Raw genomic sequence first — 288,358 nt, 5'->3', positions numbered from 1 at the left:
CTTCATCAAGCTAATAGAATGCATTGGCCAGCGCTGATTGGCCAATGTATTCTATTAGCCTGATGAAGTAGAGCTGAATGTGTGTGCTAAGCACACACATTCAGCTCTACTTCATCGGGCTAATAGAATGCATTGGCCAGCGCTGATTGGCCAGAGTACGGAACTCGACCAATCAGCGCTGGCTCTGCTGGAGGAGGCGGAGTCTAAGATCGCTCCACACCAGTCTCCATTCAGGTCCGACCTTAGACTCCGCCTCCTCCGGCAGAGCCAGCGCTGATTGGCCGAAGGCTGGCCAATGCATTCCTATGCGAATGCAGAGACTTAGCAGTGCTGAGTCAGTTTTGCTCAACTACACATCTGATGCACACTCGGCACTGCTACATCAGATGTAGCAATCTGATGTAGCAGAGCCGAGGGTGCACTAGAACCCCTGTGCAAACTCAGTTCACGCTAATAGAATGCATTGGCCAGCGCTGATTGGCCAATGCATTCTATTAGCCCGATGAAGTAGAGCTGAATGTGTGTGCTAAGCACACACATTCAGCACTGCTTCATCACGCCAATACAATGCATTAGCCAGTGCTGATTGGCCAGAGTACGGAATTCGGCCAATCAGCGCTGGCTCTGCTGGAGGAGGCGGAGTCTAAGATCGCTCCACACCAGTCTCCATTCAGGTCCGACCTTAGACTCCGCCTCCTCCAGCAGAGCCAGCGCTGATTGGCCGAATTCCGTACTCTGGCCAATCAGCACTGGCTAATGCATTGTATTGGCGTGATGAAGCAGTGCTGAATGTGTGTGCTTAGCACACACATTCAGCTCTACTTCATCGGGCTAATAGAATGCATTGGCCAGCGCTGATTGGCCAGAGTACGGAATTCGGCCAATCAGCGCTGGCTCTGCTGGAGGAGGCGGAGTCTAAGGTCGGACCTGAATGGAGACTGGTGTGGAGCGATCTTAGACTCCGCCTCCTCCAGCAGAGCCAGCGCTGATTGGTCGAGTTCCGTACTCTGGCCAATCAGCACTGGCCAATGCATTTCTATGGGGAAAAGTTAGCTTGCGAAAATCGCAAACTGACAGGGATTTCCATGAAATAAAGTGACTTTTATGCCCCCAGACATGCTTCCCCTGCTGTCCCAGTGTCATTCCAGGGTGTTGGTATCATTTCCTGGGGTGTCATAGTGGACTTGGTGACCCTCCAGACACGAATTTGGGTTTCCCCCTTAACGAGTTTATGTTCCCCATAGACTATAATGGGGTTCGAAACCCATTCGAACACTCGAACAGTGAGCGGCTGTTCGAATCGAATTTCGAACCTCGAACATTTTAGTGTTCGCTCATCTCTATTAATTACCGTATATACTTGAGTATAAGCCGACCCGAATATAAGCCGAGGCCCCTAATTTTACCACAAAAAACTGTGAAAACTTATTGACTCGAGTATAAGCTGAGGGGGAAAATGCAGCAGCTACTGAAAAATTTCAAAAATTAAAATGGTCGGAGTTTTTGGGTGCAGTAGATGCTGGGGAAGAGGAGGGGGTGTTTTGGTTGTCTGTCTGCCCCTTCCCTGAGCTTGAGGACTGGGATTTTTTTTCCCCCACTTGGAATTCAGTCTGGCTGAATATAGGGGATCTGCAGTGCTCCTATTAACCCCTTCCCGACGGAACAGAAGCACTGCAGATCCCCTATATTCAGCCAGACTGAATTCCAAGTGGGGGAAAAAAAAAATATTTTTCTTAAAGCTTCTTTTTTTCCCACTATTTTCTGGGAGATTCTATACATTGATATTGCGGCTGGGCATAGACTCTCCCCCCCCCCCTTTTCTTAAAAAAATATATATATATATATATATATATATATAATATATATATATTTATTTTTTTTTGCTGACTCAAGTATAAGCTGAGAGGGGGGGGGGGGGCTGTTTCAGCACAAAAACTGTGCTGAAAAATTCGGCTTATACTCGAGTATATACGGTACATAATCATACATTGTATTTCCTTAACCAAAATGCATAACCTTAGATTTGTCTACAGTAAACTTGCCAAGTTTCCGCCCATGTTTCCAGTTTCCATAGACCCCCCTGTAATATTCTACTGTCCTCCTCGGTATTGATTTCTTTACAGAGCTTGGTATCATCTGCAAATATCCAAGCTCTACTCTGTAAACAAACATATTCCTTGTTCTACGCCTCGCTCACCACTTTCTGTGAATGTAGATGGAGTGGTGCAGACCAGGGACGCCTTGGCCCAACATATTTATTAGAACTCCTACAGTTTTATGGCATGAGTGAGAAATTTATAACAGTTCCTATCTGGCTAAGATCTCCATTCTGGTGTGTAGATCTCCATTCCTTTCCCTGTTCTGCACCTCGCTCATCAATCGCTGTGAATATTGGCGGTGCGGGAATGCCTCATCCTGACAAATTTATTATAGTTCACTCCAGTTTTCTGGCATGTGTTCTACAGGAAATCTACGCCAGTTTCTGACTGGCATAGATTTCCATCCTGCCACACGGTATACACATGATTTATGAAGAGGCCGGAGACTCTCGATATATCAGGCATACATACCTTTAGGCTCTTTATTAAGAATGGAGTAAAAAATGCCAGTCTTAATAAATTAATACAATATACACAAAAACATACACACATGCAAAATAAAAAATCCCAAAATGTTGAAAACATACACCTACGCCTGCTGTACATTTCCAGCCCAACTTTCACAAGCAGGATTTTTCTCATTGCCTTGTTCCAGCTGACCCTATTATAGTCTATGGGGTCCACGGAGCGGATTAGGAAATGTAAAGGCAGGTGTGAACCTAGCGTAAGCAGTATTGGTATTTTTATGGCTTCATTAGGCTGAGGCCCCACATTGCAGAAAGGCAACTTTTTTGTTGCAGATTTTGCTGCGGTTTTCAGAACCAAAGCCAAGAATGAATACAAATGGAATGGGAAATTTATAGGAAGCTCCTAGGCCAGGGCCCCATGGAATGAAAATGCTGCGAATCCCATGTCCACTTTGCAGTAAAAACTGCGGTGCTGACACGTTGCGATTTCCAGCATGTCAATTATACCTATGGAAACGCCAACAGGTTCCCCATAAGTATAATTGTTACAGAAAGTCCGTAGAGGAAAACTCTGCAAACTTTCTGTCTGAAGCGCTGTGAGAAGAACCGCAATACGTTGCTGCCACGGTTTTTTTTTTGCAGCACTTTTTTGCTGTGGGACGTCCTTTGGGGTTTTAGCCTCATACTTTTAAGCGAAGTTCACACGGGAGTTTTTTGGTCAGGATTTTATTGCAGAGTCCGTGTCAAAATACTGCTCAAAAACCGCCTCTCATTCACACTTCAATGTGATTCAGTCATTTCCTTTTTCCGCTAGCGTTTTTTTTTCCGCTTGCGGAAAAAAGAAGCGATATGCCCATTCTTCAGGCGGATTCCGCAGATGAATCAGCCACGGACATCCGCCTCGTGACACTTCCTTCCTGACTAGGCCAATTCATTTGGGCCTAATCTAGAGTGGAATGCCGTGACTGGATGTTGGTGCACTGCACCGGCATCCAGTCGCGGCTAGCCATTTTTAGCATCGGATTCTGAGGTGGCCTCCGCCTAAGAATCCGGTCCAAAAAACTCCCATGTAATCCCGTGTGAACCTGGCCTTAGCCACTGCTCAAGCCACTCCTGTCGTGTGGCTGAAAAACACATGCAGCAGGGGGCAACACCTTGGCTCAGTGGTTAGCACTGCAGCCTTGCAATGCTGGTGTCCTGGGTTTGAATTCTGCCAGGAACAACATTTGCAAGGAGTTTGTATGTTCTCTCTGTGTTTGCGTGGATTTCCTCCCATTCTACAAAGACACTAATAGAAAAAAATTGTCCCTATATGGGGCTCACAATCTATATAAAAGGAAAAAAAAGGCAAAGAAAAAAAACATGCAGCAAAATAAAGCTTTGTTTCCATCAGGGTAAGTTCACACAGAGTGATGTGGCACGCATACGGCGTGTGAGACTTTGCGCGCTGTAAAAGCTCCCTTTCATTTCAATGGGAGTTAGGATCGTATACGCCGTGTTATTTTGCGGCCACAAAATAACGCGGCGTATACGATCCTAACTCCCATTGAAATGAATGGAGCTTTAATGGCGCACAAATTCTCACACGCCGTATACGTGCCACATCACGCTGCACGTTACTCCGTGTGAACTTACCCTTAGGCAAGAAAAAAACACAAGTGAAAAACTTATTGTACGGGTAGTCTTGTAAAATCCTAAGGATGGACTGAAATTCTTCTCTTCTGGCATTTGTCTCAAAAAATTCATGCCAGGGCCACACGGTGGCTCAGTGGTTACCACTGCAGCCTTGCAGCGCTGGGTCCTGGTGTTCAAATCCCACCAAGGGCAAAAAACCATCTCCAAGGAGTTTGTATGTTCTCCTTGTGTTTGCATGGGTTTCCATCCCATATTCCAAAAAGACATACTGATAGGGAAAAGATGTACATTGTGAGCTCTATGTGGGGCTCACAATCTAAAAAAAAAAAAAATTCATGCCAATTTTAACCGTGAAATGAAAGCATGCTAGTAATATTAATCTGACACATGGTTCCATATATATATATATATATATATATATATAAATATATATCACAGACACTGTAAATACAGTACAGGTAACCTTGTGAAATCCTAAGGATGGACTAACGCTTCAGTTCTGAAATTTATCTAAAAAAAAATTACAAAAATTATTTGCCAATTTTAGCCATGAAATGAAAGCATACTAATAATATTAATCTGACACATTATTTTTTTTAGGACAGACGCTGTAAATATTTTCAGATGGGAGGAAAGTTCTATTGGCTCCTTCATACCACTAGAACCACATCTCCTATGTTGGAGCATGTTGTATAAACTGCCCCATAATATTCTAATTGAGGCATATCAAATGAATGGTGTGTGACTCCAGAATTTCTTGTAACCACAAATCATCTTCTGTGTCCAAAGTGAATTTTTTGAAATCCAAAAATAACAAGTGAAAGGTTTGGTTTGGGGAGAAAAATATAAATATGAATGCACGAGGGTGTAATTTCATAGCCCGGAGCCAAATCTGTGGTCTATCACCCCACCCGACTCTGTGGTTTCAAGAGAATAAAGCACAAGACATTCACAGAGAAATACAGAACAAATATGCACACGAAAAACTCATAGAAGGACGCAGTCATATTTCATTTGGTGAAGGTTTCTGTACAAACCTCCCCAGTATAAAATTTAAGAGCATCTCATTTCAATATGTTTGCAATGAAAAAGTCGGCCTGAAAGTTAAGTGCGTGACTCATAGGAGGATTAAAGCGTCTCGTAAAAAAAATATCTCGTTTTGTGTGGACCTCACAGAAGGCAAATTACATTCTCCATCCCATAATTAATTGTATTTTTCATAAAAATAATGAATATAGTTAGCAAAAAGTATGCACATGATGACATCACAGCATAAGAATAAAACATGATGATGTCATAGGGATTAAAGTAAATGTCACAGTATAAGTACAGAGTCTTATTCAGTGAGCCATGTATTATTCTCCATAATAATCCATAGGAGTATACAAATATTCCTATGATGCTGCCTCAGTCGATAGAATCATTAGGCCCTCAATGGGACAGGATTTGCAGCCGTCATATGGATGATGTTATAAGGACATCTAAATGAATCCTTATGCACGTAGCCAGTGGTGTAACTAAAGTCTTGTGGGCCCGGGGCAATCTTTTGTCCAGGGCCCCCCACCTCATCCCTACAGTGAATTCTTGATAGTGATGGTTACGGGTGCTAAGGAGTTTAATCCACCTTAGTGTAGTTAGGGGGATCTGTGGGTCTCCTCGGCTTATGGGCCAGATGGAAGCTGCAATCTCAATACTGATGCCAGTGCTTATGGACCCCCTAAGGCTCCTGGGCCCCGGTGTGACTGCACCTTCTGCACCCCTGCACGTAGCAGGGGTGCAAGAAATAAGAATAAGGCTCTAGAATGGATCCCTGTTCAATTCTTTATGGCTCTTCTATCTTGCACTACCTCTGTGTTGAGAAGTCCCTCCATTTATTGGGCCCTATAGCAGATACGATGCCTGCTACTCTGATGTTACACCCATACAACATCAGACTGGGTTCTCTTGGCATACCAAAGAAAATGATTCTAAGGGATGACCTTCTATCTATAGATCTACAGATCATGTCATTTTACTTACAGTACGTTCACACCTGTTCCCAAGTTTTTGTTATTTGGGTTCCCCTTGGGACCCAAAAAATGGAAACCCAAATTTGTTTACAAAGTGGTTGCCTGCGGAAACCCATGGACCCCATAGACTATAATGAAGTCCAATGGGTTTCCATTCGGTTGCTGTCCAAAAAATACATAGAGAAAAGTCCTGCTTGCAGTTCATTTTTCATGTGGAATGGGGAAAAGAATCCCTGAACAGAAACCGAGCACAGGTGTGAATCCAGCCTTACACACACAGGATGCACAGAATGTATCATCCATGAGCCAAATAGGGTATGTGTAATAAACCCATGAGAAATATAATTGCAAGTGTTCTACTCCAAAAGCAGGTCCAATTGGATGCATCCCTTTCTGGATTTTTGGTGGCCATTTCTATGATCGAACATGGGCCCATCAACAGGCCCTCTGATAATCTAGTAGTTCAGTCCAAATTAGAAATGAGTGAAATGGTTTGCTCATCACGCCTGGGAGAGGAGAGCGACAGCCGTTTCGTGCTGGTAGCACTTTTTCAAGCACAAAACGGCTGTCGCTCTCCTCTCCCAGGCGTGCCTCCTCCTGTGTTGCATTTTACATGGATGTTTGAAATAAAGGTTTGCAATATTTTTATACTCTTCCAATGGTGAGTGCCTAGCTTTTTCTATTTTCTGGACTATACATGGACTTTTTCACTTGCTGTGAGCACCACCAGTGAAGTATATGGAATATACCCCTGACCTCCTATAAAATAGTTTGTATGCATGCAGTAGTGCCACCTCACCCTTTATATTTTTTCTACTAGAGAACTAAGTTTGGTCATGACATTGATATTCCCCATGTTACCGATGAGGCCCGTCACAGACCTCAATAATCCACTGAGCCACTGTTGTCCTTTAGGAGTCCGGAAGAGGCACCAATGGGTCCAATCATACAAGTTTTCTCCTGTGTATTTCCAGAATCAGAGGCTTCTAGAATTTCACAGCTGGTCTGACAAATGTTTATTTTCCAGTTTTTAGCCGAAGGTTGGAAAAATAAATTCAGTCTTATTACACATTTCCCTTTGAACAGGTGAAGGAAAATCATGCCATCTAAATTTCAATTAAATAGATAATATAATATAATTGTCCCATCTGGGATTCTTTTCCAGAAGCCAGTCTGCTGCATTTCTAGGATTTTTATTTTTTTTTTAGCATTGACAAATAGCCCAAATGTTCTGTGTGCTAAAATATTCCGTGTTTTGTTTAAAGGAACACTAACCACAAAAATGCACAAAAAAATAAGAAAAATCTCAGAATTTTCTCCATTACTTTCCTCTTTTTCTTTGATCCTCTATTTATTATATTTTTTGATCTGACGAGACTCCATATAACAGTGGTTCATGGGTGGCAAGCCAACAAAATTTTGGGTTCGGTTGACCTGTATTTTTGAAAAACTCTGAGCAAACCAATTCAGTGATCCCTAATTTGAATTGATCCACCAGAGTGCCAAAGGATTTTTTTGATGAGCCCATATTCTATCATAAAAACAGACACCAAAGGGGCTCAGTGGTTAGCACTAGAGATGAGCGAGCACTAAAATGTCCGAGGTTCGAAATTCGATTCAAACAGCGGCACACTGTTCAACTGTTCGAATGGATTTCAAACCCCATTATAGTCTATGGGGGGGAAATGCTCATTTCAGGGGTACGCAAAATTCGATAAAATTATACTTACCAAGTCCACGAGTGATGGTCGGGCTGGATTCTCCTTGAAGTCTTCTCCCGGCGCAGCGTCCCCGCGTCTTCTTCTGGCTGGAATTCACTCTGCCTAGGCATCGGGGCCTAGGCAGAGCCGACTGCGCATGCGCAGTCATGCACGGACATGCGCAGTCGGCTCTGCCTAGGCCGGATGCTTAGGCAGAGTGAATTCCAGCTGGAAGACGCCGCGGGGACGCTACACGGAGAAGACTTCTAAAGGTAAGAGAAAAACCAGCGTTGATTGGCAATGTATAGCATTCTGGCAATCAACGCTGGTTCTGCATCGAACCTTAAACTTCGAACAGCTAGTAGTGTTCGATCGAGTACGAGTATTTCGAATACCATAGTATTCGATCGAACACCTACTCGATCGAAGACTACTTGCTCATCTCTAGTTAGCACTGCAGCCTTGCAGCACTGGAGTCCTGGGTTCAAATCCTGTCAGGATCAACATCTACAAGGAGCTTGTATGAATCTGACCGTGTTTGAGTGGATTTCCTCCCATTCTACAAAGACTTACTGGTAGGGAAAAAAGTACATTTTGATCCCTATATGGGGCTCACAATGTACTTATAAAAAAGAAAATAAAATGGACACCAAGAAACAACCCTGTTTGGACCTGTTTTTGGATCCAAAAATTTTACAACTAATGTATCTTTCGGTGTCTGTTTGTAAGGTAACTGGCTGGAGCAGGAACCTTCCTCTTCTAACCTGTCTGCAGTAGGGCAAAATAATTGTTAACTTGAAGGGTAATATCATGGTGGCTCAGTGGTTAACTCTGCAGACTTGCATCACTGGAGTCCTGGGTTTGAATCCTGCCAAGCACAACATCTGCAAGGAGTTTGTATGTTCATCCCGTGTTTGCATGCATTTACTCCTATACTCCAAAGACATACCAATAGGGAAAAATGTAGCTTGTGAGCCCTATATGGGGTTCACAATCTGCATCTAAAAAAAAAATTGTTAACTTGAGTTCCGAACCAGAACCCCAAAATGGAACTAATAAACAGAAGTCCAACCCTTGTGTTGTCTACAGGATTTCTACAGCACTGTGTCCTATAGGCTAAGTAGCAAAGTGCAGTCCTAGTTAGATCTCCGTTTTTCATGGAGGTGTGCGGTCCTTGCCCTCCACAGAGCGCACTTAGTCCTATTGATTTTTGGACTTGTTTTTTGTCCGTCATTGATCTGTTTTTCATGTTATTGAATTTTTTTTATGTTTTTTTTTTTAAATAAATATAAATAATTGCTATATTTTAAAATATCTAAGATTCATAAAAAAATCACCATTGGCCGCATGCTGTCCATGATTTTCATGTATCCAAGCAGAAATAGAGCACGTCTTCTACGAGGCATAAGACAGCATACACATGGCAAACGCAGACAGCGTAGCAATAATGTAGCATGATCCATGAATGACACCTTTCATCATCCATGACACATGCAAGCAGATGGAGAGCTTAAGCTGTGGGGGGTATAACCACACTAAACTTTATATTTCTGTAGCGTGCAAGAAAATATCATTTTCCACCCTATGAATGCCGCCTATGATTAGACTCCTGAAAATGAAAGGCTAATATTGGAAATGGAATTTTTCCAACCTACTTACTTTGAAAATATACTGAATATGTGTAGAATGAGTCAGCTCCCCAAAAATAACATTCTTCCTTCATGCTTGCTTAGGGGCCCAGGAATAACATTCTTCCTCACTGGTTACTGAGACTTCAGAATTGAGAATTACACAGTACGGCATGGAAAGGATGTGGGGCGATGTGTGATATTCTAGAAGAGTAAATAAAGCTGGCACGTAGACGTAGACTCTGCCCCTTAGAAGACCTCTCTTCATGCTGATGGTATCTGCGTACTGTATATATATATATACAGTCCTATGAAAAAGTTTGGGCACCCCTATTAATCTTAATCATTTTTAGTTCTAAATATTTTGGTGTTTGCAGCAGCCATTTCAGTTTGATATATCTAATAACTGATGGACACAGTAATATTTCAGGATTGAAATGAGGTTTATTGTACTAACAGAAAATGTGCAATATGCATTAAACCAAAATATGAATGGTGCAAAAGTATGGGCACCTCAACAGAAAAGTGACATTAATATTTAGTAGATCCTCCTTTTGCCTCTAGTCACTTCCTGTAGCTTTTAATCAGTTCCTGGATCCTGGATGAAGCTATTTTAGACCATTCCTCTTTACAAAACAATTCAAGTTCAGTTAAGTTTGATGGTCGCCGAGCATGGACAGCCCACTCTCAAATCATCCCACAGATGTTCAATGATATTCAGGTCTGGGGACTGGGATGGCCATTCCAGAACATTGTACTTGTTCCTCTGCATGAATGCCTGAGGATTTGGAGCGGTGTTTTGGATCATTGTCTTGCTGAAATATCCATCCCCGGCGTAACTTCAACTTCGTCACTGATTCTTGAACATTATTCTCAAGAATCTGCTGATACTGAGTGGAATCCATGCGAGTCTCAACTTTAACAAGATTCCCAGTGCCGGCATTGGCCACACAGCCCCAAAGCATGATGGAACCTCCACCAAATTTTACAGTGGGTAGCAAGTGTTTTTCTTGGAAAGATGTTTTTTTTGGACGCCATGCATAATGCCTTTTTGTATGACCAAACAACTCAATCTTTGTTTCATCAGTCCACAGGATCTTCTTCCAAAATGAAGCTGCCTTGTCCAAATGTGCTTTTGCACACCTCAGGCAACTTTGTTTGTGGCGTGCTTGCAGAAACGGCTTCTTTCTCATCGCTCTCCCATACAGCTTCTCCTTGTGCAAAGTGCGCTGTATTGTTGACCGATGCACAGTGACACCATCTGCAGCAAGATGATGCTGCAGCTCTTTGGAGGTGATCTGTGGATTGTCCTTGACTGTTCTCACCATTCTTCTTCTCTGCCTTTCTGATATTTTTCTTGGCTTGCCACTTCTGGGCTTAACAAGAACTGTCCCTGTGGTCTTCCATTTCCTTACTATGTTCCTCACATTGAAAACTGACAGGTTAAATATCTGAGACAACTTCTTGTATCCTTCCCCTGAACAACTATGTTGAACAATCTTTGTTTTCAGATCATTTGAGAGTTGTTTTGAGTAGCCCATGATGCCACTCTTCAGAGGAGATTCAAATAGGAGAACAACTTGCAATTGGCCACCTTAAATACCTTTTCTCATGATTGGATACACCTGGCTATGAAGTTCAAAGCTCAGTGAGGTTACAAAACCAATTTTATGCTTCGGTAAGGCAGTAAAAAGTAGTTAGGAGTATTCAAATCAATAAAATGATAAGGGTACCAAAATTTTTGCACCGGTCAAATTTTGGTTTGATGCATATTGCACATTTTCTGTTAGTACAATAAACCTCATTTCAATCCTGAAATATTACTGTGTCCATCAGTTATTAGATATATCAAAATGAAATGGCTGCTGCAAATACCAAAATATTTAGAACTAAAAATGATTAAGATTAAGAGGGGTGCCCAAACTTTTTCATAGGACTGTATATATATATATATATATATATATATATATATATATATATATATATATTGTGGGGGAGATAGGCTCAGCGGTAGCAGCAGCGGACCCAGACAGTCAGAGACAGACACCAAAATCAGTGAACAGGGTTTTACCCCTGTGTGTTTATTTTGCAAAAAGGTTTAAAGGTGCTGGCAAACAAAATAAACAGGCCTTTACTTCAGGCAAAAACAAACACAAATACCTGCCCGGCTAGGCGACTAACTATACAGAAGCACTCTGTCTATACGTGTGGCTTGCTTCAACCACACGGACAAAACAAATCAACAAAAATACAAGCTGTGAAGCACCCACTGGTCTCACCAGTTTTCAGTTGGATGGACAGGACCTGGCTCCACCACTCTCCCCCAGGAACTGCCCAGGACAGAAGTCTGGAGAGGCTTTATAGGCCTGTGATTAGGCCTAACTGCTCCCACCTGTACATGAAAGCTCCTTCCTACAGTGGGATGAGAAGGGGTTAATACAGCCATATGCTTTACTACAGCTCTTGAAGCCCTCACTCACCAGACATATGAGAGGACTCTAGGGGAGATATAGCGTCCTTCCAGGACTTTTCCTGTCACTTTCTTACAATATATATATATATGTACATAACTTATCATGTACTGGTCTGGAGTTACAACCTTTATTACACTCCAATGCTGCCTTAGCAGAGGCAGATGCTGTGTTTTGCAGGTTTTTACATAAAAGGAAGCTTCTCCATGCACCAGTCTTAATACTGTGAGCGCTGGCAGCAGATACGCCAGAATTATTACAAAGCTTAATGTTTCTGGTGCACAACATACACCAGAACAGGAAGCCGCACAGGTCACGGATAGGTGTGAATTATAGTAATTTGTCGGACCAAGGGCTCCCCAGCCCACTTAAAGGGGTTGTCCACATTCAGATATTAAGAGACCAATGTTATTGTTTGTATAATAGAAAGTTGTACAAATTTCCAATATACTTTCTGTATCAATTCCTCACGGTTTTCTAGATCTCTGCTTGCTGCTATTCATTCTGCTTACTCTTAGTGGATAACAATCAGTTCATGGTCATGTGATATACAGTCTATGGTTTATGGTTATGTGATATAATAATAATAATATATTTTATTTATATAGCGCCAACATATTCCGCAGCACTGTACAATTTATAGGGTTCAGATACAGACATACATAACAAAGAACGTCATTTCACACAATGGGACTGAGGGCCCTGCTCAAAAGGGCTTACAATCTATGAGGTAGAGGGGGTGACACAAGAGGTAGCAGGGGCGGCATTGCTTATACAGTGTTCAGACAATTTTGTGCATTAGGAATTGTGATAGGCTTGTCTGAAAAGATGTGTCTTTAGTTTGCGTTTGAAACTGTAGAAGTTGGGAGTTAATCTTATTGTCCGGGGTAGAGCATTCCAGAGAAGTGGTGCAGCTCGGGAGAAGTCTTGTATACGAGCGTGGGAGGTTCTGATAATAGAGGATGTAAGTGTTAGGTCATTGAGTGAGCGGAGAGCACGGCTTGGGCGGTAGACAGAGATGAGGGAAGAAATGTATATATGTTCCATGGTCATGTGATATATGGCCCATGGTCATGTGATATACAATCTATTGTCATGTGATATACAGCCCATAGTCATGTGATATATGATCCGTGGTGATATCATATACAATCTATGGTCATGTGATATACAGTCCATGGTCATGTGATATACAATCCATGGACATGTGATATATAGTCCATGGACATGTGATACACAATCCATATTCATGTGATATACAGACCATGGTCATGTGATATATGGTCCATTGTCATGTTATATACAATCCATGGTCCAGACCATGTGAGCTGAGTCCATGGTTATGTGATATACAATCCATAGTCATGCGATATACAGTCCATGGTCATGTGATATATGGTCCATTGTCATGTGATGTACAGTCCATGGTCATGTGATATGTGATCCATGCTCAAGTGATATACAATCCATGTTCATGTTATATACAGTCCATGGTCATGTGATGAGCACACAGGTGCACAGCTTGTTATAGTCACAGCACAGTAATCAGACATATGCCTGGTAACAAGCCATGCACCTGTGTGTCCATCACATGACTATGGACTGTATATAACATGACCAAAGACTGTGCATCACATGACTATAGACTGTACATCACATGACTATAGACTGTACATCACATGACTATAGACTGTACATCACATGACTATAGACTGGACATCACATGACTATAGACTGTACATCACATGACTATAGACTGTGCATCACATGACTATAGACTGTACATCACATGACTATAGACTGGACATCACATGACTATAGACTGTGCATCACATGACTATAGACTGGGCATCACATGACTATAGACTGGGCATCACATGACCATAGACTGGACATCACATGACCATAGACTGGACATCACATGACCATAGACTGGACATCACATGACCATAGACTGGACATCACATGACTATAGACTGTACATCACATGACCATAGACTGGACATCACATGACTATAGACTGTACATCACATGACCATAGACTGGACATCACATGACCATGGACTGATATTTTTTTCATCCATTGGGAGTAACCAGAACGTATGACAACAAGCAGAGAGCTTGAAAACTAGAAGGACTTGATACAGAAATATATTGGAAAATTTTTATTATATAAACCATAACATTGGTCTGCAAGTAGCCTACACACTTAGGTCATACCTTGTTCCACCCACTTTTCTAAAAAGTGTCAAGTAGATAGGTAAATGGACATAATGGCACATCATTTTTGGCACATTTTATGGTGCAGTTGCAGCAACCTGTAGGAGGGAAATTGAGGCTGGAAGTGGTAATAGCAGCAGCAACAGTCACTGCCTGACTCAACCCAATCATCTCGCCTTCCTCCTGGGTTACTGCAGAGCTGATGGCACCTGTAATGTACCTGATGGTGGTAGTTTTTGTTCTGGGCAAGTCCTAACAACATTAGCCCTTCTGGTGCCAGATGGGGGTTGGAGTGCCCACGATGTTGTCACAGGAAATGAGATTTAGGAGATTTTGGGTTGCAGGAAAACACATCTAGCTGACTGCAGTTCAGATTGCAGTGGTTTTGGTACCAGCTCTGCTCATACACCCTTCTTCTATGGAAGCGGCAAGTGAGGTGCGGAACAGAAAATGTGGTGTAAGAAAGGGCCTTGCACCAAAAGTACACTACAGTATTATCTATTTATGCCATAATACTGGCTTAGGGGGGGGTGATAAATCCTCCCCTCCCTAGGGGGGGGTGATAAATCCTCCCCTCCCTATGGGACACTAATCCTGCGGGGAGTCAGGGACTCCTCGCATAATAGATGACGCGTTTTGGGCTCTGCTCAGTGTTCGGTGTCAGAAATGCATCCGACATACAGTCTGTATTTCATGGACCAAACATGGTCATGACTATTTTCTAATTATATACACAAGTCACTTACCTTGCTGGTATATGATTTAGACAATACACCACTTGTAAAACAAAAAGACCCCATGTATTTAAAGACAGTAGTCATTTGGACTTGTAAGTTTCTAAGAGTAAGCTGCTTTAGGTAGACACCGAAAGAATTATGGCTCCATGTCTCCTTTTATTGGCCAACCCAAATTTTTGCCAGGTGCCCTACTTAGCTTATTTCCTAGATGGAAAACAGAGGCTTATGGATTTTAATAAAGCATCTGATTCAATATGGGCAACATGAAAACATTTCAGACCTTGCATGAGAAAGAAATATGACCGCTGCTAAGCATTGGCAGGACACGCAAATACCTCACTTCATTAATAACCACCAACTTCAACATCTTACACAATCCGAAGGCAAGTAGGCAAATATCACAAAACATGCCCTCCATCCCTGTCATGCCATGCCATACCAACCCGATTCAACAAAGGCCATACTGTCACCTCAATAACTGAGCTGAGTATCGGAAAGTATTACGCCGTGTGGAACAAGCCCGGTGTGTTGACCATGTCCAAATCCTACATCTGTCAGCAGGACATAAAGGGTCAGTATTCTGCTACTCCAAAATCCATGTCTAATACCAAAGTGGGAAAAACAAATATACATTCAATTATAGGGAATAAAAATGTCTATTAGTTACGACTATTCAATGCTTTTATACCATTTTTCTACTCTGTATTTAGATTGAGTAATATTGTGTTTTTAATAGGTATTGAACTTACAATTTTGGTAAACGACCTTAAAGGGATTCTACCATTAAACTACTTTTTTTTCTAATTACCACATCGGAATAGCCTTAAGAAAGGCTATTCGTCTCTTACCTTTAGACGTGGTCTCCGCCGCGCCGTTCCGTAGAAATACCGGTTTTAACCGGTATGCAAATGAGCTCTCCGCAGCAATGAGGGCGGGCCCCAGCACTGAAAGGCCGATGAGCGCATCCCCATTGCTGCCATTTTTGGGTAGCCGCTTTTGCAGTTCAATACAGGAGCCGGCCGGTGGCCATTTTGGGGTAGCCACTCTTGCAGTTGAATACAAGAGCCGGCCGGCGGCCATTTTGGGGTGGCCTCTCTATGCTCCTGTATCGAACTACAAGAGCAAGAGAAGCCAGAAGAGGCGGAGTTTCTGCAGAAGAAGGAGGCGGCGCAGGAAAGAGCTCTGGGCAGCAATGGGGACACGCTCATCGGTGTTTCAGCGCTGGGGCCCGCCCTCATTGCTGCGGAGAGCTCATTTGCATACCGGTTAAAACCAGTATTTCTATGGAACGGCGCGGTGGAGACCACGTCTAAAGGTAGGAGATGAATAGCCTTTCTTAAGGCTATTCCGACGTGTTCATTAGAAAAAAAGTTAGTTTAATGGTAGAATCCCTTTAAGAATATTCTGAGAAATATATTTAGTATCGACCCCCAGATCAAACCTGAAAGTAAAATTTAAACCTCAGATCAAACCACAAATTATATTTAGAACCAAAACCAGACCCAAAGATGACTGGAGACCCCAAACCAGATAAAATAACCTTGGCAATAGGGAAAGTAGGTGATGGCACATTGTGGGAGAGAGGAGAGGTAAGCACTTATGGATTGGGGGTTTAATGTCCGAAATCGCCCCGAAAACCATGGCTTCATCCTTACCCCTGCCACGTACTTTTTGAAAATGCCATTGTGGTTTTCCCAGAAAATCCATGAGGACACCTCTTCTTCAATCATGCCTGTAGGGAAACCACCAAAGGTAGGTAGGTATACTTGACATGCTGAGATTTCCAAAACCGCAACGATTTTGGAAATCGCAGCATGTCCACTGTGCGTATTTTTGTGCAATGTATGGATGGGAAATGCCACCATATTTACGACACATGGTGACCCCTGGCTTTATAGAGGAAACAGCAATATTAAAATAACACCAATGTGAAGAAAGCCTTCACTGATTGTAAGAATTGGGCAGCCATTACTTTTCTTATAAAGCCATCACTTGTTTTTGCAAGAAAATAAAATAGAGCTGGAATTGATCCATTTGATTCTTTGGATTCTTTATTTTTGGAGTGTGTGTTCCTGGGGTCCTTCCAATTTTTCATATTGGTTGTATTTTTCTAGACTCCTGAGTGGTTATTCAGCCAAGCAAAGCAAAGTTCTGATGTATAACCAGGCAGATTCACCACTTTTAGAGGTTTAAAAACTGTCCCTGCTGTCAGCAATGGATAGCAGGGGAGATACAGAGACAGCTAAAAAGTAGCAAGGTAGTGTATAAAAAAGTGAGTGAAAGATGAACTCAGGGTCCTGATGTACAGTATATAGAATTCTTCTATATTGAAATGCTTTTTATTAAATAGATGTCCAGATGAATCCTCTCCTATCATTCTTCAAATTTTGATAAGGACACTAATTCCTCACAAGACAAATTCAATATATTTGTAAGGGAACTGCCTGTTAAGCAATTCCCTAGTAGCTGCTGCAAGAACCTGGAAGGAAGAGGAAGGACAGAGCTAGTGAGCCCTGGTTCTACCCGCACGAAGTCCCTACCTACTTGCCTCAACTACCCTAAGCGGCAGAGGACAACTGGGTGACAGTCCCTTCCTATAATAAGTGAACACTGAACGCAAACAAGTCAAACAACCGAAATGGGTGGTCAAACTAGCCGAGGAGTCTGAATAATATGGGCAACTAGATACAAAGTAGGAATCAGAAGAATGGTCACAAAGGAAAAACCAAGGTCAGAATAGAGATAATCAGAAAAACAGCAAATGCTAGCACACTCAAAGAGGCTAATAGCAAGCACCCAAGAGTGGACTAATGGGCTGTATATAGGAACCCTGGAATCTGCACCAGACAAAATTGGAAGGCAAGTTGTCAATCAAGGAGCAATAAATGTTAACCCTTAGCAAACCAGAGGGAACTTGGAGTACTGGCTGGACTGATACACTGCAAAGAACTCTCAGCTGTGCTAAAACTAATTACAATCGGAGGCCCAGGAGCAGGGGATCATAAGTGGACATGTCCTGCACTGTAGCATGGCACAGAAGTCCAAACATGCAAGGATGTCACAATATTAAGAGAAAATTTAACCAAAATCCTCGACAGGCCACTAGATAGCCATATACATGGCTGCCACTACCATGCTTCAATGTGGTGATGGTGTTCTTGGGTTGATAGGAAATGTTGGGTTTGCGCCTCACATTCCATTTTGAGACAAAGTTCAATTTTAGTCTCAAATGACCAGAGAACCTTTTTTTATGGACGACATTTGGAGAGTCTGGCACAAGCTTTGTAGAAAACTCAAAATGGGTTTATTATGTTAGCTTTTTTTGGGCAACTCCTCTATATAGCTCTACTCTGTAGTCGTCCAGCGGAGAAATACTTCCATGTCCAATTTGGGTCTTTGGAGCACCTTCAATGTAATATTTGTTGTTATGTTGAATCTTAGATTATTGCCCTCTTTGCCTAGTATGTGAGTTTTAGTGCGTGGCCTTTTCTTGCAGATAGATAGGTTAGGGTCACCATATACCAGCATATCAACCCAACCGAACCCATTGTGAATTGGTGCCACCATTGCTGTGATATCGCTGTCAGTCCAGAACCATCTAGAACTTTACACAAACAATACAACAATCTGTTCCATCCACCAGGGCTAAATACTTCTCAGATTTTAAAGGCTAGGAATCATACATCTTATTTTGGTGACTTCAAACCTAAAACAATGACAAGTATGGTGACCAAATAATCTATATAAGTCACTCGGAGTTCTCCTCGGATCAAGGTCTGATGATTGACCTACGGTTGTCTCCATCCTAGGCATTTTCTTGTAGCTTTTGTGCAAATAGTTATTAATGTTATTCTACTGTGCCCGCCAGATCCAGGTCACTGTATTCAGTCTTGATATTCGGTTCTCTGTACCCCACAAAAGATGTTTATAGCGAGATAGTTAGAAGGACACAAATTCTTCCCCGAGGCTCGAAGCTAATCTTACAGCTCATTACATCTGAAAGATTGTAAAAAGTCAATAGAGCAAGAATTTTTATGCACCTAAGGCTTTATTCTGGAAAATAAACAAGACTTTGCTATGTAATGAGGTTATATCTGTTAGTCGTAGACCGGACACTAAATTATATTTCTACTTAAACTTTCTTCGGACTTTCTAATGTTTATATCGTATTGGTATAGTATGAAAAAAAAAAAAATTCTTATCTTATTACTTTAGAAAGCCTGGATTACTGATATGCGGGTAAGCACGAAACCGAACCACACATTTGGCCTATTGTAACCCATTCTTGCCACTTTATAATACATATAAGATAATCCTTTAATAATCCCACTATGAAGAAATTCAGTGTGTTAGAGCAGCATGGATAATACAGTAATATATTACAAGAAAGAACAGGAGTCAAAAGCAACTAAGAAGAGAAGAAAAGAAAGGCTCAGGATCATTTAGTTCTCTGCGTGGAGTGATCTCTGCTTAGCCTGATGTAGATTATACAGCCTGGTCGCGGTTGGAAGGAAGGACCTGCGATAGCTCCTTCTCACACTTGGGGTGAAGCAGTCGGTCACTTACAGTGCTGCCAAGTCCCATCAAGGTCTCATACATGGGATGGAAGTTGTTCTCCAGCATGGAGGTCACCACAGACAGTATCCTTCTGTCACCCACCACCTGTACTGGGTTCAGGGGGCTCCCCAGGACAGAGCTGGTCCTTCTAACCAGCCTGTCAAGTCTATTTCCTGGCTGGTATGCTACTCTCCCAGCAGGCCACTCCGAATAAGATGGCTGATGCTACCACAGAGTTGGATCTTGATACTTTACCAGTCTCAGATGATACCATGGGGTCCTTGGAGAACAGGTGCAGGACTTTCCGCTGTAGATGAACTGTACCATTAGCAAACAAGAAGACAAGAGATTGACCCACAGATCTTCAGATCTTGCAACAACTATAATGGGGGGTCCTTTGCAACCCTTGTTTTGGGCTTTCCACTCTTCCGCTGTATGTTTGGCACTGTATCCATCGCGGAAATGCAGCTATTTTTGTTGCAGAGGAATGGCTACAAAAATAATGGGAGATATATAGGAAGCTGTTATACTTCTTCCTTTTGCTCAGTCCACTCCAGTCTTTGTATCAAAAATACGCAACAAAATCTACAACAAAAGGAGCTGCATTTAGCCTAAAGGTCAGACCAAGATGTAAAAAAGTGCATATATTGGTTTTCAGTAGAAATGGATTTGCCAAGTTGTCTAGGATCAGAGGGGAGTAAGTAAGCTTTCACTTCCTGATTATTGGGGGTTCAACTTCCACGATCCCCTTAAGGTTGGGCCATATTATTAGTGAAGTACCGTGACCCATTCACAGATTTTGGGAGCCTTCACACAGAGTTTACGCTCGCTCCTTCGGCATACGCGCGCTCCCCATTGAAATCAATGGGAGGCTTTTTTACCTATTGCTTTCAATGTGATACGCACGTATGCCGGCACCCATTCAAGTCAATGGGATCTGTTTTTTACGCCGCTCACTGTGAACGATTTTTACGTTCAGAATGAGTGAGCAGAAACTCCATGTGAAGGCTCCCAAAATCTGTGAATGAGAGCAATCTCTAACAGTTCCTACAACACCATACAAGTACTATAGAAGAGATTTTGGTGATGGAGTCCCTTTAATTGGTGGAGGGCAAAAATTATATATCTTATAGTTGGAAAAAAAAGGAAGACAAAAACAGTACAAGGGAGCACAACGTCAAACTACCCAAAGATGAGGTACAGAGAGAGAGAATGTCACAAGAAAGCCCCAAAAACCTGGATCTGAAACCAAAACCCTAAAGAAGTTCAAGAGAGACCCCATGTGTCATATTCTAATCCTGTACAAAACTCTAAGGGCCCCTTCACACGGAGGATACTCTGGCTGATTCGGAACGTGTAAACGTTCCGAATCAGCAGCGTTTAAAGCAGGTCCCATTGCTTTCTATGGGAGCCGGCATACGTGTGCTCCCCATAGAAATGAATGGGCTGCTTTTTCCGCACGTATGCTGGATTCCATAGAAAGCAATGGGACCTGCTTTAAACGCTGCTGATTCGGAACGTTTACACGTTCCGAATCAGCCAGAGTATCCTCCGTGTGAAGGGGCCCTAATATAGTCATGTACTGTATATGAGGACAGAGATAAATAAATAGATGTCAATGAAACGTTCTCTTCTAACCCCAAGTATAATACGACTGCCCCAGATAGTAAAACAATCATACTAATATTAATACACAAATTACAGCGTAATGTCCTGAGTCACTTTGCCATAGTTACTGGACAACATATAACGGATCATCTCATCTGTGTAAACATTGACTCATTTACTATCATTTTACATGAGCGCATCGTGTTGCTTAATACCAACAATCTGGAAAAAAACTAAGAAAAAAATGAGTTTCGCGTTAGAACATTACCAGCTTCTATACTAGATATTTAGTATGAGAAATATCCATCCGTATTTGTATGGATGGCAGGTCAGCAGTATGGACCACTGCTAGGGTTGAGCCAATCTTGTGAGATTTCAGGATCAATTTTAAAATCTGATTTCCGATCATTTTCCAGCCAATCCCGATCGTGAAATTTGCTCGATCGCCCATCGGGATCTGATCTTTCCCAATCCTGATCACTCAACCCTAATTATATATTATATATGCAGTGGGGTTGAGCCGATCTTGAGATTTCAAAAGCCGATTTTCGATCATTTTCCAGCCGATCCCAATCCCGATCGCGATCGTGAAATTTGCTCGATCGCCGATCGGGATCCGATCTTTCCTGATCCCAATCGCTCAACCCTAGCCACTGCAGAAAAATAGTACTGTGCACACGTTTTAGGCTAGTTGGAAAAAATACTTTCAGAAAAATATGGGTATTAGTTTATCAATATTTGATGTGACCTTTGCCCTTTGCCTTCCATCAATTCTTTTAGTTACACCTTCAAACAGTTTTTGAAGGAACCCGGCAGGGAGGTTGTTCCCGCCATCTTGGAAGACAAGATCTTCTGTGGATGTCGGCTTGCTCCAATCCTTCTGTCTCATCATGGAATCCCAGACAGACTGGGTAACAAATCCCAAGTAATCCCCCATCAGAGTTGGAGATGTCGAGTCATAGTCGGGACCAGTTTTGGGTTGAGTCAGAGTTGGAAAAAAGTTACAGTCTCTGACTTCAACATAAAATGATTATTTATTATTAATTATTTTATATTATATAGCAATCAATATGGTATAATTAGATTTGTAGTTTGCTATATATTTACTTTCATAAAAAATTGAACATTAGATTTTTTTTCTGAATTACAGGAGCTTTACTGCTCTGCTTCTGACTGTCCTGGGCTGTCAGCCATTTACGAAGGAGTCGGGAAATAGCGTTGGAGTTGGTAGTTTGGACGGTATCCTACCACAATCATGGTATAACATGAGAATATGGGAAAGAGAAAAGCAAGAACATAGCTATGGAAGGTGCAGAGTGGGCAAATGGGACAAACCCTGGCGCCTGGAATATACCAGTTTTATAAATGGCACACAATAAGTGGGACCACTGTTACACCTTAAAGATTCACCTTAAAGAGGACCTTTCATGTCCTCGGGGAACATACGGTATAATACACCGCTAGAAAGCTGACAGTGCACTGAATTCAGTGCACTATTGGCTTACCCGTTATGTGCCCCGGGGGAAGAGCTCTCCGTGCTATTAACAATAGCTCTTCACTGTCAGATGGGCGTTCCTGATAGTCTAACCCTCCTGACAGTCTGTCCGTAGCTCTATACTGTGACGGGGCGTTCCTTACCTCCCAGCCATGATGCTGAGCGGTGAGGAATGCCCCTCCAGTACTAGTCTATGCATGAGCACTGTCAGGAGAAGTGGGGGCGTTCCTCATCACTCAACATCTTGGCTGGGCGGTAAGAAATGCTCCTTCACAGTATAGCGGGATCTGGAATCTGTCAAAATGGACACACATAGGACCAGTCCAATTTTTAAATTGACCATCAAAGAGACAACCAGGTGAATAGACAGAAGGCATAAAAAGTCGTAGATTTTTTTGGGCCAAAAAATTTGTTTCTTGTTTTTTTGAGCTGCCCTTACCATTTTCCTGAAAAGGTTTTATGGCGAGGACATGGAGGGAGCGGGACTGTTGGCCCTTCCAGATTTATTATAATTTATTACAATATTTAATAATGATATTGGACATCTTCGCCAGCTATGAACTGAAATTCATTTCCCTCCAGTCACACGACCCAACGAGTTGATAACGCCAGTCTTCACAAATCTACACCATTGCTCTTAAAACGGCCCTGTACAAAAACAGCCCTCACACCCCATTTTTGACATTGGTGTGACTAAGGTATTACTCGTCTCTATTATTTATTACATATTAAATCAATTATAAACTTTGCTACAAACTTTCTATTTCTTTTCTGCAAGTTCCCGCTAAGGTCTAAAGAATTGAAAGTCTACTTGCAAATCAAACATCGCAGCTCTCTGACCTTTTCTTCTCGGGATTCTAGCTCCAAAATATTACAGCCCAAATGAGTCATAGGGGAATTGAGCGCAGCATTTAGTCACAGCATAAAGAGAATTGGTTTCATAAAGAGTAATTAATTTCTACAGCACAGACCGTACAGTACGGCGGCTCTCCTTGTGAAGGCTTAGAAGTCCTGCTGTTCAGATACGTTACCAGCAAATCAAAATCCCATCTTTATTTATTCAACAATGAAAATGTTGGTATTAGGAAGCTTAGAGCTCCATTAATAAGTAGCAAATCCAAAGAAAAAGTCTTTGTAAGCGCTAATAGAATTCTATCCAATTAGGCCCGAGCAGAAAAAAATCCACATTTGTTTTCATGTAACATAATGTGCTTTTCTCATTAGAAATTGATTTTTACGGCCCGCACCTGAGCAAATACTTTGTTCTAGAAATTTTAATAAACTCATTTTATTTGTATGTGAAGTGTTAGAGTTCAGAAATAATTTGAAGCCGTTGAAATTTGAGGCACATAGGAGACCGCATCAGCCATAGTAGGTTCTGAGGCTACTTTGATGACTACTGAGTGTTACTTTAAGGGTATGAAGGAGGAGATCAGCTCCAAATTCTGGCTGAAATATGACTCTCTGGGTTAGTTCACATCTGTGTTTGGTAATTCATTTGGGGCGTCCGCATGGGGACCCCCCTGAACGGATTACCAAACGCACTGGCAAGCGATGTGCAGTGAAAGCACAAGGACCCCATAAACTATAATGGGGACCGTGTGCTCTCTGCACGGAAAATGCAGATAGAAAAGTAGATCGTGATCTACTTCTATGTCCGCATGATTCGTGCGGGTAGCACGCGGAAAGCACATGGACCCCATTATAGTCTATAGGGTCCGTGTGCTTTCACTGCACACCACTTGCCACTGCATTTGGTAACCCATGCGCACTCCCCAAACGGATTACCAAACGCAGATGTGAACGAGGCATCATTCTGATTTTTTCAGGCCAATTTGATCAGGCTTGATGTTCAGGCAAATTCTACTTGATAGCTCACACTGAAATGAATGGGAGATGGAAAAATATTGCCTGGTCAGTGTGGGATCTACAAATTCCATGCTGGATTCTGCTGCAGATTCTGCGGTTGAATTCCGGAAGCTGAATTTTTCAGCTTGTACTAATTCCGTTCCATTTTATGTTGCAGATTTTGTTAATTTCATGAACCAAAGCCAAGAGCGGAGAAAGGAGAAGTATAAGGGTTTCCTTAATATTTCCTATCCCTTCTGAAACCACTCTTGGTTTGACTTGAAGGCTCTCCAATTCAAAAGGTTTTCAAGATCTTTGCTTATAGTCATTCAGCGACTACTTTGAGGGGCTAAAATTTTATTCTGGTCATGTGATGGTCAGGCAAGACACAAATGTGATAGCTGTTGTCACAGAGCATTAATGGGTATCTGAATTTTTCAAAAGTTGAAATATCTGTAGAGTCTTGCTAGGCAGTCTGTTCTCTGTCTGTATAAGCCTATATACATTGTTTCATATCAGATTTTCTTTGACTAATAGCTCCATTGTGGCTGTAGCACATTTCTCTCTAAGGCAGGGGGTGTGTACAATACAGAGCAGTCGTCCCTCACATCCATTATTACTACTACTGGTTTCTTTACAAGTATTTCTGCCAGAAGAAACTGTGAAATAGTGAGCTAACATCTGAGAAAAGCTCAAGAGAACATAATATAGGAGATCCAGGGACACTGGACTGCAAATCTAGGTTGTGATGTGTAAGGGGCTTATGGAATAACTGTCATTTGTCTGATCTTCTGCTGCCATCTACTGCTGAAAGACTAAATTGCAGGGCAAATCTATTCACAAAAGAACCCCCCCTACAGCTCAGAGAAAGATGGTATGTTCCAGAGAGGAAAAGCGTGTGCATACAGGAAGCTGCAGGCAGAAGGGGGACACATGTCATGCTAGGAGGACATGCTGCAGGCTGCTGTGCCCATTAAGGACTTTCCTTTGCTGAACAAGGACCCTGAGAGACTTCACTATTCCTGCCTTGTGTCAGCTTGTAAACAGAGGTATGTTGGAGTGTGAGTAGAGTGAGGGGCCATACAGCTCGGTCAAGCATTAAAGCAGCTTTGTGTGCTGGAAGACAAAGCAGGCCCTGCCTGGAAGATAAAGCAGGCCCCTGCCTGGAAGATTAATAAGGTGCACCTTGTTACTGACTTACTTTAAGAGAGGCCTCTCCTAGCCAATGCATGCAGGTTCTAACTAAAGACACTAGAGGGGTAACTACCACAATCTGTTGTGCGCACTGTCATATTGAAGTTATATGTTTTGCTTAGCTACTGTATACATATTTCTTACCTTCTCTCCCGTTCCCATTCCCTTCCCCTCCTTTCTTTATTAAACTGTTATATATTGTTATTCCGTGGCTCTGTGCAGTTACTGCGTATATCATCACCTGCTCCCCATTACATTTCTGGCGTAGTCGGCAGGATACGCAGTCTGTATTGAGGCATGGAAGGACAGGGGAATGCTGTAGATGGGAATGCACTAGTGCAACCAGAAGGGGATGCACCAAGGCAACCAGATGGGGGAATACCAGTGAGACCTTTATCCCTGGGTGCAATGTTGACCCATATACCAAAATTTAAAGGAGATAATATACCGCTGCATGACTGGGCACAGCGTATGAAAGGCATGTTAAGGGTGGCAGGAGTAACTACAGAAAATCAAGGTGAAATATTGCTGATGGCCCTAGAGGGGCATGCTCAAGATACTGTATTGCTGCGTCCTGAGAGTGAAAGGAGGACACTGGAGCAGGTGGTGAAGATTCTTGAGAGAGTGTATGGTGGGAGACCTGAAACAGGTGATTTGCAGGCACAATTGTTTCATAGATTACAATGTGAGGAGGAAGGGTTGCCACAGTATGCCAATGCACTTCAGAGAATTATGAGGCGAATTCTTGCCGCAGAGCCAGAGCTAGCACAAACTCCCGGATATGCCGATCGCACCCTGCGAGATCAATTTCTTAGAGGACTATACAATCCACTGATTAAAAGTGCCCTCCGGGAACGAATCAGAGTAGAGAAAAAACTGACTTTCCAAGAGATATTAGAAGAGGCAGTCTCACGCACGCAGGCTGAAGACCATGACCCACCGAATAGATGGAGTGAGGTCTGGACGCATAGGGTAGTCCCGAGTGAGGGGCCCAGAGAGCCAAGTCGGCTGGAAAAACAAGTAGATCTTCTGCAAGAGACTGTATTAGCCCTTCAAGAGCAGCTGAAGCTTATGCAATTACAAGCCAGAACGCCAATGACTGAAGTGGTAGCAACAAGACCAGCGGCCGCGCAGCCAAACACTCGCATAGCATCAGAGCAAGAAAAGAGAGACCGGTTGGATCAAAGGCGACAGAGACCCGCTAGAGAATATCAGTGTTGGGACTGTAGAAGGTGGGGCCACATGGCAAGTCGCTGCCCTGAGAAGAGGGGACCCCAGGGGACTCCGACGTTAAACTAGAACCTCCCTCCATAGTTGGGCGTATGGCGGGAGGACAAACGGACAGTATGGGAGATAAATGCCCTGAAGATATAGTTGCAAACACTCCAACGATTACGGCTGAATTTGAAGGGAAGAAAGTGAGATGCCTGCTAGATACGGGGTCTCAGGTGACCACGATGCCAGAACAATTCTTCTATCAACACTTTGGACGGACCATGTCCATTGACAAGAGAGCCCATATCAAGCTGATGGCCGCTAACAATCTACCTATTCCAGTAGTGGGAGTCGTGTGGATGGCGGTGCGTGCTTGTGGCCAAGACTTAGGCCAGAAGGGGATTATATTAACGGAAGGACAGTACAACAGGGTGGTGCCAGCCATCATGGGCATGAATATTTTGAAGGAGCTGGACCAACTGCTTTTCAACAAAGAAGGACCTGATTACTGGAAGCAGACCGCTAATGACAGACCCACGCAGAAAGTTTTCCAGCACCTTATCCGCACCAGCGGTTTGAGGAGGAATGGCGGGAATCGATATCCAGTAGGAAAGATCCGCGTACCAAGGCGGACCAAGATAACTTTACCACCAAATCGAGAGACTGTCCTCACGTTACCTGTTGGGGCACACCGGAAGCTAGATGGTATAGAAGTTTTGGTGGAGCCCATATTCCTCGAAGAGGATAGAGTTGATCCATTGGTGGCACGAACTTTAGCCACGGTGAGAGATGGAAGAGTCCCTTTGCGGTGTGTGAATACAAGTGATCAAGCCCTCACGCTCACACCGGGTGTCGTCTTGGGACATGTTTATTTGGCGCCTGAAGAAGTAGCAAGTACTGAGACAATTGAGCTGAAGCCAATAGAGGGAGAAGCCTGGGCCTTGTCCGTATCCTTTGAAGAAAGAGAGGATCCCACTGAACAGTGGAACAGCCGCATTATCCTAGGACAGATGGGAGCAGACCTCACACCCTTTACTCCTGTAGAGGCCAAAACTATAGAAAATTTCATCTGGGAAAATCAGGCCACGTTCTCTCGACACGAGGAGGACTTCGGTTGTACCGACAAAATTCAACATGAGATACCCACTGGGGAGGCTTCCCCCAGCAGAGAGAGATATCGACAGATACCCCCAAAGTACTATCAAGAAGTAAAGGAATTGCTTGCGCAGATGCTGAAGAGTGGGGTGATACGAGAAAGTCAGAGCCCTTGGGCTGCCCCGATTGTGCTGGTTAAGAAAAAGGATGGGTCCACTCGGTTTTGTGTTGATTACCGCAAACTGAACAGTTGTACAATCCGAGATTCTTACCCGCTGCCCCGTATAGAGGAGTCATTGACCGCCTTGGGAAAAGCCCGTTACTTCTCCTCTCTGGACTTGGCCAGTGGGTATTGGCAGGTCCCTGTGGCAGAGAAAGACAAAGCCAAGACTGCATTCATTGTGCCCATGGGGCTCTTTGAATTCAACCGAATGCCGTTTGGACTGAGTAATGCCCCGGGAACCTTTCAGCGCCTTATGGAAAGCTGTCTAGGAGACATGAACTTTGAAGCTACCCTGATATACCTGGATGATATCGTGGTATATTCTGCAAGCTTTACACAACATCTAGACCAGTTAGGCCAAGTGTTCCGACGCCTGCGGGGACATGGGCTTAAACTCAAGCCTAAGAAGTGTCGAATCTTTCAGAGAGAAATCGAATATCTGGGGCACAAAGTGTCCGAAGCTGGAATACAACCTTCAGATGACAAAGTGAGAGCAGTGCAACAGTGGCCCACACCGACCACATTGAGGGAAGTTCGTGCATTCCTTGGGCTAGCGGGTCATTACCGCCGCTTTATCAAGCACTTTGCGAAGTTGGCAGAACCCTTGCACGAATTACTCAGAGGGACTGCGAGAGGGCCGAAAACACAAAGGATCAACTGGGGACCTCGACAAGCGGAAACTATGGACAAAATAAAAGAAGCCTTGACCAGCGCCCCTATCCTCGCATATGCAGACTACAATCTTCCCTTCCGGTTATATACCGACGCAAGCCTTTACGGACTAGGCGCAGTACTGTCACAAGTACAAGAGGGCGTTGAACGTGTAATTGCTTACGGCAGCCGTACGTTACGAGAAACAGAACGTAATCCTGTGAATTACAGCTCTTTTCGCTTGGAACTGCTGGCGTTAGTGTGGGCAATCACTGAAAGGTTTGCCGAGTACCTCGCTGGAGCCCGGATTGAAGTATACACGGACAACAACCCCCTGGCACACATCACCACTGCCAAGTTGGGAGCCATGCAGCAAAGGTGGATAGCACGTTTATCCAAGTATGACTACCATGTACAGTACCGCTCAAAGCATGAGAACCAAAATGCTGATGCGCTCTCTCGAGTCACCTCAGAAGTTCCTGTGGGAGAAATAGATGAACAATTGGAAGAAGATGAAATCCCAGATTTCCGCAAGTTCACCTCAAAAGTTGTAGAGGCTCGGATTTTGGAAATAACAACAGGAACATCTTCACGGCTACTGGGCCAATCCAGGGAAGAATGGATCAAAGTGCAGTCTTCTGACCCAGAGTTAGTCAGGGTGAGGGAATGGGTGACTCAACAGAGGAAACCAAGCAAGAAGGTACGGGAAGAATTATCACACGAGACCCTCCAGATTTTGAGCCAGTGGGAGAAGTTGTCTATGCAAGAGGGGCTGCTGTATCGCAGAGTGTACTTGGCGGCTGAGCTAGAGGAGCGATGGCAGGTGGTGATACCGCAGAAAATGGCATTACCCCTGGCTCAGGAAGCTCATGAGAAGGGGGCCCACTTTGGACCGGATAAGACGTACCAATGGCTGCAAAGGATAGTATACTGTCCCCAACTTCTCCGGACAGTAGAAAAAGCCTGCAAGTTGTGCCGTGCCTGTGAGCTAAGCAAGTCCCTGACACAGAGAGCGCCAACGCAAACCATTGTTACCAAGGAGCCATTGGAAGTGCTTATGATTGACTATCTGAAGATTGGACATTCACATCGGGGCTATCAGTACTGTCTTGTGATGACGGATCATTTCACCAAGTTTGCAGTGGTGACGCCCACCAAAGATCAAACGGCTGCATCAGCTGCGCAAGCCATCAGTGAAAACTTTATCCAAGTGTATGGCTGTCCCAAACGAATACACTCTGATCAAGGGGCCTGCTTTCAGGGCAGTGTTATGAGGGAGCTGCAGAGAATCTATGGCATGCAAAGGTCAAAAACCACTCCGTACCATCCACAAGGAAACGGAGCCTGTGAGAGGTTCAATCGGACTCTATTACAGATGCTACGCACATTAGAAGATGATCGCAAGAGCCACTGGCCCAATTATGTAGCAGAATTGGTGTGGACTTACAATAATCGTGTTCACTCCACCACCGGCTATGCCCCATATGTTTTGTTGTTTGGAAGAACTGGGAGGGGCATCGAGGAATTGAACCTGACTCCCCCTGGGGATAGTGAAAGTCAGAGTGTGGGCTCCTGGATAGACTGCCATCGCAGACGACTGGAGACTGTACATCGCATTGTCACCAAGCGACTACAGGAAAAGAAACACCCGCCACAAAAACCTGCACAAGAGGTTCCGTTCCAACCGGGTGACAAGGTTCTAGTCGCTGAGAAGCGTCCACAACATAAATTGAGTGAGCGCTGGGAAGTAGAGCCCTACATTGTAGTCAGAAGAACCTTCCCCCATGGACCAGTTTATGAAGTGAAAAATGAGCGAGGGGACCGTACTCGCATTCTCCACCGAAATATGCTAAGGCCCTGTTATTCTGAGGCAAGACCGACTGAAAGCGAAGCTGAGAGCACGCCTGCATCTGTATGTGTCCCCACTGAGGGAGGCTTTGAAGATGAAGATGAAGAATGGTGGCAGCCTCCAACCAACCCAGTCGACTGGGAAGCATCACCTGACAGAGATCCAGAAGATGTAAACCTTGAAGACAGCCTCCTTCCTCCATCTAATCCAGATGCAGGTGCCACCCCTGCGGAAGATGATCTGACCTTTGCCAGAGCCAGCAATGAGAATGCTGTGACCCCTGATATGGCTCAGACCACGAGAGAAGTGGCCATGGCTCCACGTAGAACTGAGAGGGCCAATGCTGGTATTCCCCCTGAAAGGTATTTGGCAGATGAGTTTGTGTATACTGTTAATAGGGTTGATTATAAAGTATTGACCCCCAAACACCAGGTTGGGAGGCCGAGCAGAAGGTGCTTTCGCATGACCCTATGTAAGGCGTCCAAGGAAAGTATCGACCGGGACGGCCGATGTCAAAGAGGGGGGGCATGTAAGGGGCTTATGGAATAACTGTCATTTGTCTGATCTTCTGCTGCCATCTACTGCTGAAAGACTAAATTGCAGGGCAAATCTATTCACAAAAGAACCCCCCCTACAGCTCAGAGAAAGATGGTATGTTCCAGAGAGGAAAAGCGTGTGCATACAGGAAGCTGCAGGCAGAAGGGGGACACATGTCATGCTAGGAGGACATGCTGCAGGCTGCTGTGCCCATTAAGGACTTTCCTTTGCTGAACAAGGACCCTGAGAGACTTCACTATTCCTGCCTTGTGTCAGCTTGTAAACAGAGGTATGTTGGAGTGTGAGTAGAGTGAGGGGCCATACAGCTCGGTCAAGCATTAAAGCAGCTTTGTGTGCTGGAAGACAAAGCAGGCCCTGCCTGGAAGATAAAGCAGGCCCCTGCCTGGAAGATTAATAAGGTGCACCTTGTTACTGACTTACTTTAAGAGAGGCCTCTCCTAGCCAATGCATGCAGGTTCTAACTAAAGACACTAGAGGGGTAACTACCACAATCTGTTGTGCGCACTGTCATATTGAAGTTATATGTTTTGCTTAGCTACTGTATACATATTTCTTACCTTCTCTCCCGTTCCCATTCCCTTCCCCTCCTTTCTTTATTAAACTGTTATATATTGTTATTCCGTGGCTCTGTGCAGTTACTGCGTATATCATCACCTGCTCCCCATTACAGATGCAGCTAAAAAGATCCCTGACACAGACAAAGAGAGATATGAGCAAAGTAAGGAAAGTTGCTTACCGTCTATGCCTAACATCCCTTCAGCAAATACACAAGCAGCTACTCAGAAGTATATAGAAGTTGATAGATTCTCCTTACACTCACTCTGAGCCGTGAGAAGCTGCAGACTCCACAGTATACAGGTAAAGAAGGCTGTATATGCAATAAACATGTAGTGGCTGTGAAGAGAGACCTGCCCCCTCCCCCTTCTACTCACTATGTTTTAGTATTGAAACTGATGGTTCCCAAAGATGGAGCTTCCCTCAAAACAGGGAGTCAAAATCAATGTCTGTAAATGGGAGCATTTTTTGATGGTCCGTTTTCATAGAACATTAAAAAATAGGTCATGTTTAGGGTTGAGCCGATCCTGACTTTTCAGGATCGATTTCCGATCATTTTTCATTCTAACCTGATCTTGATCCCAATTCCTATCCCAATGCAAGTCAATGGGATTTTTTTTATTAATCGGAGATCGGATTTTAAAAGCAATCCTATTCACTATACAGCATGGAATCTAAGAATTGTCCACGCTGTGTAGTGAATCACTAAGTAGCCAGAGGATTTTTTTTAATCCTCTGGCTACTTAGTCCCCCCTGGTGTCCACTTACCTCCAGAGATGGCTGCTCCGCTGCTTCTCCTTCTTCTTGTCCTCGCTGCCGCTCCAGCTGCAGTCTTCTTCTCCCTTCGCTGCCCCCTCCCTGCCAGGTTAGGAGAGTGTGGGCGGGTTAGGAGAGTATGGGCGGGTACTGGGAGGGGAGACGTCACGTCCCCCCACCCTGTACCTGCCCACACTCTCCTAACCTGGCAGGGAGGGGGCAGTGAGGCGAAGAAGACTGCAGCTGGAGCGGCAGCGAGGCGAAGAGCAGCGGAGCAGCCATCTCTGGAGGTAAGTAGCTACTAGAGATGTTACTTTAGTCTCCCATTAGAATGAATGGAAGCAGCCGCGCAGGGGGTTAACGCTGTGTGCCGGCTGCTTCCATTAATTCCTATGGAACCGCAGTGGAGCCTTCACACTGAGTATACACTATATACTGAGTGTGAAGGCATTGTGGGAAATACTACCGATCTCGATCCCACCTAAAAAGATCGTGTTCGAAATCGCGATCGTGAAATTTTCTAGATCGACGATCGGAATCCGATTTTTTCCGAACACGAACGCTCAACCCTAGTCATGTTCTATTTTTACCTGTTTTCATGGATCCCTCAATAGAGTCAAATCTCTGAAGAATCCCTGAACACGGGTGCACCTTGGATGCAAAATAACAGTGAAAAATGTCCATTTTTCACGGCCATATTGTCATGGAAATGTAGTCTTAGAATTTTTTTTGAAATTGTGATATTGATGCCCTATCCTTAGAAGTTCTGTGGAGGGCTCATATATGGCTATTCCGCTGAGCCTATTAGGACACCCCGCTTTCATCTCTAGTCATAATGGACCATAATCTAGAAATCACTAAATAACATGTCTGTAAGATCCAATCTTCAAAAAGTCCTCCCTGACTGTGGCCTCCTATCCAGGTATTGACAGTATGAATACATATTCTGCAAACCGTAGACATTATCCAGACTTGTACTTGAGAAGAATGATTTGGAGTATTTCATCAATGTCAACATTGATAGCCCCAGAAGGTTTCGAAATAACTTATTTCAGACAATTTAACTTTCACCTTTCCCATATAATACAATCTTCTATAAGTCTTGACAAGCTATCATCACTGTCAGCCGTCTATATTTTATATTATATTATGTGCTGTGTGGGAAGTCACTAGGCCATTGTGTTTCATCATTGCTTGCTACGAGTGCCATACTGATTCTGAGCCTGGAGCTTTGGGTCAGGGTTTTTCAGTCTATATAAAACATGGATTTGCCTAAAGCAAAAATGTCAGCACATTTGTTAAGTAGATCCAAACATCCTATGAGAAAATGGTGTACAGTCATTACATGGTACATGTTGTGTGACAACTAAATCAGAACACCTAAAACTGCTGTTGTGTGTGGAAAATATCTCAAGATGAGAATGCCTGAAATGACCACAGAATTGCTGAAAGCAATATTATAATGGAGAGTGTCGGGCCAAGTAGACCTTCACCGGGAGACATTTTCACTGCTATCTTGGTCCGTCGGGGGGGATGGGGCTGTCCGTTGGGGGGCCCATGTGAAATGTTCGCCTTTGGGCCCTGCCATTCCTAGTTACGCCACTGCCTCCAAGTACCTCCATCACGTCAGGGAATAGTGATGGTTATATAACATCTTCTACCGGACAAGACTTTAAGATTTTTTTTTCATTTAAATTGGCACACCATACAAAAAATGTTGACTACCCCGGTCTATGGGGTATGCCCGTGTTCTAGCTCTCCATCGTTTGGGTCTCCCAACAGACCCGAACAATGGAAACCTGTATACAGATGTGAGCCAAGCCTCATTGTGTCAAACTGCAGTCTTGCTGCCAATATAATGAACTTTTAATACATATGCAAATGAGCTAATCAGTGCAACCAGGGTGTGGCCACATCTACCATGATCATATTTAAATGTGGCAATTATCAAAATTAAATATTTTTGTAAATAAATAATTCAAAACAGAGCAGAGTCTTAAAGATTTTCTCAAACCATCTTAGTGGTGACAGTCTTGTGTCCTGATAGGTTGCCGGTAGATAAGACCATGATGTTCTTGTTGTGGACATGTTATCAGACACTACATGTATGAGCCGTTAACCCGGCCACAATCCTATTAATATTATAAATGTGAAAGTTTGTGAGTTTGTGGGTTTGTGGGTTTGGATGTTTGCATGTTCGGATGTTTGTTCCTCAATCACGGAAAAACCGCTCGACCGATTCGGCTGAAATTTTCCACAAACATAGTTAATACACCCGATTAAACAATAGGCTACTTTTTGTCACAATAGCACACATATGTTTGTGCCAGGACCCCCACAAAACCCAAACTCACACCACCATCTCTGCAATCTCACACACTTTGGACCATAGCAAGCCACAAAATTCATATTGCCCTCTGCAGCCTCGCCCCTAACCCCACACAATCACATATACAGTGCCTACAAGTAGTATTCAACCCCCTGCAGATTTAGCAGGTTTGATAAGATGCAAATAAGTTAGAGCCTTCAAACTTCAAACAAGAGCAGGATTTATTAACAGATGTATAAATCTTACAAACCAAAAAGTTATGTTGCTCAGTTAAATTTTAATAAATTTTAAACATAAAAGTGTGGGTCAATTATTATTCAACCCCTAGGTTTAATATTTTGTGGACTAAACCTTGTTTGCAATTACAGCTAATAATCGTCTTTTATAAGACCTGATCAGACCGGCACAGGTCTCTGGAGTTATCTTGGCCCACTCCTCCATGCAGATCTTCTCCAAGTTATCTAGGTTCTTTGGGTGTCTCATGTGGACTTTAATCTTGAGCTCCTTCCACAAGTTTTCAATTGGGTTAAGGTCAGGAGACTGACTCTGCCACTGCAACACCTTGATTTTTTTCCCTCTTGAACCAGGCCTTGGTTTTCTTGGCTGTGTGCTTTGGGTCGTTGTCTTGTTGGAAGATGAAATGACGACCCATCTTAAGATCCTTGATGGAGGAGCAGAGGTTCTTGGCCAAAATCTCCAGGTAGGCCGTGCTATCCATCTTCCCATGGATGCGGACCAGATGGCCAGGCCCCTTGGCTGAGAAGCAGCCCCACAGCATGATGCTGCCACCACCATGCTTGACTGTAGGGATGGTATTCTTGGGGTCGTATCTAGTGCCATCCAGTCTCCAAACGTCACGTGTGTGGTTGGCACCAAAGATCTCGATCTTGGTCTCATCAGACCATAGAACCTTGAACCAGTCTGTCTCAGAGTCCTCCAAGTGATCATGAGCAAACTGTAGACGAGCCTTGACATGATGCTTTGAAAGTAAAGGTACCTTACGGGCTCGTCTGGAACGGAGACCATTGCGGTGGAGTACGTTACTTATGGTATTGACTGAAACCAATGTCCCCACTGCCATGAGATCTTCCCGGAGCTCCTTCCTTGTTGTCCTTGGGTTAGCCTTGACTCTTCGGACAAGCCTGGCCTCGGCACGGGAGGAAACTTTCAAAGGCTGTCCAGGCCGTGGAAGGCTAACAGTAGTTCCATAAGCCTGCCACTTCCGGATGATGCTCCCAACAGTGGAGACAGGTAGGCCCAACTCCTTGGAAAGGGTTTTGTACCCCTTGCCAGCCTTGTGACCCTCCACGATCTTGTCTCTGATGGCCTTGGAATGCTCCTTTGTCTTTCCCATGTTGACCATGTATGAGTGCTGTTCACAAGTTTGGGGAGGGTCTTAAATAGTCAGAAAAGGCTGGAAAAAGAGATAATGAATCCAAACATGTGAAGCTCATTGTTCTTTGTGCCTGAACTACTTCTTAATACTTTAGGGGAACCAAACAGAATTCTGGTGGTTTGAGGGGTTGAATAATAAATGACCCTCTGAATAAACTTTTCACAATTTAAAAAAAAATTAAACAAAGAAATAACATTCTTTTTTGCTGCAGAGCATTTCACACTTCCAGGCTGATCTACAGTCCAAATGTCACAATGCCAAGTTAATTCAGAATGTGTAAACCTGCTAAATCTGCAGGGGGTTGAATACTACTTGTAGGCACTGTACATATACTTTACCACTTTGCCCCTCACCTTAACGATACTCCAGGAGGCTCTCTTTAACGCTCCGGAGCAGCCATGTTTGCCGACCCCCACCGCTCTGACAATCCGCGACACCCCCCACCCATGTCAATACCCCTAGGCGGTCTAAAAATGCAAAAAAAAATTTAAAAAAGTAAAAAAAATATTAAAAAAAAATAAAAAGGATTAAAAATTCAAATCACCCCCTTTTCCCTAGAACACATATAAAAGTACTTAAAAACTGTGAAACACATACATGTTAGGTATCCCCACGTCCGAAATCGCCCGCTCTACAAAGCTATACAAATATTTTTCCTGTTTGGTAAACGCTGTAGCGGGAAAAATGGTCAAAAGTGCCAAACTGCTGTTTTTTCACTGTTTTGATTCTGATAAAAATTTTAATAAAAAGTGATCAAAGCAATAACATTTCCTGAAAATGGTAGAACTGAAAAGTACACCCGGTCCCACAAAAAAAGACGCCCTATACATCCCCTGTACACGCACGTATAAAAAAGTTACGGCTGTCGGAATATGGCGACTTTTCCAAAAAAAAATTTTAAACACAGTTTTGGATTTTTTTAAGGGGTCAAAATGTTAATAAAACCATATAAATTTGGTATCCCCGGAATCGTAAGGAAACACAGAATACAAGGGACATGTCATTTTGGCTGCACAGTGAACGCCGTAAAACCAAAGCCCGTAAGAAAGTCGCAGAAATGCATTTTTTCTTCAAATCCACCCCATTCTGAATTTTTTCCCTGCTTCCCAGTACATTATATAGAATAAATAATGGTGGCATCATGAAGAAAAATTTGTCCCAGGAAAATTAAGACCTCCTATGGCTCTGGGAGCGGAGAAATAAAAAAGTTATGGGGTTTAGAGGGAGGGGAGTCAAAAACGAAAATCAAAAAATGCCATCGGCGGGAACTTCAAATACTTCTGTCCCAAAGTCACTATGTAAAGTTTCTCACAACACCGTATAGCAGCTCAAATACAAATTAACTTCAACACAAAAGTCTCATGTATTGTCTGAATTACAGCAAAAACAAGATACAAAGTTACATTTCATATCCCATACCTTATACACAGTACGAAAACCTTACCCATGCCTGTATATACCCACTTCTACAATCACCGCAGACGAAGTCGCGGGTACCAGCTAGTAAGGATATCACGGCTGGTTATCTGGAGGACACTACGTGTATGAGAAGATATCCCAGACACAATAAGGATATCATGGCTGGTTATCAGGAGGACACTACATGTATGAGAAGATAACCCGGCCACAATAAGGACATCATGGCTGGTTATCAGGAGGACACTACATGTATGAGAAGATATCCCGACCACAACAAGGACATCATGGCTGGTTATCAGGAGGACACTACAAGTATGAGAAGATAACCCAACCACAATAAGGACATCATGGCTGGTTATCAGGAGGACACTACATGTATGAGAAGATATCCCGACCACAACAAGGACATCATGGCTGGTTATCAGGAGGACACTACAAGTATGAGAATATAACCCTACCACAATAAGGATATCATGGCTGATTACCAGGAGGACAATGCATGTAGGAGAAGATATCCCGACCACAATAAGGACATCATGGCTGGTTATCCAGAGGACACTACGTGTATGAGAAGATAACCCAGACACAATAAGGACATCATGGCTGGACAAGTCCCAGACCATAGAAAGTTCCTGCATTCATGGTTGTATCCATTAACAATCAATCAAGACAAATGACTAAAAAATGTTAAAATTTTAATAGCCTATAAATATAAAAATGGTTGTGATCATGTGAAAATCCTTGTAATCTGTAGATAGGATTTATATATTATAGATTATGAATAAAACAGTCCTTGTGTATGGCTATATCTCCTCTGACCACCCAAGGAGCTGAGTTTACTGTGAATTTATGATTGTAACACCTTTAAAACATATTACATTTATTACATTTCCATGTCTTCCTTTTTCCGTTTTGGCTTTTAACACAAAGGACTACAACAAAAAGTAACAGCCCGAACTGAGGAAGCAGCTGGGGCTCTGATTGTAAACCCCCCGTAATATAAGCCCCTCGTATTACAAGCCTTTTGTGATACAAGCCCCACATGTTACATCACTGGCACTGGAACAGCGGAACAGTCAGAGGATGAGTCATATTTTTTTTCTGTAATTTTTTTTTGAAGTCTTTAATATTTGTATAAATAAGAGTCCCTCAGGGTCATAACCCAATCAGGCGTGGAGGTATAGGGAAACGTGCGCACAAGACCAATACTCAGCTTATATCCTTCCAATAAATTTATTCTTTAAAATATAGGCACAACGCGTTTCGGGCTATCCGCCCTTCTTCAGGTGCAATTAAAACTGTATAATAAGGTCTGCAACTCTCCAATATACTTCTAGATCAAATCAGGATTTGAAGGCATGTGAATGAGAGAGAAGAGGAGCAAGAAGAATGGGGAGCGGCAGCGGATCTGTGCAGGTAAGCGGACACCACGGGGGACTGAGTAGCCAGCGGATTTTTTATTAATCACTACACAGTGTGGAGTCCAAAAATTAAAGCGTTCAATTTTTGGACTCCATGCTGTGTAGTGAATAGGATCGTTTTTAAAATCCGATCTTCAATTATTAAAAAAATCCCATTGACTTGCATTAGGATCGGAATTGGGATCGGGATTGGGTTCGAATGGAAAATGATCGGAAATCGGATTTTAAAAACGATCCTGAAATCTCAAGATCGGCTCAACCCCAGTCATGTTTGTAACACAAAGAGTATACAGTGCTCCAGCTCTCTGCTGTTGAGGACTGGAGTGTATATTTATCTTTGATCACCAATTTCTGATCTAAATATAGAAATAATCTATGTAAAAAAGTTGACCAAATACGTCTTGCGCCAACCTTTGTATTATACCCCAGAGTTGTATTCACAATTCTACTGGTCATCACTGGAAACAAGTGTTTGTCTTTATACACACCCCTAATATCTTTCCTAGTTATACCTACATTCTGCCCGGTGCAAAGGTTGTACTTTCTAGAATTCATGTTACCAGACCTAACTTTGAATTCAAGGGAAATTTCAGCTCCGAAGCCTGAAAAATTGTGAATGAATTTTTTGATGGCGATACAGACTGTAACTAAGGCCCGATTCACATCTGCATTTGGAATTGCATGCGGCAAATACATTCGGGGACCCCCCGACCGGAATACCAAAACGCATTAAAAAGCGGTTAGCAGAGAAACCACACATACCCCATAGACTATAATGGGGTCTGTGTGTTTTCTGCTCGGTGTTCGCACAAATCATGGGGAGAGAGAAGGACTTCAAGCACTACATTCCTCTCCGCATGATTCGTGCGGACACCACACGGAAAACATGTGGACCCCAACATAGTCTATGGGATTCGTGTGGTTTCTCTGCTAACTGCTTTTTAATGCGTTCGGTATTCTGTTTGGGGGTGTTCCCAAGTGGTCTCCCAGAACGGAATACTGCACGTGGATGTGAACCGGGCCTAAGATTCACTACAAGATAATAATAGTCTTCTAGTGGCAAGAAAAAGAATATTTAATGTTTTTCGACTCTGAGTCACAGTTGTTCATATTGAGACCGTTACGTCTCAATGAGACACTATTCACTTACATTAGTGAAGAAGTCAAAGGGTAACGCAACCATTTTTGGTCACGCAACATGTATTTAGGCTCTGTTGGTTGTATGATACTGTCGTATGTCTGTGAGCATAAGATCTAAGTCTGATCGATGATAGGCCACAGGTAAAGTGAGGCCTGAGGGTACACGTTACAAAACGATGGGGGATCCATGTTGGTTTTGTAATGGGGTTCACCTCACTGTATTACATTTGTATCTCAGTATTCCTACATAGAAGTCTGTTACTGAAACCATGTATACAGGTCGCAATTTTTTTGCCAATGCACTCTTTATTTCTGTACAATGATGACAGATCCAATGATCGCTTCCTCCGTACGTGCAATGTTTTCTCTTTAAGAGCAAATGATGACATAAGACACCATGAAACTGATGTAAAATCCAGGAAATGATTTAATCCACATGAGATGTCTGTAGCGCCAGACAAAAAAAATACATAGACTGCAAGGTCGAAAAAAAATAAATAATAATAATCCTAATGAAAGATGCCAGTAAGTTGGAGAAATATATTTACCGTTCCCATAGCCTCCAAAGTGGTATTATTTCCATCTATGGGTCGTCATCTTCAACCTGACAGATCGTCCTGAATGATGTCACGGTGGAGGTGCAGAGGAAATCTAAAGCCTTCACTTATGAAAATGAAACTATTTTCCAGGAACAACGCTGTACAAATATCTTCTGCTCGCGCTGCCCCCACCTGACATCATGTCATCTATGTAAACATTACACTAAGTCATCTGGGAGAGAAGCAAAAATTGAAAAACCGTTTCAACAATTCACATGTACTTTATATTGTGAGGGATTCCAAAAGTTTGTTGCATAGACAAGATATTTCACCAATTCGCATCAGTTTTTTCGGTGCCATTTGGCGCGGTGCGCAGAATTCATCACAAATTAATTTACATTTTTTGTCTCTTTGTGTCTGGATCTGTTTCTGCCTCAGCAACTTCCATGAAATCATATACACAAACATATGCAAGAATTGTATTATTTTTATTTTTTCCATGGAAATTTCAGGACTTTATATTTTAGGGGTAAATTCAGACAAACTGGGGGGGTTTTGCTGTAAGTGATGTCTGAAATTTCGCAGACCCGACTGGAAGATGTGCTTGATATCTGATAAGGAGTGAGTCTTGACATATATCAGATACATCCCTCACTAGGGCAGGGATCAGCAAGACTGATATGGAATACCAACGGTTTAGATAAAACCTCCGCCAATATGTACAATATATAGAGTTGTCCATCTCATCGTGCATTGGAATTATTCATAAAATTGTGCCAACCACCTTGTAGAGACCATAAAACAATTACATAGTAGCACCTATCGAAAAAAAACTTTTATGACAGTTTCCATACAAATACTCCTGATAGAGAATTAACTTGAAGCTACTGGGTCATCTGACAGAGCAAACCGATGTCTTGGTGCTTTGACATACACTGTCTATCAATAAGTATTTGGACACCCAAGCAAATGAAGATATCTGCGCTCGTGATGTACGTCACACCTTCCGCCATTAAATAGGAAACAGCACTGGCATTAGTCACATGCAAGATGCCACAAAGTGCAGAGATGTCTGATTTCGAGAAAGGGGTAATTGTGGGGTACTACAGAAATGGTCGATCCTTAAGGGACATAGCAAGCAAACTGAATTACCCAAAATCGACAGTGGCCTATGTGATTACAAAGTGGAAGGTGAACAGTGATTGTTGGAATGTGCCCCGAGTCAGCAGACCCCCAAAACTGGGAGACAGAGACCGACGAGTGCTGGCCAGAGAAACCGCACCCAACCGATGGCTCACATACACCAGGAGTCTCACCAGGCATGCAGGAGTATTGTGTCGCTCAATACCATCCGTAAGGAAGTATCTGCTGGGGTCTACCAACTATTGTATAGGAAGAAATGTTGTTTTTCTATTCTACCACAGGTGGCCAAATACTTATTGGTAGACAGTGTATGTCAAAGCACCAAGATATCAGTTTGCTCTGTCAGATGACCTTGTGACATCATGGAAAAGTCCACAAGAGGACTGGAAACTCTGGGGAGCGTGCACTAGGCACCACATGGGAGCCTAGTGGACATGAGGGAAGGTCAATATCAGCAATTATCATTTTGCCACAACTGTCATGGACCACCACTTATTGTAACCAAGGGCAACGATTCCCAAAAAGGGTGCTACGTAAACTCTCCAGTGGGCAACAACACTTTGGTTTGGAAGATGCAGGGTTCCTCTGTCCGCTTGAGAAGTCGGACATCTTCTCTTGCGGACAGAGAAGGACGGGCACGGAGTGCAAAAGAACGCACCCGATGCCCATTCAAGTGAATGACAGGTGTCACGGACACATCTAGTGTCCGCTCCTAGTGTCTGTGACAGATTTTGAGCGGACACTAGGAGCGGACACTACATGTCGGACACCGACGGTAGTGTGAACGCCCCCTAAGAAAAAAAATTCCTAGAATCGGGCAGGATTCAGTTGAGCGGCACCTAGTGAAGGATGCATAGGGATGGAGTTAGTGGAGGTGGTGAAAGGTCCTGTATAAGTTTGCATTTCAGCCACTTCCCATGTCCTTCTGTAGACTAAGGCACCCAGCGAGGCAGATGTATGACATTTGGGGTCCATGCTGGAATCTCAGATTGTCTAACATTTTTGTCCCAGGTTTGGGGGTCCAAAGCCTCACAAAAAGTTTGCACACCACCTGTAGTATAGAATAACTACATTGATATCCATGGTGCACTTGTAACTTCTATTGCTATGGTTGGGAATTCCTAGAGAGCCAAAGTTAATAGACTGACTTACTGCAGATCGGCTACAAAGATAAATAAGTCATGAATGAAACAAGGGAGGATTCAGTCCGGTCAAAAAGAAAGGGAATGTTTAAGTAACCTTTCAATGGAGAAAGCAAGAGGCTTACAGACTTCTACTTTTTACTCAGTAAACCTAGGAAAGTAGACGAAGACAGCTGTGCATACAGCGTGAATGCACGGGAACATGCACTCTTGACCCTGTGGCTGAAAAATAATATCTTCAAGCGCCTATGCCTCAGCGTGACTACATGTCAAGGAGTTGTAGAAATGTCATTTACACAAAGCCGCATGTATGGAGAGCGCCTTCGTCGTCTATGAAAGACGATATGAAATGTTTCATAAGAAAAATGAAATATCACGAGTCGGTATAATATTTGTTTTGTAACAGATCTTGAAATATGGCCGAGTAAACACAGCACAGATGTCTACGATTCTGACTTGTGGCTGGAAAGGACTTCTGAAGCGGCTCGCAACACAACGTTTTGGCCATAATGAAACAATCAGGCAAAAGACAACAATGGGGAATATAGGTGGTCAATAAGGATCCCGAACCAAAGAATTGAACAAAGCACATTCACTTGCTGACGTAAGACTACCAGATATGGCCACGTGTACTGTTGTGCTGGGTACTGTTGTCCTGCTCCTGCTATCCTCAGTGTCCCCCTATGTAAATGAGAATACAAAGAGAGAAACACAAAAAAGGACACATTTAATGGATTGTCCAGATCTAGAGATGAGCGAACACTAAAATGTTCGAGGTTCGAAATTTGATTCGAACAGCCGCTTACTGTTCGAGTGTTCGAACGGGTTTCGAACCCCATTATAGTCTATGGGGAACATATACTCGTTAAGGGGGAAACCCAAATCCGTGTCTGGAGGGTCACCACGTCCACTATGACACCCCAGGAAATGATACCAACACCCTGGAATGACACTGGGACAGCAGGGGAAGCATGTCTGGGGGCATAAAAGTCACTTTATTTCATGGAAATCCCTGTCAGCTTGCGATTTTCGCAAGCTAACTTTTCCCCATAGGAATGCATTGGACAGCGCTGATTGGCCAGAGTACGGAATTCGACCAATCAGCACTGGCTCTGCTGGAGGAGGCGGAGTCTAAGATCGCTCCACACCAGTCTCCATTCAGGTCCGACCTTAGACTCCGCCTCCTCCGGCAGAGCCAGCGCTGATTGGCCGAAGGCTGGCCAATGCATTCCTATGGGTATGCAGAGACTTAGCAGTGTTGAGCCAGTTCTGCTCAACTACACCATGTGCCGGTCAGCCCATCAGATGTAGCAGAGCCGAGGGTGCACTAGAACCCTTATGCACACTCGGCTCTGCTACATCAGATGTAGCAGAGCCGAGGGTGCACTGGAACCCCTGTGCAAACTCAGCTCACGCTAATAGAATGCATTGGCCAGCGCTGATTGGCCAATGCATTCTATTAGCCCGATGAAGTAGAGCTGAATGTGTGTGCTTAGCTCAACTACTCCACCGGCGTAGTTGAGCTAAGCACACACATTCAGCTCTACTTCATCAGGCTAATAGAATGCATTGGCCAGCGCTGATTGGTCGAATTCCGTACTCTGGCCAATCAGCGCTGGCTCTGCTGGAGGAGGCGGAGTCTAAGATCGCTCCACACCAGTCTCCATTCAGGTTCGACCTTAGACTCCGCCTCCTCCGGCAGAGCCAGCACTGATTGGCCGAAGGCTGGCCAATGCATTCTTATGGGTATGCAGAGACTTAGCAGTGTTGAGCCAGTTCTGCTCAACTACATCCACTATTCGTCTAAAATGGAGGTCACCTGATTTCGGCAGCCAATGACTTTTTACGATTTTTTTCAATGCCTCCGGTGTCGTAGTTCCTGTCCCACCTCCCCTGCGCTGTTATTGGTGCAAAAAAAGCGCCAGGGAAGGTGGGAGGGGAATCGAATTTTTTTGGAGTTTGCCACGTGATGTTCGATTCGAATCGAACACATCGAACAGCCTGATATCCGATCGAACATGTGTTCGATAGAACACTGTTCGCTCATCTCTATCCAGATCCATTAAACCTTTAAAGTACACTGATCTGTCTAGAGAGCTCCATTGTCCGCCAACAGTATCCATTCAGAGCATCAATGGATGTCCTCAACCTCAATGTCTACTGAGACCAATCAGAAGCCTATGACGTATGTGAGTGACATCACCAGTCCTTCTCCAATGACCACTGAGGCTCCTGATTGGTCTCAATAGTCACGTGAGGCTGAGGACGTCTGCACAGACACAAGACCAAATGGACACCAGTGGCAGACAATGGAGACGGTTATGCTTTATTTTATTATTTTACACCTCCCCCGGCCTACATTACAGGTTGCTCCAATTCCTTTAAGGATTGTCCACTTGCTTAATCTCATGAATCACTAGTGGGGACTTCATTCATTAGCACATCTTTACCCTATCAAATCTATTGTCTATATTTCCATCTCCGAGAATCCCTGATTTAAAATTCTTCATATATTTCCCCTCAGATAATGGAATCTTTCGTAGGAGACATGCCCTAAAACATTTTTAATCAGGACTTATTGCAAATGTTCTTCAATTTTCATTTTCGGTGCATTGGGATATTAGAAAAATTGACTGAGAAGGTGGATGGTGGTTTTAACCCATTCCCACCCTGCAGGAACACATCATGGAATACAAGTCATTTCCCCGAGCCAGTGCACTATTAGGGGCCGTTCACACGGAATAAACGTGAGCTGATTATGGCAAAATACACGTGTAAAAAATACAGATTGACAGGCAGATTGAAAAGTTTTTCTATGTACGGTAATGGTCAGCTGTATTCTGCATGTAGAACAGACACTGAAGACGGATTTTCTTTAGCAAAGCTCAAATATTTGGAAAACTTTCTTTAAAAAAAATGTAAATTCCCTAATAATTACAAAAATTTTTTGAAGGGATTGTCCAGGATTAAAAAAAAAATGGAAATGCATTCAGCAAAGGAGACGTAGAAGATAAAAATGCATTTATACTTACCTACATCTCTCTCCATTCCTGCTCTGGACAAGCCGGTATACAGCTGAGAGAATGACATCACTACTAGTGTTGTTCTGTATACTAAGGGTCAGTGCACTCAGAGTTTTTTGGGCGCTGATGTTGACGCTTTATCCGCATCAAAATCAACCTCCAAAAAAAAAAAAAGGTCTCCCAATATTCAGCGTCAAAATCAGCGCCAAAAACTCTGTGTGCACTGACCCTAAGGCTAAGTTCACACAGGGTTTTTTGGTCCGGAACCTGAGGCGGAGGCCGTCTCAGGTTGCGGACCAAAAAACATGTAGCTGTGACTGAATGCCAATGCTCTGCACCGGCATCCAGTCGCGCACTCTTCTCCAGATTAGGCCAAATGAATGGGCCTAGTCGGGAGGAGGGAGTGTCTTCAGGCCGAATTGCGAGGTGAATCCGCCTGAAGAATGAGCATGTCCGTTCTTTTTTCCGGGAGCTGGAACAAACGGCTCCCAGAAAAAAGACCTGACCGGCTCCCATTGATTTCAAAGGGAGCCATCTTTTTGGTCAGGATTTTGAGGCGAATACGGCCTCAACATCCTGACCAAAAATCCCCGTGTGAAATTACCCTAAGAGGGCAGTGAATCTGGTGGCCAGTCCAGCACCTAGATAAAGGTAAGTATATAAATCTCCCCTGCTGCATATATGCAGTTTTTCTTTTTAATCCTGGACAACCCGGTTTTAGGCTTGGTCACATCTGTGCATGGGTTTCCATTCGGGGGGTTCGCTTGGGGATCCTCTGAATGGAAACCTAAACCACATAAAAAAGCAGGGTATAGACGTTAATGGAATCTGCTTGGTTTACGTTCAGTTTCTGCACTAAGAGGGTGAACAATGCGGAGAGAACAGGCTTGCTTGTTGCATTTATCTCTCCGCATTTTTCATGCAAAGAGGTGAACAGAATGCCTGTACGGAGACCGTGCGCAGATGTGAACCGAGCCTAAGACCTTGCTCCAGCCCATAAAAAAATTTAAGTGACAATTACATTTTAAAAAATGTGAATAAAATTTAAAAGGTTGAAAAACTTTTGGTTATTTTACAGTTGACCCAAAAAAAATGAATGAATGAGTTTTACGGGCCTAAAAAACGGCGCCATTGAAAAATACAACTAATTCAGCAAAACACAAGCCCTTCCCTAAATATGAATACCAGTTAATAGATACATTACACATACTGCAACATGACAACTAAAACCCATCCTGCAAGAACAAATGCTAAAGTCTATAGCAATGAAAAATATAAAAACTTGGTATTATAGGCTCGAAATAGAGCGATCTTCATGGGGTTAAATAAGGTATAAAGGTGTCGGACTCCTTATGTGTCTTGGCCATCTGATTTACTTAGGTTATATTCCACCGTACTCCTATATTTTACTGCTCTTTTCACAACATTTGTTACACAATCCTAGATATAAACCAGCCCATAAAACCTGTCTCTGTGAAATCTATATTTAATATATACTAATGTTGATGGATCCTGTGATTTACCTCCACAGTTGATTTATTTTATGCCTCTTTATTGTATATAAATTATGCATTAAAAAAAATAATAAAAAATAATCGTATACAATTTGAACCGTTACGATGGAAATTCCAGATTTGGAGAAGGAACGGAGCAGGAAGGAGTTAAGGTTTTGTCCCTGGTGGATGGATGCGATTCTGGTTTTATGCTTTCCAATAAATTAATATAAAGGGGAAATATAGCTCTATTAAAGTGTGCAGCGTAGACGTGTGAGGTCTGGAACACTGAGGCGCGGCAGAACCCCCTGGGTGGCCCCGAGCACAAGGCGAGGATGTAGAGCGCAGTTTAATAGAAGTGAATTAAGCAAATAAGACCACAGGCTCTTCGAGTATAATACAAGGATCTGTCACTGCTTACTTTTTTGGACATAGGATTGTATGGAAACGGTTCCAAATGTGGAAATGGTTACGGTAATAAGTCGGCTTGGGAAAGCTACATGAACAATATAAAACCTTTCAGTAATTCTACTGTCAGTGGGATTGGAGTAAAATACGTCCCCCGTCCAAGTCTGCTCAGGTGACCTGTACATTTCCAGATGTTGTAGTATTACACACATGCCACCGGCGAGGAGTTATAACTCAATAAGACGCCGCCAACCTTCCCTCCGTTTTATTTATAACTTACCAATTATAGTTTTACTAAGAGAAAAAGTGCTAAGGTAAACCTCGGGTAATTGGGGCCAACAGGATCCGGGATTAGGAGGCTTTCTGGATTTATCCAGTTATTGTATAGCACAACTTTTAAGAGGCTACATTTACATTAAATGGGGAGACTTTTTTTGTTGCTTAGGGTCCAGTCAGATGACCAGTCATTGCACCATGGACGTATAGAAGTTCACTCTAGGTCCTCATGACAAAATATTAAGACCATGTTCTATTCTGATCCATGTTCCCAATTTAGAATAGCAGATTTCAATGTGCATTTTTCAATTTTCCTTCTTGGTTCTGCATCAAATTTTTGTTCTTTTTTCCTTCAAGACTCCCATAGGCACCACCAAGGATACAAATATTGCTTATCGGAATGCAGCCTGATGCTAGGCTCACACCTATGTTCGACTTTCCATTTGGAGGGTCCGCTTGGGGACCCCGAATGGAAATCTAATCCACTTAAAAAAGTGGTTATACCCGGAAAACCATGGACCCAACAGAATATAATGGAGTCCATTGGCTTTCTGCCCCCGAAATGGGTGAAAAATGCGGAGCGGGGCAAAAAGCCTGAACAGAGTTCAAGCGCTAGCATCTTATCATACTGGTTATTATTTTTATCTACATAGTTTACATCCAGAGCTGTGTTAAAAATTCAACTTGTTACCCAGTGGCGTAACTAGGAATGGCGGGCCCTGTGGTGAACTTTTGACATGCCCCCCCCCTTCCTGACCGACACCAAAGACCTTGACCGACCGACCCCCTGCTGCATTCCTGCGTGCTCTGTTGTGGCCCCAGTACACAATATTATGCCCCATAGTGGCCCCTGCACACAGTATTATGCTCCATAGTGTCCCCTGCATATACTATTATGCCCCATTGTGGCCCTTGCACACGGTATTATGCCCCATAGTGGCCCCTGCACACAGTATTAGGTTCCATAGTGGCCCTTACACACACTATTATGTCCCATAATGAACACCCATGAACAATTATTATACTCTGGGGTCTTTTCAGATCCCAGAGTATAATAATCGGAGACTCAGAGGAGGATACAAACATAAAAAAACCACTGTTATTTACCTATCTCCGACTCCGCTGTAGTCTTCGGTTGTGTCGGCCATCTTTAATGACGTACGGATGTCACATGACCCGGGACGCAGGTCCCGGTCAAGTGACGTCAGGGTCGTCAGACAACTAGGCCTGATGCCTGTACGGAGTGTGGAGAAGTAAGTAACAGTGTTTGTTATGTTAGCTTACCTCTCCCGGGCCTCCGATCATTATTCTTGGGGGTCTGAAAAAAACCCAGAGTATAATGATAGTGTTTGTGTGGGGCCCATAGGTCTCCTGAAGGTTACCTCTTTTTAATGCGTATAGGTTTCTGTTTGGGGGGGTCCCAAGCAGACTCCCCAAACAGAAACCTGAGCACAGATGTGAACCGGGCCTAAACATCACATTCTAAAATACAATTCTAGTATGTATAAAGGTAGACATGTATAGAAGCAAATACAGATAGATAGATAGATAGATAGATAGATAGATAGATAGATAGATGTACCCTGATGAGTTGAATAAATAGGCGATTAAAGCAGGAGCTGTCACAGCTCAGCTCCTGCTTTAACGCTGCGCTCCGGCATGTGTAGGCGCAATGTGATGACGTGAAGCCACCCTTAAAGGGGTTGTCTAGTTATTTTTTGCTACTGATGAGGCCATCAAAAATCTGTATTCACGTCTCTCTGGTCCAGGCCCTCTGACTTGTCTTTCCTCTAAGCTGTGCACTCTGGAAATTCTAGAGTTAACACATGCTACACCCTACAGACCGGTATCATTGTTTTCGAGCTTGCTGACCTCATAACCATGTGGTTTTAATTCTTTCTTTTCTATAGGGCCAAGTTTAGCGGGAACACTGCCCCCTGTTGATGTCTGTAGTGGCGTCACGTTTGTGCCTGGTGTTTGCTTGACATGCCATTTGGGAAGAGGTCACCGTTAACTTTAGCTCGGGGGTCTATAAACAGAAGACTGGACCTGTCCACTGGAAATGGCAGACCATGAAGAGGTGAGAAAATAGTTATCGGCCCCAATAGTAGCACTATCTTAAAAAATAAGTAAATTAAGTGAAAAACCTCTTCAAGAATTTTTTTGCCTTTTTTTAAATAAAATAATACTTCTAAGGCTGCATTCACACAGAGTAATGCCAGGCGTCATTTGTGTGTAATTTGTGTGTCTTTTACGGCCGTCATAAAACGTTTACATAGAGTTCTATAGGAAAAGACGTCCGTAATTTACTGCCGTCATTTACGGCCGTCATTACAATGACGGCCGTAAATGACGGCCGTAAATGACGGCCGTCTTTTCCTATAGAACTCTATGTAAACGTTTTATGACGGCCGTAAAAGACACACAAATTACACACAAATGACGCCTGGCGTTACTCTGTGTGAATGCAGCCTAAAGATAATCTGATAAAGTGTTCATCTTTAATATGTGGAGAGACAGTCGGGAAGTCATCCATTCCTCTAAAGCAACATGACTTGGGAAATATCGGTGGGCTGTCTTCATATTGCACTGAGGTTTCAGGTTCTCTAGAAAGGGAGAATCGGGACTGCAGTTGACACCAATGCGGATAACAGAAAAGTTGAAGAAACCTCCTGTGACAACTTCAGAACACACAATTGCTTGTAGTGATAATGGTAGTCACATATACAGTCAAGAAGTTGCTGTATGTCCAGGCAAAAATTAAATCTTGTCCTCGCTTCTGAATCCTTATGTGCAGTAGCCGCTTTTGCACTAGACTTCGGTTTCCAAGGTAGGAAGTAGCTGTCAGACAGTTGCTATTATCTGTCATGTTAGTTGTTACCCGGCCGCCTCGTACTTCCACCTCTTTTTGTTCTTACCCAGTAGTCAAAAGCAGTGAGAGAATTTTCCCAAACAGGGTTGGCTCTAAATGTATCTGGGCTACAGTCATTTGCTGTGGGCCTTCAGAGTCCATTGAAACCTGATATCTGTCCTGGTTCACCAAAACAGGCGTTGAAGACATCAAAGTCGCTGTAGAAGTAAGCAGAGCTGGCACCAAGGACCGTTGAGATGTGAGAAATGTTTTTTACCCTCAAAAATAAGTTGAATAACCCATTTAAGGATTGACTGATAGCATGATATGATATGATATGATATGATTTGATATTGACCCATAGCATGATATCTACATTATATCTACGGACTGTCTTTGTAATGTACGGATGTTTGAGCTTCTCCAGAGAGGGCCTTCACATCCATTCTCCTCTCCAGGCCATTAATGGATGTTCTGAATAAGGAACCTGAGATATGGAGACCTGCAGAACTTTGATGGTTGCAATTGTTCCACCTATCAGTTTTACCTAGTAGTAGAATTTTCTCAAACAAGGTTGGCTTTAAATATATCTGGGTTCTTGGGAAACATTCTCAATGGGCCTGTCTACCCAATTTACCATGGGCCTCCGAAGCCCACAAAACCCAGTATCTGTCCATGGTCACCAACAGACAAAGCCTTGCTTCCATTACTCTCACCGTGCAGAGACATGGTTAAATGAATCCTTCCCTATAGACTGTGAGATATGACCTGATATCAAGCATTTGTCAGACAGACCAGAACATTTCCCCTTATCTCCAGCCTATAAGGTTAAGTTTTAACAAGTCGAGGGACAGTGATGGATGACCGGTATAGCTCAATATTCGTATCAGCTACTTGAGCGTGCATAGAAATCAATATTACTGTCATGATGAGACACAACAGCATGAAAACAAAAGTAAGACACGATATTTCATGAAGTGGTTGCTTAAGGCTGAGGCCCCACGTAGCGAAAAACAGCGAAAAACCACTATGAGAAAAAACGCTGCAGAAACATATCAGGGATTTATTCTGCATTGTTTTTCATTGCGTTTTGCAGAGTTTTTCTTAGATTTTTTCCCCCTTATTAAACTTAAATTAAGAGATGACTACTAGAGATGAGCGAACAGTAAAATGTTTGAGGTTCGATATTCGTTTCAAGTAGCCCCTCAATATTCAACTACTCAAATCAAATATCAAACCCTATTAGAGTCTATGGGGGGAAAATGCTCGTTTCAGGGGTAGGCAACATTCGATCAAATTATATTTACCAAGTCCACGAGTGAGGGTCGGGCTGGATCCTCCGAGCAGTCTTCTCCTTGCAGCGTCCCCGCGGCATCTTCCGGCTCTGAATTCACTCTACCAGGCATCGGGCCTGGGTAGAGCCGACTGCGCATGTCCGCACTACAAGCGGACATGCGCAGTCGGCTCTGCCCAGGCCCGATGCCTGGCAGAGTGAATGAAGAGCCGGAAGACGCCGCGGGGACGCTGCACGGAGAAGACTTCTAAAGGTAGGAGAAGGACCAGCGTTGATTGGCCGACTGTATAGCATTCGGCCAATCAATGCTGGTTCTGCATCGAACTTTTACAATCGAACAGCGAGTGGTACTCGATCGAGTACGAGTATTTCGAATACCGTAGTATTCAATCGAATACCTACTCGATCGAGTACTACTCACTCATCTCTAATGACTACCAAGAAGTGATCTCTATAGAACAGGAAGTGTTGCAAAGTGCAATTTCCCAATTTTTTTTCTAAATATAGAATAGTGATGTGAAAAATTTGGAAAGCAACACCAACAACTATTCCGAAAAATTAGAAAACATTAAAAATATATTTAACATTAGCATGTGATTTCAGCAATAGGTCATTTTTACCGTCGATTGCCTGTAAATCCAGGCTAACGTTCTAAATAATGACATCCATTTCATTTCTGTTACAAATCCAATGTACAGATATTTCCCCTGTGTTTTACAATGACTCAATTACACATTAAATTCTATAACAGAAGACATGAGCAGAATACAGATAAGGCAGAAGAGAAAGTGTCCTACTATATTGTTATTATAGGTTTTATCGATCTCTAGATCGAGTCGGTTTTATGTGCTGTGAATATTTAGAATTTCACTCCACGAATCATAGAAGATTGATGGCGGGAAAAGACCCCCTGGTGCATCTAGTCTGCCCGTATAGTATTACCATTTTATCTCAAATGTACTTACAGTCACTTACTGTAGCTTTCCCAATTAGATAGTTTGTTCCAAGACTCAACTACTCTTTCAGTGAAGTGAGATGTACTGACATTGCATCTGATCTCCGCACTTATATCCATGGATATATCTGGAGTCTTATGCTGAGTTCACACGTAGTTTTTTTATCCGGATTTTGACATGGGTAGCCGCATCAGAATCCAGACCAAAATCCGCCTGCTTCGCGGCTTTCTGCTCCGGATTAGGCCCAAATGAATGGGCCTAGTCCAGAGGGATTGTCTTGATGCGGTTTCCGCCGCAGAATCCGCGTCAAGATAGGGCAGGTCGCTTCTTTCTTAAAACCGCTCACAGAAAAAGGAAATTCCCAGCTCCCATTGAATAGAGGAGGCGTTTTTTTTTTTTACCTGGATTTTGACGCGTCAAAATCCAGGCCAAAAAACTCCATGTGAACCCGGAATTAGACTTTTTTGTTGCAGATTTTGCTGAGGTTTTTTGAGCCAAAGTCAGGAGTGGCTTGAAAATGAATGGAAAATATAACGTAGGCTCTTAGGCCTGGTTCACATCTGCGTATTCCGTTTAGGGACTCCACATGGGGAATACCGAATGAATTGACAAGTGGTAAGCTTATGAATCCACACAGACCCCATAGACTATAATGGGGTCCGTGTGTTTTCCACGAGGTGTCCGCACGAGTCATGTGGAGAGGAAAGTAGTTCATGAAGTACTTTTCTATCCGCATGTTCCATGTGAACCACGTGGCGTCCATGTGCTTTCATAAGCTCACTCCTTGTCAATGCTTTTGGTATTCCATTTGAGGGGGGATCCCCATGTGGACTCCCCGAATGGAATACTGAACACAGACGTGAACCAGGCCTTAGATGTTTCCCTTCTTTATAACCACTGCCAACTTCGGCTCAAAAAAACACAGCAATAGCCGCAACAAAAAATGCTGCGTTTCCGCAACCTGGGGCCTCAGCCTTAATAAGAACCTTCAGATGACTGTAACTTATTATTACTGCTTTGGGGCGACGCCTCGGTCTCTGAGAGCTCAGTTTGATATTATTCATTGACCTAAAGCTCCAATGGCGTTTCCCAGAATAGAAACCTTATTATAATCCTTGAGAAGTCATCACGGTGACCTAAATCAAGAAAGTGAACAATCATACGACCTGTCTCATCCGAAACCACACAATACATCAGCCTACAAGAAGTCTAAAGGTTTCACAATGGAAGAAAACAAAAAGTTTTGTATTAATAATGCCAAAAACATCACAACATTCGACAAAATTTATTTCTTAATTATAAGGATTGTCTTTTAGTCTTTTTTGCTTCCTTTAATTCGGTACTTGATCCTTTAGCTCCAATGGTCTGGTATCTGTTAACCCAAAATGGTGCTGAATGACTGGAGACGTTCTATATACTGATAGGAATTTTGGTGAACAAACCAAGGGGACCATCTATTGGGACAGGACAGGGAATAAGTGTCTGATCATTGGGGGTCTCCTTGTTATTGGAAAATAAGTGCACTTGCTCCATTCACTACTATGGGGCTGTAAGCACATTACGGTCCCAGCGGCCCATAGACGTCAATGGAGCACTGGTCACACAAATGCTTTGGTGCTCCATTCAGAAGGAAGCCTAAGGGGGACTTTTGGTCCCCAATCCTCCTGATCACTGGGGAACAGGTAATCAGACACTTATGGATAGGGAATAACTGTCCATAATGGGATATCTCCTTTAATATATGAGTATACCTCACAACTGTTCCCTGATAGTAGATGTTGGGAAAAATAAAGATCTAGTATATCAGGTTTCAATATGCCCAATCTGTTCTTGTGCCAAAAGACAAGTTACTGTCAGTCATCTCTGGCAGCCATTTATCTTTCAGTTTCCACAGAGCCATGTATGTTTATAGAGAAGTTGGAGGAGCTATTATAGCTAGAACTTCCTGTGACTACTTGTACATGGAGCTGTATGTACTCCAATGGTGGTCACAGAGACAAGAAGTCAAGTGGTTGCTAGGCAACCTGAACTACCAACGTTTATGTCTCATATATATATATATACGCACACACAGATTTCTCAGAGCCAAATAATACTAATACCGAAACTGTTCTGAGAGATCCTGTAGACAAATAAAAATGTGTAGCAATTAGAGATGAGCGAGCAGTACTCGATCAAGTAGGTATTCGATCGAATACTACGGTATTCAAAATACTTGTACTCGATCGAGTACCACTCGCTGTTCGAATGTAAAAGTTCGATGTAGAACCAGCATTGATTGGCCGAATGCTATACAGTCGGCCAATCAACGCTGGTCCTTCTCCTACCTTTAGAAGTCTTCTCCGTGCAGCTTCCCCGCGGCGTCTTCCGGCTCTTCATTCACTCTGCCAGGCATCGGGCCTGGGAAGAGCCGACTGCGCATGTCCCCTTGTAGTGTGGACATGCGCAGTCGGCTCTGCCCAGGCCCGATGCCTGGCAGAGTGAATGAAGAGCCGGAAGACGCTGCGGGGACGCTGCAAGGAGAAGACTTCTCAGAGGATCCAGCCCGACCCTCACTCGTGGACTTGGTAAGTATAATTTGATCGAACGTTGCCTACCCTTGAAACGAGCATTTTCCCCCCAGAGACTATAATAGGGTTCGATATTCGATTTGAGTAGTCGAATATTGAGGGGCTACTCGAAATGAATATCAAACCTCGAACATTTTACTGTTCGCTCATCTCTAGTAGCAATGTTTCCAGTATAACATATTGTTAGTACGATGTCCATCAAGTTCAACTAAGGGATAAGAAAGGACATGACTGAAGGGACAACTAAAAAAATTAAGTGTTCTATACATTTCCATAACCATCTATTCTCCCTAGGCATCTAAGCTAGAGATGAGCAAGTAGTATTTGATCGAATACCTCCCCTGCATAGATATTGGTGTACTCAGTCGAATACCACGCGGTAAACGCAGTAAAATTCGATTCCCCTCCCACCTTACCTGTCTCCGGTGTCTCTCAGCACAGTCCGGTCCTGCAGCGGGTGAAAGACTCCATCGCATGTGACAGCTGAGGCCAATCAGCGGCCTCAGCGAAGGACACACAACATCACTAGCTGTGACATCCCCGGGTCCCTTCCTTAGGTCATTGAGGGCCACTGATTGGCCTCAAAGGTCACGTGATAGTTAAGGCCGGCTTCAACGGAAGGGACCCTGGACGTCACAGCTAGCGAGAAATTCGACTGCAAGAAGACAGCTATGCAGCAGGACTGGACCATGCTGGGAGGATGACTTTTTATTTTTCTCACCTCCCCTAATTAAAAAATAAAATTAAAGCCTGGAAAATCCCTTTAAGGCTAAGCAGGCCGCAGGAAAGAAGCAGCAGAGCATCGCTGTTCTTCCCGCAGCGCTTTAGACAGTAAGTTCGCAGAGGTTTCCTCTGTGGACTTTCTGTTTCAATTATACCTATGGGGAAACCGCCGGCATTTCTGTAGGTATAATTGACATGCTATGATTTCCAAAACCGTGCCGGTTTTGGAAATCGTAGCATGTTCGCACTGCGGTTTTACCGCAAAGTGGGCATGGGATTCGCTACAATCCCATCCACTTTGCCCTAACTGTAAACCGGCACAATTTTTCCTGCGGCGTTAACATCCATGAGGGCCCGGCCTAAATATATTTTCTCATAACTAAACAAAATTAACCCTGCGTCTTCCCAAGAGGTAAAGGGGGTATTTAAGACCCCTCCGTCACCAATGCCCGGGGCTATCGTAGGCACCCCCTATAGCAGCTTCTCCTAACATATATTTCACTTTTTTTTCTCTCTTTCATTCTAAAAATGTTTCTATTGATCACTGGTTTCAGTTTTAGTTAAAAAAAAAAAAAAGGCTCTGTATAATATCTGAACTCCCTCCATAGAGCTAAATTGGTTCTTGCTCCCTCGTATGCACTCAATCCAGCCGCAGCGAGTAGGTATCCATAGGAACCGAGGATAGAAAAACAGCAGATGGAATTGCAGGGACAAGATCAATGGCTTGACACGATTGTTATAGAACAAGGCAACTCCAGTAATAATAACTTAATGTTCTTGGTGTTAGATGGGTTACAGCTGCAAATCACAGACGTATTACTGATATAATTACACATTAAATTGGCCGGACCTGTGTGACCCAATGTTACAGCGCGAAGAGCGGAGAAATACAACCAGAAAAACTCCTCTACTTCCCTTATTCTTCTTACTTCACTTTATCAGAGCCCTTAGAGGATGTTATTCTTGTAAGGGCCCCTTCACACTGTCGGTGTATTCTGTACATTTTACACGTGTAAAAATACACGTGAAAAATGTAGTTAGCCATTGAGTTCAATAGCATGTTCGCATAACACGCGTCTTTTTGCGCGCGCGTTTACGTTGCGCGCAAAAAGACGCGCGTTATACGAACGTGCCATTGAACTCAATGGCTAACTACATTTTACATGTGTATTTTTACACGTGTAAAATGTACAGAATACACGGAGCGTAAACTCCGTGTGAAGGGCCCCAAAGTGCTAAATTTACTCCTCATTAAAATTGTCAGAGAATTGTTTAGAAAATACCCATAATAATAATAATAAAAAAATAAAAAAAAAAACATCAAAATCACCAATTTATTCTGAACCTTGTCTGGGTCCCTGCCAGTCTCTACTTCCTGATCACAAAGGAAATGAACTCTCCATCAGGGTCAACTGTACTGCCTATTATTATACACTGATCTCATTAATAACACAGTAAACAGCAAGCTCTGAAGCTCCCCCTAGTGGTGGCTGCAGGCAGATCAGATTTCATTTTTTATGTTTTTTTTGTTTTGTTTTTTGTATGTTTAAAACAGTACAAACACTTTTGCTCCTCTACAAAGTAATGGATAGGACTAATATAAGAGTAAATAAAAAAAAAAAACCCAAATATCTACCGTATATACTCGAGTATAAGCTGACCTGAATATAAGCTGACCCCCCTAATTTTACCACAAAAAAAATGGGAAAACTTATTGACTCGAGTATAAGCCGAGGGGGGAAATGCAGCAGCTACTGGAAAATTTCAAAAATTAAAATGGTCAGAGTTTTTGGGTGCAGTAGATGCTGGGGAAGGGGAGGGGGTGTTTTGGTTGTCTGTCTGCCCCTTCCCTGAGCTTGAGGACTGTTTTTTCTTCCCCCACTTGGAATTCAGTCTGGCTGAATATAGGGTATCTGCAGTGCTCCTATTAACCCCTTCCTGACGGAACAGGAGCACTGCAGATCCCCTATATTCAGTAGACCGGGCACTGTCAGACACAGAGATACCTAATGTGTACGTGTTTCACAGTAATTTTCTACTTTTATATGTATTCTAGGGAAAGGAGGGATTTACAACTTTTATTTTTTAAAAATCTTTGGGGGGTTTTTCCACTATTTTATGGGAGATTCTGTACATTGATATTGTGGCTGGTCATAGACCCCCCCCCCCCTCACCCTCCTAAAAAAAAAATATTTTTTTTTTTTTTTGCTGACTCAAGTATAAGCTGAGGGAGGCTTTTTCAGCACAAAAACTGGGCTGAAAAATTCATCTTATACTCGAGTATATACGGTAGTTAAAACTTGCCAAAACTTACAGTACAGTGCAAAAACTTTGGACAGGTTACCAACGTGTCCATTTTGCAATCAATTTTCCTTCTTCTTTTTTCTTTGCACATGCTCAGAATGAAGACAAGTGGAAAAAAAACAGATCAAACAAAAATGGACACTTTTGTAATGGATACCAAGGACGAATTCCTCCAAAAAATTATGGTATGTGTTCTGTATCCACTTGTGTCTGTTTTTTTGACGAATCCGTAGATCATTTATATGGAGTCACAAGAGACAGATATCAGACACAGATGTGAACCTATCATCATATCACCATCTGAACAGTCTCTCCCCTCACCTCCTGTCTCTATCCCTCTTCCCTCATAGATTGTAAGCCCTCGCGGGCAGGGCCCTCTACCCCACTGTGCCAGTCGGTCATTGTTAGTATTATATTTATTTGTATATTCTGTGTACTGTATGTAAACCCTCAAATGTAAAGTACCATGGAATTAATATAATAATGTACAGCACCATGAAATTAATATAATAATATACAGCAACATGGAATTAATATAATAATGTACAGCACCATGGAATTAATATAATAATATACAGCACCATGGGATTAATATAATAACGTACAGCACCATGGAATTAATATAATAATGTACAGCACCATGGGATTAATATAATAATGTACAACACCATGAGATTAATATAATAATGTACAGCACCATGGAATTAATATAATAATGTACAGCACCATGGGATTAATATAATAATGTACAACAGCATGGAATTAATATAATGTACAACACCATGGAATTAATATAATAATGTACAGCACCATGGAATTAATATAATAATGCACAGCACCATGGAATTAATATAATAATGTACAGCACCATGGAATGAATATAATAATATACAACACCATGGGATTAATATAATAATGTAAAGCACCATGGAATTAATATAAAATTGTACAGAACCATAGATAATATAATAATGTACAACACCATGGAATTAATATAATAATGTACAACACCATGGGATTAATATAATAATGTACAGCACCATGGAATTAATATAATAATGTATAGCTCCATGGAATTAATATAATAATGTACAACACCATGGGATTAATATAATAATGTAAAGCACCATGGAATGAATATAATAATGTACAACACCATGGGATTAATATAATAATGTAAAGCACAGTGGGCGTTCCAAATACACTCAAACACAGGACTGCCCACCTGACACTAGAGAGCCTAATTAGCTTATTGAATGCTGAAACTAAATGCACCTATTGCTCAGGATTGGTGGAGACAAAAAAAAAATAAAAAAATCCACCTGGAGTAAATCCTATTAAAAGAGTTGGATTTGATGGAGGTGACTAAACGATCTCTTGCGCATGGTAATATCCTTTTGGCAGTGGTGTAACTAAAGTCTTGTGGGCCCCCTGCAATCTTTTGTCCGGGACCCGCTGCCTCATCCCTACAGTGAATTCTTGATAGTGATGGTTACGAGTGCTAAGAAGTTTAATCCACCTTAGTGTGGTTAGGGGGATCTGTGGGTCTCCTTGGCTTATGGGCCAGATGGAAACTGCAATCATAATACTGATGCCAGTGCTTATGGGCCCCCTAAGATGCCATGGGCCATGGTGTGACTGCACCCTCTGCACCCGCTCAAGTTACACCCCTGTCTTTTGGCACAACTACACTATACAACACAATTCTACACAAAGGATGGTGAACATAAAGAAGTAATACCACAGCCATGCATGAGACAAGGTTCTCCAGTCCTACATGACCAGTTAATATATGCATTTTATATAGTGGATATTTTTACTATACCCCTGTACCCTGTCCGAGATCTCTTCCAAAACTTGAAACAACTAGAGAGAAATAAAAGGGCATTAAACATATGAAGAATAAAGTTTCTATAGCTTTGATATAAAATGGTTGCCACTTCTGGCATTCTCCAGGTAAACAGACAGGTGGCCGGGATAATTAGGAAGCCTTCTTAAAATGCACAGTCGGCACTTGATTCTAAGAATCACAGATGTTCCGGAGCTGTGGACTTACAACACATCTGTTTCCCACCACTGTGTTCCAACAAAGCCGTCTCTGCCGGACTGATTGAAGACTATAATATACTCCTGGGGGACGGCAGGAGGGAACAGGTTGTATTGTTTACTACGTCACCACCTCCGCCATAGAGCAGCTTTCCATATCATCAATCTAATACCTTGGAACTCCTCAATTTTTCTTAATTGCAATTACATTTCTGATATAATTATCGATTCAGTAAGTAATTAGACCTATTGTTAGGATGGATCCCGGGGACGTCATTTGTCTTCAAGGTCACATAATTCATTGCCTGACTTCCTGCTGTGACCAGGTAATTCTTCAGTAATAATGAGCCTCATACATAAAAACCTCTAGAGTCAAAAAGTTGCCAATAGCGCCCACTCAGGATGCAGAGTTTAAGAAAGCATTTGATTGATTGCTATGGAGAACTGCTGGTTTTTTAGGCTAAAATAATTTTTAAACCTCAGGTCAACTATGAGGGCTGAACTTAGAATAAATGCCACTTGGCCATTCTCCTATATGCTCAGAACTTGTACATTTACAAGCACAACCAAGGGTCAGCACAGGCAACATATGTGTCATTTATTCACCTAGCCAACCACCAGGACCTAGCCGATTACAAAAATGTAGGTTTTGTGCACCCAGTTTGGAGCTGTGGCCACATGTTCATGTAGTCTCTATGGGACTGACATAGACAACAGAGTGCTCAGCTATCTCCCTTAGTCCCCTAGTCTGTGAATAGAGCAGTAGTGCACATGGGAGACCATATAAATGGGGCAAATGGGTCACCATCATCATGGCCATCAAACAATTCTCACCTATGCAAATCCGTAGAAAAAATTCAGTTGCCACTCACCATATGAACATGAAGTCTTCGGGGTGTGCGATTCGTGCTCCGGGACTCATCGGAGCTTGGATAATGCAACAGGAAGAAAAAATACGTATCCACAACCCGGCTTCTAAAATTTAACTTTTAATCCATGAAATTTAAAATTCCAATGTGCAAAAAGTAGGAAAACAAACACATAGTGCAGAGAGAATAAAAATACGCAACTGACGCGCAACTGATCAAACCATGCTAAGACTAAGGGATTAATAATCCCGAAACGCGTCAGTTGCGTATTTTTATTCTCTCTGCACTATGTGTTTGTTTTCCTACTTTTTGCACATTGGAATTTTAAATTTCATGGATTAAAAGTTAAATTTTAGAAGCCGGGTTGTGGATACGTATTTTTTCTTCCTGTTGAATTCTCACCTATCCCTAGGTTTATAATAGGGAAATTGCTTTAAAAGGAACTTACCACTAGTTAGATCATTGTTTAGTGTCCTAAATATCCCTATATCAAGCCTACCTGTGCCTGGGATGGGGTTTTTTTATACACTCAGTGGTCAAAAGTCACGTGACGTCATGTCCCAGTGCTGGTTGTGTCGGATATGATGCTGAAACAGTGTGACGTAATGTGGCCTATGGCACTAGTGTCGGCAGGATATCTGTGCAGTCTTATGCAGACAGGTGTCTCGTGAACATGGCAGCACGTCACAAGCTAAGTGACTTTGAACGTGGGATGATAATCGGTGCAAGGGCATGAGGCGTAGCATTTTGGAGATTACCCGAGGTCGCAGAGACAATGTTGGCAGCTGTGTAAACCAGCACACCATTGACCACGAGTGTTCCATGACCGGATGTCACGTGACCTCCGCAGAGTTGTATGGGACTCTCAACATTCTACTGTGTGTCAAATCGCCGCTAATTTGAATGTGGGGCGCCAGGACCCCATTTCCACCAGGACTGTAAGCCGATAAGTGCATAGAACAGACTTTAACAGTTGACGCCCGCCCCCTGTCCCTTTGTTGATGCCGCAACACAGAGCTCGACAACTGGCATGGGTCCGCCACCATCAGCATTGGACCATGGAACAGTGGCAGCATGTGGCATGGTCTGATGAATCATGGTTCCAGTTGTACAGAGATGATGGGCGTGTGAGAGTGTGGCGTATGCCCCATGAAGCCATGGATCCTGCATGCCAACAGGGACGTGTCCAGGTGGGAGGTGGCTCCGTCATGGTCTGAGCCGTGTTTACATGGTCGCAATTGGGCCCCATTGTCTGGGTGCAGGGATCAATGACCGGTGCTCGATACGCGCAGACCATTTGCACCCCTTTGTGGCATTGGAGTTCACTGATGGGGATGCTGTGTACCAACAGGACAATGCAGCATGTCATCGCTCGTTGGTAGCATGGAACTAGCTTAAAGAATACACTAGTGACCTCACGACCCTCAATTGTCCTGCCTGCTCACCCGACCTCAACCCCATAGAGCATTTATGGGATGCTGTGGATACCAGTATCTGCTCCATGGACCCAGCACCAACTACACAGGACCAATGGTGAGCTGCAGTGCAGACTGTGTGGATCAATATCCCTCCAGAACTCTTCCAACACCTCGTGGAGTCCATGCCTCCTGGTCTTTCTGCAGTTATCAGGGCTCGCGGAGGGGCGACCTGCTATTAACCACGCATCCAATACCTTCCCATGACTTTTGGCCACTGAATCATGTGATATACAGTCCATGGTCATGTGACATACAGTCTTGGTCATGTGACATACAGTCCATGGTCATGTGATGTACAGTCCATGATCATGTGATGTACAGTCCATAGTCATGTGATATACCGTCTATGGTCATGTGATATACAGTCCATGGTCATGTGATATGCAGTGTATGGTCATGTAATATACAGTGCATGGTCATGTGATGTACAGTCCATGATCATGTGATATACAGTCCATGGTCATGTGACATACAGTACATGGTCATGTGATGTACAGTCCATAGTCATGTGATATACAGTCCATGGTCATGTGACATACAGTACATGGTCATGTGATGTACAGTCCATAGTCATGTGATATACAGTCCATGGTCATGGGATGACACACAGGTACACAGCTCGTTATAGTCACAGCATAGTAATCAGACATCGGCCTGGTAACAAACTGTGCACCTGTGTGTCCATCACATGACCATGGACTGTAATATCACATGACCATGGACTGTACATCACATGACCATAGACTGTAATATCACATGACCATGGACTGTACATCATATGACCATGGACTAATTTTTATCCACTGAGAGTAAACAGAAACAATGACAGTAAGCAGAGATCTAGAAAACCGGGAGAAATTGATACAGAAAGTATATTGGAAAACTTTTTATTAAACAAACACTGGTCTCCTAATACTGCTCTGACAGTGGAGAAATCCTTTAAGTTTTCGTGAAATATCCAATGTTTTCATACCTTGTCCAAGGCATTGCACTATATGACACTTTTTGACAGCAGAGAGGTTCTTTTTCGTTCCTTCTATCCATCTTAAGTAGCTTTAATTATCACAGGTGTTTGAGATTACTTTCAGTGATCCAAAGAGACCTGAGACACACGACCAGCCATGAGTTTAATTGAAAAACAAAAAATTAAGTCTTTATGACACTTAAATCCAATTTGCATAATAATTTGGAATGCGGTGTATATGTATATACATATATAAATAAATGTGGAAGCAAAAATAGAGAACTTGAAACACTAGAGAATTATTCCCTTTAATTGCATGGCAATCTACAGTATTTTTTACAGTATTCCAAGCCTGGTATGAGGATATTTGGGACACCAAATCACTTGACCTTCTGTATCATACGACAGGTTTTCTTTAAGGGACCACTATTGCTCTTTCTTCTGTATCATGGAGTACATATATGTTCACATTTAATATTAATATATATATATATATATATATATATATATATATATATATATATATATATTACTAGCCTCTGCCTGTGACTTCGTCTGCATGTTGTTGATGTCGATGATCTGCCTATATTCAGCAAATTGCTGCTGTCAATGGTTTGCCTACTTCGGCATTTCGGTAGCTCTTAAGCTGTCTTGCTGCTGAAGTTGTTCCTCACGCCATGCCTGTGATTGTTCCGGCATCACAGCAGCTCTCTGGGACTCCATATAATGAGCGTGTTGTTTGTGTTGATGATCCCCCTGCTCCAGTGTTTCAGCAGCTGTCAAGCTGTTCTGCCGCTAAACTCATTCCTCGCGCTGTGCCCGTGATTTTTTCGGCATCTCAGTAGCTCGCTGGGAAGCCATATAATGAGTGTGTTGTTGGCGCCGATGATCCCCCCGAGTATCTCTTGAGGAGAACTCTGTTGACTTCTGGCTACCTTCATAGCTCTTGTTGTTTAAGAATTTTGCGACAAATTAGATTTTCTTTTTCCCAGCATGTTTATAAATAGAAAACATTGTCAAGAGACAGCATCACCATAAAATTAATATTTTTTATTGGAATATAGTATAAAATAACATGTATGAATAAATATAATAACAATATAAAAGGAGAACCAATGGGACCAAATATTAGCCAGTATGTGGGAGACAGTCTTTTAAAGAGTCAATAATAAAAAAAAAACATGTACAAGGTTTACAAAAAGGTGCAAAAGAAGAGAAACATTCTCAAAAAAGAAGTGAAAACCAACAAGTGCTAATTAGTAACATAGTGGACAGTGTGAACCAACAAATGCACAAAATTAAAAGAAAACCAAGCATGGAGTGTAATAAACACAATAATAACAATAATAGCAGCATGCCTACCACAGAACTGGTGCGCCCAGTACTGTGGTAGGCATGCTGCTATTCTTGTTATTAGTGGTAATCTGGATAGAAATATAAATTAACAGCCCTCGAAAAAATTATACTAGATGGTATATACACAGGTGAAGTGAATGAGTGATGAATGCTACTGTATGGCACAAAATTACTCACATTGGGAGCCAAGTGTTGGGCGTTTGTGTTATAAATAGACCTTGTAGATGTCCTCGAATAGCAACTAACACCTGGATCCTATTGAGAATTTTTATTGGACTGGAAAATTGTTGCTTGCCAATGGATCTTGTCCAATGTGGTAAATGTCTATCAGTAAGAAATGTGGTAGATCTCTATCAGATTTCATAGACGGGTTCCAAAATAAATTCTTATTTGTAACTGCAGCTAAATAAAGAAACTGGCAAAACATACTTTTTTAGTATTTTTTAGATAAATAATATCTTGGGAAGGGAAATGAAATTCCTACTTTGGGACCAATGTTTGTGTAAGACACTTAAAATAAAAGAAGAAAAAACTTTATTAATAAAAAATTTTCTGAATGCTTGTGTCTGTAGAAGTGCAAATTGTGGCTCTTAAAGGGTCAATTATGGGGCATGTGAAAGGGGTTGTCAGAATGACAAAATCTCTTAAAGGGTTGTTTGGGGTCTTAAATTTACTTTGCTGTATCCATCAGATTCTTGATCATGGACCTAGAGCAGGGGTAGGGAACGTACGGCTCTCCAGCTGTTGCAAAACTACAACTCCCAGCATGCATACTGGCTCTGCTGTTCTGGGAACTCCCATGGAAGTGAATGGAGCATGCTGGGAGTTGTAGTTTCACAGCAGCTGGAGAGCCAAAGGTTCCCTATCCCTGGCCTAGAGGTTCTGGCTTGGGTCATGTGATCTGAGCCTCCTGACTACATAACACAGGTAAGTTACCTATGAGACCAGAAGAGATGACAGGGCCAGAGCGACCTGGGGGTTGGGAGGCACCAAACACATGGCTCCAGAGTTGGAACCAGGTCGGAACCCCTAGTTCCATGATGAACAATCCATCAGGTAAATTGCTAAATTAAGTGTGCACCCAGAACCTCTACATTCTGTAAGGTGGAAGCACTGGTCTGCCACTGGAACAGTGGTACATTTCCTTACCAGTATGGAAGGGATCTGAGACGTATGATCACTAAATTGATGAAGATCCCAAAGTTAGGATCATAGATATTTATAGTATAACATGTGGATATTTCATAGCTATCTAAGATGGACATATCCTTTAAGTGGGTTTGTCTCATCTCAGAGCTTGGGGGCCTGTTATAAGGATGTGCCACTAATATCCAACTGGCAGTGGTCCAACTATTGTAAGCCTCGCAAATACCTACAATGTAGTGCAGCGTCAGTAAGAAAGTATAGGGCCATCTTGTCTATTCTCAGTTATCCTCTGAATTTTTTGGGTAGCCAAATGGACAACTATTATAGTGTATATATCAATGAATGTCCGTATAGCCACCTAGTAAAATAATTTACCGACCCAACAAGAGTGGATCACCCTGGCCTGGCCTTTACCTTTAGAACAATGCAATACCCCATTGATGGTTTATCCTTCCTAGAGATGAATGAACTAGGGGAGCATATACATAGGGAGCATATACATTCCGATGCTGCGATGGGGCCTTAGTAGCCTCCAGGGGCCCTTGGAGGCCAGAAGAAGTCAGAAGACAAACGTATAGGACCACAAGGGAGTCCAGGAAAGGTGGTCTAGAGGGAAGGTGGGTATTAGTCTTTTTTATGTTTCCGCACCTCCCCTGGGCCTCCGCTCATTATACTCTGGGGTCTAAAGAGACCCACATTGTAATAATAGCACTTCTGGTTCAACAAAACAGTCAGGCAAACCTCCCGATGATTGCAAAATGAATCTCACTTATCTCTTTTCCTTCCAATATACCAGACAATCCCATGTTGGATAATTACAAGGAAAAATCAGTTTATGTTGATTTTTCGTCGTCCCAATTAGCCTTGGAAGGTAAATAATTGGATGTAGTGTATAGTTCTATATTATTATTGCTATTCCATTTATTCATGTGTTTACTCTATACACAATATTCCTTGTTCCCCATAATGTAATGAGAAGATGATATTAATCTCCAGTTTCTGCTCATTTCTAATGTAATGGCTAATCAGTTTAATAGATCCATTTTTCATCTGAAATTAGCGCTGTCACGGTGACTCACACGTCTACATGAGGCGCTCTAATCACATTTTAACAGAAATGTATCTGTCAGTGTTGTTTAGTTCCGACAAGAAAGACTAATCCCAGGTTGTTGTTCTTGGCCAGGGTGATGATCGACAACCATAGACCTGCTTTTCAACTCGGCTTGGCTTGTGAAAAATGATGGCATGACCTACTGTATGGTGAGTTTATTCCCATTTAATAAGCTGTCTCTCTTCTCTGTGACCACAATCATTATTTCTTTAACCGTGGTTGAGGGATTATATTGCAATGTGCGCTCCAGAAACTCCATCTTTTAATACCATGTTATTAATGCTGATTAATGTCTTATACCAGATTCCCAGGTCACCACTGGGGCTTCTTAAAGTCACCACTAGGGGGAGTTTAGGCTAGTGGTGGCTCTTTAATTGGTCGGACTTTGACTTTAAGGGAATCTGTCAGGTCCAAAATGCCTCCCAAACAATAGTGCCATGTAGGGGTCTCTAATAGGAGCAGAAACATTGTGACCACAAACCAATGAAACAACGTAGAGATGATCATCTTTTCATGGATATGCATATCAGCCTGCAAGTGCACTGGGGGCGGAGCTTGATTTACTAGGTTTGCTTATAAATAGACACTAAGCAGGTGGCACTGGGTTGTGATTTCAAGGGATGTTGAAGCACTTGCAGCTGTTTGTAGGCAAATCTGACAAATCAGTCACACTGCACACACAGGCCAATAAAAAGATTATCTCATCATTTTTGGGCTACAAAAACTTCAATATACTATCATTGGTAAAGTGTAGTTACTCATACGAGCCACTAGAGACAGTTTTCTTCCTTCTGGAGGAGCTCATTTACTTTGTCCAAAGTAGCATTGCCCATAAAACTCCCTACACCAGATTGATCTTGGTAAGGAAAACCAACAACCCCCCAAGAGCCACCTCATTGGCCTCTCACCCAGCCAACCAATACCCTATTCTGTACTGATGAAGAAGAAGAACTCAGAAGCAGTGGCCTACAAGTCATTGACTCTGGTTTGGTTGTTTCAAGGATCCTCATGGGTTAGACAGTGACTTATACGATAACAACCTATAGGGGGTTTTCAGGGGGTGAAAGCCGGGTTGGACTGGCCCTCCATAGGACCAGAGGATTCTATGGTGGACCCCTTATAAAATAGCGCTCCAAAAAGTCGAGCAGAAGGTAACCCCATTGAGAAATGACATATCATCTAGGGTCTATTTCAGATTACAATTACAAATTACAATTTATTAGCCCTGACTGATGATATTTCTGTGCAATGATAACAAAAAAGATTACGATGCAATTCAAAGTACATGTTGTGCATAGATGTATGGTGGGCCCCAGTACCATTTCTTCTCTAGTTTAATAACCTTACGTTGTTGACCTTTGATGGCCACATACAATATCCTTACCCAAGACAGGTGAGCGACTACTGTTTTGTGAGTTATGTTACCAATGTGTAATTGCTGCCTTTTCAGGAGTCGGGTGATCTGACTACATATCCTGTCTGGTAAATAATAATATAATAATAAATTTTATTTATATAGCGCCAACATATTCCGCAGCACTGTACAATTTGTAGGGTTCAAATACAGACAGATACATTACAAAGAAAGTCATTTCAAACAATGGGACTGAGGGCCCTGCTCGCAAGAGCTTACAATCTATGAGGTAGAGGGGGTGACACGAGATAGCAGGGGCGGCATTGCTTATACAGAGGTCAGACACTTTTGTAATAGAGGTGACTGTCATTACATAAACATAAGACTTTATGAGCCGTCACCAGTCGTGTCCTTTAACATGTGGATGGAGCTTGGACCTATAAAGTTATCCTGAGATGACATCATATCATGTGGGGAAATGTGGGAGCGGGGACAGAGGAGGGTTAAGGGTTTACGTTAGACATTGTGATAGGTCTGTCTGAAAAGATGCGTCTTTAGTTTGCGTTTGAAACTGCAGAAATTGGGAGTTAATCTGATTGTCCGGGGTAGAGCATTCCAGAGAAGTGGTGCAGCTCGGGAGAAGTCTTGTATACGAGCGTGGGAGGTTCTGATAATAGAGGATGTAAGTGTTAGGTCATTGAGTGAGCGGAGAACACGGGTTGGGCGGTAGACAGAGATGAGGGAGGAAATGTATGGAGGTGCGGCATTATGGAGAGCCTTGTGGATGAGAGTGATAACTTTATATTTTATTCTATAATGAATAGGCAGCCAATGTAACGACTGGCACAGACCAGAGGCATCGCTGTAGCGTCTATCCTGATAGATGAGCCTGGCCGCTGCATTCAGAATAGATTGTAGAGGGGAGAGTTTAGTGAGGGGAAGACCGATTAGTAAGGAGTTACAGTAGTCAAGGCGAGAATGAATCAGAGAGACAATAAGTGTCTTTAGTGTATCTCTGGTAAGGAAAGGGCGTATTCTGGAGATGTTTTTGAGGTGGAGGTGACATGAACGTGCAAGTGATTCAACATGAGGGGGTGAAGGAAAGGTCTGTGTCAAACATGACCCCGAGGCAGCGGGCCTGCTGCCTAGGAGTTATAGTAAGGCCTGAGACTGCAATGGATATATCAGGGACAGATCTATTAGATGGTGGAAACAGTAGTAGTGCAATCTTGGAGAGATTTAGTTTCAGATAGAGTGAGGTTCTCGTCATTCTTGTCCCAGGCCAAAACACTGGAGGTCTGAGTCTGTGAGCGCCTATGGGAACACCTCACGTGGACTCCTGTAATTTGAGGTTGTTGTTTTGTAACCATTGTACTGCAATCAAGCTCAGTAAAAGTTTAGGTTCTGGTATTCCAGTGTTGGGTGGTACTTTCTGACATGACTACACTTCACCACCAGTCTGCACACAGGGACATTAGGGACGAAGTTTTCATCCATCTGAAGGTGAGCTCATTTCTTACCATCTGAAGAGGAAATGCATTGTAGAGAAACCTTACAAACAACACGAGATATGTTTTGCAAATACTCACAATGTTAACCCACCTATTTCATTTCACCTGGAAGTGCTATAATCATATTATGGGGTCAGACCCCAGAATATAATAAACATAGACCTAGGGAGGTGCAGAAACATTCTAAACACATACTCACCTTTCCCAGAGCTCCCTGGCAGAATCTGGCACTGCATCATGGTCATCTTGAGGCCTCTTCCAGCCTACTAAGTTATTTCACGGGCTCCGTAAAACCACTTAGGCCAATGATTTGGTCTCAGTAGTCACATTGGGAATGCTGATGTCATGGTGCTTTAACTGTAGGTCGGGCCTCAGCTCTCCTCCAAGGCCCATGACACTACCCAGGAGGCTGGAAGACTACCAGAGAAGGAGATCATCATTGTTCATTATGTTTCTGTATCTCCTTTGGGCCTCAAATTATCTGAAAAGACCCCCAGACTATAATATGGAATCCAAAAAGTTCCAGGATATGTTGAACCCAAAACTTGGAAATTTGGTTCTAATCTGGTTTGTTACAAACCACTTTGCACATCTCTAATTATTCATGAATAGTTGGTGGTGGGAGAAGCAATCACTAACCGTTTCAGTCCTAGTTGGCCCTGTAATAAGAGGCCCAGGTTGATTTTTGCCATCAGACTCTTCTTTATTCTCTATTTTTAATGCTCCATTTTTGTATTATGTGACTTACTAACACTAAGCAGAAAACAAATTTTTCAGTTAACTTGGGAAACTTTTTGCCTTTATCCTGTGCTCGGCAGTCTCATGCAGCGCTCCGGTCCTTGCAAGGAGCAGAATTGCCCATGATTCACTATTAACTGCAGAGAGATGGCATAATGAAGCTTTTACTCCCAGTCATTTTACCTTTGATCTGAAATGAAGGTGCCCACTTATTGTGTAGAAAGTGCAGGATGTGCTTACAAAAAGGACAGAATAAAGACACATAATATAAAGATGCTGAGTGGCTAAGTACAGCCGTATATTGAACTCTACTAGCCGCGACCCCTCGGTGAGAACCATACAGGACAGTAAATGGCGGCTTGATGAGGTCGGCAGGATAAATTACTTTCTAAGGATGCTAGAAAAAAACAAGCTGTGCAGATGACAAGGAGCATCCTGGGTGAATATATCTCCTGTGTCAGCCATTATATCAGTACAATAGTGCATCCGATTTTCTGAGACCATACACAGGTAATCTGCCCCAAAGAGGTGGATGAGCGAATAATGCTGGAATTATAAATGGGTTCTTCCCTTTTTGCATAAATTGAAGATCTGTCTTACACCGACGCGTAAAGACACGAACCCATATATAATTTCAAGGCTTACAGTTCTGTGGGCACCAATGTAGCCAAGCCACATGTCCATAGCTTCTCAAAGATGGCGGCTGTGTCCTTTGCTATGCAGTCACACAAAGTGCTCAGCATAGGCAGAGATGCGCCCGCTCCACATGCTTTGGATATGAAGGACCTAGCTGCCATTTTTGAGAAGCTATGTGTGTCCAGTTTATTTACATTGGTACCGAGAAACCAAGGGGAGAAGGGGCTTTTACATGGAGACTAAGGTATGCTCTAAAATTATTTATAGCCTTCTTATGCAATTATATGGCAATGTAGAAAGGCGACAACCCCTTTAAAGGAGTTTTCTGGCATTTTTACACCGATGACTTATATTCATAGGTATCAGTTTGACGGGGGACAGGCACCCGGCCCCCATACCAATCAGGTGTTCTAGGCATACTTTAATGCTCTACTACACTTATTCTTGCACAGTTAGATTTTTTCTCTAGCACCCGTCCTTCCTGAGCAATCAATGCAGTTAGGTTATGCTAATGAGTCTCTCTATGGTCTAGTGGGCAGTTTCAGACTGGAGAAAAAAGGAGCTCTCTGACACTGTCCACCCAGAGCTGGGTGTGCTTGTCAGAGCTCAGAATCATGCCTCGTCTGTCCAAGACCACCCACATGATAGTACGAAGCTTCATGAATAGAGATGCATCATAATATTCGTGACATACAATCAGTAATGCGGATGTCCAGTGGCAATGCCCAAGAATCAGTGCCCACACTAATCAAGAGCATAAACCCTGCTTTGACTTGGTCAAAAGTGAACAAGGAGCCATTTTCCCAGTCAAATATGACCAGAGCCCATTTTGGGGTGGACTATCAGCCCCCTAACAAAATCTGGGGGCAGCAATCCATTACCATGACAGCTGAACAATTATTAAAAGTAGTCAACCTGTAATAGAACTATAGTAATTTTACAATACATTGCACTGCATTAGAATTGCAATGTATTGTATTATAGAATAGACCCCCTAGGACAGGGGTAGGGAACGTACGGCTCTCCAGCTGTTGCAAAACTACAACTCCCAGCATGCATACTTGCTCTGCTGTTCTTGGGATTCCCACGGAAGTGAATGGAGCATGCTGGGAGTTGTAGTTTCACAGCAGTTGGAGAGCCAAAGGTTCCCTACTCATGTCCTAGGGGGGTCTAAAAATAATAGTAAAAAATTTCATGAAAGTATGAAAGAACCAAAAAGTTAAAGTACCCCCCTTTTCCTAAAACCCATATATACACAAGGAATACACAATGTACTGCTTTTTTTTTTGCCATTTTGCCTCCCATAAAAATTTGAGTAAAAAGTGATCAAAATTTGAGACATTCCCTAAAATGATACAAATAAAAAGTATATCTGACACTGCAAAAAGACACCTTACGAATCCCCATATACTGGAATTGTAAAAAGTTACCAGTATCTGAATATGGCTAGAGATGAGCGAACACTGTTCGGATCAGCCGTTCCGAACAGTACTCTCCCATAGAAATGAATGGAAGCACCTGGCACGGCGACCGTCCGCCGGCAAAGTGTACGTGCCAGCTGCTTCCATTCATTTCTATGGGAGAGTGCTGTTTGGAACGGCTGATCCGAACAGTGTTCGCTCATCTCTAAATATGGCAACTCCACAAAAAAAATAAAAAGTCAACATTTTAGATTTCTTTTAAGTTTTAAACATAACCAAACCTATCAAAATTTAATATCACGGTAATCATGCTGACTTGAAGCATCTAGGTAACATGTCATTTTGGCCACACAGTGAACGCCATAAAAACAAAATCCATAAGAAAAGGGTACAAGTGTAGTTTTTGCCTAATTCCACCCCATTCTGATTTTTTTTCCAACTTCCCAGTACATCTTATAGTACCATTATGAAGTGCATTATGTCCCGCAAAAAATAAGCCCTCCGACAGTTCTGCGATCTTTGGAAGGTGGGGGTATAAAAAATGATAATTGATGATCAAAAAACGGTGTGTCGGAAACGGGTTAAAGGTTCACTGGAAGAACCGGAGTTGGTGGAGGGGTGAAAAGTCCTCCGGACATGATTTGAACTTTTGCCATACTCTCTATACAGTATATTTGTATAGGTCTCAGCTTTGGTTTTCCGTGCCCGATAGTCTGATATCTGCAATTTACAAAATATAGAGATGAGCGAGTACTGTTCGGATCAGCTGATCCGAACAGCACGCTCGCATAGAAATGAATGGACGTAGCCGGCACACGGGGGGTTAAGAGGCCGGCCACCGTCAAAGCGGAAGTACCAGGTGCATCCATTCATTTCTATGGAGCGTGCTGTTCGGATCAGCTGATCCGAACAGTACTCACTCATCTCTAAAAATGAATGAATTCTTCTAAAGTAACAATTGAGCAAAAACCCAAAAAGAGGCAGAAAAAGTCATGAAAGATTGTACTCCCCCCTTCCTACTATTGCTTAACATTGGCTCAGCCATAGGCCGGTCATGCACAGTAAACAGGATACGTGTCATGTGGTTTAGGTTAACGCAGCGCGTTTGGCAGAAGACGAGTAATCAAATATGTTTGATGTGTGTTTATTCTCTAAATATATCCCTGGACACAGAAAATCACACAATTAGATGACTGGGAAAGATGTGAAACGTCGGCCGCTGCCAAATCATAGGAAAGCTGTAAAACTACAGCACATATTAAAATCCAGAGAAATCTGCTCATCACAATAAACACACCGAGATTTATATCACCCGTCCAGTTCTCACCATAAATGAACAAACGCCTCGTTCTGCAGGAGATTCCGGGTCACTCCCGGTCACATTACTCCCTCGATTAACATTGAGCGTTTTATGATCCGATAAAATAAGGCCTCGCTCATATTACCATGTCATTGTGATTTACCGAGCGAGAAACATAAAGGGACAGATCCCTGATGAAACCCATTCCTGTCTATCACGTCTGATTTTTTATTTTTTGGGGAAAAAATATCAAAAAAATGGCATAGAAACGATAAGAGGATTTATCATACCAGTGCAATGAAATAGAGTCATGTAGAGATGAGCGAGTACTGTTCGGATCAGCCGATCCGAACAGCACGCTCCATAGAAAAGAATACTGGTACTTCTGCTTTGACGTCGGCCGGCCGCTTAACCCCCCGCGTGCCGGCTACGTCCATTCATTTCTATGCGAGCGTGCTGTTCGGATCGGCTGATCCGAACACTACTCGCTCATCTCTAGAGTCATGGTTACAGAGTTACAGGGGTTGTCCATAAATTATAGGAAACCCAAGGGTTGGCTGGGGGGAGGGTAAAACAATAAAAAACATACTAGCCTAATCCGGGTCGGCATTCCATTGTGAGGTCTTTGTCTTCTTTCCTTCACGTGTTGGGGCTCATGGGGCTGGAACGAGAGACCAATCATTGACCTCTGGAAAGGAACGCGCAAAATCACTCTCTACGTCACCGGATCGTTACCAGAGACTGATGAGGTCACTGATTGATCTCATCAGTCATGTGCGCCTCTCTACTTCTGGCCCAACAAGCCCTGGCGTGGAAAGGAAAGGGAACTGGAACCGCACAATGGAAAGGGGAGTTGCCGTTTTTGTTTCACATTCACCTTGGCAGCCCCTAAGTTATTCTGTAGATCAGGGGTCCTCAAACTGCGGCCCGCGGGCCAAATGCGGCCCACCAAGCACTTCTGTCTGGCCCCGCCGACAACGCCGGCAGACGTGCATTTATAATGAAGCTCCTGGGGAGCTCAGGCCAGGCCATGGAGCGCACTTCACTTTACCTATTGCAGGGTACCGCTCCCGATGTCTGTGCGACCTGTTGTGCCTCCAGCCCACTGTTTAAAAAGTTTGAGGACCCCTGCTGTAGATCATGGATTACTTCTTTTAAGGGGTTTTTCCACAATTGTTATTCATCACCTATACACAGGATAGCGTATTGCTGGGGGCCTCACTAGTGGGACTCCGACCGACCACTAGACTGTTGGCTTCATGTCCCCTGTTCTTCCTCATTGCATGACTGCAGTTAGGAAGAGACTAAATGGAACTGTGGCTGAGCATGTACCCTGCAACTCCATTCACTGTCTATAGGGCTGAGTTTGGGCTGAGTTTCCATTCAGTGGGTCCGCTTGGGATACCCCCGGAACGGAAACCTATCCACATGAAAAAGCAGTTACCTAAGAAAACCCGCAGACCCCTTAGACTATAATGGGGTCCAAAAAAATGCGGAGAGAAAAGCAGTGCTTTCAGGACTTTTCTCTCCATATATTTCATGCGGGTAGGGGAAAGGAATGGCCCGAACACAGATGTGAACCTGGTCTAATAATGAGTGTTATTTGGAGTTATCTCTGGAGATATCATCTATTGTAATCCTTTCTGTTTTGTTTGTGATGTAAATGAAGTGACTGCTGCAATGAAAACCTCTGCAGAATTGGCAACTAGCAGTTTATTATTAGGTTTAGTGGCTAGAGTGAAAATTTGATGATATAGTACTTAACAAAAAAAAAATATATATATATATATATATATATATATATATATATATATATATATATATATATATAGGACAGTGAATATAAACATAGATGTCATTTATGTGATAAATAGGACATTTTTATTGACACATTCCCTTTAAGGGTAATGTAAGTTTACAGTGAGTCTCAATCCATTGTTGTTGTTTTTGCTCCAACAGAAATCTAGATAAATCTATTAAGAAAGTCTTTGTCTCTGCCGTTATCTTGAAAGCTTCCTCTTTAAATGAGGTCATTTGCCCACTAAATGATCCGTGAAACTGAAGGATTCAAGTGCGCTTACACTGTACAGTGATCTAATGTGAACCTGCCCATAGTAAGTAGAGTTTTTTCTGACATACTGGAGGAAATGTACTAAGCAATACGCAACCAAATTTACATTTACCAAACTTATGTAGTTTTGACACAATTTACTTTAACCTGGTTGGGAATGGGAAGTAGTACCAAAAATTTGTGGGGTCCTACTTTTGACATTCGAGGCACTTGAATCTTTAGAGGTGGAACGCCCCTCCCCCTTCACAAGCACACTTTGCTGCATTCTCCTTCATTCTCTATGAGATTGCTAAAGAGAGCCAAGTATAGCTATTTCCAGCAGTCTGATGAAGATAATGGAGCGCATGCGCATCCAGCTTCTCCATACATACAGAGTTACAAGGCATCTCCATTCTCATAATCGATGAAGTTCCCAGCAGATGGACTCCCACTGATCAGCTAGTCCATGTCCAGTGGATTGGGTGTAACTTTATCCCTATATGGTGTTAGGTGCAATATTTTACTTCTAGTTTTATCTACTCTCATATGGTTTTCTAGAAAATGGTGGCTTCATGTATGCTATTGTAGTATGGCTCCAGACAAAATATGAGCTGGTGCAGATGTTGACGACATAAAGGCCATTTCAGTGGAACAGATAACCTGATATTAATTATTTAGGTGTATACACGGCAACTAAGCATGGTTTGCCAAGGATATATACATGCATTCAAATGCACATGCTGCAACCCATTGGAGAATATCTGGAGGTTGGGAGTAGTAGACTTATGTCCATCAAGTTCAACCAAGGGATATGAAATGGGTTAGTAGTTTATAGACTCAACCAGTTCCTCCAATAATCCTGGAGGGGAGCCAGAGGCAGAGATGAGGGGCCTAGAGGGTATCCAATGGTGGTGGTAGTCTTCCTTGGATCCCATCCTACTAGTTTCAGCCCTCTTGAACAACATGTGTCACAGCAGGACTGTTGTAGGCAACTTCTCCCTTCACCCTTGTCTCTTTGGAAACTGGGTGAAGACTTCCAGAACTCTGCTGCCTGGACCATACCATCTGCACTTTATTCTCCACGCCCAGTGAATTAGTCCATTTAAAGGGCAACACAGTTAAATCTGTAAAACTATATGTAGAGTGGCAGGGGCAAAAAATACTATGCAAACAATACATACAGAAAACCTTGTTTGTAAGGAATGATGTATCTTTAATACAGATATATACAGTACATACTGCTACGTTCTCATTGTAGGGTATCACAGGTGCTTCCAGAAAGCTTCATATACATAACTCTGCCCTATACATGGGGGCCAGAGTTGTGACTTGATGCTCCTGGGCCTCAATGCAAAACCTTTAATGGGTTCCCTAACTACCTTGCTGCCAGTGGTGTAACTAAAGTCTTGTGGGCCCTGGTGCAATCTTTTGTCCTGGGGCCCACTACCTCTTCCCTACAGTGAATTCTTACGGTTACAGGTACTATGGAGTTTAACCAACCTTAGTGTGGTTAGGGGGATCTGTGGGTCTCCTTGGCTTATGGGCCAGATGGAAGCTGCAATCTCAATACTAATGCCAGTGTTTATGGCCCCCTAAGGCTCCTGGGCCCGGTGTGACTGCCCCCCCCCCCCCAAGCTACGCCCCTGCTTGCTGCATTTAAAGTAGTGGTATATTTTACGAGGCAGAGTGACCTTTGGGGTCCCTGGTAGTGACTACACAATCTATAGCTATGCCCCTGATATGGTCTAAATATGTATTAAATCTCAAATCCTGTGTCCTTACATATTTTTTCAAGAAACAGAACCACTCTTGCTGTGCCCAGTATTGCAACTTACCTCCATTCTGATAGGCTGATATGCAATACCAGACACAGCCTATAAACATGAGTGGCACTGTTTCTGGGGAAATAAAACTAGACCCTTGTTACTAATGCTGCAAATTCCCTTTAAATCTAATTCACCACCTCCATACCACTGATACTCACGAGTTAGGAAAAACATCCAGAAAAACCAATTACACGGCTAGTACTGCATGTTCTTGCACTGCGACTTACAGAAACGCCTATTGTCTATCAGTTGTCCGCATTGATAAGCATCACTGAAATAACTTTAGGCAGACAATTAAAACAGTGCGAGCATATCTGTAATATATGTATATGTTATACTATCCAAGGGGCGATTTGGAATCTGTTTTATCTGTAATGAGGAGATCTTTCAATTATATAAGAATGTTATTTGAGCAAGACATCCAAATAAATTGCCTGGCAACCTCGACATTAATTGCAACCTTCTAAATCTACTCATTATGTATCCTAACGTTTCCCTCATGCCCGATTAAAGGCTACATCATAAATGGAGGCTCGAAGTCATCAGTTATGTGCGGCGCTTTCATGTATCCTCTCCACGCATCTTATATTCACATAATGTACAGTAATTAGATCTAGATTTAACATGTCGCTGTGATCGGTTTTTAGTAAAACGGTGTTTATTCTTCACTTATTCACAATTTTTATAGGTCGGCAAATAAAGCAGGGCTGTTACACATAGTTGTGTTACGGATATCGATCATTCTGTGGGTCACTCTATGAGCCCAAGGTTATGGCATAGTCCATTGCATATTAGAGAACTGATCAATACAATGGAGCATAATGGAGTCATAGCAGCAACAATGGAGTCAACTGCTTAAAGAAATATTCTGAGAAGAAGCAAATATTAATGTTGTGCTAGAATTTAGTTATGGTCCCCAAACTAGCGATCTCACCTTATTGCCTGTGAACGTCCAATATTCAAGTACCCTTCTGGGTGAAAGAGTATATTCTGGCTGGGAAGACAAACTCAAGACTCTATATCAAGTGTAAAGTTTTCAGCAATCCATTTATTTTATAGTAATGGGCCTAACAATGTAAAATAAGTTTTCATCCAATGGGAATGATGCCTTAACGGCGTCTCTTCCAGACAGAATTGCCATAACATTTAATGCAAGCATGCATTAAATGTAAGATTTCACATAGAGAGCCCTCAGACTAGCATGTCAATTATACCAGGGAAACACTGGCATTTTCCTTATAGATTTACTAAAGGAAAAAAATCTGGTGAGAAAAACTCAGCAAAACGCAATGAAAAAATACAGAGTGTATTTCTACTGTGTTTTTTTTTTTCCATTTTGCTATGTGGGGTCTTAGCCTGAAGAAGTGAAAATTGGGCTTGGTCTTTAGTAATATAGGACATATTTATTAACTAAAATTAGGAGAATGCCATGAATGCATGGAGCAAATCTATACAAGTATAGAAAGACATCTTACAAATGTATAACAAAGAATACAGTACTGTGCAAAATTTGTAGGGAAATGTGAAAAAATATTGCAGACTAGGGCCTGGTTCACATCTGCGTTCAGTAATCTGTTTGGGGAGTCCGCATGGGGCTGCCCCCAACAGAATACCGAACGCATTGGCAAGGGGTGAGCAGTGAAAGGACACGGACCTCATAGACTATAATGGGGTCCGTGTGCTTTCCTTGCGGTGTCCTGCAGACAGGAAACTAGATCACAAAGTAGTTTTCCATGTTCCATGGAGACACTGCGCAGAAAGCACACGGACCTGATTATAGTCTATGGGGTCCATGTGCTTTCATAAGGTCACCACTTGTCAATGTGTTTGGTATTCTGTTCGGGTGGGGGGGGGGAATCCCAATGTGGACTCCCAGAACAGATTACCGAATGCAAATGTGAACCAGGCCTAAGAATGCTTTCACAAATTGAAACTTTTAAACCCCATCAATATTTGGTGTGACCTTTGCCCTTCAATTCTTCTAGGAACACTTGCAGACAGTTTTTGAAAGTACTCGGCAGGGAGATTGTTCCCACCATCTTGGAGAACTGAGCACAGATCTTCTGTGGATGTAGGCTTGCTCCAATCCTTCTGTCTCCTCATCTCAGACATATTGGATGACATTGGGAACAGGACTCTGCGGGGGCCGTACCATCACTTCCAGGACTCCTCCCCCAAAGGGCACTTACGTCAAATATTGGTGGGATTTAGATTTCTCTTTTATTAATTCAATTTATTAACTTTATTAATTGACACAAATAAACACTTAACCCTTCTATTTTGCAACTTTTTTTACACACTTGACAAAAACTTGCCCAGTAATATACTTTAATAAATTTGGCAAAGTCTCACCAACTACCCTTCCCTACTTTGACCGGCTTAAGTGACTTTTAACTTCTAAAGGAAAGTAAACTTTTCAATACTTATCACACATTTCCACGCCTCATTTATATTAACCTTCCCCATGACATTTCTTGGTAAACAAAAAAAAAATCTGTAAATCTCTGATTAATGGTTTATAAAGGCCACAAGTACAATAGCTTGGGAAAAGCGATCTATTTACATAAGAATGACTCTCGGAATAAATTTGTCACATCCTAATTGATTAGCCGGAAAAAGAAATTAGTAAGACAATTGTGAATTAATGTAAGAACCTGGTTGTGTGATCAGGCAGCTAGGGACCAAAGTCACTGAAGTGACAGGACACAAAGATCTACTGTACCATGAATGACAGCGATGGGGGCAGCGGAGGAGACATGAGATAAAAAGAGCTTTGCCCTTTCTACACAGAAGAGCGAGAGCTGAGGTCATGATAAATGATAGCTGTACAATAGAAGAAAAGGATTAAATAATTGATGGACGTGGTGAAAGGAAGTTGACATAGGCAAGGCAATACACGCGGAGAGGGACACGCTGGAAAATATACAAAGTCTAGAAATAAAACAAAAAGTATTAGGGATGGAGAAGACACGTTGTTTACTCAAATTGTACAATGAGCGGACGTGACCTAGAAATAGCACCAGTCGGGATTTGGGCTTGTTATATGGATAACGGTAGGCACGGGTCAAGTGGGTATCAGCCTTGAGTTATAGGGCCTCAGGAACGGAAAAAATTGGCTGGGCCTTTGTTAACAGTATACATACTAGGTTATATCCAAAAATAGAAAAAGACATGGCCCGCACATCCCAGTCTTATACATTGATCTAGGGCTCCATGTGGGCTTATCTTCTACTGAACCTTCAGGGTTCTGTTCTGGGGGCTTGGTCTGTTGGCAGGGGTGTTGCCAGACCACTGGGTCGCTCCCTCTGTGGGCGCCGTGTTGCGGTTGTGGCAATCGCTGTGCAACAGTAAAGTAAGGACCCACTATGAAGAGGTCACCGTGAAGTAGCTAGTGGGCTTATACACCTTGATCAATATGTATACTAAGAACCTCATGTTCAGTATTGTAGAATTTGCTGAGAAGCACTAGATCAATGTATAAGATTGGGATGTCTTTTTCTTTTTTGGATACGTACTAGGTTACTTGAGATAATTGATCCAGAGATTTTTTTGGAGCCAGATGAGAAATATTGTCTTCTTCAAGTTACCTCTTCAAGGGTGAATTAGATGAAATGGTTCAATGAAGTACCAGAAGATAGGATGAGGCTCCGAGACAGCAATAGGTTATTAGTAGAACAGGACCCTGAGGGTTCAGTAGAAGATAACTCCACATGGAGCTAAAAACTTATCACAGTCTTGATTCATAAATAATTTTATATTTGATGTCCTAATTAGGTTGTCAATAATTTGCTTTGGTTGGCTCAAGGAACTTTTGCAACAAAACCATAGAGGGATCATCTCTATTGGAGAAAATTTCTTCCACACAGTCAGACCCCTCACCAATGCTGAGGGTCGCAAAATTACGGGCGCAAAATAACGCGGCGTATACTCTCGTAACTCCAATTGAAATCAATGGGATCTTTTTGAGCACGCAAAATGCTGACACGCGTATACGTGCCAGCATGCGCTCCATTTTACATCGTGTGAACGCACCCTTATTTTAGTAAATGAAAGGATGGAGGATCCAAAGTGGTTACCTCTCATGGTTATTCATAATATTCTTATACCTGCACAATAATTAAACATTATAAACACCATTCTACATTTAGGGACAATGTCTTTAGACATCTTGTCCAGGCCAACATGATCACTTCTGCTCAAAATTGATCTCTGTATAATATATTGTCCAAACATATTTGACTCCCCATCTATCGCCACCTATTGCACAAAGTCCTACTGCTACCCTCAGTACTGCCCTAATAGTGTACCCACCAGACTTCAGAATAAAATAAATAGCTCCACACAGATAATACCGCCAGTCAGTGTTTCCCTGAATATAATCAGGACAAACAGATCAGTGTCCCAGCCAAAAGCAATGGCCCAGACAGCAATAGTAGCTAAATGTTAATTATACCCAAATCGCTTCAGACAGTAATGTTGCCCTTTATAGAACCCACTTATTTATAGCGCTCCTCTGGGCACTGAAGGAGATGACACCATTGTGTTCCCGGGAGCTTCACTATACTGTTCCCACTGTGCAGCCTGATCATCTGCCTCCTGTGTAGAGAGCTGGTGCGGTCCCCATGCCACTGTTCACTTCTTGGCCGGCTACTTTTCTGCCACCTCAATTTGGCAAGGTGGTTGCCATATTTTCCCAATATTATCTTAATCTTCTCACCTCCCCCATCATATATCTCTGTGCTTTACATTAGCTTGACCATTCCTTCTTGTCTGATACCTCCAACTTCCCTCCAACTGCTCCCCAAGGTTCTTCCTCACCATCAACTTTCCCCTCTGGCTTCCCGCTGCTCCTGGCATCACTTGGGGATGGGGCCAGTTGAATTTATCTTTGTATCTTCTTAATTCACCAGTTTCTGTGCACAGGGGAGGCAAATGGAGCTGAAGGTGGTGCTATCTATCAGGAGGCTTGCTGCCAATAGCTTTAAGTGCACCATTTACCATAAGGTAAAGAGGCTCCAACCAGTGGCGTAACTACCGCGGAGGCAGCGGAGGCAGCTGCCACAGGGCCTGGGACATTAGGGGGCCCGGTGACAGCCGCTACTGGCGCGTTTTTGTTTTTTTTTTCTTAATAGGCCGTTACCTGCTGGAGTTATTCCAGCCGGTAGCGGGCCCTATTTACTTACCGATTCTGGCTGGGCCAGGACCAGTAAGTGACATCGGGTGCCCCACAAAGACTATTATTATACTCGGGGGCCTTTGCAGACCCCCGAGTATAATGATCGGAGGCCCGGGAAACGTAAGAAACATAAAAAACTGTGTTACTTACCTCTCCAGGCTCCGGGCAGGCTTCGGCCTAGTTGTCTGACGTCTCCGACGTCACATGAACCCGGTCTACGTCCCAGGTCATGCAGATAGAAATGATGACTTCAGGATCATTTAAATACCTGATCAGCAGGAGTCTCAGAAGTCAGAACCCTGCTCACCTTCACTTGTCCTAAGGGTAGGTCATCAATTAATAAGCCTGTCAAATTCCTTTATCAGAGAAAAGAACAACCTATATGATCATCCAATTTATGGAAGATCAATAAAAACTGCGCTAACCTGAGATAGCATAAAAATACTTTTATTCCAAACACACTAAAATACACACAACGCTAAGTTTGTAGCGTTTCGGGGTGACTCCCCTTTTTCAAGTGATAAAAATCAGAGCAAAGTTGAACCTGTATGCTAAGGCTTCCTGCGTTATACTTGCAGTCAATTGGTGATACCTTTACATTTCTATACCCCCGTGTATATGGCCTCCTATAAACTCCTTTATCTGGGTAGGGATCACAATGTATTTTTTTTCCCCATCAGTATGTCTTTGTAGAATGGGAGGAAATCCACACAAACACGGGGAGAGCATACAAACTCCTTGCAGATGTTGTTCCTGGCGGGATTTGAACCCAGGACTCCAGCGCTGCAAGGCTGAAGTGCTAAACACTCAGACACCCTTTTGCCCCATCACTCTTCAAAATAAAAACGGTGGACTCGCAGCGGACCCCAATATAGTCAATATAGTCAACCGCTGATAACCTCTATCCCCTGGCAGACACGAACGATGAACTTCCCGACGCAGAAGTGACCTTAGCCTTAAATTGTCCCAACGAAAACAAAAGTTGTAACACAACAAGAAGTTAAGCAACAAGTGCCAAGTTAGAGTTTGCTACATCTGTACGTCAGTGATACCACCGCTGTACAGCACCACGGAATATGCTGATCCTGTATATCCAGCATGGAACACGTCAGCGGGGGGTCGTATTTTTCTCCATATATAATATATTCTTCGGCTATTGTATTTTTTTGAAGCTTTATTCGCTTTTCTAAAGCGCCCGGTGTGGAACGCAGGCAACACATCGGCACGGCATAAATATATATTTTATAATAACACCGTGTTAGACACTAATATATTTATAGCCTAAGCACTAAAAGATCTTTCGGGATCCCACTGGGGATCTGAATCGCCGTTGCCTATGAAACAGTTTTCATCGCCGGTTCCCTAGAGCTCTTTTCAATAATTTCTTTGATTGCACAAAGAAAGAAAATTATGCACGGCTGCACGAACAACAAACAAAAACACCAGTTTAAGATTGTTCCCCGGCTTTGATCTTTTTTATTCCGCATGAAAGGAAACCAAAATAATTTCACAGCGACTTTTGTACGTGTAATTGCTGACAAAAACTGACTTTGGTGCTGGGGAGCTACGGTGGAGGAGGCCGGCTGGAGATCACATGGTCGCGAACGTGCATCCGGAATGAAATGTAACCAGAATAACCACAGGATATTTTAGTAGGACTTGTGCAGTTCCATTATGGAAAATAGTTGGAGGATCTCCAGTTTGCATAGGCCAGCCAGTCATGGATATCCTGCTCTGGCCACAAAGGGGCTGTGGAGGAAGCAGCCTCACAACAATTGGGGAAAGGTTTTTAACCACAGGAGTCAAATGAATGAAGCCAGCGGCGGCCTCGGCCAAGTGATGCAATCCACGAAAAAAAAATCGGCTCCTACACTGCAGCATTCATCATTCACTGTGACCTTCCAGGAATGTGCTGACAGACGCAAAGTGTTTTGTGTAACATTCTGCCAGGGAGCTGGAACGCGTTTTTTTCGCTTATAGCTAGGGATCTTGAAAGAGCAATGCCATCTGCTGGAAGAAAGTTGTAATGAATACAATGAGCAAGGAGTGATGTGGACTTATAAAACGCACAAGTCATTAACGTAAGCTGGCCATATGTACAGACTTAACAGAAATTTACCAGGCTAAGCTAGTGGGGGGGCAATGGCCAATATTCCCACGGGGGTATTAGGGGCACCATCACACCATTCTGCATTATTCAGATCAAGAACTCAGTCTCTTCCACAAATGAAGCTACAACTCTGTTTGCCTGTGTCTGATATTATTTTGCAACATCATGTGAAACATCCCATCACCCGTTCCTTGCTGAACTGACTCTCACTCTGAAACCTTTGCTACCTTACTGTGCAAAGGCAGCACGGTGGCTCACTGGTTAGCACTGCAGCCTTGCAGCGCTGGAGTCCTGGGTTCAAATCCTGCCAAGGATGACATCTGCAAGGAGTTTGTATGTTCTCCCTGTGTTTGTGTGGGTTTCCTCTGGGTACTCCGGTTTCCTCCCACACGCCAAAGACATACTTATGTATGGGACTGTAGATTGTGAGCACTATATGGGACAGTGACTGACAATATCTGTAAAGCGCTGCAGAATATGATGGCCAATACAATAATAAATATAAATAAATAGTAGGGTTGTTGGCAGGTAGTGCTGCAGAGTAAGAAAAAGAAGGGTTAATAGTTTATCTTTGTCAATTAAGAAAATGAAGGGAATGAAGAAAAGAGAAATCTAAAGCCTGTCAATATTTGGTGTGACCTTTGCTCTTTGGAGGCGGAGTCCTGGAAGTGATGATACCGCCCCCGCAGAGCCCTGATCTCAACATCATCCAGTCAGTCTGGGATGACATGAAGAGACAGAATGATTGGAGCAAGCCGACATCCACAGAAGATCTGTGCTTAGCTCTCCAAGATGGTGGGAACAACCTCCCTGCCGAGTTCCTTCAAATACTGTCTGCAAGTACCAAGAAGACAAAAAATATAGATGTGTGATGGCATTTAGATCTCTCTTTTCTTCACTCACTTCACTAATATCTATTCACTACTACTAGTAATAGATGTATTCGTACTTTTATCTTTGAGAGAATTCTTACATTGAAGCAATATTTCTACACTTGAATAAACCATTGCATAATTGCATAGCCATCTCGAGACATATTGCATATCACATGTATCACATTACACATGACTATAGAGGTAAAGAGACGTGATCAGGAGTAGGGTTAGGCTGATGCTGAAACTAAAGAGAAGTTTCTATCACAGGCCAATGACTTTATTTTATCACAATACATGTCAGTACTTCTCTATATATGTCCTGCATTATCCTGGGGCTATGTCTGAGCATTTAAGAAAAGGTAAGAGGGCAGTTTCTACTTACTGTGTGCAGCGTATGGCAGCTAGTCTCCACCCACCAGTTCAGAGAGAACTGCAAACTACAGACAACCTGCAGAAAAGGAAACTAATGCAAAATATGGTAGAGTCATATAACGACCAAAACGAATGGTATTTCTCAGCTTTTTTTATCCTGAAAAGTCACCTGAAATGACAAGTACACCTGACTGAGGTTTTCTGGAACTTTTCAATCAGGATCATCATTTGAAGATCTATGGGAGCCTAACAACAGGACCCCCACAGATCAGCTGTTTAAAGCAGGAGCCAGTTTACAGGTCAAGTGATGTCATCGGACATATAGCGCGATCGCAGCTCAGTGTATGGGGTAAGCAGTAACAAACTGATGGCGCTGCGCTTGGTGCTTGGCCGGCTGACTCAGCTGCAGAATCTGCGTGAATTTTGAGACGGATTCCGCGTCAAAAATCCGCCTGCAAAAAAACTGCAAAAAATTAGTTGCAAGATTATTTCATTTTTCATTCCATGTATTGTGAGTAGTCGGTAACTTATCATTGTGGTATGTGATGTTCCCTTTCTAGAGATTGGAAAGAATTCAGACTGACAATTGCGTTCTGATAAAGGACATCACCATGGCGGGAAGTGGAAAATGGAAATCTCTCCAGTACTGTGCACTTCTCAATGACTATTAACACTGTATAGGTTGTTGGGAGGAAATCTTACACTGATCGATATACTGTTTCCTCTATGAATGATCTATTTCCATTCAAAAGCAAGTGACAGGTACAAAGTGCAGGTCTCAGAGGGAAGTATCACATTATGGAGATGCGGGGTCATGTGTCACATTCATCTTCTGCTATTCATCTTGCACTGGATCAAAAACAAGAATCACAATTCAATTCATTAACATGCTCCACTACACTCATCATGAGCATGTCAGCAAATAGACAAGATCCAAGGATAACAATGCGTTCTGTAATTTGTTGTGTTTTCCTTCTCCATACATATGCTTCCCCAGACACAATGTAATTACACTCCTCAAAACTTAGCGCAGAGCAAAGCAGGTTGCACAACAAGGAGACGGCTCCATTACAAGCCATGATCAAAGCTGGAGAGACAAAACAAAGGAGCCTCAGAGCTAGGAGAGATGTCAGATGTATGTTTGTAGGGGTTCATAGGCTTCTATAGTTATGGATGGATGGATGGATGGATGGATGGATGGATGGATGGATGGATGGATGGATGGATGGATGGATGGATGGATAGATAGATAGATAGATAGATAGATAGATAGATAGATAGATAGATAGATAGATAGATAGATAGATAGATAGATAGAATTGTGATGGATGGATGGATGGATGGATGGATGGATGGATAATGATAGAGAGAGAGATTTCTACTGAGACTTAGGGAGCAATTAGTATTAACTATAGATGATACAAGGAGAGTTGAAAAACTGAATTCACCTCCATTATTTTACTGAGAATTCATAATTCTTGCATGTAACATTATGTATATTATGTTTTTACAGTGACTTCCCTGTGTATAATATCCCTGTACTGTGACATCACTGTGTTTATTATCTCAGTACTGTGACATCACTGTGTGTATTATCCTGTACTGTGACATCACTGTGTGTATTATCCCTGTACTGTGACATCACTGTGTGTATTATCCCTGTACTGTGACAACACTGTGTTTATTATCTCAGTACTGTGACATCACTGTGTGTATTATCCCCGTACTGTGACATCACTGTATATTTTATCCCTGTACTGTGACATCACTGTGTGTATTATCCCTGTACTGTGACATCACTGTGTGTATTATCTCTGTACTGTGACATCACTGTGTGTATTATCTCTGTACTGTGACATCACTGTGTGTATTATCCCTGTACTGTGACATCACTGTGTGTATTATCTCTGTACTGTGACATCACTGTGTGTATTATCCCTGTACTGTGACATCACTGTGTGTATTATCTCTGTACTGTGACATCACTGTGTGTATTATCTCTGTACTGTGACATCACTGTGTGTATTATCCCTGTACTGTGACATCACTGTGTGTATTATCCCTGTACTGTGACATCACTGTGTGTATTATCCCTGTAATGTGACATCACTGTGTGTATTATCCCTGTACTGTGACATCACTGTGTGTATTATCCCTGTACTGTGACATCACTGTGTGTATTATCTCTGTACTGTGACATCACTGTGTGTATTATCCCTGTACTGTGACATCACTGTGTGTATTATCCCTGTACTGTGACATCACTGTGTGTATTATCCCTGTACTGTGACATCACTGTGTGTATTATCTCTGTACTGTGACATCACTGTGTGTATTATCCCTGTACTGTGACATCACTGTGTGTATTATCTCTGTACTGTGACATCACTGTGTGTATTATCTCTGTACTGTGACATCACTGTGTGTATTATCCCTGTACTGTGACATCACTGTGTGTATTATCTCTGTACTGTGACATCACTGTGTGTATTATCCCTGTACTGTGACATCACTGTGTGTATTATCTCTGTACTGTGACATCACTGTGTGTATTATCCCTGTACTGTGACATCACTGTGTGTATTATCTCTGTACTGTGACATCACTGTGTGTATTATCCCTGTACTGTGACATCACTGTGTGTATTATCTCTGTACTGTGACATCACTGTGTGTATTATCTCTGTACTGTGACATCACTGTGTGTATTATCCCTGTACTGTGACATCACTGTGTGTATTATCCCTGTACTGTGACATCACTGTGTGTATTATCCCTATAATGTGACATCACTGTGTGTATTATCCCTGTACTGTGACATCACTGTGTGTATTATCCCTGTACTGTGACATCACTGTGTGTATTATCTCTGTACTGTGACATCACTGTGTGTATTATCCCTGTACTGTGACATCACTGTGTGTATTATCCCTGTACTGTGACATCACTGTGTGTATTATCCCTGTAATGTGACATCACTGTGTGTATTATCCCTGTACTGTGACATCACTGTGTATTATCCCTGTACTGTGACATCACTGTGTATTATCTCTGTATTGTGACATCACTGTGTGTATTATCCCTGTGCTGTGACATCACTGTGTGTATTATCTCTGTACTGTGACATCACTGTGTGTATTATTCCTGTACTGTGACATCACTGTGTATATTATCCCTGTACTGTGTTGTGTGTATTACCTCTGTACTGTGACATCACTGTGTGTATTATCTCTGTACTGTGACATCACTGTGTGTATTATCCCTGTACTGTGACATCACTGTGTGTATTATCCCTGTACTGACATCACTGTGTGTATTATCCCTGTACTGTGACATCACTGTGTGTATTACCTCTGTACTGTGACATCACTGTGTGTATTATCTCTGTACTGTGACATCACTGTGTGTATTATCCCTGTACTGTGACATCACTGTGTGTATTATCCCTGTACTGTGACATCACTGTGTGTATTATCCCTGTACTGTGACATCACTGTGTGTATTATCCCTGTACTGACATCACTGTGTGTATTATCCCTGTACTGTGACATCACTGTGTGTATTACCTCTGTATTGTGACATCACTGTGTGTATTATCTCTGTACTGTGACATCACTGTGTGTATTATCCCTGTACTGTGACATCACTGTGTGTATTATCCCTGTACTGTGACATCGCTGTGTGTATTATCCCTGTACTGTGACATCACTGTGTGTATTATCCCTGTACTGTGACATCACTGTGTGTATTATATCTGTACTGTGACATCACTGTGTGTATTATCCCCGTACTGTGACATCACTGTATATTTTATCTCTGTACTGTGACATCACTGTGTGTATTATCTCTGTACTGTGACATCACTGTGTGTATTACCTCTGTACTGTGACATCACTGTGTGTATTATCCCTGTAATGTGACATCACTGTGTGTATTATCCCTGTACTGTGACATCACTGTGTGTATTATCCCTGTACTGTGACATCACTGTGTGTATTATCCCTGTACTGTGACATCATTGTGTGTATTATCCCTGTACTGTGACATCACTGTGTGTATTATCTCTGTACTGTGACATCACTGTGTATATTATCCCTGTACTGTGACATCACTGTGTGTATTATCCCTGTACTGTGACATCACTGTGTGTATTATCCCTGTACTGTGACATCACTGTGTGTATTATCCCTGTACTGTGACATCACTGTGTGTATTATCCCTGTACTGTGACATCACTGTGTATATTATCCCTGTACTGTGACATCACTGTGTATTATCCCTGTACTGTGACATCACTGTGTGTATTATCCCTGTACTGGGACATCACTGTGTGTATTATCCCTGTACTGTGATATCACTGTTTGTATTATCTCTGTACTGTGACATCACTGTGTGCATTATCCCTGTACTGTGACATCACTGTGTGTATTATCTCTGTACTGTGACATCACTGTGTGTATTATCCCTGTACTGTGACATCACTGTGTGTATTATCCCTGTACTGTGTTGTGTGTATTACCTCTGTACTGTGACATCACTGTGTGTATTATCCCTGTACTGTGTTGTGTGTATTATCTCTGTACTGTGACATCACTGTGTGTATTATCCCTGTGCTGTGACATCACTGTGTGTATTATCTCTGTACTGTGACATCACTGTGTGTATTATTCCTGTACTGTGACATCACTGTGTATATTATCCCTGTACTGTGTTGTGTGTATTACCTCTGTACTGTGACATCACTGTGTGTATTATCTCTGTACTGTGACATCACTGTGTGTATTATCCCTGTACTGTGACATCACTGTGTGTATTATCCCTGTACTGACATCACTGTGTGTATTATCCCTGTACTGTGACATCACTGTGTGTATTACCTCTGTACTGTGACATCACTGTGTGTATTATCTCTGTACTGTGACATCACTGTGTGTATTATCCCTGTACTGTGACATCACTGTGTGTATTATCCCTGTACTGTGACATCGCTGTGTGTATTATCCCTGTACTGTGACATCACTGTGTGTATTATCCCTGTACTGTGACATCACTGTGTGTATTATCCTGTACTGTGACCTCACTGTGTGTATTATCCCTGTACTGTGACATCACTGTGTGTATTATCCTGTACTGTGACATCACTGTGTGTATTATCCCTGTACTGTGACATCACTGTGTGTATTATCTCTGTACTGTGACATCACTGTGTGTATTATCTCTGTACTGTGACATCACTGTGTGTATTATCCTGTACTGGACATCACTGTGTGTATTATCCTGTACTGTGACATCACTGTGTGTATTATCCCTGTACTGTGACATCACTGTGTGTATTATCCCTGTACTGTGACATCACTGTGTGTATTATCCTGTACTGGACATCACTGTGTGTATTATCCTGTACTGTGACATCACTGTGTGTATTATCCCTGTACTGTGACATCACTGTGTGTATTATCCCTGTATTGTGACATCACTGTGTGTATTATCCCTGTACTGTGACATCACTATGTGTATTATCTCTGTACTGTGACATCACTGTGTGTATTATTTCTGTACTGTGACATCACTGTGTGTATTATCCCTGTACTGTGACATCACTATGTGTATTATCTCTGTACTGTGACATCACTGTGTGCATTATCCCTGTACTGTGACATCACTATGTGTATTATCTCTGTACTGTGACATCACTGTGTGTATTATCCCTGTACTGTGTTGTGTGTATTATCTCTGTACTGTGACATCACTGTGTATATTATTCCTGTACTGTGACATCACTGTATATTTTATCTCTGTACTGTGACATCACTGTGTATAAATGAGTCTACAATTGTTGTACACTATCAGGTGGCCATGGTTGTCATTGCAAGCTTTGCTGTGTGTCCCCATGGTTCTTTGTTAAATTCTACATAGATGCATAGATAGATATAAACACCTGAATAACATTATGACATACATATACTCGAGTATAAGCCGAATTTTTAAGCCCAGTTTTTGTGCTGAAAAAGCCCCCCATGGCTTATACTCGAGTCAGCAAAAAAAAAAAAAAAAAAAAATTTTTTTTTTTTTTTTTTTTTTTTTTTTAGGAGGGGGGTCTATGACCAGCCACAATATTAATGTATAGAACCTCCCATAAAATAGTCCATAACACATAAAAGAGGCAAAAATGTAAACTTATGTGTGGGTATACAATCATGTCCAACAGTACAAAACTACCACACAATTGATTAATAAAACATAATACATTTTATTAATACCTACTAAAACAGTAGAATCACATGACATATATGAGAGACAATTACATAATACAATTTTGTTGCTATAAGCAAGTGGGGGTAGACAAAACTACATAGTACCAACTAGCCAGTAATAGGTAGAAAACAGATGGCCCATAAAATAGTGCAAAGGAAAAAAAAATAGATTTTAAAAAAATAAAAGTTGTAAATCCATCCTTTCCCTAGAATACATATAAAAGTAGGAAATTACTGTGAAACACATACAAATTAGGTATCCCTGTGTCTGACAGTGCCCGGTCTACTGAATATAGGGGATCTGCAGTGCTACTGTTCCGTCGTGAAGGGGTTAGTAGGAGCACTGCAGATACCCTATATTCAGCCAGGCTGAATTCCAAGCGGGTAGGGGGGGTGGGGGAGAGAAAAAACAGTCCTCAAGCTCAGGGAAGGGGCAGACAGATAACCAAAACACCCCCTCCTCTTCCCCAGCATCTACTGCACCTGACCATTTAAATTTTTTAAATTTCCCAGTAGCTGCTGCATTTCCCCCCCTCGGCTTATACTCGAGTCAATAAGTTTTCCCAGTTTTTTGTGGTAAAATTAGGGGGGTCGGCTTATATTCGGATCGGCTTATACTTGAGTATATACGGTACTTACCCAAATGACAACTAGAGATGGGCGAAGCTGTTGATTTCAAATTGCTCAAAATATTCAGATTCAAGGCGTCATGCAAAAAACATGTCAAAAGGGATCATATGACCTCAATGATGAGGCGAGGTCACCCATTCGCCTTTAAAGTCCTCCTGGCAGGGGCAGCCAATCATGAGGGACTATAGGTCCGAGATTACTAGTGACTTTTAGGCAGTATAAGAATCCTGGGTTTATGGAGAAGATGTCTATTTTGTGTGGAGAAATTAGAGAGATAGCCTCAGACAACGAAAATGAGAAACTACAATGATAATACAGTGTTAGGGTTCTGGGGTTTTATATTTTCCTGTGTTTATCTCTGTGTCCTTAATTCCCATGTTAACTATATAGGGAAAGTGCTTGTATTTTTTTCTGCAATATATGGATGAGATTAAACAAAATACAAAGTTTTTGGCTGCTGTGGGAACATAGCTGAAGCATCTGTTCAGCAGAATACAGGTTACAGGTAGAGATGGACAAATTGTTGGAGATTTGTATAATAAAAATTATATTCACCTTTTTGGGCTTCCTCGCAGATTCCAACCTTCTCTTAATGTCATCCTGTGCCGCTATGATGTCATGCACTCAGCGAGCCCATGTTACCACTGAGACCCAATCACTAGGCCTAAGCAGTGACCCCGGATGCATGATGTCACCGAGGAGATCGAGAGAGTGCACTGAATGCTGCGAGGACGCCCAAAAGATCTCCCTTGGGCCACCACCTATTATACTGTGGAGACCGGAGAGACTCCAGTGTATAATCATTTCGCTTCTGGTTCTATCTCAACTTGTTCCACCTCGAAAAATCAGGGATCTGAACCACCCCTACCCAAAACGAAATAATCTCATTGTGACCAGAATACCCCTTAACCATAACCAGAATGAATACATTTCAGAAATTATGGATTACAAAACTTTTTCTGTTGTCTAATTAAATACAATGTAACAGTTTAGCATTCCTTGATATTTTCAGCTGTCTCCAGGCCATTCATGTGATCATATAACTCTCCATGGTGGTAGATGATGTTATGTTCTATGACATTCATATTGTCCTCATCTTTAGATATTAACAGCGTCAAGCCAAGAGTTTTGCATCATTTTACAAGCATGCAAGCTGTTTTCAATTTGTTTCCACTCACAATAGTGGGAGTGCTCTGTCTCTCCAGGGTGTAGAAGAGCTGCGGACCTGCCATATGTTGTCCCAGCAGTTGTACAGAACGTAAACCAAAAGCCTCAGGAAGGAAATGAGATGTGGTAAGAGGAGAGTGGCCCTGTGGTTAAGGAACTGGTCTCTGGAATGGAGAACCACAGTCTGAGATCTTATGCCAATTCCATGTCACAAGTCAATTTATAGTTTTGCATATTTTTGCACTAGAGGAACAAGTGGCTATGGCTCGGGGCTATGGGAAAGGATATATTGTTATGGTATTTCCCAACTACATTAGCAGATGTGTGTCAGACTGTGTTCCTCTATTTATACACTGCATTAATTTATAGATCTGCTGGAAGACAGCAATAAAGTGATGGCAGGAAGAATGCGATAGTACATATTGTCATGGCTTTAATTATTACATTTCATTAGGTTTACAATGCAAGAAAATTCATTTACAGCTCCAATAACTTCCATCATAATAGTAGTAACTTAAAAGGGAGTCTGTCGCTAGATCCCAGCATATCAACCCAGCCCTGCAGTTACATAAGTAGAATCCAGGTACGTATGAGGTCCAGCGATATCCACTTCTCATTAAAATTATCTTTTTATTGAATCATCATTAAAATTTTAGACATACAGATGGTACATGGACAAACTGGAATTATGCAGTTCAGTAGCAGACCTAACTGACAAGCGGACGCGTTTCGAAACTATCGTTTCTTAGTCATAGCTCAAATGGTCAGAGAATTCCGTGTCTAAATATAATATTTACATGAAAATGAAGTAGTATATGTAACGGTAATCGATTTGCTCATTTGATCATTAAAACAATAACAAAAAACTATAAATAAAAAATAACAAGAGACATAATATAAAAAATAAAAAAACGAAAACGTAAACATAACAATACCAGACGTCTTTTTATGGATCTCTCATCTTTATTATAGCGAGGTTTTTTGTATCAGTCCTTGTTTGTTATTTTATTCATATTTTTTTTTATTGTTATGTCAGACATTGGTGTGGGTGTTTTTACTATGGCTGTGGTTAGTTGATTATGTTGATTGTGTTTAGCTGGTTGTTCTGACACCTCACCTCTTATATTTAGACACGGGATTCTCAGACCATTTGAGCTATGACTAAGAAACGATAGTTTCGAAACGCGTCAGCTTGTCAGTTAGGTCTGCTACTGAACTGCATAATTCCAGTTTGTCCATGTACCATCTGTATGTCTGCAATTTTAATGATGATTCAATAAAAAGATAATTTTAATGAAAAGTGGATATCGCTGGACCTCATACTTACCTGGATTCTACTTGTGTGATCACGATCCATGCCGGAGGAGCCAAGGAGGTTCCGTGCGACTGTTCCACCATTTACTGAGTGAATGTTCCAGCCTTTTTTGACATCAAAATGTTCGGACTATAATTTTTACCACACAGGAGGGCTGTGTATTTCCTTCCCTTAATCCCTGGATTGTATTACTGCAGTTACATAGGTTACTGTCACCAGAACCAGCATATCAACCCAACCCTAAACCCCCAAATGTAAAGCACCATGGAATTAATGGTGCTATATAAATAAACAATAATAATAACAATAATAATAACCCTGCAGATAGATAGGTTAGTGTCACCAGAACTAGCATATCACCCCAGCCTTGCGGATAGATAGGTTACGGTCACCAGATCCCAGCATATCACCCCAGCCCTGCAGATAGATAGGTTAATGTCACCAGAACCCAGAATATCAATATAGCCCTGCAGATAGATAGGTTAGAGTCACCAGAACCCAGAATATCAATATAGCCCTGCAGATAGATAGGTTAGTGTCACTAGAACCCAATGTATCAACCCAGCACTGCAGATATATAGATAGGTTAGGGTCACCACAATCCAGCATATCAATACAGTCCTGCAGATAGATAGGTTAGATGGTGATTTCCCCATTTGAAATGGTATCTCCATTGCTGAAATATCTCCATTTTGTCTGTATTCAAATGAGCTCTTTGGAACAATGAGGGCATTGCCATTTCTCCAGAGAGGTAAGCCGTAACACTCTCTCTGCTGTGATAAAAATGTTGATATCTCAAGAACTAAGGCACCAATTCTTAAGGGGAAAACATCTTTTAATTCGAGTGACCCTAACCTCCTAACCTATCAATCGACTGGTTTGGTATGCTGAGTCCTGCTGGCCTAGCATTAGCATCCTCCATACCAGATTGGAGGGGATGAGACCCTTGACACCACCACCGATCAGCTAGTAGGTCTCATAAAGTCTCACTATTGTTGGTCCACCTTTACTAGGTTTTTTTTTCTAGGTTTTTTGCAGCTTCATATGAATAGGTCATAACCTTTTGCTCTAATATTGTTGACCTCTAATAAATATAATTCAAAATGTCAACATAGTGACCCCAGCAATATTAAGGCTTCATTCCCACGGAGTAACGCGCCGCTCATTGACTTCAATGGATGCCGGCTTACGCGAGCTACACATTGAAATCAATGGGTTATAAAGCCTCCCATTGATTTCAATGTGTAGCGCACATAAGCCGGCATCCATTGAAGACAATGGGATCTGTTTTGAAGTGCCTCACTCTGACACATGTTTGCGTGTCTAAATGCGCGGCGCGTTACTCCGTGTGAACGGAGCCTAAGAGGTCTGGTTGTTATGAAAGGGATGATAACACATGAGGAGTGGGTGTGCTCCAACTAACTGCCATAAGAGTGGAGGACCACTTGATTTGTATGTATGCAGAGGAATGGGAGTGTTTTGAATACCTATGTAATAAATTTGCAACAAACAATACAACTAATGAATTATACAATATTAATACGTGTGTAATATAATTTGAAATAATGAATCATTTTATTTTGAAGCGGGGGTTGGTAACTTTAAACGGTCCCCAACTTGACGGCCCTGATTTTGTCTAATAGAAATTGTGACTGGTAGCTGTAATATGTTACATCACAGAACTGGAGACCATGTAAACAAATGCAGAAGATGCCAGAAGCTCCCAGAGACACCACAAATCACTCAAAACACTGTTAAAGGTATTTGGGCGCACTTATCAACCCATCAATAGCACTAACAGATCTTTAAAAAAAAAAAAAACCCTTTAGGAAAACCCTTTTTGGCTGTGGCAAGCCACAGCCCAAAACCACGGACTTTCTGCTTATATTATACCTATACAGAAACCACCAGCGTTTCCATAGATATAATTCATATTCATCCTGGATGTCGCTCCCCTGCTGATCTTTAACCAGTGACATTAAAGGATAAGTCATTGATTAATATGTCCCAGAGAACCCCTTTAATAAACAAATATTTCCTTTTTTTTGCCTAGAGAAACCTTTAGAAAAAAGAGCAACTTTTCCAAATCTGAAACCCTCTGCACCCCCCAGCGCTTCCCTCATCCCTTTCATATTCTATGGATGTTTTGACACCACATTCATTATTCAGGAGATAACCTTGGTGTGATTTCTAGCTTAGCAATTGAGTGACTTGTTTTTATAAATGTATTATGTGATAGAGCCGGCCGTGTTTTGCAGCGCTAGAAATAAAGTGGTTTTAGTACTGCTCAACCTCATATACAAACACTAAACACAGGGTGAACACTAAAAACTCAGCATGCTAAGGCCGGGTTCATGCAGGGTTTTTTGGTCCGGAACCTGAGGCGGCATCCGCCTCAGGTTCCAGTCCAAAATACGAGTAGCTGCGACTGGATGCGGGTGTAGTGCATCGGCATCCAGTCACGCACTCCGCTCTGGATTAGGCCCAAATGAATGGGCCTAGTCTGGAGGAGGGAATGTCTTCAGGCAGATTCCCGAGGCGACTCCGCCTGAAGAATGAGCATGTCCGTTTTTTTTTCCGGGAGCAGTTTGTTCAGGGGAGCCGTCTTCTGCTAGCAGAAAAAGGAACCCATTAAAGTCAATGGGCGGCTTTTTTTCAGCACTGAAATTCCACACCAAAGTCCTCACCATTTTCCTCCATGTGAATGGACCCCCGGCACACAAACGTTGAAAGAAATGGGCATGAAAAAAGGATGCAACGCCTGTTATTTATGGGGGGGGGGGGTCTTCACAGGCATTTTGCATACATAGAGTAGCTGTTTACCCTTATCCTACCCTGACTTGGGTCTATACACGAATTCATAGAAATGGATACGTGAATAGCCCCACCCAAAGCAATGGGGGAATTTAATAAGACTGGTGTTTCCTAATCCAATCTTAATAAAGGCCCGACTGGTGTGAGGTGAACCTAAATTATCAACAGGCCTTGGTCTCTTAATAAATCAGACACATGTCTGGGCTCCAGAATGGAAATCTGGGGCACAGTTAGGAGCTGGCATAGATTATTGGTGTGAGTTGTAAATGTCAGACCGAAGAGTCCCAAAAACTGCCCCAACCCACCAGCCACCACCTAAATTGATATGATGGTACATCTTTAGTGAAAGAAAAGGCCATGCTCCAAAGAAACGTTCATAAATGGGTTAATAATGCTTTGGGTCCCACAGTTATAATTAATGGAGATGTTTCAACATCAACCAAAAAATACAGAATTTTGGCAACATGGGGCCTTAGCCTAAAGCTATATGGCCATTTGACATGTCTTTTTAATGGCATGTCCGCATTAATTTCCCTATCAGTGAATGGGAGGGGGGGGTATTCACATGACCCTTATTTTGATGCCCTGTTTTCACGGCCATCAAAATATAGGTCATGTCCTATTTTTGGCCATTTTCATGGATCCCTAACTACACTGAAATGTATGGGGCATCTATGAAAACTGGTGATGCCTTGAAAAATTGATGTTTTTCACGGCGGTTGTGCACCTTGGTCATCTGCATCTAGCCCTTGTCTCCATTTTTTGCATTTTTGTTTTTGCCTGTGGTGTGCATGAGGTCTTATGGTGGACCGGAGGGGTTTAACCGATTTTGCATCAAAGTTTAGTTAGTGCCACAGCAGTGGCATCTTGTAATTTTCCCTTATCCATGTGGCGCCCCCCCATATACACAACCCAAGTACTCCCCTCCTTATAATGAATCATAGTATCCATGAATTCTTAGTGGGATTACCAAAGTCGATAAACAGAAATAAGCTCTGGCATTCGTCCCATTTTGATATCAATGCGCTAAACCAGAGATAGGTGTGAATTAGGACACTGTACATGTATTCGAGAAACCCCCTCTGCCCTCCCTTACAGCAAATTATTACATCTAATCAATTACACCATAAATATGTGGCTTAATGGAAGATCAGTAAGACACGCTGCGATCCTGCGATTCTATCCAGTGCCCACTCCCTGTGGATTATCACCTGCAAAGAACATTTTAATGAAAAATTGATTTGGCACAGATCACATATCCCTATATGTGCGGTGAAGTAGCTTTTGTTGCTATGTGTTGGGTCATAATCATTGAGGCGAGCTTCCCTCTTGAAATCCGCTTTAATGCTTTGCATTCTAATTGCACATTATGTTCCCTATACCAGATGTAAAGGGAAGACGTGGCTATCATACAGAGATACAGAACGTGAGGTCTCCAGTGTTATAGTCATGTGGCCACACAAGGATAGTGATGGAAATATGATGATTAGCGTATGTACCAATAACCGATTTTTCCTAGGACTTCTACCAAAGAGTACAAAAAAAATCCCAATGTGGGAACTAAATAGAAAAGTTTTAATCATTTTACTGTATTTTACAAGGGTTTCAGACCAATATTGAGAGACATTGTTAATGTATATATGATAAAAAGTTGTACAATTTTCCAATATACTTTCATGTGATGTATAGTCCATGGTCATATGATGTACAGTCCATGGTCATATGTTATACAGTCCATGGTCATGTGATGTACAGCCCATGGTCATGTGATGTATGGTCCATGGTCATATGATATACAGTCCATGGTCATGTGATGTACAGTCCATGGTCATATGATATACAGTCCATGGTCATATGATATACAGTCTATGATCATGTGATGTACTGTCCAGGGTCATGTGATATACAGTACAATCCATGGTTATGTGATGCACAGTCCATGGTCATGTGATATATGGTACATGGTCATGTGATGAACACACAGGTGCACAGCTCATTACCAGGCAGATGTCTGATTATTGTGCTGCAATTATAACATACTGTACATCTGTGTGTTCATCACATGACCATGAACTGTCTATCACATGACCATGGACTGTAAATCACATGACCATGGACCGTATATAACATGACCCATGACTGTATATTATATGACCATGGACTGTATGTCACATGACCCATGAATGTATATCACATGAACATGGACTGTATATCACATGACCGATGACTGTATATCACATGACCATGGCTTTTTATATAACATGACCCATGACTGTAAATCATATGACCATGGACTGTATATCACATGACCCATGACTGTATATCACATGAACATGGACTGTATATCATATGACCATGGACTGTATATAACATGACCCATGACTGTATATTATATGACCATGGACTGTATATCACATGACCCATGACTGTATATCATATGACCATGGACCGATTTCTATATACAGGAAGTAACCATTTTACTATTTAAATTTGAAACCAAAGTTCTGTTGTAAATTTCTGGCTCAAATAAGCCAATTAATAAGTATATATCGTGTGATATACAGTCCATGGTCATGTGATATAGAGTCATGGGTCATGTGATATACAGTCCAAGGTCATATAATATACAGTCATGGGTCATGGACTGTATACATCACATGACCCATGACTGTATATCATATGACCCAGGACTGTATATCACATGGATTGAATAAGCAGTTTACTGTTTAAATTTGACAATTACCGTAAGCAACAAATTTCTGTTGTAAATTTCTGGCTAATAACTAATAAGTGGTATAAATGTAGCCTAGACAGTCCAGCATCCAGCATCGGGCACTGGGATAAATCTGGAACATTTCCAGACTGTCTAAGTATACACTAGATATCGATAAGTAAATTTAGACCAATGGGTTCACTACTCAGAAGTCTCCTTTAACCACTTCATGACCAGACCATTCTCCCGGTTCATCACTTGAGACACATTTTCAGTTTTCTTCATACAGTTTTGAAGGTTATAACATTTTTTAATCAGTTTATTCCAATAATGTTTGTGTCTTTATTGATATATAGGGGTTTATTTTTATGTTATTTTTAATCGTGCATATTTTTTTCCTTTTTAACACCTAGGAAATGTAAACAAAAATGGCGGGGCAGTGGGTCTTATATTCACATCTTTCTTTTTTAAACCCCAGAGTATAGTAACTGGAGACCCAGGGGAGGATACAAACATAATAAACAATGTTACTTACCCCTCCCTGGCTCCGGAGCACTCCCTGCAGATGTCAGCCATCTTCAATGATGTACGGGATGTCACGTGAGCAGGGGCTTGCGACGCATAAGGACACATGTGACGTCTGGGATGTCAGCAAGTAGGCCCGAGCCTTCTGGAGCCAGGAGAGGTAAGTAACAGTGTTTTTTATGTTCTGTTTCAGACACATTTTTAGCGGAACGCTGAAAGACATTTTGCAATTATGCCGGAACTAAGTCCTGGCGCGTTCTGGCGCAATTTAACCACTATATATAGTCAATGTGTGATCGGCATCCGGTTAAAGGGGTTGTTTTATATAGACAGTGAATAAATAACCATATCATATAAACTGAGGGATATAGCTCATGATACTCAGTCTATCTTGTGGCTAGTGATGTATCCTATTACTGGCCCTATACACAGCACTGAACCGATGGCTATTAGGAAGAGAAAAATCTCAGCAAGTATACAGTCTATAGGAACATTGTATATCAGCTTGGAACTATTAGAATCATCTGAAAGAACCAAACTGTTTGTCCTTCTTAGCTACATGATGGAAACCCAAGACACAATTTATTCTTATAAATTCTTACAAATCGTAGCACGGCGGATCACTCTAGACTGGGAGATTTTGACCAGTCTGTTTGTTTTCTTCCTGCCGCTTAAATTTCTCCAGTCTTTGTCAAAATAATTGTACTTTACAGCTTATTGATTCTTCAATTAATGTCCCCGTCAATCTGAATGAAGTCCGGACTCCCGGGGAACATAGCCATGCATGAGCACTAAATACCCTGTATGCATGAAACAAAGGACATGATGGTATTACCGCTGTGATGCCACAATAGAGCTTGAACAGCAACAATAATGATATTTAAATTGTGTTTTTCTCCGATGGATCCGGGCGGCGTGCCGTCATTTACAAAGTCATGAAGAACATTGCGTTCAATCGCTGAAATATAAAGCAAAAGAAAATGGACCTGGGGAAACATGTCACATTTCATTTTCCTCAATGTGAATCAAAGGAAATATATGTGTTCTGTCTTTTTGATTATGTTAGATGTAATATTAAACGTACATTAAAGAGATTCAATCATTACAATGGAATTTTTTCTCCTTAGTACATAGGAATAGTCTTAAGACAGGCTATTCTTCTCCTACCTTTAGATGTCTTCTCCACACCACCATTCCGTAGATATCCTGGTTTTCTTTGGTATGCTAATGAGTTTTCTCGCAGCACTGGGGGCGGTCCACAGCGCTCAAACCGCACTGGGGGTGTCCCCAATCCTGAAAGAAAACTATCCAGCACCAGTCTCTGTCTTCTTCTGGAATGCCCTCTCCGCAATGTCTTCTTCTGATGGCTTCCCCTGGCTTTAAATGGCACGCATACACAGTCAACTCTGCCCGATTACTGCACATGCCTGTGGCCATTTTCTTACTGTGGCCATTTGCAAGAAAATGGCCACAGTCATGCGCGGTCGGCTCTGCCCAATGGCAGAGCTGACTTCGTATGCATGAATTTTAAATCCAGAAGAAGCTGATGGAAAAAGACATCACGGGACGGCGTGCAGAAGAAGACAGAGGCCAGCTCTGGAGAGTTTTCTCGCAGCACTGGGGACGCCCCCAGTGCTGTGAGAAAACTCATTTGCATACTGAAGAAAACCGAGGTATCTATGGAATGGCGGCGCAGAAAAGTCTTCTAAAAGTAGGAGAAGAATAGCTTTTCTTAAGGCCATTCCTACATGTTAGGGAGAAAAAATTCCATTTTAATGATTGAATCCCTTTAAAGGGATTCTACCATTAAACTACTTTTTTTCTAATTACCACGTCGGAATAGCCTTAAGAAAGGCTATTCGTCTCCTACCTTTAGACGTGGTCTCCGCCGCGCCGTTCTGTAGAAATACCATTTTTAACCGGTATGCAAATGAGCCGGCGACCATTTTTGGGTAGCCGCTCTTGCAGTTCAATACAGGAGCCGGCAGGCGGCCATTTTTGGATAGCCGCTCTTGCAGTTCAATACAGGAACTGGCCAGCGGCCATTTTGGGGTGGCCTCTCTATGCTTCTGTATCGAACTAGAAGAGCAAGAGAAGCCAGAAGAGGCGGAGTTGCTGCAGAAGAAGGAGGCGGCGCAGGAAAGAGCTCTCGGGCAGCAATGGGGACGCGCTCATCGGTGTTTCAGCGCTGGGGCCCGCCCTCATTGCTGCGGAGCGCTCATTTGCATACCGGTTAAAACCGGTATTTCTACGGAACAGCGCGGCGGAGACCACGTCTAAAGGTAGGAGATGAATAGCCTTTCTTAAGGCTATTCCGACATGTTCATTAGAAAAAAAGGTAGTTTAATGGTAGAATCCCTTTAAACCTTATAGCGCTGGTACAATTACATAGTAGATGAGGTTGGATGAAGACATCAGTCCATCAAGTCCAACCGATAACCCTACAATCCCTACAGTGTTAATAATTCCATATAATACGTCATTGCAGTCTCCTTATAGTGTTAGATCGGCCCACTCTGGGAACCTCTGGTTGACCCAGGCTCCAACACAACAATGGACCAGCAGAAGACACCCGTATTTTAAAGGTACTGTAGTTTGTTTCTTAAGGATTTTCAGATGGTGGTCTCTGAAGGAATCTGACAATGTACCTGTAGGTCATCAGTACTAAAGGTCATTAATAAGTCATTAAGTCATGGAACAACCCTTTAAATATGGCTGGTGATGTATACTCCATTTCTTGCACGCTTTGCCTTAATACCGTGGCATATTTTAATTTGTCGATCTTCTCCTTTGTCTTTACAAGTCTTGCCTTTTCATTCTCTATTTCTAGATAAGAAATAAATTTAGACTCTATGCAAAATGCAAATGACATGAAAAGAACCATCTGATTCTGGTGATTTCCCATTTGCCAGTGATTTGATTGAAAGAGATACTTCCCCGGTTACAGCAGCAAATTCCTAGCTGTGTTTCGCCTCAGGCTCAGGCCTTGTCACATTACATGTACTTAAAAACAGTTTGATTTCTGCATATCTCTGCCAAATATAGCTCTTCATTCAGCAGAAAGGGAACGCCGAGACCTGTTCTAGGGTACAAGGCACGTCTCTTACCTGGGAAACGAAGCATTGTCTTCTCTATCTCTGTGCTACACATTTACTTATGGAGGAGATTTGGCTCTGCAGTTGTCTGTAGGGATCTGCTTATCTATTGGTCATGGATCTAGAATTTATTGTTTATGTTCAATGTATTTGTATTAACTAGAGATGGGCGAGATTTGTTTTGATGAACATTTGCGAGGTTTGGCCCTCCGGTTCATTTCATTCCAAACTTGTTCAGATAGAACTGGAAGTGATATTATTATATTTTGAGGTGTCTTCAGACCCCAGAGTCTAATAAGTGGAAGCCCAAGGGAAGTGATAAAAATTAACACTTCTACTCATCAACCAGGGACAGAAATAGACTTGACAGGCTGATCAGGAGGGCCAGCTCTGTCCTGGGGAGCCCCCTTGGACCCAGTACAGGTGGTGGGTGACAGAAGGATACTGTCTGTGGTGACCTCCATGCAGGAGAACAAATCCCACCCCATGTATGGGACCTTGATGGCACTTGGCAGCACTGTAAGTGACCGTCTGCTTCACCCCAAGTGTGAGAAGGAGCGCTATCGCAGGTCCTTCCTTCCAACACCAGGCTGTATAATCTACATCAAACCAAGCGAAGATCACTCCGTACAGAGAACTAATGATTATGACGATGACCATGAAGTCTTCCTCTTTCTCTTCCGTTTTTCCTTAGCTGCTATGGACTCCTAGTATATCTTCTCTTCTCAGCATATGTGTGTCTATGTCTGTAATATATTACTGTGTGTTATCCTGTATCTGTATTACTATGCTGCTGTAATATATTACTGTGTATTATCCTGTATCTGTATTACTATGCTGCTGTAACATACTGAAATTTCCCCACTGTGGGACTATTAAAGGATTATCTTATCTTATCTTTCCTCACCTTTGCAGGACATCCATGTGCATCCAACAATCTCCCTACATTCTCTTCAGGCCTCTTCCGGCCTTCAGCTGATGTCATATGCCTCTTGGTACGCTGACACCACAAAGCCGAGTCTTAGGGCCCCTTGACACGGAGGATACTCTGGCTGATTCAGAACGTGTAAACGTTCCGAATCAGCAGCGTTTAAAGCAGGTCCCATTGCTTTCTATGGGAGCCGGCATACGCGTGCTCCCCATAGAAATGAATGGGCTGCTTTTTCCCATTAATTTCTATGGGGAGCGCACGTATGCCGGCTCCCATAGAAAGAAATGGGACCTGCTTTAAACGCTGCTGATTCAGAACGTTTACACGTTCCGAATCAGCCAGAGTATTCTCCGTGTGAAGGGGCCCTTAGAATCGTGACCACTGAGGCCCAAGTCACAGGTCTCAGTGTTGAGACTGGGGCACGTGACATCACCTGGAGACTGTAAGAGGTCTAAAGATGATGTGTGGGACCACTATACGTGCTTTGGAGAGGTAAGGCAAGATGAGTATAAGTAGTGTTTATTTTTACTCACCTGCAAAGGGCCTCCACTTAGTGTTTTGTGGCTGAATAGCCCCAAATGTTTTGGACATTCTGGGTCAATTCCAATCTAGACAAATCAGTTTGTCCATTTTCATTCAATTATGTCTGCAGCTATAGGGGGTGCAGAGTTAAGCGTCACACTGGGGCAAGTCATTTCAGTACCCTAGTCATATACCATACATACAATTGTGCTGCTCATTCCCTTGTCATACTATCAATTCAAATAAGTACAGAACTTACACCAGATGCCATAAATAAATACATACCCAGGACTAAATATTCACCATAGACTAGAACACAGAAAAGTGATCCTAGATAAATACAAGCTCCAGATTAAATCCCCTAAAATAAAGTATTCCTTCAAAATAATTTGAGCGCACAGAACCACAGACTTCCTAAATGAGAATAGAACCCAGACAGGACCCTCTAAATAAGCAGAGACCTCCTATATAATACCGCTACATCAGTCCTCCAAATTAGATACACACCCCAGGTTGGACCCAAAAATAAACAGAAATCCCAAAATAAACACTTATCCTCCATCCTGTAGATAGGGGATACATTATATTCATGGGACAACAAGTGAGTCTGTGATCATAATCCAGCATATCAACCCAGCCCCACAGACAGATAGGTTAGGGCAGACCTGGGCAAAGTCTGGCCCGCGGGCCATATCCGGCCCTCTGACTGATTCAGTCCGGCCCGCACAGCTTTGACTAGGGAGGCGTGTCTAGGGGGCGTGTCTATGGGGGGGCGTGTCTATGGGGGGCGTGTCTTAGTGCCGGCCGAAGATGGAGATGTGGAGCATGTCATAAAGTACTGAGAGATGTAAGGTGAGCTGCAGGGGGGAGAGAGAGTGTGTGTGTCTATATGTGTGTCTGTCTATATGTGTGCCTGTCTGTGTGTGTGTGTGTGTGTGTGTGTGTGTGTGTGTGTGTGTGTGTGTATGTGTGTGTGTGTCTCAGTAACCTAGGGGCAGAGATGGAAGGGGAATGTTATACTAGGGCAGAGATGGCAGATGGAGGGGGGGACATGAAACTGGGGGAGAGATGGAGGGGGAGGGGACATGAAATGGGGAAAATAAAGGGGGATATGAAACTGAGGGAGAAATGGAGGGGGGGACATGAAGAGGGCACAGACTGGGGGGACATTAAACCGTGGAGGAAGCTGTAGGGGGACCTGTCTGCCTCTAGTTGCCCCCCAGTTTAATGTCCCCCTCCAGCTACCCCTACGGTTTAATGTCTGCTTCCAGCTTCCTGATTTTAATGTCCCCCTCTAGTTGCCCCCAGTTTAATGTCCCGCTCCAGCTGTCAATTTATTGCCGCCCTCCAACTACCCCCACTGTGTAATGTCCCCCACCAGCTGCTCCAGTTTCATGTCCCCTCTAGTTTCCACCAGTTTATACTGGGGCACCAGGAGAGGGGCTTAATACTGTGGGGCAGTTGGAAGGGAATATTACAATGTGGGGACACACAATGTACGGATGACTGTAGGAGGATTATACTGTGTGGGGGCACATGGAAAGATGATCGGGAATGGGCGGAGTCAATGTAGAAGTGGGTGGAGCTAAATTTGTCGTGGCACGGCCCTCTAGCATAGTTTCAATTTCTTATACAGCCCTATGGGAAAATTAATTGTCCACCCCTGGGTTAGGGTCACCTGAATCCAACAATGCTTTTCTCTTGTGAATTGTTGCCTCCATTACAAAGATACATGCAAATTAGTTATTTGGATAATTTCTCCAGAGAGGTTTATGGCTGCGCCTTCATTGCTCCAAAGAGCTCATTCTCATATTGACAAAAATGGTGATAATGAAGGCAGTGATTCACAAGGGATAAGCACTGTTTGATTCAGGTGACCCTAACCTATCTATCTGCAGGAATGAGCTGATATACTGGGACCTGGTGACAGTAACCTATCTATCTGCAGGGCTGGATTGATATGCTGGTCCTGGTGACACTAACCTATCTATCTGCAGGGCTGGGGTGATATGCTGGGATCTGGTGACACTAACCTATCTATCTGCAGGGCTGGGGTGATATGCTGGGATCTCGTGACACTAACCTATCTATCTGCAGGGCTGGGGTGATATGCTGGTTCTGGTGACACTAACCTATCTGCAGGGCTGGGGTGATATGCTGGTTCTGGTGACACTAACCTATCTATCTGCAGGGCCGGGTTGATACGCCGGGTTTAGTGACAGACTCCCTTTAAAACAGAGTAGCATTGCTTGGAGGAATGAAATAATATTGTCAGACTAATAGGGTTGCACAGTACGAGATTAGAGAAATAATATTTGATCATTTCCAGAAATATCATCCCTCCTCTCTATGAGATGTGTCCGGTATTGCAGATCAGCCTAATTTACTTGAATTCCCTTCACCTGCAATTTCAAACTTAGCCTATAGAGCGGCGCTGTTTTGGTGAAATACATCCCTTTAAGCATTTGTTAGTGTAATTTGCCTTTTATTATGATACCATTGTGTAGTGTTGGGTCTTGGATCACCGCTGCCATGTTTTATCACTATCTCTATTATGTTGTGCTCTATTTATCACCTCTTTTACCTTCATATCATAGGAATAACACAGAATGTCAGGACTCGGGATTCCAGTCACATAGAGACACAAAGCATCAGGATTGTGTTTCCAGTAGCAGCATGAAACATTTAGTAAATGAGTTCCTCCATCTTGGCAGTGCGGGCTATGTGCGGAGTGCTGTTGGGATTATAATATTTTGGCAATTAGATGCTGTATGCTGTTAGTGCTCACAAATTATTTAAGATGTTTTACCGATGTGTTCACTGGACCGGGCAGAAGCTCATGCAGTGGAAAATACTTCGGGAGAAAAGTAGGCTTTTATCTGCGCTCTCTTCATACTGAGTTATGGTGTGAGGTATAAATCTTAAAAATCACACTTTGTTCTTATTTATAGAATATTGATGGAGCTAAATGGTAATGCAGGTTGTCAGCCCAGGACAATGGACTGCCTGGAAGAACAATATTATACTGTAAGATTGAAAAATAGAGGCTTGTTATATCGCCATAAAGGATAACTCTAACTAAAAATATCATCATAAAGGGGAACATTCTGTAAATCAGCACATGCATGTGGTCTGGTGATTGGATAAAGAATATAATTTGTGTTATTAGCATACAGTTCGCCGATGAGTCCTTTAATATATATTATTTATATGTATATAGAGATCATCTATTATCTATATGTGTATATGTAGCTCAATGCACAAACTGTATGCAGTTAGCTCCTTAGCTCCCCCTTGTGTTGACTGTAGAAAGACAGACTTTCATCAAGTAACACTGTGCATGGGATTGGGAGCTCTGTAACAGAAATATGAACCACCTACCACTATAAAGATAAATTAAAGCTTAGGTTTAGAGGCTAAATAATTGATTATCTATCCATAGGATAGGTCAGCAATAGAAGATCAGCAGGGTTCTGACAGCCAGGCCTCAGGGGAGTGCTGTAGCGCTTGTTCACCCAAGTACTTACTAAGCTCGGTGGCATACATTACATAGGGTCTGTGCTTGGTGTCACATCTCAGGCCATGTGACTGATGAATGTGATGTCATATGACCAGTGAAGCGGAAATGGCGTACACTTTAAACAGCTGATCTGCGACAGTCCTGGATAAAACAGACATCGACCTGGAATAACCAATCACAAGTTAATTCACAAATCGTATATGGCAGCAAAAGTGGGAGTGGCGTTTCAAAGGGGAATGTCCTTTGTAAAAGTAGATAACTGTATATATATTCAGACGCCATATAATAATATTAATACACAAATTGTTACTGAATGAATAAAATCAATAATTTTGCCATTTTTATTTATGCCATTTATTTATTTATTTATTTATTTATGCCGTTTAGTGATCATGTTAAATGTTTTATTAATTTTATTGTGTAGTTCGTAACTCTTATAGCAATACCAAATATGGAATTAATATAATATTCAAATCAAACAAGCTTTATTGGCACGTCCGAATAGATATTTATAATAACGTACAGCACCATTGGATTGATATAATAATGTACAGCATCATGGAATTAGTATAATAATGTACAGCACCATGGAATTAATATAATAATGTACAGCACCATGGAATTAATATCATAATGTACAGCACCAGGGGAATAATATAATAATGTACAGCACCATGGAATTAATATAATAATGTACAGCACCATGGAATTAATATAATAATGTACAGCACCATGGAATTAATATAATAATGTACAGCACCATGGAATTAATATCATAATGTACAGCACCAGGGGAATAATATAATAATGTACAGGATATGGAATTAATATAATAATGTACAGTACCATGGAATTAATATAATAATGTACAGTACCATGGAATTAATATAATAATGTACAGTACCATGGGAATAATATAATAATGTACAGCACCATGGAATTAATATAATAATGTACAGCACCATAGAATTAATATAATAATGTACAGCACCATGGTATTAATATAATAATGTACAGCACCATGGAATTAATATAATAATGTACAGTACCATGGGAATAATATAATAATGTACAGCACCATGGAATTAATATAATAATGTACAACACCATGGTATTAATATAATAATGTACAGCACCATGGAATTAATATAATAATATACAGAACCATGGAATTAATATAATAATGTCCAGCATCATGGAATTAGTATAATAATGTACAGCACCATGAAGTTAATATAATAATGTACAGCTCCATGGGATTAATATAATAATGTCCAGCACCATGGAATTAATATAATGTACAGCACCAGAGGAATAATATAATAATGTACAGCACCATGGAATTAATATCATAATGTACAGCACCAGAGGAATAATATAATAATGTACAGGACATGGAATTAATATAATAATGTACAGTACCATGGAATTAATATAATAATGTACAGCACCATGGTATTAATATAATAATGTACAGCACCATGGAATTAATATAATAATGTACAGTACCATGGGAATAATATAATAATGTACAGCACCATGGAATTAATATAATAATGTACAACACCATGGTATTAATATAATAATGTACAGCACCATGGAATTAATATAATAATATACAGAACCATGGAATTAATATAATAATGTCCAGCATCATGGAATTAGTATAATAATGTACAGCACCATGAAGTTAATATAATAATGTACAGCTCCATGGGATTAATATAATAATGTCCAGCACCATGGAATTAATATCATAATGTACAGCACCAGAGGAATAATATAATAATGTACAGCACCATGGAATTAATATCATAATGTACAGCACCAGAGGAATAATATAATAATGTACAGGACATGGAATTAATATAATAATGTACAGTACCATGGAATTAATATAATAATGTACAGCACCATGGTATTAATATAATAATGTACAGTACCATGGGAATAATATAATAATGTACAGAACCATGGAATTAATTTATTAATGTACAACACCATGGGATTAATATAATAATATACAGTATCATGGGATTAATATAATAATATACAGAACCATGGAATTAATATAATAATGTCCAGCATCATGGAATTAATATAATAATGTACAGCACCATGGAATTAATATAATAATGTACAGCACTATGGCATTAATATAATAATGTACAGCACTATGGTATTAATATAATAATGTACAGTACAATAGAATTAATGGTGCTGTAAAAGTAAATAAATAAATAATAATAATAACCTTTAAGTTCATGGGGGATCTGAGTTGTCATTATTGTGCAGTGAATATTAATGACCTGGCAGCCAGGTGAAAGTGACTGTTTATCAGGTGATCAGGTGAGGAGGCCTAAAAACCAAGAGAATACTAAAAAGCCTGGATGAGTTTACATGTCAGTAAAAAGTCGCAGAAATCCCTTTACATTTTTATCATACTGTAGGTTTCAAAAACCAATGGTGTAGATGACAATATACAATATAATATACAATATAATTTACTATTAAAGAAAAATGCTTCTTTCTCCTGTTATTCCTCTCCCCCTCCCCCTGAACTGATCACTGTTTCTGAATATACAGTCAAATCTGTACTCTTTACATGGCTTATGCTCATCCGAATGAAGTCTATGGAGAACGGAGGAGGACAGGTAGAGATAAAGAGAGATAGCAAGTCCCAGCTACAGCTTCTAGTGAGGGTTTTATATCCCTAAAGAACTGGATTGATAGTTGATGAGATAAATCAGTCACCTTATCCCTCTGTCTCTGTTTGCTTGTCCATAGTTACTTTGTATGGACTGATGGTTACAGAACTGATCAGTCTATTCAGAAACATTGAAGGGGGAGATGGAGGGAATAACAGGAGAAAAGTACATTCATCTTCTTTAATAAAATGTATTACAAAGTTTATAATTCTCATCTAAACTATTGATTAATGATCGTTACCTATGTAAATAGATAGACAAAGAGAGAAACTGATAGATATTAACCAGATATATAAGTGAATATCAGCTATACCAGTGCTAGATCATACTACACTGTGTACTGACTTGTCGCTTATCACATCTGTTGTTACATGACAACGTGACGCATGTCAGCTCAGTAATGCAACTTTTATTAATCCTCACAACCCCCTGCCCCAGAGATATCAAGCTCAGACTTTTCCCCGTACCCTTGAGAATTGTCATTTCCATAAGCCACTGCTTCGGGGATATAAACATCTGAATAAATTACTGCAATGTGTGCAACCATCATTAACAGCGCAGAGTAGAGATTACAAGGGGCAGTCTACGTGCGGCGTGCATCCCTGTTTTATGGGCGCACAAAGACTTCCAGGTGCTAATGAAGCTCTTGTAAGTGGCAGCTAAATGAGAATCAGAGGGGTCAAGTGGAGTCATTTAATTAAGACGTTCCGGTTGCCATGGGAGCGCTGTAAGACATTCTTCACAACGTGTCACCACCTTCATTGCTGTGATAGGTCCCTCATCTCTTCTCAATCAGGACAATTATAGGACTTGGACCCGGATGCGTCTCAGCCAGGGTTGACTGTTTACAACTCATTTCTACAGTTACACAATAGAAGCCATGATGGGGGATGTGTATCCGTAAGACCAAGGTGATGTAGGATGTGGAGGGTGTGACATTTAGCTCTTGGGTTTTGCCACCCATGTATGACTTGTCTAATTATACCATGTGCGGCGAGGGCCAGAGGAACGTGGGGATGTGTCGTCAGCTCAGAGGAGTCTATATTGGCTTTGGCCGCAGCTTGCGAAACAAGACGAAGAACAGCTGGCCACAAGACATTTAACCAGGTGTGGGGGGAAGGCTCATGTTTCCTGTTTTTAAATATTGGAGAAGTAGACCACCGGCAGGAATACTGGCGAAAAGTGAAGTCAGCTGTCAAGATAGGTTTATGACATTAACCCTTTCAGAAACAAGGGTTATTAAACCCTTAAAGGGAATTTATCAATAGTACATGAGCTATTTGTTAAAAAAAAATTAAATACATTTTTCAGAATTTTTTTTATATTTTACGTTACAATCTCTATTTTGATAACTGTATTATATCCTGCAATTTTCACTCAAGCCACTAAGTCTAATAACAGACTGGCACTTGGCAATTCTGTTTTATTTACATCACAGACAAGACTAGAGATGAGCAAGTAGTGAAATATTCGATATTTGTTTCGAGTGGCCCCTCAATATTCGGCTATTCGACTGAATATCAAATCTTATTGTAGTCTATTGGGGGAAAAAATGTTCGTTTCAGGAGAAACCCAAATTCGACTAAGAAGAGTCACCAAGTCCACAATGACACCCCAGGAAATGATGCCTCTGGAATGCACCTGGGACAGGAAGGGAAGCATGCCTGGGGGCATCTAAGACGGCCAAGTCCCAGGATTACACCACTATCACAGCCTATCAACTACACACTTTCCAGACTCAATAGAACCTCTATGAAAGTTGAAAAATACTTGGAAACCTTCTTTCCTCCACAATAATATGGACAGAAACACAATTTTAAACCTAAAGAAACATTACCAAGCACCCCTTTAAATCACATTGCCCATAACCACCACAGATGGCATAGGCAATGGGAAAACCAACAGTACCCACCCTGAGCTGTCATTGTTTATGTGTGTGTTATGTGGTAAGACCTTCAAAAATTCACCTTTCTGGCCCTTCCAAAATGAATTAAAGTCCCTTAAGCTGAGCCATCAGATCTTACTGAAAGGAATCACCCTCGGTTTGGAAAGAAGCTATCTAAACATTGCACCTTTAATTGAGTTGAGCATTGCACCAGCAGAATGTTAGGCCCTTTGGGTGAGTTGAACCTTTAACCAGCTTAGTTTTTGGCCCTTTGGATGGATTGAGCCTCTAACCAGCATAGTTTTTGGCCCTTTGGGTGACTTGAGCCTCTTACCAGCTTAGTTTTTGGCCCTTGGGGTGGATTAAGCCTCTAATCAGCTTAGTTTTTGGCCCTTGGGGTGAGTAGAGCCTTGTAACAGCAGTGTTTTTGGCCCTTGAGGTGAGTAGAGCCTTGTACCAGCAGTGTTTTTGGCCTTTGGGGTGAGTAGAACCTCTAACCAGCTTAGTTTTTGGCCCTTGGGGTGAGTACTGTAGAGCCTTGTACCAGCAATGTTTTTGGCCCTTGGGGTGAGTTGAGCCTTGTACCAGCAGTGTTTTTGGCCCTTGGGGTGAGTAGAGGCTTGTAACAGCAGTGTTTTTGGCCCTTGAGGTGAGTAGAGCCTTGTACCAGCAGTGGTTTTGGCCTTTGGGGTGAGTAGAACCTCTACCCAGCTTAGTTTTTGGCCCTTGGGGTGAGTATAGCCTTGTACCAGCAGTGTTTTTGGCCCTTGGGATGAGTAGAGCCTTGTACCAGCAATGTTTTTGGCCCTTGGAGTAAGTTGAGCCTTTCACCAGTAGTGTTTTTAGCCCTTGGGGTGAATAGAGCCATGTACCAGCAATGTTTTTGGCCCTTGGGGTAAGTTGAGCCTTGTACCAGCAGTGTTTTTGGCCCTTGGGGTGAGTAGAGCCTTGTACCAGCAATGTTTTTGGCCCTTGGAGTAAGTTGAGCCTTTCACCAGTAGTGTTTTTAGCCCTTGGGGTGAATAGAGCCATGTACCAGCAATGTTTCTGGCCCTTGGGGTAAGTTGAGCCTTGTACCAGCAGTGTTTTTGGCCCTTGGGGTGAGTAGAGCCTTGTACCAGCAATGTTTTTGGCCCTTGGAGTAAGTTGAGCCTTTCACCAGTAGTGTTTTTAGCCCTTGGGGTGAATAGAGCCATGTACCAGCAATGTTTTTGGCCCTTGGGGTAAGTTGAGCCTTGTACCAGCAGTGTTTTTGGCCCTTGGGGTGAGTAGACCCTTGTAACAGCAGTGTTTTTGGCCCTTGGGGTAAGTTGAGCCCTGAACCCTGCTTGACGTTGTGGCACTGCTGGCTGCCCCTCTCCAGTAGCTAATTGGATCCGCAGTCGAGCTACTGCAGCCTGGATCCCCAGCTGAATTTCCACATCCCCGTCCTCGTCCCCGTCCCTTTATGCTACCCTGACGCATTGTCAGATGTGTACAGGTGACAGTATGAAGCTTTGGCAGGTTGAGTGGATATACACTGTTCATGCAGTGTAGCTCTGAAAAGAGCTGTTGATTAAGAAGTTTTCCCTTCCAGCAATAGCTAAACTCTCTCTCACCCTCAACACAATGTCTCTCCCTATCTCACCAAACCACATCTGACACGAATATGGCTGCCACTATTCTTATAGAGCGGAGGTCACCTGATTTGGCCAGCCAATGACTTTTTCCTATTTTTTTTCGATGCCTACGTTTTCCTGCTTCCTGTGCCACCTTCCCTGCACAGTTACAGTATTGGTGCAAAATAAGTGTAAGGGAAGGTGGGAGGGGATATGAATTTTTACTGCGTTTACCGCGTGGTTCAAAATCGAATATGTCGAATAGCCTGATATTCGATCGAATACCTACTCGATCGAATGGTATTCGCTCATCTCTAGACCAGACAGTGTAACAATAGTAGATACTACCTCTATAAGCATTACAATAGAAGGTAACAGCTCTATAAATAACACACTGTCCTATCATTATAATTACGGTTTATCTACTCCCTCCCTATGTACAGAGCATGCTATGAAAACTCTCCCACAGACCTCAATGAGTCTACTCCAGACTATTGCTGCCTATGACAACTATGCCGTAAAGCATATTATTAAATACCATTAGAGCAGACTAACTAATGACAACTCTGCAAATAATTAAAGGTAGAACTGTGATCTTGGTGTCATATGAGAACAAACCACTGCTCTACATTATACAATGCCAGAGATATGACTGTTTGAAGTGACCCCCCCAGCCTCAGATTATACAAGAGCCAATGTAGCCATACATTAGTGAGAAGTGACATAAAGATTTCTGCTCACAATAGAGAAATAGGGTTGTTTTGGTGTCATATGCAGGGTTAGATTGTCCTCTTTTATATGACACCAAGATCATGCATTCATTTCTAGAGATATCAGTTGAAAACACAGCAAGTCTGATGGCGGTTTTATGGGCTCTCGTTTTTGCACTTGAGAAAGGGCCAGTGTTAGGCCAGAAACGCATCTTGCTGTATGATGTATTCTATAACATTTAATAAATCGTTTTTATCTGGATCCTGGTTCACCTTCTTCTTGCACGCACCAGTAAGCGCAGTTCTTCCCCTGGTCCTTTACCCTTCTCCAATATCTCCCCGGTTTACCAGTGACGGATTGAACCGCTGCCACTCTCACCTTATCATGTTCTTCAAGTGTTGTTGTGGTCCACAACCTTATAAGGTGAGAGGCCATCTGGTCTATGTTAATACTTACCCAGTTTTCAAATCCATCTTTTTACTCTCAATACTACACTTAGTGCACTCGGTGTCTTTGTTTTGTTTTCTACAAAGTCCTGCATGTCCGACTTTGTGTCTGGTAAAAAATGAATGGGTTTGAAAAATGGGTTTGAAAAATGCCTGCAGGTTTCTGTCTCCTGTCCAGTTTCGGGCAGGAAACGGAAACCTGTATAACGGTGGCCAGGACGCAGATGTGAACCTGGCTTAAGGAGCAGCTTCACTTGCACTCAAATATGTCAATCCCACGTGTTTTATCAACTAATGATACCTCTGGAAATAATAAAGGTAGAACTGTGATCTTGGTGTCATATGAAAAATCACTGTAATACATTATATATCATATGACTGTTTGAAGTAACCACCCCCCTCCGGCCTCAGATTATACAACAGCCAGTGCAGATACGAAGAACAATACATGACTAGATGGATAGGTAGAACAACAAAGATAGATAGATAGATAGATAGATAGATAGATAGATAGATAGATAGATAGATAGATAGATGATAGAGAGAGGGAGATAGATAGATAGATAGATAGATAGATAGATAGATAGATAGATAGGAGATAGATAGATAGATAGATAGATAGAAAGATAGTAGAGATGAGCGAACACTGTTTGATCAAATAGATATTCGATCGAATATCAGACCGTTCGAGGTATTCGATTCCAATCGAATACCACGAGGTAAACGCATTAAAAATTCGTATCCCCCAACCACCTTCCCTGACGCTTTTTTTGCACCAATAACTGTGCAGGGGAGGTCGGACAGGAACTATGACAACGAAGGCATCGAAAAAAAATCGGAAAAAGTAATTGGCTGGATAAGTCAGGTGACCTCCAGTTTATACGAATAGTGGATTTAACATTCGGTTAATTTGAGACTGTGAACTATGTGACTGTGAGACAGGGACAGATGTACAGGCAGGGTTAGCTAGGGATTTAGGTGGAGTGTCACTCACCCAGCTCTTTGGGGCTCTATCTGGTCGGGATCCCTATCAGCTTGCGATATGCGTGAGCTGACTTTTTCCCATAGGAATGCATTCTCCAGCGTTGATTGGCCGAATGTCATACAGAGTACAGCATTCAGCCAATCAATGCTGGTTCTGCCGGAGGCTCGTCTGTAAGGAGGCAGAGTCTAAGATCGTACCAGAATGGAGACTGCTGTGGACCGATCTTAGACTCCGCCTCCTCCGGCAGAACCAGCATTGATTGGCCAAATGCTGTACTCTGTATGGCATTCGGCCAATCAACGCTGGTCAATGCACTCCTATGCCGAGATGTAGCAGAGCTGGCCGTGCACTCAGCTCGGGTACTCCGTAGATGCAGCTGAGCTGAGTGCACGGCCAGCACTGCTACACTGGAGATGAAGCAGAGCTGGCCATGCACTCAGCTCAGCTACTCCGGAGATGCAGCCAAGCTGAGCGCACGGCCAGCACTGCTACACCACAGATGAAGCAGAGCTGGCCGTGCGCTCAGCGCGGCTACTCCAGAGATCAAGCTCAGTGCACGGCCAGCTCTGCTACTGTGTTGTTTGGCCAAATACTGTACTCAGAGATGCAGAAGAGCTGAGTGTATGCTGAACCCTGCTGCACACTCAGCTCTGCTGCATCAGAGATGTAGCAAATCTGAGTGTGCGCTGAACCCTGCTGCACACTCAGCTCTGCTGCATCAGAGATGTAGCAGAGCTGAGTGTGCACTGAACCCTGCTGCACCTCAGATGTAGTAGAGCTGAGTGTGTGCTGAACCCTGCTGCACACTCAGCTCTGCTACATCTCTGATTCATCTCCGGTGTAGCAGTGCTGGCCATGCGCTCAGCTTGGCTGTATTTCCGATGTAGCCGAGCTGAGCACACAGCATAGGAATGCATTGACTAGCATTGATTGGCCGAATGCCATACAGAGCACAGCATTCGGCTAATCAACGCTGGTTCTGCCGGAGGAGGTGGAGTCTAAGATCGGTCCACAGCAGTCTCTATTCTGGTCCAATCTTAGACTCCGCCTCCTCACAGACGAGCCTCCGGCATAACCTGCGTTGACTGGCCGAATGCTGTACTCTGTATGGCATTCAGCCAATCAACACTGGTCAATGCATTTCTATGGGAAAAAGTCAGCTCGCGCATATCGCAAGCTGACAGGGATCCCGACATAATACAGTGACTTGGGCATGTTAGATGCCCCCAGACATGCTTCCTCTGCTGTCCCAGTTGCATTCCAGGATGTTGGCATCATTTCCTGGGGTGTGATAGTGGACTTGGTGACTCTCCTGAGTCGAAGAGTGGGATCCCCTGAAACAAGCATTTTTCCCCATAGACTATAATGGGGTTCGATATTCATTCGAATAGTCAAATATTGAGGGGCTATTCGAAACGAATATCGAATATTTTACTGTTCGCTCATCTCTAATAGATAGATAGATAGACAGACAGACAGACAGACAGACAGACAGACAGACAGATAGATAGATAGATAGATAGACAGACAGATAGATATGAAAGATAGTTGATAAGAAGAGATATTCACTACTGCACAAACACAATAAAACAGAAACCAGCTGAACTCAGAATATTTATAGTTGTTGTTCTATGAAATATTTCTAATAACAGTATCTCCTAAATAATGTCTCATTAAAAATGTTTTTTTTTTTAAATTTCATGTATAAGCGCATTGTAATAAATTTATAGAATTTTAAAAACAATATAAATCACAACAGAAGGGCTTTTTTACAAGCTGCAGCTACAAAAGAGTTGTGTTCAGTTGCTGCATATAAAATGAGAAAATGATCTAAAAATGACTTTAAAAGTGTTGCATCAACATAATCTGCCTGTATCGCGGATTGCAGACTTAATTAAATGAATAAGAAAAAATCAAGGTCAGCAAAAAGTCTAAAAAAAAAATTAAAATGTGTCTTTTCCTAACCAAAACGTATGCAAATCTGCTCCAGGTGTTATCCACAAACACTGTATCTCTCAGTTTTGTGAGTCATAAATTCAGGAAATGTTTAATGAAATGTATCAGAGTCATTTGGTGCAGTGTGAACTGCCAGCACGAGCAAATGCTGACAAAATCATACATGCACTTGTGAATATTTCATAGAGCAGCAGAAGATGGAATTGGCTTAAATAACCTCTTTTTCTAGATAAAATCACTTTATCTATTATTGTTTCAGAAACATGTTGCCAAGTGTTCAAGTAAAAGGTTAAAGGAATTCTCCACTTTAGACACATTGGCAAATCTGGTCCAGAAAATCTGTCAGATATGACTGGAGATGGGTGAACCTAGTAGTGTAGAACTTTCTTAGGGCTACTAGAAACCTATCGATAAAACATAGTGTAGAACACTGTCAGGGCTCCTGGGAACCTATTTATAAAACATAGTGCAGAACACTGTCAGGGCTCCTAGGAACCTATTTATAAAACATAGTGCAGAACACTGTCAGGGCTCCTAGGAACCTATTTATAAAACATAGTGCAGAACACTGTCAGGGCTCCTAGGAACCTATCTATAAAACATAGTGTAGAACATTGTCAGGGCTCCTAGGAACCTATTTATAAAACATAGTGTAGAACACTGTCAGGGCTCCTAGGAACCTATCTATAAAACATAGTGTAGAACACTGTCAGGGCTCCTAGGAACCTATCTATAAAACATAGTGTAGAACACTGTCAGGGCTCCTAGGAATCTATCTATAAAACATAGTGTAGAACACTGTCAGGGCTCCTAGGAATCTATCTATAAAACATAGTGTAGAACACTGTCAGGGCTCCTAGGAACCTATTTATAAAACATAGTGTAGAACACTGTCAGGGCTCCTAGGAACCTATCTATAAAACATAGTGTAGAACACTATCAGGGCTCCTAGAAACCTATCTATAAAACATAGTGTAGAATACTCTTAGGGCTCCTGGGAACCTATCTATAAAACATAGTGTAGAACACTGTCAGGGCTCTTAGGAACCTATTTATAAAACATAGTGTAGAATACTCTTAGGACTCCTAGGAACCCATTAATAAAACATAGTGTAGAATACTGTCAGGGCTCCTAGGAAGCTATCAATAAAACATAGTGTAGAATACTGTCAGGGCTCCTAGGAACCTATCTATAAAACATAGTGTAGAACACTGTCAGGGCTCCTAGGAACCTATCTATAAAACATAGTGTAGAATACTCTTAGGGCTCCTAGGAACCTATCTATAAAACATAGTGTAGAACACTGTCAGGGCACCTAGGAACCTATTTATAAAACATAGTGTAGAACACTGTCAGGGCTCCTAGGAACCTATCTATAAAACATAGTGTAGAACACTGTCAGGGCTCCTAGGAATCTATCTATAAAACATAGTGTAGAACACTTGTCAGGGCTCCTAGGAATCTATCTATAAAACATAGTGTAGAATACTGTCAGGGCTCCTAGGAACCTATCTATAAAACATAGTGTAGAATATTGTCAGGGCTCCTAGGAACCTATCTATAAAACATAGTGTAGAACACTGTCAGGGCTCCTAGGAACCTATCTATAAAACATAGTGTAGAATACTCTTAGGGCTCCTAGGAACCTATCTATAAAACATAGTGTAGAACACTGTCAGGGCACCTAGGAACCTATTTATAAAACATAGTGTAGAACACTGTCAGGGCTCCTAGGAACCTATCTATAAAACATAGTGTAGAACACTGTCAGGGCTCCTAGGAATCTATCTATAAAACATAGTGTAGAACACTGTCAGGGCTCCTAGGAATCTATCTATAAAACATAGTGTAGAATACTGTCAGGGCTCCTAGGAACCTATCTATAAAACATAGTGTAGAATACTGTCAGGGCTCCTAGAAACCTATCTATAAAACATAGTGTAGAACACTGTCAGGGCTCCTAGGAACCTATCTATAAAACATAGTGTAGAACACTGTCAGGGCTCCTAGGAACCTATCTATAAAACATAGTGTAGAACACTCTTAGGGCTCCTAGGAACCTATCTATAAAACAGTGTATAACACTCCTATGGCTCCTTCGAAGCTATCTATAAAATAGAATAATATAATAGACCAGGCTGCAGGACATGGTTGAGTGGTAGCAGTTTGGCTCACACAGCACAGATATTCTCCCTTACTCCTATGATTTTTATCCCTATGTGCCTGTAATTGATTAAATCTGACTAAACTTTGTTCTAATTCTCTTACTCTTAAGATTCGCTATTTGTACTACAAGCTTTGCTGCACTAAGTGCTGTGGATTCAGAAAATGGAGCAATTTCTTTGGCTCATAGAGATGAATAACACATCCATTCAGTACTTCCACCTCAACAATTTGGAATATTTAAATCTATCCCAGCTTAAAATGCATCAGTTTGTCCATCTCTATATATCACCTGCATTTCCTGGACTGAATGTGGTCCACAGACTGGGACTTCTTGCATCATACTGAACTTTGATGCTAGGAGTCCCTGCTTGTCCATGGTTTTATTGTCCCACAATATATGTAGTATGGGCAGTAGGAGTTCACTAGCTCACTATTATACAAGAAGTCTCAGTCTTTTGACTGGGTTCTGCCCAGGAAATCTGAATCATGTATGAACAGGATTTTTTAGCCTGTATTCCCAGATGTTCATGAGGCCTGCTGGGCTCCCAGTAGGATAATCACAAGTTGTCCCGGTGCTTAGAGCTCCAGGGACCAGCTAATATTTCTTGAGAAATTCAACAAGGATTGTTCAGTTTCCCTGCAGTGCCTCCAGTGGGGAAATAGAGCATTACATTTTATTTTAATTGTTTATCTTTTTTTTCCTTCTTATTCGCATGAGCTTGTTGTTTGAGCTTGCCAGGTCTTTGATAGTGACCTTTTCCCTATGCCGACTCAGCAAGAGAAAAAATTCCTTTAGTTTTAGTGATCTGACCTTAGAGTACAGTTATTTATACCTTAACATTTAGTATTTCCTGCTGAGCTATTAGCCCCAAAAGCCTCCAAGGATTCACCAAACCTGCTGCAGAAAACCTGGACCCTCCAGTCACATACAGTAAAGAACCAAGAAATCTATCTATCTATCTATCTATCTATCTATCTATCTATCTATCTATCTATCTATCTACACTATGTGATCAAAAGTATCCAGACACCCCCAAAAACATACGTTTTTCGTATTAGGTGCATTGTGCTGCCACCTACTGCCAGGTACTCCATATCAGCGACCTCAGTAGACATTAGACATCAGGAGAGAGAGCAGAATGGGGCGCTCCGCGGAACTCACGAGCTTCGAACGTGGTCAGGTGATTGGGTGCCACACATCACACAAGTCAATGCCAAATGACGCCTCGCTTGGTGTAAGGAGTGTAAACATTTGGCGATTGAACAGTGGAAAAACGTTGTGTGGAGTGACGAATCACGGTATACAATGTGGGGATCCGATGGCAGGGTGTGGGTATGGCGAATGCCCGGTGAACGTCATCTGACAGCGTGTGTAATGCCAACAGTAAAATTCGGAGGTGGTGGTGTTATGGTGTGGTCGTGTTTTTCATGGAGGGGGCTTGCACCCCTTGTTGTTTTGCGTGGCACTATCACAGCACAGGCCTACATTGATGTTTTAAACACCTTCTTGCTTCCCACTGTTGAAGAGCAATTTGGGGATGGCGATTGCATCTTTCAACACGATCGAGCACCTGTTTGTACTGTGCGGCCTGTGGCAGAGTGGTTACATGACAATAACATCTCTGTAATGGACTGGCCTGCACAGAGTCCTGACTGGAATCCTATAGAACACCTTTGGGATGTTTTGGAACGCCTACTTCGTGCCAGGCCTCACCGACCTACATTGATACCTCTCCTCAGTGCAGCACTCCGTGAAGAATGGACTGCCATTCCCCAAGAAACCTTCCAGCACCTGATTGAACGTATGCCTGCGAGAGTGGAAGCTGTCATCAAGGCTAAGGGTGGGCCAACACCATATTGTATCCAGCATTACCGATGGAGGGCGCCACCAACTTGTAAGTCATTTTCAGCCAGGTATCCGGATACTTTTGATCACATAGTGTATGTATATACAGTTATTGCTCCTTTTTCTGGAGTAAAAGGCATGATAAATCCCCTACTTTGTGTTTTGCTCCATGCATGCCACTTGCCTAAAGGGGACATAGATAGGGTGAGCTATGGGTGCAAATTAGGTGCAAAGTAGGCAGCAAGGCAGGGATTATTGAGAGGAACATGAACACCAGTCTTGATAAATCAGCACCATTTTTTTTACTGCCTAAAACTCTTGCATGGTGCTGTATTTATGTATGTATGGGTGTGTTCAGACTGAAAATGTCCAGGCTTTCCAATACTTTTCAATCCTGAAGATACTGAGTTATCAGAATTTTAACCCTTTTCCGACATCCACCATAATAGTACAGCAGATGGCAGGTATTTAAATATGGTGGCCACTCATGACCAATGCTCACACCAATCACAAGTAGAGATGAGCGAACACTGTTTGGATCAGCCGATCCGAACAGCACGCTCCCATAGAAATGAATGGAAGCACCTGTGACGCTGACTTTGCCGGCGTCCGGCCGGTGTCACAGGTGTTTCCATTCATTTCTATGGGAGCGTGCTGTTCGGATCAGCTGATCCAAGCAGTGTTCGCTCATCTCTAATCACAAGCATTCATTCCCCCAGAAAAGTCAAAGCTGACGAAGTGCCATTTCCCTGGCAGTGGATGGGCACCACCATTTTGAGGTGGATCGGCTGTGCAACAATCCATTGCCATGACAGCCTTAGAGTCTATTAAAGATAGGCTTGCCTGCAATACATTTCATCAGTGATCAGACCCCCTGGGGTTCAAAAACCCCTTGGGGGGAGGGGTCAAAAATAACAGTTAAAAAAAGTTTAAATAAATATAAAAAAAATAAAGTATTAAAAAAAGTAAGACACATAAACATTAGGTATTGCTGTATCTGAAAAATGCCTGGTCTACAAATTTAATTAAAAAAAATTTCCCATACAGTGAACGCAGTAGTGGGGAAAAAAATCAAAACAGCCGAACTGCCATTTTTTCACCTCTCATATTGTTTTGTGGTTTTTTTTTTAATTCAATCAAAGCAATAGACATCTTCCAAGATATTATAATATAAAAAATTATGCTTTATGTATTCCTGAACGCAGAAATATTAAAAAGTTATAGATGTCAGTATGGCGACTCCATGAAATTTTATTATTTTTTGCAAAGTTTTGGATTTTTTTAAGGGGTTAAAGTGTAAAAAAAAAATAAATGCAACATATAAAACATATAAATTTGGTATCACTAGAAATGTACCAGCGCATCAAATACAGGGGACATCATTTATGGCTGCACAGTGAGTGACCAAAAAAAAAGACCTATAAAAAAAGCCACACGGACGCAGTTTTTCTCCAATTCCACCCCATTCTGATTCCTTTTACAACTTCACAGTACTTTATACAGAATATTTCATGGTACCATCAGGAAGTACAATTTGTCTTACAAAAATAGACTGTGTGCAGAATTATTAGGCAGGTTGTATTTGAGAGGATTCTTTTTATTATTGTTCAACAACTATGTTCTCAATCAACCCAAAAGACTCATAAATATCAAAGGTTAATATTTTTGGAAGTTGGAGTGGGATTTTTTTTTAGATCTTAGGAGGATATCTGTTTCTGCAGGTGATTATTACTGTGCAGAATTATTAGGCAACTTAATAAAAACCAAATCTCTCCCCACCTCACTTACTTATTTTCACCAGGTAAACCAATATAACAACACAAAATTTAGAAATAAACATATCTGACATTCAAAAACAAACAAAAAAAAAATTAGTGACCAATATAGCCACTAGAGATGAGCGAACACTAAAATGTTCGAGGTTCGAAATTCGATTCGAACAGCCGCTCACTGTTCGAGTGTTCGAATGGGTTTCGAACCCCATTATAGTCTATGGGGAACATAAACTCGTTAAGGGGGAAACCCAAATTCGTGTCTGGAGGGTCACCAAGTCCACTATGACACCCCAGGAAATGATACCAACACCCTGGAATGACACTGGGACAGCAGGAGAAGCATGTCTGGGGGCATAAAAGTCACTTTATTTCATGGAAATCCCTGTCAGTTTGCGATTTTCGCAAGCTAACTTTTCCCCATAGAAATGCATTGGCCAGTGCTGATTGGCCAGAGTACGGAACTCGACCAATCAGCGCTGGCTCTGCTGGAGGAGGCGGAGTCTAAGATCGCTCCACACCAGTCTCCATTCAGGTCCGACCTTAGACTCCGCCTCCTCCGGCAGAGCCAGCGCTGATTGGCCGAAGGCTGGCCAATGCATTCCTATGCGAATGCAGAGACTTAGCAGTGCTGAGTCAGTTTTGCTCAACTACACATCTGATGCACACTCGGCACTGCTACATCAGATGTAGCAATCTGATGTAGCAGAGCCGAGGGTGCACTAGAACCCCTGTGCAAACTCAGTTCACGCTAATAGAATGCATTGGCCAGCGCTGATTGGCCAATGCATTCTATTAGCCCGATGAAGTAGAGCTGAATGTGTGTGCTAAGCACACACATTCAGCACTGCTTCATCAAGCCAATACAATGCATTAGCCAGTGCTGATTGGCCAGAGTACAGAATTCGGCCAATCAGCGCTGGCTCTGCTGGAGGAGGCGGAGTCTAAGGTCGGACCTGAATGGAGACTGGTGTGGAGCGATCTTAGACTCCGCCTCCTCCAGCAGAGCCAGCGCTGATTGGCCGAATTCCGTACTCTGGCCAATCAGCGCTGGCCAATGCATTCTATTAGCCCGATGAAGTAGAGCTGAATGTGTGTGCTTAGCACACACATTCAGCTCTACTTCATCGGGCTAATAGAATGCATTGGCCAATCAGCGCTGGCCAATGCATTCTATTAGCTTGATGAAGCAGAGTGTGCACAAGGGTTCAAGCGCACCCTCGGCTCTGATGTAGCAGAGCCGAGGGTGCACAAGGGTTCAAGTGCACCCTCGGCTCTCCTACATCAGAGCCGAGGGTGCGCTTGAACCCTTGTGCAGCCTCGGCTCTGCTACATCAGAGCCGAGGGTGCGCTTGAACCCTTGTGCACACTCTGCTTCATCAAGCTAATAGAATGCATTGGCCAGCACTGATTGGCCAGAGTACGGAATTCGACCAATCAGCGCTGGCCAATGCATCCCTATGGGAAAAAGTTTATCTCACAAAAATCATAATTACACACCCGATAGAGCCCCAAAAAGTTATTTTTAATAACATTCCCCCCTAAATAAAGGTTATCCCTAGCTATCCCTGCCTGTACAGCTATCCCTGTCTCATAGTCACAAAGTTCACATTCTCATATGACCCGGATTTGAAATCCACTATTCGTCTAAAATGGAGGTCACCTGATTTCGGCAGCCAATGACTTTTTCCAATTTTTTTCAATGCCCCCGGTGTCGTAGTTCCTGTCCCACCTCCCCTGCGCTGTTATTGGTGCAAAAAAGGCGCCAGGGAAGGTGGGAGGGGAATCGAATTTTGGCGCACTTTACCACGCGGTGTTCGATTCGATTCGAACATAGCGAACACCCTGATATCCGATCGAACATGTGTTCGATAGAACACTGTTCGCTCATCTCTAATAGCCACCTTTCTTTACGATGACACTCAAAAGCCTTCCATTCATAGGTTCTGTCAGTTGCTTGATCTGTTTACGATCCATGGCCACCACGGCCTCCCAGACACTGTTCCAAGAGGTGGACTGTTTTCCCTCCTTGCAGATCTCACATTTTATGAGGGACCACAGATTCTCTATGGGGTTCAGATCAGGTGAACAAGGGGGCCATGTCATTATTTTTTCTTGTTTTCCTGCCCAGCCAGGCTGTGGAGTATTTGGATGCATGTGATGGAGCATTGTCTTACATGAACATCATGTTTTTCTTGAACGATACCGACTTCTTCCTATACCACTGCTTGAAGAAGGCGTCTTCCAGAAACTGGCAGTAGGTCTGGAAGTTGAGCTTCATTCCATCCTCAACCCAAAAAGGTCCCACAAGTTCATCTTTGATGATACCAGCCCATGCCAGTACCCCACCTCCACCTTGCTGGCGTCTGAGTCGGAGTGGAGCTCTCTCTGTACTGACACATAGGCCTAAACTACTCCACCTAACGCGTTTCCCCGGCTACTCCCGATTATCAGAGGCATTGGATGGTTAACTAAAGGCCCCCCAGCGTACCCAGTTCATGGGTTAACACCAGAAAACAAAAAAGATGCGCTGTATGTGTTGAGCGATCGGACGGCCGTTAATGCTTAGCCACAAGGCACCGGCGCTCCACCCCCCTATATATAGGGTAGGGATCCGCCCCTTCACAGTGACATCCGCCTTACCTTTTTTGATGAACTCGCAGGCCTTACAAGACCTGCTTGGAAAACTACCAACTATTTGAGTTGAGGTCTTTTGTGCATCTACTCTGGGATCTTGTCCCAATACTTTTTTTTTTTTTTTTTCGGGGGGGGGGGGGTTCATTCTGTTAATGGGTGACCCCGTATTCTGCGATCATGTTGACATCAGTCCTACATGTCCAGATATATAGATTGTATTGTGGATATAAATAGCGTCTTATTCACTAGAGTGGAAATCATTTGGATTTTGTTCTCCTAGATTGAGCTACACCACAATGGTACCTTATTTCTTTGCCTGGTGCCCTTCTGCAGACTATTATTTCCTGAATGGCACTCATGTTCTGCAGGTTTCTCTTGCATACTTACCTTAGTTTTTGTTAGCCATTGTTCATGTATTTTGGATTTTTACAGACCTTATACGTATATATCTGCGATATGTTTGTCCGGAGTTACCATGGAGACACGGTGCGGCGTCTCATGTATTGGGGGAGGTAGCCGCATATCGGCGCTTCCCTATGACATTGCTGTTCCTGTCAGCTGTGGGGGCATGGCTCTTTTGAGGCACGTCCGTGGTGGAACGGTCCACGCTAGGACCTGTGGGCAGGAACCCTACCCTATATATAGGGGGGGTGGAGTGCCGGCGCCTTGTGGCTAAACATCACAGCCGACCAAGCGCTCAACACATATAGCGCATCTTTTTTTTTGTTTTCTGGTGTTAACCCATGAATTGGATACGCTGGGGGGCCTTTAGTTAACCATCCAATGCCTCTGATGATCGGGAGTAACCGGGGAAACGCGTTAGGTGGAGTAGTGTAGGCCTATGTGACAGTACCGGCATGTGTCAATGAGTTAATCAATACTCTGGCTTGAGTACAGCTGCTTGTAGCACGGGGTCTGCTGTATTGGACTCAGTGCTAGTAGTGTGTGTGGTGTATTGGAGTTCCATGGGTGAAAGGGGATCTCCTTCTAGGGAATCATGCTAACTAGTATCCAGGCAATGGATTGACCAAAGTGATAGGAGGTTACCTAGTACCTAGTACCCAAAATATTTCCTAAACCACTAGTTTAGCATAGTAGCCTGTTTGTCACACACGATTTAGGGCTCGTTCACATCTGCGCCCAGTCTCCGTTCTGCAGGTTTCCGTTTCCTGCACAAAACAGAGGCAGGAGACGGAAACCTGCAGGACTCTTTCTCACCCATTCATTTGAATGGGTGAGAAAGATGTCCAGCCATGAGCGCGTTTTATGCTCTCCACCGTGAAACCGGGTTTTTTAATCCGGACACAGAGTCGGACATGCAGTACACTGTGTCCGGATTTTAAAAAACGGTTTCGAGGCGGAGAGCATAAAACGCTCACCACCGCTCACGGCCGGACCCGGTCTGTGGTTTCCGTCTTCTTGCATGCAGAAGACGGAAACAACAGAACGGAGGGTGGGGGGGCGTGGCTAGCTGCGTATGAGAGCGGACGCATCTCCCGGAGCTCTCCGTGTTCTCACTCTCCATCCTGAGTTTACCGGAGCCATCCTGCTGCACATACCCTAGGCTGCCCTGAGGCTCTCCCCCAAGCCTCCGTCTGCCGTATCTGGGCGCCGTCTGTCAGGTATTGCGTGGTCCCGGGCGATTGAAAACACTGCGGCCTGCTGCACTGCCCGAGTCCGGCCGCCATCTTGGCCTCGCGGCCTACCCGGCTCCTTTAACCCTGCGCTGTGGCCTGATTGCAGCGACTTACCTGCCGGACCGTCCAGTCCCTCTTCATCCCAGTGGAGATCCTCTGGTGCCTCCTGGTGTCCTCCGCCTGCCGGTCTCCTCGTCTGCAGCGCTGCCTCCTCTTCATACCGCTGCGGCCGCCATCTTGGATTTGCGGCCTACATCCCGGCTGGCTTCCCTGTGGGTGGCTGCCTCCAGTTGATCCTGCCTGCTGCTCTGCGGTGACTCCTGGCTCGGCGAGGTCCTCTGGTGTCCCTCCTCTGGTCTTCCTGCAGCGTCTGTGGGGGTATGCAGCTTGCAGCTCCCTGAAGGCTTCACTGTGTTAGGCCCTTGCTCTACCTGCTGTCTGGCCTCCCTGCATTGCCTGAAGTGGAGACACCTCACCCCCCCCCCCCCCCTGCTGTTTTGGCTCCCATCCTGACACTTTCTACTGGGACATTCTGCTAACTCTGTGAGTACTCCCTGCTGTTTTTTGGACTTTCTTACACTCTTCAGAGACCTTTCTAGCAGGGATTTTTTTTTTGTTGTTGCTGTGGACTGCAGTGGTGTGAAGGGAGTGCTGAGCCCCTACTCCACCATCAGGGGGGGCTACTCACCTTCCTCCACTTGCTGTGTGTTATATGCTCTGCAGTATATCCCCACGGAACTAGCACTTCTCTCACTGCTCTATTGGCACCTCACGGGTACCGGGTTTGATTATGGAACTGTGTGACCGCCTCATGTAAGGCCTGGTGATACTGCGAGTGTACCTTCATTACCTTCTATGGTTGCTTCTCATTGTGATATGTCCAGAAGACGTCCTAACACCTCTACTGCTCCTTCCCGCACGCCGGGCCGCTCTCTTACTCACTCACCGTCAATCTCTACCTTCCTGTCCCGATCTGGAACCTCGGCTACTGGGTCTGGCACTGATGACATGGCTCCTCCATCTTCTCCGCTTCGTCAATCGCAGCCACCTCCTTCAATGTCTGCCACCCCCCCTGGACATGACATGCAATCCTTGGATTCAGCCTCCCTGCCCTGCTCGGCAGCTCATATTGCCTCTGCGGACTTTCAGCTACTTCGGGACCTTATTCAAGCTCTGCCCACTAAACAGGACCTGGATGCTGTAGTTTCCCGAATGGAACAATCCCAGGCACAGGCCCTCGGTGCGATCCAGTCTGATGTGTCTCAACTTACTACTAGGGCTGACGCTACTGATCAAACACTGTCCTCCTTGGAATAACGCCTGTCTGCAGTGGAGAGCAATCAAACCCACTCTGAGGCCCGCCTTCAACAAATTGCTTTGCTCCTGGATGACCAGGAGAACCAGGGTCGCAGAAATAATATTCGATTACGAGGAGTGCCAGAAAAAGGCCCTCAGGATGATCTGATCAGCCGTATTAATACCATTTTCAATATGGCGACTCAACGCCCGCTGGATGCTACCTTCATGATGGACCGTGTGCATAGAGTCCAACGTTCTGGCCCGCTTGACCCTGCTAACCCTAGAGATGTTCTGTGTAGACTACATTACTTCACGGACAAGGAACACATCCTGAGGTGTGCCTGGGATATGGGATCGGTGCCTTTTGAGAATGCCTCTGTCAAGCTCTACCCAGACGTCTCATCCCGCACATTGGCTATGCGCCGTGCCCTTCAGCCGGTGTTGACTCTGATTAAGGACTGTGGAGGTTCCTATAGGTGGGGTCATCCCTTCCATTTGATTGTTCGTGTTGGCTCGTCTTCGATTGTTGTCCGTTCCCCGGCGGACTTGCCTGATTTGTTTGCCTCCCTGGATGTGTGCCCTGTCTCAGTCCCGAACTGGCTTGCTCTGGATTCCTCCCGCCCTACTATATCCAGGCGCGGCCGCGGTTCCAGGCGTTCTTCTTCGGCTGCTTCTAGAGAGAGACCTCGGCGAAACTCATCTCCACGACGTCTTCCAATACCGGATCCGCCTGGGTCTCCGCTCCGTCAACCAGATCTCTCAGCTCAGCTTCCCATTGAAGCATGATCCCTCATGCCACCGGTCTTTGATCTGCCCACAGGACAGTGTTGATATCCTTTTATGTTGAGTGGTCTTGGACTTGTTTCGCGGTTGGTGGACATTTTCACTATGTTTATTTTATTTTGTTCTGTGACTACTCTGTTCCTCTTGATCCTGTGCCTGCTGGGCTTTATAGATGGCCCTTGTTGTTGATATTGCTGTGTTTTTATACAATGTTGTTATTTGGACCTTAGAGTCACTTTGTAGCCCTGTGCTTCCTATCCCTATACATTTTGTTGGGGGTGGGGGCATAGGGTTTTCCTTACCAGGTACACTCGTGGTGGCCCACTTCTCCCCCCCATCTTTTCTTACTCCCTCACTCCTTCCTGTCTGTTGTTGTGCCCCTGGCCCATTTGTCTAGGGGTAGTTAGATTTGTTCTACTCTTGGTTCTTTTTCCTTTTCCTTTCTCCCCCCCCCCTCTTTCTTTACTGCTCTCCCTCCTCTACCCTGTTACTTTCCTCTCTTTTTTCTTTCCCTCTCCCTTTACCCTCTTCAATTCTTCGCCCTCTCCCCTCCCTCCCCCCCCCCCCTTTTTTTTTTTTTTTTCCTCTGCTCCTAGGGTGTGAGCTGGGAAAGCCCGTCTCCCTCCATGCCTCCGCTTGATCGCCTTTCCTCCATCACCGTTGGCTCCCTCAATGTGAGAGGCCTTCATAGTCCAGAGAAGCGCTCCGTACTCTTCAATCTGCTCAAAGGTAAGCGCCTTCATGTTGTATTTTTGCAGGAAACTCACCATTGCTCTACCAAGCCATACAAGTTGACTAATGCTTGTTTTCCTCATGCATATCATAGCTCTTCTCCTGACCCGAAATCCAGAGGGACTAGTATCTTGATTTCTCACTCCCTGCCTTGGGAACATTTGGAGACTCGCACTGATTCTGAGGGGAGACTTGTTATGGTAAAGGGTCGTATCTCCTCTCAACTTTTTACTTTTGTTTCTTTGTATTTACCTAACTCGGGACAGGGTCGTGCCCTTAGTTCTTACTTAGGGCTGTTGGACGGCTTTGTGGAGGGCTTCCTGGTGGCGGGGGGTGATCTTAATCTGGTCCTGGACCCTTCATTGGACTCTTCTGCTGGCGTCTCTTCTCACCCTTACTCGCTCATCAGGAGGATTAAGAGGGACCTTCATTCCCACCAGCTTGTGGACTCCTGGAGGTTACTCCACCCATTGGATAGGGATTACTCCTATTACTCTCCGGTCCATCACCGATACTCTCGTATTGACTACCTCTTTATCCGTCACCAACATCTCCATTCTTTGTTGGCTGCGGAAGTCGACAACATTACTTTCTCCGACCATGCTTTGGTTACTTTGTCTGTTTCCTTGTCCTCTCCTATTCCCTTCCAGCGTCAGTGGAAGCTTAATGCATCACTTCTTGATGATGTAACCATCCTGGATGACATTAAGACCCGTTTGGGGGAATACTTTGAGAGGGAGGAATTGTCGGGGATTGCTCCTCCTATGGTGTGGGAGGCTCACAAATGTTTTATCCGGGGTATTCTGTTGCAACATGGTTCCCGCTTAAACAAGGAACGCCGGGCTTGTATTGAATCTCTGCTGTAGCGGATCCGCTCGTTGGAACTCCTTCATAAGCGCCAAATCACTCCTGATGTTTATTCCCAGCTTGCCAGCACCCGAGAAGAATTGCGTACGCTCGTCACTGATAGGGTGAAGGGTACTCTAGCTAAATGCAGACGTCATTTTTATGAGTTTGGAAATAAGAGCGGGCGTTCCCTAGCTAGGGCCCTTCGGGTTCAGCAGTCCTCCACCTACGTTCCATGCATCGGTTCCGCCCAGGGTACTCGCTTACACATGCCCCTTGATATTGCGGCTGCTTTTCGGGACTACTATGCCTCTTTGTATTCTGTAGACTCTGGCCCTTCTCCTCTCCCTGACACGGAGTTCCGAGATCGCATTCGTTCTTATCTCTTCTCCTCTGGTCTTCCGTCGTTGTCTCTGGAGGACTTGACAGCCTTGGAATCTCCTATTGTTGAAGAGGAAATTTCTTTAGCTATCTCCAGTATGGCAACGGGTAAGGCCCCAGGTCCAGACGGCCTTACCTTGGTATACTATAAGAAACTTGGCCCTGAACTCCGCCCCAGACTGTTGAAAGTTTTCAATTCTCTCACCGATGGCTCAGCCCTTTGTCGTGACTCCCTGCGTGCTCACATAGCGGTTATCCCCAAACCGGGAAAAGACCCTCTTCTGTGCTCTAACTACCGCCCCATTTCGCTAATCAATGTTGACCTAAAAATTTTAGCCAAGATCCTGGCGACCCGTTTATCGCCCTTGCTAGGAAATATTATTCACCCGGATCAAGCTGGATTTTTACCCGGCCGTGAGGCTCGAGATAATACTACCAAAGCTATCAACCTCATGTATGGGGCTAAACAGTCAGGCTCTCCTCTCATGCTTCTTTCAACTGACGCCGAGAAAGCCTTTGACAGGGTCAACTGGCGGTTCATGGAAGAGACCCTGTTACATATTGGTCTTGGACACCGCATGATGAGTTGGATCATGGCTCTTTACTCTCTCCCCACAGCGATGGTCAGGGTGAACGGTTTACTGTCCCAGTCCTTCCCTATCCAAAATGGCACTAGGCAAGGTTGCCCCCTTTCGCCTCTCATTTTCGTCTTGACTCTTGAACCCTTCCTCCGCCAGGTTCGAGCCGATCCGAACATCTCAGGTGCTGCTCATTCTTCCCGTTTATATAAAGTGGCGGCGTATGCAGATGACTTGCTATTTTTTCTCTCCTCCCCGCATGTCTCTCTTCCGGCTCTCATGCTCGCCTTTCAGGCTTACTCAACCCTTTCAAACTTTAAAATCAACTTTTCGAAGTCGGAAGCCCTTAATGTGACCCTTTCCTCCTCAGCGGCCACCTCATTGAGTCAATCTTTCCCTTTTCATTGGGCCCCCACTTCTCTCAAGTATTTGGGGTTTATCTTACTCTGGATCCGAAAGATCTCTTTCGTTGCAACTTCCCCCCACTTCTGGCGTCTATCAGGGCTGATTGTACTCGATGGTCCACTGGAGCCTTTACCTGGTTCGGGAGATGCGCGATTTTTAAAATGAACATTCTCCCTCGTCTTCTCTACTTGATGCAGGCGCTTCCCATTCACATTCCTCTGTCTTTTCTTAGATCCCTCACTTCCATCCAACTGAAGTTCATCTGGTCGGGCAGACCCGCCCGAGTGAGTAAGGCTTTTCTCTTTCGTCCCAAGAGATGTGGTGGTTTATCGCTTCTGGATCTGAAGTCCTATTATTTGGCTACCCACCTGACTCGTGTCGTGGACTGGTGTAGGCATGCTGTTTCTAAACCTTGGGTCTACATCGAACAGGCATTCTCTCCTATCCCTTTGCAGGTTGCCCAATGGTTGGACTCCTCCTTGTCATCTCTCTTTTCTCACCCTACCCTTGGTCCCACGCTTCGGATTTGCTCCAAGGGCCTTGTTCGCTCCACTCTCCTCCCTAAGGATTCCGCTTTTTTCCCAGTGCTGGGCAATCCTGCCTTTCCACCTGGAATGTTTGATCGAGTTTTCCGTAATTGGCGCCGTCATGAGATTTTTCGTGCCTGTCACTTCCAGGATGCAGGGGGATGGAATACACTTCTGAACTCCCAGGCCCCTCCTGAGTTGCCCCCTTTGGATGCTTGGCGGGGGATGCAACTTCGTCACTTTTTGCATTCTCTCCCTGCTCCTGCTGAGTTCCGTGTCGAACCTACCCCCTTGGAGAAGATTTGTGTTGGTGCTGGCCCCCTCCGCCACTCCCTCTCGCTCACTTACCAGATCCTGGTTGAACCTCCGGAGGACTTTGTTCCGCCGTTCTTGCTGAAATGGGAATCTGACTTATCCCTTTCCCTCTCTCAGGAACAGCGTAGGTGTATTTTTCGCCTTTCTCATACTGCCTCCATCAGCTCTCGCCACCAGGAGGCCAGCTACAAAATCTTGTCCCGATGGTATAGGGTTCCTACGAGACTCCATGCTATGTTTCCTCAGGTCTCCCCACTATGTTGGCGCTGTGGCGACGAGGAAGGCACGTTGCTACACATTTTTTGGTCCTGTCCTGCCCTTTCGTCCTTCTGGGAGGGGGTCAAACGGATAACCCTCCAGCTTACTGAAACTTCTCACCATTTGGGCCCTGCCTTGTTCCTCCTTAATCATTGTGAGTCTTCTGTAAAGGTCTTTAAGCGTTCCCTGCTTAGATTCCTGATCCTCGCTGCCCGGGCTTGTATCCCCCTATTTTGGAAACGAGTGGATCCTCCTCCTCTCTCCCTCTGGATTTCGAAGGTCAACGAGATAATGCACATGGAAAATCTCACGTCTTTCCTGCATGGTACGACTGAGGCGTACATCAAAACCTGGTTCTACTGGTTCAGGTTTCAACAGTCTGCAGAGTACCGGACGCTCCTGGGCTCTGACCCCTCCTCTGATTGATACTCTTGTTGTTCATTTCAAGTATTTGACCGGTGGTTGCTCCCGAGCCCTTCCCAACTGGCTGTGGTATGGTTGACCTGACGAGCGCTCTCACTGGTTTCCTGACTGCTCACACTCACCCCTACCTACCCTTTCACCCTCTATGTTTAGTCCTCTCCCCCACCCACCTGTCCCACTAACCCCCTCCCTCCTCCTCCCCCCCCCTTTTTGTTTTGTTTTTTCTCTATGTTGCTTTCTTTGTTTTTTATTTTTTCTTGTGTTGCACTGTGTGCTTTTTTGTTCGCAGGGCGGGTGTTCGCCTTGTTACTTGTAATTGTCTTTTCTTATTGTATAAAACAGAAAAATTTTTCAATAAAAATTTGAGTTACAAAAAACAAAAAACAAAAACAAAAAACAACAGAACGGAGTGCCGAACACAGGTGTGAACCCAGCGTAACTAGTATCCAGGCAATGGATTCACCAAAGTGATAGGAGGTTACCTAGTACCCAAGATATTCCCTAAACCACTAGTTTAGTATAGCAGCCTGTTGGTCACACACGCAGTTTAGCCCTTTTTCTACCATAGTTTCTATTCTAGTTGTTTTGCTGTAAGAAGTGGCGCAGATAAAGGTTGTGCCCCGCTGCATTGTCCTTATGAACAGAGAAGCTGCAAGATTGACCTTGAATATTTGGAGACAGGAACATGGAGTATGCATAGCAGGAATAATCATGTGTTTATCTACAATCTCCCGGACGAGGAGATGGATTTTTATTTTCGGCTCTCTGTGCCTGATTACTGCAGAGAGAGAAGAAAAATAATACAGACGTAGTGGTTGATTTCCAATGTGAAACTCAAAACCACAATCTCCGGTTCAGAAAACAGAATGAGTCACAGGAAGAGGCCACTTGCTTGTAAAACTCATTAAAGGCAATGCGAGGCACATTGGATTTCCTACGTCGATAAATAGATTCTGGCATTCCATGGATTGCCTCGTGCCTCTTCCATTTGAATAATATATACAGATATCGCAGAGCTGAGTTTGTCTTTTGGCGCAAAATTGTGATGGAAATGTCTGCCAGTTGTTTGTGCCAGTCATTTACTGTCCAACATTATTTTTTTTCCTCTTTTCCACCCAGAAATGTTTTGGCTGACATCAGGTCAGCTAACATCTGGCATAGCTCAGATCAATGTGCACCGTGTTATTGACTTCAACTAAAAAAACCGGAAACTTTATATTGGTGTATCAGTAGGCCATACTTGTGTATTTCTGTGCCCCATTGTGATATCAGCTCTACACTTGTATTCATCCTACTAATATTATATTATAAATGCGAAAGTTTGTGTGTTTGGATGTTTGTTACTCATTCACGCAAAAATGGCTGAACGGATTTGGATGAAATTTGGCACATAGATAGATTGTAACCTCGATTAACTCATAGGCTACTTTTTATCCCAGTATATGACATGGCTTCAAGACTGTTATGAATTTATGTTCATATACTACGTTACACTGCTCTTCTTGCCAGGAGAATTAGCTAATTAGCTTTCTGATAAAGTCTGGTCTGTTATCTCTCTATTTAAACACATAGATAACACTGAGTCCATTCTGTAAAAGCAAACAGAAGACTCTGCTTAAGTAGCATCCCCACTGATCAGTGGATATCAACAGCCCTGCCACTTGAATTACACTATTTAAAGGGATTATCCCATCACAAGGATCCTATCTATACTGCTAGTTTATGTGGATTTAAGACTTTTCCTAAATACATTGCTTTATCAAAACTGCTTTGTTTGGCAGCTATCTTAATTTATTCACTTCATTGTTTACACTGCGTCTCCATAACCACGGGCCTGCTGCTGACCTTATCTGCTCAGTCCACAAGTGACATAGCTCCCTGCTCTCAGGGAGGGGGTGGACTGAGGGCATGGGAGTGAGCTTGTATTTCTGAGCTGTTTATCTCTCTGTACCACACAAGTGACGTAGCTCCCTGCTTTTAGATGGGGGGGGGGGGGGGTGAGTGCTCAGTGCTTGTATTTCTGAGCTGTTTATCTCCTGCTCTTCCAGTTATCAGTCAATTGAATTTGGCTGATAAGGGCTGAGATAGGGAGTCCATTACCTCTGTATGTAAACACAGACCTAAAATGGAGTTTATTGCAATCAAATCCAGATCTGCTACATCATCTTCATATTGTGCATCTTCCAGTGATACTATGCTAATTTATGTACAACCAAACCCTCGTTACTGACTGCAAGCATACTGCTATGAAGAGAGATAGCAGAGCAAGTGAAACCTCGCCTACCAATGTACTGAGAAAACCAGGAAGTGAAGAGAGTACACAGCATGCAGGTTGCTGAACAAGCCAGTTGGCAATACCCTTTTAAGAAGCTGAAAGGAGACAGCACCAGACCTTTTGTAGTGGACACTCCAGGTTACTGCAGCTCAGTTCCCATTCACTTGATATCAGCTGATTGATGGGAGTGTCAGATACTCCGCCAAATGTCAACACTGGACCGAGAAGACCGGACCGTCATGGGAGGCATCGGAGCATCAAGGAAAGGTGAGGGGGTTTTTTTGTGTTTTTTTTTTTACCGCCCCGGCCTATTCAAAGAATAAAGTTAAAGACCATTTTTGCCTGGACAACCCCTTTAAGTGATAAATTGAAGCTCAGCTTGGTGGCCTATATAAATATACAGAGATGCAGCAGAGCCGAGTTGGTTCTTTGGCACAGGGTGATATATTTATCTATAGTGTATTTATATCCATACATGCATCCCCACACACAATCGTGAATTATTCCTGACACCATCTCACAATTATTCCAAATTTACAGCCATCAGCGCAGTCTTTATTCCTCATTCATCTCCTCTAGAATCTATTTTTCATTGTCTTGCCGTGTGCCGCAGGGATGGAGGAGGAACACAAATATGCAATTCTGCAATATTCATATCACAGAACACAGGGGTAGAGACTTTAATTTTGCTTTGTAAATTATGTATGGCCTTTTTCAACCACAGTATATGAAGTCATTTGTCAGTGAAACATGGAGGGTATTAAAAGCCTAGTGTGACCGGTGTTCTGTGCACGTTGTATACTTGACAGGCGTGCGGAGGATAAAGGGTTACTGGGCATAGGTTGCCGGATTATTTGCCTTGATAAAATGTCAGACTATTGAAGTCAGACTATAATAAAGTGTTACGATGTAAATACTGAAGCAATAGGATCAGTGGCTCGTTCAATTTCCACAGGCAACGGAGTTGGACTACCTTCTATATGTAAATGGGCCAGAACAGGTTGTAAATTATGGGGAATGGTCTGGTCCGCCATTATGGGAGCTTTCGATCACTGACAGGAATCGGCTATGCCTGCTAATGGAAAGGATAGGATAGAACTGGTTGAACGTGAACATAATATACACCTTTTTTTTTGCCCCATACTAGTGGTGTTCTATAACCATAAAAAGTCAGACAGTAAAATCTCCAGGTAGAGCGCCAGTCTAGTCAGCAGGTTGTGTGAGGTATTACAGCTCAGTCCCATTCATTTTAGGGATGGATGAATCAATTAATTTAGAACCATAGTTGACGTGAAATTTCCAAAAATTTTGGGTTTAACACTCTGGAGTGTACTCAGTCCACAGAGTTCAATAAATGGAAGCCCATGGGAGGTGAAGGAAAATATCAAACACCTAAACTTGTCCTGCCTCACCTCACCGGGATCCAATGGTTGCCCAGAGTCCTCTTTAGGTCTCTGGCTGACATCACATGGCCCAGGGTCACTCCAGAGGCCAATGATCGATGAGCCCCATATGCTCAATCACAGGCCTCAGCAATGACCCCATGGTGCATCAGCTGGAGACCAAAAGAGGTCTGAAGAAGACACTGGGAGCCAACGGATGCTGCAAAGATGTCCAGGAGAGGTGAGGCATGGTGAGCAGGGGCGTAACTACCGTGGTAGCAGCAGTAGCAGCTGCCACAGGGCCTGGGCCATTAGGGGGCCCAGTGACAGCCGCTACCGCTGCGGTTTTTTTCAATAGGCAGTTACGGGCCCTATTCACTTGCCGATCCTGGCTGGGCCGGGATCGGCAAGTGACACCGCGGGCCCCACAAAGGCTATCATTATACTCGGGGGTCTTTGCAGACCCCCGAGTATAATGACCGGCGGATCGGGAGAGGTAAGGGAACATAACAAACACTGTTACTTACCTCTCCGCGATCCTGCCAGGCCTCCGTCCTACTGTTGTCTGACGTCACATGAACCCGGCATGCTTCCCGGGTCATGTGACGTCCAACGTCATTAACGAAGGACGCGAGCGCTTGTCAGCACAGGAGGACAGCACAGCACAGGAGCCGGGGAACAGGTAAGAAGCAACAGTGGTTTGTTTTTTTTAATGTTTTTATTCCCCAGGTCTCTGATTATTATACTCTGGGGTCTGAAAAGACCCCAGAGTATAATAATTGTTTATGGGTGTCCACAGAGGTACACTATTGGGGTTAATACTGTGTGCAGGGGCCACTATTGGGGTTAATAGTGTGTGCAGGGGCCACTATTGGGGTTAATAGTGTGTGCAGGAGACACTATTGGGGTTAATACTGTGTGCAGGAGACACTATTGGGGTTAATACTGTGTGCAAGGGACACTATTGGGGCATAATACTGTGTGCAAGGGACACTATTGGGGTTAATACTGTGTGCAAGGGACACTATTGGAGTTAATACTGTGTGCAAGGGACACTATTGGGGTTAATACTGTGTGCAGGGGACACTATTGGGGTTAATACTGTGTGCAGGGGACACTATTGGGGTTAATACTGTGTGCAGGGGACACTATTGGAGTTAATACTGTGTGCAAGGGACACTATTGGGGTTAATACTGTGTGCAGGGGACACTATTGGGGTTAATACTGTGTGCAGGGGACACTATTGGGGATAATACTGTGTGCAGGGGACACTATTGGGGTTAATACTGTGTGCAAGGGACACTATTGGAGTTAATACTGTGTGCAAGGGACACTATTGGGGTTAATACTGTGTGCAGGGGACACTATTGGGGTTAATACTGTGTGCAGGGGACACTATTGGGGTTAATACTGTGTGCAGGGGACACTATTGGGGATAATACTGTGTGCAAGGGACACTACTGGGGTTAATACTGTGTGCAAGGGACACTATTGGGGTTAATACTGTGTGCAGGGGACACTATTGGGGTTAATACTGTGTGCAGAGGCCACTATTGGGGTTAATACTGTGTGCAAGGGACACTATTGGGGTTAATACTGTGAGCAAGGGACACTATTGGGGTTAATACTGTGTGCAGGGGACACTATTGGGGTTAATACTGTGTGCAAGGGACACTAATGGGGTTAATACTGTGTGTGTGCGCAGGGGCCACTATGGGGGATAATACTGTGTGCAGGGGCAAGTAAGGGACATAATAGAGTGCGGAGGAGGGGGTCGGTCAAGGTCTTCGGCGTCAGATGGGGGGGGGGCCATGTCAAAAGTTCGCCACGGGGCCCCGCCATTCCTAGTTACGCCACTGATGGTGAGTATGTGTGTTTGTTATTTTCGTCACCTATACTGGGCCCCCACTTCTTATACCAGGGGTATAAGCTAGCTGTTGTGAAACTAGAACTCCCAGCATGCTCCATTCACTTCCATGGGAGTTCCAAGAATAGCAGAGCAAGTATGCATGCTGGGAGTTGTAGTTTTACCACAGCTGGAGAGCCGAAGGTTGCCTACCCCTGACTTATACTATGGGGTCTCATCAGAACCCAGAATATAGTAACAATTCTGGTTCTAAAATGAACCAAAGGGCTCATGAATATTCACAAAACCATGCCAATTTTGAGCGTGCACTAAACCTCTTTGTGACACGGACATGAAAATCTTTAGGCCACACACTTTTTATGATGTGAATGTTCTTGCTGGACAGCACAACGACAAGAACGGAGCAGTTTGTAGAGAAACAACACAGCCACGTTTGCCTAATCGAAAACATCTATTACCTGCACTAATACGATGAAAGACGACGCAAGACAGAATTCTGCAACCAATTTCCATTTATTACAGAATATTATTATTCCTACACACCAACGTGATCTCCACCGATTATCCTAAACGCAGTTGGGTGTCAGAAAGTGACATTATGAAGTCAATGACATCTACCCGAGATAAGTCACTAATCACACAAGTGACTCACTAAAGCCCATGTGCATGAAATCCTATGACGCATCTATGAAGATATTCGGGTCACCGAAACAGAAAAATATTTCATGAAATTTTAGATTCCACTTTACTGAAAATCCGGGGACTAGTCATATTTGATATCATTAAAGGGTATGTATACTTTTATAACCATTTAGTATTGCTTCAAATAATCTCAAATAAGAATAAAAAAAGCAACTTTATATATAGTCATTATTAAAAATATCCATCTGATTTACGTATGCAGCTCCTATGTAGATATATGTGTCTGCATGGTAAGACTACAAATAAATCCTGATGTAGTATTGTCTTAGTCCCTTTCATCCGTTCCCTTTTCTTGATCACGTAACCTGTATAGGAATTGTATACACAAGGAAGGATATTTTATTCTATTGATGAAAACTATTCGTTTCCGTTATTTTCACTGCATTGGAACCACTGTGGCTTATTTTGCCACTGAACAGGCTGCCTAGCCTATTTTGGTTACATGTAAAGGGTGTAAGACCTGGTCTTAAGCGTTTTTTGAGCCAAAGTCAGGAACAGATTAAGAAGAAGGTAGAAGTATAAGGGCCCATGCACACGATGTAACGCGGCGCTCATTCTGACAAATAAACTCGTGTCAGAGTCAGTGCTTCAAAACAGAATCTCATTGACTTCAATGGGTTCCGGTTAAAAAGCCTCCCATTGATTTCAATGTATAGCGCGCGTAAGACGGAACCCATTGAAGTCAATGGGATTCTGTTTTGAAATGCTGACTCTGACACGAGTTTACGTGTCAGAGTGAGCGCCATGTTACATCGTGGGAACAGGCCCTAAGAGCCTCAGATATTTCCCATTCCTTTCGTAGACACTCTGCTTTGGCTCAAAAAATCTCAGTAAAATTAGCAAAAAAAAAAAAATCTGCTTTGCAATGTGAGGCCTCAATCGGTTAATAGCACCATTTACGCTACTTAAATTTTGCTAACTATGATCAGGTTAATAGTAGCAGGAAGACAACTGTGTCCGTAGGGCACTTGTTTTCATGGGTCCTATTTTTTTTATACTTATTTTTACCATTTGTGTGAATACAGCCTTGGGAGCATTCACACGGAGTAACGTGTCGCGTGACCTGGCACGTATACGCCGTGTGAGATTTTGAGTGCCGTATACGCTCCCATTGATTTCAATGGGAGCCTGGATCGTATACGCCGCGTTATTTTGCGGCCGCAAAATAACGCGGCGTATACGAGACTAACTCCCATTGAAATCAATGGGAGCGTATACGGCACTCAAAATCTCACACGGTGTATACGTGCCAGGTCATGCGGCACGTTACTCCGTGTGAATGCACCCTAGTCTCTTACTTCCACTGCTTACACATGTAGCTGCTTTACTTCAAATACAGCAGTAAAATTGCAATGTGTGGTTTCTGCCATAAACCTATTTAGCAAATACACTGAAATCCACGATACCTTTAGTGTCACTTATGTAATTTTATTTTTCCCTACGCCTTCTAGCAGTATTGTCAGTATCACAAGGTGTACGGCTGGTTTTAAAGTAACACAACCTAAATAATTCAGAAGATGACGGATAACACAGTCTAAGTCTACAGCAGCTCAGAGCCATCGAAAAGCTACACAGAGTAAGTATATGAGTAATGTGTAAGAAACTAAACATCAGATCATATATGTATTAAGATACAAAAATTCTGAAACCCAGTGCAAGCTTGGCATACAAAAATACTTGGCTCCATGAAAAATAATATCTATATTAAGAATATTTGAATCTGTAAATATATAGAGAGATGTAGCAGAGCTGAACGTGTCACTAGGCATCATTTATACCAGGGGTAGGCAACCTTTGGCTCTCCAGCTGTTGCAAAACTACAACTCCCAGCATGCATACTTGCTCTGCTGTTCTTGGAACTCCCATGGAAGTGAATGGAGCGTGCTGGGAGTTGTAGTTTCACAGCAGCTGGAGAGCCGAAGGTTGCTGACCCTTGATTTATACCATCCCAGGGTAAAAGTATGCGGTTTCATACAGGGCTATGGTCGGTTTTGTTCTCCAGTTGTAATGGAATGAAACCTGGCGTCCAAATCCAATCCATTTAATCTGTGCCCTGGAATCTTTTAGTAATAGCTCCGTTATGGACATTTAGGGAGCAAATTTCAATAAACTCTAACCGTTCAAAAGACTGAGTTTCCAAATTCAGGACTATTAGTATTTATGGGAGAATAATGGACCCTACTGTACCAATTTCACATAAATTTGTCAAAAACATGTCAAATTTTAGCAGATGTCCACTAAGGGCTAGTTCACTTGGGGAAAGAGGGGGCGGATTATGGCGCTGAATCCATGTCATAATCCGCCCCCTCACAATGGAGGTCTATGTAGACCGCCAGGCTACTTTTTTCTGTGAGTGGCATGTTGCCGCTCACGGAAAAAAGAATCGACATGCCCTTTCTTGAGGAAGACTGCGCGGCTGATTCAGCCCCGGCGTCCGCCTTGCGGCAGCACCCTACGAATTAGGCCCATTCATTTGAGCCTACTCCGGAGGGGGAAGCCGCAACTGTCGGACCCGAGAGTGACGCGGCTCACCAAGTCACTCTCGGTGCCAAAATCCACCCATTCACTCCCCACATGAACAGGGCCAAATATTCTAGGGAAGAATACCTTTGTAAAATTGCACTTTATGGAGTAACTACACAGCAACACACAAAGTGTCTATGGCTCTATAGTACAGAACTACAAGGACTCATTATACCTCCATATAGTGTGTGAATGAGCCCTTAATTGCATACATATACTGAGAAGGGGAGATTTCTGCCATATATGATGATATGAAATTTGTCAGGACAAATAGCCCAGCCCCAAACAAACTCTCACCACATTGCCTTCTTGGACATAAAAACGCCAGTTGAGACATTCCTTGTTGCAAGTGTCGTTTACAAAGCCGAATAGGTTTATCCCTGAAAAGTGGCGTAGAAGACAAATATATCTCTCCCAAAGTGTTAAATGTGTTTTTCCACTACGAACACTAATAAGATAGGGGATGAATGTCTGATGCAGGGAGGAAAAGTAAATCAGAAATCACGACCAGGCGCTGAAGCCTGGTCTAGTCTTCTCTGCAACATACGATGACACCAGTATTGTAAGGTAGCACATGGTATGTGGGGGCTCCATTATAAATTTTGCATTGGGGCCTAGGAGCTTGGATTTACATCTCTGGCAGACTGACTGCTGAAGGTCTGACCACAGAGACCTCATGGATTACAAGAAAGGAGAAAGGAGCAGTGTGACGCATTGACTTCTATGGAATTGGCATCTCATCATCATCAGTGTCACAGAAATCAGGGACCCCCGTTCTCTTGATGTCCCAGCGGTCATGCATCCATTGGTCATAAGGGTTAATAATAATGGAAACCCCCTTTAAACGACATGTTCAGCTCTGCTACATCCAGATAACCACATACAATAGTTGTATAATATAAGGTCTAATGGCATCTTGATGGAACAGTCTTACATTGGATTATTTCCTCAAACCATCATCCAGACTAATGTCTTCTATTAATGTCAGTGGAGAGTTTTATCCATGGGCACAATTGTGTGCTAAACACCTGTAGGTTTTATGGATTTGCATGCCGGGCACACCCAAGGCTACGTCTACATTATAAGTTATACCACAAGTCATATTCTGCATTGTAATCAGATTTTTCTTCCTATTATAGTAACAATAAAATAAACTAGGCCTCAATTATCAAAGCCATTTGACCACATGGTCTTGTTACCCACAGCAACCAATCAGAGCTCAGCTTTTATGTCTTAAACAGCTCTGGTAACATGAAAGCTGCGCTGTGATTGGTTGCTATGGCTAACAAGGCCTGCCATGAGGCCTACTGTGTATAAAAAGCCACCGAGCGCTTACGTACACGACAATCTCAAAATTTATCCAGAAGACGCAGAAGTTGTTTTTTTTTTCACTTTGTGCTAGAATACAGAATACATATTAAACATAAGTGCTTCAAAACATCCAGTAATAATATATATCATCCCGGTAAACTCAGTGATCCTCCCCGAATTACTCAATGCAAACACAACACTGCTGTACCCCAATACATCCTCTCCGCAAGTACACAATAAAAAAATAGATATGAGTATATAGGTGAATAAAAACCGATTTTTTTTTTTTTTTTTTTTTTAACAGAAACCAGCATTACTATGTAAGCGGCCCATGGTTTTCTTTCATAGAAAGAATAAAATAGTCCACATAACATTCCACAATGGACATATGGAATCCTGCATATTGTATAGGTCTAGGTAGTGAGTCGATGAAGGGCGCCATATGGCAACATGGAGGATGTTCATGGAAAACTTAGATGGGCGATGAAATCCTATAGCGAGAATTGAACGTTTGGTTTGATATGGTTCTGAGAAGAGCTGGCCAATGGGCCAGTGAGGTAAATGTCAGTCACAGGAGGGCGCCATCCGGAGGCCATCGTGTGTAATTCACTGTGCAGTAAGGCAATCGCTGCCAGCGTAAGTAAAATCCATTCGGTGTGATTCATTGAAAGGAACGGCGCCATCTTCCAGCTTCAGTTACATCAGCGAGTTATGTACCCTGTTTGCCATCATACCATGTAATGATGTGTTACGCCATCTTCTCATTCTTAAAGAGAATGGCTGCTCCCTTTCCGGGAACACATACACACTTAGACGAGTGGGCATGCGTATTGTGAATGGAAGAGCCAATCTAATGTCTATGGACAGTCTTCAAGTTATCACCTATTTTAACGATAGGTGATGCATGCGAGTGGCTGGCAAACCCCTTTCATTTTAGACTATGGGTAGATTTTGCAAAAAATGTGTAGCGTCCTAAACTGCGCCATTATTTAGGCGCTTACTGACCTGTTCATGTAACAGAACCGGCTGAAGATGGGCCCTTTAAGAGCAAATAATTGGTAATAGTTCTGGAAACTAAACAGGACGGCCCCTAGAAAGAAATTGAGACTAATATTTTGACTTGAATCTGAAGTTGCCATAGGGCCTCACCGCCGCTTGGACTGGTTGTACGGCCAAAACCCATAATACAGTATTGAGAGAAAAAAAAAAAAAACTAAAAAAAAAAAAAAATCAACCCTATGCATAAGTAACAGTTAACTAAACCATTGAAAAATAGAGTCCATCACTGCAACCTGATAGAATTCAATGAGAATGAGCTTTACACCCAAGGACGTCAATCTGATCGTGGCCGTACATTATAAATAAGCTCGTCCTTCCACCACCGAAATACAGGGAGCGGTGAAAAAACAATGGCCGGATTATTTTAATTGCATCTTTCTTCACATTGCAGGATTTCATAGCCTAGATTCTTTCCTCATTTGGGAACTGATGCCATGGAAGCCTCATGTCTTAGGAGGAGGGGGGGGTGCAGTCTTGTATTACAGTACGGCTCTCAGCCCTCCAGCCATGTACGGAGAAAGCGTATATTACTCATGTCAATCAATACATTTCTCTGAAGAACGCAATTCTATAGAAACCTCCCGGAAAACAGCAGAAGCAATCCCAGCTGGAATATATCAAGTCAAAATAATTATTTTCCCACCCGACTTGTGCAGCCGATAAAAGTTCAGGACGTTGAAATGTAGCAGATGTAGCAAAGATTTTTCGCCCTAAGAAGCTGGAGGGTGTATGTCTTGGTTTTCAAATGGGAGTAAAGGTTCTCTCCAATATGTGAAATTACTGTAAGTGTCTGAGCAAGGAAAATCTGAGGAATGGCTTCTCTTTAACAGCGGGAAGACGTGATCCACCACCTCACAGAGCCGAACGTATCTGAAAAGACAAGAGATGTATCATTAGAGTCAGAAAGATGACATCTATATATACGCCAAGGTCAAGTATCTCCTACAGCGCTGTATACCCGAAACACAGAATAACATGCCTGAAAACAGTCATACAAGATAATACTCATGGAAAACCTACAGACATAACCTTCTGATCGAAAACGATGAAGGACATGGAAATATTCTTAAAGGGAGTCTGTCACCAGAATCCAGCTCTGCACATAGAAAGGTTAGGGTACTCCGAATCAAGCAGTTTGTTCCCCTTGTGAATCGGTGCCTCAGTTGCTGAGATAGCACTGTTTTTATCAATATGCAAATTAGCTATTTGGAACATCTCCCCTCGAGTCCATGGGTTGCGTCCAAAGTTATAGTTTGGCTCACTTGAAAAAGGGCTGAGCTGCGATACCAGACACATCCAACAGACAAGAGTGGCGCTGCTTCTGGAAGAAAGTTGAATTATATACAGCCCCTTCAAAGGGGCTCTATCAGCAAAATCATGCTGATAGCGCCCCACATATGCGTGAATAGCCTTTAAAAAGGCTATTCAGGCACCGTAAATGTTATATTAAACTACACCCCCCCCCCCCATTTAAAATAATACCCTAAAAAAGAATGTGCTGTACTTACGCATTGTGCACGCTGGGCAGGCATTCAAGGCATTCTTCATCCACGCCTCCTCTTCCTCCGATGTCCTCGGGTCCCGTCCTCCTCCGGCACTCATGAACTGACATTGATTTAAAAAAAATGGCCTGGGCGCATGCGCAGTAGCATGCGGCTTCTACTATGGCTACTGCGCATGCGCCCAGGCCATTTTTTTTAAATCAATATCAGTTCATGAGCGCCGGAGGAGGACGGGACCGGAGGACATCGGAGGAAGAGGAGGCGTGGATGAAGAAGAAGACACACCCTGAATGCCCGCCCAGCATGCACAATGCGTAAGTAGATCATTCTTTTTTAGGTTTTGCTGATAGAGCCCCTTTAAGAATATATTTTGGTCTGGGTTTTATGACTGTATAGGTACTGTATGCTTATTTTGTGTAATAGGTTTTGGGACTTATTTAATAATCCTGTTTTTGTCAAAAAGGAGTATAAAATAGAGTACAAGTCATTTAAGCTGGCACCCAGGAATGTAATACTGGTGAACCATCCTTCGGTCTCCCGAGACCTTCACCAATCTGCTGTCACAAGAGACCACAGTGTTTAGGTAAGCTTTAAGACCTCTTCATTGAATACCAAACCCAGCGCCATATCATGTATAGCGGTTATGCCTGATATTGTAGCTCAGTCACTTTCACTTGAATAAGAGCAGTACAGACTACCTGACAAATGAATGTGATGTTGCTGGCCTGTAAAGCAGAGGTGGCGCTCACCTGAGTGCTTCTACAGCTTCAAGCAGCTAACCTGTAGGGTCCCTGGACCAGATATTTATAACCTATCCTCAAGGATAAGGCATCATTATTTTCATCACTATAAATCCTCATTGTTCCCTTGTGCACCCTTTGCTTGGCTTTATTTTACTTCCTGCTGCTTATACCGTGTTTCCCCAAAAATAAGACAGTGTCTTATATTAAATTGTTGTCCTAAATATAGGACATGTCTTATTTTTGGGGGACGTCTTATGACAACCGGCAGTCATGCCAGCACTTCCTTAGCGAAACGCCGGCATGACTAGGTAGTGTAGAGGAGGGGGGGGGAAGGTATCCTACTTACCTTTCCCATCTTCATAGCAGCGCTGGTGCTGCTGTTCATCCCGGCAGCGGAAGTGGTGGGCGGGGCTTAGAGCTTCACTTCACTGGCATTGCAGCCGGCTGGATGCTGTGCACTGTGCTCCGCGTGCACAGGAAAGCTTCTGCCTCTGGAATGAGCTGGGAGAGCTGACTGCCTGCAGCATATGCACAGCGGCATCTCCCAGCTCATCCTACAGCAGCAGGGACAGTGGATACAACAGCAGAGGCAGCAGCTGGTATACCTGTGCACACGGAGCACATCGCAGTGTTCAGCCGACGGCAATGATTTTTTGGCATGCCTTATTTCCAGTGGGTGCCTTATATTAGGCAATTGAACAGAAACCCCCCGCATGCCTCACTTTCGAGGGATGTCCTACTTTCGGGAAAACACAGTACTACTGTTATTTACATACAGTGAATCTATGGACAACTAAACTACATTTCCCATTATTCATCTACCTGCTCTCACTCTCTGTATAGCCCTCTCTTCTCCACTCTCCACTGCAATGAAATCACAGGTAATAAATAATTCCCATATCCAAGGTCACCTGCTGCTGTGAGGTTTCATTTGCTGGCTGAACTACTCACAGGGAGGGGTCATGAGCTTTCAAATAAAACCTCACAACTGCGGTCAATGACCTGAAAATAAATAAGATAAACGGTGCCAAATTTAAATGGGATATATCATAGGAAGTGTTTTGTATTGATGCATCCTTCTATTTGGTCCATATTGGAAGAAAAATAAATACATAAATAGATAAAGACACATGACAAATTCAAGTATACAAACTAATATATATATATATATATATATATATATATATATATGCATATACATACACACACACAGACAAACACTTATTAGCATGTTCAGCATTCCCTTTGTTGTGTGCTTGTGCTAGGTTCATAAATTCAAACCTGTGTTCGGGTTTTCCACTTGGGGATCCCAAAAAAGGAAATCCAATCTGCTTAAAAAAGTGGTTACCCACACAAAACTGCGGACCCCATAGACTATAATGGGGTCTGCCGGGTTTCCGCCCCCCAAAAATGATCAGAGAGTCAGGCTCAGTATGGCCCTTAAGCTCCGCCTACTTTTTCTGACACCTGTATATGTCAGTAAGAGTAGCCTAGGGCTTCATATACAGATCTGATCTGAACACCATATCTTACAATGCATCACAACCTTCTATTCTGCCATGTTATAAGGGCACAGATACTCACGAGGAGATGTTGGTCTTCGCATGTTCCTGAATGAGTTCTCCTTTGGGATTGACCGTAAATATTCTATTTAAAGAAACTCCCACTTGCTTATATGAATAAACATCCTGTGTAAATCATAAAAACGCATATTAGTTTACCGTGCTGGCGGTTTTACGGGGCAATAATGGCATCAACTCCAGCAAGTTCAGAGCATTTCAATTGATTTATCATGTCATAAAGAGAAGTCCTCTGTGTAAGCAGATAAAAACACAGAATGAGGAAAAGTCCAATAAAAAGGTTCCATGTATTACTCAATAAATATTCTCTAAGTGTGCGCAAGTGCTTGGATTTTATTTGGACACTGTCATAAATTCACAGACGCGTCTTATTGGATTAATACAAGTGTTTTAATCTCTGTCCCATTCAGCGAGATCTAATCCTGCCAAAACCCAGATCTTGTTACCACGGGGAGCGATAAGCAGCATGGATGTCACAGCGTTTTATACGAGGTGGATATATAAAATATTAACATGCACGTGGGCTCGTGACTTCACATGAGAAATACGGCTTCATTTTCTTACAGGGAACGACCCTGCTGTGCGGAGCTGTGCAAGTCATCAAAGATGGTCGGGGTAGGAAGAATTACAAAACTCCAAGACACTTTATCCTGCTCACTACGAAAATGAGGGATTAATGCTTTAAAACGAAAGACCTAAGAAAAGGGGTTTTGTGAACGCGACCCCTTTCCACGGCCCTAATAAAACATGTGAGGATAATAAAGAAGGATCCCGCAGCAAGTGCAGTTTCCTACAGAAGGACCTTATAGATTGTAAGCTCTTGAGAGCAGGGCCTTCAATATAGGGATCACAATGTACATTTTTTTTTCGTATCAGTATGTCTTTGGAGTATGGGAGGAAATCCACGCAAACACAGGGAGAACATACAAACTCCTTGCAGATGTTGTTCCTGGCAAGATTCGAACCCTGGACTCTAGTGCTGCAGTGCAACGTGTTGCCCCTATAATTATGTACACTTCTATATAACAATGTTATTCACTCACGGTACGACCGTTCGGGTCACAAAGCAATACGTTCATGTGAAGCGCGGTATACTTACTGTAGGCCGATTCCCAAATGCAGCATAGAAGGGCTCAGTGTTTGGGTGAAACAGATTTTTAATATCGGTCAAGCACTCAATCTTGAATTTCTCTGGTTTCTTTTCTATTACTTCCCTGCAATAAAATAAATTGAGGGAAAAAAATTATGAATTCGTACAGTATGTGGTGGATAAAGAGAGAGTGAATCCAAAATGCTAACAAACGGCAACCTTTAAATTTGGCCCCATATTCTACTGACCTCCATGGATTTTGGTGTAGTTATTCCTCATGCACAAGGAATATATTCAGTAACGCTCTGTGCTGCTATATGGTACCCTTGTACAGGGGGAGTTGGTATTTAGCGGATATGAACCCATAGAAGCAACACCTATAGGCGAAGGTAGGGTTTACAATGGAGTTTAAAGGGGTCCAACCCCTGGCACCACTATTAATAAGGGACTTGCATCAGCCACTAGTTCCAAAACTACACAGCTCCATCCATTGTGTAGTGGCCATTATGGGGAACAGCAGCCCCGCACCCAATTAAACAAATGGGAGCTGAACTGCAGTAGACAACACGACCACTATATAATGTATAAAGATGTTTCCTTACACTATAGGTCCACTACTGGTGCGTTACAGCTAATTGGTGGTGGTGGCAGGTGTCCAACTTTTTTTTCCATGGACATCAATATCAAACGGATGGACTACCCCCTTTAAGAATAAAATCATAGCTATACTAGAGTTACAGTAAGGTTCCATATACTGCAAATGGTAATATGTCATGGATTCAGATTACAGATCTAGGATATTCCTTGCACAAGTTCTTATATTTATAAAGCCTTCACTTAGACATTGAAACAAAAATCAGGTCAATATGGAAAATAAGACTCTAGAAAAGCAATTTTTATGTTTGTCCAAATAAAGTTCACATCTGCTGCCATTACCTGTGCAACGCGGAGAACAAACTACTAGGGCTCAAGAGGACTGGTCCTTGAGGTAACACTGTGCCACGCTCATTGACCCAGTGCAGGTATCCTCGGGTCATGTCTGCCATCCCAATAGCTCGTGCCGAGCAGTAGAGGAATTTATAACCGTTCCTGTTTCATGAGAAGACAAACATGGAAACAAGTTAAAATGAACAAGAAACAGCAGTGAATCTGATATCTAGAACATCGTAAGGCATGTCAAAAACAGAGGGCTACTTATGGTTCAAGGGTTTGGTGAAGACTACTTATGGCTCAAAGGTTTGGTGAAGACTACTTATGGCTCAAAGGTTTGGTGAAAACTACTTATGGCTCAAAGGTTTGGTGAGGACTACTAATGGCTCAAAGGTTTGGTGAGGATTACTAATGGCTCAAAGGTTTGGTGAGGACTACTAATGGCTCAAAGGTTTGGTGAGGACTACTAATGGCTCAAAGGTTTGGTGAGGACTACTAATGGCTCAAAGGTTTGGTGAGGACTACTTATGGCTCAAAGGTTTGGTGAGGACTACTTATGGCTCAAAGGTTTGGTGAGGACTACTAATGGCTCAAAGGTTTGGTGAGGATTACTAATGGCTCAAAGGTTTGGTGAGGACTACTAATGGCTCAAAGGTTTGGTGAGGACTACTAATGGCTCAAAGGTTTGGTGAGGACTACTAATGGCTCAAAGGTTTGGTGAGGACTACTTATGGCTCAAAGGTTTGGTGAGGACTACTAATGGCTCAAAGGTTTGGTGAGGATTACTAATGGCTCAAAGGTTTGGAGAGGATTACTATGGCTCAAAGGTTTGGTGAGGACTACTTATGGCTCAAAGGTTTGGTGAGGACTACTAATGGCTCAAAGGTTTGGTGAGGATTACTAATGGCTCAAAGGTTTGGTGAGGACTACTAATGGCTCAAAGGTTTGGTGAGGATCACTTATGGCTCAAAGGTTTGGTGAGGACTACTTATGGCTCAAAGGTTTGGTGAGGACTACTAATGGCTCAAAGGTTTGGTGAGGATTACTAATGGCTCAAAGGTTTGGTGAGGACTACTAATGGCTCAAAGGTTTGGTGAGGATTACTATGGCTCAAAGGTTTGGTGAGGACTACTAATTGCTCAAAGGTTTGGTGAGAACTACTTATGGCTCAAAGGTTTGGTGAAGACTACTAATGGCTCAAAGGTTTGGTGAGGATTACTAATGGCTCAAAGGTTTGGAGAGGATTACTATGGCTCAAAGGTTTGGTGAGGACTACTTATGGCTCAAAGGTTTGGTGAGGACTACTAATGGCTCAAAGGTTTGGTGAGGATTACTAATGGCTCAAAGGTTTGGTGAGGACTACTAATGGCTCGAAGGTTTGGTGAGGACTACTAATGGCTCAAAGGTTTGGTGAGGACTACTTATGGCTCAAAGGTTTGGTGAGGACTACTAATGGCTCAAAGGTTTGGTGAGGATTACTAATGGCTCAAAGGTTTGGAGAGGACTACTTATGGCTCAAAGGTTTAGTGAGGACTACTTATGGCTCAAAGGTTTGGTGAGGACTACTAATGGCTCAAAGGTTTGGTCAAGGTATTAGATAAGAGAAGCATCCACTGGGGTGTTATAATGGGCAAGATCAAGACGTGTGGCAAATACCATACACCAATGCATCCTATTAGGACATCATACACGTGGCAGAAATACAATTATGTATATAAATACAGATTATATGTGAACTCAAGATCTGGCAAACTACAGAAAGTCAGGACAACCCACTGGGGAATCCATTCGAGATACTCACTGGCTGACTTTGTGATACAGCTTTGCGATACCCTGGTGAGTCCAGTCTTTGCCTAGCGTTGGTAAAATATGACCTAATGTATCCGATCTGAAACAGGAAAAGCATACATTACAAATTCATTTAGGAAACAAAATATTATAATGGTGGAAAACTGGTGTATAAGCCATGAACAAAGTTGTAATTCTTGGCAGAAACTTGTTTTTTTTTGCATAGATCATGACTTTTCTCTCAAAGGACGTGACTATTATCAGATTTCTCATTATTAACGTCAATTTAGCATAAATTATTTCAGAAATCTATGTTACCGATGAGCTAGTGCTGATTTCTGATTAGACACATTAACCCCAAAGGATTTATGAAGAGTTGTGCGCCTCATCATAAAGTAGGTGTCAACTCCAATGGGGCAGGGATCTCCAAGACTGGTATGGAAAACCCTAGTCTTGGTAAATCAGTCCCACGTTTGTAGGACTTGAAGCGAGAATGTTTAGGTCCATCCATTCAATAACTATATACCTCACTAGGTCATTTAATACCATGATATCTAAGGTGCTTATGGGTTTCCATGCGAGTTGCCTTCACCAATATTGGTGAACTATCCTTAGGGTTGGGCCATTAGAAAAATTTGTCATGTGTGACTGTTACATATAGGATCAAAGCAATACTAGATCCAGGGCTGGGTGGACATCAATAGGTACAAATTTTGTAAATAATCTGGCATTATTGCGGTCTACACTTACGGTAGTATATTTCATAGTATGACAGAATGTACAATCCTGTAGACACATTTTTTTCTTGATGACCTCAGGTCCAGTACGCCATGGAGACCTTCTACTGATCAAGTTTCTTCAAAGTTTTTGTCAAGACCATTAATATATATATATATTTGTGTTTAGGCGCCGCCAACCAAAGAATTGTAGAAAAATAAAGTTTCCATCAATTCTCGAAATGAATAGAAGCTGGCAAACACATTTTCTGAAAAGGCAATTAAAGGACAGTAATGGAAGCCGCACATTCTGCTCGCACCGTGTCCCCGCAAGTAACTCCGCACTTCACAAAGAACTCACCTGGTAATTGTTCCATCAATATCAGAAATGATGATTTTATCATCCCAGTTCCACAAGTAAATGGTGCCCTCACAGCGACACGTTCCCTGGTATTGAGTGGTAACACTGAACACAACATCATTTGGGCCATTTTTCAGCTTCAGACTTTTCTGAAACAGAAAATAATTACCGTGAGCGTCGGCGAAGAACAGAACATTCCACCACCATCCGGCCCATCAACACAGAACAAAGGCTGTAAGCTGAACCCAATCGTCTCTAACGGCATGGATACATATCATTTATACTATCTATTATGTTATTTTATACAACATAAAATGGATTTTCTTGGGCGATTTGAGTAGACAAATAAAAAAAAAATATATCACATTATCAATATCCCACAAATACCATACTTATAGCTATTATATACGTAATATACAAACTGAACCAGACCTCAGCCTACTCTGAAGAAGGGCTGCAAGTAGCGAAAAATGTTGGGTTCTACATAGGTATGTAATCCTGAACAAATTTTGTATAAGCAGCTTTTATGGGGTGTTCCAGGATCAGAAAAAAATTGACCAATGGGAGGAAATGCCATAACCCAATGAAAGAACCATTACTAACTGGATAAAACTTTCCCCGACCCCAGTGGCACCAGTGGTCACCACCAATCTCTGTTGATTGTCTTACAGCGTTCATGTGCGGTCCACCCATATGATCACTGCAACCAATCACTGGTTCAGATGTGACCCCTTGGTTGCAGCCTGTTGGGTGTAGGGCACATTAGCGCCGCAAAAAAAAAAATAAAAAAAAAAATCAACAAATACCCATGGGGACCACTGAATCAACAGGCGAGACTTATCATGAGAGTAATACAATTCCTCTCTTTGCTCAATTTTTTTCAGAGCTCTAAAAACGCGAGTCCAAACTACAGTCAGTTTCCGTTATTTGTACCATGAAAACCAAAATTAATTTTCTTTGCTGTAGGAGAAATATTTCATGGCAGCCATTCCATCTTCCAGAGCAGATCTCTGTTCTAATTCATAGATGGGGGATCCCTAAGTGGGGGACCACATATGTGTCTTCCATATTATTTACCAACACATGTTGGCAGGGGGGATTGCCTTCCATAGACAAGGTTTTTAATGGGTGAGAGAGTTTAGTTACATAGTTGATGAGGATGGATGAAGACATCAGTCCATCAAGTCCAACCTATAACCCTACAATCCCCTACAGTGTTAATCCAGGGCAAGGCAACAAAAAACCATGAGGCTCATGCCAATTGCCCCATTTCAGGGGAAAACATTCCTTCCCGACTCCAATCTGGTAGTCAATAGTTTGATACATCCAGTTCTGGCCCCAACATGTAAACATGAGGGAGACAGGAACTCTGTGCACCGCTCACTTCTAGTCCTCTTCTCCCATCCTCACACCTAGCTACAACATTCGTTGCAAACCGGAACAATAGCTTTTGACTTGAGAACCCAGAAAACTTCAACTAGGACATCTCAACTTCCTATGATGGTATGGTGATGAGCAATGTCTGACTAAAGTACCATTGGCCCACCAGATAAAATAATTCTTTGGGGGTCCACCGGTCAACATTCCCCAAGAAATAGACCTCTTTACTCATCAAATGTAGGTGTGTTCTGCTGGACCATTAGAGCTTGAGCCCACCAGAGGATCTTCTGATACTTTTGTACCAGTCTGACACTGGTGATGAGGAGAGATAACATATTATGTTATATTCCACACTGCAAGTAGCTTCATCTGGACAAGACGCCTAGAGACCAGTCGGTAACTCCAGTTTATGTTGGAGGAAAGGCCATTGGTTAATTGCACCATTAAAATGTTTGGGTGGCCAAAAGCGGTATTCATTAGACAACACCCATGAATATCATCCATACAAGAAATGTGTAGACTAATATGGAGACTTACTAGGTGTCTGTTATGTGCATGGAGTCTAAGCCTTCATACATCTTCCATTCTCTCAATCCCATTAATTTTTTTTTGCCTCTCACATCAAACATTTCTTGTAAATCTCCTTACTCCGAGGATACATTTTATTCGATTGTGACTCATTACTGGCTGCAGCCCCTTTCACCAGACACACCAATTTACTTCCTGTATTGTACGCTGATATATCTAATGGACATCCCTAATGCACTCCCATCTGACATCAGACCAATTATATTCAGACTCCGCACGCTAGTCACAAAGTGTGAGCCTCTAACAAGTGCCCGCTGCGTCTGGAATAATGGCTCCATTTCTCTGCTCCTGTCTTGCTGCTTAGAATATATCTGTTATTCAGTGGGCAGGTATAGCAAACTGTTCCAAAGCATATTCACCAATTTTTATTTTATACCCAGTGTAAGTTTGTAATCTCAGAAATATTCAGTAAAAATCAGCTCGTTTCTTGTGCTCCATTTTCTCAAGAAAGGGAAAGCAGATGTTCGGTTGCAGAATGCAGGCTGCCCTTGAATGGCTGCCGATTACCTTCATGTCCACTCCTATGTATCTACAGATGGGTGGACATTAGAGATGAGCAAACACTGTTCGGAACAGCCGTTCCGAACAGCACGCTCCCATAGAAATGAATGGAAGCGGCCGGCACGCGGGGGGTTAAGCGGCCAGCCGCCGGCAAAGTCTGCGTGCCAGGTGCTTCCATTCATTTCTATGGGAGCGTGCTGTTCGGATCGGCTGATCCGAACAGTGTTTGCTCATCTCTAGTGGACATGAAAGCACATGGAGTCTGAGCTCAGTTACCAGATTCTTCAGATAAGGAAAACCATGCCCATTAGATGTCTGGAAAACCCACCAAATTTGCAGGAACAGCCATCTATCTAATGTATGTAGTCCTCCCACCTTTACACCAAGAGAAGGGCCGGCCATGTTGGATTTAGACATGGCCAATCATTTGTTCTCATAAATGGTTTTTCCAGGCCCCAAAAGTGGATGTCCTATACACAGGATAGGCCATCAGTAACTTTGGGCAGGACCACTGCAAGGTCTTTGTTTGGACCCCCATGATCATATATACTGTGGATAGGTCAACAGTATAACAAAAAAACATGGTAGAGTCTGGAAAAGCCCTTCAAAGGGGTTGTCCTGGAGTAGAAACATGGCTGCTTCCTTTTTTAAAATACCATAGCTGTCCACCAGCGTGGTAGTGCAGTTTGGCTCCATTCACATCAATGAAGCTGAGCTACAATACCAGATGCAACCAGAGGACGCGTGTGGTGCTGTATTAAACAGAAGACAACCATGTTTGACTCACCCTCGACAAAACCCTTTAAGCCCCTTTCTCACAGGCCAATAAGTGGCCAAACAAATGTTCCCAGGTATGTTTTGTTCCTGGTAAGTGGCCCATCTACTGGTGCCAGTAATCATTCAAAAAACATTGGTCAGGTGATCACATCTGTTAAGTGGCAATAAAATCATCATTTGTCACAAGGGATGTGTTGGCGACATAAGCATGAGAGATGAACAATCACAGGACCAATGGACATATTATATTGGAAAGGGACCATCGGTGAGTCGATTAAACAGGTGATTATGGGTCAATTTTTTTACTTTTACTACATACGACCAGTTGTCTTTAAAAATCCCAGACGACCCCTTATGTTCCTTATTTTAGGAACCCCTTTTAGCTTCCTACCAGACTTCTTAGTTTGCAGGCTCGCTGCATATTTCGATAAATATAACACACCACCGCGTCGGATAATCCCATTATGGGGTCATCTAACCAAGCTATAAATATACGGAGCAGATTACACGCCTTAATCAGCCCAAAGTTACACATATCATGGGAGACTTGATCCGTGACAATGCCCAGAGACGTAATGGCCGTTTATGGTACCCAGTCAGTAATAATACCTTATACAGCCATCTATTCCCAGCAGAACATTAGCATGTAATTGAGAGTAGACACGGATCTGGCACTCACAAGCTGGTCAGAGGTCAGCCGTAGCGTCTTCTTATACGTAACGCCGGAGGATGAAAGGTGGCTCTGGTTTGACGGCAGGGAGCCGGTATTCTGCTTGGCTACTCTGGGGTCCTCGTCGCTGGACGAAGACTCATCCTTTATTCTGGAACAAACACAGGAAGATGACGTGATGAACCGGAAAATGCATTTGGCTGTGGGCTCAAAAAATACATTTGCTCTGACTCGTTGAGTGCATTAATTGATTGTCTATCGAAAGCGACGTCTCCGGGGAAGATACCGAAAACCTGTATGTTAAACTGTCAATGAGCTGGCCGTACTTGATCCTTCATTCATACCAGACTCCTTCCATTGAGAATATGGTTTCCTATAATACCTAGCACTCGGATGTGATATGCTATGAATCATATGGAGTAAAAATAGCCCCGTCTGTATGGTAATCAGATTACATAGCTTTACAGGCAAAGGATCCTGCCAGGCTTAAGAGGCAGCGATAGCAAAGCAGGGGGGAAAAAAAAAAAATCAGTTTATTGCACTGAAATTAACTCCTTAGTCTTAAAGTGACCTCCACCTTTTAACACTATGTTATATTTAGGGTCAACATTCTGCATTAACGTATTTACAGAGGTCTCAATAGCCTAACAACATCCATCTTCTGATCGGCGCTGTCACACTGAGCATTTTGGAGTTTTGTTTATCCAAATCTGTTCAGCTATTCCAAAGATATAAGCCCTTTTAGAGATGCAAATTAATGTTTATTATGCGGTAACACTGCATGACCCCACTGGCAGAGAAACCAGTGTGTTAGCGCCCACTTGGCTAGTGTTCCCTAATTTGTATCAACACTAAAAGGGCTTATATCTTTAGAATAGCTGAATGGATTTGGATAAAAACAAAAAAATGCTTAGGTTGACAGTGCCTATTAGATGATGGATGTGATTGGCTTTTCAGACCCAGTGACAGGTCCTCTTAAAATATCTTTATAATGCTTTATATAGCCAGTTACATGTTACAACTCTATACTAAGAATTTAAAAGGTTACTGTATGCAGAGTTATTATTGCGTTCTGGAGGTAATCTTCTAAATTCCCCATAGTGGAAGATACAGACCGCAGAATTTTATCATACAACTATGTCCGTGCAGAGGATTTGGAGCTCTGTATCAGGAAAACTAAATTTTGACTCCCATGACAGAAAATTATAAAAAACACAGTTAGTTACGATTCTGCATCTTTTCTTATAGCTCATTGTGCAGTTCCTCTTACTGCTAATAAAAATGTATATATAATTTGACAGCTGGGTGTTACCATGTCCCTTGTCAAAGGGGTGTGTCTCTATATAGACAGCACTGGTAGGACAGTGTGGAAGCCTACAAGGGCCCACCACCAACTAGTAGCACCCATCAGGGTTTATTGCCGCTGAGACCCCTATAATTAAATGGCAGCAAATGTTCAGCAGCCCGGTGTCACATTACATGGTGCCCATTAGGGAAAATGGACCTCCTGAGTGAAAACCAGTATCTTAGATAATCAGTATATTACAATAGATTATCCCAGAAATTTTTACCTAAAAACTAACTGGTGATAAATAGAGATGAGCGAATAGTACTCAATCGAGTAGGTGTTCGATCGAATACTACGGTATTCGAAATACTTGTACTCGATTGAGTACCACTCGCTATTCGAATGGAAAAGTTCGATGCAGAACCAGCGTTGATGGGCCGAATGCTATACAGTCAGCCAATCAACGCTGGTACCTCTCCTTACCTTTAGAAGTCTTCTCCGTGCAGCTTCCCCATGGCGTCTTCCGGCTCTGGATTCACTCTGCCAGGCAGAGCCGACTGCGCATGTCCGCTTGTAGTGCTGGCATGCGCAGTCGGCTCTGTCCAGGCCCGATGCCTGGCAGAGTAAATTCAGAGTCGGAAGATGCCGCGGGGATGCTGCACGGAGAAGACTTCTTGGAGGATCCAGCCCGACCCTCACTCGTGGACTTGGTAAGTATAATTTGATCGAATGTTACCTACCCCTGAAACGAGCATTTTCCCCCCATAGACTATAATGGGGTTCGATATTCGATTCAAGTAGTCGAATATTGAGGGGCTACTCGAAACGAATATCGAACCTCGAACATTTTACTCTAATGATAAATAAATTGCCCATCAAGACAAAAATTCTTGTCGATCTTGACTTTTTTTCTAGTCCGGTAGGCAATTCTGACGACTTACCTTTGCTCGATGCCATTGCCGGCAGTTTGTTCACCAGGGTACGATCCATTTCCACTTAAGCCTTGTTCTGTCTTTGACTCCTAATGAAAATCAGATGTCAAGTCTGTTATTATACAGTAGTAGGAAGCGGCAAGTTATAGGGCATTATGAGAAATCCAGATGTCCCAGACTTTACAGGTCTTTACATCACAGAGTGTGTAAAATATTAACAACGGAAATAAAGAGGAAAAATTTGGGGAGTTGGGTCCAGACTACAATTCACTTTACAGAGAAAGGACGTGAGACGTACAAACCAATCTTCCTGGCTGAGAAAGACATTTCATGGAAAATAAATCAGTAAATCATTTCTGAATATTTTTTGTACATAATGATGCAATATATGACCATGAGGAGTTCTTATGAGCTACGTGTCCCTCACGTTCTTTGAACCAAGCTTCCAAGGCTTCAGATCTCTCTCCAGGGACCTCCACCATTCACCATGTACACAGTCCAGTCATATTAATGTGACCACCGTCTACTTTTGACGTCAATGTTAAATAACCAATCGCAGAAGGCACGTGTCATCAGCCATCTGGGTGCACTCATCATTGTGGAAGGCATGATGGATCAACACCAGTATGCATCTATCCTTGCGGACCATGTTCATCCCTACATGCAAACTGTTTTTCATCAGGAGGATAGCATCTACCAGCAGGACAATGCGACGTATCATAAAGCTCGCAGTGTACGTGCGTGGTTGGAGGAGCACCAGGATGAGTTTACCGTACTCCCTTGGCCAACAAATTCCCCAGACTTGAACCCAATCGAGAATCTGTGGGACCACCTCGATCGGGTTGTTCGCACCATGGATGCTCAACCGCGTAACCTAGCGCAGCTGGCCACAGCACTGGAGTCGGCATGGCTCAACATCCCAGTGACATCATCACAACATCCCCTCTCTTCCTGCACGTCTCGCAGCGGTCCGCTCTGCCAAAGGTGGTTATTCTGGATTTTGACAAGTGGTCACATTAATGTGACTGGACTGTGTATAATACAGCTCAACTGAATGATGAGCCCATTTTAGGACTCTCCCAAATATAGTCACCCATACTACGTTTTTCACCATGGGACCTAGTGGTCAACCCCCCACTTATCATTGCATAGCTCTGAAATGCATAAACCATCATTTGTACGCAATACTGGGTAAAAACAGTAACCTAGCGGACAGGGGCTTACCACTTTTATATTATTGTTCCTTCCGCGCCAAGAGAACCACCATCTTCCACCCTTTTTAGGCATCTTGTCTCGCATCAGGGTATCCACAGTAACCTGTGATAAATGCACGGTGACCACAGTAACGTAAAAGAAAGCAAAACAGAAATATCTAAATGAATAAAATGATAATGTAAAAGAAAAACCATAAAAAAATAACGTGTAGAAAGCAGTGAAGCAACGGCAAGCAAGCAAGCAAGCACGTGTATGAGAAACATACATACTGTCTGCTGGCCACAGAGACTAGAAAAACAAAATCTAATGGAATCTACCACTGCACAGACGTAATCAAAGCAAGAGTACTTGAAAGAAAACGAGAAAAGGAAAATATAAAAGACTGTTAGTATTTGGAGTTAGTATATGTAGACATGGACACATATACAGAAGGGTGTGCATCGTACAAGAGGACCACACTTCACACACATGGGAGTTCCGGTGAGAAACTTAAGGGTAGGTTGCAAGGATCTAGACTTTGGCAATCACATATTCTATAATCACTATCAATACAATCAATCAATCACCATAATCTAGAATAAATGGGGTTGAACAGTGCGCAATGATGGCGGGAAGCTCTACACTGACGTAAAGTCTTCTCCTCAGTTAGTCAACGTTGGGAATGAATGGGTGACAGATGACGCAATGTTGGCTTCTTTCATTTTGGTTGAGAATCCTTCAACACTAAAGTCAGTTGTAGCCACCATAAAGGGAATCTGTCAGCAGAACCCGTCGTATCAACCCAGCCCTGCAGATAGATTAGGGACACCCAAATCATACATGGTATTTGACTTGTGAATTGGGTCCTGTGTTTTTGAGATATTGCTGTTTTTCTTAATGTGCAAATGAGTACTTTGGAGCAACTAGGGTCGTGATGGCGAACCTAAGGCACGGGTGCCAGAGGTGGTGTTCAGAGCCCTCTCTTTGGGCACCCATCTGTGGAACATATTATACTGTGTGGAGGCCACCATGGAGCAAATTTTACTGTGTGAGGACCACTGTGTAGTAGAATATACTGTGTGGGGGTCACTATGGAGCTGTTTGTACTGTGTGGGGGCCACTATGAAGCAAATTAGACTGTGTGGGGGTCACAGTGGAGCAGAAAGCTCTATAAAGCCCCATTCATATGACCATATTTTGCAGGTCTGTAATAGAGTGCAATTGTGGATCCGCACATTATTAAGGTTAAATTGCCGTGTTGGCACTTTGTGATAAAATACTGGGTTTTGGGTTGCAGTTTGGGCATTCGGACTCTAAAAGGTTCGCCATCACTGAACTAGGGCATTGCCATTGCTCCAAAGAGGAAAGCAGCAATAGCCCTGTTGCTCGAAAGAGGTACTTTGTAACCATATTTCAGCAACAGAGGAAAACACTCTTTGATTCGGTTGAACAACTCTATTTAAAGGAACACAGAAAATGCACGAAAATAAAAAATAAAAATTGAATATTCTCATTAATTCTTCCATTAACCACCTTTTCCTAATTTTCTCACTGTACAACTAAACCTCAGAAATATGTCACAAAATACTTTCTCTTTGCCCCAGGAGATTAGCCATGCCCCCTCTTCTTCCCCACTGCCCTGTGTCCGGCTGTAAGACAACTGGCTGGAGCAAGAGTCTTCTATATAAAGTAGAACAAAAGGTCCTCGAGCCCAATTAGAAAATTGCCCTCAAAAGCCAGGCACCAAACGGCAAGCAGCTATGTCAGGACATCTCACTTGACCAAGGTTTTTTCATCTGTGTCCACATGTATGATTAAAAATTTTGGAAAGTCATGATTCATCCCTAAAGTGAAAAGTTTGCTATGAAAACTTATTAACTAATCCCACATAAAAGTCACAACTCTTCCCTTTATCAAGCAGATCATAAGCAAAAATTTTAAAAAATCTCAGTTAACCAATTGGTCTTCCAAATGTACTTTTGAGCGATACCCCTACAAAAGGTACAACCACACACAACTTAAGTTAGTCAGATATCATAGAGGGGGGAAAAAACATCTACTATAAATAATTGCTTAGACAGTTCTACCATATTGGTCACGTTATAGTCAACTACTACCCAAAGGAAACCAAAATCCTGACGGAGCTTATTCCAAAACAATGGGTAATACATAGTCCAGAATGGGCGATTCCACTGTATTTCTGTCAACGTCAACTATTGATGGAGAACGTCATGGATGGCAAGGACAAGTCAATGAGAAATGACAGAGTATGAGATGGATGGGCACATTCAGAATTCATGAAAATGCATAATTCACATAGTTCTATAGGGCTATAGGCCTCCTGTGCACAGACATGTATTATTTGTCAGGTTACCACTGATTTATATGCAATGTGCCCTCGAACCTATACAAGGGTGACTTATTCCTGCCCATCAACTCAACTACATTGCACCTCAGTGGTCAAGGTCTGTTTATGGCGACCCATAGCTCCCAAACAGTAGGGTTTTTTGTTTCATAGGGTACAGAAGAGCTAATATCCAAATCTGTTTTACTGAAGTGATTATTTGGGAATGGCAGGGGCTAAAGAAAAATTGCAATTGTGCCGAAATCACTGGAGCGGCACCTATTGAAGGTTGCAAAAAGCTGGAGTTGGTGGTGAAAGACCATCTTTAGGCTAAAGCCCCATATTGCGGAAAAGGAGCTTTTTTGTTGCAGATTTTGCAGCATTTTTTTGAGCCAAAACCAGTAGTGAATTGAGCAAAAGGTAGAAGTATAAGAACTTCCTTTATATCCCCATTTCTTTCATAGCCAATCTTGACTTGGCTCAAAAAATCACAACAAAAAAAGCGTGAGGCGTTTCCCCATGTTGAGGAAACACAGCTTTTTTTTTGCAGATTTTGCTGTGGTTTTTTTTTAAGCGAAAGCCAGGAGTGGATTGAGCAGAAGGGAGAAGTATAAGAACTTTATAGATATTTTCCCATTCCTTTTGTAGCCATTCTTAGCTTTGGCTCAAGAAACCGCAGCAAAATCTGCAACAAAAAAAGCTGTGTTTCCGCAACATGGGGTCTTAAATAGGTTTTTCTAACCCCCTCCTCCATTGTTTTTCATACTGATGGCCTATTAGTGGTCAATGGGGGTGGTCAATGACCCAAGCGCCTCTATATGTTGGAAGTTACAGTGGATAGACGCAGTTTTGCACAGCATTCCTTCAACATCCATTACCATTTTACACGCCGTAAATGTATTTCCTTTTTGCTTAACCTTCTGCAAAATTTTAATAATTCAGATTGTAACTCGTGATCGCAAACACTCTGGAATAGCTCAGTAGGATCCATCCAGCTCTGGTAAACAGCCTGTGAATAAATACTAAACTTGTTTGAATAGCCATAGCCTGAAGATTAGATAATCAACCATTGTGCTGGGGAGAATGGAGCAGTCGCAAACAAATAATTCTATTTCTAACCACCTAGAAAGAATAGCGCTCAGCCATAATGGGTAATTACATGATTCATGTCTTATTATTCTCCGGATAAACAAAACAACTTCTAATGGAAAATGTTGCTGCGCGACCAATCTGTTCTTATGAAAAAGCGCCTGACAATAGGACACCTCAATTATGTTTATATATGAATAATGAGTTGCCCCTGGCAACCAAACATAGAACGCACCAAAAGCTTCTCTTTCCGACGATAATATTTTGTCTCTAACCTCATAAACCAAGCTCCCTTGCCCCGAGTAGTAAAGCTCGGGTACGTTCCCGCAGCCAGAAAAATAACGTAGGCCTGAAGAAGTGGAACCCATTCCGATCATAAAAGCTTAATTGAAAAGTAAAAATTCACTGCGGGGATGGAAATGGGACTCGAAATGTAACAATGGGTGAGATGTACTAAACGTATGATTTTATATAGAAGGATACTGAACCATAAATCTAAACTATATGGTACAAATTGCAAATTTATAATATTGATATATGTTCTACACATATACACCATTTATTAATTATATTTTGAATGTATTATATGTAGAATGGCCCCAGCTTCTCCCTGACAAACTCAACTTCAGCAATAGATCTCCCCCTGCTTATAACAGAGCCTACTGCCTGTAGCGTAAGTGGCCACAAAAAAAATGGCCACAGGCACGTGCAGTCGGCTCTTTTCTTATAATCCATGAAAGAGGAATTTTCTGAAAAACCAGAATACAATTTACGCACTCCATACAGTTATACCTCACATTCATCTCTTTTGGCTTAAAGGGATCCTATCACTCAGACATGATTTTTTTTTTCTTCTAAGTACCATGTCGGAATAGCCTCAGGAAAGGCTATTCGTCTCCTACCTTTCGTCGTCTTCTCCGGGCCATCGGTCGCCTACAATCCCATTTTTTCCCTGTATGCAAATTAGCTCTCTCGCAGCACTGGGGGCGAGCCCCAGCGCTCAAACAGCACTGGGGGCGTCCCCAATGAACTCTCTCCAGTGCCGCCTCCATCTTCGTCAGCAATGTCCTCTTCAGCGTCTTCTTCCGGCGGTGGCTTATACCTTCTAGGCCTCGGGCAGAGCAGACTGCGCATACCCACAGACCACAGGAAAACGGCCACTTACAATACTGTGCAAGCAGCCATTTTCCCGTGACCTGAGGTCTTCTCTGCCCAAGGCCCGAGGCCTAGAAGTTACAAGCCACTGCCGGAAGAAGACGTTGAAGAGGGCGCTGCTGACAAAAGATGTAGGCGCTGGAGACAGTTCTCTCACAGCATTGGGGATGCCCCCAGTGCTGCTTGAGCGCTGGAGCCCGCCCCCAGTGCTGCAAGAGAGCTAATTTGCATACCAACAAGAACCGGGATTGTAGGCAAAAAGCGGCACAGAGAAGACAACGAAAGGTAGGAGACGAATAGCCTTTCTTAAGGCTATTCCGACATGGTACTTACAAAAAAATCATGTCTGAGTGATAGGATCCGTTTAATAAACAACATACAAGCATAATGAAAATAGCACAAGCCAATGATGGTCACACCTCCTGAGGAAGCCAGCTCTTGATGAAATGCGTAGGGATGTTCCTTCTACATGTCATTTGTATTTCTGTGAGTGCTGAGTTAACCATTTTTCAACTTCAATATGACTTCAGGTAATTAAAGGGGCACTATCATTGGGAAAAGTCATTTTTAACTAATCACATCCTTGCATAGGCGTTAGAAATGCTATTCCACACTTACCTAGTAACTTACCTAGTAAGTTAGTATGTAGATTGCCTGAGTGGTTTTTGAATAAGTCAATTTTTATTCATATGCTAATTAGACTGGTGCACAATGCATCGTGCACCTCCTTTGCTATTGTTTCCTATGTACAGGCTGTTTCTGATGATGATGATGACTCAGCTTCCTGTTTGCACACACTTATAGGAGATAATAGAAGAGAGGAGTGCTGCTGGGAACTTCTTGTGCTAGCTGAAAGCTCATTAGCATATGAATAAAAATGGACTTATTTAGAAACCATTGAGGCAATTTACATACTAAAGGTAAGTGTGGAATAGCATTTCTAAAAATGACTTTTCCCAGTGATCGAGCCCCTTTAAATGTATGGTCACTATTGGACTTTATGACATGTTGCTATGTTTGACTTTAGAATGTGATCTGATGTACTCTACATGATGATTTAACAATCTAACTCTTTCACAACATGATATTTTCAGTGTGTCCCCTATTTTTTCATCCTTTGGTACATATGTACGTTTAGGTGTATCCTGCACTGTTATTTGTTGTGTGTAGATTATATACACCGATATTTGAATAGTTGAAGTGCAGGATGTATGACTAATGTTTATTGTCTACAGGGGCCTCATACACCATTGATATAGGTTCCATGTACTTTACATGATTTGATACCTACCTAAAATTTAATATTATGTAATTATGCACAGCGCTTTAGGTCTTTCATTTCTAGGGTCATTCTTTTGTGTTCTGGCAAATTCCATCTGCCCTGCTGTATCTAAGATTTTAATGGTAATTATTTACTATGTATTTAATAAATATTTCAAATGTTTTATTATTAACTAGTCAGACTATTTATTCACACCATTGGCTTGTACTTTTTCCATTATGCAAGTGCAGTCGGCTCTGCCTGAGACCCGATGGCAGAGCCAGCTGTGCATGTGTAGAAGTTTGAACCCAGCGCGGAGAAGGGCCATTCCAGACTGAGATGGAGGCAGCGCTGGAGAGTTCTCTTGCAGCATTGGGGGCGACCCCAGTGCTGTTTGACCGCTGGGGACCGCCCCCAGTGATGCGAGAGAACTCATTTGCATACCGAAGAAAACCCGGATTTCTACCGAACGGCGGTGCGGAGAAGACATCTAAAGGTAGGAGAAGAATAACCTTTCTTAAGGCTATTCCTACGTGTTAGTCAGAAAAAAAGGGATCCAATGATAGGATCCCTTTAAATAGCCAAAATTTATGCCCCATTTTTGAGAATAACCCAAATGCGGTCTCAATGACTTCCATCTCTGTTTTTTTGGACTGTACTGGCAAAAAAAAGGAAGTGGTGTTTGCTCTACAGTAGGTTAATGTTAGACGTGTGTTAGTTATGGTGATTTGCCAATGGGCCAACTTGAAGACGACCACCACCAAGCAAGAGTACCCAACGCTCCACCGTACAACCGTAGTCACATTTACAGCCGGCAGGACACAATGCAGAGGGTAACCACACATAATATAGGGTTTTGAGCTGCTGTTTCACTTATGCCTACCTTAGGTAATGGTTTCTGGAAAGCCTGCATGGCCAAGAGGAGGGGGGCAGCTGTTGGCCAATTGTAGTACCTGAGAAGGAAATCACAGGGTTAAAACAACAATACAATGGAACAGAAGGAAGTATAAAGAATGGAAAGTCGGGATCTGCAATGCATAAGGAGGCAAATATCACTCATATATTCTGTAAATCTAAACATTCGCAACGAAAATGTACAAAAAAAAAGTTATACTATAGAACGACTACCCCAGAAAAAAAAAGTTGGAAGGGTCACGTCAAGTAGTTGCGCGTTGCGTTCCTCAGCCCAGTACACTTCCTATGAATTATTCATCACTAGTTTACATATATGCAAACAACGCAGACAGGCAAGACGGAAAAGTCAAATGAGACTTTTTAGCATCAAATTTCGTACTGTCGACAGCTCTAACTCAGCACTTTTGCACGGTTGCCTTGGAAACTGATGACTGCTAATATCTATAATCAAGTGACGAATAAATTATAACAATAAGTAAGAACTCTCTACCGCAAACCTCAATGTACCCAGCGTGTGGCTGGATGTCACCGGGTCTAAACCTCTCCACAACTACCGTATGACTTTGACATTTAGAATTCGGTCAAAGCAACCGCCAGCATTAAAATAACGGATATTCCGTCTTGTTTATTAGGCTAAAGGTGGCGATACACATGAGCCAAGATGTCTGAACCCGCCCATGTCGGCAAAGTCGTCTGACTGACCTATGTAAGTGAATAAGGGTGTGCCGATCCTCTTCCGACACATGAAGGAGGATGGGGCGTTCGGGTTACTACATGCTTGATCCCTTGTTCATTGTAGATACTTTGCACCGGGAAGTCTGGTAGTGGCTTAATCTCCTTCCCCAAGAACAGATGGACACTCAGCCAAGCAGGTGTATGTATGGAGGAAGTAGACAAGAATAGCTATTGGCGACGATTGTGAGGTTGTATATTCCAGTCCCTGCTTGTTCATGGATAAGTATCTTAAAGGGGCTCTATCAGCAAAATCATGCTGATAGAGCCCCACATATGCGTGAATAGCCTTTAAAAAGGCTATTCAGGCACCGTAAAAGTTATATTAAACTACCCCCCCGTTTTAAAATAATACCCTAAAAAAGAATGTGATCTACTTACGGATCGTGCACGCTGGGCGGGCGATCAGGGTGCGCCGTCTTCTTCATCCACGCCTCCTCTTCCTCCGATGTCCTCGGGTCCCATCCTCCTCCGGCGCTCGCAAACTGACAGTGATAAAAAAAAATGGCCTGGGCGCATGCGCAGTAGCATGCGGCTTCTACTATGGCTACTGCGCATGCGCCCAGGCCATTTTTTTTTATCACTGTCAGTTCGCGAGCGCTGGAGGAAGACGGGACCCGAGGACATCACAGGAAAAGGAGGCGTGGATGAAGAAGACGACACACCCTGAATGCCCGCTCAGCGTGCACGATGCGTAAGTAGATCATTCTTTTTTAGGTTTTGCTGATAGAGCCCCTTTAAGGCCTCATGCATACGAAAGAGTGTGCAGGCCAAAGGAGGGGTGTTAAATATTATATATTTACAATATTCTCTAGCAGACATGGGGTTAACACTCTACTGACATCATAGTCTTATATTTTGGGTGCATGGGTGCGGTTAGAGTAGACCATTTTAGAAATCTCCTTACATAGCTACAAGATGGAAGGTAACACCCACTCTCATGAATATAAATGAGTAAGAAATACACATGTCTGGGTCTGTCTTTGGGAAGACCAGGGGAAGACCAGGAGGTCTGTCTTTGGGAACACCAGGGTGGGTGGTCCAGGCAGATGGACATCCATGGACGTCGTAACCAGCCCAAGTCCACCAACCAGATGACAAGCATGAACCAAGCTGTAACTACAAGATATCCAGATGATTTAACTTCTCTGAAGATGTAAGCTATTGACAATTGACTGATATTTGTGTTATTTTGGACATTTTCCCTGTTCCTGTGTTTTCCTTCAAGATATTAATAAACCTCTACACTGATTTATAACAAGCTGACTTCTTCCTATCGTGGATAAGGCCAGGTACGGATATTTAACAGTGGACACAAGTCTCACCGGCAAATACAAGATATTTAACAAGGGGTCATGTTAGAACAAAAACACATCCATGTGCCTTCCGTCAACCATTAGTTCCATTCTGATATCATAGAGCAAGATCGGACCTGATCTATAATAAACAAAACGGCACATCGGACCTCCCATTGGAAGTTGGTGTTTTTTTGCTGAATAAACTATATATTTGTAATGACTTCTGAGCCTATTACCACGACATTTGTGTGTTGGTAACTGTTTGCTGAAAAGAACGTGGTCTATGGACATATTAAGGAGCTCCATTTCTTTGTCACACCCCAGTAAAACTAACAGCTATAGAGCGACGTATATGCAGCTCACATCCAGATCAATATTCAGGATTGTAGACTGCTGTATACAGATCAGCCCCCTAGTGGTGACAACAAACAGCTGAAAGTTTTCCCAAATAGGTGTGTAAGACCTGGTGTGTGTTGGCTTGTAATACAATATGCAGTACAGAACAGCATTAAGCACCATACTGAAGATGATGCCGTTCTCTATCGAAGACCAAGAATCCAGAGCGATACGCGGCATGAACAATTCATATATCATGGAGCAGATCGCTCTGAGTTTTTAGTCTGCAATGGAGATGGAACAGATGTTTTTGAGGATTTTGCACTAGTCAGGTGATACACATGAAATACTCCGACACAGTACTCGGGATCCGTGAGATATTGATCAAATACAACCCAGCGCACCAGGCCATGAGAAAATACTCCAAGTACTTTAGGGCAGGTACAGACAGAAGATTTTCATGCCGAAATATCCAATAACAAATTTGAAAGATGCAAATCTATCATTCGATGATGTGAATTTGGTGATTTTTTTTTTTTTTACCACCTCTAGCTCACACCTTTCCTGATCAGTGCTGTCAGTTTTAGCACCCAATATACTAAGTAGGATCCTTGCTTTCAGGCGGGCTATCCCAGACTATCTGCTCCAGCCAAGGACCGCCTACCTGACAGTAAAGTGTCTTAATTAGCATATTGGGTGCTGAACTAATAGCACCAAATTTCTCAGGAATGGTAGGGGCTAAAATAAATAAATAAATAGGTGTAGTTAGGGCCTCTTTGTAAATGTGGCGCATGCGCAGTGAAACCAGAGTGTATATTAGAGATGAGTGAGTACTGTTCGGATCAACCGATGTGAACAGCACGCTCACATAGAAACGAATGGACGTAGCCGGCACGCGGGGGGTTAAGCGGCCGACCGCCGTCAAAGTGGAAGTACCAGGTGCATCCATTCATTTCTATGGAGCGTGCTGTTCGGATCGGCTGATCCGAACAGTACTCGCTCATCTCTAGTGTATATCCCAAGGAACCTGGAGTACAGACATTAGGTAAGTATAAAGGGTTTTTTTTCCAATGAGGGCACAGACAGCTTTACAACTAGGCTGTTTAGGACACTAAACCCCCAGCCCATAAGGACCTGTGAGTGGTTCACAGTCCCAAAATCACTCTGACATGTCCCCCTTCAAGAGGTTATCCATGACTATGAAACTGATCCCCACTTCCTCCAATCAGGAAGTGACATCACGTCTATCGGTGACCTAGCCAATACAAAGTTGTCACGGTGTTCGGTATATACACGTACACAATAAGCACCTGAGCTCCCTCTAGTGGCGGTTTCCTACTACAGAAATAATCTTTGTAGCAGGAGGCAAAGCAAACTTTAACACACACATCAGCCATTTAGAGCTCTAACATTAAAGCCATATTCCTATAAAACCAAGTGAGTCCAATGACAAACATCAGCGGCTGCAGAAAATTGTAGCGCGCTTGAAAACTGCACAAGGGTACTGTTTCCATGGTAACCATAGAGCCTCTCTTTTATCTATACTAGCAACATGAGAATGGTTTATATCGGTCACGGTTCATGGGTATATAGAAGGTCTGGCCATAGCATACTGAGCAGTTCTCCCTTCAGCGGATTATATTCTTTTGCCCTCAAGTAATTTCTGATACAACCGAGCAGGGTCGTTCATGGATGACAGGACTACACGGAACTACAGTCGTGCTTCGAATGTATCGAGGGTCCAACTAGTCTTCCTTTCTATTATAAGTCTACACACAAATGTAGGCCTAGGCCCAGATTTAGGAAGACTGGGGTGGTCTGGAACTACAACAAAATTCTATTACATTTCACTACAAACATTGCAACTCACAACACAACCACTAGGTGACTACAAACGTAACAGACATCTTGTGACAGAGTATCGCAAAATCGTGGTTTTGATAAAGCTGGACATCTTGTACCACTCATCTTGGGATAAGTTGAGACGAGAGAAAGTAAGGAAGGGAGGAAGGAAACACCTACATGCCGCCATTCATAGGCTCGCTGTCCATGTATTACGCGGTCCATCAGATTAACAGCAGATCCTTATTGGCACATAAGGGGGGGGGGGGGGGGGAGTCAGAGATGGAACATTTCCTTTAATACTATACAGTCTACTATATTAAGTCCTGACTTCATCAATACTTACTTATTTCCAATTTTTACAACTAGGTTCGGATCATCAATGATTGCCGGATTGTCCACAAACTGCTGGTACGTGACTACTTGTTCTAGAAACTGCTCTGCAGAGACAAAATAGGCAAATTAAAAGGATGTGAATAGATCTAGAAGCGGTATAATTGAATCTATGCCCTAATATACTAATATTTAGAGGGTAAATGCCATAGCGGCATAGGAGGAGAGCTGTGAAGACTGGTATATTCCTGCGCACACCTCGGCAGGGCGGCGCGCCTGCGCCTAGCTGGTATAGGACTTTAGGCATAAATGATGATAAGTCAGGTGGGGCCACCATCCCACACCCCTCAAAATGAACCCACCAGGAAAGTCTTGTACGTCAGAAAACTAGCATTCGAGACACAATAAATCTTCCCTAAAGGGTCAGAAGTTTTAATTAGTGGGGTCTGAATGTGGAGACCCCCACCAATCACTAATACGAAGCAGTAGTATGTAGTGATAGTACTCATTGGCTGTGACTGGCAAGTAGAACAGGCTCATGAAAATTATATGAGTCCAAACAACGCTCCAAGAGCCGTGTGGAACCGAAGGGGTACATCTCTATGTTGAGCACTGCTGCCCCCTTCAGACATGAAATAATCATTACAGTAAGCATCTTTCTGCAGTGACTGGATTAAAATGGGGGGGGGGGAATCATTTATTATGACTGAGTGCACTCTTGAGAGAGCAAGTTAGTCCACTGGGTGACCAGGTGACAAGCAATATGGCCGACACAGGGGTATAGCTATAGGGGTAGGTCACTAAAGAGATAGCCATCACTACCAAGCCCTGGAGCCTGAGGGGGGTGCCAAAGACCTCTCTACCGTATAATAAGACCCAGTTGTTATAGATGGCACACGGTAAGTTGGGGCCGTGTTATAGATATTACGGTATGTCTCTGGGCTGAATTGCACATTATAAAATAAAGCCTGTACAATATTAAGTTCAGGAGCACAGAAAATTCCTTTTTAAAAAATAAAATAAATAATCAAAACAAGTTTTCTATGTTAGACATATTTTCAACAATTTTTTTTAAAAAATTTTAATCTACGGTAAAAAAAATTTTTTATAAGAATTCTAAATCCTGCAGTTTTCACTCTGACCACTAAGCCTGAGAATAGGCTGACACCTGCAAATTCTTTAGGCATTTTCTTTGCAGCAGCCACCTCATTTACACCACAGACAAGACAGGCAGGATTACAACATAAGTTAGCATAGATAACACCACTGACCCATCATTGCATCCTCTACTGACAATTGGTAATGTTACAGCTTATCTACTTCCCCTCCCTGCACAGAGCATGCCTAAAAACAGATGAGATAAAATAAGGATTGATTTTGCTATCTGGTTTTGATTAAAAAAATAAAATAAAATTCAGCAATCCATCCCCCATAGGGTTTTAAAGGGTTAGCAATAATAAGGTTTGCCTATTTTTATACAAAAGGTTTGCAATGACAAGTTTGTGCTATACAAATACCTGCTATGTTTGTTTTCTGCCCTCTTGCCCCCAATTCCTTCATTACCCAAGATCAAACTATCTACATAAGAAAAGAGCAAATTGACAGGCGGCACACACCGGCGGAAACAGCGTGAAGTATTTCATCAATCTCAGTTTACTCCCCTTGAAAGTAAATCTATTACCTTATGTCAACAAGCAAGCTATCTGCTGTTGACTGACCTTATTACGACTTAATTCTTGTTTGGATTGCGCCTTGTGTGTATACGGAGGATATTACAATATAAATGACTAATACTAATAACCATCCGAACGGTAAGAATAGCTAATGGCGGTATTTGGTATTCATGTGGTAATGTGCAAGACTGCAGCGGGATCGGCCTAGCTAGGTATGCATGTATCAGGGGTAAATCGATGGTTAACGCATAGTTAAAATATCCCATGACCGTCTTTTTTTATTTTTATTTTTCCCAGTAAGGTTTCCAGCCCCTTCTTCATGTGTTTAAAATGGCTACCAGTGCCTCAGGGGGCTCTATGCACACTGTGCTTCGGTAGTCTGAGACACGTCCCCTTCTTGCTCTTGGACCAGCCCACAGTAGGAAGGAGTGTCTTAGTCTTGTAAGGAGTAGTCAGAGAAACTGGTGGCCATTTTTCTTTTACTTGAACCCGGAATTGCTTGATCCTTGTACAATATACTGCATGACTTCTGTATTACAGTACATTGTACATAGGCACTAGTGGGCGTCTTAAACACATGAAGAAGAGGCTGCGAACATACAGGTTTATCATTAAGTATTAACCTCTTTCTAGTGCCACCATTCTTCATTTTCAGAGCCATATAAAGGTTTATTTTTCACAGGAGACTTTGTATTTCACCATTCAATACTCCATACATCAAACTTGGGTAAAGAAGAAAAAAAAAAAAAAAACAGAATTGGGCAAAATTAGGAAAATTGTGCGAATTTTTTGCACATTTTGTTTGTGCAGCATTCATTGTGTGATAGAAATGACTTATTACCTATACACTTATAACCGCAATACCAAAGGAATACAGTTTTTTCATGTCTGAATACAATTTTTTTTCTATACAAATTCTAAACTTGGAGAAACAAAAAATATTGTCACAAACAATTATATACAGTACACACACACATATATAAGTACACACACACATATATATATATATATATATATATATATATATGTATGTATGTATATGGGCCCGGATTGCACATGTGGAATGGAGGGGGGGGGGGGGGGTAGGGTCATCGGGGTCACGGGTGGCTGGTGCTGGGGGGAAGGGGGAGATGTAGGAGGTCACTGTAATCTCTAAATGGGGGCAGGGGGAGCGGGTGGTGGGTAAGGGCAGGGCCGGAGGCGTGAGTAGCGGGAAAGGGGGGGGCTGAGGCCCACCAGACCCACCATCCTGTAGGAGGGGCCTGCGGCGGCCGCAAGGAAAGGGACGTGGGGGCCGCGCTGCAGGTGGTTCATGCCAGGGTCAGGGGGGCTGCGGACGAAGTCGTGTGTACAGCTAGTAATATATCACACATATACATACATAATATACATATATATATATATATATATATATATATATATATATATATATATATTGAGCTGCGTAAGGCATTTTTGACAGGGTTATAGTTTTTCCAACTTTTGATAATTTTTTTATGCAACTTTTTGCAGGTGTTGTAATGGTGAAAAATAAATTAGATTTTTATTCCCCCTGCTACAGCGTTCACCGTATGGGATACATTTTATAATTTAACAGTTTTTGGATTCTGGGATCTTGAAAATGTTTGCTTATTTTTGATGAATTGTAGGGACAGAAGGGTGTTTTAAACTTTTATATTTTTAGAACTTTTTTATACTTTAAAAAACCTTAAACTTTTTGTTTTTTTTGCCTCCGCTTAGCATAAACCCATTATGATTCGATCGCTTTTACTGTATTGCAGTCTATGGTAAAATTGCTGTATTATTATTCCGCTCTTCCACAGTCAGAACTGAATGGTAATATTCCTATGGCAGAAGGTTCCCGGCTGTCATAGCAACCGAATGTCTCCTGCGATCTCGCCACATGGGAACCGTCTATACCTCCAGAACTAAAATAAGTGACCGTGACCCCTCAGATGCCGAGGTCACATCTGACCATGACATCTCATCATAGATGCTGCCGCCAATCCCTGCTGTTTTACATAGCACCCTATGGCGCCCGCACGGCATGCATGGTAGATTTCGAAAAGGGGTTAATTGTAAAATTTTTAGATTCCTATACAAAACTTTATACCTGTATGCAGTAGGCTCTTGTGTGCCTCCTAGTGGCGACATAAGGTAGGTTTTTTCCGATTTGTTTGTAAAGCAGAGACGGAGCTTGGGGCCACATTGTGCAATGGCATTAATAAGCACAGACTTTTGGGGCGTACAATCACATTGGTGTTATACAGGTGAACATTTATTTGGAATGAATTCTAAGTAACTTATTTTAAGAGAAAAGTCCATAGATACGGCATGTCTCTGTTACAGCATCCAGTCTGTGATATTAAAGCAGACGTATCGACTACAAACAGATGGCACACAAGCCTCTGGCTGCAGAGCTGTTTGCTTTATTCCTACAGAGGATGTTTTAATGAAATTTGTGAGTATACTGGAAAATCCGGGAACAACTCAGCATAAATATTTAAGTCATACATTTGTGGAAGAAAACAGGGGATCGGTGGCTTCAACAGCGAGGAGCAAATATTTCACATTATGGCTCATAGAGAAGGAAGGCAAAGAACTCTGGGCTACCAGTGACTGGTGACATCATCGCACCCTGGTGATGACATCACATAATGGCTGAAAATAGTGCATCACTCAAAAGTGACAGGGCTCAGGGTGGTCCCACATAGTGACCACAGAGGTTGGCAACCATTATCATGTGGTCGGTTGTTTCTACTGATAATATGACATCACATGAGGCTATAGAAACAGAATCGTGTGTCTGTCTCTGTGCATCTCCCGAGCTCGTACCCCTTTTTTCCTCAGATTCGGAAACCAACAGCATACACCACCGGGGTATTCCCCCGACACCCAGGCAGAATGGTATAGTACAGTGGCGAGAAAACTTTAAAGGGGTTATGCGGTTAGAGACATTTATCCCCTATCCACAGGAATGCGACTAAGTGATCACTGGGGGACTGGTGTCAGGTCCTCTACTGATCAGGGGACCAAAAGTCTCTCTAAGGGTCCATTCACACGGAGTAACATGCCACGTGATGTGGCACGTATACGGCGTGTGATACTTTGCGCGCCGTAAAAGCTCCCATTGATTGCAATGGGAGCATGGATCATATACGCTGCGTTATTTTGCCCTAAGGGTATGTTCACACAGCGTAAAAGGTGGCAGAAACCTTTTCCACCTTGTGAACTTTCGGATACCGATGCGTCGGCATTTCATTGCGGCATCCCGCTCCTGTTTAGCCCTGAATGAATGGGCATAAACAGGAGCATGTCTCAAGCCGTAGACGCCGTGGCTGACTCAGCCGCAGAATCCGCTGCTAGATAAGTCATGTCACTTCTTTTTCCCGCTACAAGCTAGCGGGGAAAAAAAAAAAACGAGCGGCCCCCATTGAAGTCAATGGGAGGCATTTTTGCAGGCGGATTCCATGTCAAAATATGCCTGCAAAAAATGTCATATGAACATACTCTACAGCTTCCTTGTGAATGGAGCATCAGACTATTTGCATGATTAGTGCTCCGTTATTATTATTATATTATTATTATTTTAATTTTTATTTTATTATTATTATTATTAATAATTTATTTTATTATTAGTTCGTTTCAGTTCCGGCAGCCCCATAGCAGTGAAAGGGGCTCTAATGCTCCATTCACAAGTCAGCTTTAGGGGGAATTTTGTTCCCCTGTCGTCCTGATCACTGCAGGAACCGGTGATCAACTCCCAGCAATCGGACACTTATTCCCTGTCCTGTGGGCACAACTTCTCTATTAAAATGACGGATCTACATATATCGCCAACATATCTGCTGGGTAATGATGGGTTACATTTAAAGCATACATAACCTTTCATACAACTTGTGATTTCCAAGTAACATTTCTAACATTACTAAATGTGGTAATAAACTTTATTAATGGATTTTGGCTCGTTTCCGTGAAATCGACTTTGTCCCTTCCATATTTTTTCACTATTTTTTAATTTTACTGGTTTTCACTAAAGTATGGGTGTACAAGCTTTAACAATGCGGGGGTGGGTCACCACAAACAGATCTATCTGAGGCATTATACAATGTAGAACAGTGATTTTGGTGTCATGTGAAAGATGAGATATCCAGCTTTTCTATGACCGTTCTACCTGTATTACTTCCAGAGTTATTATCAGGATTAGGAGCAGCAGAAGTTATATATAAATATACCAATCCCAATGGATGATATCTATGGAAATACAAATAGAACTGTAAATTTGTCTTCCATATAACATCAAAACTACTGTTCTACATTTTATAATGCCCAAGATATAGGGGTTTGAAATGAACCCCCAGCTTCAGCTTCCCTGTAGTATTAGAGCCCAAAGTAGTGAGAGTAACAAGGAAAAGAATACAGAAAATGCAAGAAAATAAGTTGTTTGAAAGTCTTAATCTCCATTGGAAGAGGATAGAGACAAGCAGGCAGATGGATACTGTAGATACAGACTATATAGATTAGATAGGGAGATGGATAGAGCACCTAAAGCATAAAATAAATAGTCTTTCCATATATGTAACTGGATGACTATATAGAATACATGTTGGATGCTGAGGTTTAGAATTGGCAGCTCCCTCTAAACTGCAGATCATCCTGAATTCTTAAATGAATGCAGAGTTTTGTTTCTCCGGTAGAACAGGTTGTTCATTTCTCTGGCATTTTATTCTCTTTGTTCTCTGGAATCCGCTTTTCCTCGAGGTCAGGATGACAAATCGCATATATACAAGGGACCGTTTTATGTTTGTGCAATCTAAAGTAAAATAAAAATGCAGCTGGCTCTCTGCCAGCGAGGAACATGATTTTATGTGCAGCTATTCCAGGGCATAACAAATAATGGCAGCTGGGGTAAACCTGTCAGCGGAGGATAGGGGAGAACTGTCAGACTGGAGGAGGAAAATCTAGGGGGACAGAGGGGCCCCCAATAATGCTGGGATGGACCCATAAAAAGACTGCTATAATGACAGTACATAACGGTACACATACGAGTGTGGGGCATGTCTAGCATGGAAAGAACAGTAATAATAATAATAATAATAATAATAATAACTAGAATCATAAAATTTTGCATAATAATGATCAATGATAGACTAAAAATAGGCAGCAAAAGCAGAAGCATTCTGCCCTATCTTGGTATCATAGGGACAAAATACCCCCAAAAACAATTTTACAAACAGGGAACGTTTTTAGGCAGTCCCTATGCATAGCACAGGTCATCAGTTTGTGAACGGTCAGGGTAATAGGAGTAGTAATGCAAGTAATAGGAGCAGCGCAGCAGCCCCATCCACTGCACAGTGGTGGTTCCGGTGAACTGCAGTACTAGCGGGGCTGCATACGCTCCCCCATCCACTGCACAGTGGTGGTTCTGGTGAACTGCAGTGCTTGCGGGGCTGCACACGCTCCCCATCCACTCGCTGCTTCCATCACTCAGAGGCTGCTGCACCAGCTGATCTTTGCAGGGTCCAGATATTGGAACCCAAAAGATGGTATACTGATGACCTATGGATAGGACATCAGTATGAAAACTTGATTTGAGTCCAGAAAAATCCTTTCAATATGTGACAAAACCATGGAAAAGGAAAATACCAAACAAGTGGGAAAGAGGAAAAGAAAAACCCCTTAACATAAGGAAGCAAGTATTGAGTAAAACAGGAAAATATAGTAAATTTTGAACGCTTGGCCCCTCAGATTCATGGGGTGTTATACCTTTTGTCAGCTCTTTGTTGTCACTGAGACCTCCGCATAGTGATATGGCGATAGACGGAAGATCCCTTAAACCATCAGATATACTCTCTACTCCACTATCGACTCCAGAGCTTCCTACAGACTGTGGTGACTGGTTGGCAGAACGGGCTCCATTCTCTCCTGTGCTCTTCAAAGCGGCGACTGACTCTCCACTAGAAACAAAGAATTACACAAAGTAAGAACACAATACAGACCCGGACATCCAGTGTATATGTGGAGTACTGCTACACAAGAAAAACCTGAGGAATGTTATACGTAGAAATATATATAAATGTATTAATGTATACATTAGCAAAGTCACTTAAAGGAGAGCCCAGGGTTATATGATGAGAAACTGAGCTCTGTTATATGATGGAGGAGAGAAGCTGAGCTCTGTGATATATAGGGATATATGATAGAGGAGAGAAGCTGAGCTCTGTGATATATAGGGTTATATGATACAGGAGAGAAGCTGAGCTCTGTAATATATAGGGATATATGATAGAGGAGAGAAGCTGAGCTCTGTGATATATAGGGTTATATGATAGAGGAGAGAAGCTGAGCTCTGTGATATATAGGGTTATATAATAGAGGAGAGAAGCTGAGCTCTGTGATATTAAGGGTTATATGATAGAGGAGAGAAGCTGAGCTCTGTGATATATAGGGTTATATAATAGAGGAGAGAAGCTGAGCTCTGTGATATATAGGGTTATATGATAGAGGAGAGAAGCTGAGCTCTGTGATATATAGGGTTATATGATAGTGGAGAGAAGCTGAGCTCTGTGATATATAGGGTTATATGATAGAGGAGAGAAGCTGAGCTCTGTGATATATAGGGTTATATGATAGAGGAGAGAAGCTGAGCTCTGTGATATATAGGGTTATATGATAGAGGAGAGAAGCTGAGCTCTGTGATATATAGGGTTATATGATAGAGGAGAGAAGCTGAGCTCTGTGATATATAGGGTTATATTCAGATTCAGAGCAGTATTTCTCAGGGAGAATACATCATGGTAGGACTTCTAGGAAAGTCAGTGATAACCCCCATACTGGGTGACTCTCAGCTTTCCCTATATCAATGTGTAGACAAAAGGTTTGTTGGGGTAATCAGGACTCTTAATGACAGGGTTGCTTTAAAAATGCACCATATTTTTAATATCAATGGTCCATATGTCCTTAAAGTGGTATACCCATGTCTAGGATCACGTTCAGACTTGTAGTTTAAGTTAACCGAATACATATATGCTTTATCCATCTCTCTCAATTTGCCAGAAACTGTTTATTTTGCCTCCTCAGTGATCACAGTTGGGTGCCTAGGTTACAGACCACCTCTCTAGTTGGAATGAGGCCTCAGTCCCTACTCCCCGCCATCTCTATTTTCTTCTCTCTGCATATTGCTGTCAGTAGCCCTTGCCCCAAGGACTAGGAAAGTTTCCTGAGCAGTGTTTCTATTATTTCTGTATGTAAATCCAGAGATCAGGGCGCAGTTTACAACAAGCACCAGCATGCTGCTGGACTGAGCTGGAAACCAGGAAGTGAAGGGGAGAGGAGACAAGAGGGCAGCTGAAATCCTGTGATGGGAAAACGCCTTTAAATATTCTCTACAAAACAGGAAGCTCCTTCCTATTCGCCTGTACCGTCCTAGAGATAACACAAAATACACTAACATAATAGAGATAAGACTACAAACCTCTTCGGAAAATATAAAGCAGCAATCTCAGGATCCATACAGTTGATATCATCTAAATAGACACCGTCTGTCCCAAGATGTCTGCTTCGCTTATCTGCAAACACAAGATGGGAAATGGGAAAGATCAATACTCCAGCTGGGTTGTATCATGTTTGCTCGAGTTCACATGCTCAGATTTTGTTCACACTCTGAAAAACATCCTGATAATATCACAGATAATAAACAGAATATCAAATTCATCAAAAACTTCTGGATTTCCCTATAACTTGCAGAATATTTATACATTCTGCATTTTGTACACCGTTTTCCTACTACCGAGTCTGCCATCAGGTGAGGGTCCAAGCCGAACATGTCCAGTATTTACATATGGTAATACACGTCTCTAACCCTGTCCAGCTCCACCTAACCCCATCTATTCCCCCTATAGTAACACTGCCCTCCTCTGTGTAACATACTGAAGTCTCCTTAGTGCCCTCACACAGTATAATCCACTTGTGTCTCCATTTTAGTGACCTTGCACAGTATGATGCCCCCTTAGTGTCCTTCACATGCTATAATGCCCCATTGGTGCCCCCACACAGTAGTATATCCATTATTGCTCCCATATAGTATAATGCTACCTTTGTTCCCCCATGCAGTACAATACCCCGTAGTGCCCCCTCTGCCAACCACACAGGGAAGGTGTTTAGGGCTCCTGAAATTGAATGTCTTTGTATCATCAATTGTCTTCCTCATTTCACTCCAGTGCACCAAAAAAGTTTGATCAGTTTTTATTGTTAAGACTATGACTCATGGTCCCCCCCTGGCTTCTGGGCTGCGACCACTGTGACTCCTATAATTATGCCAGAGCTTATGGCCCCCCTAAGGTTCCTACTCTGCAATCCTTCCACCCAAGTTACCCCCTGGGGCAGTAAACTGGTCCAAGACCCTCTTCAAATGTATTAACAGTCATATGCAGGGGTGTAACTACTGGGGTAGCGGCTGCCACAGGGCCCGGGACATTAGGGGGCCGGTGACAGCTGCGACCGCTGCTTTTTTTAATAGGCCGTTACCAGCTGGAGTAACTCCAGCCGGTAAAGGGTCCTATTCACTTACCCATCCTGGCAGGGGCCGGGATCGGTAAGTGACGCCGTGGGCCCCACAAGCACTATTATACTCAGGGAGTCTTTTCAGACCCCCTTTTCAGACTTTTCAGGGGCATAATACTGTGTGCAGGGACCACTATGGGACATAATACTGTGTGCAGGGGCCACTATGGGGCATAATACTGTGTGCAGGGGCCACTATGGGGCATAATACTGTGTGCAGGGGCCACTAAGGGACATAATACTGTGTGCAGGGGCCACTAAGGGACATAATACTGTGTGCAGGAGCCACTAAGGGACAGAATACTGTGTGCAGGGGCCACTATGGGGCATAATACTGTGTGCAGGGCCCACGATGGGGCATAATAGTGCACGCAGGAATGTGGAGGGTGGGGGAGTGGGTCAGGGTCTTCGGTCCATGTCCAAAGTTCGCCACGGGGCCCCGCCATTCCTAGTTACACCACTGGTCATATGAGCACTAACACTGATAAAAATAGCCAAGCTCACTACTGCACTACCTTCCTCAGTTCCATAAGGAATGACAGGAGAATCGGTGCGACCATTGTCGTTCCCCAAGCACAATCCATATGACCCTTGTTCTAGGAATACAAGGAGCCGTCACCCATCTTCTACTCTCTCTGGGGCTCTGGAGAGAACACTTCGGGGGTGGCATCTTAAAGTGCACCCCAATCATACAGACACTGGGGTGTCAATTATTACAATGCACCAGTGTCGGCTGCTAAGCAACATCTTTAAAACATTGGCGACAATGACCCATTAATAAATAATTCATTAGAGAAGCCAAGCACTCCATAATGAAGAATTATAATGAGAAACCCTGTCTCTTCCACTATGCATATTATTATATTCCTACGATTTTTGTACCAGCCGGTATTTGAGGACAGCTTAGACCAATATTTACCACAGGACTAGAAGACTTCTACGCCATCCCTAAACTTTGCATAATGCCCACCGTCTATCAAACCAGTGCAGCTGGAATTACCCCAGAGTCCCGGAGACTGAAGTAGGCAGATAGAGCTAGAAGCAAGCAGTAAATAGCAGCAGAGAATAATCCTGGAACGCGCCGCGTGCAGCTGAAACGGCTTGGACGTGATGTACGCAAACAGCAGTGGTGTTTAGTAATATCAGCCAGGAGAGACTCCAGCAGCTCGCATTAGCCATGCATGAATACATCCCATCATTTGGCACTTTCTACGTGTTTACTTGCTCTATCATTTGCATTGCTGCCTCTGGAATACAATTAGATTGTTTCAGGAACTGACATTTGCATAGCGCTTAGGTTTTCAGCTGTTGCATATTTCCTGAACGCAGATCGACAGCAATAAACAGAATTGGATTTCTGGGCGACAAATCTTTACGGTTATATAAAAAGAAACTTTTAAGAGTATTACCCACAGGCTGAGGCCCCATGTTGCGGAAACGCTGCTTTTTTTTTTTTGGTGCAGACTTTGCTGCGGTTTTTTGAGCCAAAGTCGGGAGTGGATTGAGAAGTAGGAAGAAGTATAAGAACTTCTTATAGATTTCCCATTCCTGTTGAAGCCACTGTTGACTTTGGCTCAAAAAAACAAAACAAAACAAAAATGCTTTTTCGCAACGTGGGGCCACGGCCTAAGACACATAAAGGATCCTTTTTATATAACCGTAATGATTTGTCGCCTCGAAATCCAATTCTGTTCATTGCTCTTAATACAGAAACAAGGGAAAGAATAAAAAAAAAGATGCAGGATTTCACAGAAAGGAGACAAAATGTATTAATAAAGTATATTACAAAATGTATTCATTACAAATTATGACAGGAAATCAAAAGTTGGCCAAAAGTTTAGTTATGCTTTAAAGGGATCCTATTATTGGATGAGTAAGCGACCATTTTCTTGTGGCCCGGGCATGTGCAGTCGGCTCTGCCCGAGGTTAGAAGACTGAAACCCAGGACGGAAGACGACGCGGGAAGAGGCCATTCCAGAAGAAGATGGATCTGGCGCTGGAGAGTTCTCTCGCAGCATTGGGTCGCCCCCATTGCTGTTTGAGTACTGGGGCCCGCCCCCAGTGCTGCGAGAGAACTCATTTGCATACAGAAGAAAACCGGGATTTCTACTAAACGTCGGGGCGAAGAAGACATCTAAAGGTAAGAGAAGAATAGCCTTTCTTAAGGCTATTCCTACTTGTTAGTCAGAAAAAAAGGGTATCCTATGATAGGATCCCTTTAAAGTGCGCACTTCGATCAAATCCATAAGGACACTGCTAATGTATGTGCAGTTCCTACAGCTTAGGGCTCGTTCACATCTGCGTTCATCTTTCCTTATTGCAGGTTTCCGTTTCCTGCATAAAACAGATGCAGGAGACGGAAACCTGCAGGAGACTCTCACCCATTCATTTGAATGGGTGAGAAAGCTGTCCGGCCGTGAGCGGCGGTGAGCGTTTTGCGCTCTCCGCCGCGAAACCGGGTTTTATAATCCGGACACAGAGTCGGACATGCAGTACTCTGTGTCCGGATAAAAAAAATCCGGTTTCGCGGCGGAGAGCCTAAAACGCTCACCGCCGCTCACGGCCGGACCCGGTCTATGGTTTCCGTCTTCTGGCATGCAGAAGACGGAAACCATAGAACGGAAAGAAGAACGCAGGTGTGAACCCAGCGTCAGCTATAATCTTTCTGCTCTGAACCGTTGCTCTAGTGGCTTCTGCCTCACCATGCTTTATACCGCAGCATTGTTTATTAAAGTGAGTGTCACCAGAAACCGGCATATCAGCCTCACCACAGACATATAGTTTAGTGTTTTCCCCTTGTGAAGAACAGCCCCCCAGTACTAGTCTATGGACAAGTACAGTCAGGAGGGGCGCTCTTCTCAGCCCAGCTAGACTGTCCGGAACGCCCTTCTGACAGTGGGTAGAGATGGGTGCCGTTATAACAACACCGATATCTCCATCCCTGGGGCACATAACGGGAAAGCCAACACTGTGCTGAATTCTGTGCCTGAGGACATGAAAGGTCATTGCATTCTTCAGCTTGGTCTCCAGAGTCCTCCTCCAGCACGACCATCATGGACACTCCAAACACCATCAGGCTCAGGGAGGTTTATTACAGGGCGCACTACTAGTGCCATATTCCACACTACAGACACCCATTTTACTGCATGATCTTACCATAACTTGGGGAGTTACCAGGAAGTCCCACTTAATAGGCCTCAGAGTTAAATAACAATTCGGGTCTGCTATAACTAAAGTTATCAACCAACGAATACCCAGAAAGGGCCATCAGCCATATAATATGAAATATCATTGTTTTATGATCCATAGTCTGTGTACCTTTTTTCTTGGAAGGTGAGTCGGTCTTACTTGGAACGTAAGTCATTGGCGATACTGGAAGAGTCACTTCTTCATGAGTAGGAAGTGCAGGGGCTGCAGCCCCCAAAGATTCAATATCGGGTTCACTAGTCTTTAGGGTGTCACATTCAGGACCTACATCTTCTACAGGCAGAGACGTTGGCTGTTCCCCTATGATCTCTGGTGAGGCGGCCTTGCCTTCTTCATTCGTGTTAAAGATGATCCTGAAGTGAGTGTTTTCTGACGGATTTATGTTCACAACAGTTTGTTCTTTCACTTTATGCGGAGAAGACTGAGGCAGAAAAAAAACCCCACATGGTTAGAATACGCGTGTGTATATTATCTATCTATATACACATATATACATGTATTTATATACAGCAGGAGTCCATCAAGGGGGTGTTCATACATAGGAATTTGACGCTGAATTTGAGACGAAATCTGTCTCGAAATCCGCCTGAAATCGGATTCCCAGTCATTTAAATGGGAGACAAGTCTAGCAAAAAAAATATGAGTCCTACCTGTTCTTCAGGCGGATTCCACCTGAGGACTCCCATTGAAATGAATGGGCAGAGGAAAATACACCTTGGAATTTGGCACAGAATTTTTGGCTAGAGGTTCCTGCCCTGGCTATGATTCAGGTACATGCTTTAGTATTGTCCATTACTGACTGTTTTAATATTCTGGTTATAATACAGCAGTAATGGGAGATGCTAGCTATATATATTAGTAGTGTAATATATTTTGTTGTCATTTTTGTAGTGTCTTTACTGATTTCGTGCACATTCCCCCCAACCCCAATTTGTTTGTGGTTCCAAAAATCCCATTAGACTGAGTGACCCGAGCTCTTTATACAGGTTGTGCAGGCAGAAAGCAGCAAATAGGACATGTCTGCTTAGATTACAGACACAATCTCAGCCAAACCCTGGTGCCTGGCGCCCTCTAGTGCGAGTACAAGAAACAACACTCCACAATCTTCGAACATGACTATGTCTTACCTTGGTGGCCTGAGGTAGTTCTCCCCAAGCCCAGTGCATTGGGAGCTCACTAGGGGCCATTCCCCGCTCCAGTGGTTTGCTCACTAGCTCAGAGTCACTTTTAGGAGTTGCAGGACGGGAGCTTGGAGGACTGGAAAAAAAAAAAATAGAAAGTAAGAAAACCAACAAAATACAAGTCTAAAGTGGTCAAATAAGATGTGTGCGAGATGATGGAAACTCCTTTATATGTATCTCAAGACTGCCTAGTATCTATCCAGTGTCTAAGAGGAAATAGAGAAGATAGATATGTAGAAATAAGAAAATATCAGGGATTTTCCTTCTTACAATATTAACTGTGGATTAGATTTCAATTTAACAGCCAATCTGTACCCAAATTACCCATTTTTAATATTGTCATCAAACCATGTAGCTGGCTGGATGAATGAATAGATAGATAGATAGATAGATAGATAGATAGATAGATAGATAGATAGATAGATAGATAGATAGATAGATAGATATAGTACAGAAATAGATGGATAGATAGATGGAAATATAGAAAGTACATAGATAGATAATAGATAGATAGATAGATAGATAGATAGATAGATAGATAGATGAATGCTGAAAGGCTTGCTAACTCTTAATCTGAACCCAATCCTAGTGCACAATGCAATTTTCCTGCAGAGAAGTCGCTCCATTACTCCAGGCCTCAGTGACTGGGATAGGACATGGCCATTGATCTATCTGTTAGCTCTGTGATATTTATCTCTATGGGAGTGCAGAGTAAATCTCCACATGGGCCGTGCACACAGACCTTTATAGATGTAGTGACCCTTACTAATCCAATCCAGGCTGATTTATCGCACTGAACGGGTTCACTATGAATTAGGTTTCTCGCACAGGCGAGTAGGAGAATGCACCCGGCGTTATTATTCCAGGAAGAGGCAAAATCTGATTCATTAATGGGCTTTAGATGAGTTGTTGTGTGTGATATATATATAATGTGTTATATACATGTGTTCATCTCGTACATTATACCCAGAGGGAGTAACAGATCTGCTGAACTAGAAAGAAGATGCAGCGCTCTATCTATGTCATAGAAACTGCGGTAACCACTCAGACCTGGTCATATGAGATTACATATACACAAAGTGCGTATTATAGATAGATAGATAGATAGATAGATAGATAGATAGATAGATAGATAGATAGATAGATAGTCTGATCCTGCATGCCAGGCTCCATTTCATCTTTCACTACTTTTCGCTATCTTGACAGTTGTATGTTCCTATAATCCTGATATGACAAGACTCTTTATGTACAAACCTTTGTCCTGGGGTCCACTCTCCGTCAGAGTGGGGGTAAGTGTCAGTTTTAGAGAAGGGTCCGCTCTGCGACTGGTTCATTTCCATTGCTCGGTCACTGAAGCTGTTCTGCATTGAAGATCTATATACAAAAAATATATATATATTATTAGACAGGGCAGGGTCAATAAGGTTAGGTTTTACCTAAATGTATAAGAGCCGAGCCACTGCACAGTATATGGAGCCATCTTATTCCGGTTCCATATACTAGGCTAAATACAGCTGATGTGGGGCCTGGGTGTCGGGTACTTATCACCTTGGACAGCCCCTTTAAGATCAGGATCGGAGCAAATGTCTTCATGAAAGTATAGCAGGAATACAGAAGTGACACTTCTCCAACGCCATAGACTTTCAGTCCGAAGGAAGTACGTGGGGTCATGGCTGGGCACTTGCGTTAATTCCTGACACCATTCAATGACATGTGCATGGGGGCTATTGTACATGAGCAGCTGGCTAACCATTGACATCTATAGGTCAGACATGTATTTCATGGGAATTCCACCTTTTTTGGGTTGGGGGTATTTGGCTGCAGCGAATGCCACCATTGAGTATAGGTGCATTTCTTATACTATTTTATTAGAACAATATTTTTTTTTAGAATTGTACACTCCTCAACACAGAAACTAACACCAAGAAGTAAAAGTCTTGGAATTCTGGAAGTCACCGGATGGATGGACACGTTAACGATATGCAAATGATAAAAACGGAAACAAAATATTCAAAACATCTCGATTCCTTCAGTATCCAGTATGAGCACCGTGCGTAGAAATCCTCGCGCTCGCATCAGTGAGGTTATTAATGGTTGTCTGGGGAATGTGAAGTCACACTGAATGCACTTGGACACACAAATCCCTAAAAGGGTTTTCCGGGCAATTTATTTATTTTTTAAGTCTGTTAGTGCTATTAATGGGTTAATAAGTGCACCCAAATACCTTTAAGCAGTGTTTTGAGTGATTTCTGGGTTTCTGTGAGAGCTCCTGGCATCTTATGCATTTGTTCTTTTATCCTACAACTACCATGATGCCTTGGTCTTCACTCGCACTACCTCCCCCTCCCACACTCTCCTCCCTGTTTCCCTAGCTAGTCCTTCCTAACTAACTAACTCAGACCACCCTCCCACCCCATCAACTTACCTGTCTCCCTGGCACGGGAGATCACGTCTTTCTGCAGAGTCGGCTCCTCTTTCTCTTGGCGTCTGCACAATAGAGACAGACCGCCGACTCTATTGCAAAAGCCAGGGAGGCCAGCACATGTCAAGACGACAAGGAACCGACCCCCAGAAGGAAGTGATTTTCCGTGCCCAGAAAATCCAGACAGGAAGATAGGTAAGTATGATGGGGGATTGGGGTTTGTATTGATGACAATGTTTCCAGAAATGCGCAAACTGAACATCACTGGAAAATATGAAAATGTGCCTGGGACAGTCACACGACCACCCCAGCGATATGGTTAAATATACATTGGTAAAGTGATTAAGTTAAAAGTTAGGTGGGGGGAGGGCTTAGCTTAGTTTGGAAGTATGAGATTATCCTGGACAACCCCTTTAAAAATGGCTGCTGAAAGATTGTCGACCAATGACATTTTAGATGGGCTCGATGGGAGGCAAGTTCATAGACACTGCAGGCCATGGCGCCACATTTGGTGAGGTAAGTGGTCCCCCGTAGCCAGACATCTGGTTTGTATTGTAGCCCAATGTCATGCACACACCTTCACGTGTTTTCCCTAGGATTGGATGGATCAGTATGCGCCATCCTTCCAATCAGATGACCCATCCCTCCTCACACTTCTTGTCATTCCAGTTCATCGTTGTTGTCACAACCACCGGGACACGCAACGTTGAACATTGCTGACATTTTGGCTTAAACGCATATTGATCTGCTGGAGTGACAAACGGCAGTCTCTTGTTTCAAGGACTCTGCATCTCTTAGTTTGCACCAAGTGCCGATATCGATAGAGATAGGTATCGCACAACCATCCCGGACCACTTATTCATATTATTGGAGGTTTCATGTGGACAAAATAATTTTGCTTTCGGTCTGACTTTTATGCTCCTCCTACATACCACAGATTGAAAACAGGGAACTATCCTATTTGGTGTTGCAATTTCCAGGATTGTATGGAAGTATATAGTAAGTATAATGTCTATCAAAGCCTCTACAATGGCATGTGCAATACCACTCTTTCCCAGCAGATGTCACTAAACACTGTGTTATATACTGAAATACTCTCCCCACAATTAAAAAACCTATTGAAACCTTGATACCCTTGACTTATACATATCCTTTGCATTATTGCTATGGATCCCAGTCATATACGATCTGCGGTAGACACCTTAGGTCATGAAATCCAGCATTCAGATGCTAACTGCTATAATAATGACATGTATAATCCAGCGCTGCCAGCCAGATGGATCCGACATGTGACATATTTGACTAGTGAAATAAACCCGTGTCGTGCCATTCCCAAACAGGTTTGTTTCTGGTGACAGTTTCAGTAATGGAAATCTTGCAGAAGTATAAATTACCGTCATATGACTTACACAAAAAATATGGTAATAATATGAATAGATATATCATGGTAATATGATCACGCTAATCTTGTTGCTGCAGAAGCAATGCAAAAGAATCATGCATAACGTGATAATGTAGGCTTCTTAAAGGAAATCTCCCTACTTTAAAATATTTCAGTGTACATGACATATAATGGCAAATAACTCTTTATATACTTAATCTTACTTTTGTTTACCAATGACGAGTGCAATGCATTGTGGGTGAAAAAGATGGCCACTTTCTTCCACAACCTATCACCTATCCATGGATTTTGTAAGGTGCGGCAGCTGATCTCTAATTATATCAATATGGCTGAGTTGCAATACCCTACACAAAAAAATTGAATGGAAAAAAAATTGTCTAGTTTTCCTTGCTTCTGAAATCTATATCGTGTTTCTCCTGGATAAAAATACTTATGATCTATCCTCCCTAAGTAAGGAAGCAGAAGACTCCATTTTCCATGTAGTGGCCAGACCAGGTTACTGCAGATCATCTATTATTCACATGAATAAGAGCTCAGCTGCAGTGACTCTGTTCCACCACTACACAGAGAACAGAGCTGTCTGCTTCCTGCTTCATTCTCTGTTTATCACCTGCCGAGAACAGCTGATCATTTGAGGTGCATGGTGTCGCCCCCACTGATCTGATTTTTAGCCTGGAACACGCCCCTTAGGCAGGTAAAGCTTAGTTTTTAGACCACATGGCCCTTTTGTAGATGAAATAATCCAATTAGGATACAAGTAGAGGGACATTTAAAGGGAATGTTTCACCAAAAATGGCACTTTTTTTTTTTTTTAAACCACTTTTTTTTAGAAATTTTTCTAAAGAATTTTTGATGATTTTTTTTTTTTTAAATTTCACTATTGATATTTAAAGAAAAAAAAACACTATCTAGCAATAGGTTAAAACAATACCCTGCGATTTTCACTCTGCCAGATAGCAGCCCTACACTTACTAAACCTGTATGGGTTTACATTTCAGCAGTGACCTCATTTACATCACAAACAAGACACATAGTATCACAATAGAAGCTCACATCTCTACAGAGAACGCCCATTGTAATCCATCATTGCAGCCATTACTGACAATAGATGACATCACAGTTTATCTACTCCCCTCCCTGCACAGAAAAGGTCTAGAAAACTTTCCCATAGACCTCAAGGTGTTCAGTCTATTGCTGCCTATGGCCCGGCCTATGCTGTAAACCAGATCACTAAATGCTGTTAAGGCTGGGTTCACATCTGTGCCCAATCTCCATTCCCCTTTAAAAAGTCCTGCAAGCAGCGCTTTTCTCTCCACATTTTCTACCAATTTTGGACAGAAACCCAGCAGACCCCATTATAACCTGTGGAGTCCATGGGTTTCTGAAGTTAACCGCTTTTTTAAGTGGATTAGGTTTCCATTTGGGGGGTTCACAAGCGGAAACCCGAACGCAGGTGTGAATCTTATTGTAATAGAGCAGATGAGAAGTTCAAGAAAGATGGCCGCTCCCTTAATCATGTACAGAACCCCACCTGGCCGATTCGAGTGGCTCAGTCTCCTCCTCAGAGCTCATCTCTATGTTAAACACATCTTCCTCTTCCGTTGTGTCGCCATTGTCTTCTCTCTTTAAGTTATCGAGCTTTGACTTCCTCCTCCGTTTTCGCCTCTTTTTGACAGACATACTAGAGGAACTATCCGAGCCCCCCTGGTTACCAGAGGCCTGAGCGGAGGTGGACGGATCCAAATTTCTTGGCCATTCTATCTGGTTCCTCTTCAACTGCGCCTCCATGAGAGAAGCTCCATCCAGCAGGATAGGAGATGTCGCCAGGTGGGATGGGACGTATTCCTGGGAAGACAAAGGTCATCGAATAAAAAGATGTTTGATAAAATGGAATAATATTCACAATTACAGCAGAGAAGATTCCACAGGAACACCAAAAAGTACAGGACATCTCAGGCTTTTCTGGCTCCAAGACGTATTGGAAGGATAACCATAGCCATGAGGTCACTGTTAATTTTAACTTAATTTGTCAGATATGCTAATTAGATCCAGTATTGTCAGGTGGGTGTTTTCAAGCAGCAATAGGCAAGGGGCATGAGTTGGCTCTGAGTCACGCCCCCTTGCCTGTTTCTACTCAAAACCATCCACTTGTCATTGAGCGTCTACTCAGCATTTGTGCCGTACCTACATTCCTAATAAAGAAGGTTCTCCGAAATTATTTGGGTGAGCGCAGTTCCTTGGCCTGATCCTTGATCAGGTTGGTTCATATCCTGCTGGTCTACTTAGGATTTCAGTCATTGACACTAACTGCACCGATAGCTCATGCATGGTGGAGGCTAGAGAAATAATAACTCTGCTGTTATCAGTGCAGCAACCCCTATTAACCAATTAAGGATGCGATTTGGACATTAATGCTCCAAATTTTTTCATATCTTTTATCTCCAGCTTCAAAATTATTTTTTTTTTTTCTGTCAACATTGCTATGTGAGGGCTTATTTTTTGTGAGATGAGTTGTACTTTTTTTTTGCTATATGGGGCTTACTTTTTTTGAGAGGAGTTGTACTTTCTTTTGGCAACATTTTGGGGTACATAACTTTAGATTAGCTTTTATTAACAATTCTATCATGACATTTTGCATGTATGACTTCTTATTGCTATTTTTGGGGGAGACGAAGTGACCAAAATATAATAATTTGCAAATTGCAGTATTTTTTTTTGGCATACACCATATGGGATAAATAATCACACCACTGTGATCTGAGGGCTGAAAGAGGTGGGACAACAGTTTAAAGCACTTATTTCCATCCCTGTATGCATCATGTGGCTCTTGGCTTCTTTCATGTTCCTGCAATTCAGCTTCACCTCAGTTCCTTATCAGACTCCATCTTGGCTTTTATATTCCTCTTTCTCTTTGCTCTGCTATCAGTCCCATGATGCATCAGAACAGCACTACATGGGCAGCTATATACTTTACTGTATCTACAAGCTGGGGGCAGTACAATTACCATTGTCTATATACTCTCCTAAGAGTCTATAAGTATATAGTTAGTGACGCAGAGCTGTGAGGTCCTTCATAGCTGTGTGACAGGAACGGTCTGCTCATCAGTAGTTATTGTGGAAAGCCTGTGTGATGCAATCTATCAAGAAGGAAGTCACAGATCAGTGAAGGAAATTACATATGGTAGGGTGGGAGGCCTATACAGTAGGGTAGGAATCCTATACGGTAGAGTGGGAGGCCTATACGGTAGGCCTATATGGTAGACCCATACAGTAGGACGAGAGGCCCATATGGTAGGGCGGGAGACCTATAATGGAACTTGTATTGTACACCAGGGGGTTCAAGTTACAAGTAGACGCAGTACCATACATTGCTTGTGACATCTGGGGAGCCCTGTTAAAAATGGGGACCCAAGATCTTTTCTAAAGGCACTATGAATATTCTAGAGTCCCTCTTCTATTACACAAGATGCCTTCTTTATCCCAAGATGATGAAGCAAATAAAGAAGACGCTCAGGTTCTAGTAAGAACAACTGCAAGGTCAGTACAAGGTCATCAAGATATTCTTTAAATGCATTTCTGAAAACTCTCAAGATTTGATCAAGAGACATCTGGTAGTTGAACCTGACTGGAAGTAACAAACCACTCATTTATGTGGGTCATTAACTTAAGGAGTTAATATGTCAGAAAAACAAGCACAAGGCCACTTATAGGTCAGAATTTCATAGCTGCTGCCAAGAAATTCTCCAGAAGCTCTGGCTGGGCCTCTACAAGATTTTATCATGGAAGTAGCCAAGAGAAAACAAAACCATGTCTGTCTATAGCCGGCTCCGTCACTCTGGTATTACATGAATGCCGTCCACTTGTGTCCTGTCTGATGTTTCTGCTCTCTGACATTATACAAATAGAGTCTGACAAACCTCTGTTATGTCACCTTCTCACAGAACAAAACTTCTCGGACTTTCTCTGATCTGGTTTGGATCTAGAACACATGCGGATAAATAAAGGAGAAGTAACATTGGAGATAAGGTTGGATGAAGACACAGGTCCATCAAGTCCAACCTACAGCCTAAAAGTGGGGCTTTTTACATAGGTTATCAGTTCTTTTTGAGTTCAAAAAGTTTCAGACTGAGAACTTCATTCCATTCTACAAGGCCTTGACATGCAGTTTGCAACTGGCTCCTAGTTTAAAACTTCTTTCAAGTGGACATGTCCCCATCAGCTGGTTAGAAGGGCCAACTCTGTCTTGGGGAACCCCCTGGACCCAGTACAAGTGGTGGGTGACAGAAGGATACTGTTTATGGTGAGCTCCTTGCTGAAGAACAACTCCCATCCTATGTATGAGACCGTGATAGCACTGGGCAGTACTGTCAGTGACCGACTACCCCAAGTGTGAGAAGGAGCTATCGGAGATCCTTCCTCCCAACCTCAGTCAGGCTGTATAATCAACATCAGACCAAGTGAAGATCACTCCGCACAGAAAACTAAATGATCCTGAAGTCTTTCTTTTCTTTACCGTATTTTACAGACTATAAGGCGCACTGGACTATAAGCCGCATTGCCCATGAGCGCCTTATAGTCCGTCTCGGTTCATATATAAGGCGCACCGGACTATAAGCCGCAGTCCGGTGCGCATTATATGTTATTGAAAGCGGCGGCAGGCAGACTTTGCCAGCGGCCGCTTAACCCCCCGCGTGCCAGCCGCTTCTATTGGAAGCGCTCGGCAGGCGAGGAGGGGCTCTATCAGCAAAATCATGCTGATAGAGCCCAACCGTAAAAGTTAGATTAAACTACCCCCCCATTTTAAAATAAAAGCCTGAAACAGAATGTGAAACTTACCGAGCGGTGCAGGGTGGGCGGGCATTCAGGCCTCCTCTTCCTCGGATGTTCCGTCCTCCTCCTCCGCCGCTCGCTATCTGATAATGGCCTGGGCGCATGCGCAGTAGCCGTAGTAGAAGCATTATGATATTGCGCATGCGCCCAGGCCATTATCAGATCGCGAGCGCCGGAGGAAGTGGTCAGGACATCGGAGGAAGAGGAGGCCTGAATGCCCGCCCGCCCGCCCTGCACCGCTCGGTAAGTTTCACGTTCTGTTTCAGGCCGGCGTGACAGCAGGGCTGCCGGACACTTCCCATTCATTTCTATGGGAGCCGGCATGCCAGCGCTCCCCATAGAAATGAATGGACTGCTTTTTTCCATTCATTTCTATAGGGAGCGCTCGCATGCCGGCTCCCATAGAAATGAATGGGAAGTGTCTGTCCATTCATTTCTATGGGGAGCGCTCGCGTGCCGGCTCCCATAGAAGTGAATAGGAAGTGTCCGGCAGCCCTGCTGTAACGCCGGCGTGTACGGCTGTGATACACGCCGGCGTTCCGTAGTGTGAATGCACCCTTACGGTGCCTTTTATGTATGTATGGAAGCGGCACGCAGACTTTGCCGCCGCTTCCACCCATATATAAGGCGCACCGGACTATAAGCCGCACTTACGATTTCTGAGGAAATCGTAGGTTTTTATGTGCGCCTTATAGTCCGGAAAATACGGTAGTTGCTTTGACTCCTAGTATCTTTTCTATCTGCTATGAGCTTGTATATGTTCTTTCTTGTAATATATTACTGTATTATCCATGCTGCTGTAACACATTGAATTTCTCCATGGTGGGACTTAAGTGTATATCTGTACAGAGTCATACACAAGACAGATTGGCAACCCCCGAGTATTTGTTTGGTGTGGTGTTCATTTGTAACCATTGTCTGCATGTACAGTTTAACCATTGGTAATGCAAACTGTATATTGCTGTGTTTCCTTCTGTCACGCAACATGTAGAGGTCAAAAGAAAAAGTCACACTGGTTACACTAATACCGCCAGATTCAGCAGTATATACTAAACATGTCACTGTGTCAAGAAAAACACCACGTGCGTTCTTTTGAGCTCAGACGGTATATGGGAAGGTGATCGAGATATCCTCACCCTCCTTCACAATTCGTGTCTGAACCCTCTTTCAATGGATGCACGTCATTGGACATTTCGTGATGGCCACCCACAGGATAAGTTTTTTTTTAAAAAAAATACAACTTGGGAGATATAGCTCTATCAGCCAAATTCGATGAAACTGGCTGATAAGTGGAAAAGCTGAAGATAGACAGCACAGTAATCCCGGAGCTCTCACCTCCCCCTCCCCTATCTGAGGAGCTCCGTTGCTTGTCAGCCCCTCCGTCCGTCCCCCCCCCCCCCCCCCCTGAGAGCAGGCAGCTACATCACTTGGGAAATGAGCAGATAAGCCCAGTGGCAATAGAAACACAGTGTCAACAATGAAGTGAATAAATTAAGATAGCTGCCAAACAAAGCAGTTTTGATAAAGCAATGTATTTAGGAAAAGTCTTATATCCACAAACTAGCAGTATAGATAGGATGCTTTTCATGGGACAACCCCTTTAAACATGGGTAATGGCCATAACCACAATGTCCACTGCTAACTTCACTACAAAAGAACAATAGCCCCTTTTTTGGGTCCTTTTACACCTGTAAACACCAACATGGAACAAGAGCATGATCAATAAACTCCATTGGTTCCCCTTTCAATTGGCCTAATACACAGTGAATGGGGAAAGAACAAACAATATTGGTAAATGAGCAGCCATATTGTTACGTATGTCTCCAGAGAACATTAGCAAAATCCTAAATAATTTACCTCATTATTCTCGGTTTCCTCAACAAAGAAAGCTTCTCCATTGTCTCCAAGTTTCATGTGAAGGTCGACACAATCTCCATTGATTTCAATATCGACCTAGGATAGTGAAAAATTTTTTATTGCAGGTTGACATAGCCCACGTAGATAACAAATCAGGGCTCCCTCTTTTTAGAAGGATCCTTTGGCTAGGCAAAAAGTTGTGGGATAACCCCTTTCATGTACCCTACAGGTCATAACCCCCCCATGGTTTAGCCTGCTTATAGGCTTGTCATGTCTCTACGGAAAATAGTCTATATACTGTACATAAATGCTATACATGGACTTGTAGCTGCTCGGAAATATATCACATCACTCACCACTTTCTCCCTGGAGCGCAGAACTCCCATCTTCCCAAAACGCACGTGGAACGGGGAACATTGCAGATTTCCATTGGGCTGACGTACCACAATAATGTCTATGCAGCCGGACAGGGTGGCGGGATTGAGTCCCCTGTACAGCTCCTTCACAGTAACAAATACTTGTCCAGCGAGCTGCCCCACGTAATTCATTGTTTGAGCCTGAGGAAAAAAAGTCAAAAATAAGTAAATCCAGAAAATAAAACCAGTTTCTCTACTGTACGGACATGGACTACAAATCCCAGCAAGCCTAGACCAGACGGGAGCTGTAGTAGCCTCTCTGCTAATGAGATACGGACTAGGTCGTCTTCAGACAGAATTCCCACAGTGACTTCCTTGTACAATCTAAGATGTTTGCTGGATGAAGGGCTCCTCCGAGAGATCCATGTGTTGATGATAAAAATGGCAATTGTATTTCCCACAAGGCCATGCTCCTCACACTGAACATAAACATCCTCCGTCTTCCCAGCCGTTCCTCATATCTGAAGATCTCTTTGTCCTGCATCTATCTGAGAATATTACAGCTTCTCAGATTGCAGGTCGTAGGGCAAATTCATAAGGAACGGAAGTGCTGCAGAGTACCCGTGCAGATCTGCTATGGAAAATCTGCAGTGGACTATAAAAGCAAATAAATGTATGAGATTTAGTAGCCTGCGGCAGACTGGGCTCCTTTTACCCCCTGATCAGTGCAGACAGGCACACAATATCTAATTTTGGACAACCCCTTTAAAAAGTTTTTCCATCTCAAGCTAAGTTTACATCTGTATTGTATTGTAGTGTCTGTTGGAGACTCCATCACAGAAACCACCGAAAATTGTCAGAGACAAAAGTCCTGAACTTTCAGTTTGAAAATGGCGGACCCCATTATAGTCAATGGGTTTCCCCAGTGTCCATGTGTAACCACCATTTGGCTCTCCGTCATTTGAGACCCCTAGCGGACCAGAAAGACGGAAAGCCCGGGACAGACGTGAATCTAGCATTAGACAACCATGATACATCCACAGGATATTTCTTAGGCTTTGTTCACATCTGCATCAGAGTCCCCATGGGATACTCCAGGCAGATTCCGCTGAAAAACGGAAGAGAGAAAAGTCCTGCATGGAAGACTTTTCTCTCCACCAGTTTCAGTATGAAAACAGCAGAAACTCGACAGACCCCCATTATAGAGTATAGGGTCTGCAGGTGTCTATGGGTAACTGCTGTTTTAGCAGATCGTTTGGATCCTCCAGCGGATGAGCACGGTGTACATGACTCTCTCTTTCAGTCCTATAGACATTGAGTGGAGCATAGTGCGCCTGCTCATCCATTGCTTGATTCACATGAGGGACTCAGGATCCAAGTACTAATCATCAGTGGGTGTCCCGGGGATCCCAGAGGGGGTCAGCTCTCCTGGGGGCAGGATATTGCTGGACAACCTACTTAACTTTATAAATCAGGGCTCGTTCACATCTGCGCCCGGGAGTCCGTTCTGCAGGTTTCCGTTTCCTGCACGAAACTGGGCAGCAGACGGAAACCGGTCGGCATCTTTCCAAACCCATTCATTTGACCTGTATGGTAATATCCCAGACTTCTGGGGCATTAACATACAGGCCCAAAGCATTATGGTACCAGTAGCAGCCTGTTGCCCTACAGGCCCAAAGCCTGTGCTAGCAGTAACAGGCTATTACTATTACCACAGTCTTTGGGCCTATATGGTAATATCCCAGACCACGTGACATCTGGGATATTACCATATAGGCCTGAAGCCGGCTAGGATTAACATGAGCACAAACAGAATGTCATGCATTTCCCCCCTCGGCTTATACTCTAGTCAATAAGTTTTCCCCGTTTTTTGTGGTAAAATTAAGGGGGGTCGGCTTATATTCAGGTCGACTTATACTCGAGTATATATGGTAATTCTGCTGCTGCTTCTGAGTAAGAGTTAGGGTGCATTCACATTTACACGGAGTAAACGCAGCGTGGAATGCGTCGCGTTTACAGGACGTTTGCGCCGCTTTTTTGACGGTGCATGTTTGCGGTCGCGTTAACGCCCGTGTGAATGCACCCTTATGGAGCAGATTCTCCTCTACCTTCTGTGTCAGCAAGTCTCCATCTACCACACAACTGAGAATTAGTCTGCGGAGGGGAAAACTGCTAAATAATGCAGAATACAAGTCATATAATGGCCAGATATAGCATTATCCCTCATATACAGACACTGTACTATTGATCTGTGCAAAGCTTAGGTACACTTTAGGATCTCTATACTGTAGAAATGTTCTTTAGAAGGAGGACAGACAACCTCAGAGATATACTGTCGTCCGGTAACAGCTGCCTGTGGCAGACCATTACTTCTGCTTTAGTTACTAGGACAGGGTCATAAACACACAGGAAGAGGAACAACTCTCTAAAAAGAATGAAGATCCGCAACAGAATCACTTGACTTTATATGGCACATAAAAGCCGGCAAGTCAATCAATACCAAAAACCTGCAGGACACATAAAAATAGATTTCATGAGGGTGTTAAATAAGAACACAGCTTGGTATAAGGTCTCGTAAAATATGGTGCAAGAAGTAGGCACTAGAGATGAGCGAACACTATTCGGAACAGTCGTTCCGAATAGCACGCTCTCTTAGAAATGAATGGAAGCGGCCGGCACGCAGACTTTGCCGGTGGCCGGTCGCTTAACCCCTCGCGTGCCGACTACGTCCATTCATTTCTATGGGAGCGTGCTATTCGAAACAGCTGTTTCGAATAGTGTTCGCTCATCTCTAGTAGGCACATAAAAATAGTATGAAACTGCTCAAAATGGCGCGCGCTGATAAATCGGTCACACCTGGATAGATGGGTTAGGGTATGTTCATAGATGATGACACAGATTTACTATCCAGGCTGTGCAATGAAAGTGGCCAAATATGCGCCTCAACTTGCCGCACAATGAGACATCTCAGCTCCTGTGCACGTGACACTTTTTAAGATGGGGTGAGCCTGGATGGAGACGCCCTGGATGGCGGGATTAATATAACTCATGCCAGGTTATGGGGCGCTCACACTACTGTTGGTGTCCGCTCAGCAGTGTGCGTGGCTATTGTCCGTACAAGATTTTAGCAACGGACACTAGCTGATCCGTTGGCAATTTCCATTCATTTCAATGGGATTTTATCTTGTGTCTTTTAGTGTCCATTTACAACCATGCCCATTTATTTCAAGCGGACAAAAAATCCTACATGCAGGACTTTTCTGTCCATTTGAAAAAACAAACAGTAAGTGTCCGTTATTTTTTTTTAACATTAAAGTCTATGGGCAACGGATATATAACGGACACTAACTGATAGCCATGAGTTACTGTCCGTTTGTGTCCGTTATGATAGGTGTACATTTTTTTTTTTTTTTTTAAAAACTGACACTGTGAACCCTACCTTATACCAGAACCCTATGCCACTTGAATGTCATAGATTTGAGTCCATCTGCATGCGCAAGAAATATTAAGAGGCCAATTCTGGTGCGTCTTACGTCTGTCATGGAATCAATTAAAGGGATCCTATCACTGGATACCCTTTTTTCTGACTAGCACGTAGGAAAAGCCTTAAGAAAGGCTATTTTTCTCCTACTTTTAGATGTTTTCTCCACACCGCCGTTCGGTAGAAATCCTGGTGTTCTTCGGTATGCAAATTAGTTCTCTTGCAACACTGGGGGCGTTTCCCAGCACTCAAACAGCACTGGGGGCATCTCCAATGCTGCGAGAGAACTCTCCAGCTACACCTCTATCTTCTTCTGGAACAGCCTCTTCACATGTCTTCTTCTGGCATTTGGGGGGGGGGGGTGTCAAACTTGTATGCATGCACAAGTCGGGCCTCGGGCAATGAAGTACAGGAGCATACCGCGCATGCTCATGTAAGCGGCCACAAAAAAATGGCTGCCCGCATGTGCAGTCGGCTCTGCCCAAGGCCCGACGGCAGAGCTGACTTACACATGCGTAGAAGTTTGACCCCCCAGCACTGGAAGAAGGCATTCCAGAAGAAGATAGAGGCATTGCTTGAGAGTTCTCTTGCAGCATTGGGGACGCCCCCAGTGCTGCAAGAGAACTCATTTGCATACCGAAGAAAACAAGGATTTCTACCAAACGGCAGCGCAGAAAAGACATATAAAGATAGGAGAAGAATAGCCTTTCTTAAGGCTATTCCTACAGGTTAGTCAGAAAAAAATTTATTTTAATGATAGGATCCCTTTAAGACTTCCCAGTCTTCATAAAATCCCCACAATGAATACAAAATCTCATCCACATGCTGCATAAAAATAAAAACTCTGCAGAGTAATTTGACCACCATGTTAATTGATGTTGCAGGTTTGTACTATATATACCACCCTATACAATGCAGACTCTTCTGCTGCAGGTGTACGAGATACAGCAGAGCTATACATAGCCATACACACAGCCTCAGAGAGCTTGTATAAGAGTCTTGTCTGTAACACCCTTGTGTACATTCATGCCCAGAACTTCAGGGCTTGCCTTTGTTGTTGATTCGCTTGAAAAGCCGTCATTGAAAGCGCGAGCTCACGTGCCAGCAGCCATAGCAAACAAACAACTTGTCCTACCCTCTGAGAACACATAAGGACAGCACTCAGTGGGAAGTGGAGGAGTGCAAGGAGCAATGATGGCTCTGTAGTCACCGTATACTTATTATGATTCTGCTTATTAAATTGTGAGGTACAGATATAGCAAAGGTTATCTTTATAACGTGCGGCAGCGTGATATTTTATCATATAACACAACAAAAGCCATTGAAAAAGTGAAGGTAAAGTTCTGTGCCTCTGCGTGGTTCATGCACTAAGTGCTAAGGTACACAATATAATATTCAGAACAGCGGTTGCTTCGGTTGTCCGAAATATGAGACATGAACAGACAACTCGAAAAAAACTCAAGAACATCGATACAATGACAATACAGAGACTTAAACTGGAACTTTGTGGAATGGTGTCAGAGGAACCACCTCAGGATTAACGCTGGGAAGACCAAGGAAATGGTGGTGGATGAGACTGTGATAGCACTGGGCAGTACTGTCAGTGATCGACTACTTCACCCCAAGTGTGAGAAGGAGCTATTGGAGATCCTTCCACCCAACCGCAGTCAGGCTGTATAATCAACATCAGAATAAGCGAAGATCACTCCGCACAGAGAACTAAATGATCCTGAGTCTTTCATTTTTCTTCCTAGTTGCTATGACTCCTAGTATCTTTTCTATCTGTTATGAGCTTGTATGTATTCTTTCTTGTACTATGTTACTGTATTTTTCATGCTGCTGTAACACACTGAATTTCCCCATGGTGGAACTATTAAAGGATTATATTATCTTATCTTATTTTTATTGTAGGAAACTCAGAAAAGATGGATTTTGTATGGTACACAAAAGACTCAACTTGCAGCTACAGCTGTCAAAATGAATGCAATATCATCCTTAGTATGGAATAAAAAATACAGAAAACACAGTGGGGGGAAATGTACTAATACTGTCGAAAAGACACAGTGCAAACTTATTATAGACAGTCTGTATTAATCTAGATACTTTCTGGAAGAAACAAGACTGTTACACCAACTTTTTTTTAGGTGGGGAGAGAGGTGACAGTCCCTTTTGATGAAGCCCAGGAGGTTTGTTAATTCTTCCAGGAGTCTGACAGGTTCTTTCCAAAAGCCTCCTGGAAGTTTCAGAAGAGTTGTCAAGTATTCTGAAAGCTATGACCCACAGATACATATGGAAACCAAAATAATAAGAAAACACTGACAACTAAGGGAGCTCAAAAACAGGGATACACTCACATGCAGTTGTCAGAAATAACTTAACTGAACACCTGAGCGGGGGACAGGACTATGAAATCCTCACAACTGATGGGGGTCGATTGGGGGGATCCATGGTCTTAAAATTATGAATTATAATGAAGACCACTTACATACAAGACTAAGGCTCCGTTCTCACGAAGTAACGTGCCACTCATTTAGACACGTAAACACGTGTCAGGCTGCTTTCACGCGGAGTAATGCTCCGCTCATTCTGACACGTAAACACGTTCAAAGTGAGCGCTGTAAAACAGAATCCTATTGACTTCAATGGGTTTTGTCTTACGCACACTACCCATTGAACTCAATGGGAGGCTTTTTTACCTATTACTTTCAATGTGATACGCGCGTACCACATTGAAAGCAATAGGTAAAAAAGCCCCCCATTGACTTCAATGGGTAGCACACGTAAGACTGAACTCATTGAAGTCAATGGGATTCTGTTTTACATTGCTCACTTTGAACGTATTTACGTGTCAGAATGAGCGGAGCGTTACTCCGTGAGAACGGAGCCTAATACAAGGTGAACATCACTCACCAGTTCCCATAACCCCCAAGTACTGCCATCTTTCCATTCCTTGGGCTGCTATTAAACAGAGGGCCCAGGCGGAGGGATTTAACCAACCCGGCTTCTATCATCAAAGTCAAAAACCCTTTAGGTAGAGTAAGGACATTCGGCTAGGGTAACCTGACTACCTATGATGTGACCATTTTGGAAGCCTTCTTTAGTTGTTCTATATCTGGACACTAGCCTTTGCCATTTCTTCAGATTTGATATAAGTAGTGTATTCAGGATTCCTATCAATATATAGTAAGGTGAATCATTAATGAAATACCTTCAGGGAACACCATCTAAGGTGCTAACATGTATGTACTCTGGCAATACTTGTGCTTGTTGCTACCTCCAGTTCTTGATCTCAAGATACACAGTGTACAAATGACCTGCATGTCCTAGAAACACCTCCATCTCAGAACTGTAGGTGGCGCTTACAGTGATGCGTTTCAGCATGTGGACTGACATACACCCATTATATACATGACTGACATACACCCATTATATACATGACTGACATACACCCACAGCCTACATCCAGTATGTGGGGGATCACATAGAAAGCAGGGAATCATCAGTCACCGTGACTCATGTAGGATAGGAGTTGTAATGATGGCTCCAGTATGGACATGTTGACAACCGTCGCACCAGAGGGTTCGGCACACTCCTGGTGCACCAATAACTAAATTTATACACTGCCATACATAGGACTGCTATTCATTGCACTGGGACAAGTGTGGCGGTAGACTCCCCTTTAAGGCCCTGACTCTGTGAAGAGATCCAGAGAACATAAGGGTTTATAAATCTGAATAAATATGGCAATAATTATCTCGCCACAAGTTATGTGACCACTGGATACAGACACTGACTAGATTCTCTCCGACAGCCGCAGAACTTACTTGGCCAAACTTAGACTAAGTATCTTGAGAAAAATGACTGAAAATCCTACAGTCATCTGTCTAAAGAAAGTATAGACTGGGACAGATCTGTCCTTACCTCAGAGTTCAGGCTGTCATTCTGAGGTAAAGAAGTATAGCCATATAGAGATACTATATATAGGAAGATCGTATACCTGTATGGAGGAGATAATAGGTTCCACTATGTGGGGGCAACACGGTGGCTTAGTGGTTAGCACCGCAGCCTTGCAGCGCGTTGGAGTCCTGGGTTTGAATCCTGCCAGGAACAACATCTGCAAGGAGTTTGTATGTTCTCCCCGTGTTTGTGTGGATTTCCTCCCTTTCTACAAAGACATACTGATAGGGAAAAAAGATGTACATTGTGATCCCTATATGGGGCTCATAAACTACATTAAAAAAAATAATAATAATTTTTTTTAAAAAAAAATCCACTATGTAATATTCATCTGCTTCTAATCTCACGAAAAATGAACAAAATAAATATTTTCCATCACAACATCTTCTCATGACTGTCACCCCCCTCTGTCACTACTCTACCTTTCAGGCTGTTGTTTCATCCTCCTCTGCTCCACAATGACGCAGGGCGCCCATGTTCCCTGCCCAGGTCTTAAAGGGCAACAGTGTACTCACTCCGTAACCAATATCTGGTCAGCCACCCGAGTCCTTGGTTTATTTATGTGAGGTTCTTGATTTGCTAATGTCCTGCAAAGTTGTTTTTTTATGGTTTGGTCCTGACTTCTGTCCATTTACACAACTCTGACCTCTGCCTGAATACTATAGAGACTCTGAGCACCTGCCCTAACGTCTGCTTGTATGGCATCAAGAACGAACTCCACCTGTCCTGACCTCAGCTTGTTCACTGCCTGCTCCTTTCATCACGTCTTTTGAGCTGTTTAGGTCATCTTCCACTAAACTTCGACTTCTCCTGAGTTAGAGACCTGGTTGTTCCCTTCAGCAGAGTCCAGATTTCCCTACAAAAGTTAAAGCATGAATGACAACGACTCCAAGACTAACCCCAAGTCAAATCAGTTCAGTGCCATGCTGTGTCCATACCCACTGTGTAACAAATAACTTTACAACTTAGGGCAGACAGACGGTAGACATTTAAAATCCTTGTCACATAATGGCGCCATTGCCTGCCCTGCTATGACGGATGCAAGGCATCACCATAGAACACAGTGATCATTGCTTGGTCCCCCCACTAAAAAGAGGACAAAACAAAGATGGCTGCCCAACCTGCACATATAAAAAGCCCCAGTACACTGTTTCTGAATACGTTAATTGGAGGAATTACATCACGAGGATCCCGGTTACAAGCAGGAACACAACAGGTTAGTTTAGTGCTTAACAGCAGAATACAGGCCTGTTTATGACAGTCTGTATTATTTCAATATAGTCCTATCCGTGTGTTTGGATGTTTGTTCCTCAATCACACCCGAACGGCTGAATGGATTTCATAGAAATTTCACACACACCTACATATTGGCCAGGACGGATACATAGGTTACTTTAAAAGTGTCTCATTCACTCCAAAACGCCACCGCGACCCTCAATAGTTGTCTCCTGCTCCGCCTTCGGGCCAGGCATGACGTCAGCACAGGTAGTTACACGCCACTCCTATTGGTGCATGACGGTGTGTTGGTGGGATAGGGAGCCAGCACAGCGGCCCCATAGGTTTGCACCGAATTGTGGGCGTGGTCAGCATGCGGGGACCCTTTGCTCAACATGGCGGCTGCCCGCATGCTTCCGAACGCTGCTGACATGCCGGCCGGCCATATATTAGGGGGGGTTGCAACAGGTGATGGGCAGGGGCCGGGGGGGGGGGATTGGTGGTTTGGGGAGGTGCTGAGGGTTACGGAGGGGGCCGGGGGGGGGGGGGGGTTGGAAGGTAAGTAGGGGGGAGGGGGGCCAGATTGCACATGTGGAAAGGGGGGGGGGCAGGGTAACCGGGGTCACGGGTGGGTGCTGGTGGGGAGAAGGGGTAGATGTTGGAGGTGACTGTAATCCCTAAAAGGGGGGGGGGAGGGCTGGGAGGTGCGGTTGGGGGGGGGAAATGGGAGGGTCCCGGCCCATGATGCTGCGTGAGGGGCCCGCGCCGGCTGCAACGAAACGGCCGTGGGGGGCCACAGGCTGCGCTGCAGGTGTTTTGCGCAAGGGTGAGGGGACAGCGGACGAAGTCGTGGGTTATAGCAAGTGAATAAATATACTAGAGGTCTTCACGCGTCTGCGTTGACTCCAGGACCACAAGGGAGGTCAGCTACCTGGCATAGTTATCAGGGCACTGAGTTCAGTGCACTAGGGTGGTTCTATATACCAAATAATTGGGTTTTCAGGACTATTCAGGACTGGAGGGGTCGAAGTGGTCAGGCTAAGCCTAGCATGCATGTGTTTTAGTATACCCTGCAGGTACTGTATCTAAGCCGTAGTCACAGACCACAGCATTGCCCTGACAGGCTCACTGCCTGCCACCAACTACAGCATACAATGCACAAGGACTTCAATCCAAGTATATTCACCAAAATAATGGAGACAAAAAGCTTGCAAACAAGAGAAGCGAGTGGCAGAATGATGTAACTAGCACAAGTGCCAGCAATATTCCCCCGCTATAGTCTCTCTCCACATGTCCCCTCACGGGGTGCCTGAACAATGGCTGACGTGCCTTAAATGTTGATGTCTTTAAGAGAGACAAACACACAAAGACACAACATCCATTCCCAGTAAACAGGATCCTGGCATGGTTTCCTCCAGACTCCCACCCATCTGGGGTAACAATGCCCTCTTCTCATCACCGAGACATCTGCCTTTATACATGCAACATGTCAAAATACCTCAGTGTCTGAACTGTGGCCTGGTGTTACGTCATCTGCAGGGCTGGCGCCGATCTTAGAAGTCAGTGCTACGCTACTTACTAGGAAATATATTGAAACCTATGAAGAAATGTCTAGGGCAGAATTTAGTCGTACAGGATGGACAGTGCCGCAACTGATGGTTTTTGGAGGTAGTCCAGCTCTGACTTCTCCATGAGACTTTCTCTCACGCTGTGTTACTCCTTTTGCACTTGAGAAAGGGCCAGTGTAAGGCCCGAAATGCGTCGTGCTATATGCTGTATTTTTAACTACCCAATAAACCCTATGTGATTGGACCCTGGTTTACCATCTTCTTAAACATACCAGTGTGCGCGGTTCTCCCTCAACGGACCTTTGGTCCCCTTTTCCTCTTACTCCTGACCATGTCATGATAAAGTCATATGCATTGAACTTTTTTTTTTTTTTTTTTTTTTTAAAGGGACCCTATCATTATTCAACCTGTAGGTAGCATGTTATAGAGCAGGAGCTGCTGAGCAAATAGATGTATGTTTTTGGAAAAAGATTCAGTCTCCCCACCCAGTTATCCACTGCAATCTCTGCTCTAAGTTGAGCAGTCCAGGAGGTGGAGCTATCAGTGATTGACAGCTAGTCATAGAGAGAGGCTCCGCCTCCTGCACTTCTCAGCATATAAAAAGCAGAGATTTCACTAAATAAATAGCAAGTTATAATACATTTTTCCTACACAATTATACAAACTGCTTGGCTCCTCCTGCTCTATAACATGATTACACTACATTTTCCACATGACAGGTTCCCTTTAAGGATTTGGTAATACTGTATCTACTATAGTATATGATTGTATATGACAAGTTCCCCAAGGCTAAGCTTCTCATAGCTTGTTAGTGCTTCCCAAAGCAAGCCAAAAAATTCTGCTGACAACTGCCATCCTAACATAAGCAATGATAAGACATGTCTGTTTTAATGAGCGACCTACATATTAGTGTGCTATGGTATATACACTGACTTATAAGGTGGTGAAAGGGTCATGAAAGAGCATTGTGTGCTCAAGCAGCAGAAAGAAGTACAGAGATCTAGACGAGTGTGCTGCAAAAAAAAAAAAAAAATTAAATATAATAAAAAATAAAAATGATAAAAAGGTGTAAGTCGATGGCTGGTCAGGTAATGGAGGGGGTGTACATCTCACCCAGACTACTAAGGTGGGTGAGATGAGAAAACTCCAGAAAGAACGTTTCTCAGCAGATAACTATTGTCTGCTGAGGGTTATTTCAGAGTTCCGGTTATTGGATTGGATTTTTAGGAATGGCAGATAGGTTGGTAGTGGGACCTGTCATTCCACCCCCCTCCAGTCCACACTTTGGGGATGTTCCAGCAGCGACTCAGCTGCAGAGAGTCTCCTCGTCAAGGAGGCTTAAGAAGTTAGCTCCAGCAGCAACACTTGGGCAGTTTGGCTGGAGAGCTGACAGAGAGGCCATATTTTTGGAGCCGTTTCCTGAATGATTCTACTGGCTTTTTGGATTTCTGTAATTCTAGGTGAGGTAACCTATTCTATGTTTAGTTAGAGCCTAGCCGGGCAGGGATTTATTTTTGTATTGCTTCCTTTTCTTGCTGCACTACCTTTTTGAGTGAAAATAAATTCTACCTTTGTTTTTGGACTAAAGAAACTGGACTTGTGTGTCTATGCCACCCCACAAGCAACCCCAGACCCTGACAAAGGATTATCACATATATCTAAGAAAAGGGGATATGATGGTACCACCAACCTCAGGAACATGGAAGAGGAGACCAAACATTTCGGATCCCTTTATTACAAGAGAAATCAGGGCTGTGGAGTGGGTTGGCCAAAATACTGACTCCAACTCTGACTACGACTCCTACTCTGATACCAACTGAAGAAGTACATATCCTATTCCACACACACCCCTCTATCTCACAGCAGGGAGCTAGGTGATGTGTATGTGATGTGTATGTGTGGTGCAGACACAGGCTGGCTCCGTACACTCAGCCCCCACACAGCAGGGAGCTACGTCATGTGGCTCCCTCAGCAATGAGCAGGGGGCCAGGTGCTAGTGTCCATAATGAAGTGAATAAAGTAAGATAGTGGACAAACAAAGCAGTTTTGCTGAAGCAGTGTATTTAGGAAAAGTCTTACATCCACATTAACAAGCAGTATAGATAAGAATTATTGTTATGATACCACCCCTTTAAATTAGCCATCGCCCCCCCTAAACCGCTTCAACGCCCCCCAATCTTCTCTGTGCCCTTTACTGCCCCCCTATAGGCCTCCAGCGCCCACAAGGGGGCGTTATCACCCACTTTGAGAAAGACTGCTCTAATTCATTAAAAATCTAGTATCTGAATAGGTAACAAACTGTACATCTAATTATACATAATTATACAATATTAATAATTACAGAATATAATTACAAAACATTCATCATTTTATTTTAATGTTGTCACAGTGGGTAAATTTTCTTCTGACTCCTACTCCAGCCAAAATTAATTTTGACTCCATAGGCCTGCATGAAATTTAGTCTGATGGAGTGAGAGAAAGAAAAATACATCTTGTAATGTGTCCATCATCTCCTTCAGGTGCTACAAAGGTTGAAACCAAGATGCCAAGATGAGCAGGGCCGGCCTGCTTTAATGGCTACCAAAACACTATATTTCTCCCAAATGGTAACTGTCCCCATACAGTCCCTGCACCCTTTACTAGTACTGCCCCCTACAGGTAGACATTAGGTAGAAGCAGAGGTTTCCATGGGCAATATCGGCCATTACCTACCACAGTAATCCCATATTTGAAAAAATTAAAAAGCGGACCCCCTAATGTTGCGGGCCAAATAGTGGCTGCTATGTAGTTGCGCCACTGCCATACATCAATCTGCTCTATAACATGCCGCCTGCATTCTGTATATGTGTACAGAGAGGGAGACGTTGTAGTAACCATGAGGCCATTACCTCCCCATTAGGACAGTACTACGAACCACAACCTAAGCTCTCAATGTGTCTGTACTTAAAGCAGATTCTCTAATTGTTCTTGTAATCTGCTCGTCTGATCGCTAAACCCTAATGTAACCGGAGCCTATGAAATATTCACATCATGTGGTTAAAGGGACTTTCCACAACTGAATCCTGTGTATCCTGCACAACCATGGTATGCAGCAGCGCTCAGTATACGACATGTCCTAGCAGGAAAACCATTGTGTACAATATAAGGACATATGCACACACAGCAGATTGTTGCATGCTAGTGAAAAGGAGTTCCATTTATCAGAATATGGTTATTTTAGTGGCAAGCAGATGAATGGGAGATATTGCAACAAATGAGAAAAACAAGCAGTAGAATGTTAAAGGGGGGCTCTAACTATTTCACAAAATTAATATTTGCCCTATCCTTGTATTTATTGCATATCTGGGACCTCCAACTACTAAAAGAACTAAGGACCCGGCTCTTGTTTTGGCCCCCCCATAGGACCACACATGTCAAGTTAATGGGAGTTATGGAACAGTCGAGCAAGCTCTCCATTTAAAGGACCCCCATACTGAACATAAATAAGTGTCTCAGGGATATATCTGCCACCAATAGCTACAGGAGCATATAATCAAAGTGTCCTCCGTTACTTTAACTGGAATTTGGTTAAAGAACCAATTTCTCATTAAACAAATTCAAGACAATATCATGAAATTCTAGCAAAACCTTTAAAAACTGCAATTCATAAAACAATCACTGGGTGGCAGCACATGGACACGTACTGGATAAACACAGCATGACAGAGTATCACAAAACCAAATTTTCTTTTAAAGCTGGTCATCTCGTATCACACTTCTCAGAATATGGTGAGCCAAGGGTAAAGGGAGGGGAGGGCACTTCTTTATATACAGGGAAAAATATATACACTTCTCAAAAAATAAAGGGGACACTCAAATAACACATCCTAGATCTGAATGAATGAAATATTCTCATCGGATACTTTGTTCTGTACAAAGTTGAATGTGATGACAACAAAATCACATAAAAATCATCAATGGAAATCAAATGTATTAACCAATAGAGGTCTGGATTTGACGTTACCCCTAAAATTAAAGTGGAAAAACACACTACAGGCTGACCTAACTTTGATGTAATGTCCTTAAAACATGTCAAAATGAGGCTGAGTAGTGTGTGTGGTCTCCACGTGCCTGTATGACCTCCCTACAACGCCTGGGCATGCTCCTGATGAGGTTGTGGATGGTCTCCTGAGGGATCTCCTCCCAGACCTGGACTAAAGCCTCTGCCAACTCCTGGATGGTCTGTGGTGCAATGTGACATGCTGGAGGTGCTACCAGGAGACAGGCCAGTACACCAGGAGATGTGGAGGAGGCCATAGGAGGGCAACAACCCAGCAGCAGGACCGCTACCTCTGCCTTTGTGCAAGGAGGAACAGGAGGAGCACTGCCAGAGTCCCATTCAATCTTTCACTCGAATGGGACTGAGCTGAGATCAAGGAATGTGACATCACCTGACCAAATGTATTCAAAGATCCCAATTAGATCAAAAGTGTTCTGTATCAGGGTGCTAAACATCAGTTTTATTTCAGCTGTATGAAATAGTGGAGTCAGAGCGGTATATGCTTCCATAGCCTCTGGGCAGCGTATGTCACTGTATTGCTATATAGTGGCGTATAGTGGCGTATAGTGTCGACATCACTCGTGGCCAATCCTCCTGACATATACATATAAATGCAACATGCACAGACCCAAAATATTTAGTCCAATAGATTTACAGATCATAATAACAAGAAAACTAAGGTGCACTAATATAAGGCCCGGTTCACATCTGTGTTCGGTACTCCGCTTGGGGACCCCCTGAACAGAATACTGAATGCATTAAAAAGTGGTTAGCTTAGAAACCACACAGACCCCATCGACTATAATGGGGTCCATGTGTTTTCCGCGACAATCATGCAGAGAGAAAAGTGGATCCTTCACATGCCTGGTTGTTTCCATCCAAACCTAAAGGGGTCGTGCACATGCACAATTTTTATCCAGATTTCATGCATTAAAATATAAAGTGTAAATGTGCAGCAAAATACTATAAACACATGTAGGCTTTGGTGCCAATACGAAGGCCAAAATCCAGAGAAGTTTGCATTTAGCCAAGTCCAGAACCCTTATTTCTGGCATCTGAACCCCACACCCCAACATCATGCCTTAGTGACTCTCTGAGACCCCTTACTATTTTGTGGATTTCCATTCTGGTCCACAGAAAGGGAAATACTGAAAGCTACAAACACCAGACAAATATACATATTCTACAAATACAAGCTTAGGAGCTCACAGCAATGAATAGAAACCTCACACAAAAAACTGGGACATTCACTATGAAGGATATGGGTTAAACAAGGGCCTGTCCCTGCAAAACGGCAGCGCTTATAGAATACGGTGAAATGTAGATGTGACCAGAACTGTGACTTACATAGCCCTGGAGGAGATTAGAAGTATACAGGATATCAGCGCTATGTACAGATCCTGATCATCAGCTGTCAGTGTACCCAAAATACACCAGGGGAGCCCTTCCCACCAGCACACAGGTACCAGCCCCTAACCAGACACAGCCAATGACACCCTGCGAAACAAGGCTGAGTTTAAAGGAAAATATACACATCACAAAGAGAGAACCAACCTCCTTGTCCTTCTCTCCACCCTCAGGAAGCAATGACAGCAGGGTCCTAGAGATCTGTGCAGCAGTATACAGAGAATAACCAGACCTAACCTGCAGACCCCCGGGACATAGTGTGCACAGTCACCGACTGGAGCAATGTAGCAGGTCAGACATAGGTTCATGTATAGGATCCCCATATACAGTGAGACAAAGGATCTGATAGATAGATAGATAGATAGATAGATAGATAGATAGATAGATAGATAGATAGATAGACCGGGGGGTCCATAGGTCCTTAAAATATAACACTATTCTAACTGGAACAGGATGGGTAGGGTCCCATAACATGTTTTACATTGGGGCCCAGGAGCTAGGAGTTACATCTCAGATAGATACATAGATGATTGATAGATAGATAGATAGATAGATAGATAGATAGATAGATAGATAAGACTAGGATACATAGATAGATACATAGATAGATAGATAGATAGATAGATAGATAGATAGATAGATAGATAGATCAGATTCCAGGCAGTGACTAGCTCATTGTAACAATGTATCACATCAATAAACCTTCTTTGTAGCCATCTGACATGAGTACACTGTATACAGGACTGAGCAGGCTGGGATTGCAGGCACAGGATGTATACATGGAGACAGACACATCGCATTGCTTCACACAGACATCCATTGAATGCAGTGACAGCATTACTTACAGCTGGTGGTCAGTGCAGTAAGATGATCCCGCTCCTACGACCCCCTGTTTCCCCCCAGCCCCTCGGCGGAGGCCCCGGCAGTAGCAGCAGTGGGGGGCACTAGGGGGGCTCCGACATCCGGCAGGCACAGCGCACCCTACACGTCTCTGGCCTGCATTGCAATGGCGGCTCCTCAGGAGACAGCTCCTACCGTGCCGGGCTTCAGGGTGACCGGGCAGGGGTTAGGAGAGGTGCCGGGGTAGGTGGTGCAGGCAGCCGGGCATCCTGTAAGGCAGTGAGGGCAGGAGTGTCTGCTCCCATGCTGGAGATGACTGAGGTGTGGGGAGGGGGCTGAGGTGATCCAGGCAGCCTATCACAGGGCTGCAGAGCTCAGCCCCATACATCAGCAGTGTGTGCAGAGCTGTCAGCCTATGCCCCGGGACATGACTAATCCTGACTAGTGTACAGGACGAATACAAGCCTGTCACCTGATGCTTACTGACTGCAAGGTATCTGTAAGGGACTGCAAGCCATTGTGCCCCAGAGGACAGCGCCCCCTACCTCCAAATCACTCTCAAGTTCATCAGTTACACTTGACCATTATATCATGTGTGTGAATACCGCTGTGCTTGCCAGTGTCAGGAGTCTAGAAAAGCTGGGTGAAAACTAATGGCTTCCATTATTGGTCCCCCTGATGTTCTCAACCATGCCTACCATTCAGGAGTCTAGAAAGTTGGGTGAAAGTTGGATGACCAGAGCTTAAACAAGACTAACAAGGATGCATTCACATGGTGCAGTTGAGAGCAGGTAAAACTGTGTGTAGCATTTGGCGCAATTCCTTAATTTTACAGGTGAAATTGTTAAAGGGGTTTTGGGGACTTATTAGGAGTCCCACACCCCAAGTGGGTGCTGCAGCCTCTTCAATACTTCCTAAGCACAGTATTGTACATTGCATAGGGGCTGTGCTTGGTATCGCAGCTCATCCCATTTACTTGAATGGGACTGAGCTGTGATCAGGCCATGTGACTGATGAACATGACGTCACATGACGTGTGCAGTGGCAGCAGTGCTTAGGCAGCGCTCATCTGCCAAAGTATAGGTCGTGAATTAAACATTTTTGGGAAACCATGTGTAACATTAACCCTTTTAGGACGCAAGGTAGTTTGTACGTTAATGCTCAGTCCCTAACATGCTAGTTTATTTTATTTACATTATGTTCATTTTAAATTAAATGGTGTTTTTTGGAAAAAAAATGTGTATTGTTTTCTTTTTACCTGTCTTACAAGGGGACTTGAACCTGCTGATCTCCAGTGCAATGTACTGTAATACATAGCACTGCAGTATATTGCACATAGGCTTCCTATGTGTAATTGGGAAAGCCATGGCAACCCCTCAACCCCATTGTGATACATAAAATAGTGACCCCTCACTAAGCATCCTGTTTCTGAGAAGTTATAGAGCTTTTCCAATGGCTCCATGACTAGATGAAGCGCGACCTAGTCCTAGTCCTAGTCTAAGGTTCTGGAGCGTTACTGCACAAGCTCCGGGGCCATTTTTGATGTAGGTCTAAGTTCCCCTTAGAACTACCCAAGCGTACTGCACATGCGCAGTACACTCGCGAACCTCTTCATTCCGGAAGAACAGAAGATCAAGATGTGAAAGAGCCAGGACAGGAGGACGTCGCTGGAAGAAGAAAGAAGAGGAAGGCGTGATAGCAAGATGATGTCGGACAGTGCACAACTGCCGACCGTGCACGGTATGTATCATTTGCATATTCGTTTTTTTTGGGGGGGTAAAATAAGATTAGCGGTGCCTGAATAGCCTTTTTAAAGGCTATTCAGGCATATGTGGGGCTCATACAACATAATTTTGCTGATAGAGCCCCTTTAAATCTTGTGACAACCCCTTTAAGAACTGCACTCCTTAGTGACCTGTGACTTGCAGTAACCTCATAGGGAGAATTTATTAAGACCGGCGTTTCCGACACTAGTCATCGATTCCTCCATAGGCTTCAGATGACCAAAGTATCAAGAGACTCTTAATAATTCAGGTCTACTCCGGTGCACCAGAATAAGGCTAGGTTCACATCTGAGTCTCACAACAGACAGCAACGAAAATTGTTGGAGAGAAAAGTCCTGTGGAGGATCTCAGTATAAAAGCAGCAGTAACCTGACGGACCCTGTTATAGTCTATGGGGTCCATAGGAGTCCACAGGAAACCACTGTGTTAGTGGTCCGGACCCGAACAACGGAGACCTGTGTGCAGATGTGCACCGAGCCTAAGCCACAGTGTTCCAGTGCAAGTTATAGGGGAAGCTTCCGCCTGCCTCGGTCCTGGGTTCACATTTTTAAGACAACTTGCAGGCACCCAAGTGTTCAAGTAGAACCGTAATGTGATGGGATAACAAGTAACAATGAGTATGAACAGTGGCGTAACTAGGAACAGCGGGGCCCCGTGGCGAACTTTTGACATGTCCCCTCGGACTGACGACCACCGAAGGCCCTGACCGAATCCGTTCCCGCATTCCTGCACTATCTATTATGCCCCATAGTGGCCCCTGGACACAGTATTATGCTGCATAGTAGCCCCTGCACACAGTATTATGCCCCATGGTGGCCCCTGCACACAGTATTATGCCCCATACTGTCCCCTGTACACACTATTATGCCCCAAATTGGCCTCTGCACACAGTATTATACCCCATGGTAGCCTCTGCACACAGTATTATGTCCCATGGTGGCCCCTGCACACAGTATTATGCCCCATACTGTCCCCTGTACACACTATTATGCCCCATATTGGCCTCTGCACACAGTATTATACCCCATAGTGGCCCCTGCACACAGTATTATGCCCCATAGTGGCCCCTGCACACACTATTATGCCCCTTAGTGGCCCCTGCACACAGTATTATATCCCATAGTGGCCCCTGCACACAGTATTATGCCCCATAGTGGCCCCTGTACACAGTATTATGCCCCATAGTGGTCCCTGCACACACTATTATGCCCCTTAGTGGCCCCTGCACACTGTATTATGCCCCATAGTGGCCCCTGCACACAGTATTATATCCCATAGTGGCCCCTGCACACAGTATTATGCCCCATAGTGGCCCCTGCACACACTATTATGCCCCATAGTGGTCCCTGCACACACTATTATGCCCCTTAGTAACCCCTGCACACAGTATTATGCCCCATAGTGGCCCCTGCACACAGTATTATATCCCATAGTGGCCCCTGCACACAGTATTATGCCCCATAGTGGCCTCTGCACACACTATTATGCCCCATACTGTCCCCTGTACACACTATTATGCCCCATAATGGCCCCTGCACACACTATTATGCCCCATAGTGGCCCCTGCACACAGTATTATGCCCCATAGTGGCCCCTGCACACACTATTATGCCCCATAGTGGCCCCTGTACACACTATTATGCCCCATAGTGGCCCCTGCACACACTATTATGCCCCATAGTAGCCCCTGCACACACTATTATGCCCCATAGTGGACCCTGCACACACTATTATGCCCCATAGTGGCCCCTGCACACAGTATTATGCCCCATAGTGGTCCCTGCACACAGTATTATACCCCATAGTGGCCCCTGCACACAGTATTATACCCCATAGTGGCCCCTGCACACAGTATTATGCCCCATAGTGGCCCCTGCACACAGTATTATACCCCATAGTGGCCCCTGCACACAGTATTATACCCCATAGTGGCCCCTGCACACACTATTATGCCCCATAGTAGCCCCTGCACACACTATTATGCCCCATAGTGGACCCTGCACACACTATTATGCCCCATAGTGGCCCCTGCACACAGTATTATGCCCCATAGTGGTCCCTGCACACAGTATTATACCCCATAGTGGTCCCTGCACACAGTATTATACCCCATAGTGGCCCCTGCACACAGTATTATACCCCATAGTGGCCCCTGCACACAGTATTATGCCCCATAGTGGCCCCTGCACACACTATTATGCCCCATAGTGGCCCCTGTACACACTATTATGCCCCATAGTGGCCCCTGTACACACTATTATGCCCCATAGTGGCCCCTGCACACAGTATTATGCCCCATACTGGCCCCTGCACACAGTATTATGCCCCATAGTGGCCCCTGCACACACTATTATGTCCCATAGCGGCCCCTGCACACAGTATTATGCCCCATAGTCGCCCCTGCACACACTATTATGCCCCATAGTGGCCCCTGCAGTATTATGTCTTTTCAGACCCCAGAGTATAATAATGGGAGACTGAAGGGGGGTACCAACATAAAATACAATGTTACTTACCTATCCCCGGCTCTGCTGCAGTCGTTCGTGGTGTCGGCCATCTTCAATGACGTCACATGACCCAGAACGTTACATGACCCGGGACTTCAAAAGACGCAGGCCCGGGTCATGTGACGTCAGGGAGAGTCATAGAAGTAGGCCCGAACCTGCCCGGAGAGGAAAGTAACACATTTTTTTATGCTCCGTTACCTCCCCTGGACCTCCGATCATTATACTCTGGGGTCTCGGGGTCTGAAATATAATAATGATGTTTGGGGGCACATGGCGTCACTTACTGATCCCGGCCACTGCCAGGATCGGTAAGTAAATAGGGCCCATTACCGGCTTGGGTAACTCCAGCCGGTAACGGCCTATTAAGAAAAGAAAAAAAACGCAGCGGTAGCGGCTGTCGCTGGGCCCCTAATGTCCCGGGCCCTGTGGCAGCCGCTACCACTGCTACCTCGGTAGTTACATCACTGAGTATGGGAATATTGTACGAGCAGATACAAGAATTTCCAAATTTATTTATATGATCTAAAGCTAAGGCTACATGGCGACTCTAGTTGTGCGACAAAATATCGTGTGTCGCCCTGCAGCTGCTTCAATCATGTTAGAGAACAGAATCACACTTTTCATAAATCTGCGCAAAGCGACAACCTAATCTAAACCATAACTTTGGTGAGAGCAGTCGTCACCTGTCTTGCTCTGTGAGCGTCTACAATGTCTTTACCGTATGACATAATAGTGTTATTATATCCATTGTGCCTGATTGCTGTATACAGGGCAGGTGTATAAGAGGATTAGGATCTCCTGCCGACGCTGCAGTACTTGTTGTGTTCTGCGGCGCTCTGTACCTCGCTGCCAGCACAGGCACCTGGGAATACAGGAGACTTCTCTGTACAAGGACGATTCCTCTATTCTGATGACTTCAGTGTTATCCTGAAGAAAGTGGGAATGTGGAGTCAGGGAAATGCAGTGTGGGGGGAATGGGATCTGGTAAAAGTATCCAGCTTCACAAAATAAGGACATCTATCAGCAAGGTGACCCGAGCGACAATTCCTTATCCACTAAGCATACAGCACCTGCTGTCCCATATACCTGCTGTCACGTCTTAGTATACCGCTATATATAGTGCCTGGATCACAGCAATAACAAAGACATGCTTAATGTAATCCTCATATCAATGGCAAAAGCTTGCCACACTGGAAATTACCCATAACTAGTATTAAATGCCCATAGAGGAACAGCAGCCCCTTTGATAAATAATACCACTGTTGCCACGTTCTGATGTATGGACACAAGTAGTGGCAGCCACATGTAGACAAAAAACACAAACATAGAAAAACATAGACAATTTGGTTATTCACAGATGCAAAATTTTGCAAGTACAAAGCAATTTTACTCCAAAACGATGTGCTCATTAAAACTTATTATAGCGTGTGTCCGTATCCCAAGGATTTCCTATAACAATGACCAATGCATTCTAAAATCACTCCTCACTATGATCTATATGCTTATGTCACATGATGCGGATATTTACAGAATACTTCCATCATAGTTCCGTATTATAAGCACATTATACATCTACATTTGGTTCTACCTGTACTGTAAATTTCTAAGTAGAAAAATAATGAAATTAGAAAATCAGTGGCGTGTCCTAAAAAACGCACAAATCAATTTAATAAAACCCCATTCAATAACAGTACAGTATGTTACATGCATAAAAGAGAATACAAGCAATGTAACAAATCTAGACAGTACAATACAATGATACAAACAATGTAACAAATCTAGACAGTACAATACAATATACAAACAATGTAACAAATCTGGAGGAGAAAGTGAACAAACTCTATCAGAATACTGGAAATCTTACACACCGTTGTCCTTTTCACCTCCGTCTGAGACAATAAGCTGTTGTATTTCAGGGAATGAAGGATTTGTTTGACTCTTCCCATATTGTGGTGCCCGCAGAACTGGAACTTTCATTGGATTCATAGAGGACTCCAGAAATGCCAACCTGGCAGAGTGTCCCTGGTCTTCCGAGGTCTCATACAGCTCTACAATATTACAGGAGCAGATGGCAGCCTGGCCAGGGATCCAGCATTCTTTGTTATATGGCGGGGCAGCACTTTCTAGTCGATGTGTGCAGCCTGTTAATGATGCTGTAAGCTCATTCTCTGACCACAGCAGAATAGGCAAGAGGGCTGAGCGTCCACAGGACAGGATAGTAACACAGGCCGCTGGAATGTGGAAGATCTGTCTACTCCCCGCACCCCATAAAGACCTCCCTATAATATATATATATATATATATATATATATATATATATATATATATTCTAAAGAGCAAAAGGCCCCGGATCATTGATGCCAGGAGGTATCAGGAGGAGATACAGGAAAAGACAACAAGAAGGATGGAAGCAAAATGGATAGAGATATCGTAGAAATGAATGGATACCATGATGGCTGTGGAGTTGGAGTCGGGGCCAGTTTTGGGTGGAGTTGGAGTTGTGAGAAAAAAGTTACCAACTCCGGCTTCAATATGAAATGACAAATTATTTGGAACTATATTATACAATTATTAATCATGTATTATTAGAAGTATAGTTTGTTAAATAGCTTTTTTATGAATTTGGGAAGTTTTACTGTTTCTGTCTGACCCTGGCCGTCAGCCATTTATGAAGGATTCGGAGTTGGAGTCTAAGTTGGTTGTGTAGACCAGAGATCCCCAATAACCGGGCCACAGACCAGTACAGGGCCGTAGATCACTTGGTACTGGGCCAGCCCAGGCATTGGGGACCTCTGTAGACTTACCAGGTGCTGACTAATGCTCCTATGCTGCATGTAATCTGTTTTTGAGAGTGATCTGTTAGGGTAGCCTATACCAGTAGATCGCTTTCTGCTCACTTGATTACTTGATTGCATCTCCCGGGATCTCTTCTGACACAGAATGTGTGCACCTTCCATTCTACTCCTGGAACCTTTGCTATGGTGCCGCTGGGACTGGGGAGCACAATAGAAGATACACACATCCTGGTGCAAGAACAGGTCCCAGGAGCTGCATTAGTAACCAGGTAAGTATAATGTGATTGTGAATATAATAACAGTATGTGGGCGGGAAGGGGGGGGCTAATACCTGTGGGAGGAGCACTATTAGGATACTATTACAGTTTTAGCGCCTTCCCAAATGTTACACGTCCCCCTGTGCGTATTTTCTGGGCATGGAGCGCCACTTCCTTCAAGAACTACAGCGCATTGCGGCACTCCGGCCCTATTGTGCAGGCGCCGGCAGGCTTCAAGAAAAGGAGCCGCCAGCCCCACAAAAGGAAGTGATTTCCCGTTCCCTAGAAGATCCGGACAGGAAGACAGGTAAGTATGCTGGGATGGGGGGTGGGCTGAGATAGTTAGTTGAGAAGGGCTGGTTGTAGCCGGGCTAGCTAGGGAAACAGGGAGGGGAAAGGAGAGAGGGAGGTAGTGTGAGTCAGATCATGCAATGCATCAGGGTAGAGGAAGCTGCCCATGTAAACAAATGCAGAAGATGCCAGGAGCTCCCAGAGAAACCCCAAAACTCTGCTAAAAGTATTTGGTTGTACTTATTAACCCATTAATAGCACTAACAGACCTTTTTTGAAAAATTATTTTTTACCCGGGAAACCCCATTAACTTCTACCTAGCCATATTGCAGTACAGCATCTCAGCACTACAGCACTGGCTATCATCTCAGTGTCAGGCTCTTAGTACAATGACTTCCTAACGTTACTTTATATGCTATATTTGCTTTTCTACAGTATTTTATCCTTCTACTTTCTACCGATGATTTATGATGGGATATTGACAACACTCTTATTTTATGTACTGAATGTACTGGCAAGCAAAATCCGAGAACATTGAGCAGGGTGGTGTGTGAAGTACATATGATTTATTCTCATTGTGCAAGCTGTATATATTATATATAGTGTGTGCCAGTAAAGACCTGTAGTGCAGGTTTATTTGCAAATCCTAATATATGTCAGAGGGGAGAGAGCACTTACTGTTTATGTGAATATGTGCTAGTGTAAGCAAGTGATGGTATATGGTATGGGTATGCTATCAGAGGAGTAACTAGAGGTTTCTGAGCCACGATGCAAAATCTGAAGCCATTGGGCCCCCTTAGCCTCCAAGGCCCAGTAGAAGCTGCTACCTCTGCACCCCAATAGCTACGCTCCTGTATGCTATCACCCCAGTCTAACACTGGGAATACTAACATCAGCCTGCCTCTTAAAGTCATTGTACTCACTGGTGTCAGGAAAGGTGAGTTGCAAACATACATTTGTACAGGTCGCAGTCTAAAATATGTTTGCAGTCTGCATGATGAATTGCAGGCAGGTAGGTGGCCGCGGTAAGCAATGAAGCAAGCCTGGTGCATGCTTGTTCCCTGTTCTTAATTTGCAAAACCAGTATTCAAATAGTAGCTTAAACATATAGATTTTTTTTTTTTGAGGAGATAGATCCTTCATCCACCCTGATAAACGAGTCCGTCCTACAGGATCTCATCTGTATCTTCTGACATCCTTGGACATGCCGCATACCCTAATCACTGGCATCTGTAGAAAACAACACAATGCAGATATCTTGCAGGTTTGGACTATCCTGAAACCAGAATAATTCTTGCACGAAGCAGCTGTGTAATAAGGCTGGATATCCTTTATTTGTGCAGATCAAACAAGGCTCTGTAACATCTCCAGGTCTTGCGCTAATATTCTGGGCGGTGTTGGGTACTATAATTGCATCCGAAGAATGACAATAGAGATTTCAGGTGTATTTTTTGAACAACAATTGCAAAACAAGTATTGTCATAGAGAGAACAATACACAGTGGTAATAAGCGTGTCATATCTGACCCAGTGACACACTGACTTCAGATGGGACAGTTCTGGAAAAACAGGTTTCGTGAACAACATCTGACTAGATGCATAATGCAAATAATAAAGGAAGTAAAATGAAAATATGTATCTGACAATGATGATTCTGCGTCTACTAGACCAAATAAAGTCTGCAATTTCCTATTGGTAATTTCATATTATGGATAGTTGCTAGAAATATCTGAGTATCACACAAGACAATGGTCAGGGCCTTGGTCTACCCAATACAGTTTTGACCTTCTGCCTTGGACTTTGAATACTACTATAATCTCTTTCACCATAAAGATTAGTTCTTTGCCAGGATTCATGGATCCTTCCGTCTATAGAGTCCATGTCGCATATTTAGGCTAAGTTCACACATGTAGCGGTAGGGCAGTTTTTTGGCACCGGGAGTGACTCGGGGAGCCGCGTCACTCTTGGGTCAAAACCCACCTGCCACGACTGTCGCGACTTCCCCCTCCGGAGTCGGCTCAAATGAATGGTCCGAAACGGGAAAAAGTAGCCTGGTGGTCTACATAGACCACTATTGTGAGGGGGCAGATTATGATGTGGATTACGCGCCATAATCCGCCCTCTCTGTGCCCGTGTGAATGGGCTCTTAGTGGGTCACCAGGGAAGAGGGAAACAGTTTCAGTTGCGTTCCAAATGCCTATTAAATAGGACCCATGCCTTTAATAAATGTGAGGCCTTGTGGAGTGATAAATGGGCAACGGAAAAGACTTGAAATTTGCAAGCGACGAACTTTTTGGATCGGACTCTTAGCAGCAATACCAAGTGTCCCAATGGAAATCCTACCCATATAAATAACGGATAGAAATAAATATGGTTGCATTTTTTCCCAAAAAAAGCACAGACTCTTACACGTCACCCATCAGTCTTAAAAGACTAAATGAGTAATATATATATGGTAGAATGGGATGGGAGGAATTAAGGTGGGCCCAGACTGATTCATCTTAGCCTGTCAGATTTACTATAACTCATACCGGACAACTGTCTACTATATAACCTCAGTATATAACAAAGGTCGCTTAGTAGTACATCCTACTAAGTATTAGAGGAAGCTCACGTCTGCTCTGAATTTCCACTCTTCTATTCCATTGTAGAAACAGAGTGTATCCACCAAATACCAGACAACAAAGGATCCTGAGAGACCCCATTGACTATATTAGGTTCTTTTCCTTCTCAAAAGCATCAAGTAACCAACAATGGCCATGTGGCTAAATATAAAGAGAGGTCCGGAGCTTGAGTTTTAGTGGAGAATTGACAATGGACTGGGTTATGAGGCAGTGAAGAGGGACAGTAGAATAGGTTGGATGGTACAATTGAGGTGCAGCTCCCTTGGTGGCATAATGGGGATGGTATAATGGGGATTGGGTTTAGCCAGACCACGTCTCCAATGCCCTAGTCAAAGAGATACTCTGATAATATGATGTTTAGCACAAGGATAATATACTATGGCAGTGTCTTACATTGGGATCAGGCATAGGATCAGAAGATCTGTACTTGGCTGACACATGAGACATTGCAGCTCCACCCTTCTACTTTATCAACCGTGAAAGATTGAGAATAAGATAACACATAATTGTGAGCAGTATGTTACAGTTTAGCAATGATCTTTTGCAACTTCCAAACCTAATATACACATAATTGCTAACACAGTCATGTGTCTGCCCGGGCACATCGCCAATGGCTGAAGTAAACAAAAGGTTTGGAGCTACAATGAGTATAAAGGGAAAGGAAAATTTCCAGTGCCTTAGATGAGACTTGATGTGAAAAGTAACCATGCCAGAGGTTGTATGTTTTGTTGTGAATGAAGATCATGTAAGGTCGTGTTCTGCATGTTCTCATAGAAATGACGTCACAAGCACAGGCGGATGTAAATGTGCAGTAAGCATACAATAAAGCTCAGGAGCATGGAACAGGAAAAGTCAGATGGATATTAAGTGGTTAAAAACAGGAACAGTTCTGCCCTGGCAATACTCTTGGCCGTCATCTACATTCCCATAAACCTCTTCTGGAAGCAGTTTTGCTGTACTATCACCTCCAAGCCACCACCCTACACATGGCTCTGGACTGTACTGGTTCTTACTCTGCAGTGTTTGGCCCTGGAATTCCACCCTCACTCCTGAACCAAATCTGCCCAACTGCACTCATCTGTTCCTCCAAGGAGCTCATCTCACATAGCTCTTCCCAGCTGGCTGAAATGAAATGACCCCAATGTGGTGTGAAGCCCACCTATATATCTTATCTCCCCTATCCCCCACCTCTTGTGAGTGTCAGGCTCTGAGCTCCCTGTGTCATGAACCCTTGACTTTGCAGCCGTTTTCTGCTGCCTTGACCATTATTCCATTAAAGAAGCCTGGTTGTTCTTTGCCATGCTTGGCCTGGACTTCTCTATTGGAATAATTAGCTTAGGGATTGTCGCTGGTATGTGGCCGATCACAGGGGAACTATCCCCATATAAACCTACATTTTACTCCATCTTGTGCCAGATTATTCTGGCTGTTTATTCCTTGTTGACCCTGAGCCTCACCACTATGTCACTGCTCCTGTACAACTGAAGTCTGCAAACGTCTGACTATGACTGATCCACCACTTCTGTGTACCAAACTCTGCAAACGTCTGACTATGACTGATCCACTACTTCTGTGTACCAAACTCTGCAAACGTCTGACTATGACTGATCCACTACTTCTATGTACCGAACTGTGCAAACAAGTGACCACGGTTTCTTCTACTCCTGAGGTATTATTCCTATATCTCCTTCTGTTAAAGTACTGTACTGTTTGCCTCTCCAATTGGACTCCATATCTGACAACTAGCATCGTTACAGTGAGTGTCATGGCCATAAGCGCTGCATCCCAAAAAAGTGCAGTTTTTCTTTTTTAACTCTGCCTCCATACATGAGATGGCACCTGTGTCTCACTCAGCCTTCACCTCCTTGGCAACAACCTGCATCATGCCCTACAACCCTACAAACTATCCATCTTCACATTTAAGACTTTTCCGTCTTAAACCAAAATTGGCCCATGCTCTCTGTTCTTTCTTATGGCACTTGGCAGTCCCTTAGTTATGCTTAGGTACAGTACACCTCACCTCTTGACACCGGCCTCCAATAATAACACAGACAACCCACATCACAGCTTCTACACAAATCTAGTGTCACTCTCTCCACCCGACCTCACACATTGCAGATTCGACCCTACCTATTACACACAGGCTCGACATACGGATAAACCACACACTCCTAATGATGTACAGAACATCCAAAATCCACTCTCCCAACTCCTTCTTGCAACCACTATCACGACAAACTCTTCCCTCCTGCTCGCATCATCCCTAGCACCCACCTCCTAGCAGCGGTCTGTTGCAACATGAATCATCTCCACTGCCATCCAGAAGATAGGAGGGAATTGGAGGCATGAGAGGTGAATGAAGGGGAAAGGGCTGAAAAGAGAGAAGAGGACCAAACAAAATAATACAGCAAGTGGAGGCAAAGAAATATAGTCCGGGTAGGGGGGGCCAGAAATCCGCACAGTCCAGGCCTCCCAATGGCAGAAGGGGCTCTCCTCAGCATACCACAAAGCAAAGCCCTGCTAGAGGGGAATTAGAAGACAGATGAGAGATCTGCAACCTAAAAAGACATGGCGCGATTGCCTAGTCACCTGGGGGACCACAGCTCTAAGAAGCTTCCGGAGAAAATTAGCTTGTAATTTGTGTGGAAATAAGGAGTTTGGTGCACCTGGGGTATGGCCATGTCTGTTAGAGCACCCATTTTCACCTTTGGTCATAGATCAGCACCTGTCAATTTTTATGTTAGGAGACTTACTGGGTGACGACCACAAGTAAAAACAGGTTCTCTGCCAAAAGGGTGCACTGAACAGCTCATATGGTGGTGAGTATGTATACAAACTAAAATGTTTGTACAGTATGTACAGTCTTGGCCAAAAGTATTGGCCCCCCTGCAATTCTGTCAGATAATACTCGTGTTCTTCCAGAAAATGATTGCAAGCACAAACTCTTTGATATTAATATCTTCATTTATTTTGCTTGCAATGAAAAAACACAAAAGAGAATGAAAAAAAAGTCAAATCATTGATCATTTTACACAAAACTCCAAAAATGGTCCGGACAAGAGTATTGGCCCCCTCAGCCTAATACTTGGTAGCACAACCTTTAGACACAATAACTGCGCACAACCGCTTCCGGTAACCATCAATGAGTTTCTTACAAGGCTCTGCTGGAATTTTCGACCATTCTTCTTTGGCAAACTGCTCCAGGTCCCTGAGATGTGAAGGGGCCTTCTCCAAACTGCCATCAAGAGATCTCTCCTCCCCCACAGGTGTTCTATGGGATTCAGGGCTGGACTCATTGCTGCCACTTTACAAGTCTCCAGGGCTTTCTCTCAAACCATTTTCCAGTGCTTTTTGAAGTGTGTTTTGGGTCATTGTCCTGCTGGAAGACCCATGACCTCTGAGGGAGACCCAGCTTTCTCACTCTGGGCCCTACATTTTGCTGCAAAATTTGTTGGTAGTCTTCAGACTTCATAATGCCATGCACACGGTCAAGCAGTCCAGTGCCAGAGGCAGTGCCGCACCTCCCATGAGGCGACCTGAAGCGACCGCTTCAGGCGGCGCTATGCCAGGGCCCCAGGGGGGGGCGGCATTTTTGCTTACCTAAGCCAGTCCAGGACAAGCTGTCCTGGACTGGCTTAGCATCACCGAGCAGTGGATTGGGGAGGCCGCTGGATCAGCGCTGCTCTGCCCCGCCCCCTCTGCCCCGCCCCCTCCTCCCGGGGAGGGGGGGCGGCTTTCTGTCGTCCGCCTCGGGTGGCGAAAAAGGCAGGTTCACCCCTGGCCAGAGGCAGCAAAGCAACCCCAAAACATCAGGGAACCTCCGCCATGTTTGACTGTAGGGACCGTGTTCTTTTCTTTGAAGGCCTCTTTTTTTCCCCATAAACTCTATGTTGATGCCTTTTCCCAAAAGCTCTACTTTTGTCTCATCTGACCAGAGAACATTCTTCCAAAACATTTTTGGCTTTCTCAGGTAAGTTTTGGCAAACTCCAGCCTGGCTTTTTTATGTCTCTGGGTAAGAAGTGGGGTCTTCCTGGGTATCCTACCATACAGTCCCTTTTCATTCAGACGCTGACGGATAGTACGGGGTGACACTGTTGTACCCTGGGACTGCAGGGCAGCTTGAACTTGTTTGGATGTTAGTCGAGGTTCTTTATCCACCATCCGCACAATCTTGAGTTGAAATCTCTCGTCAATTTTTCTTTTCCGTACACATCTAGGGAGGTTAGCCACAGTGCCATGGGCTTTAAACTTCTTGATGACACTGTGCATGGTAGACACAGGAACATTCAGGTCTTTGGAGATGGACTTGTAGCCTTGAGATTGCTCATGCTTCCTCACAATTTTGCTTCTCAAGTCCTCAGACAGTTCTTTGGTCTTCTTTCTTTTCTCCATGCTCAATGTGGTAACACACAAGGACACAGGACAGAGGTTGAGTCAACTTTAATCAATTTCAACTGGCTGCAAGTGTGATTTAGTTATTGCCACCACCTGTTAGGTACCTCAGGTAAGTAACAGGTGCTGTTAATTACACAAATTAGAGAAGCATCTGGGGCCACACAGTGGCTCAGTGGTTAGCACTGCAGCCTTGCAGCGCTGGAGTCCTGGTGTTCAAATCTCGCCATGGGCATAAAACCATCTGCATGGAGTTTATATGTTCTCCCCGTGTTTGCATGGATTTCCATCCCCTATTCCAAAAAGACATACTGATAGGGAAAAAATGTACATTGTGAGCTCTATGTGGGGCTCACAATCTACATAAAACCCCCCCCAAAAAAACAAATTAGAGAAGCATCATCTGATTTTTCAAGCAGTGCCAATACTTTTGTCCACCCCCTTTTTTATGTTTGGTGTTGAATTATATCCAATTTGGCTTTTTGACAATTCTTTTTGTGGTTTTCCATTGAAGACAAATTAAATGAAGATAATAATACCAAAGAATTTGTGATTGCAATCATTTTCTGGAAGAAAATTAGTATTATCTGACAGAATTGCAGGGGTGCCAATACTTTTGGCCAACACTGTATTGTGGGGAAGGAAGCTCGGTAGAAGCAGTGGTGCGCACCCAACCATTCAGAGATAGGGACACAAATCTTACATCAAAAAACGGTTTATTTAAATAAATAAAAAAACCAGCAAAATAAAAAAAAAACCTTTACATCAGGCACAGGATAAGCAACATAAAATACAGGCTTAACTTCAGGCAAAATAAAACCTGCTCGTCTAAGCACTAACTAAACAGAAAACACTAACTGTACATGTGACTTACTACCAGACACACAAATCAACCAAAAACACTGTACCGTAACACAAAACTCAGGACAGACCGAGCCACTTCCTCTCCTCCCAGGATCTGCCCTGAAGTGCAGGCTCTGCAACCTTTTATGGGTGAATAACAAGCCTATGACCCCACATCTGGGCTGCAGCTTATTCAAGATGTGCCCTGGACCACACATAAGACAGGAATCTGGAGGAGATATACCGGGACTCCAGCACCCTGTCTGTCACCTTCTCACAATATATATTCTCATATTTTACATTAGACTTTCAATTTGATCACAGTCTCTAGCATAAAAACACAACAAAAAAACATTACAAAAACATTGCTAAATGCTATTTGTAAAATGTAGTCAAAAACCATAATCAAAATAGCAATAAAACCACAATAAAATCACCTGCTTGCTGACATTTCCATAACACACAATAAAAAAACTATTACAAAGATTTAAACGGAGTGGGTTACCAGGTCCGAGCATATGAACGCACGTAGCTTCGCTGGTCGATAGGTTAGGGTCAGCTGACATGTTTTACTCTTGTGATACAATGCCTCGGTTGCTGAGATATCACCTTTTTTTGTCAAGATGCAAATTAGCTAATTGGAGTAACAGTGTGTCAAAGAGCTAATTTGCATATTGACATAAATGTGAATATCTCAACAATGGAAAGTAGAAAACTCTGTATGATTCAGGTGACACTAACCTATCTGCAGGGCTGGGTTCACATACTGGATTCTGGTGACACTAACCTATCTATCTGCAGGGCTGGGATGATATGCTGGTTCTGGTGACACTAACCTATCTATCTGCAGGGCTGGGATGATATGCTGGGTCTGGTGACACTAACCTATCTATCTGCAGGGCTGGGGTGATATGCTGGTTCTGGTTATCCTAACCTATCTATCTGCGGGGCTGGGGTGATATGCTGGTTCTGGTGACACTAACCTATCTATCTGCAGGGCTGGGGTGATATTCTGGTTCTGGTGACACTAACCTATCTATCTGCAGGGCTGGGGTGATATGCTGGGTCTGGTGACGCTAACCTATCTATCTGCAGGGATGGGGTGATATACTGGTACTGGTGATACTAACCTATCTATCTGCAGGGCTGGGGTGATATGCTGGTTCTGGTGACATTAACCTATCTATCTGCAGGGCTGGGTTAATATGCTGGTGACCATAACCTATCTCTCTGCACAGCTGGGGTGATATGCTGGTTCTGGTGACCATAACCTATCTATCTGCAGGGCTGGGGTGATATGCTGGTTCTGCTGACACTAACCTATCTATCTGCAGGGATGGCTTTATATACTGGGATCTGGTGACAGAATCCCTTTTGGGATGAAAAAATCAGCTAGAGAAAACAAATCTACCTGACTCCCATTGAAGTAAATGGGAGAGTTACACCTGTAATAAACCTTGCATGAACATACCCTTACAGATAGAAGGCTACTTATATTATTTACACATGAATCTATGATGTCATCATTCTGGGGGGATTTGAAGGAAAAAGCAAAATCTGTGCTCTTGTAAGAATGTTCCAGAAAAAGCCCTGCACGGATAAAATAGCTAATTCATCAGTCAGCCATAGGTCTAAACCTGCCCATTATCCATCACACATAATGCCCGCGGCCACAACAATGCTCCTGTACAGTAAAGGTTTTGCATGCTCTGCTTTTGGCAGCTTCACTCCTCAAAGTGCGATACAGAACAATCCCAGTCCCCCTGCGATGTATGCCAGCCGTTTAGGTGCTAATATTTTGGAATATTTTTAACTCTTACAGGTTCAGGCCAATTCTGACCAAGAGAATTTTTGAATTTTTTTTCTTGTGTGTTTTGACATTCAAAATGTTTTATTTGTTTGAGTTGGATAAGATATACGTGTTCATAATGGGGGCAACACGGTGGCTCAGTGGTTAGCACTGCAGCCTTGCAGCGCTGGAGTCCTGGGATTGAATTTCACCAGGAATAACATCTGCAAGGAGTTTGTATGTTCTCCCTGTGTTTGTGTGGATTTCCTCCCATCTTACAAAGACATACCAGAAAAAAGAAATACATTGTGATCCCTAAATGGCACTCACAATCTACATTTAAAAAATAGGTATACGTGTCCATAAGTGCTCAAACAGAGCAACATAAACCTGGTGAAAGATCCCTTTAACTCAGAGAATTATCACGCTGCACAAACAATGCTACTCCAAAGGGTTAAACTGAAATACGACTACACGTGTACGTTCCAGTCCAGTATATAACAAATTACATAAATCTAGGAACCATCTGATTTGATATTGTATTCAGGGAATAGACGGATGACGGGATCTCCATGGGGAGTCAGTGCAGGAATGTAAACATACGAGACGAAAACAAGGGTTTCCTGGAAAGCACTGGCAGTTCTGAAGATGTAGTACTAAGAAAGAGGCGGTGGTCCTTATTGTCCAATCACTGGTCCTTACATCATGTGAGCGGCCGAGCCTCTGCCAAGGAGTCAGCAATCACTTCAATAGGGCCTGGGAGAATAGCAGCAAGTATGTGTATAAAATGTATAGTGCATTCCTATTGTGTAGATATGTGAGCGTGCAATACTACGCCTGATATCCGAAACCTGTGTATAACCATGTGCATAGGGCATAGTCACTCCCACTATCGAGCATGCACTCCAGTTTTCTGCATTGAGTATTTATTCATAAAATGTCTCAGCTTTTGTGCCTATAGCTATTATAGTAGAGATGTCTCAAAGCAGGCATGTAAAAGAAGGGACCTCAAAAATGTAAATCGGTCAGGACCCCATTAATGTGACCAATATTGCCACCCATGATGGAAAGGCCTGGTATTATTCCTTACCCCTTTGTTTGCTAACAATACAGTTCCAATAACTAGAGGAGACCTGTGCGGGTTCTTGACACCATGTATTCTGTGCAGGGACCCTAAGGGCCCATTCCCACGATGTAACGCGGCGCTCATTCTGACATGTAAACATGTGTCAGAGTGAGCGCTTTAAAACAGAATCCTATTGACTTCAATGGGTGCCGTCTTACGCGCACTACACATTGAAATCAATGTGAGGCTTTTTAACCTATTGATTTCAATGTGTAGCACACGTAAGACGGCACTCATTGAAGTCAATGGGATTCTGTTTTGAAGCGTTTACTCTGACACGTGTTTACGTGTCAGAATGAGCGCCGCGTTACATCATGGGAACGGGCCCTAAAGTTGTATGATATCACTCTATGATATGCTTGCCCTTGCCTGGAGCTAACTTTGGTCTGCCGAAGTGTTTAATGGGGCTCATATGCACCCTGAAACCTAACTTGATATTAATGGATCCCAGTGCTAAATTTGTAATGGGATCTCCAATTACCATGTGCTTTCTATAATACTGGTGTCTTCTTATATTGTAGAGAGGCCTTTGGGTTCTCTCAGGCTCCATGGCCCTGTATCAACTGGTAATTCTGTACCTCTTGTGAGTATGCCCCTGTAAGCACATAATCCCATAGGTTCCGAGCATTGTATTAAAGCAGGGGTAGGGAACCTTGGCTCTCCAGCTGTTGCAAAACTACCACTCCCAGCATGTATACTTGCTCTGCTGTTCTTGGAACTCCGATGGAAGTGAATGGAGCATGCTGGGAGTTGCAGTTTCACAGCAGCTGCAGAGCCAAGGTTCCCTACCTCTGAGTTAAAGGGTTGTTCCCCCTATAGCCACTTTTCCCTTATCCATAGGATGCAGATTGTTAAAGATAAAGTGTCAGCAGCAGTGGCGTAACTAGGAACGGCGGGGCCCCGTAGCGAACTTTTGATATAACCCCCCCCCCCCCCGACCGACACCCGCCGAAAACCCTGACTGACCCCCACATTCCTGCACTCTCTATTATGTCCCTTAGTGGGCCCTGTACACACTATTATGCCCCATAGTGGCCCCTGCACACAGTATTATGTCCCTTAGTGGCCCCTGTACACACTACTATGCCCCTTAGTGGCCCCTGCACACAGTATTATGTCCCTTAGTGTCCCCTGTACACACTATTATGCCCAATAGTGGCCCCTGCACACAGTATTATGCCCCATAGTGGACCCTGCACACAGTATTATACCCCATAGTGGCCCCTGCACACAGTATTATACCCCATAGTAGCCCCTGCACACAGTATTATACCCCATAGTGGCCCCTGCACACAGTATTATGCCCAATAGTGGCCCCTACACGCAATCCTCGGTGGGTCACACTCCGCTCTTGCGCGCATGCGCAGTACGCTCCTGTAGTTCTACGTGTCTGTGTAGACTACCTACACAGTCTGTCACTGTCCAACCACCGCTGACTTTACAGAGGTATACACTTCTGAGAAAGGGAATGGTGACTCCCAAAAAAGAGAAACAGGTTTATGAGAAAAGATGGTCTAAAATTATTTCACAGGAAATAGAAGTATTGACTAAAGCAGACTTACCAGGAGAGGTGACATGTCTCCTTTAACTGAACATGAACCAAAAGGCCAGCTAGGCCAACTTGGTGCCAAAATATTTCACCAAAATTTGAAGAAAAAGATCAAATTTAAAGCTTGTTAAATGCTAGGTCTCAAGATGTAAAATAGCAGAGCATTGACACTGAACCAGCAGGGAAATAAAATGGAACAAGAGGTCTGAAAGCTTGAAGGGTTTGTCTACAAGTTCAGTTTTCCATGCCTAAATATCTCTTCCAATCTAAATACAATTTACATCCAGTTGGGCATACAATGTCCAACCTTACACTGTGCCAGACTACTGACCCTGCACAAACTCCACCTGCCGTGTCCTTACTCCATACCTTACTATTCTTTTGTCTGAGCCCTACAAGAGATTCTCATGGTATTGAGGATGACAAGGGAATCCATCTGTCCCACTATTGCTATTGAGGGACAAACTGACCTAAATTTTTGTGATCTGTTTTTGAAAAAGCGATCCGAACAACTAGAGAACCTTACTGGCATTGTATTAGTTGTCAGAGCACTAGGTTTGTCTGGTACGGTACATACCCGGACGTGGCAGAGCAGTTTTCTGTGCCGCCCTGGCACGCAACACCCTGGGCTGATTATCGGGATTAGTAGTGGGATTTGTGCACTCTGCGTTGCTGTAATGTAATAATATTAAGAATAGAGATTTTATAAGAAATGACGTCCTGAATCTGTCGTTGCTTGTAACAAAATAAAACAATCTTGGCCAGTGTCCTCCGGGGGAAATGTTGTTACAGGCTTTGCATACCGTGATAATCACCTGATGCATTGCAATGTCCAAATATGTTCTGAAACTTATGCAAAGTGCTATTAACTTACATGCCAGCCGGGAGGGCCGTGTAGTATAATACTTAACTGTGGTCATATAACACCCCGCAGCGCCGTACACAGCGGATGCTTGTAATACCTGGCACTTAATTTACTGCCAGGGCTTGAAAAGCTGGCATCTGTATAGGAACTCCACGTCATACAAGAGCTAGAAGTATAAGTATGTCTTTAGGGTTTAATGTCAGCTTCTTAAAGAGAAAGGTGGGCAGTTGAATTTATCAACAGCTCAAATCCACAAGTTGGAGAGAATTATTCTAAATGGTTTCCAATAAGTGCGCTAAGTGGGCAATATGGAAAGGCATAGCCTATGGCTGACAATCTAATTGATGCCAAGGCTTTGAAAATAAGTCAGTTTTTATAGGGAGGGAAACCAAAGGCTGGGAAGGGGCTAGTCGTCTTATCCAACTCCTCCAATTCACCTACTGGGCTGATATTACTGGGAGCCCTGCAGAGATGATCTTTGGGGGGTCACAGGTGACAGACCCTCACAGATCTCAGATTGATGGCCTACCCTAAGGATAGGCCGTCAATATCTGAAAGCGGACAACCCCATTAAATTGTGCAGGGCACAATTATTTAGCTGTGGCCACTTGGATGCTGCAAAGAGTTGGCCATTAAGTTGGCAGGGTGGCCTTTCTAGGGAGTTACTCGATGCCAGGGTTGGCTTGGCCCACCATAGTATTAGAGAATCTTCCAGTATGCCCAGATTCAGATACCATAAGGCCCCAAATATTCAGCAGAGGGTAGCCTCATATGGAGGTCACTTACCACTAGGGTCTATCTCTTATGGGATGATTCCTACATAACATATTAGATCTTATTGATTGGATTGTGGGAGTTGAGTGGTTGCTCACATGGTGGAAAATGAAGAAGAATTAATTTTCATTTTCCGCCACCGTTTTCTGGCCACTGGCTATTCGTGACGCTGGGCATTGGTATTCCGTCCAGACCTCACCCATTCTGGGGCACGGTTTTCAGAAGAGTCAAACCTGTTTTATTTTTCTGCGCTTTCTGGTACATACTGTTCATGAATATATTGTAAATGCTCCATAATTGGACGTTAGGCGATATTTCATAATGAATACCATCTAAGGGAATGCCAGGTAGTAAATAAAGAATCTCGAGACAAAGAATATGTGCTCAAGGTAAGCTGATCCGTGACAGGGAGAACCGAATAGAAGGAATGTACACAACAAATTCAGTAAGTGACGTCGCCTATCAAGGAACAAAGTGTTCGAGCGATCACAAGGTAGACAAGTGTGATTCATTGCCCGGGCATTACCATCTAATATCCCCTTACCCTGTATGGCGGTGTAGTGGACCCTGCTTGAGCAAATGTTCTCCTTCGCCCTTGCACCTGTCCACTAAGTTCAGGTTCTGACACATTGATTCAGTAACGTAAAAATTTGTCAACCCATTTTCAGCACCATTAATAGTTCATTGGTATAACACCTATATTATGTTCAAGGGGTTGTATCGTTATGGACACGTATTCACAATCCACAAGACAGGGGATATATATGCTCCTGTGTACCTGGGGCAAAAATCGGGACAGGTCCTATTAGTAAATAAATGGGCTATGGTGGCCGTTCAACCATGGACCTGTCACATGCAGACTGACTTTGTTTACATGTGTAAGAGTCTATTTGCATGCGTCCTTGAGTGTCCTGTTACATAGCTCTCTGGGGGGATTAGGGGGTCTAGGACATCCTTCCTTTGGGAATATAGTAGTCCCTTCTCCTTATGGTGTAATCTATGGAGTAAGCTGAGCTGTCCGGCTGTGTAAAGTACAAGTTCATAAGGTTCATCTTAGAGTTGTTGTCACTCATCCTTTGGTGGCTCATTATAAACAGCTGATAGCTGAGGTCATTTGGTTCCTTCAGTCAGCCCCAGAACATATATGAGTGATAAGAGTCCTTTACTGGGTGACATTATTAGTTTTATACTGAAACCGGTGTAGAGAGGTTCTCCATGCAAGACTTTTCTATAGTTGGAATCTGCGATGGAGTCTCCAACAATGCAACCTAGCAATAGCTATTTCTTTTTATAATTTTAATGTAGATTATGAGCCCCATGTAGGGATCACAATGTACTTTTTTTCCTATTAGTATGTCTTTGGAGTATGGGAGGAAATCCATAAGAAAATAGGGAGAACATACAAACTCCTTGCAGATGTTGTCCTTGGCAGGATTCAATCACAGGACTCCAGTGCTGCAAGGATGCAGTGCTAACCAATGAGCCACCGTATTGCCCTGTCATAGCTATTTTTTGATGCTGGCATATGCCATATAACTACACACTGTATATAATATACAAACTACGATTCCTATAATCTAGTATCCACTAATTCTTCACTTGCTTCCTGCACACAGCTACACAACAATCTGGAATCTCTTAAGACCTGAGGTAAGGAGAGCAAAGACAACTTACTAGAACCTTACCAGCAGGTTGTATTGGGGTTGTCCTCCTTGAGTTACTGTATCTTAGGGGGGCACCATCACAGGCTATAGTATAGTAAGGGTCCCCCATGTTTTTATAAATTTCAGGGATTTTTTCAATAAGAAATACGCTCTCAGAAATTCACCAGTCTTAAAGAGAACTTTCACCACCTCCACCAACTCCAGTTCTAAGCATGTATGATCTAAGCTGCTGATCTACTGATTCTGGCATAGTTGGAATTTCCTCTCTAGCCCCCACCATTCCTGAGCAATGAGTGCAGTTAGTTTTGGTGCCTGATACACTATTAATGCTCTGTAATGTCAGGTGGGTTTGGGATTTGTTTCCCCTGACATGGGATAATTGGCATCAGCCTCATGGAGTTTTTTTGCCTTCCTCTGGATCAGCACTGTAGGGTTATAGACTGAACTTGATGGACCTGTGTTTTCATACAACCTCATTTCCTATGTAACTAAGTGGCATACACCTTTAAAATTTTGGCGAATCTCAGGGTTTGTACACCAGAAACTGAAATCTGTCAGCTAGGGTAGTTATTTGCACCAATACATTTGTTGAGGTATGAAGCCCCAACCATTCTCTATCCATGTTTAAAAAATTTGGCAAGTGTTATGTAAATGGAGGAAAGGTTACAATTTTATGGCCACGCTTTTGCCATGCCCTAATATTTTTCAGTGTAGTCAGACCAGACCACTGCCCTCTGTATAGCTCTATCCCATAAAACGTGCTGCCTGAAGCTACCACTAGGAGGCGCTCAGTGAAAAGGAAGTAATACAGCTAGTCAATGGAAGTTGTAAAAATCTGCTCACATTGTTCACCCCCTAGTGGCGGCTGCAGGAAAATGCAGTGAATTTGTTTTATGAAGCAGAAGACCTGTGCCGGGCCCTCTTCTCCCCAGGCCCCATTGCAGCTGCATGTTGTGCCTACGTGGTAACTATGCCACTGGTGCCATCTTTAAAGACTAGTATGGGGAATGTTAGGAGAGTGTTAAAACTACCTTAATGCTGCATTAAAGGGGTTGTCTTATGAGATGTACCATATCTACCCATACATTATGAGCAATGCAGAGGAAATGTAGCATTACATGGCTGCCGGGTCTGCCAGGATGATGTCAGCTCATAGATGAGAGTCCTGAACAGAGAAGACAACCCCTTGGAATCGGGAAATGGAGGGACAGTTAAAGGACCAGAGAACAGCTCCTGGGAGCAGGGAAAGTTGGGATTACTCTGCTGGGAAGATTGGGCATTTTGGGAGGAAGGCTGACCAGAGAGTTGTGTAGGAGGAGGAGTTGAGGTAGAGGCTGACTGTCTGGTGGATAATGTGGTGGAAGCATTATCCGCCAGCCATTGTAACACATGTTCCTGGTGCTCAGGCCTACTTAGGTTTGTGCCCTGCACCCTACTTAATGTGTCCAGCAAGCCGGGGACTGTGGAGAAGCGCAATGCTTGCTTCCCCTGAGGAGTAGGCACGGAATGCACTGTGGCTTCACCGCGACCTTGCTCCCCAGCAGCATTCCCACGCCCCCGGCCTCGTCCACGTCACTTAGCCTTGCACATTTTTAGATGGTTTTGATGGTTTGGTGGGTACACACCGTGACAACCTGGATGAAGCGTCTATAGCCTGAGAATTAGAATGTACAGTACATGTGTAAGAGTCTGTTTACATGCGTCCTTGAGTGTCCTGTTACATAGCTCTTTGGAGGGGATTAGGGGGTCTAGGACATCCTTCCTTTGGGAATATAGTAGTCCCTTCTCCTTATGGTGTAATCTATGGAGTAAGCTGAGCTGTCCGGCTGTGTAAAGTACAAGTTCATCAGGTTCATCTTAGAGTTGTTGTCACTCATCCTTGGGTTGCTCATTATAAACGGGTGATAGCTGAGGTCATTTGGTTCCTTCAGTCAGCCCCAGAACATGTATGAGTGATAAGAGTCCTTTGTTGGGTGACAGTATTAGTTTTATACTGAAACCGGTGTACAGAGTTTCTCCATGCAAGACTTTTCTCTCTGCCGATTATAGTTGGAATCTGCGATGGAGTCTCCAACAATGCAACAGCTATTTTTTTTAATTCTAGTGTAGATTATGACCCCCATGTAGGGATCATAATGTACATTTTTCCTTATCAGTATGTCTTTGTAGAATGGGAGGAAATCCACGCAAACACAGGGAAAACATACAAACTCCTTGAAGATTTTGACCTTGGCAGGATTCAAACCCAGGACGCCAGCGCTGCAAGGCTACAGTGTTAACCACTGAGCCACCGTGTTGCCCAGTCATAGCAATTTTTTTTTTACGCTGGCATATGCCATATAACTACAAACTGTATATAATATATAAACTACGATTCCTATAATCTGGTATCCACTAATCCTTCACTTGCTTCCTACACACAACTACACAACAATCTGGAACCTCTTAAGACCTGAGGTAAGGAAAGCAAAGACAACTTACTAGAACCTTACCAGCAAGCTGTATTTGCATTGTCCTCCTGGAGTTACTGTATCTTAGGGGAGCACATAACAGGGTATAGTAAAGTAAAGGATTAAACTTCAGGGATTTTATTCAATAAGAAATACTAGCTCCTGATCTACTGATTCTGGCACAGTAGGAATTTTCTCTCTAGCCCCCACCATTACTGAGCAATCAGTGCAGTTAGTTTTGGTGCCTGATGTACTATTTAAAGGGATTCTATCATTAAAATCACATTTTTTCTCGATCACACATAAGGTAAAGGTAATCACATACCTTTAGATGTCTTCCACAAGAAAAATGGCCGCTTACACAGTAAGTAAGCGGTCATTTTCTTGTGCCCTGTGGGCATGCGCAGTCGGCTCTGTGCGAGGCCTAGAAGTTTGAACCCAGCTCCAGAAGAAGGCGCGCAAAGAGGCTGTTCCTAAAGAAGATGGAGGTGGCGCTGGAGATTTCTCTCGCAGCATTGGGGACGCCTCCAGTGCTGCAAGAGAACTCATTTGCATAAATAAGAAAACCAGGATTTCTACTGAACGGCGGCGCAGAGAAGACATCTAAAGGTAGGAGAAGAATAGCCTTTCTTAAGGCTATTCCTACGTGTGATAGAGAAAAAATGTGATTTTAATGATAGAATCCCTTTAAGCTCTGTAATGTCAGGTGGGCGGTGTCAGGCAGGGGTGTGATTCAGGTCTCCAATCAGAGGCAGCCAGTGTCAGAGCTCAGAATCACACCCTTTGTCTGCTCCTGCCTGACACCGCCCACCTGACAGAACAAAGCCTAAATAGTCAGGCACCAAAACTAACTGCACTAATTACTCAGGAATGGTGGGGGCTAGAGAAAAAAATTCCATCTGTGCCGGAATTAGTGAAGCAATGTCTATTATGATACAAAAAGCTGGACTTGTTGGAGGTGTTGAATGGTCCTTTTTATATGAAATATGCCTGTAAGGAATTTGTTTCCCCTGACATGGGGTAATTGGCATCAGCCTCATGGAGTTTTTTGCCTTCCTCTGGAACAGCATTGTAGGGTTAAAGACTTCATACAACCTAATTTCCTATGTAACTAAGTGGCATACACCTTTATAAATTTGTCGAATCTCAGGGTTTGTACACCAGAAACTGAAATCTGTCAGCTAGGGTAATTATTTGCACCAATACCAAAGTTGGGGTATGAAGCTCTAACTACTCTCTGTCCACGTTTAGAAGTGCTGTGTAAATTGGGGGGGGGGGGGAGCTAGAATTGTATGGCCACGCTTTTGCCATGCCTCAATATTTTTCAGTGTAGTCAGACCAGAGCCCTGCTCTCTGTACAGCTCTAACTGATAAAACGTGCTGCCTGAAACTGCCAGTAGGAGGCGCTCAGTGAAAAGGAAGTAATGCAGCTACTCAATGGAAGTTGTAAAAATCTGTTCACATTGTTCACCCCCTAGTGGCGGCTGCAGGAAAATGCTATGAGTTTGTTTTATGAAGCAGAAGACCTGTGCTGGGCCCTCTTTTCCCCAGGCCCCATTGCAGCTGCATGTTGTGCCTACGTGGTAACTATGCCACTGGTACCATCTTTAAAGACTAGTATGGGGAATGTTAGGAGAGTGTTAAAACCACCTTAATGCTGCATTAAAGGGGTTGTCTTATGAGATGTACCACTTTTTCATTGGAAGCCATATCTACCCATACATTATGAGCAATGCAAGGGAAATGTAGCATTACATGGCTGCCGGGTCTGCCAGGATGATTTCAGCTCATAGATGGGGGTCCTGAACAGAGAAGACAACCCCTTTGAAGATCTGCATGTAAAGCTACCTATAGTTGTGGTTTTGGAGATGGGTACAGCCATGGCCCGCTTCATTTGTACCCCTCTGAGTCTGGATCTTCACTGTTGCGCTCTGTGCATATTGAATTTATAGTTCTTGCTGAAATGTGGTAAAAATAGGACGAAACTTGAAATAAAACCTAAATCACCTAAGGAAATGGTCATCTGGCCCCTAATCATTTGTAATAGGAGTGTAGATGGGGATTTAGTGGGTCCTGTTTGTACATAGCTCAGCACACGTGACCCGGGGAACATACCAATGGACTGTTTTTGCTGATTTGCTGCCAAATGTTGTATCTAATTATAGACATTTTTTTCCATCATCGATTTACATACGAATGTCCAGTCGTCATAGACGTCCCTTCTCTGGCCTCTTCTCACTGTGTAAGATGTAAACATGTTTTTTTTTCTAGAATGTCCTTTTGATACGGGCAGATACACTGTCTTAAAGAGGACCTTTCATGGTTTGGGTACAGGCAGTTCTATATACTGCTGGAAAGGCAACAGTGCTCTGAATTCAGCGCACTCTCTGCTTTCCCGATCTGTACCCCGGGTAAAGAGCTAGTGGTTCCAGTACTGTAGCTCTTCACAGTCAAAAGGGCGTTCCTGACAGTCAGTCAGGAACGTCCTTCTCCACAGCAGCGCCTATCGCGCTGTACAGTGTGAGCGGGGAGGAACGCTCCCTCCCCTCCTGATAATACTCGCCTATGGACGAGCACTGTGAGAAGAGGGAGGGGGCGTTCCTCCCCGCTCACACTGTACAGCGCTATTGGCGCTGCTGTGGAGAGGACGTTCCTGACAGACTGTCAGGAACGCCCTTCTGACTGTAAAGAGCTACGGTACCGGCACCGCTAGCTCTTCACCTCGGGCACAGATCGGGAAAGCCGACAGTGCGCTCAATTCAGCGCACTGTCAACTTTCCAGCGGTATATAAAACTGCCTGTGCCCAAACCCATGAAAGGTCCTCTTTAAAACTGACTTTATTGGCAGGAATCCTCTTTTAGTCTAGGGCTAATGATGTATATAAAACTGCATGTGCTCCAAACCATGAAAGGTCCTCTTTAAGGATTTGTGAGTTTACTCATTGTACAATGGAAAGCCCTGGATCCGCCCCTGAATTGAGGTGGACTTTCTGCTGATTCCTCTTTTTATTTTCCAGCCTTCCAGTTCCCATTCCAGTTTCCTGGTTCCCCCATGGTATAACACCCTCTTTACAGATTCCTACACATAACACCCCCAATCTGACCCCACACACAATATATTGGCCCCCATGCAGTAACTGTCTCCTTTACTTGCTCCCATACAGTATGTGCTTCTCATACTGTGATTTAGGCTACTATCTGGATTACTCGATTACGTACTATTCAGTTACCAATATCCTGGCTACAGTAGCCTCCTCCGCTTGACCTTCAGCCTTCAGAGGGCCCTTTGTGCCACACATCATGTACCAATGATGACGAGCATCAGGACATGATATAAGGTGCATGGGCCCCCTGGAGGCTGAAGGATGAAGTGGAAGTGGAAGAATAGCTGCTGATACTTGTTGTAGTAATCCAGCTGGTAGTGATTTATTTAAAAAAACAAACAAAAAAAAAAACAGGGGGGTGGCCAGTAATTAATCGGCATGGGGTACACCTGTCGATTCACCAGTACCCCTGTGGGCCAGTTTAAACCTGTCTTTAGGTGTACACAAAGCTTGTCAACTGGTAGAATTATTAGTGTAGCACAAAATCAAAATGGATAGCTCCAAAGGGCTGACCAGAGGGTGGAAACTGGAGAATATAGGTACAAGTAGTAAATAATGGTATCGCAACACTGAATTAGTTCATCTACACTGGTAAATGTTTCTAATAACGGAATAATCAAGAACTATAGATTAGTTGAGTAGTGCACTTCCTCTTTCTACCACTTGATGTCACCACTTCCCTGTAGTTTAAGATCTTACTATTAGCGGATTACTATATGGCAGGAGTATACAGCGAGCTGACACAAGTATCATTAATAAGCCCATAGACGTAAATAAAATGTACCGTACTACGTATCATCAGAGCTTCTTCTTCTTCTATTGATTGTTCTATATTCTCAATTCTCTCTATAGTATAAAATATAATATAGCGCTTATATCAGTCCAGGCCACTAGTAGGGTTACAATCTAATCTCAGGCAACTCTCTTGGGGCAATTCTATAGGAAAAAAATTCACTTAAATATGATAAGTTTGCGGACACAGGTAGGCGTTCTGAAAATAGATGCCTTGTAATCCCTTAATGGCCACTAATAGTCCTTTTTACTTAGTCCTTGGCCATTAAGGGTCTTTATTGTATGGCAGTGTAGAGTAAGCCCTGCAGGGGTGTTGTATATTGCCCTATAGCGGGAGCTTAGCTGTCTATTTACAGCCCAACATTTAGGATCGGAACAACTTGATCTTTTTTAACCATTTCATCGTCATAGTCAAGGGTGACCAAAGAAGATTCCCCTTCTATTCAGGTCATCTAGGTTTCCCATCGATGCAACTGTGGCTGGTAAAACATACAGATCCAAGAAGGGTCCCAGGCCTGCCTGAATATTTAGGGCTCGTTCACACGGGCGGATTATGGCGCGTAATCCTCATCATAATCCACCCCCTCACAATGGTGGTCTATGTGGACCGCCAGGCTACTTTTTTCTGTGAGCAGACAGAAGCGAGCTGCCCTTTCTTCTTGTGACTTTGATGAGCCGCGGCGTCCACCTCGAAGAAGCAACCACCGGTGTCGGCCTATTCATTTGAGCCTGCTCCGGAGGGGGAAGTTGCAACTGTCAGAAGCCGTGACAGTCGTGGCAGGCAGGTTTTGACCCAAGAGTGATGCAGCTTCCCATGTCACTCTCAGTGCCAAAATCCGCCATATCACCTCCCGTGTGAAGTTAGCCTTATTGTGCTTTTATCATATACTGTATTTGACCATACCCATTAGTTGCCAATTTTGCCAGGGTCAACCACCCATCTACTATGTATCTAGGCCACCCGATTCCCTCCGGACAGCAGATGTTGGGGGAGACAATAGGATTTCATCTACCTGATTCCTTTGGTGTCAAGCAGTGGTCTTTCCCCTGGTCAATTCGGTAAATATCCACCACCCGGCACAGCCAAGCATGCAAGTATATGGGGAAATCGGGTAAGATATGGCTTAAGTGGTGCTCTAACTACTGTGTATGTCATGGTAAGTACGCTAATTCATTATCAGCTTGAAATAAACATGTAAAATAGTAATAAAATGAATATATATATATATATATATAGCTGATTTGGCTGAAATTTTCCACAAACATAGTTAATACACCCGATTAAACAATAGGCTACTTTTCGTCACAATAGTGCACATACATTTGTGCCAGGACCCCCACAAAACCCAAACTCACACCACCATCTCTGCAATCTCACACACTTTGGACCATAGCAAGCCACAAAATTCATATTGCCCTCTACAGCCTCGCCCCTAACCCCTAAAAAAAAATATAAAAAAAATAAATAAAAAGGATTAAAAATTCAAATCACCCCCCTTTCCCTAGAACACATATAAAAGTACTTAAAAACTGTGAAACACATACATGTTAGGTATCCCTGTGTCCGAAATCGCCCGCTCTACAAAGCTATACAAATATTTTTCCTGTTCGGTAAACGCTGTAGCGGGAAAAATGGTCAAAAGTGCCAAACCGCTGTTTTTTCACTGTTTTGATTCTGATAAAAATTTTAATAAAAAGTGATCAAAGCAATAACATTTCCCGGTAGAACTACAAAGTACACCCGGTCACGCAAAAAAAGACGCCCTATACATCCCCGTACACGCACGTATAAAAAAGTTACGGCTGTCGGAATATGGCGACTTTTCAAAAAAAAAATTTTAAACACAGTTTTGGATTTTTTCTAAGGGGTCAAAATGTAAATAAAACCATATAAATTTGGTATCCCCAGAATCGTAAGGAAACACAGAATACAGGGGACATGTCATTTTGGTTGCACAGTGAACGCCGTAAAACCAAAGCCCGTAAGAAAGTCGCAGAAATGCATTTTTTCTTAAAATCCACCCTATTCTGAATTTTTTCCCTGCTTCCCAATACATTATATAGAATAAATAATGGCGGCATCATGAAGAAAAATTTGTCCCGCAAAAATTAAGACCTAATATGGCTCTGGAAGCGGAGAAATAAAAAAGTTATGGGGTTTAGAGGGAGGGGAGTCAAAAATGAAAATCAAAAAATGCCATCGGCGGGAAAGGGTTAACGTCAAATACTTCTGTCCCAAAGTCACTATGTAAAGTTTCTCACAACACCGTATAGCAGCTCAAATACAAATTACCTTCAACATAAAAGTCTCACGTATTCTCTGAATTACAGCAAAAACAAGATACAAACTTACATTTCATATCCCATCCCTTATACACACTACGAAAACCTTACCCGCGCCTGTATATACCCACTGCTACAATCACCGCAGACGAAGTCGCGGGTACCAGCTAGTTGTATTATAATAACTCTATATTTCCTACCCACTGGCTAACATGGTACAAAGACAAACATTTTCTTTATACTATTTATGGTATTCATTCAATGTCATATCTATCTATCTATCTATCTATCTATCTATCTATCTATCATCTATGTATCTAACTATCTATCCTATTCATTCATCCGTCTCATGTTTATCTATCTATTCAATATGTATCTATCGATCTATCTTTAGAACTTCTTATTCCTTTAGGGCTCTTACATGTAAAACATTTTATCCGTCTTTATATTCGCTGTTTATCGGATTATACTATATACCACAAGCTATTTTAATACAAAATTCAGCCATGTTCTGTAATTTCCAAGAAAACTGAACAGAGTGTGTGCATTAACATTTTCTGAGTGTTTCAGAGAAAAGAAAGGAAATGTTTTAACCGCGGTATGTAAGTCATGAATGGAGTACACGGCACAAAGGGAAAATGGACCAGAAATAGAATGGCCTTAAGAATGGGAACTGAATGGTGACACTTATTACACACATACCAAACAGGAGAACAATCGGGTGCCCCTGGTCGTCACATATAACCCCCACTTGGAGACGCTGAGAAGAATCACACGCAAATTACATCTACTACTGCAAAAAAAGACTGTCTAAAATCCATATTTTCTGACCCCCCTCTCCTATGCTACAGACAGCCACCAATCCTCAGGAATATGGTTGTCAGCAGCTCACTGTCACCTCCAACTAACACAGGAACATTTCCATGCGGACAGAAAAGGTGCAAAACCTTCCCTCACATACTGACCACCGACAAGATAGAGATACCAAATTCTAACAGAGAATATAAAATCCCAGGTAAGTTCACCTGCAGCACACCTAATGTAGTGTATTTAATAACATGCACCAAATGTTCCACTAAAAATCTGTATGTTGGAGAGATGGGCCAGAAGCTCAGAATGCAGATTAACTCACATCGTCATACAATTAGAGAACAAAGAATGGACCTTCCCGTGTCAAAACATTTCTGCAATGAAGATCGTAATATCACCAATGACATGAAAATTTTGGTTTTAGGGGGAATTTTAAATCAAGGAAACAGAGACAGATTTATGAGTACAAGTTTATGATATTGTTTGACACTCTCGAGAAAGGGATGAATCTCTCACATGGGTTCATGGCATCCTACAGAAATCACTGAACTGAGACAGCCATAAAAGACACTCTGTGAACTGATAAGAACATTACAAGCTTATGAATTGTTTAGTTGTATAACCAATAACCTTCTTCCCCCCTCTCTCCTCGAATTCTATTCCTATGTGTCCCTCTTGTACATAAATATGCATCCTTCATAAATTGTTTTTAGATATACCTGAAGAAGAAGCCGAGAGCTTCGAAACGTTGTAATCTACCATCATTATTAGTTAGCCATTAAAAAAGGTATCAACTACTGACGACGCTCAAGTTTTTTATTTTTTTATATTTCCTACAATAAATAGATATGAAATAAATTAATATTATAGATAGGGAGATATGAAATAGAATGATGAATATGATAGGTGTTAAAATGAGAAATCAGAATATCAGAACATGCTAGCAAAACCCTTGGAAGCCTGCAATCCACAAAACAACCACAGGGTGGCCACATTTGTAGCATTTGACACATATAGCATATCACCTGGTGACACAATATCACAGAACATAAAATTGTGCTGAAAAGCTAACTTGTGACATGCATATCTGAACATCTCCAGCTAAGTGGAAGGTAAGGACTAACATTACATTAGGCCACAAATTTGATCATGTATAGACAACATGGTTTGTTACGCCCATCTGAGGTCACTATATAGAGGAAGACATTTCAATGGATGAAGGATAAGAGATACTAATCTAACATTGGCCCATGTATTATAATAAACAGACATTTGCAACCGGTTTCGGGTCTTGATAAACATATCCTCTAAATCTCAATGTCAAGTGAATCACTGCAGTTGGTAATACATTATCCCTACTCCTCCAATGTTTGCATCTCTATCTGTCCCGTATTAATGAACTGAAATAAAACAAGCAGATTCTTTCCATCCTTTCTGTAAACATTCTGCGGCAGAATCAATAGTGACAACATTTCATTAGCCAGCAACGCTGCTAACAGTTGGAGGTGGGCGGCGAGCGCTGAAATCCCAGGGGCTCTGGCTATGGAAATACACAAATATATGGTCCAGCAACCAAACCAATTAAAGGAACAAAAAAAGCATGTAGAAACACTAAATTTAGGAATTTTGTGCCAATTTTTCAAAAATGTTTATAAAAACATCCTGAACTTGAATGGTTGTAAAAATAGAATCTAGAATATTTTCTCTGTCCGGCTCATTCACTTTTACCCTGATAGATTTAATCTTTTTAAGCTTTTTTGCATTGAATATTTAATTGCTGAGATATTTAACTTTTAATCTGTATGCAAATGAGCTGTTTGGTGCACCCAGGGTGTGGCCACATCAGGCGGAGCAACTGTTTTCTTCTATGGTTGCTGCACCATCAGGACTTGTAAGTCAGGATGCTCCACTAGATTGGTCACGCCCTGGGGGTGCTAAGCAGCTCGATGTGGATTAAGAGTTGATTTTATTCTGGACGCAACATTGCAATTTGACGCAAACAATATAAGCAGTATAGAAGTGATTTTGATAGTGATAGAATCCCTTTAAGGCCAGGTCCCAATATGGTGTAAACAGTCCCTGCTAGATGGATGGTATTCTAGTGAACAACCCATTTAATGCAATGGAACTGCTCTTGCTTTGGATCATGCTGTGACTTCCTGCTGGGAGAGATGGAGGGGGAGCTTTATGTATACAAGACACGTTTTTGAAATTCTAGATGATATATAGTGATGATTTTACATGTCTATGACTTATTGACATTCATATTATATGCATGGAAATATTTTTAAGGTAGCGATGTGTTAATTTTAATTAGTCTTTGCTGGTACGTCAAGGGAGCAGCTAATTATAATGCTGTGTTAATATACTATTAATTTACTATATGTACGCTGCAATGTTGTACAAGGGTTTTATGTCTCACTGCATGTGTAATTGTGGTGTAGTCGCTATATACACAGGAGAATAACAATGCCAGTGCAGGATTAATATACTTGATATCTACATTGCACTATGGAGGTATAAACTGATCACAAGGTATAAGCTAATAGCAGGTGTATTATGTTACCTTGTGATATTTTATACTGTAGTTATTTCTTTTCACGTTGTTTGGATTAGTCTGGCTCATTCTTGTGCCTATATAATATTAGCGGAGTTACCAGATAATAGGACAGATGTCCTCATAGTAATAAAATATCTTTTGGGCATGTTTCAGGTGTTCAAGGTGTCACCAACAAGTTTATATAACATAGTTTTGGAGCAATGTCAGGTCAAGATAGGTGGAGACTCTAATGCAAAATGTTTTTGGAATGTTTTTGGAAAAACAATACCATATATGCCCAAGATTTTAATAATACTATATATTGCATACAATAATACCAGAATATAGATTTCAACATGATCCATGCAAGGCACAAAGGATGACCTCTACATAAGGAGCAGCCCAGCAGAGAAAGGCCAGAAGGTTGGAAGTAGTAGTAGCTGCAGTCATGGAGGATTTCTACCAGACCTTCTCTCCTCAGGGGTGGTGCAGTACAGAGGAAGTCTGCAGGGTGTATGTCAGGACCTCAAAGCTGTGGCCTTGATCTCAGGTCTGACATCATAATGTCAGATCTAAGGCCAGGGTCACTGCTTTGAGGTCTTTATAACAAGTACTCTCAGTCTCTTCTTGCATACATCCTGCAACCCAATGGAGGGAACCTGAGGCTGTGATCTCAACGATAGGATAAGGGAACTCAACTGTGGGCCACATGGTGGCTCAGTGGTTAGCACTGCAGCCTTGCAGCGCTTGAGTCCTCAGTTCGAATCCTGCCAAGGGCAAAAAAAACATCTGCAAGGAGTTTGTATGTTCTCCCCGTGTTTGTGTGGATTTCCATCCCATATTCCAAAGACATACTTATAGGGAAAAAATGTACATTGTGAGCCCTATGTGGGGCTCACAATCTACAAAAAAAAAAAAAAGGGAAATCAACCGACTCCTCCAGTCCCCATCCCATGCCACACCATGCTGAGGGGCCTGTGATGGAGCAGCCCAGCAGAGAAAGGCTAGAAGTCGTAGTAGCTGTAGTCATGGAGGATTCTACCAGACCTTCTTCTGCTCCTCAGGGATGGTGCAATACAGAGGAAGTCTGCAGGGTGTATGTCAGGATCTCAAAGCTGTGACGTGATGTAACTCAAGGGTAGTTCCCTTGAGCTGTGTGGTTGCGATTAGAAGGGCTCTGATAGTAAGCACAGGAGTGACTCAGGAGGTAGTTGGACCAGTGATGTAACTTTTCTGAAGAAACAGAAGAACTAATACAGCTTCCCGATGGGCATAGTGGCTTGGAGTTCCACTGTGGATGGCTGGTCCCAGACTTGGTACGAGGAATGCCCAGTTTTAAGATGGTACCTAGTACCGTTTTGTCTCCTTTCCAATAGATCTGTATTCTGCCTTACCCACAATGGCTATGGTGGCTAATGTAATTGAGTCCCAAGACTCCAAGCTGCCTGGATATTAGTGGGTCTTGGCTGGGAGTCTCTGGTAAACTAAACTTCTCCAAGAGGTCACTCCTGTCCCTTCAGAAGAGCTTTTGACAGCACGGGGTTGCATTGATGGTGTCTGGGCACTAACTATGAATAGAGCTTAACTCTTGCCCTAAGTTGCACGGTCTCTCAGTAGGGTGTCCACACTTCGCTACCAGGACTAAAACTAACTGGCAAACTATGGAGACGTTCATTCTCCATCCCTAAGTCCAAGCCAGAAGTCATGGGATGAAAAAGGGTTGCACCAGCTCCACAGTGGGTAACTCTTAAACAGTAGGAACAAAACGAAGGAAAAAAAATATACAGTATGAACAATACATTATATACAGTACAAACAAGGAAATAGAAATAACTCAACAAAATAAAACCAAACAGTTTAAGCAGTGTCCACTGGGATACTGCACACGCATTGTCTCAAGTTGAGCAGGGATTCCTCCCATCTCCTAAATGCAAAACACTGATTAAAGCTGGTAGGGTCTCCAGACTAACTAGGGACTCTGCTTACTCTATACTTCTCCCAAACTAGGGAGTGCTAACTTACCTCCTCCTTCTCCCTGAGGAAGGAAAAGACTCCTTGTCCCCCTACAACAGTGATGGAGGACCATTTAGAGATCGAGTGCCCAAACTGCAACCCAAAACCCACTAATTTATCACAAAGTGCTATGTGATAAAAATAGTGAAGGGCCCCCACACAGTACAATCTGCTCCACACTGGCTGATACACAGTACAATTTGCTCCACACTGGCTGATACACAGTACAATTTGCTCCACAGTGAGCTCCACACAGTGTAATCTGCTGCAAACTGGCCCCGCACAGTATAATCTGTGCCACAAATGGGTGCCCACAGAGAGGGCTCTGAGTGCCATAGGTTTGCCATCATGGCCCTAAACATTCAGAATGGTGTAAAGTATGTAAATTACTTACTTATAGCCCATTAATTTCATTGGGTTTCATGTGATATTCCATTTCCCTTGTGATGGCGCTGCAGGGAAAGTGAACACTGCATGAATGGCATATTCTGTAATGGTTTGTACATGTGTGTAAACAGATCAGTAATGTGCCGCTAGATTCTCAGAATACAGCAGACAGGTTGTTTATGAGAATTTCAAGTGCATCTCAAGTGCGCCTTATATTATTCTATACTGAGAGGTGCAAAATTTGATCTCATTATAAATCTACAGTAATAAAATTTGACTCTACTCAGATTGCTTTTGGGGAGGGGGAAGAGTCATTTGTGCCAAATGAGATGCTTGTTCTAAAGTGATATCTAAACATATTGACAGCCGTAAATTGTGCGCCGCATGGGGCCCGTAAACCTTGTACACCACTGCAAACATCTGAACCGTAAATGAAATTCTCCCATTTATATCCCTACAGGGCAAAAGACTAACCCCACTCAACTTCTCCTCAATGATCCAAATATCTCTTGTCTGCATAATATTTTCATCAATGATAAAGAAACATTCTGAAGTTGGTAATTTCCTTGGTTGGAGATGAAAAGGAATCAGAGAGTATAACAGGATAAGCGGAAATAATACTGACTGCCAAAATAGGACTGAAGTCTCCAGAAATCTAAGTACGTATGGCTGCTTATCAAGTGAGAACAGGCTAGGAGATGATAGAAACTGAGACTGTTGTGAGTGAGACCTGATTTTAATGGGGACCTGCCAGATCTCCTATCTGAGAGCAGCATATGGTAGGGGGTAGAGGGGAAAATACTGAACTCACAGATATATAGTTTTCTATGATTTGATTCAGTGTTTTCATGTTAAAAGTTATTTATATGTAATCAGGATAAATAAGGGCTGTGAGTCCTGCTACTTCCAACTACTCATTGAAAAAGCCTGTGAGTCCTGCTACCCCCAACTACTCGTAGAGAATGCCTGTGAGTCCTGCTACTCCCGACTACTCATAGAGAAAGCCTGTGAGTCCTGCTACCCCCGACTACTCATAGAGACAGTCTGTGAGTCCTGATACCCCCGACTACTCATAGAGAGAGCCTGTGAGTCCTGCTACCCCCAACTACTCGTAGAGAAAGCCTGTGAGTCCTGCTACTCCCGACTACTCATAGAGAAAGCCTGTGAGTCCTGCTACCCCCGACTACTCATAGAGACAGTCTGTGAGTCCTGATACCCCCGACTACTCATAGAGAGAGTCTGTGAGTCCTGCTACCCCCGACTACTCATAGAGAGAGTCTGTGAGTCCTGCTACCCCCGACTACTCATAGAGAGAGCCTGTGAGTCCTGCTACCCCCGACTACTCAAAGAGAAAGCCTGTGAGTCCTGCTACTCCCGACTACTCATAGAGAAAGCCTGTGAGTCCTGCTACCCCCGACTACTCATAGAGACAGTCTGTGAGTCCTGATACCCCCGACTACTCATAGAGAGAGTCTGTGAGTCCTGCTACCCCCGACTACTCATAGAGAGAGTCTGTGAGTCCTGCTACCCCCGACTACTCATAGAGAGAGCCTGTGAGTCCTGCTACCCCCGACTACTCAAAGAGAAAGCCTGTGAGTCCTGCTACCCCCGACTACTCATAGAGAAAACCTGTGAGTTCTGCTACCCCCGACTAATCATAGAGAAAGCCTGTGAGTCCTGCTACCCCCGACTACTCATAGAGACAGTCTGTGAGTCCTGATACCCCCGACTACTCATAGAGAGAGTCTGTGAGTCCTGCTACCCCCGACTACTCATAGAGAGAGTCTGTGAGTCCTGCTACCCCCGACTACTCATAGAGAGAGCCTGTGAGTCCTGCTACCCCCGACTACTCAAAGAGAAAGCCTGTGAGTCCTGCTACCCCCGACTACTCATAGAGAAAGCCTGTGAGTCCTGCTACCCCCGACTACTCATAGAGAAAGCCTGTGAGTCCTGCTACCCCCGACTACTCATAGAGAAAGCCTGTTAGTCCTGTTACTCCCAACTACTCATTGAGAAAGCCTGTGAGTCCTGCTACCCCCCACTACTCATAGAGAGAGCCTGTGAGTCCTGCTACCCCCGACTACTCATAGAGAGAGCCTGTGAGTCCTGCTACCCCCGACTACTCATAGAGAGAGCCCGTGAGTCCTGCTACCCCCAACTACTCACAGAGAAAGCCTGTGAGTCCTGCTACCCCCGACTACTCACAGAGAAAGCCTGTGAGTTCTGCTACTCCCAACTACTCATTGAGAAAGCCTGTGAGTTCTGCTACTCTCAACTACTCATTGAGAAAGCCTGTGAGTTCTGCTACTCCCAACTACTCATTGAGAAAGCCTGTGAGTCCTGCTACTACCAACTACTCATAGAGTAAGCCTGTGAGTCCTAAATCCCTCGCCCACTCAGAGACAATCTGTGAATCCTGCTTCCTCCACCCACTCATAGAGAAACCATGAACAATATAGCTATGGATGGTATTTTCTGTTTAGTGATCCCCGTCCATGATCCCCCTTCCCTCCCCTTTGCACTAGGCATAACAGAATGCATCAGTTTTGTAGAGTATCCCTTTAAATGTGGCATCGCATGACAACAATCACAGATAATTTATCTACATATTTAGCATTAAATAAGCTGTACTATGTATAAGGTATTGAGTTGTATTGTATATAAGGTAATGAGTTGTACTTTGTATAAGATCTTGAGTTGTACTGCATATAAAGTAATGAGTTGTACTTTGTATAAGGTAATGGGTTGCAGTGTATATAAATGAAAATGTTTTATAGTAAGAGAATTTAGACAGTAGAGGTGTCTGAGAATATTAAAATTCCCCACTGCTGCTGTAGAAGTCACCAGGAGAAAAGGCAAATGCTAACCTGTATGATGCTGATGTAAAAATAGGTTTCAGATCTGAACCCATATTAGGTAAGCAGGGCAAGGACTGGTCTCCAATCCAATTATGCCACATGCACATGGGCAGCTCAATAAACCTGTACTTCACCCTCCTCCTGATATCAGTGGGTGAGGGCAAGTAACTTTTGTGTCTAGTACAGTTAATAGGTAAACCTGGGCTGGTTTCACATAGGAGACTCCATAGACATCTGAGGTTGTTCAGTAAATCCCCTGAAATAGGGGTCCAGGTGTTGCGCCCCAAAGCATGGACAACCATCCACTTCTTATCCACTAGAAGACAATGACTGTTTTAGGACAGTCTGTGAGATGCAGCAGACTTGAGTGTAGCAGAGCTGAGTTCATCTTGATATCACAAATTGCTGATTATCTACAGCAGTCTAACTATTTCTAAGAGAAGGATCCCTTACTTAAAGAGAACCCTTCACTGCTTCAACTAATTCTAGTTCTTATATTCTTATTAATAGATGATGCTCCACTGATTCCAGCACCGTTGGAAATTTTTCTCTAGCCCTCACCATTCCTGAGTAACACGTACAGGTAGTTTTGTCGTCTGTAATACCAGGTGGGCAGTGTCAGGCAGGGGGTGTGATTCAGAGCTCCAATCAGAGGCAGCCAATGTTAGAGCTCAGAATCACGCCACTTGTCTGCCCCTGCCTGACACTGCCCACCAGACAGTACAGAGTCTAAATAGTTTAGCAGGGACTAAAACTAACAGCATTGGAATTAGTGGAGCAGCAGCTATTTAAGAGCTGGATTTGTTGCAGGTGGTGAAAGGTCCTGCTTAAAAAAAAATGACCAAATACTATGATCACACACTATGCCACATGTTAAAATCTTCTGATTAGTTGTAGGAACAGAAAAATGGACACAAACAGAGGCCGAGCCCCATTGACTATAATGAGCACATTGGGTATCTCTGGGTGTCTATTTCACTCAGTGATTTATGATGGATCTACACTGGACATACACCCAATGCAGAAGTGAACCCAACCTTGAAGCGTACCTCCAAATACAAAAATACTTCTCCTAATTGAATAGTACAGACAAATATAAGATACTTTGTAATATAGAAGGTAACTCACTATGATAAATGGAGAAGGAAACCTATTTCTTTAATAAGATATATTACAAAGTTTCTTATATTCACTTGCACTATTCATTTGTAAAAAGTTGTTTTATAATAGGTGGTATGCTTTACGGATAAGGGAACTACCCTGTTTCCTCGAAAATAAGACACCCCCCTTCACCTACCGCACCACCTACAACCGGCAGTCATGCCGGCACTCCGCTAAGGAAGCGCCGTCATGACTGCTGATTGTCCCTCGCTGCAGCCGCTGCATAAGACATCCCCCGAAAATAAGACAGGTCATATATTTCGGAAGAGAATTTAATATGACACTGTCTTATTTTCAGAGAAACAGGGTACTCCTAGGACATGGTGTACTCCTAGGGTTTAAACCATGACATGATGCATAAATCATAAACCCCACAACATCTATAGATGTATATGTAAGTTTAATAAAACTAGTAATTTAGGATTAAATGGATACCTAACAGCAGAGAGAGGATCAGTTATACAACCCAACCAAGCTGTAATGAGATGGATGAGAGGAAGTTCTGTTCATCTTCAGGCTTAATACGATATAGATGTACCCCCCACCCCGGTCATGTTTATCTCCAGATTCGCCGCTCCATGCAGATATTAAAAGGCTTCCTTTTATCTACCAGCTCTCGGCACAGTCTGTATTCTCTCCTATAATGCAGGTGTTGTTTTGCTGAAGAGCACTTAGCCTGCCTGGCAGAGGAGTCACTGACAAGGCTACGAGCTATCTGAAGATTTCATCTCCGCGGCCTGTGTATTTTATTACTTGCTATCTAGTTCAAATGCCCTGCTACATGGTGAACACGTATTTTGGGGGTGAAGGAGGGGTGACGTTTCGGTAAATTTTTGCTAAACTATTTACCGATGTAACAGAGCGGAATTTGTCCTATATTGAAGTAATACAAACTATTGCTATAAGGGTGTTAAGGTTCACAGACAAAGCGTACGTAAAACCAGGCGTAAAAGACAATGAACACGAAAAATGGCTGTAACACAAAGAGGGTCTGTGGGGCACAGACATGTTCTATTTTTTTGGCAGCTTTCCCAGGTGCCATGAGGGATCTGCATAAATGGGTGCCCCAGAGATGTAAGTCAGCATGGACTGTTTCAACCGTTTTTTCATGGCAGATCATGACTGTCCGAATAAAGCCTTACGCACTCTTCTAGAAGCTACTGTACCTTCACTAAATTCAAGAAAAGCAGCAAAACCCGTGTAGTGCTCTACAATACTCATAAACATAAAATGGAAGTTCCCGTGCTGATCTCGAGGACTATGGCTACGGGGAGTCGAGAGGATTGTTTGTGTACGCAGGCTTGTCTATATGATGGAGAAGTGTTCTTAGATTTCTATGGAGATATCCTGTGTCCTTAGGAATGTTAATGCTGACTATACCAGCAGTTTAGAGCTGTATGAGCCATGTAATCCCTCCAAAGAAAAATAATCTGGCGGGAAGTCAAAATGGCACCTGCTTGCCCCCTGCACCATTCATCACACTTGTTGTGTCCACCAGTCCTTCTCTATGTAGTATAATGGCCGGATCTTCTAGATCTTCTGGTATCAGTAAAGGTCTACTGACCAGGGTTCAATATCAGGTGAAAGTGCAAGCTGAACAGCAGCTGAACCCGACCAGTAGTTACCTGTTTTATTGGATTATAGGACTCATCTGACTATAAAACGGACCTAAGTTTAAGGCTAGAAAAGAATATTTCATTTTAATGGAGCAGCAGCTACTAATATACCGTATTTTTCGGACTATAAGACGCACCGGACCATAAGACGCACTAAGGTTTTAGAGGAGGAAAATAGGGAAAAAAAAAATTAAGGAAAAAAAATTGGTAAAATATTTAATAACCTAATAATATAATATTTTACCAATGTAAATAGAACCGGGGGCTTTCGGACACAGGGATACCAAATGTGTATGTGTTTCACAGTAATGTTTTTGTTTTATATGTATTCTAGGGATATGGGGGTGATTTGAACATATCTATCTATCTATCTATCTATCTATCTATCTATCTATCTGTCTGTCTGTCTGTCTGTCTGTCTGTCTGTCTGTCTATCTGTCTGTCTATCTATTCTATCTAATCTCATCCATGGATGGAAAGAGACACCCTGCAGTGAAGCTATGTAAGAAGAGAAAAAGGGGCGGGCCAGACGGGTGAAGGAGGTGTGGTTTTCTAAGCAAACTTGAAAACACACCTCTTTCACCTGTCTGGCTCGTCCCTCCTTCACTGCCTCTCAGATCTTGCTCTTGCAATGAAGCCACACAGGCAGGGGAGTAGGGGCGGGCCAGACGGGTGAAGGAGGCGTGGTTTCAAGCTTGCCGAGAAAACCACGCCTCCTCCTCCCGTTTGGCCCGCCCCTCCTTCCCTGTCTGTGTGGTTTCATTGCCGGAGCCAGATCTGAGAGGCAGTGAAGGAGGGGCGGGCCAGACGGGTGAAAGAGGCGTGGTTTTCTCGGCAAGCTTGAAACCACGCTTCCTTCACCTGTCTGGCCCGCCCCTACTTCCCTGCCTCTCATATCTCGCTCCTGCAAACACGCGACACAGACAGGGAAGGAGGGGCAGAGCAGGCAGGCACCGTGCTGCTCTCCTTTTCATTCGTACAGACGGGACACAGACGCTGCACACGCTGCATTCGGACTATAAGACGCACACACATTTTCCTCCCATATTGGGAGGAAAAAAAGTGCGTCTTATAGTCCGAAAAATACGGTATGTAAAGAGATGGACTTGTTGGAGGCGGTGAAAGGTTCTCTTTAGGCAGAAGCCACCTCAGGTTCCGCACCAAAAAACGGATACCCGCGACTGAATGCCGGTGCACTGCACCGGCCTCCAGTCACGCAGTGTGCTCCAGATTAGGCCCAATGAATAGGGCTAGTCGGGAGCAGGGAGTGTCTTCAGGCCAAATCGCGAGGCAAAATGGCCTGAGGAATGAGCACCTTGCTTCTTTTTCCAGGAGCCAAAACAAACCGGCTCCCAAAGTGTAAACTACCCCCCCCCCCTTCCAGGCTCGCTCCCGTGCACTTAGCCCCGCCTCCCTCCCCCCTGAGAGCAGCAGATACATCACTTGACTTTTGACCAGATAAGTCAAGGGATGTGTCAACAACGAATTGAATAAAGTAAGATAGTGGACAAACAAAGCAGTTTTGCTGAAGCAGTGTATTTAGGAAAAGTCTTACATCCACATTAACAAGCAGTATAGATAGGATCCTTGTGATGGGACAACACCTTTAATGTTTTTTTTATTTTTTTCACCTCCCCTGGGCCTCCACCTATTATATTCTTGGGACTGAAGATAAGATGATTCTCTGTTTGTTTAGTTTCATAAAAACAAACAATTTGGAATATTGGGGTCAACCCCCGGCGGGATACAAAGCAACTCACTTGTGTCAACTACTAAGGGCTCGTTCACATCTGCGCCCGGCACTCCGTTCTGCAGGTTTCCGTTTCCTGCATAAAACAGAGCAGGAGACAGAAACCTGCAGGAGTCTTTCTCACCCATTCAAATGAATGGGTGAGAAAGCTGTCCGGCCGTGAGCGGCAGTGAGCGTTTTATGCTCTCCGCCGCGAAACCGGGTTTTTTAATCCAGACACAGAGTCGGACATGCAGTACTCTTTGTCCGGATTTAAAAAACGGTTTCACGGCGGAGAGCATAAAACGCTCACGGCCGGACACGGTCTGTGCTTTCCGTCTTCTTGCATGCAGAAGACGGAAAGCACAGAATGGAGACCAGAACGCAGGTGTGAACCTAGCATCAGACAGTATTGGATCATAGGTAACTTATTTTGCTTGCCGTCTTTAATCTGCCAGTTTTCTGCAGCCTATTTGGAAATTGCTTAAATTCCATTACTTGGGAATTGCTTAAGCAGCAATTCCATTACACTGCCCTGCACTCTGTACGTGGAGGAGACAGCTCAAGGCAAGACGGAGAGACAGCTCATACAAGGAGGAGGTCAGCTTGTTGTTGGAGGGCTGCTTCGAAGAGGAAAAGCTGAGAGAGCCATAGGATCTTCTTGCAGCGAGGAGAGGGACATCTAAGCCTGAGTGAACATCTGGTGTTCGGCAAAGCGTGTCATTCATAACTGCAACCTAGGAGGCCTGCACAAGTTACTCTTCAACATCCCACTGTGAGAGTTGTCTTTGTCGAGACCTGCTGTAGCGGAACTTCTGCAGTACAGAGTCTGTGTTCCTTCTCCATTGATGTAGCTCCAGGACTTGTAGGGGGTGAAGTATCTGGCGGCAGCTCCATGAGGGCAGGACAGGGGAGCAATTCATCAGCCACCTACTGTATGACTACTATACTGCCACCCCATATCTTTTCCGTACTGCCACCCCACCCCAGTGCCAGTGGCTATGTGCCGTAAGCCCTGACAAAGGATATCCACCATTTTTTTTTTTTTACAGTGTACTCCTGGGTATCCATGGATGTACAGTATATTACATATACTGTATACTACAATTGTGTTTGTTATTGCTCTGTAAATGTATATTTTCTCTCTCTGCTGAGTGGGCAGGCTCCTCATGGGTGGAGCTACAGGGCGGTGCTGGAGGTTTGGATTGTAAAGTATCCTTACAATCTGACAAACATTTAGGGTAGCCTACAGTCTAATAGAAGTCAGAAAACATGCTGCTATGTTTATTGACACAAGCTTCTACTAATGGAAGCGTATTAGAGAGTTGCCAAAAATGCAGGATCAGCAGAAACCATCCAATAAGACCCGAACCTTACCAAAACACAAAACTAGAGCACTACATGTAATAATCATCACGCGGCACACCACAGGTTTTTCCATGTACAATAATATCACAATGTTGGATGATGGGAAATAGATCATTGATGATGATAGATAAACCGCAATAGAGTCATAGTAATAGTGAATAGCCTGAGTCAGGGAAAACATAACCTGCTCATCTCTCTCCTTAATAGATATGAAGCAATAGATAACAAGTCATGCTCCTAAGATACATAAAACCAGTTCAAGTATGAAAAGTATTACATTTCTTAAAAAAAAAAAAAAAAAAATCGACATAATCCCATGTTAGACATATAGAGAGATTATACATAGATATATAGATAAGAGATAATAGATACAGTAGATAGTTTGTTGGATATCAGATAGATCTGTATGAGATAATATAAAGTAGAGAGAAAGATAGATAGATAAATAGATAGATAGTACATAGATAGATAGATAGATAGATAGATAGATAGATAGATAGATAGTACATAGATAGAGAGATAGATAGATAGCTATGTAGATAGATAGATAGATAGATAGATAGATAGATAGTACATAGAGAGATAGATAGATAGATAGATAGTACATAGATAGATAGATAGATAGATAGATAGATAGATAGATAGATAGATAGTACATAGATGGAGAGATAGATAGATAGTACATAGATAGAGAGATAGATAGATAGATAGATAGTACATAGATAGATAGATAGATAGATAGATAGATATGTAGATAGATAGTACATAGATAGATAGATAGATAGATAGATAGATATGTAGATAGATAGTACATAGATAGATAGATAGATAGATAGATAGATAGATAGTACATAGATGGAGAGATAGATAGATAGCTATGTAGATAGATAGATAGATAGTACATAGATGGAGAGATAGATAGATAGATAGATAGATAGATAGATATGTAGATAGATAGTACATAGATAGAGATAGATAGATAGATAGATAGATAGATAGATAGATATGTAGATAGATAGTACATAGATAGAGATAGATAGATAGATAGATAGATAGATAGATAGATAGATAGATATGTAGATAGATAGATAGATGATAGATAGATAGATAGATAGATAGATAGATAGATAGATAGATAGATAGGAGAGATACATTATGTGTTGGATAGATAGTTATTAAGTACATAGATATGAAACACATAGATACATATGAGAATCGGAGATATTAAGTAGATGGATGGCTAGATGATGATATTAATAGATAGATATTAGATGGATGGATGGATGATTACATTATGTGCTGGATAAATAGTTAAGTAGATAGATGGATAAATGATTAGATTAATAGATAGATAGATAGATAGATAGATAGATAGATAGATAGATAGATAGATAGATAGACAGATCTGTGAAATACTGTTTCAATGAGCAGGTAATAAATCTCCCAGAAGCCTCTGCTAGTCCCACTGTATGCCGCTTTGTCTATGAGAAATATAGGTTACATTACCCAGGACCAGTGGTACTCCAGGCCCAGTGGTATGCCCGCTAGTGTCAGTCTTTTCTCCTCTAGGTGGTCTTCTGGGAGACTGTCCTGCCTCCCTTTCTCAGGGTGGTCTTTAGATAAATCTTCTATAGGGTTAACATCCATTCTGGGTGGGCTACAATCTCCCCAGTTTTTTGCTCTGAAGTAGCATTCTGCACTGCAGGAATTGACAATGAAGACTCGGGGTAAACGTATTTACGCTGATCCTGTTTGCTTGCTAATTTTACCTGCACAAGTTCTTGGAATGGCAGCTAACATAGAAATCTGAGACAGACGGCTAGCACACTCTTTCCTTACAACTGACTTTTAAAATATTCCACTTCACTAACCGGCTCGAGTTCATACACAAAGGCCGGGCTGGAGAACACAACTGACTAGATATTCCACGTTGACTTTCTGTAGATCTTACTTTATGGAGCTGCCATTCAGTCTTGTATATTAGACTCACATATAAAGTCCAAATCCCTATAGCTTCTCCAAACTGCCCAGGTTAGCTTGGACTTGGATCACAGTGTCAGACACACAGTCCTGGGCTCTCACATACTGAGGGCGGGTTGTCAGGTAGTCTAGGATCCAGTTGGACAGGTGATGGTCCACACCACCAAGGTTCAGCTTCTCCCTCAGTAGCCCTGGCTGAATGGTGTTGAATGCACTGGAGAAATCAAAGAAAATTATTCTCACAGTGTTCCCGGGTTTCTCCAGGTGAGAGAGCTCACATGAACGTGTATGTACTTATTATTATTGTTTATTTATATAGCACCATTAGTTCCATAGTACTGTACATTATTATATTAATCCCATGGAGATATACATTATTATTTTAATTCCATGGTGCTGTACATTATTATTTTAATTCCATGGTGCTGTACATTATTATATTAATCCCATGGAGATATACATTATTATTTTAATTCCATGGTGCTGTACATTATTATATTAATTCCATGGTGCTGTAAATTATTATATGAATCCCATGGTGCTGTACATTACTATATTAATTCCATGGTGCTGTACATTATTATATTAATTCCATGGTGCTTTACATTTGAGGGTTTACATACAGTACATAAAATATACAAACAAATATAATACTAACAATGACCGACTGGCACAGTGGGGTAGAGGGCCCTGCCAACAAGGGCTTACAATCTATGAGAGAAGGGGGTAGAGACAGCAGGAGAGGGGAGAGACAGTTCAGATGGCAGTGCGGTGATAGTGTTATTGGAGGTTGTAGGCCTTCCTAAATAGGGGAGTCTTTAGGGCAGGGGTCTCAAACTCGCTGCCCGCGGGCCAAATGCGGCCCTCAGGACAATAGTTTGCGGCCCCTGGCCCCCTTCCTGACATCCTCCGTAATAGTACGGCGCATGCCGGGTGTGTAACTATGGCGTCCGGCAGCAGTAGACAACCGGCGCTTATGTAAAGCCTTGTAAAGGCTCCCGGCCGGTCTGCAGTCTTTTTCTTTTGCAGGCTGGTCTATGCAGCCTGCAAAAGACATGATGATTTTTTGCAATGCATTAGCATTGTAATGCATTGCATTAGTGATCAGACCCCCTGGGGTTCAACACCCCTAGGGGGTCTAATAAATGCAAAAAAAAGTAAAAAAAAAATATAAATTTTTTTAAAAAGTATTAAGAATTCAAATCTCCCCCCTTTTCCTAGAACACCATATAAAAGTAGTTAAATACTGTGAAACACATACATGTTAGGTATCGCTGTGTCCAAAATCGCCCGCTCTACAAATCTATAAAAATATTTTTCCTGTACGGTAAACGCTGTAGTGGGAAAAAAAGTCAAAAGAGCCAATTCGCCATTTTTTCACTCTTTTGCCTCTGATAAAAATTTGAATGAAAAATGATCAAAGCAAAAGCAATTTCCCAAACTGGTAGAATTAAAATGTACACCCGGCCCCGCAAAAAGAGACACCCTATACATTCCCGTATATGGAAGTATAAAAAAGTTACGGGTGTCAGAATATGACTTTTAGAACAAAAACAATTGGGTAAAACCTGATGCGGCCCAGCCTCACCCAGACTCTACCTCCAGCGGCCCCGGGGTAAATTGAGTTTGAGACCCCTGCTTTAGGGCCTTCTTGAAGCCTGTGATTGTGGGAATCAGTCTTATGTGTCTTGGTAAGGAGTTCCAGAGTATGGAGGATCCACGAGAGAAATCTTGGAGGCGGTTGTGTGAGGAGCGGATGAGAGCAGAGCGGAGTAGGAGGTCATTGGAGGATCTGAGGTTACGTGTGGGCAGGTAGCGGGAGATTAGGTCAGAGATATATGGAGGGGACAGGGTGTGGATGGCTTTGTATGTTAACGTTAGTAACTTGAACTCTATTTGCTGGGCAACGGGTAGCCAGTGGAGGGACTGGCAGAGGGGAGTGGCCGATGAAGAACGGGCGGAGAGGTTGATTAAGCGAGCAGCACAGTTTAAGGTGGACTGGAGGGGGGCGAGAGTATTCTCTGGGAGGCCATGGAGAAGGGTGTTACAGATATCTAAGTTGTAGTTTATGAGGGCATGGACTAGCATATTTGTAGTTTCAGGAGTGAGGAAGGAGCAGATACGATGGATGTTCTTGAGTTGGAGGTGGAAGGAAGTGTTGAGTGTTTAGGCATGTGACTTGAAGGATAGGTCAGAGTCCAAGGTCATCCCAAGTCAATGGACCCATGGGACAGGGGTAATTGTAGTTCCATTAATTACATTCATAAATATCAATATCAAGGCTGGTGCACTCCTAAAGGTGCCTGGAAAGTGTCGGATGGTGGTAGTATTGTTCCCCCAAGGCACATCCTAATGCCAAGACTCTCTGAGACTGATGGTGGATGGAATGCCTGTAATGGTAATTGCAGAAATGGGACTCAGGAGAAAGGGTTATAAATGTAATAACTCATGGTTTACAGATGAAGAACAGTTTAGAGCACAACAGCTTCTTCCAGATATTCTAGGTAAAGGCATTAAAAGTATCCACTGAGGCTCGGACTGAGCAATAAGATGGTATTTCCCAGTGGCAGTCAGTGTCTCCCTGGCTAGAGAAGTCTTCCTCTTTAACAGACTGCTGAATTCTCTAAATTCAAACATGTCTACCATGCCCTGGCTGATGGGGGCAGATTCACAAAGGGTTGTTCTGTCTCAGAGTTGGCCATGGACAGTAGAGTGATAGGCTGCTATGGGGTCCACGACTGTAGGGAGCTCGATTGGCCCCTTGTTGTTTTTTTTAATAGGCAGTTACCTTTGTAATCCAGCAGTTACTCTATGGTGGCCACTAAATGGGGCACTTCATGGGGACCATTAAAGGACAATATACTGTATGGAAAGCCAACATAGGGACATTTACTATTTGCAGGCCTGTAAAGGAGATAGCATACTGTATGGGGGCCACTTAGGAGGCAATATATTGTGTTGATGCCAATAAAGGGGACATTATGCCTTGAGTGGGCTAATAAAGTGGACGATACACTATGTGGGTGATCAGTAAGGGAGGCATTATACTGTGTCGGAAGCCACTAAAGGGGGCTTTATACCAGGTAGGGGTCAGTAAAGGGAGCTTTATACTGTGTGGGGACCAGTAAAGGGGTATTATAACATGTAGGCACCAGTGAATGGGAACACTATAATGTATGAGGATCAGTAAGGGGCTTTATAACATGTGGGTGTAGTAATGGGGGCATTATATCATAGGGGTGCCAGTAAAAAGAGCATTGTACCATTTGGGCACCAGTAAAGTGGGATTAATATGATGTAGGAGCCATTATACTGTATGGGGGCTGGCAGACCCAGCCAAACCTTTGCTACAGTACCCAGTATTTCCTAGTTGGGACCCTAGATATATACCATGTAATAGGATATGCCTCACACATATCCACACAACCAATGTGAATATACGCAGAATTATTATGGTCCAGTTAGGTCCCTATTTCTGCAGATTTTGTTGGGTAGTTTTGCCTCTTGTAACACTATGGATAATGGCTAATATTCCACATTGGCGTTCTCACAGCGGTGTCCAGTTATATAACACCGGACGTGCTGGTCTCCTGTGCTTGATAGGCAGCCATAGCAGCTGAAATTCTCAAGCAAGGCACTAAGCCAACCAAACACTTGGCATCCATGTGTTTTGTCCTCTCAGTTCCTTGTCAACAGATCTCGGACTGCGAATACCAAGACAGTAAAGTAAATGCGCACATGAGACGGGGTAAGAAATGTACCCGGCGTCCAGGGCTGTGTATCAGGGTGCAATAATGACTTTTTATCATGGGATTTGTTTTGGGATTTTTGGGTTTCCTGGTGTGTCTGAGATCACGACTGTATCTGGTGGTGTCACGCTGCTGGCACATAGCTGGGTACATAGTATAATCAGATTTTATAGTCCTGACCTCTAAACCATCTGATTCCTAAATCAAGTAACTTCATCAAAAAGCTTAAAGGGAATCTGTCACATTAAATATGGTGTCTGATCATGTTATAGGGCAGGAGGAGCTGAGCGTTATCTGGGGAAAAGATTCAGTATAACATTAGTATTGTATTCATATAAATCCCTGCTTGTGCTATGCATGGAGTCCGGTGGGCGGTCCTAATATGTGATTGACTACGTTCGCATCGGCGCCCACAGGACTTTAGTTATAGCACTAGCCAAATAATTGGTGCAAAGAGGTGAAAAATTCCATGGATTGAGTTCAGCAACTACAGTTTTTGAGAAAACCTCCATTAGTGGTATTATTGCATATAATTACATAATACATAGTAAGGGAGCAGCTATATAGGGTGCAGACAGGAGCATAACTAGCAAAGACTGGGCCCCATAGCAAATGCTTGACTTGGGTCCCCCCTTCATGGCATAGCACCCTCTTTCCTGGCCCCCAAACAGTATAACACCCCATTTACACACACTATAATGCCCCAAAGTGGCCTCCAGACAGTATAATGTCCCATAGTGGCCCCTCCAGACAATATAGTATACATTAATGGCCCCTCCATATACAGTAGTATAATGTCCCTTAGTGGCCCCTCCATATAGTATAATGTCCCTTAGTGTCCCATCCATTGTGGTTCCTCCACAAAGTATAATGTACCATATCGACGGTTCCACACAGTATTATTATTATTTTTGTCCTATCAGTATGTCTTTTGTAGAATGGTAGGAAATCCACGCAAAGACAGTGAGAACATACAAACTGCTTGCAGATGTTGTTCCTGGCGGGATTCAAACTTAGGACTCCAGCGCTGCAAGGCCGCAGTACTAAACACTGAGCCACCATGTTGCCCTTCTCCACACAGTATTATGTCACATAGTGGCCCCCCACACAGTATTATGTCCCATCGGGGCCCCTATGGTGTTCATTGCAAATACTGCAAAAGTATTTTCGACCGAACCCAAAATTTTTAGGATACACCAGCCACAAACTATTATATTCTGCCGTCTTTTCAGCCCCTAGAGTATAATCGAAGGCACAGGGGAGGTGACAAATCTAAAAAACAGTGATACTCGCCTCTCCTGGGCTCCTGCAAGACTCCCTGCTGTTTTCAGCCCTCTTCAATGACTTAACAGACGCTGGCCCGACCCACATGACATCATCACTACAGAAGCCTGAAAACAGCATAAAGTTGCACTAGGCCCAGGAGAGGTGAGTAACGCTGGTTTTTATGTTATCTCATCTCCCCTGTGCTTCCAAGCCTTTTACCCTGGGTTCTGTAGAGACCCCAGAGTATAACAGGATATGTTGGGGTTCACCCAACAAATACTCTTGACCCAGGACTGTGGCCTTACATACTGATACCCGCTCCTGCTCACGGCCGCCTCCACTTGAACCCCTTCTACCCTCCAGGGGCCCCATCTGTCCCCTATTATATAGTTGCGATTTACGGGACCCCCTGGAGGGCAAAAGGGGTAGTGGAGGTGGCTGTGAGCAGAAACGGGAATTGGTAAGTAAATAGGGCCCTTTACCACTACGGCTGCTATGGCGCAACGTGTGCCACTGGATGCAGAGATAGCAGTAGCTACCAGGCCCTGGAGCCTCTATGGGGATGTTCACTCAGGGAAAATTGTCCTAGTTGATAAACTTAGTTTCAATATTTTTTTCTTAGGAATGTAAAGCTGAATATTTCCACTTGACCAAATTCACCGTCAAATTCTGCAGCGTAATTTCCAAATTTTATGAGAGCCAGGCAGAAATTTTCACTTCACTTCGCCTGCATCCCAACGATCTACAATGGAGGATGGTTTCAGGCAGAATTTGAAGCTGATTTTGTGCGGAACCGCCTTAAATTCAGCTGTATGAATACACTCTTGGGCCCAGGCCTCTCTACAACATACACCAGTATCATAATGTATTTTGGTCAACGAAATAAGATGTCTGCTTATGTACTTAATAATAAATTGCTGAGTAAGACTGTCAAAGACTTGAGGATTTTGGTGGACAGCAAGCTTACCTTTAGTGACCAGTGCCAGGAAGCTGCTGCCAAGGCAAGTAAAATTATGGGATGCATCAAAAGAGGTCTAGATTCTCATGACAAGGACATAGTTATGCCTCTATACAAATCACTGGTACGGCCACACTTAGAATATTGTGCACAATTTTGGGCCCCGATATAGAAGAAAGACTTAAGTGAACTTGAAAAAGTGCAAAGACGGCCAACCAAAATGATTAGGGGAATGGGTGGACTGGAGTACAATGATAGATTAAGAAACTTGGGATTATTCAGTTTAGAGAAAAGACGTCTACGGGGAGATCTAATAACAATGTACAAATACATGAATAATATACAAATAAAGAAGACAATACAAAGAACTTTCTAAGGATCTTTTTACTCCTAAGCCAGTGACAGTGACAAGAGGACGTCCACTACGTCTGGAGGAGAGAAGGTTTCACTAGAAACATAGAAGGGGATTCTTCACAGTAAGAACAGCGAGGCTCTGGAAGTCTCTGCCCCAGGAAATGGTGATGGCGGATTCACTGAACAAGTTCAAAGAGGGCCTGGATGTCTTTCTTGAAGAGAACAGTATTACGGGTTATGGATTCTAGATTATAAGGACACGTTGATCCAGGGTTTTTATACTGACTACCAGATTGGAGTCGGGAAGGAATTTTTTCCCCTGAAATAGGGCAATTGGCATGAGCCTCATGGGGTTTTTGCCTTCCCCTGGATCAACACTGTAGGGATTGTAGGGTTATAGGTTGGACTTGATGGACTGATGTCTTCATCCAACTTCATCTACTTTGTAGTAAGTGGGAGCCCTAGTACAGATTTTTCATTGAAACCTATGAGCTTCAAATTACATCTCTGTTTTGAGCGTCCACAAAGCCACAATGTACTGTATACATCCATTATGCATGGAAAACTATTTGTAGAAATGTCTTCCTATCTATATTTTTGCTTTTAAAAAAAAAATCCACAGAGTGTTACCCCGGTATCTCCTTCCTTCCCATGGCTTTCAAAACTGTCAGAATTCTGTGAATTGTATCCACTTGTGTAATATATGAGGTCTAACCCTTGACAGCTGCTAGATGTCTGAAAGTATATCTAACTGCCATATAAGCATCAGAAAACTATCCCAGGGACCTTCATAGTCATCAATAAAGATTTTACTTTTTCATGATCTTTGTTACAGTTGTCTGCTTTTTGAGATATTATGAGCAACTGTATGTTATAATGATATATAATAAAACCGCTTTCAGACAACCACCCAAAATTGTCCGAGAAACAGTTCTTCAAGGAAGCTAGCTAGTGTGGAAAACTGAAGAGCCCACAGAGAAAATGGGGTCTTCACAGAAATATACAGTACTATGTATAGATAGATGCAAATATTTGTCTCCTTATAAATAGTGCTCCCTAGTCAGTTAGTGCCCCCTTATAGCCTTATAGATAATGTTCCTTTATCAGTTAGTGCCCCCTTATAAACAATAGCGCTGCCTTATAAATACTGCCCCCTATAGTCCCAATCAACAATACCATCAGCTTATACAATCTCCTTATCAATAATAATGCTGCCTTATAAATGAGTGTCCCCCAATCAATAATATTGCCCCCTTATCAGCAATTGTCCTCCTTTATCAGTTTGTTCCCTTATAAACTATAGTGCCCATTATTAGTAACAGGCCCCCTTATTAATAATAGCACCCCTTTATCAGTCAGTGCCCTCTAAAACATAACTGTGCTCCTTATTAATAATAACTTCCTCCCACTTATAAATAGCCCCCCTTATAAATAATAGTGCTCATTCAGTGCCCCCCATATAAATAATAGTGACCCTATTTGTCACTGGGAAATAATAAACCTTATACTTATAATCAGGGCCGGTGTCAGCACACGGCATAGTCGGGCAAGCGCCGGGGCCCACAGAGCCTCTGGGGGGCCCCCAGCATTTGCCCGCCCCAGCGTCCGTCCTCCTTTATTTAGGTGGGAATGTTACTCACCCAGCTCTTTGGGGCTCTATCTGGTCGGGATCCCTGTCAGTTTGTGATATGCACGAGCTGACTTTTTCCCATAGGAATGCATTGACCAGCGTTGATACATACAAAGTACAGCATTCGGCCAATCAATGTTGGTTCTGCCGGAGGCTCGTCTGTGAGGAGGCAGAGTCTAAGATTGGACCAGAATGGAGACTGCTGTGGACCGATCTTAGAGTCCGCCTCCACTGGTAGAACCAGCATTGATTGGCCGAATGCTGTACTCTGTATCGCAATTGCCCAATCAACGCTGGTCAATGCATTCCTATGCCGAGATGTAGCAGTGCTGGCCGTGCGCTCAGCTCGTCTACACCAGAGATGCAGCCAAGCTGAGCGCACGGCCTGCACTGCTACAATGGAGATGTGAACCCTGCTGCACACTCATCTCTGCTGCATCAGAGATGTAGCTGAGCTGAGTGTGTGTGCTGAACCCTGCTGCAGACTCAGCTCTGTTGAGATGCAGCAGAGCTGAGTGTGCAGCAGGGTTCAGCGCACACTCAGCTCTGCTACACCTCTGATGCAGCAAAGCTGAGTGTACAGCAGGATTCAGCGCACACTCATCTCTGCTACATCTCGGCATAGGAATGCATTGACCAGCGTTGATTGGCCGAATGCCATACAAAGTACAGCATTGGGCCAATCAACACTGGTTCTGCCAAAGGAGGCAGAGTCTAAGATCGGTCCACAGCAGTCTCCATTCTGGTCCGATCTTAGACTCCAACTCCTCCCAGACGAGCCTCCGGCAGAACCAGCGTTGATTGGCCGAATGCTATACTCTGTATGGCATTCGGCCAATCAATGCTGGTCAATGCATTCCTATGGGAAAAAGTCAGCTCTCGCAGATCACAAGCTGACAGGGATCCCGACGTAATACAGTGACTTGGGTGTGTTAGATGCCCCCAGACATGCTTCCCCTTCTGTCCCAGTTGCATTCCAGGGTGTTGGCATCATTTCCTGGGGTGTGATAGTGGACTTGATGACTCTCCTGAGTCGAATGGTGGGATCCCCTGAAACGAGCATTTTTCCCCATAGACTATAATGGGGATCGATATTCGTTCAAATAGTTGAATATTGAGGGGCTATTCGAAACGAATATCGAATATTTCACTGTTTGTTCATCTCTAGATATTTATAGGTTTTCTATCTTCACAATAAGCATGTAATTCTCAGATTGTGGATGCAGGATACACAACCACACAGATCTTCACTTTCTCATTGGCAGCAGTTTTGCTCTCTGGGGCATTTTGACTGAAGTATCCAGTGGAGCAGCGTTATAAGCCAGATGCCTGGTGGCGACGGGGTCAACATTACTGGATGAATCTGCTGCGAGCACGATTTCTGTTTTTGTGCTTAGTTCTCTGAACTGGATGTTTATTAAAGGAACACTAAATCTAGGAATGAAAACTAAAAATAACCTGCAAAAAGATATCCACAGTGTTGGGTTCCATTCACACAGAGTAAACGCGCGCTTATTTTGGCACAATACACGTGTAAACAATACACATGTAAATATAAGACTCCCATTGACTTCAATGACATTTTTTACACGTGTAAAAAAACACGCCAGAATACGCAAAGTGTTTTTTGACACTTTTTTTTACACATGTAAAAAATGTCATTGAAGTCAATGGGAGTCTTATATTTACATGTGTATCTTGCCAAAATGAGCACGCGTTTAGTCCGTGTGAATGGACCCTAGTCAGTCTGCAGGATTTTCAGGAGATCCAAAAATAAGCAATGACTAGTGGTCACCGAATGGTGGAGCTTAGAGCGTCTGGTCTCCAAAAACAGACAGAACAGCGAGGGAGGGCTCCTGCTCCAGTGAGTAGCCTTACAGACAGAGACAAGTAAGAGCATAGGTGAGGAACCGATCTTGAGATTTCAGGACTGATTTTAGAATCCGATTTCCGATCATTTTCCAGCCGATCCCGATCGTGAAATTTGCTCGATCGCCTATCGGGATCCGATCTTTTCTGATCCCGATTGCTCAACCCTAGGAAACAGATGATCTTTTGGTCACGTATAAACTGACTCTTTATTCATTTCTCTTTCGATTGTTATTGGTTGGGAAGACATTTAGTCATACCTTCCAACCGTCCCAATTTCCGCGGGACATTCACAAATTCGGTGTCCTGTCGCGCGGTCCCGGTAGGTGGGAGGTATGTCCCGATGTCAACTCATCGGCGTCCTCTGGACGCCGATGAGATGAACACATACGCGAGTAAAGCAGGAGCTGTCCCAGCTCAGCTCCTGCCTTACTGCTGCGCTTTGGCATGTGTAGGCGCGACGTGATGACGTCACATCGGGCCTACAACTATGTGAGTGGAGTGAGAGAGTGGAGAGAGCGGTGGGGGAGTGTTTAAAGGTAAGTATTTGAGTTAAACATTGAGGGGAACGTAATGTAACTGTATGAAACTGGGGGCACATGGGGGGGAAAACGACATCACATTGGGGAAGATGAAGGGGGGGAGAACGGCATGACACTAGGGCAGATGAAGGGGGGGGACATGAATCTGGGGGCAGAGATGAGGGGACATGAATCTGGGGGCAGAGATGGGGGGATATGAATCTGGGGGTAGAGATGGGGGACATGAATCTGGGGGCAGTGATGGGGGGACATGAATCTGGGGGCAGAGATGGAGGGGACATGAATCTGGGGGCAGAGATGGGGGGACATGAATCTGGGGGCAGAGATGGGGGGACATGAATCTGGGGGCAGAGATGGAGGGGGGACATAAAACTGGAGGCAGATAAAGGGGGTTATATGAAACTGGGGGAGAGATGGGGGGGAATATAATTTACAGGTGACTATAGGAGGATTATAATGTGTGGGGGCACATGAAAAATGAATAAGATTGGGCGGAGTCAACATAAAAGTGTGCGGAGCTAAGTTTGCCACGGCGCGCACCGCATATTTTGTCCCTCTTTTGGCTCTTCAAAAGTTGGGAGGTATGCATTTAGTACCTGACAGACTACCAGTGAATGGATGTGCCAGGTCCTTTTTTTAGATCTCCTGCCCATGGGCAAATGTGGTATGGAAAATTTGAGATACATATATAAGGCCTACAGAGAGTGACAATGCCAAGGGGGTAATGGGTACCACAAGTGGCATTGCTAGCTGTCAATGGTACCTGTCTCCTCAGATAAAAATCAATGGTCCAGTCTCCACTTTTTAGTCTTGCAAGCTATCACTTACCTTAGACCTGTTAGGAACACACTAGACATGAGCGATCCTTGAGAGATTTATTTTGTGAATATTCGCTAGGTTCACCTGTCTGTTTCGCTTCCTTCAGTCCAAAATGGAAGTGAGATCAAGAAAACAAAACAAACGGGACTCGATGCTCATCATGTAAGTTTATTAACACATTTAAAATACCAAAGATGAACATCAAGAAAAATGAGGTCAGACTGAGGGTAGGAATAGTCCACTAGTTTTGGAAGGCAAGACCTGGCCATGGTAGGTGAGCCCCAACCCGCATGTTATTTTTTCATATGGTGTATAATTATTACGTGGTACTACTCTTTTTTTTTTTTTTTGTAGCCCCATATGGGGCTCACAATGAACTTTTTTTCCCCTATGTTAAATATTATATATTTACAATATTCTCTAGCAGACATGGGGTTAACACTCTACTGACATCATAGTCTTATATTTTGGGTGCATGGGTGCGGTTAGAGTAGACCATTTTAGAAATCTCCTTACATAGCTACAAGATGGAAGGTAACACCCACTCTCATGAATATAAATGAGTAAGAAATACACATGTCTGGGTCTGTCTTTGGGAAGACCAGGGGAAGACCAGGAGGTCTGTCTTTGGGAACACCAGGGTGGGTGGTCCAGGCAGATGGACATCCATGGACGTCGTAACCAGCCCAAGTCCACCAACCAGATGACAAGCATGAACCAAGCTGTAACTACAAGATATCCAGATGATTTAACTTCTCTGAAGATGTAAGCTATTGACAATTGACTGATATTTGTGTTATTTGGACATTTTCCCTGTTCCTGTGTTTTCCTTCAAGATATTAATAAACCTCTACACTGATTTATAACAAGCTGACTTCTTCCTATCGTGGACAAGGCCAGGTCCGGATATTTAACAGTGGACACAAGTCTCACCGGCAAATACAAGATATTTAACACCCTATCAGTATGTCTTTGTATTATGGGAGGAAATCCACACAAATACAGGAAGAACATACAAACTCCTTGCAGATGTTTTGCCATTGGTAGGATTCGAACCCAGAACTCCAGCGCTGCAAGGCTGCAGTGTTAACCACTGAGCCACCATATTGCCCCTGTACATGGTACTATTCTTGATAAGAGTGTTGCCAGCCCCCTTAGGAACGTGCACCCTCTAGAGATGGACGTTGATTGTACTGACTGATGCTCATTTAATGGTGGTCTGGGCTGAATGGAGAGGAAAAGGGAAAAATGAATAACTCCTATAAAAAAAAAGTCACAATTAACCAAAGTGGATTATCTGGTCTACGGAGTAGTAATAGGGAGTGAATCCATAAGTGGCCAATAGAAGTGAGGCATAACATGTTTGGGAATAGTAGGGAGGGGTACATGTCCAAAATTTGTCTTGGTGCCCTATAGGACTCTAGTTCCCCGCCCTGGTTAAATATAGTGATTGGTTTTCTGGTACAATATACAATGTTGTCATAGATAAGAACTAAGGGATTGTTGGTGTCATCATTGGTGTATTCTTCGGAGTATATTACTTTTCCTTGAAAGACTATATTAGGTGGAGAGATAGCGCTGCGTCTTATATTCTGAACTACAGTATCTGATCTATTTTTTGTCCGCCGTGCCATTGTGGCTGACTTCCTGTAACCGTGTGCCCCATCTACGAGTCTGGCGAAAACAGATAACGGCTGCGCAGAACAAAAGACAGAGTAAATTGCTAAATCACTAGACTGAAACTGACATGGTATTTCACAGACACAAATGATTCAATAATGGAGCAAAATTACTGTGGAAAGATGAATTGGAAAAGCTCATAGTTCATTTATTCCTGTCCGTCCTCTGTCATTCATTAACCTCTGTGTGCATTGTCCACCGATGTCTGTGATCTTCCACAATGTGACCGGACGCTGATACAGTCTCTGCTATTCAACATAATTATTATCGGCATGGTTAAAAGCCTTAAATACTCCATTAGCATACCGTAAATTATATCTTTTCTAGATATGCCGCACTTTGCGGTGAGTACACTCATCCTCTGTTTGTTTCATGTCCTCTCTTATTTTACACTGCAATGTTCATTTTGTAAGATCACTTTGAAGATCTCAAAATTGGTCCTTTCTACGTTTTTTGATGTTAAAACCAAAGTAATGTAATATACAAAGGGAACGTGTCAGCGAAAAAGTGCCGACTTTTTAAACAAAACATATTTTTGATATATTTTTTTGCATTCTCTATGTCGCGATCACTCTGGCCACAAAGCCTAATAATAGACTTACACTTACCATTTTTGTAGAAGTTTTGTTTTGCAATAGTCATCTCATTTACAACAAAGATAGGATTACAATAGAAGTTAATACCTCCATACTGAAAATAGATGTCGCAGATTATCTACACCCCCTCCCTGTACAGAGCATTCTCCCATAGACCTCAGCCCCAAACTATTGCTGGCTATGGCCATGACTAGCATATCTGTGTATTACACATCTCATGGATTTCAGTAAGGCTTGTGGAATGCTCTATATTCCCTATGTCAGGGGGTAATTGGACACATCAGGGAGAGTGTGTGCCTACATAGGCAGTACGGAGACTTACAAGTCATTCCTGCTCCACTAGGGATTCTGGGTAAAAAAAAATGCAAATCTATTCTCCAGGATGTAATTAGGAGAACAGTGCACTCTGTATACCCTGGTCTATAGTCTCTCACTCTGCCAAATCAGTATCCCTGCGCTATGCTGAGGAGGTCCAAAAGACCGAAACAGCGCTGTCCATACCTGGGAATCTGTTCCTTTTGGAATAGAAATACTAATTTGGCAATTAAATCCGCATCATGATTAATTAGACTTTTTAACTGAGTCATGCATGATGTTAAAGAGGCTGCCCTCTAGAGGGCGGCATACAGAGCGCACTGTTCTCCTAATTACATCCTGGAGAATAGATTTGCATATTTTTTACCTATATTCCCTATGACAGTTCTGCAGGGATATGGAAGATTTGCTGCCAGGTTCCTTCACCAGTTATCGCTGACTGATATACAGTAGCACAGTATCTTTGCATCAGTTTATGGATTCTTATGAAAGTCCCAAGGCTCAAGACAGATAACTCCTTTGAATGGTTGCTAACTTTTCTTAAAACTGAGTCTTATTTAATAGAGAATGTGATTCTGGACTAAAATGGTTCTGCTTTCTGCCTAAAAACTTTTATAAATATCCCGCATCTTCCTTGATCTTAACTTACTTGTCATTCCCTTCTACTAGGGAAGGTCTACCTTTATAAACCTATAAGATCAAAACAGGAACACAAGAAGTTAAAGGGGGAGGGCAGGTCTCTCTTCACAGGAAGTGGAGCCACAAATTTGGTCTCTCTTCACAGTCTCCGCCACACACTGCTCTGTGCTCCCTGCTCAGAGAGGAGTCTGCACAGAGAGGAGTCCACTTCACTGCTTGTGTTGTTTCTCATGTATGTTAGTAATAGACAATAAGCAGCTTTCCTGAATTTTATGTGTCTTTATAGCTGCATCATAACCTGAATGTAGAGTCCAGATTTTTTACATCAATTTGTTTGCTGTTTTCAATACTTCGTAAAGAATTGCATGTGCACTGCTCCTTATTGTACACACCTCCTGCCTCAGATAGAAATGTAAAATATGCTGCAGCCATAATGGGACTATTAGCAGCAACCCCAGGGTCACAACTGATCCCTGTGATGGTCACATTGAGTGTCATGACATAATGACACTGGGCGTGCCCAGGTCACCACTGAGGCCAAAATACAGGACTCAACGCTGAACCTAGGACGATGATGTCACAGACGGGTGCCAGACACCGCAAAAAGGCCCAAGATTGGTAGCTAGAAGTTGACTGCGTCTTTTTAAAAATTTTTACACCTCCACTGTGCCCCCATCCATTATATTCTGTGGTCTTAAGAGACCACTGGGTATAATGCAGTGGTTATTTTAGATCTCCTGAAACTAATCTCCATTTGTTCAGTTTCATAAAAATAAAAAAAACTATTTGGGATGAACCCATCTCATTTGCCCATCCATATAGTAGAGCCTGGGCCCACCAGAGGTTCTTCTGGTGCCGTGGTGGGCCAGTCCGGCAATGCAAACATACCTTAAAGCTTAAGTCACCCCTACGTGTAAAGGAGACCAAAATAATCTACGTAATATCTTGGCTTTCCCACTTTTTATCCAGTGACATTCCTACCCTCATCATGGGTGACTTTAACATCCCTATTGACACCCCTCACTCCCCAGCTGCCTCACAGTTTCTCTCATTAACCACTTCTCTTGGTCTTTCACAATGTTCTTCTTCCGCCACACATGTAGATGGGAACATGATTGATCTAGTCTTCCATCGACTCCTCACAGTTTCTAAATTTACTAACTCTTCTGTGCCGCTCTCTGATCATAACCTTCTATCTCTCACCATCAGTGCTCTCTCCCCTTCACAAGATACCCCTACCCATCACACATATAGGAATTTGCGTGCTATCGACACCCAGCACCTCTCAGATACTCTTCAGTCCTCCCTGTCCCCCATCTCCTCAATCTCCTGTCCCAACCTGGCCACCAGTCATTATAATGAAACTCTTAAAAATGCATTGGATGAGGTTGCTCCCCCCTCCACTCGTAAAGTCCCACATAGGAGGCAGCAACCCTGGCACACGTCACAGACACGATTTCTTCAGCGGTGCTCTAGGTGTGCCGAACGTGTCTGGAGAAAATCACGCTCACCTGCAGATTTCCTCCACTTCAAGTTTATGCTTAAATCATATAGCTCTGCCCTTCACCTCGCCAAACAAGACTATTTCACCGCCCTCATCTCTTCTCTCTCCAGCAACCCTAAAAGGCGTTTTGAAACCTTTCACTCCTTACTCACACCCAAGGTGCAGACGCCATTCACAGACCTTAGTGCTGATGACCTGGCCACGTATTTCCATGATAAAATTGATAAGATCCGTCAGGAAATAACTGCCCAAGTCCCAGGTGGCATTGATTCCCACACCTACCATAGTACCGATCCCCTCACCAACCGCACTTCAGACTGTCCATTCTCATCTTTCGAACCTATTACAGAAGAGGAAGTCTCCCAGCTCTGACCCCTTCCCCTCACGCCTTCTCCAATCTCTGTCCCCTGCTGTCACAACTTACCTTACTAAAATATTTAACCTCTCTCTCTCTTCTGGAATCTTCCCATCCTCCTTCAAGCATGCTGTTATAACTCCGCTATTGAAAAAACCCTCCCTGGACCCGTCCTGTGCTGCTAACTATCGACCCGTCTCTAACCTCCCCTTCATCTCTAAGCTTTTGGAACGCCTGGTTTATTCTCGTTTAATCCGCTATCACTCTGCTAACTCTCTGCTTGACCCCTTACAATCTGGTTTCCGCGCTCTGCACTCTACCGAAACGGCTCTCACAAAAGTCTCCAATGATCTCCTGACGGCTAAATCCAATGGTGACTTCTCTCTTCTTATTCTTCTGGACCTCTCTGCAGCTTTTGACACTGTTGACCATCATCTTCTCCTCACTATGCTCTGCTCAGTCGGCCTCAATGACACTGCGCTCTCCTGGTTCTCCTCTTATCTCTCAGACCGCACTTTCAGTGTATCATTCGCAGGCTCTGTTTCCTCCCCTCTTTCCCTTGCTGTTGGGGTTCCTCAGGGCTAGGTCCTCGGCCCCCTGCTTTTTTCTCTCTACACAGCCCCCATTGGACAAACCATCGCCAGATTTGGCTTCAGGTACCATCTCTATGCTGATGACACCCAATTATACACATCTTCCCGTGACATCACCCCTGCACTCATAAAGAACACCAGTGACTGTCTCTCTGCTGTCTCTAATATCATGTCCTCGCTCTATCTGAAACTAAATCTCTCTAAGACTGAACTACTACTGTTTCCACCAACTAATAGATCTGTCCCTGATATATCCATTGCAGTCTCAGGCCTTACTATAACTCCTAGGCAGCATGCCCGCTGCCTCGGGGTCATGTTTGACGCAGACCTTTCCTTCACCCCTCATATTGAATCACTTGCACGTTCATGTCACCTCCACCTCAAAAACATCTCCAGAATACGCCCTTTCCTCACCAGAGATACACTAAAGACACTTATTGTCTCTCTGATTCATTCTCGCCTTGACTACTGTAATTCCTTACTAATCGGTCTTCCCCTCACTAAACTCTCTCCTCTACAATCTATTCTGAATGCAGCAGCCAGGCTCATCTATCAGGCTAGACGCTACAGCGATGCCTCCGGTCTGTGCCAGTCGCTACATTGGCTGCCTATTCATTATAGAATAAAATATAAAGTTATTACTCTCATCCACAAGGCTCTCCATAATGCCGCATCTCCATACATTTCCTCCCTCATCTCTGTCTACCGCCCAACCCGTGTTCTCCGCTCACTCAATGACCTAACACTTACATCCTCTATTATCAGAACCTCCCACGCTCGTATACAAGACTTCTCCCGAGTTGCACCACTTTTCTGGAATGCTCTACCCCGGACAATCAGATTAACTCCCAATTTCTACAGCTTCAAGCGCAAACTAAAGACGCATCTTTTCAGACAGGCCTATCACAATTCCTAATGTCAACCCCTCCGTACTACAATTAGAATCCCTACATTTTAACCCTCCTCTGTCCCTGCTCCCACATTACCCCACTTGATATGATGCCTTTCCAGCCTAACTTATTTGTTCAATCTCCATCCACATGTTACAGGACACCACTAGTAACGGCTCATACAGTATTATTTGTGTATTGACAGTAACCTCTATTACAGAATTGTCTGAATACTGTATAAGCAATGCCGCCCCTGCTACCTCTTGTGTCACCCCCTCTACCTCATAGATTGTAAGCTCTCTTGAGCAGGGCCCTCAGTCCCATTGTGTGAAATTAAGTTCTTTGTTATGTATCAGTCTGTAGCTGAACCCTACAAATTGTACAGTGCTGCGGAATATGTTGGCGCTATATAAATAAAATGTATTATATTATTATAATATCATACACATTTCAAGTTCTGAACTTGCTGTTCACAGGGGTTGAGTGGAGCAGCATTGCCAGTCTTGTCATGGGGCCTCCTGGTTAGTGGTCATGCCCTTGTTTGTTCCCAAATGCATTTAGAAGGTGGTACAGAGTGAACAAAATATGCTGTGGTCACAGAATGGGGTGTGATCTGCTGCAAAGGGACATGGCTATACCATATTGCTCCATCTTTTGGAAGACCAGTTGAACTATCCCCTGTCCTGTGGATAGTGAATACATACTACATGTGGCAAGGCCCCTTTAAGATCTTGTACACTGTAAAACTCTTCATGCACCGCTCCATACTAGGACTTCTATAGAGCTACAAGGAGTCTCTATTGAGTCGCAGTGTGCTTGTATCCATTCCATGCTCTGTCATCCATGTTGCACATATCCCATTGTCTCCTAACTTATGCAACAAGCATTTGGTAAATTTTAACTAGCCATAACTACACTGACAGGTGCGGCCAATTTATGAAGTGATAGCAGAGCGACCTTAACCCTGTGATAACTTCTCAGCTCCTCTGAAGATATTTTTGCTATGTAGCACAGGGATTGCATGGAGTCCTAGAACACGTTCAGCATCAGGAATGTAATGTGCCGACACATAAAGAACTCACTGACCGGACAAGAAAGGTGGTACACATGCAGAAATATTTTATCGCAGTTAGAAAGATGCTTTTTGTATGTTTTTTCACCATTATTAATACAGTGGAAACAATCTCTAATCCATACTACAGACGCACAGGCGGATCATAGACAGAATCCCAGTGCACACTGCTAAACTTATGGGGCACTGTTTGTGTTGACTTGACCATGTTCCTTGGCAATATGGATATATATTTTGGATGTATCTCATGCATTGTCTTCGTATATGGGCTGGTTCATTGTGGATGGGGAGAAACGAATCTATTGGTAGAGTCTAACCAGAAAGTTCGGAAAAGTAGGAGAACATCAGGAGTCTTCCCTCAGCTTCCATAGAGGAAGATCGTGTGCAAGCTGAGCAACTAGACTGCAAGCCCCTTTATAGAGTCTAAGGACAATTATAACAAGAGCCAGTCACTGGAGGTAGTGTGGTTGCTGCCATTGTCCCTGGAGGGTTGGTGTTCTGTGTTGTTGTGCCTTTATGGGACATGAGACAGGTGTAATAGGACCTGGGATGGATCTCTCTGGGGATTGGTGGTGCCATATAGGTTCTCCCCCCCCCCCCCCCTTGCATGCGGACATTTTGGCACAAGGAGCTACATCTTCTACATAAGGAGAAGCCTGGACTCGTAATTTACATGAGAATATTCTGGCACTGGGCACTACGCCACCAATGGGCATAACAACATAGGTAGCAGACATAGCAGCTACTACAAGGCCTGGACCCAACAACTAAGTGACGTACTTCCACTGATACCAATAGTGCAATTATTAATACCTATGGATAAGAATGTGCCTCAAGTACATTACTAGGACATTATAATGTTTGTATGTGACATCATTATAATGACTTCATATGCTGTGGGAGAAGGTGACAGGCCAAGTGCTGGAGTCCATCTACTACATCAGCCCCAGGTTTCTGACGTGTGCAGTCCAGGGCAGGTCTGGAATAGGCCTCAGCTCCAGGTCTGGGTCCTGGGCTCATTACTGGGCCATAAAAGCCTACAGAATCTGCATTTCAGGGCAGATCCAGAGAGTGTGAGGAAGCGTCTGGGTCTGTCCTGTTGCTCTAAGTCCGGAGAGACTGTGTCGTACTCATTGGTTTGTTTGTGTGGCTGGTAGTAAGCTACACATATAGATGATTTTACTGTTTATTTAGTTGCTGAGATGAGCAGGATTTTGTTTCTTATTGTTTTGCCTGAAGTTAAGGCTGTATTTTATTTTGCTCATTTTGTGCCTGAAGTCAAGGTTTATTTATTTATTTATTTATTTATTTCTAAATAATCCTGTTTCCTGCATATTTTATGTCCCTGTATCTAACTCGTTGGGTCCACACCACTGCTGCTACTGAGCTACCTTCCCCACAGCTGTGATGTCTCAGTATATAAAGTGATCTTTTGTGTGTGCACAATCCCTGAGCGATAAAGTCATAGTGGCCATTATCCTCATACTGTGACATCACTGTGTGTATTATCCCTGTACTGTGACATCACTGTGTGCATTATTCCTGTACTGTGACATCACTGTATGTATTATCCCTGTACTGTGACATCACTGTGTGTATTATCCCTGTACTGTGACATCACTGTGTGCATTATTCCTGTACTGTGACATCACTGTGTGTATTATCTCTGTACTGTGACATCAATGTGTGTATTATCCCTGTACTGTGACATCACTGTGTGTATTATCCCTGTACTGTGACATCACTGTGTATTACCCCTGTACTGTGACATCACTGTGTGTATTACCCCTGTACTGTGACATCACTGTCTGTATTATCCCTGTACTGTGACATCACTGTGTGTATTATCCCTGTACTGTGACATGACTATGTGTATTATCTCTGTACTGTGACATCACTGTGTGTATTATCCCTGTACTGTGACATCAATGTGTGTATTATCCCTGTACTGTGACATCACTGTGTGTATTATCCTTGTACTGTGACATCACTGTGTGTATTATCTCTGTACTGTGACATCACTGTGTGTATTATCCCTGTACTGTGACATCACTGTGTGTATTATCCCTGTACTGTGACATCACTGTGTGTATTATCCCTGTACTGTGACATCACTGTGTGTATTATCCCTGTACTGTGACATCACTGTGTGTATTATCCCTATAAAAAACAAAAAAACATTGCAAGTCTTCAGTAGGTGATACCTTTTTTAATGGCTAACTCATAATGATGACAGAATATGACGTTTCGAAGCTTCCTCTGAGCTTCTTCTTCAGATATATGTGTATATATATATATATATATATATATATATATGTATTATCCTGTACTGTGACATCACTGTGTGTATTATCTCTGTACTGTGACATCACTGTGTGTATTATCCCTGTGCTGTGACATCACTGTGTGTATTATCTCTGTACTGTGACATCACTGTGTGTATTATCCCTGTACTGTGACATCACTGTGTGTATTATCCCTGTACTGTGACATCACTGTGTGTATTATCCCTGTACTGTGACATCACTGTGTATTATCCTGTACTGTGACATCACTGTGTGTATTATCCCTGTACTGTGACATCACTGTGTGTATTATCCCTGTACTGTGACATCACTGTGTGTATTATCTCTGTACTGTGACATCACTGTGTGTATTATCCTTGTACTGTGACATCACTGTGTGTATTATCCCTGTACTGTGACATCACTGTGTGTATTATCTCTGTACTGTGACATCACTGTGTGTATTATCCCTGTACTGTGACATCACTGTGTGTATTATTCCTGTACTGTGACATCACTGTGTGTATTATCTCTGTACTGTGACATCACTGTGTGTATTATCCCTGTACTGTGACATCACTGTGTGTGTTATCCCTGTACTGTGACATCACTGTGTGTGTTATCCCTGTACTGTGACATCACTGTGTGTATTATCCCTGTACTGTGACATCACTGTGTGTATTATCTCTGTACTGTGACATCACTGTGTGTGTTA

The 288,358-nt window shown here is 43.2% G+C and overlaps 1 protein-coding gene across 3 annotated transcripts; it reads right to left on the bottom strand.

The window, feature by feature from the left end:
* Window positions 1–143,735: 143,735 nt before the first annotated feature.
* LPIN1 (lipin 1) lies at window positions 143,736–266,282 on the bottom strand. Of its 3 annotated transcripts, none has more exons than XM_075269150.1 (20): window positions 266,054–266,282; window positions 201,672–201,872; window positions 201,316–201,411; window positions 196,160–196,473; window positions 192,059–192,178; window positions 190,751–190,880; window positions 189,735–190,044; window positions 185,329–185,422; window positions 183,621–183,811; window positions 176,195–176,288; window positions 171,609–171,678; window positions 164,907–164,999; window positions 163,692–163,771; window positions 161,472–161,613; window positions 157,547–157,695; window positions 156,483–156,569; window positions 154,688–154,840; window positions 153,761–153,875; window positions 152,666–152,769; window positions 143,736–149,706 (listed from the first exon to the last, which is right to left on the bottom strand). In XM_075269150.1, exons 1-20 carry the CDS (start codon window positions 266,192–266,194, stop codon window positions 149,547–149,549), a joined length of 2,844 nt encoding a protein of 947 aa, XP_075125251.1. In that variant the 5' UTR covers window positions 266,195–266,282; the 3' UTR covers window positions 143,736–149,546. The 3 variants fall into 3 exon arrangements, with proteins under 3 accessions (XP_075125251.1, XP_075125253.1, XP_075125252.1); XM_075269152.1 differs by lacking the exon at window positions 266,054–266,282 and adding an exon at window positions 218,183–218,436; XM_075269151.1 differs by lacking the exon at window positions 266,054–266,282 and adding an exon at window positions 217,278–217,416.
* Window positions 266,283–288,358: the final 22,076 nt, after the last annotated feature.

Source organism: Leptodactylus fuscus, chromosome 3 (genome assembly GCF_031893055.1).
Source record: "Leptodactylus fuscus isolate aLepFus1 chromosome 3, aLepFus1.hap2, whole genome shotgun sequence".
Lineage (NCBI taxonomy): Eukaryota > Metazoa > Chordata > Amphibia > Anura > Leptodactylidae > Leptodactylus > Leptodactylus fuscus.
This window is presented reverse-complemented; position numbering and strand designations above follow the sequence as displayed.

What these genes read in the sequence shown, in the direction of transcription:
- LPIN1 (XM_075269150.1), bottom strand. Translation starts at nt 266,194, where the DNA reads ATGGATGTTAACCCTATAGAAGATTTATCTAAAGACCACCCTGAGAAA. An exon ending in TGGAGTACCACTGGTCCTGG is followed by an intron (nt 201,873 to 266,053) that starts GTAATGTAACCT and finishes TTTTTTCCTCAG; the next exon opens with GCTCAAACAATGAATTACGT. An exon ending in GCTTTATATTTTCCGAAGAG is followed by an intron (nt 183,812 to 185,328) that starts GTTTGTAGTCTT and finishes CTTTGTTTCTAG; the next exon opens with TGGAGAGTCAGTCGCCGCTT.